General features: G+C 42.3%; 3 protein-coding genes and 1 long non-coding RNA gene across 5 annotated transcripts; 3 read left to right on the forward strand and 1 right to left on the reverse strand.

The window, feature by feature from the left end:
- The first annotated feature begins 21,216 nt into the window (after positions 1 to 21,216).
- LOC137157734 (uncharacterized) lies at positions 21,217 to 30,709 on the forward strand. Of its 2 annotated transcripts, XR_010921220.1 has the most exons (4): positions 21,217 to 21,549; positions 23,749 to 23,875; positions 29,456 to 29,579; positions 30,643 to 30,709. It is a non-coding gene; the product is annotated as an uncharacterized lncRNA (long non-coding RNA). The 2 variants fall into 2 exon arrangements; XR_010921219.1 differs by lacking the exon at positions 30,643 to 30,709 and having other exon boundaries at positions 29,456 to 29,588.
- Positions 30,710 to 43,314: 12,605 nt separating this feature from the next.
- TDRD9 (tudor domain containing 9) lies at positions 43,315 to 185,280 on the reverse strand. The gene is made up of 36 exons (XM_067554979.1): positions 184,637 to 185,280; positions 164,366 to 164,472; positions 155,968 to 156,068; positions 155,453 to 155,674; positions 151,113 to 151,235; positions 150,515 to 150,595; positions 147,288 to 147,452; positions 130,306 to 130,409; positions 128,417 to 128,475; positions 123,268 to 123,322; positions 122,987 to 123,071; positions 121,546 to 121,603; positions 115,921 to 116,025; positions 102,885 to 102,982; positions 102,255 to 102,386; positions 101,292 to 101,457; positions 101,133 to 101,196; positions 100,556 to 100,619; positions 96,033 to 96,077; positions 92,414 to 92,467; positions 87,224 to 87,340; positions 85,147 to 85,254; positions 82,158 to 82,258; positions 81,310 to 81,483; positions 79,557 to 79,668; positions 71,243 to 71,455; positions 68,144 to 68,233; positions 65,317 to 65,574; positions 64,675 to 64,830; positions 56,309 to 56,379; positions 55,790 to 55,899; positions 55,499 to 55,595; positions 53,912 to 54,050; positions 53,139 to 53,257; positions 45,849 to 45,921; positions 43,315 to 43,917 (listed from the first exon to the last, which is right to left on the reverse strand). The coding sequence occupies exons 1-36, from the start codon at positions 185,047 to 185,049 to the stop codon at positions 43,816 to 43,818; spliced, it is 4,341 nt and encodes a 1,446-aa protein (XP_067411080.1). The 5' UTR covers positions 185,050 to 185,280; the 3' UTR covers positions 43,315 to 43,815.
- On the forward strand, positions 179,055 to 180,486 carry RD3L (RD3 like). Its single transcript, XM_067554977.1, has 2 exons — positions 179,055 to 179,353; positions 180,189 to 180,486. The coding sequence occupies exons 1-2, from the start codon at positions 179,055 to 179,057 to the stop codon at positions 180,484 to 180,486; spliced, it is 597 nt and encodes a 198-aa protein (XP_067411078.1).
- On the forward strand, positions 185,172 to 192,144 carry ATP5MJ (ATP synthase membrane subunit j). Its single transcript, XM_067554978.1, has 5 exons — positions 185,172 to 185,350; positions 185,999 to 186,116; positions 189,209 to 189,329; positions 190,911 to 190,931; positions 191,951 to 192,144. Exons 1-5 carry the CDS (start codon positions 185,187 to 185,189, stop codon positions 191,974 to 191,976), a joined length of 450 nt encoding a protein of 149 aa, XP_067411079.1. The 5' UTR covers positions 185,172 to 185,186; the 3' UTR covers positions 191,977 to 192,144.
- Positions 192,145 to 204,147: the final 12,003 nt, after the last annotated feature.

Consider the following 204,147-nt stretch of genomic DNA (forward strand, 5'->3'; position numbering starts at 1 on the left):
TTAAAATATACTTTTAACACATAAAAGACCCAATCTCACCCACTGTAATTGCCTCAGAATATGAATGTGTTACATTGAAGGATGTGTACAATGGCATATTAGCTCTCTGATCATCCTTAGCGTTGGACCTTTCTGAAATAGCGGGAACCTTGCACTCCCTGACCTCAAACTTCATTTCTGTATAAAGCTCTCTCACAAAATAGGTTGTCATCCTCAAGAAGTCAACCTCAGTTTCTCATTCCAGGAACAGTTGCAAAATGGATTGAAACATATGGTGGTATTCTGCAGAAAGAAAGCAGTGCATTATTTTGGTTTTTTTAAATGTCCTTTAAATAAGGAACTGGGAGTAAGGGTCCTATTTCAGCTCTATTAGAAACTTTAGTCACCACACACAAAGCTGACATAAAAACTTCTACAAGCCTCAGCCTCTTGGTCCAACATGTAGAGGGAATGGCTGGAGGAAAGGGGACATGGTCATTCCCAGTTGCCAAAATGACCTCTGCGGTCACTGGCAGCTGCATGTTAGAGTAGTCTTCAGGGGACCAAACTGCACTTGCACTCGCCACACATTTCTATAAAAATACAAATCTGAATCATGCACAAATTGGCCAATCCTGCGGATTTGACTGAGTCCTCCCGACAACCTCTACAAGACTGGATATGGTGGATATTGTTACATTTGAACATGCTCAGAATTAGGCTACAACATAGACTATTGCAAACATGCACAATGGAAACTTTGAATACTGATTAGAATTTTACTTCAAGAGACGAGATACATAAAAAGATAAAATATGTCAAATTAAGGACTCTAGAGAAGTTAAAACTTCCAAAAAGTGCTTTCAAAGTCTTTCTTCCCCCTTCCAAATTATACTGCTTACAATTTACCTCAGTAGCACAACATTATTTGGATAAATTAAATCTGCCAAAATTATTGAAAATGAACTGGAAAGTCTAGCCCAGCAAATAACCCACAATGAACAGAGAAAGCTCAGAAGTGTAGTAGAAAGTCAGAGCCTAAGACCAGAAACCTAGCAGGACAGGCTAAGGCATAAGGCCTAAGTGGAAAAAGCCACGTTAACAGGAGTAAGGCTATGAATTTAAAACCTCACCGAAACTGGAACAAAGAATAGCTGATACTGCAAACGCATACATTTCCAAAACATTACTAATATCAGAACGTTGCTAAAAATATGTAGCAGGTGCAGAAGATACCTGGACATCCTAACACTAAAGAGACAACAAGGGCCACCTGACCCCTTGAAATGACACATTGATGGATAGAAATGTCTTATAATATGACAAATAGAATTGTTTTGCCTCACCCATCCAGTGCAAGGTGAGGGGTGGTATAAGATTGTCAAAAGGGTGACAACTACCTGTGTCAAAGGGGCAGAACTAAACTGGTCTGTACCAGTGTAAAAGAGATTGTCAGAGGGAACAATGTTGTCCGTCCTATGGGATAACGCAAAGTCCCACCATTAAATTGTGCCAAATCCATTGTAACGGAGCTCTCATATTTGAAGTGGACCGGTAAGCTACAGGACATGTCAAGCCCAGGAGCCCCGACGGTTTCCAGGCTGCCTGCAGCAGAGCCCGGTGTCTACAGACCCAGGGCAGTCCACACAACAAGCCATGGAACCTGGAAGCCTGGAATACCCCATCCTGGAGTTGTCCACCTGGCAGGGCTTCCCAGTAGCTCATTAGGTGAGTTGGCAGGGAACCAATGGAACTCCACCTGTGATTTGGCATAAGTGTGTCAAACCCAATTCAATTTGGTGAGAAATTTCAAGACTGATGAACCAGCATTTTCCAAGGAAATTCTGTTTCATCAGAAATGTTCCAACCAGCTCTAGTTTAGCACACCTGTGCCTAGTTATCCGCCCCCGAGGTAATAGGTTTGGGCTTGGGCCAATGGTTGCGTCAGGTGACCAAGCATCCAATGGTGGTAGTTTTAAGATAAATTGTTACGTTAATAAGTCAGACCTCAGAAAGGAAATAATTCAGAAGCACCAACTGCGGAGCCTGCCGTTGCAGGGAGCAGTGCCCAAGCAGGCTCTAACACACACACACCGGCCCTGGGGCGGGAAGGCTCTGACACACACGCACGGACGCACGCACGCACCGGCCCTGGGACGGGAAGGCTCTGACACACACACACCGGCCCTGAGGCGGGAAGGCTCTGACACACACACACGCACGCACGCAGGGCTCTCCTGGAGAGACAGACCGGGGACATTAGCGGGTGGGGGTTCTGCAGAGCCCGGCCCTCACCCCAGAAAGTGATCAGTCACTAATAAGATGCTGGCAGTTAAAGCGTTTCAAGACCTGCCCCTCCCCCTGTGAGCCCCAGCCCGCCGCAAGAACCAGCACAGGGGCCTGCTGCTTTCCCAAAGGAGACTCTGCCGCCTTGAACGTCACCAGCCAACCGACCCCGGCCAAGCCTCGGGACAGCGCCCCACCCCCGCCCGTGTGTTCAGCCTTTGACACCCTGCCCAAAGCGGCACAGCCATTCCCTCCCCTGGGAGGAGACACCGGCCTGAGCCCGGCATGGGAACGGGCAAAAGCGCCCGAGGTTGGCCAGGCCAGCTCGCTCTTGGGCTAGATGGGATTTTTCCTGCAGGGGGAGTGTTAATACTGAACCTGCCAACCACGCAGCTTCCAACGAACAAGCGCCCCCGTCCCTTTGAGTGGACATCTTCTGGTAGGGACGCCTCTAGCAGCAGACACCTAGTTAAACAGGCTCCTAAGGAATAACGAGCAGGTTGCGGGGAGCCTCCTGGGGGAGCAACCCGATCAACTTGAACTAGAGTTTACAAAAATGAAAAGGAGTCACCAGGATTTCCTCAGGCTGGAGATATCTCACAAGAGCACAGGGTCCCTTATTCCTGGTTCCCTAGGCCTTACTGAAAAGCCTAGCTAGGGGGGGGAAAGCTCATCAATATAAATTTAAATATTTACAAAGTTCATAAAAACAAATGTGTGAATTTTAATAAATGCATTTTTAAAAATATACTTTTGACACATAAAAGACCCAATCTCACCCACTGTAACTGCCTCAGAATTTGAATGTGTTACATTGAAGGATGTGTACAATGGCATATTAGCTCTCTGATCATCCTTAGCGTTGGACCTTTCTGAAATAGCGGGAACCTTGCACTCCTTGACCCAAAACTTCATTTCTATATAAAGCTCTCTCACAAAATCGGTTGTCATCCTCAAGAAGTCAACCTCAGTTACTTATTCCAGGAACAGTTGCAAAATGGGATTGTAACATGTGGTGGTATTCTGCAGAAAGAAAGCAGTGCATTGTTTTGTTTTTTTTAAATGTCCTTTAAATAAGGAACTGGGAGTAAGGGTCCAATTTCAGCCCTATGAGAAACTTTAGTCACCTCACACAAAGCTGACATAAAAACTTCTACAAGCCTCAGCCTCTTGGTCCAACATGTAGAGGGAATGGCTGGAGGAAAGGGGACATGGTCATTCCCAGTTGCCAAAATGACCTCTGGGGTCACTGGCAGCTGCATGTTAGAGTAGTTTTCAGGGGACCAAACTGCACTTGCACTCGCCACACATTTCTATAAAAACACAAATCTGTATCATGCACAAATTGGCCAATCCTGCGGATTTGACTGAGTCCTCCCGACAACCTCTACAAGACTGAATATGGTGGATATTGTTACATTTGAACATGCTCAGAATTAGGCTACAACATAGACTATTGGAAACATGCACAATGGAAACTTTGAATACTGATTAGAATTTTACTTCAAGAGACGAGATACATAAAAAAATAAAATATGTCAAATTAAGGACTCTAGAGAAGTTAAAACTTCCAAAAAGTGCTTTCAAAGTCTTTCTTCCCCCTTCCAAATTATACTGTTTACAATTTACCTCAGTAGCACAACATTATTTGGATAAATTAAATCTGCCAAAATTAATTGAAGATGAACTGGAAAGTCTAGCCCAGCAAATAACCCAAAATGAACAGAGAAAGCTCAGAAGTGTAGTAGAAAGTGAGAGCCTGAGAGCGGAAACCTAGCAGGACAGGGTAAGGCATAAGGCCTAAGTGGAAAAAGCCATGTTAACAGGAGTAAGGCTATGAATTTAAGACCTCACAGAAACTGGAACAAAGAAGAGCTGATACTGCAAACGCATATACTTCCAAAACATTACTAATATCAGAACATTGCTAAAAATATATAGCAGGTGCAGAAGATACCAGGACATCCTAACACTAAAGAGATAACAAAGGCCACCTGACACCCTGAAATGACACTTTGATGGATAGAAATGTCTTATAATATGACAAATAGAGTTGTTTTGCCTGACCCATCCAGTGCAAGGTGAGGGGTGGTATTAGACTGTCAAGAGGGTGACAAAACAAGGTTACTTACCAGTAACTGTTGTTCTTCGAGATGTGTTGCTCATATCCATTCCAATGTAGGTGTGTGCGCGCCCCGTGCACAGATTCCCGGAACGTTTTTCCCTAGCAAGTCCCGCAGGGCCAGCTCAGGCGCCCCCTGGAGTGCCACGCTCATGTCGCGGTATAAAGGGCGCTGCTGGCCTGCGGGTCGCCAGTCCCTTCTTTCTGCCTACTCCGACAGTGGGGACGGGGGTTGGGTTTGGAATGGATATGAGCAACACATCTCAAAGAACAACAGTTACTGGTAAGTAACCTTGTTTTCTATCTTCGAGTGATTGCTCATATGCATTCCAATATAGGTGATTAATTAGCCATACCTTGGAGGTGGGTAGGAGTTATCGGTAATCTGCTCTTGACAGCATGGCTCTGCCGAAATTCGTATCTTCCCTCGCCTGCTCCACGATAGCGTAGTGCAACATGAACGTATGAACCAACGACCAGGTCACTGCTCTGCAGATGTCCTGCAGGGGCACCCACTCCAGGAAAGCCGCAGACAAGGCCTGGGCTCTAGTTGAGTGTGCCGTCACTGCACCTGGAAGGGGCACCCCTGCCTGCTCGTAACAGGCTTTGATGCAGGCGGTAATCCAATTGGAGATTTGCTGGGTGGAGACCGGTGAGCCTTTCATCCGGTCTGCCACTGCCACAAACAGTTGTGATGATTTCCGGAAGGGTTTGGTCCTCTCAATGTATTATGCCAAGGCTCGTCTGACATCCAGCGAATGCCCCCTCCTCTCCTCCTCGGAACCGTGTGGTTTAGGGAAGAACACGGGAAGGAGGATATCTTGGTTACAGTGGAACTGAAACACCACCTTAGGCAAGAAAGCCGGGTGGGGCCTCAGCCGAACCTTATCTTTATAAAACACCATGTATGGGGGCTCCGAGATCAAAGCCCTTATCTCTGAGACCCTCCTAGCCGATGTAATGGCCACCAGGAAGGCTACCTTCCAAGACAGGAGGAGTAGGGAGCATGTGGCCATGGGTTCGAAGGGGTGTCTCATCAACATGGTAAGCACCAAGTTGAGATCCCAGGGGGGTACCGGGTCCCGGACCTGAGGTCCTCTCCACCCCCTTAAGGAACCTAACTGACATAGGGTGGGAAAATAGGGACCGCCCTTCCATCGGCTGGTGGAAGGACGAAATGGCTGCCAAGTGTACCTTCACGGAAGCCAGTGCTAGGCCCTGAAGCTTAAGGTGCAACAGGTATTCCAAGATCGCCTGTATAGGCGAAAAACTTGGCGGTATACCCCTAGACTCCGCCCAACAGGAGAACCGCCTCCACTTGGCCCTATATGTAATCTGTGTGGACGGTTTCCTGCTACCCAGCAGAACCTGTTGGACTTGCAAGGAGCAGGCTCTTTCTCCGTCCGTCAGCCACAGAGTCTCCATGCCGTCAGGTGAAGGGAGTCCAGGTCCGGGTGCAGCAGGAGCCCCTGGTCCTGGGAGATCAAGTCGCATCGTCTGGGTAGCGGAATCGGCTCGGAGATAGAGAGGTCAAGCAGCATGCTGTACCAGTGCTGCCTCGGCCACGCTGGGGCAATCAGAATGATGTTCGCTCTGTCCCTCTTGATTTTGAGGAGGACTTGGGGCAGGAGCGGGATGGGGGGAAATGCATACATCAGACCCCCCGCCCAGCTTATAAGAAACGCTTCGGACAGGGAGCCCGGCTCGCGACCCCTGAGCGAGCAAAACCTCGTGCACTTCCTGTTCCAGGCTGACGCGAACAGGTCTAGTTGGGGAACACCCCACTCTGGAAGATTGAAGTCACTATGTCCTGGTGTAGTGACCAGTCGTGTCGGGGTGAAAACGACCTGCTGAGGCGGTCCGCCTCGTCGTTCCTGACCCCGGAGAGGTGAGAGGCAGACAAATGAAAATCGTGCCTCACAGCAAAGTCCCAGAGGCGAATAGCTTCCTGGCAAAGGGCCGAGGAGCGCGCCCCCCCCTTGTCTGTTCACATAAAACATGGCCGCCGTATTGTCCGTGAGGACCTGGACCACCCTGCCCTTCAGGAAACTGAGGAAAGCCTTGCAGGCCAACCGGACTGCTCTGAGCTCTCTCCTCAGGTGACCATAGCCCTTGAGTGCCCCGGTTGCAACTGATGTGGGCTCCCCATCCCACATTGGATGCATCTGTGATGAGAGCCACTGACGGGGCCAAGTCTCTGAACGGGACTCCCTTCATCACTTCCCTTGGGTCCCTCCACCAATTGAGAGATGACAGCATCTGTGGGGGAACCATGACCACTCTAGTCAGAGAATGTCAGTTTGGCGCATATACCGAGGCCAACCACGCCTGTAGAGGTCTAAGCCTGAGGCGAGCCAGCCTCACCACATATGTGGAGGCTGCCATATGTCCCAACAGCTGCAGACAGTGTCTGGCCGTCGTTGTGGGGGACCTGTGGAGATCGGATATAATGGCCGCCATTGCCTCAAACCGAGTCTATGGGAGGAAGGCCCTGGACTGTACAGCATCCAATGTGGCCCCAATAAAATCTATACGCTGCACCGGGGTGAGTGTGGATTTCTGATAATTAATAAGCAGCCCCCGTCTGGTGCATGTTGTGCAGGTGAGCCGTAGACTGTTTGTCACATGGGCCCTGGACTTTCCCCGGATCAACCAGTCGTCTAGGTAGGGGAAAACCTGTATTCCACTGCGACGCAGGTGGGCTACCACCACCGCCATGCACTTTGTAAAAACTCTTGGTGCTGAGGAAAGACTGGTAGTGGCACCCCGCTACCATGAATCGTAGGAACCTCCTATGGGCAGGTAATATGGAGATGTGGAAGTACGCATCTTTTAGATCAAGGGCAGCGTACCAGTCCCCTGGATCTAGGACCGGAATAATGGTGGCGAGGGAGACCATGCGGAACCTGATGCGTCTGATATACTTATTTAGACGGCGTAGGTCTAGAATGGGTCTGAGCCGCCCCTTCTCCTTGGGGATCAGAAAATACCTAGAATAGAATCCCCTCCCCTGCTCAGTCACTGGGACTTCTTCCACTGCCTCAAGCTCCAGGAGAGATCAACCTCCTGTACCAGGAGCTGTTCGTGGGCAGGGTCCCCAAGGGGGAATATCCTAGAGGGGGAGTCAGGGGGGAAGGCTGTAAGTTGGAGGGTATAACCCTTGGCGATCACCTCTCGGACCCACCAGTCCGTAGTAATGGCTTCCCATTCTACATATGTTGGCCAAAATCTTGTTTTTGAAATATATGTAAGAACAGAGCCACAAACCCCCCCACTTCCTACCAAAAGGCACATCAGTCTGAATCAAAAGCTAAAACCCCAAACTGACTCTTACTGTTCTACCTTTTTAAATGTTAATTCAAGTCTGTCTGCACTTTGTATAATTTTAAGATTGTTCGTAAATGTCTGTACTATGTCCACTGGCCAGTTTATCTGTGAATTTTACCTGCTTCCAATATATATTTGTAAAAATCCTATTCTAAATGCAAAAGCCACACTGTGCAATGTGATGTATCTATCTAATTGTGAAAGACACTGTCAAAAATGAAATAAGGTTTGCTCTAAACAGCTAGGAGTTGGCCCTGAGTGTTTGAAGTGTGAATGGCCGAGCAATTGAGTTGGGTGTAGACAAAAAGAGTGATTGAACAATTGGTCTGAGTAAGGGATATCGAAACAGACATGAAGAAAACACCAGCCTCACCTAAAACGCTTGAGGGAAGAAGAAAGAAGCAAAGATGATCAAATGGCCGAAGAGGAACCCACCCTGATAACTTTGGAGCCAGCACATTTCAAAGGACAAAATCTGATCAGGCTTGCAACAATGTGGGTGATTAAGGATCACACCAAGAATGCAGTTGCAGCATGACAATGCAAAACCCATAGACTGACATGGGGTCCTTTCCCTATAAAATGGGACAAGATGATGAAGGCGGGAGGTTCGGGTCTACAACATCACATCAGCCAGGAGTACCAATGCGCATCGGGAGAACCTTGCTTCTCATCCTCATGCTCTTGTCACCTGGCCAGTGACTATCATGAGCACCAAGAGGCTGGTAACTATGACATCTGGAAGATCCCTATGTATGTTTGTCTGTCTCCCTGTCTGTGTATGCCTGTCAGTCTGTGTGAGTGTGAATGAAAGCATCAATTGAAACATGTCTCTGTAATTGTAGTATTAATATAATGTTAGTACTATTTTCCTAGTGTTTACATTATTATTAATGCTATTTCACTAAGTAAAGCACAATATTAATGTTATTACAGTGTTGATACTTTTCTTTTCTTTGATACTATCTACAGAAGTTTCTGTGTTCACAATAAACGTGGCTTGTTGCCTTATCCCCTAATAAGATCCTGTAATATTTGTTATTTGGGTAACACATAGAAAGGTCGGAGCCTTTCTGCAAACGGTCGGTTAAGATCCAGGGGAAAAGGAAGAGTGCTACCCTCGTGCACAACATCAAAAACATTTATTCAAATTACCCCCTTTGGAAGGCCCCTGCTGGCCCACAGCAGAGGACCCTTGCCAGCCTCCTCTGTTGGGCCCACGGTAGTGCTCCCGACCTCTCCTCGGTTGGGCGGGTCAGGGAGCCTGTTTCGGTGGGGGCGGCGGCTGCCTCTGGGCTTGAGGCCGGGACTGCCGTCTCGAGGCCTGGGGGGTATATAGCCCCAGGGATTTCAGGGTAGCCCGCGAATCCTTTAGGGCATGCAGTTTCTCGTCCGTCTTTTCCGAGAATAGCCCAGAGCCGTCAAAGGGAAGGTCCTGGATGGCCTGTTGGACCTCTTGGGACAGGCCTGACACTTGAAGCCAGGAGCAGCAGTGCATGACGACAGCTGAAGCCATAGCCCTACTAGCTGTGTCCGCCGCATCACTGGCAGACTGCAAGGCAGCAGTCGCCACAGCCTCCCCCTCCTGTGTCACTGTGGCAAAATCCGCCGCTTGGTCAGGCGGTAAGGTTGACGCAAACCTCTGCATCAAGGCCCAGAGGTTAAGATTATATTTTCCTAATAAGGCCTGGTGGTTAGCTACTCTAAACTGCAAGGCTGCAGTAGAGTAGATTTTCCTCCCGAATAAGTCTAGCTTCCTCCCATCCTTATCCCTGGGAGTATTCCCCTGGTTCCCCTGGCAGTCTCTTTGATTGGCTGCATCAACCACCAAAGAGCCTGGCGTAGGGTGGTTGTAAAGGAACTCAAAGGGTTCTTTGGGTATATAGTACTTCCTTTCTACCCCTTTAGACGTAGGAAGTACTGAGGAAGGGGTCTGCCAGAGGTTCCTGGCGATCTTCATAACCCTGTCATGTACTGGGAGGGTCGCTCGTGTAGGGCCCACAGACCCCAAGGGCCCAAAGAGGGGGTCCTCCTCCTTGGACATGAGTTTAAATTCCATGCCCAAGTTCTCAGCGGCCCTCTTCAGGAGGTCCTGATGGGCGCGGAAATCGAACAGGGGGACCCTGTGATCCCTGGCCGCAACATCGTCCGGAGACGAGGAGGAGGATGGAGGCATGGGTCCCGTAGAGGGTCCTTCCTCCGGATCAGAATCACCCTCTGAGTCATGCCCCTGTGTTACTTTAGGTAACAGGGGTGCTGGTGGGGCCACCGCAGAATGTAGAGACGCCGAGCCTTGGGCCACTGGAGCATTCCATGGCCCCCAATACGGCCATTGCCATGGGCCTTGGCCCCATCCCAGTGCCTGTACAGGTAGTGGTTGATGCACCGTAGCATGCCGGCCACCTGAACCCCCAGGGCGTCACTTGTCACCCCGGTATGGAGAGCGGCTGCGCGACGAGGATGTCGACCAGCGCCGACGTCTCTGGTGCCGGCGGGAGGACGAGGCCGGAGAAGAGGACGATGAAGTCGTGGACCTGTCCCTGCGTCGAGACGACTTGCGATGCCGCTTACCCCCTTGAGAGCGGGAGCGGCGTTGGTGATGCTGCGTGGAGCAGATTTGGACCGCATCGCCATCGGTGCCAGACCCATCGGTGCCGGGAGAGGCAGTGGGACCGCGAATGGTACCGGTGCCGTAGTTTCCGGGACCGGCGTGGAGGGCGGTTCCCGGGTCACCGGGGCCCTTGGTGCTGATGATCGCGGGCTGCTGCCTTTTGAACGACTGAGGCTGCAGGACAGGGATCTGGATCGGTGCCGGAACGGGCTCCGCACCGGAGTCTGCGAGCCCGAACTGCAGCCCTTGCCAGGGTCGGAGCTGGATCTTTGACGACCCCGGCAGCTGCCTTGGGACCGCCCACGGTGCCGAGGCGCTCGACGACCTAGAGTTGGAGCTCGGAGGGGAGCCGACGCTCTCCACCCTCCGTGACCGCCTGGATGAAGACTTAGATTGAGGACGTCTCCACCCACCGGGGCCACCCAGCACGGGTTTGCCCCGAGACGCAGGTCCCTTAGCCCTCGGCCGAGGGGGGGACGGAGGCGTAGGCATGGCCATGAGGGAGTGTGCCGCGGTAAACGCCTCCGGCATCGATGGCCCTTGCAGGTGCACTCCCCCACCCCCAGGAGTCGAGGGAGGATCCCTGCGTGGAGACACCGGTGCCAGAGTAATCTCCACGGCACATGGCTGGTCTGTCTCCTTGCTCACTCCCTGCTGTCCCGGTGGCAGAGAGGAGTCCCTGGGTGCGGCCTGGGGCCGTACCTTCTTCTTTGGCACCTTCATCTTCGGTGCCGGTGTCGGTGCCGGTACCGGAGGGGCGCTCCGTACCGACGACACACTTGGTGCCATCGGAGACCGCGATGGTTCGGACGCTGGCCGGAGCGCGGACTCAATCAATATAGCCTTCAGCCTGGCGTCTCTTTCCTTTTGTGTCCGGGGCTTGAAGGCCTTACAAATCTGGCACTTGTCTTGTCTGTGCTGCTCTCCGAGGCATCGGAGGCAGCGGTCGTGTGGATCACTGACTGGAAAGGCTTTAGCGCAGTGATCACAGTTCTTAAAGCCTGTAGAGCCCGGCATGGCTCCTAGAATAGGAACCCCGTCAGGGGTACTTACTCTAACAACTTAACTACTATTAACAGCTACTTAACAGTAAAACTTCAAAAACCAGTTGAACAACAAGCTAGGGTACGAATGCTACTTGCAGACAGCAAGAGGCAATAGTTCCAGCAACCGTCACAGGCAGAAAGAAGGAACTGGGGACCCGCAGGCCAGCAGCACCCCTTATACCGCGACATGAGCGCGGCACTCCAGGGAGCGCCTGAGCTGGCCCTGCGGGGCTTGCTAGGGAGAAAAGTTCCAGGAATCTGTGCATGGGGTGCGCACACACCTATATTGGAATGCATATGAGCAATCACTCGAAGATAGAACTACCTGTGTCAAAGGGGCAGAACTAAACTGGTCTGTCCCAGTGTAAAAGAGATTGTCAGAGGGAACAATGTTGTCCGTCCTATGGGATAACGGAAAGTCCCACCGTTAAATTGTGCCGAATCCATTGTAACAGAGCTCTCATATTTGAAGTGGACTGGTAAGCTACAGGTTGCATCTCGTTGTGCTTCACCTGCAATAAAGCTGGCCCGGGTGCCTTCACTGCTCAGCGAATCTGTGGTCTTGTTGATTCATTCAACCGTGCGTGCCATCTCGCTCACCTGTACAGAGCTGGAACAGCACCTACACTAGGGGCGCACGCATGCAGCCTGCACTGACAGCTAACAACTGACAACAAGAAGTATCTTGGATTTTACAGTTAAACAACCAACTCCTTTTTAGACCTTCTGCAGAGCCTGGCCCTCCTCCCAGAAAGTGATCAGTCAGTTACAAGATGCTGGCAGTTAAAGCGTTTCAAGGCCCGCCACCCCCATGAGCCCCAGCCCGCCGCAAGAACCAGCGCAGGGGCATGCTGCTGTCCCAAAAGAGACTCTGTCCCCTTGAACGTCACCAGCCAACCGACCCCGGCCAAGCATCGGGAAAGCGCCCCGCCCCCGCCCATGTGTTCGGCCTTTGACACCCTGCCCAAAGCAGCACAGCGATTCCCTCCCCTGGGAGGAGACACCGGCCTGAGCCCGGCATGGGAACGGGCAAAACCGCCCGAGGCTGGCCAGGCCAGCTCGCTCTTGGGCTAGATGGAATTTTTCCTGCAGGGAGAGTGTTAATGATGAACCTGCCAACCACGCAGCTTCCAACGAACAAGCGCCCCCCGTCCCTTTGAGTGGACATCTTCTGGCAGGGGCGCCTCTAGCAGCAGACACCTAGTTAAACAGGCTCCTAAGGAATAACGAGCAGGTTGCGGGGAGCCTCCTGAGGGAGCAACCCGATCAACTTGAAATAGAGTTTACAAAAATGAAAAGGAGTCACCAGGATTTCCTCAGGCTGGAGATATCTCACAAGAGCACAGGGTCCCTTATTCCTGGTTCCCTAGGCCTTACTGAAAAGCCTAGCTAGGGGAGGAAAAGCTCATCAATATAAATTTAAATACTTACAAAGTTCATAAAAACAAACGTGTGAATTTTAATAAATGCATTTTTTAAAATATACTTTTGACACATAAAAGACCCAATCTCACCCACTGTAACTGCCTCAGAATATGAATGTGTTACATTGAAGGATGTGTACAATGGCATATTAGCTCTCTGATCATCCTTAGCGTTGAACCTTTCTGAAATAGCGGGAACCTTGCACTCCCTGACCCCAAACTTCATTTCTATATAAAGCTCTCTCACAAAATAGGTTGTCATCCTCAAGAAGTCAACCTCAGTTACTTATTCCAGGAACAGTTGCAAAATGGGATTGTAACATGTGGTGGTATTCTGCAGAAAGAAAGCAGTGCGTTGTTTTGTTTTTTTTAAATGTCCTTTAAATAAGGAACTGGGAGTAAGGGTCCAATTTCAGCCCTATGAGAAACTTTAGTCACCACACACAAAGCTGACATAAAAACTTCTACAAGCCTCAGCCTCTTGGTCCAACATGTAGAGGGAATGGCTGGAGGAAAGGGGACATGGTCATTCTCAGTTGCCAAAATGACCTCTGGGGTCACTGGCAGCTGCATGTTAGAGTAGTTTTCAGGGGACCAAACTGCACTTGCACTCGCCACACATTTCTATAAAAACACAAATCTGTATCATGCACAAATTGGCCAATCCTGAGGATTTGACTGAGTCCCCCCGACTACCTCTACAAGACTGGATATGGTGGATATTGTTACATTTGAACATGCTCAGAATTAGGCTACAACATAGACTATTGCAAACATGCACAATGGAAACTTTGAATACTGATTAGAATTTTACTTCAAGAGACGAGATACATAAAAAGATAAAATATGTCAAATTAAGGACTCTAGAGAAGTTAAAACTTCCAGAAAGTGCTTTCAAAGTCTTTCTTCCCCCTTCCAAATTATACTGCTTACAATTTACCTCAGTAGCACAACATTATTTGGATAAATTAAATCTGCCAAAATTAATTGAAGATGAACTGGAAAGTCTAGCCCAGCAAATAACCCAAAATGAACAGAGAAAGCTCAGAAGTGTAGTAGAAAGTCAGAGCCTGAGACCGGAAACCTAGCAGGACAGGCTAAGGCATAAGGCCTTAGTGGAAAAAGCCATATTAACAGGAGTAAGGCTATGAATTTAAGATCTCACAGAAACTGGAACAAAGAAGAGCTGATACTGCAAACGCATATACTTCCAAAACATTACTAATATCAGAACATTGCTAAAAATATATAGCAGGTGCAGAAGATACCAGGACATCCTAACACTAAAGAGATAACAAGGGCCACCTGACCCCCTGAAATGACACTTTGATGGATAGAAACGTTTTATAATATGACAAATAGAGTTGTTTTGCCTGACCCATCCAGTGCAAGGTGAGGGGTGGTATTAGACTGTCAAGAGGGTGACAACTACCTGTGTCAAAGGGGCAGAACTAAACTGGTCTGTCCCAGTGTAAAAGAGATTGTCAGAGGGAACAATGTTGTCCGTCCTATGGGATAACGGAAAGTCCCGCCGTTAAATTGTGCCGAATCCATTGTAACAGAGCTCTCTTATTTGAAGTGGACCGGTAAGCTACAGGTTGCATCTCGTTGTGCTTCACCTGCAATAAAGCTGGCCCGGGTGTCTTCACTGCTCAGCGAATCTGTGGTCTTGTCGATTCATTCAACCGTGCGTGCCATCTCGCTCACCTGTACAGAGCTGGAACAGCACCTACACTAGGGGCACACGCATGCAGCCTGCACTGACAGCTAACAACTGACAACAAGAAGTATCTTGGATTTTACAGTTAAACAACCAACTCCTTTTTAGACCTTCTGCAATTAATTATTGGCTATTTTAGCAAACAGATAGTGGGGTATTAAAATCTGGAAAATTAACACCAGGGTAAAAGAAGCTTCCATTTTTGCCCTTAAAATCATGTGCTTATTGCTCTCCTAAATGTAGGCTGCGATAGGAAACTCTATGCTGTTTTCTGCATTTTTCACAATACATTTCTTTATAGAAATTTCCTTGCTATTCAATTTGTAGACACTAGAGGACAGTGTGAATTTACAGCAGCAGTCTAATGTTTAAAGTAACTGTAACGGTGGCATTGCATCTTAATATTGTCTCAAGGATTTCCACATGAGATTTGCAGATGATACAAAAGTACTCAAGATAGTTAAGTCCGAAGCTGACTGCAAAGAGTGACACAGGGATCTCACAAAACTGGGTGACTGGGCAAGAAAACGCAGATGAAATTCAGTGTTAAGAAATGCAAAGTAATGTACATTGGAAAACATAATCCAATCATACATATAAAATGATGGGGTCTAAATTAGTTGTTACCACTCAATAAAGGGATCTTGGGGTCATTGTGGATAGTTCTCTGAAAATATCTGTTCAGTGGTAGTGAAAAAAGCTAACAAAGCTAGGAATCATTAGGAAAGGAATAGATAATAAGACAGTAAATATCATAATGCCATTATATAAATTCATGGTATGCCCACACCTCAAACATAGCATGCAGTTCTGATCACCCCATCTCAAAAAAGATATATTGAATTGGAAAAGGGGCAACCAAGAGGGGCAACATAAATGATTAGGGGAATAGAACAGCTTCCATATGAGCAGAGATTAAAAAGACTGACTTTTCAGCTTGGAAAAGAAATGAGTAAAGGGGGGATATGATGGAAGTCTATAAAATCATGAGTGGTGTGGAGAAAGTGAATAAGGTAGTGTTATTTATACCTTCACATACCACAAGAACTGGAGTCACCCAATGAAATTAATAAGCATCAGGTTTAAAACAAATAAAAGCAAGCACTCGTCACACAACACTCAGCCAACCGATGGAACTTGTTACCATGGGATGTTGTGAAGGCCAAAAGTACAACTGGGTTAAAAAAAGAATTATGTCAGTTCATGCAATAGAGGTCCATCAATGGGTATTAGCCAAGATGGTTAAGCCTCTGACTGCCAGATGCTGGGACCGGATGACAATGGATGGATCACTCGACAATTGCCCTGTTCTGTTCATTCCCTCTGAAGCATCTGGCATTGGCCTCTGTTGAAAGACAGGACACTGGTCTAGATGGACCATTGGTCTGAGTCAATATGGTCATTCTTATGTTCTTGTTTAACTATATGAAATGTTCAGGCTAAGGAGTTAGAATGTACAGGAAATAAATGACCTCTGCATCCTCAGGACAGATGTCTCAAATTCCTGCCTTTTGATATCCTGCTTAGAAACCTGAATAGTTACATTGGGGCACAAGACACAAAAGATACAAAGTGCATCCTCTGATTCAGGAAAACTCCAGTGGATTTCTAGATGTTCCTTAGCCTCTATCATCTACCATCAGAGGACACACATTTCTTCCCTGCCCCTGCCTCCTGGTTAGGGAGCGGAAAAACCTACAATCCAAAACTTTTCACAGCATGTAAACAGGGAAATTGAAGTGTTGCTTAGAACAGTATTCACATTCCAACACACATTGTTTTACAAGGTATGTAAAAAAATAATCAACTCCTGGATATTTACTACAGTACACAGAAGAGAGGACATGATTTTGTGGTGAAACAAATGTTTTAGTAAACTCTTTTCTTCAGCCACCTTACTGGTGTGTAAAGAGAAAAAGAACAGATAACCCACATACTTGTTTCCTTTAATGTATCTGAAGGTTTTTGGACCATCATCTCTTAGTATGTTTAGTTTTTTTAAATTGTGTCATGCTTAAAATACCATCTCTGCGAGATCAGTAAAGACTAAGGACCTGATATGGAGGAAATCTCTTGATAGGGGCATCCTATGATATAAATTATTATCTAAATTGAAAGTAACACTTACTTTATATTCTGTGCTGCACACTTTCTGGTAAATTCATACAACGTGAACAGTCAAAAAATGCCTTAAAACAAGAAGCATATTTCTCGTTATCTTAGATTACAAATTAAGAAGTCTTTATACAGCAAGAATGAATGTGTTTACATCTTTCTTATACTAACTCTAGCTAAACCGGGCAAAGGTGAGACTAAGCCCAGATGCCTTAAAGAGCCAGTTCACCCTGTAACAGGGAATAAAAGCCCATTTGGGATTAAATTTAAAGAACAAAAAGAAATTAATATGAAATTTTATTTCCAAGAAGGTAGTCCCGCTGCTAAAAGCATGTTAACATTTTATAATCATTTTATAACTTGGCACAATGTAAAGGAGATGGTGAAGGTGTGCAGTAACATGAGAAAAGCAAATAAATCAGCCATCAAGTAATTATACCCCAGTCAATACAGTTGCTACTCATAGACCTTTTCCTAGAAATGATAATAGGATTTCAGATATGATTTTGAATAAGAACTTTTCCTGATAAAAGTTAAAAGGGCCTTTAGCCATACTTTTTGAATTGTCACTCTCAAACTTGATTGTGTTAATTTACAGAGGGAGTTTTTCTGAGGTAAGAAAATGTAGATGAAAATCTTTTCTAATGCAACTTGTTTTGTAAAACTGCTCATCTCATTTCAAATACTTATGACTAATAAATGTACAATTTCTGAAAGATGCCACATTGGCAATTTATTTGTAGATGTCCATGCAAAGAAAGTCAGGCCACTTTTATTTAAGTATCTAAATATGGATTTAGGTGCCTAACAACCTTTAACCACCCAAGTTTGAAAATATTGGCTTTTGGATGTGAGGACCAGCTTCAGATGTAAGAAGTTCAGTTTGGTTTCTGAGTTCCAGGCTAAAAAGGGTGCCTATTTTTGATGTGGTTACATATGCCAGGTGGAGAACAATATTATAGTGATGGGTGTGCACATGAACTATGAAAATATCCACAATAAAATGAGTCAAAGTTTATCATGAATTGTATTTGGCTTTTATGGTCAAAGGGCATTTTCTATTCCCCGTGAGAGATGCTTCTCACTACAGCTAAAATTAGACCTGGGCAAATAATTGATTTTTCAGTTTGGTGGCTGAACCAAAAAAATTCAGGAAAAAAAAATTGTTTTGGGTTGACCTAAAAGAGAAATTTATTTATTTATTTTACCAAAAGAAAAATGCATTCTGGATCAAACTAAACAGTGGTTCTTCTGGACCCCGAATTAATTTTTTTCAGTTATTTAATTTAATTTAATTTGAGTTTTTTATACTTTTTTTTAAAAAATAAATCAAGCAAAATTTCAAAAGACAAAACATTTTTTCTTTTAAAGAAAAGAATTGGCGAAAACCATTTGCCAAATTCAATCCAAATTAACGAAGTTTTGCTCTATCCAAAACTTCATTTTTCAGCAAATAAACTATTTGTCCAATAAAATTTGACAAGCTCTAACCGGAATATACCTCTGTGCAGACAACCAGCAAAAGTCCTATGCATCAGATAAGTGTTGAAACTACTGCTTAAAAAGGACTGAACTGACCCTATGCACAGGGGTGAATTTCTCCTGTAGTGAAGAGCAAATCTAAGGGAGGAAGTTGCATTATACCTCCTACATATAAACAGAAAGACAAAATGAAATGGCAATCGTCCCTTGGGAGGAGTGAATTATTATTTATGCAATGAAGCTTCTTATGCCCTGATAGTGCTAATTTCTTGTGTACTATTTAAAGGCTCTATAGTGTTGCTACACACACATGCAAGTGTGTCTATTATACAGATATAATAGCAGATATTTTATGATTATATAAAATTCATGGCTAAGATTTTCAGAAGTGATTAGGGATTGTGAGTGTCTCTAATTTTGGGTGCCCAAGTTGAGACTCCCCTAAAAGAGTCCTAGTTTCCTGAAAGTGCTGAGCACCCTCCCACTCTAAAAATCAGGCCCAGGTGATGTGTCTGAGGTTTGGCAGTTAAAAACCAAGACCTGAAATCACCAGTTACTTTTGAAAATTTAGGTCATCATATATTTATCCTTAATACTATAAGATCTTCTTACTGTTGTATAACAGAAATCAGTAATTACTGAATGAAAACTGGATTCAATAATTTGAGTCATATTTGGACAGGTTGGAGGTTGGTCAACGAATTTGATATTTGAAGGGAAAATGAGGGATGGTTGAACTGGTTTGGGTAAAAGTGTGGCTCTGCAGTTAAAGTGTGGCTCTGCTGTGAAGCATGACTGTCCATTAGATGCCTTCTCAACACATTTGATCCCTGTGTGTATGCAAAGAAATGTCTGCTTAGTGTAGTAATAATCTTTATTATTAGTGATGATGCATAAATTCAGAGCCTGCCTTAATTTTCAGCTTCTATGGTGATTTTTCAAAGCTGGCAATTAAGAAGAAATATTTTACTAATAAACTGAAAAAATCTGATGTGGAAAGTGTTGAGACATTAAAATGCAATCCTGCAATGTCACTCTTGCAGTTGCTTTACAGAGTGGAGCCTGACTGTAAGTTCACCCTGCCCTCTGTGTCCAAAGATATACTTCCTATTTTAGAAATTTTATTATGAAAAATGCAGCAAAAAGCATTGAGTTTCTTATAGTTTTAGATGCAGTCAAAAGTCAGGAGAGCAAAAAAAAGGACAAGATTTTAAGGAAAATAAGGGTAGCTTTTTATCTTGGTGTTAATTTTCCAGATTTTAATATCCCACTAAATGTGTTTGCTAATATGGCAAATAATTCATTCCAGAAAGTCTTAAAGTTTGGTTGACTAACTATAAAACTCCAGATGTTTGGGTTTGTGTGTGTCTTCATTTCTGGGTTATTTGCTAGGCTGGACTTTTTTTTTTTTCATCTTTAATTAATTTGGGCAGTTTTAATATATCCAGAAAATTGTGAGCTAAATTGTGTGCAGTATAATTTGGAAGGGGGCAGAAAGATTTTGGAAGTTTTACCTTTTTAGGAGTGGCTCCTTGTCTACTCTCTCCAACTGAATGTGGGGAGGACTGCCTAGTACATCTACTCCTCTCAGATCACTAGTATGGCATGTTCTGGGTGGCCTGCCTGCCCCCATTCTTCAACTGCAGGGCCAAATAATGGTCCTGCTGAAGCCACTGCAATGGCAATGGCTGCTAATAGCAGTTTCGAAATACTGTGGTATGACAGCAAAATTGGCCAGTGGTTCATAAACTGAATGCGACTGTGAAAGATGTGCTACATCAATCTGGGAAAGTTTACATTAGGACATTACAGTAGTAGGACAAGGCCCAGTATTTGGCCAAGGGATCATCAAAACTGAAACTGCAAAGCCGTTCTTAGTGAAAGGATACTCAATCCCCTACTCTACCTAGCTGCCAAGCACACTAAAGTATGTAACTAGGGTGAGCAGATGGCAAGTGCGAAAAATCGAGACAGGGGTTGGGGGATAATAGGTGCCTATATAAGACAAAGCCCCGAGTATCAGGTCTGTCCTATAAAATCGGGATATCTAGTCTCCATATGTAGCTCACAGCAAAGGCAATGAAACTAGCTATTTTATATTAATCCCACAATGTCTGTTTCAAGTGGAGGCCAGCATACTCTGTAGTTCTTAACTACTAGTTGTGTAGAGTATGTGTGAGGGATAGGATGCCTAATTAGGGAGCAATAATGGTTAAAAAACATGGATATGACCCCTCCAATCTTATTGGACTAGAATGTTCCACTTTAAAACTCTCTTTTCTTGATAAGGAAGGAGGGTAGAAAGAGCCCAGTTGCTTTAGTTCCTAGACCTTTCCTCTTTTGCCTTTTCTACCCTTTTCTACAGAAATCTCACCAAAAACAGTGGAATCTTTGAGTGTTATAAAAAGTTCTCACTAATTACCTCTATTATTTGAATTGGCAACAGCAAAGTTCTTTTCTTACGTAAAACCTCCTAATTAACCCTGCTATTTACATATTCTCTGAAATTACTGTAAATGCTGTTACTTACACAGCTGCTCACCGCCCACCTCTTTTAGACTTTGTCTCATTACATCATATTGCTCACAAAGTTTCACAAACTACAGGCTTTGTTCTTTCATGGGATTTTGTGTGAAATGTATTTTTTTATATCTGAATTTGATCTCATTGATTACTGGGGTAGCACCATACCTGTCCTTTGCATTTCAGCAAATATTTGACTAGTTGTTAATATTCTTCACATGATGCAACATGAGGAGTTTCATCATAACAGTCTTAACAGCACAAATTTCCTCCCTACAATACATAGATACTCTATCAATTATTAATGAAAGAAACAACAAGCAGCACAGTAATGAAAACACGATCCAGAGGCTGGATGGTTCAGGGAATTGGTAACACAATGATACACCCTTCAAGGTCACCATCTTGAAAGCAATGAATAAACTTATTAACATCTGGTGGTTGCTCAATAGCTTTTTAGGCCTCTGCAGAAAACTTAGTATAACCAAGGCAAACCGGAAGAAGGGGAGAGGTCAGACAGTGAATACATCAAGTGGACTTCACTCTGCATTCTCTTTCTCTGAATGTGCTGGGGCAGATGATTGTGAAAAACAGGAAGTCTGGGTATATTTTAGGACTGCAGTTATGGGGAAAATATTGCTAGACTTATAGCTTAAGATTGCTTGCGTAACAATTTTTTTAGTGACATGTCTCTAAATCCTGCTTCTGCCCTGTGACTGATTTGTTTGGTCAGCTATGTAATATTCTTTTGATTGACATGTCTCTAACTTTTGGGGTATAAGAGCGAGGTAGCGAGTGTGATTCAGGCAGATCGCTTCATAAATACACTGAAAAGATCTCCAGATGCAGACGGAAGGACCAGCCATCTGAAAATCTGTGACTGAATCATCCAAAGACTGCCTCAGGCTTGTGGAGTAAATATTAGTGTGTGGTACTCGAATACCTGTTGCATTTGTATGTGCTTAAGACTAATAAGTGGAGACTTCCGGTAAAAGCATTCCAATGGGAATTGCTGGAGACCAATCAAGTAAAGCTTTAAAGTTAAGAGCATTTGGTTTTGACTTGTCTATGCCAGATAACTGGCAGAGGTACTGTGTTTCCCTTGGTTTATTTCCTGATACTGACTCACAGAGACTAAAATTTACTGGGTCGAGGAACTCTGGGTAATAGATTTGAAGGCTCCTCCAAGGATAGTTGAGAGGCAGGAGACGGTTGGCATAGACAGCTTGTTGTTGCAATATAAATCAGAGGACACGGGATAGCGTCGCTCTCTACATTTCCCGTGTTGTAGCTCGCGAGTCTGTTGGGGCTCAGAGCTCAGGTCATGACCTGCTCATGTGAGAAGTAATGTCCAAAGAGAAGGGAACATCTGAAAGGATGGAGAAGTTAGACATTGTGCTGGAAAACATCTTGATGGATTTTGTGCAGGTGTATGGTGATAACAGAACCTGGAAGCCCGGTGTCTTCATTGGCTCCAGAGACTTCCTGCAGCTTCATGAGTGTTGGAACATCTGGGTCAGTGCAGAGAAATGGGGAGGTCCAAATGTTAGGGCTCGGTTGGGAGAGCACAGAGGGATTGTGAATGGTTGCTATGGTTTTGGATGAAGAAATAGACCAGTTAAAGGACAGGGGCCAGTGGTATGGATTCCCAGATGCTTTGGCCCCCAGGAAAGGAAACAAAGAAAAGGAACCAGGAGGGGTGGGAGCTTGTTAAGAAGCCCAACCTCCTTGCTAAATGGACAGTGGAACAAGACCCGTGTCCATAGGAAGGAACAGTTCTGCGAGGAAAAGCAGGATTGGGCCCAGGTGGATGGCAGCCATGACAATAGATAGAAAGATTGAAAATACATTCTGGAAGTCCAGAAGGTCATAGTGGCAGGACTAAGTGCAGGCACTGGGGATTCAGATCCCTGGAATAATACTTAGTATGCTATTATTTGAAATGATGTAGGTGTCATTTTGATTTAAGAAAAGAGAGTGAGCAGTTAACACACAAAGTTGGCGGGAAAGTGTTATGGAAAGAGAATTCTTGGTTTCTCTGCAGCCATTCTGAGGGAAAACAGGCCCTTTTCCCAAAAGGAATGTTCTATAAATAATCAATTGTAAATAATTGTTGCTGGCAGAAAGACAATCAGATTTAAATTATTTGAATATGAACAATTTAGTTAAAGTCACTAAAAGAAAGTATAAAATGTATATTTCCCAATGAAATATGCAGTGTATATTGCATGAAAGTAATTCCTTGGTTTTGCCTGCAATCATCAAGGAGATTTTTTAAAGGAAGGGTTATTTTAAGCAGTAATCTGCTGCTCCCCAAAGGGAGTAAAAAATATTCTTTTTGTCTTTAGGAAAAGCTGCCGCCAGCTAAATAGCAACTCAAAATACCATGGATCTACTGTCATGACAGAGATTGTGTTTTTTGTGTTGCTTGTCTTGTTTACATTGTTGTGTATTGTGTTAAAAATATACTGCAGTAAAACGAATGCAGAAATTCTAGTCACAGGTCTTAATCCCCTATCCCAAGAAGCAGTATAGGTATCCGAAAGAGGCATAAACTAGCCTAAAGTACACAATTTTCAGCCAAGAAGTTTTTCTGGAGCAGACAAGCACCTGTAATGCTGCTCTGTGGCCAGTCCTTAAAAGTGATGGCAGGACTTGGAGGTTTTTGGTGGATTTTTGCCTCCTTAATTGGGTGATCCCACTGATGGCTCTGTTGTGGCTAAATATCAGGAGCTCATGACTTCCATTGTAGGAGGGGCTCAGTGGTTTTTAGTTTTAAATTTGGCCATTACTTTGTTTGCTATCCCTTTACATTGGGAAAGTTATTAAAAATTTGCATTTACCTTTCAAGGGAAGCAGTTGTGTTTTGCCAGGGTTCCCATATTCTGGAACAATGTTTCTATTATTTGTCATGTCCATACATTCAAGATGTGGGAGGGGATTCCTGAAGACGACAGTGTGATTTCTTATGTGGATGACATCCTGGTTTGCACTCAGGCCAGGAGAAAGAATCTAAAGACATTAAACAGGGTTTAAAAAAATTCAGAAAACTGGGTTTTAAGTAAGCCCAAAGAAAGCCAAGCTAAGCTCCCAACAAATAAATTATTTTGTAGTGATTCGGGAAACAAGGGACGTTCCTCTGAGCAACAGAAATTGGAGCTGAGATTTTCTTGAGGACTTTTCAGAGAAGATAGCCCTATGTGTGACTGAATGACCCGAAGACTGCCTCAAACTTGCAGGGTAAGTATCAGTGTGGGGTACTCTAATACCTATTCTATTTGTATATGCTTAAGACTTATACGTGGAGACTTCTGGTAAAAGAATTCTGATAGGAATTGCTGGAGACAAATAAAGTGAAGCTTTAAAGTAAAGAGCACTTGGTTTTGACTTGTCTGTGCCAGCCATATAGCAGGTAGAGGTACTGCATTTCCTGTAGTGTATTTCCTGATACTGATTCGCAGAGACTAAATGTTACTGGGTCGAGGACCCTAGACCAGTGTTTCTTAACCTGGGGTTTTAGAGGGGTCGCAAGTGCAGAGCTGGTATTGGGGGTGGCAAGAAAGGCAATTGCCTGGAGCCACAGGGGCGCCATGAAACTAAGTTACATGCCTCAGCCCCGTGGGGGTGGGACTCAGGCTTCAGGGGTACAGTAGTTTGGAAAGGTTAAGAACCACTGCCCTAGACCATTCCTGACAGATGTTTGTCTAACCTGTCTTTAAAAACCTCCAATGACAGAGATTCCACAACCTTTCTAGACAATTTGTTCCAGTGCTTAATTGCTTAATTACCCTTTACAGTAGGAAGTTTTTCTGAATCTCTAACTTAAATCTACCTTGCTGCAATTTAAGCCCATTACTTCTTACCCTGTCCTCAGTGGCTAAGGAGAAAAATGTATCGCGCTCCTCTTTATAACAATCTTTTACATACTTGAAGACTGTTATCATGTCCCCCCTCCCCCGGTCTTCTCTTCTCCAGGCTAAACACACGCAGTTTTTTCAATATTTCCTTGTTGGTCATGTTTTCCAGAACTTTAATCATTTTTGTTGCTCTCCTCTGAACTTTCTCCAATTTGTCCACATCTTTCCCAAACTGTAGTGCCCAGAACTGGATACAATACTCCAGCTGAGGCCTTACCAGTGCTGAGTAATGTGGAAGAATTACTTCTCATATCCTGTTTAGCACACTCTTGCTAATACATCCTAGAATGATGTTTGCTTTTTTGCAACAATATTACATTAAACTCATATTTAGTTTGTGATCCACTACAAGCCCCAGATCCCTTTTTGCAATACTCCTTCCTAGGCAATCATTTCTCATTTTGTATCTGTGCAATTGATTATTCCTTCCTAAGTGTGCATTTGTCCTTATTGAATTTCATCCTATTTATTTCAGCCAATTTCTGCAATTTATCAAGATCATTTTGAATTCTAATCTTGTCCTCCAAAGCACTTGCAACCCTTCCAGCTTGGTATTATCCTCAAACTTAATAAATGTACTCTCTGTGCCATTATCCAGGACAGATCCCGGCAGTACCCCACTCGATACACCCTTCCAGCTTGATTGCGAACAATCGATAACTACTCTCTGAGTATGTTTTTCTAACCAGTTATGCATCCACCATATAGTAGGTTTGTTCAGCCTATGGTTCTCTAGTTTGTTCATGAGACGGTCATGTAAGACAGTATCAAAAGTCTTATTAAAGTCAAGATATATCACATCTACTGCTTCCTCCATCCATAAGGCTTCTTACCCTATCAAGGAAGATATTAGGTTGGTTTGACATGATTTGTTCTTGACAAATCCATGCTGATTGTTACTTATCACCTTATTTTCTTTTAGGTGCTTACAAATTGATTGATTATTTCCTTCATTATCTTTCCGGGTACCAAAGTTAAGCTGACTTGTCTTTAAAAGTCTGAGTTGCCCTTATTCCCCTTTTATACACAGATACTATTTTCCCGCTTCCAGTCCTCGGGTATCTTTCCCATCCTCCATGAGTTCTCAAAGATAATCATTAATGGCTCAACGATCTCTTCAGCCAGTTCCTTAAGTATTCTAGGATGTATTTCATCAAGCTCTGCCAACTTGAAGACATTGAAATTGCCTAAAGTAATTCTTAATTTGTTCTTTTTCTATTTTAGCCTCTGCTCCTACTCCATTTACACTGATGTTCACGATGTTAGTTGTCCAATCACTACTATCTTTTTTGGTAAAAACTGAAACAAAAAAGGCATTTAACACTTCGTCTGTATTTGCTCTTATTGTCTTTCCCTCCTCATTGAGTAATGGGCCTACCTTGTCCTTGGTCTTCCTCTTGATTCTCATGTTGTTGGTAAAATCTTTTCTTGTTATCCTTTATGTCCTGAGCTAGTTTAGTCTCATTTTTTGCCTTGGCCTTTCTAATTTTGTCCTTACAAGCTTGTGGGTTTTTTTGTTTGTTTGTTTGTTTTTTATATATTCATCCTTTATAATTTGACCTAGGTTCTACTTTTCATATGATTCTTTTTTTGAGTTACAAGTCATTGAAGATCTCCTGGTTAAGCCAGGGTGGTCACGTGCCATACTTTCTATTTTATGAGTAACCAGTTGACAGAAGTTGCCAACATACTAAAAATTATATAAATGCAGGGTTACATATTTGGGAAACACTCATACCAGACAAAAATATGTGATGGAAGGATACTGGTTAGAGAAGATAAACGGAATTCAATAGTAGATACAATTTTAAGCTCCTCATTGTAAGTTTTTTAAAGTTGTTGATATAGTGGAGAGAATCCAAAGAAAGTGAGCTAAAAATAGAAATGCAAAAGGGCACACATTTTATGAGAGGATTAAAAGAACTAAGATTCTGAGGAATTAAAAAAAAATCCAACGAGGACAATGTAATAAGAATTAACAGCTTGAAATTTGAAAGAGAAAAAAATTAAACATTACAAGAAAATTGTCTGACTTTACTGTTTTAAAATGAGGCATCATCACCATAGGTGTTCAAAAATGAGATAGATTTTAAAAAGTATGAATGTGGTGTAGATCAATATCTTGTAGTAGTACAGCAAATTGCACTAGATAAACCCAAGAAGCCTTTTCTATCATGTTATCTATTACATAAATATTGTTTTACAATCTGGCACTTCAAATTCTTCATATCTGGGAACTTTTCATTATCACTCATATGCTTTCATTCCAAACCACTCATTTAGCAAGACTGGGAAAATCAAAATTTTCCCATTTACTTACGGAAGCATCAAGGTGTTGGAGACCCACAGGAATCATAGATTTTATTTTCCTGTGCATATTCGTCATCATGAAGCACTGGCATTTTTTCTAAGACTTTTACTAATGTATTAGCCTCCAGAGTGAGCCCTAGAAATTAGAAATAAAAATAAAAGTCACTAAATGTGTTTTCCCTTTTACAGATTTGATTTTGCCTCTCTCCCCCCCATCACTAAAATTCAATAAATTTTCCAGCACAGATTAAATCCCAAAATAGCTACTGCGTAAAGAACACTCAATTAAAAAGATAGTTAGAAAGATTTAAAGTAACATTGCAATTGTTCACAATTTAACCTGATTAGAAAGGGAAAAGTGTAGTTACACGAGTCTCTTAATAACTCATCATCCTCTAAATCAATCTGTAATTTGTTTAAACGAGTCAGAAAGGGCAGAGAAGTTTGCTGCAGTTCTTTTCTCTGTTCTCCTGATCAGTATGTGATCTGGAACAGAAGAGGAAGTTACTCACCTTGTGCAATAACGATGGCTCTTGGAGATGTTTCCCCATATGGGTGCTCCACTGTAGATGCCTGCATCCCTGCACCTCTGATTGGAGATTTTTGGTAGAAGTATCCGTTTGACTTGCACATGCGCTCTCCCTTCAGGCTATCTAATGCTGCGCAGGCAACCCACTCTCAGTTCCTTCTCTGCCACAGAGCCTCTATTGAGAACTTCGAAGTAGGCAGGAGGAGGGTGGGTTGCAGAGCACCCATAGGGACACACATCTTGAAGAAGCATTATTACTGCACAAGGCAAGTAACTTCCTCTTCGAGTAGTGTCCCGACGGGTGCTCCACTGCGGGTGACTCCTGAGCTGTATCCCAAACGGAGGGTTGGGGCTTTGGAGTCGAGTCTCTTATGAATGACAATACCATGAGGCCAAAGATGGCATCAGAAGCAGAGTTTTTAGTAATGCATAGTGTTCTCAGAAAATATGAGCAGATGCCCAAGTCATTGCAGGTTTCTGGAATGGGAACATTTTTAATGAAGGCAACAGAGGTAGAAATCAATCTCATGGAATGTGTACAGATTCTGGATGGAAGTAGCAAATTATGAGCATGATAGTAGTAGTTAATACAATTTAAGACCCATTTGGACAACAGTTCCCAACCTGTGGCCCAGGGGTCAAAAGTGGACTGTGGGGTCTTTCAAAGTGGCCTGCCACGCGGGGGGACAGGGACGGACTGCTGGCGTAGCAGCCAGGACACGCCATGCTTGAGAAAGGGCAGGACTCTAAAAATCAGTGCCTTCCAATTTGGCCTGCCCTTAGCAGGCCACTCACTGTGGCTTAGCTGCCAGGCCACGTGCTTCAGTGTGTAGTGACAGTCACTCATCTACACTAGTGCTTTGTCTGTGAGTGCGTGACATACTGTGAGTAATTTGTAGATGTAAAATAGTGAATGTAAAAATGAGCACAGTAGCGTCAAAATGTTTACTTTAAATACGTAGTGGTTTGTAATCCTTAATGGTGTATATGTCAATACATTTTTTATGAGTTGATAGACTCGTGGCCCTTCAGGGTTGTAAAAATTATATTTGTGGTCCTTGTGCCAAAAAGGTTGGGAACCACTGCATTTGGAGAATCTCTGAGCTTATATCGCTGCACCTTTTGACCTGTTTGCAGTTGAGAGGAAGAGCTTAGGAGATTTCCTAAAGGCCTTCATCTTGTCCAAATAAAAAACCAAGGCTCTTATAACATCCAGGGTATGTAAGATAGCCTACCTAGTATCACGCTGAGGCTTTGGTTAAAAGATGGGAAGATGAATAAGCTGGTTCATGTGAAAAGACACGGTCACCTCAGGGATGAACTTTGGGTGCAGCCTAAGAGTGACTTTCTCTTTAAAGAAAATTGTGAAGGGGGTGTGTGACATTAATGCAGCTATTTCCCCTATTTTCTGTGCCAAGGTGATGGCTACTAGGAACGCTGTCTTCATTGATAGATGGATAAAAGAACAAACTAATGGCCATAGGTTCAAAGGATTGTCTAGTTAGGCTCTTTAGAACTAGATTTAGGTCCCACATTGGAGTGAGGTGTCTGGTTTGGGGAAAGAGGTTTCCTATGCCTTTGAGGAATCTCTGCCATTGGATAGGCAAAAACCTAATATACCTCTATCTGCTGGTGGAAAGCCATTATGGCCGCAAGATGCACTTTGAGTGAGCTGAGAAATAGCCACGCCCTCTTGAGGCCTCGTATGTAGTCCAGCATGAAGGGGAAGGCGGAAGATATCGGGGTAATTTCTTTGGAGTTACACCAAACCTGGAATCTTTTCCATTTTTGCAGGTAAGTACGGCAGGTAGCCAATTTTCTACTGGGTAATAACACTTCCTGTACCTCCTCTCAACAGCAGCTCTCTGTGTTGGAACCACGAAGGAGCCAAGACTTAAGCCAGAAGATCCGTAGGTTGGGATGATGGGTTTGTCCATGATTCTGAGAAAGTTGAGGATGGGGCTGAAGAGGGGTTGGTGAACATGTCCAGATATGAGTAGCACATCTGTCTCTGCCAGGTGGGAGCAATCAGTATAACTTTTGCTTTTTCTCTGTTTTTATCAGGACCTTCAGCATCAGAGGGAATGGGTGAAAGACATATAGAAGGCCCTTGTCCCACAGGAGCATCTCCTAACGAGTGTTTCCCGAGGCCGGCTCTGGAGCAATAGAGTGGGCATTTCCTATTCAGGTAAGCAGCGAACAAGTCTATCGTTGGGGTTCCCCAGTGATAGAATTCACTGTGGAATACTGTTGGATTCATTTCCCTTTCATGGTCATGTCAGAACTTGCGGCTGAGACTGTCTGCTGTTATATTCTGTACTCCCGGCAGATAAGCGGCTGACAATGCTTGGTCCTGCCATAAGTGCAGGGGACTGTACTAGATGACCTGGTGAGGTCCCTTCCAGTCCTACGACCTATGATATGAGAACATTGTGGCAAATGCACCAATTCCATAGGTTTAGTGCTTCCATACACAGAGGATGATCTGATGGGCCCTTTGTCAATTTATATACAACATGAACTGTATGTTGTCTCTTACAATTTTTGTGTGAGCGCTCCTGATCAATGGAAGAAAGTGAATTCAAGCATTTCTGACTACTATTAGTGCTAGGAGATAGATGTGGAGACTTGACTCAGTGGGGGACCATTTGCCCTGAACCTTGTGGTTGTTCAGATGGCCTCCCTAGCCTATTAGGGATGCATCCGTTGTCAGGAGCAGTGTTGGGGGAGGGGGGGCGGGGGGGTGTTTGTATGAATGGGACCTCTGCAGAGACGTTCACAGGGTTTTTCCACCATTCCAAGGAGTGTTTGACCCTGGAGGGCATCAACAGAGGTTTGTCTAGTCTGTCTCTGTTTGGTATGTAGACAGACCTGAGCCATGGCTATAGGCACCTCATGTGTAGTTTGGCATGAGGTATTATAAATGTGCATGCCACCAAGCGCCCAAGAAGTTGGAATCTATGTCTGGCTGGCGTTTATGGGCTGGCTTCAACTGTCTCTATAAGAGTTGTCAGAGAGTGAAATCTGTGTCACAGGAGGCGTGCTCTCACTTGTACCGAATCAAGGCCATCCCGTATAAACTCCAAGTGCTGTACAGGAGTCAAGGTTGATTTTTAGGCATTGATTTGCAAACCCAATTGAGTGAATACCTCCCTAGTCCTTTAGGTGGCCTGTAAGGTGTCTTCAAAGGAGCGGGCTCTGAGGCGATAGTTGTCCAAGTAAGGGCAAATCATGATTACCAACATTTGTAGATGAGCTGCTGCTACAGCGAGGACCTTGGAGAATACTCTGGGTGTTGGATGAGAGGCCAAAAGGAAGCACTCTATACAGGTAATGGTCCTGACCGAAGGTAAACAGGAGGATTCATCCATGGGACAGTTGGATTGATATATGGAAGTACAAGTCATATATGGAGGTCAAGGGCCGAGAGCCAATCTCCCTGCTCTAGAGATGGGATAATCACTGCTAGTATGACCATCTTGAATTTTGGTGGCTTCACATATTCGTTCAGTGGTCTTAGATCTAATATGGGTCTCCAATCTTCCTGTTCCAGCAAACAACTTCTGTATGTGTTCAGTGAGAGGGCTGGACACTACAGGGCAGATGGTTGGGGGGAATTTGGGATTGGGAGAGTTTTGGGGGTCACCCTGCAGGGAGTCACCAAGGCTGGTGGGAGCCAGGTGAGTCTATTGTGCTGTGAGCATGCTACTGGTGCCAGAGCTCTGAACCAAGATTGCACAGCAGACACCTAGGGTTACAGGACAAGCAGTGACAACCCCTTACTGGTCTGGGTTGAACCCCAAAGCATCACAGTTGGATTCACAGATCTAGGGTCAAGACTGCTTTATGGTGTCCAGTTCTTCAAGGAGTGAACATACTCAACTCTGGGAAGATAGTGCTTGGCATTGGGTTGTTGTAGGCTGTAGGCATTTAGGGCTGAAGTGTTCTATGACTCTGGATCAGTATCTCTCCGTGACCACCACAAACCCACCATGCAGCAAAAAATGCACTGGGATTATTTTCCTTCCACCTACACAGTAGTATAAGCATATCAGTCTCACAAAAATATGAGCTACATCAAGACCTTAGCTCTTCCAACACTGAAGGCAAACAGTCCTGTAATTAAAAGATGCAAGGGAAATAAAACGTACATCCAAATTCCCACCAGGTGGCAGCAGATTCACAGTATTATAGTCTAGTACAAGGATAGGATTATAATTATAAAGCACACTCCTCTGTTGGGATACACGGCCCCCTGAGGTAGTTCACATAGAGGTTGTGCCTCAAAGACATCTTGTTCCTAGCAATATGCACATCTCTGGGTGTTGAGGGATGCAGGGATGAGCAGTAGATAAGAGTCTGGTCCAATTTCTCAGTGAATCCTGTTGGGAGATGCAAGCCCCCAAATGGTACAGGGAGAGAGCAGTCCCTCTGCTCCTCTTAGTAGAGCCAGCAATTCTCATTGGCCCATGGGATAGGGGTAGGATCCTAGTATGTCCCCACCTCCTGGCAGCCACTTGAAGACCAGGAAACAATCTGACCAATAAGCAATCTTGAGTTATACAGGATTTGTAGCTCTAAGCTTATGAATGTGTCATTTACGATCATTGTCTGGAGTTCCTCTCCTCCATTTCCATCCTAGACCCCCTCCACTCTGTTCTACTCCTACTTCTTGAATTGCTCCCTTAGCATGTCAGAGGATCCTCCTCATCCCTCCTCCAACTTTCAGGGCAAGGAGGAGGGTGCCACAGGGCTCTGTCACTGATCCTCTACACCTTACCTCCGGTTAATCTCAGCCACAAACACAAATTCAACCACCACCTTTATACTTACAATTCTCAAAGCTACATCTCTACTCAAGACCTGTCTCCTGCTCTCCTAACTAAAATCTCAGACTGTTTCTCTGATATCTCCTTATGGATGTCTAGCTATCAGTTCAAGATTAACATGGCTAGACAAGAGTTCTAATCTCCTCCCCCCAAAAAACCCTCCCAGCTACCTCTCCTTTCTTAATAATGCTGCTTGTCACAAAGGCCTGTAACCTGGGTGTCATCCTCAATTTAAACCTCTCACATTTCAGCTATGTCTAAATCGTCCAGGTGTTTTCTGCATAACATCTCTACAACATGGCCTTTCCTACCCTTTCCACACAGCTAAAACTCTCATACAGGCGCTCATCATCTCATGTTTCGATTACTACATCCTTTCCTTTGGCTTTGACAAATGCAACTTTGCCTCACTATATCCATTCAGATTGCTGCTGCAATTATTAAAACCCATTGCTTTGACCAAGAAACCCCTCCCTTTGCATGCCTCCACTGGGTCCCTCCTTCTTTATCACATTAAACATGTCTTCTCTTTCAAGGCCCTTTATGACCTATCCCCACCCTACCTATCATCTCTCATTCTGTCAGGTCAACCCCCCAGCTTTGATTAGCCCATGATGACTTCCCCCATCACCCACTTGTTAAACTTTCAAACAAGCATCTTTATTCTTTTTACCATGCTGCCCCTCATTCTCTAGAGGGGCTCCCTGTAAACATCTGTAACGCTAACTCATTCTGATCCTACAGATTCTCCTCCATGATGCCTACAAAAAAAACTTGACACATAGTTTGCACATGTGCTGAGACCACAGCACTATAGTGCCAAGAAAGGAAAATATTTACTAGGGAAAAATCTCCCCAATTAACTATGGTCTGGGTCTAGAGCCGCTCCCTCCCCAGCTATCATGGGGTCATATGAGCATCCTGGTAAAATATAGGACCTTCTAAGAACAGCAAAAGATAGTGGCATCAAAAAAGTTATTTAAATCAGTTTATAGCAGAAAATTCCACTTTACCAAACCACCACAGTTGGTACTAACTGGCACGTTGTTGGAAGTATCAGCTAAGTGACTAAGCAGTAAATGATCATCCCTAATTTTGGGCCCTCAAACTCAGGGGTGAAGCACAATAAGGAGGGCATTCTGAGAACACTGGAAGACTATCAGTGCTTGTGGACAAAGCTCTGTTTTGTGGATAAAACTAATGCCAGACATGGACCTTTGGAAAATGTTAGCCAATCTTTATTCTCTCTCTCACAAACCTGATATTGTAAAATATAGTTGGCACAGCAACTATTTTAAAGCAATATAGGAAGTAACTGGACTTCTTTGAGATGTGTGGTCCCTATGGGTATTCACTAGGCCTGTCAAATGATTAAAAAATTAATTACAATTAATCATGGGATTAAAGAAGTCACGATTAATTGCAGTTTTAATCGTACTGTTAAACAGAATATAAATAGAATACCATTTATTTAAATAGTTTTGGATGTTGTGGGGGAAGTGTGCATGTGTGTGCATGTGGGGGGAAGTGTGTGAAACAGTGTGTGTGTTGGGGGGAGTGAGCATGGCACCGTGCTGTCTCTAAGTAGAGCACTCAACAGCTTAAACATTTGTTCCGACAGCAGCAGTCATGAGCAGCTCCCACTCCTGATCCAGAGGCTGCAGCACAGACATGCTCCCTGTCCCTCTACCCCAGCTCAGTGGAGACCAGGTACATGGGCGGAGCGATGGGGATATCCCGACATCAGTCCCCCCACAACCCCATTCTGCACAAGAGGCTCCTGGTCACAAGTGGCTCCAAGGCCAGGGGAGGATAGGAGCAGTGATGGCTGCAGACGGTGGCAGGGCAGAGCAACAGGGGGAGGAGGGGCACCCTTGCTCCAGAGGCACATAGCAGCATCCCCCTGAGCACAACACCCTGGTGTGCAATTAACACTTGTTTAAAAAAACCCTCCAACATGTTGTTTTGAGTTAATGGCATGTGTTAACTGAAATTGACAACCTTAGTATTCACTGTGGATGCACATGCAGTCTATGTGCTTGGGACCAAAAATTCTTTAGTAGCAGTGTCCATTGGTCTGCACCTCCGCCCTGTGCCTTCTCATGCTCCCAAATGAGGGCATAAAGGGCAGTGCAGACAAATTGCCTCTCCAATTCCGACTACCATGAATCACAATATGACCCTGGTGGAGGGGAAGGAGGGTGCGTTGTGAATACACAAATTCACATGTTGTGAAGAACTCGTTACTAAACAGTAAGTAACCTTCCTTTCTTCTTCAAGTGCTGGTCCCTATGCGTATTCACTGTGGGTGACTCCCAAGCAGTACTTGTTGCAGAGAAGGATGCAAGGAAGTATGTTGTATCACAGAATGGAGGATTGTTGAGCTGAATGAGGCGTCCGCAGCAGATGCTTGGACCAGGGCGTAATGCCTCTTGAAAGTGTGTATGGAACCCCAAGTACCTGTTCTGCCTATTTCTGGGGGGTGGCGGGGTGAATAAAGACTGAGCAGCTCTCCCCTGGGGGATGGAAAGCATTGACAGCTGACAAATGTATGGGGAGGGAGCTGAGAGACAAACAGACACCTTGAGCGAGAGAAGATACTCCAGCATGAGAGGGATTCCCAAGGCCTTAACAGGTAAGCTATGCTGCTGGCACCAAAGGAAGAATCATTTCCATTTAGTGGAGTAACATTTCCGCATAGAGGATCTCCTGCTGTTATTCAGGATGGACTGAACTCGGAGCATGCTCTCTCTGTTTGCTATCCATCCAAAACCCACACTGCCAGATGTAGAGATGGTAGGTTGGGGTGGTTCATTTTGCACTGGATCTGGCCTAGGAATTATTGTAACTGTATGCCTTGGGAGAAGGCTAGCTGTAATACAGCAGTGAGCAAGAATTGCTTTGGTCACAAAGGCATGATCAGAATTACTGTCACTCTGTCAAGTCTGATCTTCCTGAGAATGTGAGGGATGGGAAGGAAGGCATATGTCAGTGGTTCTGACCACTGCACTAGAAAGGCATCCCCTACAGAGTTGAGACTTTGAGCACCCCGGGAACAGAATACCAGGCACTTTCGTTGCAAAGGAGTCTCAAAATGGGACCCACCATTGTTGAAAGAAGTGCTGTGCTATCCACAGGTGGAATTCCCACCAGTGGTCCATGTGGAAATGCTTGCTGACACTGTCTGCCAGAGAATTCATTACCCCTGGGTTGTGTACTGCTGAGAGGATGATTCGGAACTGATGCATCCGTTCCAGAGGTAGATTACTCCTCTGCAGTGTGGGGTGGATCTCATTCCTCCCTGCTTATTTCCATAGTAGATAGTGGTTGTGTTGTCTAAACTGACTTGGACATGTATGGACCAAACCATGGATATAAACATCTTGTATGCCTTGTGCAGTGTTTGACGCTCAAGTAGGTTGATACTGAATTCCTATAGGGACCAGGAGCCTTGGTGTGTTCACCTCTCCAGTGATGATTGTCTTTGAAGGTGGTGCAGGAACACACCAACAGACTCTGCTGCTGAAGAATTTCCAGTCCCAGGCACACAATGTATGCAAATCCACAATAAATACCCAAAGGGACCAGCACTCAAAGAAGGGAAAATTCCCTTGTAATTCTGCTTCTCTGAAGATATCTTGCAGGCAGCTCACTCTGGATCCTAGTTCTTTTGTATGAGACTGGCAAAACCTCGTTTTAAAACTTTTTGACCATTAAGGGTACTGGTAGTTAGGTCAGAGTGCAAGTCCAGGTTCAATTCCTCTTGATCATAACAAGCAAAAGAGCTCATACATGAGCTATTGAAGCATTGGGCCTGAAGACAGAGATATCTGAGTAATATTGGCACTGCTAAAAGACTACTAAACTACAGTATTCTGAACAAGTCTCCAGCCACATTCCAAAACATTAATACAGTTGCAGATAATTCAATTCAGTAGACTCAGGCTGGGATTTTTCGAGAGCCTCAGTGAATAAGGTACCCAAATCCCACTGAATTTCAATTGACCAGTTTCAAGATCTCAGCTTTGCTGTTTATACAGAATCAAAAGTATCTTGGTATTTATATTCCAACTTTCTGTCATTACAGAGTATTCTCTCCTGCAGAAGCTCCCACCCGTAACATCACAAAGTGTGGATACATCTACCTGTACCCTTCTCATTCCCCTGCTGACTTTTAAATAATATCTAATTGTGATTACTAGATGTAATATACTTTTAATCAACACACTGTGTATTTTAATTCAACATAGAAGTGCTGTGCTCTGAGTCAGTGATCAAGAAATGCAAGTTAGTGTTATTAAACCCAGCTGCTTTCAGAATTCTGTTAACTTTGTTTTTTGTAAACTGAGCTGTTAGCTTATTTATGGAGATTGGCACTGCCACCTACTGGTTTAATACAATTACAAACCACTTTATAAATCTTTGTTGTATATTATGAATCTAGTGGCACACCAATAGTCACCAAATTCAATTTTTATTAACCAGGTTTGTGAAGAGGAAGGAGAAAGACATCATGTCTTATTTCCACCTGTGTGTTTTATTCTGAAGCTGGCAGCCTCAGATATTTCGGGATAAAGAGCTTGTGTTTTAGGGGAGAGGAAAAAAGAAGGAAATGGAGGAGCAGTGAATCAGAGGTTCAAAAAGATTCTCCCTTCACTTATGAAAAAAATATGTACTTATGATTAATATTTTGTGGTGTCAAAAGTGGACAGTACAAGTGATTATATCCAGCACATTTAATTATATACTATAGCTAAGTCTGTACACAAATACAGCTTGAAGTCGTCAGCACATAACCAAAATATCAGTGTCCATTAACTTTTGTGGCAAAGCATCTCCTCAGTCTTGCCCCACCCTAGTCCCACAGTGTTAGTTTGTTCTCTGCCCTGCCCCAGCTTTCACAGTTTGAGCCTTCCTTCCCCTCCCCCCCCCCACCCCACCCTTTTTACTTGCTGCATTTGACTGGTGGGTTCCCCACCTCCCCCCCCCCTTTTTTTTTTTTTTTGGTCTTGCCCACCACCCCCGGGTTTCATCCCTTGCTGCCTGCCTCACCTATTCCCTTCTCACTGTTCCTTTGCCCCCATGCTGCTTTGCTTCAGCCTTCCAGAAGGTTCCTCTGGTCAGTTTGTTTGCCCTGCCTGCCGGCCCCAGCCTTTGCAGATAGGTTGGAGCTTTCCCAGCCCCGTTCCAGGCCTGCATCTACCTTCCCTCTTTCCTTGCCCTCTCCTGCTTCCCCATTGCCCAGTCCCATCTGACCCAGGTGCCCCTGCCCTCCCCCCCAGTGCTTGTGACTTCCCCGTTTTAGTTGACCCCCTGAGCACACTGCACTCCCCTGTGCTGGGTTAGCCCCTGCCCTCCCCGTGCAGCCAGAGGAGCCGGTGTTCTACCTTGGGCTTGGTGAGTGCATCGCTCCTACTTCCCTGCCTAGTTTGGCACACTTGTAGCCCCTTGGGTCAGCACCCTCTTCCCCTGCCTCCAGCCTAGCAGGGAGGAGCAATTGGTCCTCCCTCCCTCCCTCCCCTTTCTACTCCCTTCCCCCTACCTCTCTTCTCCCCCTTCCTCTTCTTCCTCCCCTCCCTCCTCCATCCCACTCTCCCCCAGACCTGTACCTGCCCCCTCCCAGGATGGCAGGTTTACCTGGGGATGAGACCCCTTAGCTACCCCTCCTCCCCTCTCTCAACCTGCTCCCCAGCCCCCACCTGGGTGGTGACTTTTCCAGCTGCCGCAGTTGTGCCACCTATCACCACCCCTACTGGGGCGCTGGTGGTGGCTGACTCGGGTAGGGACTCCAGGGTCTCTGCTGCTGCCATGGCTCCTGCTCCCCCCAACCCCTCCCCATTTTGGGGGGTACTCCCTTGCTCAGTAAGAAGGGCTAGAGCCCTGCCCAGAAGATAATGCCTTCTATGGTGTGGCCTCCTCCCCCTTCTCCGTCCCCTGCTGTCCCCTCCGCCAGCTCTGGGAGCAGCCTCTGAAAGACCTGAGCGTATGGGTGGTGCTCACCTCTGTCCTGCCCTTTCTCCCCCACGCAGCCCTTCAACCTCTCCTCGCCACCTGGGGGAAGCCCCTCTCTGTGATTAGCCCTATTCTACTTGGCTGCAAGGACCGCCACGACCTGTCAGGCTGCCAGCAGGTGCAGCTCCAGTTGCTGCCACCGGCACGTGGTGGTGATGGGGCATGAGAAACGACCCCTCGAGTGCCTCAAGGGGCTCTTTATCGGGTCTACTACTCTGCGGGAGTGGCCCAGTGCTACCTCTGCCGGGCTATGGGGCATGTCTGGAGGTACCTCGATCTAGGCAGTACGCAGCTGCCCCCTCCTCTTCCATCCCTCCCTTCCCAGACTGCTGCCTCTACTCTCACCCCTGGAGTGCCCTTGGGCTCCTTCGCCTCCCCGACTGACAGTGGCACCCTGATTGAGGCCACCTAACCCTTGGTGGTGATGGCCGGGACCAGAAGGTCGTGCTCTGACTCTTGGGGTGTCCCTTTCTCTTAGGTGGGGCCGCCCCACTTTCTACAGCCCAAGGGTATTGGTCTGGTTACACTTCCGCCTGGGGCCATGACCACGGACGCTGAGGCCACCGAGGCACCTGGGCCCAGCCCCATAGTGGACGCCCTCCCCTCACTCACCCTTCTGGGTCCCGACGCCACTCAGGAGGCGCTGCTGAGCTCCGACGGCCAAGTTGCTGGAGCCTTGGATCCCACCCCTACTCCTGGCTTTGACCCTTCCCCAGCTCCAGGTCCTGACCCTTCTCCTGATCCCATCCCAGCTCCCATCCCTGTCGATGACCCTCTGCCTCCTGCATTACTGCCACCTTGGGGTTGTCCCTTTCCTGTTTGACGGCTCGCAGGAAGTGGCTTTTGCGTTCCCCTCCGCCAGTCCATCTGGGGCTGCTGTTTTCCCTCTGCCGCTGCTCCCTATGACCATCTCAATGAGACACGGGGCTGCTGCAGGAGACCAGCTGGAGGACGACGACCCCATGCACTGTAGGATGAGCTGTGTTCCTTTCTCCAGGACAGGCCTGGTGCCAGGAACAGGATGTGGCTCACCCTGCAGCGGTGGTGGGACTTCCACTGTGTCCTCTGTGCCATGAGGGCTATCTTGGGGGAGGGCAAAGGGACCGGGAGGTAGGACACTGCAATCTACCAGCGGGCCCGCAGCTTTTGTGACTCCCTGATGTCATACGGGAACAGTCACAGGTTGCTGCAGAGCCTGACAGGAGCTGCCAGTATTTTTGCCCACGAGAATGCCCTCCAGCCCCCCTCATAATGCCTGTCACCTTCTCCACATTGAACACCCCAGGGCTATAAGGAGGGTCTCCGCAGGGGCCAAATGCTCTCCTTCCTCTGGGATGGTGGGGGTTACTTGGTGGCCTTCCTGCAGGAGACCCATATGGATAAAGCAACTGAGGCCAGCTGGCGGCTGGCGTGGAGGGACAGGGTGTACTTCAGCCACCTGACAGCTCATTCGGCTGTTCTCCCCTAATCTATGACCTGAGGTGCTAGGGGTCACTGAGGTTATGCCGGGCAGCCTGCTGCACCTCTGGGCCTGGGTGGAGGGGCTGACGTTGAATCTTATTAACGTCTACACCCCAAACTTGAGCCCAGAGTGGGTGTGCTTTTTTCAGCAGGTGTCCATCTTCCTTGGCTACCTGGATCCTCATGAATGCCTGATTGTGGGTGGGGACTTTACCACCACCCTTGAGGAATGGGACTGCACAGGGACCGAGCAGTGCCTGACCGCCGTAGACATCCTCTGGGAGATTATAGACCATGACTTCCTGGTGGACGTCTGGCGCGACTACCACCCAGACGATGTGTCCACCTTTACTTTTGTCCCAGTTGGATTGCATTTATCTGTCTCATCACCATCTTGCGCGGGCCCAGTCCTCTGGCGTTTGGCCGGCCCCATTCTCAGATCACCACCTGGTGACCGTGACGGCCTCCCTCACATTGAAGAGGCCAGGACTGGCCTATTGGCACTTTAACAACAATTTGCTGGAGGATGTGGGCTTTGTGGCATCCTTCCAGGAGTTCTGGCCTGGTGAAGGCAGAGGCGCGCCTTTCCCTCAGTGCGACAGTGGTGGGACGTGGGGGAAGGTCTGCACCCAGCTCTTCTGCTGCGACTACATCCAGGGGGCCAGCCAGCGGAGGGATGCGGCAAGAGAGCAACTGAAGCAGGAGGTCTTAGAGCTAGAGAGGCATCTAGCTGCAAGCCCCGAGGATCCATCCCTCTGCAGAGCATGCCAGGAGAAGCAGGAGGAACTCCAGACCCTTGATGACCTTCAGGCCCAGGATGCCGTTCGATCCTGCATCCGTCTCCTTCAGGAGATGGACAGCGGCTCTTGCATCTACACCCTGGAGAAAAAGAAGGGGGCTAAGAAGCACATCACCTGCCTTTTGGTGGAGAACGGCACCCCCCTCACAGATCCGGTGGAGATGCATGGGATGGCCAGAGACTTCTATGCCAGCCTCTTTTCCCCCGATGCTTGCAGGGTGCTCTGGGACGAACTGCCGTCAGTTGGCGTGGGCGACCAGGAGTGACTGGAGCTCCCTCTCACTCTGGCTGAGCTCTTGGAAGCCCTCCGTCTCATGCCCACTAATAAATGCCTGGGCATGGACGGGCTGACTGTGGAGTTCTACTGCATGTTCTGAGATGTCTTCAGCACATACCTCGCTACCATCTGGGCCAAGTCCTTGGGGGGCAGGGAGATCTCTGTCATGCAGGTGAGCAATGCTCGCCTTGCTGCCCAAGAAGGGGGACCTCTGTGACCTTAGGAATTGGCGTCCTGTCTCACTCCTCAGCATGGACTATAAGATCATAGCCAAGGCCATCGTGCTGCAGCTGGGTTCCGTGCTGGTGGATGTGGTCCACCCCAACTAGACCTACACCATCCCAGGCCATACCATCTTTGATAACCTTTACTTGGTCCAGGACCTCCTTGAGCTGGGATGTAGGAATGGTCTGTTGTTCACCCTCCTGTCCCTGGATCAGGAGATGTGTTTGACAGGGTGGAGCATGGGTATCTCCCTGGGCAGCCTGAGAGTATTCGGCTTTGGGCCCCAGTTTGTGGGGTTTCTCTAGGTGCTGTATGCTTCTGCAGAGTGCTTGATCAGGCTCAACTGAACCCTGACTGCACTGGTCTGCTTCGGGTGCAGGGTATGTCAGGGCAGTCCGCTGTCACGCCAACTGTACACGCTGGCCATTGAGCCCTTCCTCCGTCTCCTCCGCAAAAGGTTGACGGGGTTGATACTCCGTGAGCCAGAGTTGTGGGTGGTGCTGTCAGCGTATGCTGATGACATGCTCCTTGTGGTCCAGGACCTGGGCGACCTGTTGCAGGTGGAGGCCTTCCAGGCTGTCTACTTGGTGGTCTCTTCTGCCCGGATCAATTGGGTCAAGAGCTCTGGCATTTCAGGCCATCCGGTGGAGTGCAGGTGCCTAACCAGCTGGTCCTGTCCATGCTGACACCGACTGAAGATCCTGGACCCTACCCCAAGTTTCCTAGCCTACCTCCAGAAGCTCATTCTGGAGTTCTTTTGGCCAGGACTGCACTGGGTCACTGCAAGGGTCCTGAGGCTCCCCCTGGAGGAAGGGGGGCAGGGCCTGTGCTGCGTCCGCAGCCAGGTCCATGCCTTCTGCCTCCAGACCCTGCAGAGACTCCTTTATAGTGCAGGTAGTCCGGTGTGGACTGCACTGGTGCACATCTTCCTCCGCTGCCTCCGAGGGCTCCGATACGACCAGCAGTTTTTATCTCCACCCAAGGGGTCTTCTGTGAGACGCATCCAAGCTGCTAGTCTTCTACCAGAACCTCCTCCAGACCTGGAGGCTGGTCTCGGCAACCAGGTCTGTGATGGCCGCCGAAGGGGCGGATCTCCTCGTGGAGCCTCTGCTACATGATCCCCATCTCAGTGTACAGGTGGCAGAGTACCTCCCGGTGTGCCACAGGATGGTCCTAGCAGAAGTCACCAAGATCGGAGACCTCCTGGACTACGACCAGATGGACTGGGTAGATCCCCGAGTGCTGGGTCGGCTCATGGGGTTCTCCACCTTTCGAACCCCCTGGCGCATACCCCAGGAGGTGAGGGCAACTTTACGCCCGCTGCTCGGGCCTTCCTTGAACGGGTCCTGCTTCCTGTCCACCCCTCACCCCAGGCTCTCCAGACCTTTTCATCGAGCCCCTGTCCCACGAGCCCCCCATGCCACCTCCTCCACACACCCCAAGCCGGCTGCAGCATCTGAACCGCGCCACGGGCACATCTCTATATGCTCGTGGTTCCACACTCTCCATTTCCTCACCCTTGGGTCCTGCCCTGACACCAAGTGATGGGACCTCTTTCAATCAGTCGAGGGTGAGGAACCACAATGGGCCAGTCTGTATTCCACCTTGGTTCCACGGTCCGCCGGCGATGTTAGCTGGAGGCTCCTTCAGGAGCCGTGAGCACGGGGGTGTATCTGGTGCGGTTCACCCCTCATCCCAACACCTGCCCCTTTTGCATTGTGAGGGAGGCTCTGGCACACGTATATCTGTAGTGCGTCTGGTTGCAGCCCCTATTCCAGATCCTCCAGAACCTCCTCCTGAGGTTCTGGCTGCACTTCTCCACACACCTTTTGATCTATGCACACCCCATCTGTAGCCTCACAAAATCACGGGACCTCTTCATGAACCTTCTTCTCTCCTTGGCCAAGGTGACTGACCATCTACAACACCAGGTAGGTGATTGTTGGCTGAGGAGGTGCTCTGCGACTGTGGGGCCTATTTCCATTCCTCCGTCCGATCATGTATCCGAGCAAAGTTCCTCTGGGCTGTGTCTGCTGACTCCTTAGCCACTTTTGAGGAGCTGTGGGTGCTGTCTGAGGTTCTCTGCTCAGTGTCCCCTTCAGGTTACCTGCCATTTAGCCCTTTGACCTTCTCGCCCATTCCTGCTTTTTCATTCATTGTCCCCTGTAATCAGTTGTCCCAGGCTCAGCGCCTTCTCTTAGGCTGGGGGAGGGGCTTTTAGCCGTGGGCAGGCACAAGCCCACCCACATCCCGGCACCCAAATAGTAGTACTCTTTTGTAGCCTTTTATCACACTTTTTAATTATACAAAACAAATTAGCAAATTTGCTGTATGATTTATTATTCAAATACTAGTAACATACAAATAAAGCATATACAAAATGTAACATACAACAATATATTTTACTTCAAAAGACAAAAAAAACGTACTCATCTTTAGCTGTTGTGTGCTTCAGCGAAAGAGCTAACCAACTAAGACTATCTATTTTATACTCCCTTCGTTCACTGGGGTGCTTTTTGAAAAATTGTCTCAAACATTATTAAAAGAAAAAGAGCATCTTGCTCTAAACAAATCTGTTCTGTGAACTGTATTTTCAGTATATGTGTACCTTGATCTTCAATCTTTGGGAGAAAAGGTCACAATACATTTCTTTATCTTATTAAAAAAAACCCACTAGGACATTCCAAACTGCATACTACCTTCCTCTTTAGGATCAGAGGGAAGTGGAGCCAACCTTTAAGGACCATCCAGAAAACAGCAGTAAAATTAAACTGAAAACTTTTTTTTAACATTTCTTTCTTTTAAGGATTTCTTGAAATATTTAAGTATTTAAAACAACCAGTTTATGTAGCTGGTAAAGAAAAATTTTCTTTCCTCTTTCATTCTGCCTTTCAGATTGGTCAATGATAAGTTTTGAATCCACCTAATGAAAAAAAGCAAAATTACAGTGTTAGAAAGATGTAAGTTCATACGAGATGAAAGATGCAAACATGAGAAGATTTTTTCCCTACTATCTTGTTTTCAAATAACTTTTTGATTGTTCCAGCACATACAAGCTTTGCTCATGTTCTGTATAGAATGCTTAAAATTTAGATAAATATTACCATAAAAATCTCAGACTTATGTGATGGGATGCCTGTTTCAGAATTCTCCATTTCAGGTCCACAGGCTTTACTTATCAAGTGGATAACTAATAATGTAAGCATTTTATAAATACATAAAATAAGATGACCTGGTCCCTCAGACTTAAGATACACCTTGACATGTTGCTTTTACCAAAAAAATAAAACCGATGTGGATGAACAAAAGGAAAATGCTCATTTCGCCACATGATTATGTCCTCCTATTTTTTGTACTGTAGTAAAAAAAAAATCCATGAGTTGCTATTCTTTGAATTATCAGGTCAAAATGAACACATTCATATATCTATGCATATTGGGAGAGGAGTCAGTATAGAGTACTGCTTTAGAATAACAGTGAACTGATTTCCCATGCATATACACAAGGAATAAAGGTCAGCCATATATTTTTCAGTTCCTTAGGCAGTTAAGAAGGGAGAGGAGAGTGTGTGTCTGTTGAAGGTAACATAGTACTGTGGGGTTTAAGAGCATCTAAAAAATATTAAGTGTGGTTTTCCCTGAGAGAAAGAGTTGGCGTAATAGCATATTTTGACACTGAGTACTACTGAATCACTACTGAAATTTGAAAAATGAGTAGCAAGCACTACCTCTGCTCATGCAAGATATCAAAGAAGGTAGGAATGTGCATACCCTGTACTAGAGCTACAGAGGACAGATATTTTCTGTCCATTTATACTCCTATAATATAAAATCAGTACATGACAACCTTACAGCAAAATTAAAAGAAAATAAACACTCCCCTCAGTAAACTGTGATGAGGATGAGCATATTTGCCCTCTGCTCACCCTATCTTCTCAGGCTTTCCTTCCCTTTCAAGAAGAGACCTAAACGCCTCACTTACCCATTTCAGGAAATCACCCAGTTACCTTCCTCCACCACCAAAGACACATGAAACCTACCAGACTGCCTCATTCCTGCTGGTTCACGGACCACTAAACTGGCTATGAACAAACTGCAGTGGGAATCTGGTTGCATGGGGAGACCCATTTAGGGAAGATTTCTAACATACCAGCAGGGCAGACTAAGACTTATTCCAAACAAGAACCCTACTTTTGAGCTGCAGGAAACTCTTCGAAATATCTAGACTTATATCTCCCTATCTGACCCTAAACCTAGCAGGTTTCTTGAAACTATAAAAAGGAAATATTGTTTGAAAACACAATGGGCAGCAATAAAATCCAACATATGCTGTGGTGAGCTAACAATTACAAAATAAGTAACAAACACACCAGTCACCGATTTTCCTTTTCTTTCCTTTAGTTACTTTTATGGTGTTTCATTGGAAGTACCAAAAGATTAATTTCTAAAGGGGGAATAAAAATTTTTAGACATAGTAATAAAATGTACACCCTACTGAGCAGCAATCAATAAATGACAACTCCCTGTCAGAAATCATCCTTCACTGAAAGTTTCAGAAGTGGTTTTTTTGGAAATAGTGAATATTAGTGTTCACAGAAGTAAACAGAAAGCATTACAAAAGCCAGACTAAATATACAGATCTATCCATGCACCTCAAATCCCAACTTATAATATATGTACTGTTATCTAAATCATCTCTGCTCATGAGGTTAACAGATACCTGCAAACGACTACACTGACACAAAAAACATTTTCCTTGTGATCGTCTGATCAGAACCTACTTTAAGTCTCCAGATATGAAGGAATATTGTAAATAATCTATTCATTCAATTTTTTTAGAAAATTATAACCTTACCCGATTCCAATCATATGGTTTCCCATACCACTTGGGAGCAATTACTTCTCGAGGTTTCGATTTGCAGATTAAACTGAAATTTCATAAAAACATCTTTAAGAAACCCAACTTTATTTAATTAAATCTAAACACCTAATGAAACATTTGTATTGGAAATGTTTTGTATTGAACGAAATGTTAACATTTTCATGTTATTCTAATTTGTTCATTTATCTAATACTATGTCTCCAATGTGAGAAGTCACAAATAAAGTCATGCCCTAGTGAAACTGTTTATTTTAAAACTGTATTCTGAGAAAAAAAATTGGTATAATTTATTTGACAAAGTGCTACAAATTGTGACTGTCATTTATTCCATAAATTTATGTATTACTTATTCATCTGAATATATATTTTAGCTATTTTTAGATCATTTTGTTTTCTGTAACAACTCAATTACTATAGATTGTCTGTCTGCCCCAGTTATTTCCCTCAAGCTGTGTGAAGTACAACAATGATACATTTTAATTAATTCTGTCTAGATGTGTTTTTCAAATACACATTGTACGCTTAAGTAGGGATGACATGTTGTAAACACAGTTAATTTAAAAAAATTGCAGAGGGGAAACCATGAAAGCCTTAGCCTGATACTGAAAAGACACTATGTGCATAAAAGTAAAGCATTTTTCTGTGCATTAAACAAAAAGTAAGCAGAAAACCTCAGAAATACAGGAGGAGAAAGATTTTATATAGGGGGAAAAATAAAATATACAATGCAACACTGCTACCAGATAGTCTCTTCCTTCAAAACCAGAGTATGCTCAGCTTCTGATATTTGGGGGTAAAAGCAAGATGTAATTTTACTCCTGAAATTTGGTTTCTGGATACCGTGATCCACAAATCTTGAAGAACAGGATAACTAAGTTATTGGATCTTAACACTATTTTGTTGTATGGCAAAAGATTTATCAACAGAACACATTTTCCACAGAGATGAAGGAAATATGGGACAAGACTATTAACTTTTACCAAAGGAACTTCATCATTTTTATCTTGTAGGTTAATATTTTAGATTCTGGTCCTTTTAACAAAGTTATATTTATTTTGACAGATTTTTTCTTTACGTGGTATAACAGTATTTTAAATGAATCATTAACTAGTGAACCGTAGGCATGTATTAATCAGTACTACTGAATATCATGACTTGTCTTATTAAATTTGCTTTTTTAAAAGTTTTGTAAATACTGGGAAAATCATAGATTGACTTCAAAGGTTTTTGGATAGGCAAAAAGAGGTGCGAAGGGGGTGGGAATAAGGGAAAGAGAATGAAGACAGCGAATGAAAGAGTGACAAATATCTACACTGTGGGCTCGGTCAACGCCGGAGCAATCAATGCAGTGGCAATCACCTGAGTGGGTCTGGTGAAGACCCAGTCAATTGATTGCCAAGTGCTCTCCCGTCTACTCCAGTACTCCACCGGAACGGGGAGAGTAAGCTATGTCGAAGAGTCAGGCATCTCCAGTCGACATGGCACAGTGAAGATAGCGCAGCTACTCAATGCAAGGTATGTCGGTCAGCATATAATGTAACTTGCGTACCTTGCATCGATGGAGCTAGGGGCACCATATAGGTATGGCAAGGTATGGCATTTGCCCTATTTTGATTTTTCATAACAGCTGAAAGTGACTTCTCCCCTCCCCTTCTTTCACCAGCCAGGACTCGGAGCAATGCAATTACTTTGCTTGCGGCTCTTCCCCCGTCTCCTCACGGGCCTAGTCTTTGCTCAGCCAATAGGAATGCAGCGTGGGGCAGAGCCAATAGCAGGGCTGGGAGCCTCGCAGCATTTTTCAATCTTGAAAAAACAAAGATGCTCAGCTGGTGGAAGCAAAGCAAACTCTCAGCAGGATTTGTGCTTAGTTTGAAGATGTTGCAAATTTCACCATGATCTGCCCCCAGCTTCACACTGACATGTTAAAAAGAAAGGAGCAAGCTCCTTGACCTTGTGACACCAATAGACACAGCACAATACCAGCAGCCCAGGCACATTCAGGTAGACAGCCCAGCTCTTGAAGTTTCAGGCTGCAAGAGCAGCACTGAAGAATGACCACCTGGAATCTTTCCCTACTGTGAAGAAATAAGTAAATGCTGTCACACCACAAATATTTTTAAATTACATATAAAATTTCTCATTTTTTCCAATGTTCTAATTTTTTATTGAATGGTCAGTGTGGCCATTTATTCTGCCATTTAAACACATTGTGAGAATCTTTCCCTTTTCCTACATTGGGCTGTGGATGGGTCAGGTTACCAGGTAGGTCCACATAGGCTGTTACACACAAATGCTGTGAATGCCTTGATCTTACCAAATCTCCCCAAGGTTGCACTTTTCTAAGGCCTTTTTCCCAGAATATCTTTTGAGGAGTTGCTGGTCCTTTGTATGTGCAGATACAAGCTACTGCTGCCTTCAAGCAGCCATTTTGTAGCTGTGTGTGATGTGCTGTATGTTCTCTTGTCCTGGTAAATAATCTTAGCTCCTCTTGTCTTGTACTTACTCTTTAATATTTCTGAGGGAGCCAGAGTCTGATAAACTTGAGTACCTCAGTGAATTTCATTGAAGTTTGATGTTTATGCTCTCAAATCCTTACAGCTACACACTAGAAACCTCCTTCCAACTTAATCCTTTTTATTTATCATAATTATTTGTATAAAACCTTCAGTGAACATAAACCCAAGCCTATATGAAAAATTAGTAAGATTTGGCTGCCAAAATTTGTTCATTATAGATCCATGCTGCTAACATCCATCATTTAATTACACTCTAGATAGTGATTTTTTTAAAGAGATTTTTTTTAAGTTTGGTATCTCAGTTATTTTTGAGCCACCATTAATTTCACCCCCTCCTTCATTTGTTAATTAATGCACATACTTTCTCTCTAATACTACTTTCCCTCTTGACAAACATTTAAATGTTCATCTTAACCCTGTAGTTTACCATCAGCTCATTTATGTTAGTGGTGAAAGATGATCAAGTTACAACACAATCTGAAAATTTCTTTCATGATGAAAAGATCTCCAAAAATATCATGCCCAAGAATAATCCAGAGATCATGCAGCCATTGTGCTGGTCCTGTATATAATGGAAATCACTTCAAGCCAGGAGATGCTGCACCCCCAGCACCCTTAGTTCCAGTACCTATGACTTTTTTTTTTAAACCCACAAAGTTATAAAACAAGAGACTACCAAAAAAGATTCCAAACTCTTTTTAAAAAGGCTATGTATCTGAATGAAAATAGTTCTTAGACCAAGTTTCCTGTGCAGTGTTTGCAACCCAACCATTGGAGCACTTATTAGAACATTGAAAATGAAATGAATTACAACTAGAAGAACTGATTCCCCCCATTGTCTACACTTCAAGAAATACAGAAAGTAAAGCACATAAGTAGTTACCAACCAGCTTAAACTTTTTAATATTCCTTCATTTGTAGTGGCCTAAATCAGTGTTGCCATTATCATCTGCCTAGTCAGATTTGGGATTGGGAATTTTTTCCTGTATTATCTCCTGATTGTTCTAAATTTAAAAGTAAACTTAAAATATGGCTTAATTGGGGTTTATTTTTTCCTTTATATAGGAATTAGGTACAGTGATTCTGTCAGCTAAATTTCTAACTTATTACTTTAAAAAAAAAACCCTTAAGAAAACAACAAACTGTAAGTAACTGACTACTAACTACAGGGATTGCTACTTGCTCTGAAAGCAAGGGGCAGACGTTCCAGCTACCGTCAATGTGCGGAAAGAAGGAACTGGGGGCCGGCAGGTCGGCGGCACCCTATGTACCACGGCATGAGCGCAGTACTCCAAGGGGCGCCTGAGCCAACCCTACGGGGCTTGCTAGGGGCAAAAAAGTTCAGGAGACCAGTGCACGGGGTGCGCACTCACCTATATTGGAATGGATACGAGCAATCACTCGAACAGAGAACCCCTCAAGTTTTCAGGTGCCTAAGTAGTCCCTGGAATCATGGTTAAAGTTGCCCCACCCTACCAAAATCTGAAATGACGCTCCTGGACGGAGCTGCTCAGTGTAGACAAGGCATATGTGAATGGAGACAAGTCTGTAAGAAAAGTTTAGAGCTAACAAAGAGGAGATTTGGGGATGAGCAATAAATTTAAGTGCAGTTCTGTTCTAAAAAGGGATTGTGGGTTTAAATGTTATAGTCTCAAATACTATATAAAATATGCTCTGTTTAAAAAGACAATATTTTTGTAAATGCTTGTCTTGCAAACCCAACAGTCCAGCTGGATTTGTCCCTTTGCCAGCCAAGTTCTGCCCTCTACTTCTATACAATTGGACTATTTTCAAATGATTGGATCTTGCAGTTAATTATAACTTTACAAATCATTATTTTTATGATGCAGGAGAAGGAATGGAATCCAGTTTAGTTTCTCTTAGCTGTATTCAGCTTTGAAGTATTAACAGGAGTAAAATCCAGTAGAAATTGATAGACATTTTCAGAGCAGCTTTTGATTTCATCGTGAGGTACTCCATATTTTTTTTAAGTAATACAGTCATGAAAATTATTAGATAGGACTCTGAATACTGGGAGATCTGTTGAGGAAGAAGGTGCCATTTGCAGTCATTTTTTCATATTGAAATCAAACCTTAAGGAAGAAGGGGATTGGTAAAGACTCAAGTATATTCTATTTATTCTTTATGCTTGTGAAGGCAGAATAAATTTAGCAAGAAAATGAGATTTTACTTGGTTTTGTCAGCAGGAACAGGAGCCTTGCAAAATGCTTCTTGCTCATTCCCACAGGGAATATAATGTGTTTTTGACAGGTCTGTAAATTTCCTTCCACCTGCCCTTTACTATAGTAAGGGGGTGGGAGGGCCAAGTAGATTTTGTGATTAAGCCAATAATTTTTATTACTTTTGCGAGGATGAGTAAAAGGACTATGCTCTGTGCTTCTGAAGATATACCAGGCATGTAGTTATGACTACATTAAAAGCACAGATTATTTGAGTCCTACCTAATATGGTATTAGCTGACCAAGGTACATTTCTTAGCTAGATACCCCTAATGCAGCAATTTGCTGCATAACTCAAGCCAGTAAAGTTTACACTGGAACATGTGCCAAATTCTTCCAGGAGCACTTCTTTCTAGCCTCTGGAATTTTGCCAACTGTCCTAGACTGCAGGTCTCAAAACAGCAGGTTGCCCCGTAAAGTCTCTGCCTGGTGCTCCTGCCAGGAAGTGCACCTGTACAATATGCCTCAGAAGGGTCACAATTCTGGAGCTGTACCTTAGCTGTTTGGCTGGAGACACAAAAGCACTGAGAGACAGGACACTAAGAGTTGCCATGTCACTAAGACAACAGTGCTTGGCTTTACCAGAGGACAGTCACAGTTGCTGGATGCTGTCTTAAGACAAACACACTTCCTTATGAATACTGAACTCTGTGTCAAATTCAATTGATTCAAATTCAAATCCTTATAGTTGGGCTTCTCCACAGTCTCTTTTCAGTCTCTGGCACGTGCTGATGCCCTAAAGAATTCTTGCTACATCGCCCCACAGAGCAAAACCTGACCTCTGTTATTTCCCTTACTAATTGACCTCACTCAAGATGTGTGGAGTGGATTCCTTTTCAAAGTTGGGATGGAGGCGTTAGTGCTCACATACATCAAAGGAGTTGAGATAGTAACAACAGCAAATCAATTCAAATATATGAGCAAGTACACCAAAGGAGGGAGTCACAGAAACTGCCACTGTCAATTCTCTCTACATCAGCGGTTCTCAACCTTTTTTTCCCCCGAGTACCACTCGGGTCAGGTACAGTCAGGTCAAGTATCACTTGACCTGACTGTACCTGACCCGAGTACCACTCGGGAAAAAAAGGGGGGGGGGAACTTGCGGCGGCGGGGTTTCGCGGCAGTGGCGGGGGGGACTTTCGGCGGTGGCGGGTTACATGGGGGGAACAATGCCCTCCGCCGAAACCCTTCCGCCGTTTGCCCCTTTTTGGCGGCAGGGTTTCGCGCGGGTGAGTGGGCACTTCTGGCGGCGGATTCGGCGGCGCGGTACGGCTCGCGTACCACCCAGCCTTCTTCGAAGTACCACCGGTGGTACGCGTACCACCGGTTGAGAACCGCTGCTCTACATCATATGTGACAGCAACCACTATTACTTTACTGCTTTTTGCACTGGGGGACTCCACTTAAAGCTTCTGCTCCATCTCAACCTAAAGCTGCATGTGAAATTGCTCCCACGTCAACACACAGTCGCTTTAGGAAGGCTTTTTCTTCTGGAAAAGCACTGTCTAGCACCTTTCCTGGGTACAAAGGCACCACTGGAGACCCTTTGTAACCTCTAGTGCAGAACTACAAATGAGGGCCCCTGGATGGCCATTGCCCAAACTTCCATTTGGATCTGTTTCTGCACACAGATATGTACAGGGATGAAAAGGTTTGTTAAAGGTCTAGCTCTAGAACAAAGATGCCTGCACTATATTCACAGAGAAAGACAGGCTTGCTCAAAGCTTCAAGCACACTTAGTAGCCACATGCTTTAGAGAACTGCCATAATGACTTTTAATACTGAGGCTGGCTCAGTAGAAAGCTTTTGGAGACAGACAAACAGCAAGCTGCACTGACGGTAGAAACCCCAAGTACTCTGCATTATACTGGTGGATTTGGTCATAAGAATCAAGGAAGGGTTGCTGGAAAGAGGCATGTGGCCTCAGTAACTACCCTGATTTCTCTTGGGATATCTGCAATAAGGCAGGGTATGGGAAGGAAAATTGCAGCAATTATCTCTGCTAGTATCTCCCTTGGCACAGATCTGCTGAGGGAGAGAGACAGCAGCCTGTACACTTCTGATGTAATCTGGAGCCAAAAATCTCCAATAAACAGATTCCATCAGAGAGGCAGAGGAAGAAACTCTCTAGATTCTGAGTTCCTGTCAGTCAGTCCCTAGAACAGGGAACCATAACAGCTAATAACTTTGGGGACCAGGTTTTGCTGTCTTTAGTTTTCACGATTCTAATAACTGTTAGGCTTTCCTGTTGACCTAGTGTTACAGTACCAGTAAAATTATAAACAATGGAAACAATAAGACTGAAGCCTATATTAAAATGATGAAAACAAGAAATATTTTGAAAGCAATTTAATGCACAAAGCAGAAACTATTGGATTTATTGCTTTATAAACAAGCAAAATAAATCAAGATAAATCAATAAACCAGTCAGAAGCGTGAAAACAAATGTGAATTCTGTTTGCTATCAACTATGACAACAAAAAATATTATCAAGAAAAGTAGTCTTACCCCAAAAGTTTCTCACGAGCATTCTCTTGCAGCTGTGCAATTCTCTCTTGTCCAAGATACCTTGGGCCATTTGGGCCACCACAAACCAGTTTGTTAATGGCTGTTCTTAGGATGTTTATCTGTAAACATTCCAGTGATACATGATAATAAGCAGCTCAAACAACAGCTCCTGTTTAAATTCAGATTATACTTAGGGATGTGTGTGCGCATGCACACCTGTGTCTGTTTTTCTAGTATGGTTCAATTAACATGGACAGTTCATTTTTATATCAACATTAGCAAAGACATCTGAGGAAAAACCATTTATGAATATACTTTTATATAAGAATGTCTAATCTTCTCTGACTAAGTGGATTTTTTAAATAGCATTAATCTTTTATATCAAAAATATAATTTAAAGGTTTTAATATTACCCAGAAAAACAAAAAACCCATCTTCTATAGGAGTTTGATTAGCACAGCATTGATATTTAGTTACTGCTTAATTATATACAACTGTCTAAAAAGATGATAATGTATTGTATTTGATTTTCGACTTTGTTCAATAAAGTTTAATGAAACTACTGCAGGGTTTTTAAACTTCGTTTCTGACACACAAAATCAGTTCAGGGTTATAAACAGGCAATTTCACTAAAAATTAGACAACTTTAAAATTCTGCCAAAGGTTGCTAGACTTCAAGTAATAAAACTGCAACAGCTAACAATTTCTGACATCTGCTAGATTCCAGACATGCACTACTACTACAATGAAAACAATTCATATGCATGTTTTACCTCTACTATGTCATCCATGCCAAGTTGCACATCAAATGCCAGTTCCATGTCATGTTCTGGAAGCACTGGGGTTCCAAGAGTCTGATTCCACCCCAAACCACAAAGAACACCAATAAAACTCTTTCCACTTTCATCAACCCTAAACAAAATGAAAACTTGAACTGGAATTTTGGAAAGATGAAATTATAGAAAACAAAGCAATCTCATCTGAGACACCAAGAATCTAATTTATATCCCACATTATCATGAATATCAATGCTCAGAATATATCTATTCTGCAACCGCTGGGTTTGAATGCAGCTCAAGCAGACATATGCAAGTTAGCTGTACAAGCATGCCTGGAACCCTGGGCTTCATTGCTTGAATACTGAGCTAGCTCAATTAAAGCTAGCTAAGATGTGTCTACACAAGTTGCAATCACACCCTGTGATCGTATTATAGTGATATCCTCATGAACAAACATTTGGATTGCCAAACAAAAGCCAAGTTCCTGATATAACCTAGCCTATGGGATAGGTAAGGATCCCAAAACAATTTTTAGGTTCATGCAACACCTTGTTATGACACTACATGGTGATGCTGGGACACTGTATTGACATGCTGATGCATGTCACAACAAAATAGCATTCACATTTTCTCTGCATAAATAGTTTAAAAGCAGCAAAGCTGTGACTAGCAGCTGCTCAATACTTAAAAGAGCATTAAACGTATACAGACCAGAACTTAGTTTAAGGAAACCTAGCATCCTTTGTGTTGAAGTAGTGACCTGCAGTGACCCCAGTTTGTGGTTTAAGGGTTATAACCCATGCCGTGCAACCTGTAGTCATTAGATTTCCATTATACATATCAACTCGTATCAACATATAGATTCAAATAATGTTTTATTTACTTCAGTTTCTAATTCATGAATTGTATATCTTTAAAGGTTCCAAGTTTCTCAAACTCCTTCCATCATGGGTTTCACCAGGAGACAATGATAGGATCTGAAAGTGCTATCACAGCACAAACCCCTTCTCTGCCTAGAATCTGATCTTGTTCTATTTAAGAACATAAGAACACAAGAATGTAGGCACAGCTATACTGGAACAAACAAATGGTCCATCTAGCCCACTACCCTATCTTCTGACAGTGTCACATATTGCAGAAGGAATGAACAGAACACAACAATTTCAAGTGATCCATCCCCCTTGTCCAGTTCAAGCTTTGGGCAATTGGAGGTTTAGGGACACTCAGAGCCTCGGTTTGCATCCCTGACCATTTTGGCTAATAATCATTGAGCCCTAAACTCCATGAACTTATCTAATTTTTTTTAAAACCCAGGTATACATTTGGACATGGCAACAAGTTCCACAGGTTGACTGGGCGTTGTGTGAAATAGTACTTCTTCATGTCTGTTTTAAACCTGCTGCCTACTAATTTCATCAGGTGACACTGCTGGTAGAGGATGGAAGAAACAAGAGAAGTATAGGAGAACGATGGTAAGGAACACATCATTACTGAAGGTGTAGAGAGTCAACCTGCTCCAATCATCAATCTTTCAACTTCCTAAGTATAATTCTATCATTCTTAAAAAAAATGCATATATACCTGAGTTCTATACAAGGAGCAAACAACATACTGAGGAGTGCTGGTAGCCCAGGAATTGGAGGCATCAAAGAAGTTTCTCTTAACAACATTGTAGATCCTATTACAAAAAGGCATAAAAATCGGTAATTAACAGAAAGCCTTAACAGTATAACCAAGCTCTAAGCAGTTGGTAGACAGAATTTCAGTGACAGATATATTTAGTTTCGTGGCTATTCATATAGCCAATGCTAAGATGTTAAAGAAAAGAAAGTGAGAAAAATAAGGAACCCATACATATATATTTAGAATTACCAGTTGCATTTACTGATACAGAAGCAGCAACCAACATTTTCTGAAATGGATCTTCAGGGGTATTATTGACAATTACAGAGTTTATACTCTCCTTTTCTATGCAGACACATCTAGGAAAAATGACAAAATATATTTACTGGCAGTAAGAAAGAAAAACCAGTACAAATGTGTATCTAAAAAATCCTTTTAAAATTATGAATCAGCCATAAGTGTGCAAAGCCAATCAAACTCACTCTATTTAGTGAGTCAAGTTTCGATATGAATCCAGGCTCCCAGTCTTGTACTCTAGATAAACACAATTTCTACAGCCATTAGAACTGCTTCAATGAATTCTCCCATTCTTCTCAGAAATTTTAACATTACAGGGTTTTTTTGTTTGTTTATTTTTTACTTCAACAGAGTTACGGAAGTTACCATAAGCATAATGGTAAATTAATAAATTAATAAAAAAATTGAAGACGTGAAAATGTATATTCCAGTAACTCTTGCCTGCCATTCACAATGACAGCTTTATCATACCTGAACTTGGAAATTCGGGTAATACTGTGACACCTCATCTCATAAGGATTGAAGGGGCCATGAAGCACTGCCTTTGAAAACAAGATAGGTCAAGTGAAATTCTAGTTAGCTAATATTTGAACCTCTCCCTTTCACAACCATCCTTTAATAAATGAAAAGTCAGTTTTCAGATGAAAATAAAAAAACAACAAAAATAAATATATATTAATACTTTATTGGGCATATATACTAACATTCGACATTTTCAAACCTGGGTGCCTAAAGTTAAGTTCCTAAATTTATATCTAGGCACCTAAATAAAAATTGCCTCTTTTCACAGGAGTTGAGCGTTCAGCTTCTATAGGAGCTGGGGTTCTACACCACTTCTGAAAATCAGGCTATTTGTATTTAAGTGTCTACGTATCTACTCTTGTAAACACCTATGCACATGCTTAGCTTTTTGCATGAGAATAGTCCCATTGAGTTCTATGGGGCCACTTACTTGTGTGAATTAAGTGTGTGGGTGTATGTTTGGAAGACTGAAGCCTAAATCAGGAGCCTAATTTCAGACACTAGATTTGAAATATAAAAAGCATAGAAGGTGGTTAACTGATAATCCGAGTACAGTATAGGACACATTTTTACATAGTGATCAGTATTCACTGTTTAGTTATGGCTACGTTTCCTTATGAGATTCAATCAAATTAACAATTTAGAGTTTGCCTGGGCCATGTACTATATCACCAATATCACTTAGCGTGCTGCAGTAACTTTGTATTACCAGATCTATATTAGTCTACTTGGCAGGAAACTAAAGGCAGCACTTATTTTCCGTATGTTTTTACATTCAAGTTATCATAAATAAATGCACACAACCATACCATTTGCTTGTCGCTGTAGATCCTGATGGTAACTACATTTTAACTGATGATGTGCACTAGCAATAGAGATTTGCAATTTATCAGCTTTGTCCTCACCCTACAGTTATAGAAAAGAGAGATTATGGGATGCACTGTAAGATTCTGAGGTTGAGTTGGCTTTTTTAGGCAGCTGCATGGGACAGCAAATACCCAGAAAAAAGTGAGTTAATTAAAATAGTGGTGAGGAAAGGTTTGCTGTATCAGAATCTGCTTTGGAGGTCAAAGCATAGATGTACCACTACCAGAGTGTGCTCCTACATGCACTAAGAACAGGCTTGGTAGAATTTGATTTTTTTTAAATATAATTTTGATGGATATCGATGTTTATTTATTTATTTATTTTTTAAAAACATTTTTATGGATTTACATTTTCACAGTTGCATAAACTATATGGGGGAGACAATTATTCAAAGACTGTGGATGTTCAGAATCAAAATGTTAAAGCTTTCTAAACTATTAAAACACAAACTGTCAACATCACCTCAAGATATACAAAGTAAATGTTCTAAACTCAACAAATCATACGTTTTTATTATTCACTCACTAGTCCATTTATAAGAACCCTTATTCACAGGATTTTGATTCTAAAAAGTTCTCAAGCAGCTGCTTTTTTTAAAGCTTTGCCCATCTGTAAATTTCTATTATTTTGATGGAAATTTCTTTCCATTAGTTTGTGCGTGTATGGTGAAATCAGTGTTTACTGATATCTAATCTAATCTAAAAAATCTACTCCTTCCAAGCCTAACTAAAAAGAATGTTGATACGGAACGGAGATTAAAGGTGAACTCAGTGTTGAGTTACTTTTATGTTTATGTGCTGAATGTGGTAACTAAACATATTCAATGAATATTGAAAAAGAAAAAAAAAGTGTAGTTTTTTATAAAATACAGTAGATCTTCTAGATTTACCAGAGATTACCTACTTTACAGTAATTTGAGTACTTCAAGATGTTTTGTCTCTATGGGTGCTATGTGTTAGAATGTGCGTGAGCTCATGCACTCTTGACTGGAGGCAAAGCAGTGTCCTTGGGCCTGCGTCTGCACAGAGCAGCATCTTGTGCGTCCAGAAAGGATATAAGACCCACCACCCCCCAGTTCCTTCTCACTGCAGAGCTAAGCCTCCATAGCTGAGAGAAGGAGAAGGAGAGGTAAAGCAACCATAGGAACAAAACGTCTTGAAGAAGTCAAGTTACTGTAAAGTTAGTAATCTCTCCTTCTTCTTCAAGTATGTGTCCACATTGGTGTTCCACCAGAGGTGACTCCTAAGAAGTAACTCAATGAGCAGGTGGTGTTGAGGCGGCAAGTCCAAAATGAGTTGGAGGCCTGCATCTCAAAGGTAATATCAACCTTGGAGAACGTGTAATGCTCGATAAAAGGTATGAATGGAAGATAAAATTGCAATCCTACAAATTTATGTTATGAGAACATCCCTCAGTAGAGCTACAGATGTGGACTGAGCTCTAGTGAAACATGCCAACACCCTGAGGGGGCTGCATCCCTGCAGAGTCATAGCAACTTAACACATAACCAGAAACCCACTTGGACTATCTCAGTGGAAATAGGCTGGACCCTTCATCCTCTCTACAAATATACCAATAGCCTAGAAGAAGACCATAAGTCCTAGTCCTGGTCAAGGTAGAAGGTTAGGGCCCTTCTGAAGTCTCGTGTAGGAAGGCTGATCTCCCTGGAGGTATGAAGTTTTGGGTGGAACATTGGCAGGCGAATCTCTTGATTTACATGGTATTCCCAAGAGACCTTTGGGAGGAAACAAGGATAGGGATGCAGTTTAACCGGTGGTATATAGTGGGTTAGCCATAACAGCATCAAGCTCTTCCATTCATTTAGCTGAAGTGAAAACTATGAGGAACAAAGTCTTGAGAGAGAGGTGGAAGAGAGAACAGTTAGCCATTGTTTCAAATGGAGGTATCCTCAGAGTACTGAGAACCAAACTGAGGTCCCACTGGACGGCCTGATTCCATCTAGGGGGAAACAAGATGTATAAACCGTCGAGGACTCCAGCTGTAGTAGGGTGGGCAAAGACCAAGAAGCCTTCGACAGCTGTTATAGCAGCCAGATGTACTCTGACTGAGCTCATTGACTGACCTTGTGTCTAAATCCAACAGATAGTCCAAGATTCTGGAGAGTGGAATCTCTGAGGCTTGGGAAGAGTGAGTGGAACACCAGGAGTGAAAGCATTTCCACTTCTGAAAGTAAGTTTTGTGAGTACAAGGTTTCCTGCTAGATAGGAGAACTGACTGGACCTCATCCAAACAGGTTAGTTCATGATCAATACCATCAATACCACACTCAAAGGTTCAAAGATGAGGGATTGAGATGGGTCAAGGTCCCTGAATTCTGTGGCAGGAGATCCTTCCTGAGAGGAAGTTGAAGAGGTGTTGCCAGGGAGAGATGAAGCCAGCTCTCTATTGCCACACTTGTCTTGGTCAGGACGGCAATATGAGGATAACCTTTTCTCTTTTTTGATGTAGCTTAAGTAAACTCTTGTGGATCAGAAGTACAGGTGGGTAAGCACACAGTAGCATATGGGGCCTTGGTGTTCTGATGGCACTTTCCAATGAGTTGCAACCATAGCTTCCCTTGGAGCTAAAAAGACAGCAATTTACATTGTTTGGGGTGGCAAAGAGGTCTGCTTCTGGGGATCCCCAAGCCTGGCAGACAATCGTTGAGCTCCTATTCATGAGCTTCCTATTCAGGGAAGTGTTTGCTCAGGGAGTCTGCAATAGTATTCAGTTGGCCTAGAAAACAGATTGTGGAGATTCCTATATGGCAGAAAATCACCAGTTCCACAGCCTTAGTGATTTTGTGCATAAGGACTGTGATTTTGCTCTGCCCTGTCAGTAGACGTAATACATAGCTGCTCTCTTGTCTAACATTACCCTGATGGAGTGAACCTGTATGGTGTAAAGGAAATGTTGGCAAATGTAACTAATTATTCAGATCCAGAATGTTGACCAACAGTGTGACCTCTTGTACAGACCACTTGCCCTGGGCTGTGGCCCTGTAGATGAGCCCCACCCCCAGAAGAGAAGTATCTGTTGTCAGGATCTTCAAGGGTGGGGGATGTGAGAAAGGGGTTCCCAAGCAGACCTTCAGTGAGTCCTTCCACAACCTGATAGAGTTCAGAATATTGAGGTACTGTGATGCATTTGGAGAGATGGTCTATTTGGGGGTATACATCAAGTTTAGCCAGGTCTGAAGGCATCTGAGGTGCGGTCTCACATGAGGCATGATGAATGTGGAGGCTGATGTGGTCCATGTGGACAGTATCTTGCAGTTGCCTGTGGGCTGTATTGTATTGTCAAATTAGACAAGACAAAGTGGAGAATCTCTCTCTTTGGAGACATAGTCACTAGACTTTCTAACTGCCGGAGCTTCTGATGGCTAGAGCCCTGGAGGTTGCAGATTGGACCTTTAGAGCTGATTTACCCATGAGGAGCCAATTGTCCAGGTAAGGGAATAGTGTTATATCCATTGACAGATAGACTGCACTGCTAAGAGAAGTTTTGTGAAGACTTTCTGGGCCATGGAGAGCCATGGTCATGGTGGTGTTCTGAACCGAATTTGAAGTTTAGGAAACATTTGTGGGATAGGTGGATAGCTAAATGAAAATACATGTCCTGGAGGCTGAGGTCGACAAAACATTGGATTGAAGGATGGGATTATAGTGCCTAGCATCACCATTTTGAAGTGCTGTGAAACGATGTAGGTGTTCAGATTTCTTAGGTCAAGGATTGATCTCCATCCTCTACCCCCTTTGGGAACTAGGTAACTGTTGAAATAGGACCTTCTTCCAACAAATTCTGGGGGAATGGCTCAATCTCTTCCAAGAGTAGAAGAGACTGAACCTTTTGTTTCAAGAAATCTTTTGTGAGGAGAGTTCCTGAAGGGGAATGGAGGTCGGGGGGATGAAGGGGGAAGAATAGTGTTGAAGTGGATGGAGTATCCCATGCTGATCACCTCCAAAAAGCCACCTGTCTGAGGTAATTCATGCCCAGGCAGGCAGAAAGTGGGATAGCTGATCTCCAAAGGGGAATTGGATGTAATCATTCAGCACAGGATTAGGTTGCTTGAGGCCCTCGACCAAGATGTCAAAACTGTTTCTTAAAATGTAGATGATGTTGCTGTAGAAGGGAGTGGTTCCCTTTTCTGATGTCTAGATCTCCTCTTCTGAAAGGCTCAAAATCTGGGAAAGGCCTGTTGTGGATTGTACTGGAATGGCCTAGACTGCTGTGACATTTGATACCTTCTAAATTGTCTCTTGGTTGTAGGAACGTAAACTCCCAGTGACTGTAAGTAGCTCTCGAGTTCTTCAGAGTGCGGAGGTAGGAGTCCGTGTCAGAGCTGAAAAGCCCAGGCCCTTCAAAGAGAAAGTCTTCATCTGTATTCTGCATTTCTCTTGGAAGACTGGAGCCAAAATGTTCTCAGATAACTTCAGCTAGGGATTTAGAAGCTGTGTCTGTGGCATCTAGGGCAGATTGGAGGAAGGTTTTGGGTATCAACTGGCCCTCTGAAATTAAATTATTCTCTGGTCCTGTGGCAGATGTTCTATAAAATGAGCGAACATGAAATATATATAGAAGTCATATTTTGCCAACATATTTGTCACATGAAATTGGAGAGCTCCCAAGGAGTAGCTTTTCCTACCCACAAGATATAAGCTCTTTTGAACTCATTTGAACTCTTTATCATAAGAGGGCTGTCTGGAATGGCCCCGTCTATCGCTTTACTACCCATGTCCACCATGAGGGAATTGAGGTAGGGGGAAAAAGGAAATTCTCCATGCCCTTGATTGGAATATAGTACTTTTTAACTTCCCACTTACAGGTGGGCTGGATAATGGCAGGTGTTTGCCAGACAGTGAGAGCAGCTGATAACTGAGCAACATTTATGGGGAGGTGATTTTTCCCTGAGAGATGATATTTTAAAATGTCCACCAAGGAGTGTTGAGACTCCTGGACCGTCTCTAAAGGGATCCCAAGGAATTCAACCAGGTATTTCTCAGGGTCCTGCAAGGCCTGAAAGTGGTCAGCATTACCATCTCTTCTGGGGATGAAGAAGATTTAGCTATAGGGGCAAATTTCCCTCCATCTGGGGGTCATCCTTCTCCTCAGGGTCTCTCAATGCTGAGAGGACATACAGGTACTGAATGATGATTGTGTGGTACCGAATGGCAATCCTGTGGCACCAAAGGTTGTTCAATCGATGCCTGTGAACAATGTCATACTGGCAGGTATTGGGGTCTCTTTCTGGTTGAAACCCTATAAAATTGCTCACTGAGGGTGAAAGAAAGGGTCCCCACACCAATAGTCATAAGCCCTAGGCTATAGCTTCAGGATGTCTTGTGGGGTCTGAAAAAGCTTCAGAATACTGGCTCAAAAGGTGTGGTGGTAAGATGCCGAAAAAGAGCCCTGTACTGAGACCTCAGAGTCTAAAGAATCATCATCCCATGGGCTGTAGGCGGGAGCCTCAGACATAAGTGCCAGTACCAACGGCTGGAGCTCTAACCAGGGGTTCAATCTATCTGAGCAGTACCAAGAAAGTGGCCCTGGTAGAGGACTGTAACAGAGGAGATCTGCTACCTCCAGTATAAACAGGTCGTCCAGGGAAAGAGATTTGGAGGGCTCTGGTATGCAGAAGACTGAACTGAAGCCAGGACCTGGTGTTGCAGAAACAGTGAATGTAGTATTGGTGAGGCTTGCAGAGGAGCTTCTCTTACGGTGGAGCCCTGGTGTAAGGAAAATGATGGTACCAGGGCACGCACAGAAGGCCTGCGTGTATCTCAGTGCCTTGAAGTGTCAGTCGGTACTGAGGTAAACTGTTCTCTGTGCTGTCTCTTAGAAGACTTGTCCACACACTGCTTCTTGTGCAGCACCTTCTTGTGCAGCACTGCTTCTTGTGCTCAGCACTGTGCTCAGATGTCGCCTCAGTTGAATCCCTTGAGGAATATGAGATCTCCTTACAAGCGGGATTTATGGAGTGACCTATCCCTCCTCTCAGGTTCTCAGGAAGGAGAAAGAGGGTTCTTCTTAGAAGTCCTAGTCTCTGAAGGTACTGCTGCCACCCGAGCTGCCTAGAATGTTGAGATTGATGTACTGCAGGGAATATCGAGGACTAGTGAACATTCTTTTAGGAGCTTCAGTCTTGCCTCTCTGAGACCTGCCTTTAAATCCTGTACAGATCTTACACTTAGATGGAACGTGGGTGTTTCCAAGGCAGGAGAGAGAGCTCAAATGCCTGCCACTATAGGGAAAAAACCTGTAGCAGGTCTGACCGGGCTTAAACTCCAGCCTGGTAGTGGACTGAAGGAGAAACAGGGGGAGGGTAACTCCCCCCTTTTAAATGTAAGTAAGTGTCTAAAACTAAAGAAATAAAATAACTAAGAAAATGAAAATAAAGAGTAAACAGCATACAAGAAAAGTGGGAAGCTGAGACTCAACAGACACACAATTGCTACATCTCGAGTCACAGGTGGTTGAGAAAGAACTGAGTGGCAGCGGGTCCATGCCTCCTTATATGCCTTCGTTCGGGGACAGGAGGTGGTGTTCTGTGGAGGCACAGGCATGCAAACACTGCTTTGCATTCTTCAGTTGAGAGTGCATGGATCCACGTGCATCCTATGGAGGCACATCCATAAGGACATATACTTGAAGAAGAATTAATAGTTAATTTGGTCATCACTCAGAGTTGTATGGTTCCCCAAAATGATTAACTCTGGAGTCTGAGATGACCTGTGCCTGCCAATAGTGTGAGTGATGGCACAGAGTGAGGGCAGCCAGCTTCAGCAGTGTTACTGAGCATGCTCAGTCAATGTGAGTATGTGCAGTACAAGCCAAGCAGTAAATCTCGGGGGGGTAGGGGGCGTGGCATGTGACCCCACATGCATCCCCAGCGCATTGCCCATCGGAAGTCTCTCTGATTAACACAGAAGTGCCAGGAGATGCACAAAATTTTAAAAGTAAATTTAAAAGCATCTGTACTGCCTGCATCCCACAGCCTAACTAGGGCTATTCTGCACACAAACCTGGAGTAAATTTTGAATTCCTTCATCATTTATTTTTTAGAATTAAAAACTGATATAAATAGGGGAGAAAAGAGGGAAGCACTTATTTCCTTTAAAATGTTGAGGATAAATTGCTTTTCATATTTGTACCACAAGTTGAAGTCACTCAGTACCTAACACAGAAATCTTAAGACCTCAAAAATTGTTAATTCAGCCTTAACAATTACCTAGGTAATATTTAATCCAGTTCTTTCATTGGTTCACAAATCTATATCCAAGAACCCCACAAATGTATAGTGTCTTATAGCTGAACCTGAAGTTGAAACAATATTAAGGCAGAATATCAAATCTTGTCAGAAAAAAGGCTTTCTATCTTGGGCATAGGCCTAAAACACCAGATCATGTGCTGATCATTTCATACAGAAATAAAACCATTTCGGAAGTTACCTTACAATTTGATGTACCAAATTTATTGGCAGAAAAGCGATTTAACAACATTTCAATGAGGCATTTTTCTTCCTCTCTTGGGTTTTTTGGCGTTACAGATGCATGCTCCTTATTTTTTATTTGTTTTGAATATAATTCTTTGAGTTCATTGCTTTGCTAAATAAAAATGAAAGTGTTAGAACAAATTGTGAAACGTTCAAACTTTTTAAAACTAGAAGAAACTGCGCATATATCTGTGTAGACAAGCAAGTTTGAGTACAAAAAACAGTAATTTGCCTTAACACTTTCCACTGAATCATAAAGCACTTAGTTGACTTTATACAAAACACCCATCTAATTGAAGCATTAAACTCTTCACTGGGGGACATTGGTTTGGAAGAGTCTCAAAAACAGCTTAGTTCTGACCATACTATGATTACTTTAGTATATGTAAACTATCTCAAAGACCAATTATATTAACAACAGTCTTACATATATACATGTACGTTTTGTAATACATACTCTCATTTAAGTACTATCAGAGTTAACCCTGCTTAGCTGTCAAGATCTCAGCTCAATGTATCAGGCCATGAGAAGATGAAATAAATTAGCCCAAGAAACTAAACAGACATGGCAAAACATTGCTTTTTATTTAATACATACTTTTGATTCATATGATTCTTCTGCCAGTTCAGCATAGCCCTCTTCAATGAGCACATCTCGAATATTCACTTCTTTAATTCCTGAGTAACGGTAAACATCCACATGCAGAACACTGTGCAAAACTGAATACACCTTCACTATGAGAGCACAGCCATTTACTAATGAAGCAAATCTTTGGCTAGCACTGTAACTCCACTGCTCTCCACATACAAGAGATTTTGCAGAGGGGCGCATCTTGCATATCTTGAATTCTAAAGCCTAAAACATAACATTGAAGAATGCATGATGGGCTCCAGAAGTGACACATACATTTTGATTTTCTTACCAAAACAATTCAAGTCAGTAACAATAAAAATGATAAACCACTACATGCATAACACTTCCTCCATTAACCACACTGAATTTGTTATTTTACACAGGGAGCTCCTAAGATTGCCATAAAACTATTGGTACAAATCCCATTTTACCAATTGTCACTGCGCATACTTCTACACCAACAACGCTGGAACCGGGGCTGCCAGGGGGTGGCACCCTCACTTTTAAAAGTTGGAGGACCATGACCCCCCACTATTTAACATGGGTGTAGTTTGGGGGAGGGCAGAGAGCAGAATTGTCCTCCCCCCTCCTCCCTCAAACTGGAATCCTTGGGCAGTCGCAGAGCAGTGCAGGCAGGGGCTGCACTTTGTACCGGGGAACCTGATCACCATTATCAGCTCCCCCATCGCGAAGTGTAGCCCATGTCAGCACTGCTCTGCACCTATCTGAGGCTTGCAGTTTGGCGGGGAGGCAATGTCACCTCTCTGATCCCCAAACTATGCCCATGTTAAAAAGTGGGGAGGCATAGCTCCCTACTCCCCCCAGTTCTGGCACCATCGGTCCCCCGATTTCTAGAAAGGTTCCAGTGCCCTTGGTCTACACATTACTGCCCATGTTACATACCACTTCAACCAATAGGACAGTTTCCAATGGTGCATGGGAGGCAGGACTTAACAATTAACAAAAATAATGCATATTTCATAATTCATATAGGTGCATGCAATATTGATTTATCATCCACACAAATTAATCCTATGAGGATTTTCTCCCTGAAAATGTTGCAGCTATTTTAATGAAAATAGCAAAAGTGTAGTGTAATCCCAGAAGGTTTCAGTTACAGATCCTTATAGCAACTGTTTTACCCTTGAAAGTGAAGTGTAAACAGGGTACTCTAATGACATATTTCCATTGCAACCTTTCCATAGTTAAGGTTGCAGATGAGTTTCAATTATAAGACTTATTCTCCTGTACCCACACTCCACAAAGGACTATCGGGATTAATATTGGAAGGTTAGGTCTGAGGCAGAGAGAAATTTTTCTCTACCAAGTTTGAAGGGAATTGAATAAGGGATTCCTAAGTTGTGACATCCTAAAAAAGTATATGTAATATTAATACTTCATAATAAAAAAATAAATACGAGATTCACCCTGTTAAGATCTAATGCACAGGAAAAAAACCCAGCTGGTTCAATTGTAAATTTTAATCAACATTGTACATACTAACATCAGAATGGCATATGTGCTTTCACAGACTTGTACACAGATCATTAAGTGAGGGCTGGACAGCTGAGTTTCAATTTGAAAAAAATTAAGTCTAGTTATTTTATTTGCAAAGATAGATCTAAGTCAAATTTATTTTTTAAAGACTAGCCATCCAGCATGGAAAGTCTATTTTAGAGCTGGTTCAAAGTTCATCATTTAATATTAAAATCAAGTATAACTGAAATGGTTAGATGAAAAACTCAGGTACTGCTTAAGAGGTAAGTTGAACAAAGAGCAGAAAAAGTCAAGTTATCCCAGTTATGATTCCATGAGCATCGAGGGCTTCCACCAGGCACAGGGCTGGCAAAGCTAGTTCATATACAATCCTTTCTACAGTTCCTGGTACAGGGGGTGGGTGTCAGGATTTTAGATAGGGTGCTCTACATTCTAACTATACCCAGCAGGTATATGGTCCATAGGGTACTGTTGTTGGTAGGTGCAAGTTAGATCATATTCCATGCTGCTCCACGATCTAGATTAGAGAATCAGGGAGTAACTGGTTATTAGTTCTCAGCTTCTCCTCATTTTCCCCTCTCAGGAGATCCCTTGGGTGGCTGCATAACAGGATCCTTTGCTTGGAGTTGCCATGAGGTCAGATAAAGCTCCCCAACTGCCTAACCTTCTCTCTCTGAGCCTAGCAGATAAGCAGACAACAGAGCAACCAGAGCTATGATACACCAGGTGGCCAGTGGGGAAGCTGTTGAGCACCTGAGAGTTAAGCTACTAGGGCAATCCAACCCTGTTGCAATTCAAAGCAGCACCTGGGGCTGTATGAAAGACAGGGAAAGATGAACGGAAAGCAGCTGCTCGCTACAGCATCCCCATAAGGACAGGGCTGATTAAAACACTTCAGTTTAAAAGAATTTTTAAGGCATGACTAAGAAAATATTTTCATTTAATAATCAGATACAAATATTGTCCAGACAATAACCCATGAGGACAACACATGGCCCCAAACCACAGCCTGAGCACCACTGCTCTACAATCACATGCGATATAACGCAGCTACATGAAACAAAGTGAGTTATTAAATAGGTCTTCTCTTGGTGGAAAAGATTTAGGCTTCCGAACATACTTTACGGATGACTGGTGATGAAGGCTTTCACATACATTAGATCAGCAAAATATGGTAACCAGTCATGGATCATTACTTGGTAAAGTTTTGTTGAAGCTTAAAAAACCCTTAAACTTCTTGGCCTAGAATATTAAATACATGCATTAAAAAGAAACAAACACCATTTATTATTACCTGAAAAGGAAGCTCTCGAAGATAATTAGGAATTTCCTTTAAAAGATTTAAAAACACTCTTGATCTATTGCCGTAATCTACAAAAAAAACCTTGACAACAAAGAAAGCAATGAAAATATAAGATCAGTGGACATTTTAAAATACTAAATAAAGTGCTAGTTTAGCAGATGTAAGGTAGTAAGCACACAGTGGACCTACTGCAGTATATAAAACTACTTTAATAATTACACATCATCAGATACACAGACAGTCAAGTTCATTAGCACAATACACTATATAACCAACTGAAAAACAAATATTTATAGCAACTACGGAGTCTTGAATAATGGGTTACTGGAGGCAGAATGTGTCAGAAACAACCAGTCAATTTTGTCTTGCCTATTACTACATCTTCTCCTAGGTTACGTATCCATCAATCAAAAACAACTGCTAACTAGAGACAGGATTAAGCAAACTTCTCTCAGAGGCAACAGTCTCTGGCCCACACTAATTATGGACTAGGGGCTGATGATTTAGAATGAAATTTGCATAATCTTGCCTCAAATCAGCGGTGGATGAAGTCACCTACTTGTGATCTCTAGATTGGCAGGTGGCTACTGCACAGACTGGCCTGTAGGGATGAGTGACAGTCCGGGATTACACCCACCCATCCAGAGCAAAAAAAAAAAAAAAAAACCTTAGTGGAAAAGACAGGCTTGTCTCAGGTCCCTGATCAGCTGCTTTGCCTGTCCACTTGCTGACAGGGAGGGCACAAAGATTCCAAGGCTCTGGAAATTTAATGGACTCCTTTAAGGCATGTACTTACAAAATCAGATCAAATTTCATCAACTGATGATGCAATTACAAGTAGTGCCACCATGAAGCTATTAAAGTCACACTCATACTCATACACCTCAGGACTGTCAGGTGGTCCTGGCCAAGAATGCATAGTCAAAAAAAGGGTTGCTAGCTTACCATGAAATTGTCTCTACACTTAAAGGGCACCACATCTATGACGACAGGTGATGGCCTTACAGCAAAGCACAGCCAGCCTATAGCTGAGGCTACACTTCCACCAGGGATAGCCAATAGGCGGACTGCGGGCCAAATGTGGACTACCAGATGCTTTTGAATGGACCCTGAAATCTTTTTATTTACTTATTATTGGGATTTTGTAGTTATTTTCTTTGGAGTCTGGACCTTAACTAAGAAATTTGGACCTTGACACAAAAAAAAAAAAAAATTGACCACCCCGACCTACCTGCTGGCCTGATTCAGACCTCAAACAAGCTTTACCATGAGGAGTGGTTAGCTGTAGCTGGGCATGTAGCTTTCAGGGGAACAATGGTGAGGTGTCATTGCCACAGTGCAATCAAGGCTCTTGCCAGATAGTCAAGGCTCTGGGAAGAGGAACCTTTGGTCACCAGCGAGAGGTAGCATGCAACCGTGCTCAGAAGCCATTGACAAGGACTACACACTGGTCATCCTTTTACATACACTAATGACATACGTTAATGACTCTCTCTCAGCCATTCAAGAAGATTCCACTACCAGGAATTGTTTACAATGAAGGCTTCGCTATAGAAAGCACGTTTGCAATGGGGCTGGACCGACCAAGGAGGACGACCCCACAAGTCACAAGCCCAATTGTTCTAGCACAGCATTTCTCAAACTGTGCGTCAGGACCCCACAGTGGGTCATGACCCCATTTTAATAAGGTTGTCAGGGCCAGCATTAGACTCATGGGCCTGTGGCTGAAGCCTGAGCCCCACCGCCCGTGGCTGCAGCTGAAGCCAGAGGGCTTCAGTCAAGGGTAGCAAGGCTCAGGCTCCGCACTCCCCCACCTGGAGCAGTGGGTCTCAGGCTTCGTTCCCCTCCCCCGTCCGGGGTCACATTGTAATTTTTGTTGTCAGATGGGGGTCGTGGAGCAATGAAGTTTGAGAACCGCTGAAGCAGATTATAAAAGGGGGAATATGACATCATTACAGGACTTCTCTTTCCCCGCAACTCAACATCTGAAGAAGCATCTGGAAGACAAAGAGCTTCGGACTAGGAGGAGAGGTTGTCCCGGGAGGGGAAAGCAGACTCTGGTTGTGAATTGAGAATTGGTAGCCTACTTGTACCATCTCAGAGTGAGATAATTTTTAGATTAAAAATTTTGTTAGTGTGTAGAACTTAGACTGCAATTTTATGTTTATTTCATTTGGTAACTACTTTTAATCTCTTTACATTTGCCACTTACAATCACTTAAAATCTATTTTCCTGTAGTTAATAAACTTGTTTAATGTTTTCTCTCAACTAGAGTGATCTTGAATTGGAGTGTCTAAAAATCTTAGCTCAGTAACAAAAGATGTTGCATGTCTTCCCCACAATGAGCGGGGGAGTGAACTTATTAATGTAATTTGGGCGACAGACTCCTTTTGGTGCAGTTCTTGGAAACTGCAGGGAGGTAACTGGCTGTCAGTTTACTTTTCGGTGGATTCATGAGTGGCTGGCAAAGCACTTATAGAACTCAGTTGGGTATGTCTCTGTCTGTAGATGGCTGTGTAAGTGTAGCTTGCTGACAGCATCATCAGAGTGAGAGGCAACCCACGTTAACATTCAAGCAATATAGCCGGGTTTTGTGCTCTGCATGTCATTGGGCTAGGTGATAACAGTGCCTGGAGGGGCTTGCTACTTGTCACTAGCAAGACATTATGAGGGAGAGTGAAGAGGGCACAGCGTTCCCACAGTTTTCAGGTTGCACCCCGGGGGACCCCGTCATACTTATAATTTCATTATTTGGCACGTTCTTCCAAACTATAGCTCTTGTACTCACAGCTGTTTTCAACTTTTCATTTGCTACCTTCTACTTCAGCACACATTACTACACTACCCACTTTTCTCTCTTATCAAAATTGTCTTTCAGTGTCACAAAGTGACAATTTCCCTGTTGTGTTCTGACTGATCATTCATTTCAGCCTGTGGTACTTATGCTAAGGTTTGGTTTTAACTGTGGTTTTATACATTTGTTTACTTTATAAAGAAGTTTGTATTTGTCACAAAAGTATTTCATTAAAAATATGAAGCTACAAGATTAGTAATCCAATTACTTCTTACCATTCAATGACATAACATACCTCAGCAGAATCTCCAGAAACATACAAGATCTGGGCTCTATAGTATCTTTTGTTTTCCAAATCAGTAAACTGTGCCAAACAAACTAAATCCGGATATGGACGCACTGGCAGAGGCATCAGGTCCAACTGGTTAATCTCAGCAGTAAGACTTTCAAGATGAATCATATTTTTTTCATCTATTTGGTAACCCCAGAAGTGTCCAACTTCCACCACCTAAAAACACCAGGATATAGTTTGCTACAATATTTTGAATGTTTTAAATAATCTTTTTATATTAATAAAAAGCATATGAAATCAGATTTTCTTTGAATACTGGAAAACATCAAACTTTTTTGTAGTTACACAGCATCCCAGAAAAAATACAGTAAAGCTTGCTTAATCCTGAAAAGCATTTACAGTAATAGTAGTTGGTTTGGGTTTTTTGTAAACTACTGGTGTATTTCTTAAGCAATGAAGCATAACCGTCACACCTATATTTACACCAGATACTGTAAATAAGAGACCTATTTGTCATCATATGAGCATTGTTGTAATATCTGACATTCCATGAGGTGAAGATCAGGCATGTTGGCAGAGTAGATTGATTTAAATCTTCAATTTTAATCTTATTTTGTATTTGTACTCTTTTAGTTATTTTCCTAAAGAGAGGTTAATTCTCATTGCTGGGAGCCCTTAAGACATGTTGGTTTACAACTTAATATAGCCTTGACACTAAATTTGGTACTTACTTTTGTTAACCAGGAGAATACACTATATCCATACACATTTAAGCTATTATATAGCTTTATATACATTTATTCAGATTCTTAATGTTTACATTGTTACATTAGAAAGTGGTGGATGATGCATTTCTTCTTTATTAGATGACAAATTCTGTGTGTAATCTTTTGTTTTGTATTTAAAACTGATTTATTAAACAAAGGAATTATCTATCAGTAGTAAAATAAACTGAATGACTGTTTCTGGTAACCATGTCATTCAAGATTTTAGAACTAGTGAATCTCATCATCTCACAGCTTCCTTTTATTCATAGATTGGAAGAGAAAAAACAAGCTTTCCTGCTTTTGCAACTCCCAACTGGTTTCTCAACTTTGAATTAGCTAATTATTGAACTGAAGCAACAGAATAAACTCTCAGCACCTACAGAAGAGGCTGCTGCTGTCAATAGCTAGTTTAGTACCTCAATATATTCCTGTTTCAGAATTTAGCCAATGACATCCAGTAGTTCAGTGATTTGACTTTCCTAAAAAATTGAGCAGCAAACATGTACTGACTATTTAACTTAAATGACTTCAACAGATTATAGTAATGCTAGGTGTTAACACGAGTTTCTCATATTTTCACATTTAATTTTAAATAGGTTTATTTTTAAAAAGAAAAATGTATTCAATTTAAAATTTTAAAAATCCTCTTTTTATTTAAATAATTCATCAATCTCTATCAACCCTATAAAAACCCTATAAAAAAGTATGATTCTGGTGCTTGTACTGTTCAATTACAAAATTATTTTTAAAAATTTAAATATTTTGGGGATTTAAAAATAATGAAGTGTCCCACTCCCAAAATAACAGGAAATCTATGTTAGTTGCATTGCTGTAAGCAATTTCTTTCTGAAAAGATATTAAAATGTTCTCTTTTAAAACGTGTATGCAGGCCATGTCCAAATCTTGCAGTATTTTCTTCCATAATATCTCCAAGATAAAACCTCTATGGACACAATTAAAAAAAACAACACATACTAGTCCAGAGCCTTATTTCCCATTTTGATTACTTCAAGTTCCTCCTCTCCGGTCTTCTTGACACACACCTTACCCCAACCAGGTCTATTAAAAATGTTGTTGCTACGATCCATCTTCATGGACCATTGTTGAGATCATGTTGATCCCCAGCCTGAATTCCTTCTACAGGCCAACTACCCAACATTCTTTTCCGTCTTCTTGCCTTGCTGGGACCTGCCTTTTGCTCTCCAGACAAAGGGGAATTAATGGACTACAGGGCATATTCCCTGCATTGCTCCATGTAACCAGACATCAGCAAGTTGAGGAGCTAGAGCTGAGCATAGGTTCCAGCCAAAGAGCAGGCACACCCAAAATTGTAGACCTGGGAGCAGAGGTACTTCAGCACAGAATCCAAGGCCTGGGGAGCAGAAGAGGTGAGCACTGAAGCCAGATCCAAGCTTACCACTTGCCCGTGACACATGGAGGAAGGCAGTTGTGAGCTGGAACACATCATGGGAGCAATGCTGCAAGGAGTGAAGCCAGGCCTGCTGGAGAGTACAGCAAAACACATCTGGAAAAGATCTGTGTGTATTGTGCATGCGTTATCAGAACAAAGATCTGTATGTATTGTGCATGCATTATCAGTACACTTTTATACAGGAGTGAAACATGAACCTTACTCTCATCAGGAAAAAAGGCTCAACAGCTTTCATATGGGTTGTCTTAGCCAAATTTTTGGAATCTCCTGGAGGGACAGTCACCAACACTGAGGTGCTCAAACAGGCCAACATACCCAGTCTGCAAACACTCCTTAAACAGAGAAGCCTCCGCTCGCTTGGGCACGTGTGCCAAAAGAATGATGAGCATATCCGAAAGGACATCCTCTACAGTGAACTGGCATTTGGAAAAAGACCTAAAGGACACCCAAATTGCATTTCAAGGATATGTGCAAGCGAGACCTTAAAGAAATGGACGTGGATATGGATAACTAGGAAGCCACACTCAGGACCACAGCCTTTGGAAACAAGAGCTCAATAAAGGTCTACAAAGCTATGAGAGGAAGAAGTCCCGCTTAGCAGACGAGAAAAGAGCTCACAGAAAGCAGAGCCCAAAGAGCCGAAACACCACCTTTAAATGTGACAAATGCGGCAGAGATGGTCTCTCTGAAAGGAGTCTCTTCAGCCATAGTTGCAGCTTCCATAAAACCAACTGAGCACATTTTTTTTTTTTTTTTTAAACTTCTCAGGGGCGCATACATGTGGTCTCTTGAGACCGAAGGATGCCTACTACTACTAAACTGGCTGAACCGTTTATGTTTCCAGGTAAAAAGAACATCCAAATATTAACAGCAACGTTTATTTTATTTTGCTGCTACTAGGTAATTTAAATCCTAAAGTTAGTAATAAACAAAGTGTAGTTACTGTGTGCTCTAACTGCAGTTCTTTGAGATGTGCTGTCCATCTGCACATTCCATTGATTGTGCACATGCGCCTCACGTGGTAGAGATCGGAGTCATTTTGGCCAGCAGTACCTGTGGGGCACACGCACACTCTCCAGTCATTGTGCCCCAATGCGAGGGCATATAAGGGCAAGGTGCAGCCACTACCATTTTGTTCCTTTTCACTGCAGAACTCCTTCGACGACTCCGTGGTAGGGGTAATGGAAGGGTGGTTCATGGAATGTGCATATGGACAATACTTCTTCAAGAACTCCAGGTGCTGTACGTGGTAAGTAACTTCCCTTCTCCTTCAAGTGACTGTCCATCTGCACTGTTGGTGACTTATTATGTAAAAGAGGTGGGAGCTCAGCATAATTTAATAGTGACAGGACAGCTTTACAGGACAGCTTTACCAAATGCAGAATCAGATCTAGAGACTTCATCTAAGCATAATGCTGAATAAACATATGGACTGATGCCCAAATAGGTGCCTTAAAAATGTCTAATAGTGGTAAGTTTCTGAGTGATGCTCTTGATGTCATTTGCACTCTAGTGGAGTGTGTTCTAATTATGTGACAGAGTGTACCAAGCCCTTTGAGGCTCCCTGCTGGAGGCCTTGTGGTCCTACCACACTCCACCTCAGAAAAAGAGCAATGAAAGTGGGTCCCACAGGCCTGCCTAGAAAAGCCTACTGCTATAGCCATCTCCTCTTGTGGAAATACTATTATTTTCCAGATAGTTCTGAAGACCTCTGGTGGCAGATGTATGGCTGGACTGGTCTCTGTGAAGGATATTGCTGTTTCCCCTCAATGGATTTTGATCTGAACAACTGCAGATTTTCCACTGTGGGTTGTACTGTTCTGGGGAATCCCAATCCCTGAAGCCATGAGGCCTAGGGCATAACAATAACCATTGTTACTGATCTGGCAGCCATCTCTATCACATCCAATGCCTCTTGGATACTGGTCCTGGATACAAGTTGGCCTCAGTAACCAGTGATGTAAATTCATCATAAGCATCACTCGGAGTGGACCCATACTTCAGAAAAAAGGATTGGAGGCATTTGATGTGCGATTTCGTGCAAGAGTGATCCTTGTGCACAAGACCAGGAGGCCCAGTGGCTGAAGACACTGAGTTTTGGTTGGGCTCCTGCACTTGAACAGCCTGGATATCAGATCCTAAATCTTGCAGAATCTGTCACGTGATGGGTAGATCTGCACCACTGAAGGGTCTAGCTCCACACCCAGGTAAATAATCCTTTGTCAAGGCAAACAAGAACTTTTCTTGGTATTTATCATGAATCCATGAGGAAGAGGAGATGTAGGAGATTTACAGTCTAGATTGTAACACTGGGTATGAGATGGAACTCCGATTACAATGTCATCCAGGAAGGGATACAGATGAATACCTTGGGATCCAAGGCTGGCTATGATCATCTCCAGCATCTTCATAAGTACCCTGGAGGCTGAGGAGAAACCAAATGACAGAGATTGGTACTGGTCATGATGCATACTGTAATCAAATCTCAGGAGCCTGTTGTGGCAGGGATGCACTGGAACACGAAGGTATGCATCTGACAAATCCACCGAGGTTAGGAAATCCTTTGATACAGGGAAATCACTATGGAAGCTAGAGGGTCTCCATCTGGAACTTCATTTTCTTCATCCATTTGTTGAGTCTTTTCAGATTGAGGATGGCCCTGACTCCACCAGTGCACTTCTGAACAATGAAGAAAATGAAGTCAAACCCTGAGAAGCATTCTGGGGAAACTCCTATTGCTCTAGGAGATGGGAGATCTCATTCTGGATGAGCTCACACTTTGTGGCATCGCTGGTGACAGGAAACTGGATGAAGAAGGGATGGAGTGGAGCACTTCGTTTGAGTGCTCTGTGGTGCACTGTCTCTTGCACTCCCTTGTCTATGGCAGAAGCAAACCATTCCTCTGAAAAGTGGGAAATTCTGCCTCCCAAGCTCAGGTCTGGGCAGAGGTATATTCACTCAGTCATAATGAGCCCTTGAAGATTGTGGGAGAACCTCAAGTTTTTCCGCATGCTCCACTGCAAAGTTTTCCCTTGGTGTGCCTGATACCTTTCTGCTGGAATGTCTGTGAGGAAAAGAGATGAAAGGAGCATCTCTGTCTGATTATGGGTTTGGATTCCCTTCTTACAGGACTAAGTGGAGAGTGGAGGGACTGTTCAGATTTGGCAGCCTTTTTAGCCACTATGTTATCCAATTTTTCTCCAAAGAGAGCACCTATGAATTTAGAGGCGCACAGGATTTGTTAAGAGTGTCTACGTTCCAGGGACAAAGCCAGACATGTCTTTCAACCACTGAAGGGGACTCCATGGCTTTGGCAGAAAACCTGATAGCATCCATTAAAGCATCTGCCACCAACACTGTGGCTGGGAAGATTTTCTTAGATATAGACTTAAAAGTCTGATTGGTCTCTGACTGTAAGGGCTTTAAGGTCCTCCAGCCATGACATTGTGGCTCGAACAAAGCATATGGCTGCCAGGCTGCAAGAGTGGCTGAGGAAGCATCAAAACCCCTTCTAAGGATGGCTTCCATCTTTCTATCAGTTGCATCATTGAGGAAGAAATCCCCTTTGGATTGAATAACCATATCCTTTGCTAGACATATTACAGCACCATTGACCTTAGGCACATTTGTGAGAGCATTCTTTGGCTCTTGCAGATTGCAGAATCTGAGAACATGACTGTTAATGAGTTTGCCCTTTTCAGGAGATTCCCACTCCTTTCTGATTACCACCTCAAAAAGATGGGTACAAAGAAAATCCTGCCTCAGGAGAGGATTTGGAAGGGAGGTATTTGCTCCGAGTCTTGTCCTCGAGGGCCTATTTTGGTTGGATCTATAATCACAGATACATATTTTTTGCACATGGTTTCAAACTTCTCAGGGGGAAAATGCCTTTGTTGATTCTGCTCAGAATCATTCTGATAAGCTGACCTTCCTCTGTAAAAGGAGGAGGTGTCTGAGTCAGATGATGAATACCTTTACAAAAAATAAAAAGGTACAAAAAAACCTAAAATACCCTTTTTGTTGTTCTTTGAATTTTTTGCATGCTTTACAGGCATGATGGCCAGCTACACCCTGAGGAGTGTCTTATGTGGTTGACCTTGCGCAGGGCCTTGAGCCCTCTAGAAATTTCTTCCTTGAGTCCTCCACCTGTAGGTTTCCCACTCCCCAAGGTCAGGGAATGGGGACTCACTGCCAGAGTTTCCTGACTCAAACTGGGAGGATGGGGAGTGGACTGTGAGTCCTGCTTCTCTTCTCAGAGACTTAAGACTCATGTCAGAGCTTAGAGTAGGACTGAGATCCCTGCTAAGGTTGTGTCCTTGTAGTTCTGAATGGACACAGACCACCTGGGCCAGCTAAATGAAGTCCTCTTCATCCTTAAGGCCTCTTCCTGAGTTGCTCTGAGTCCTCTGGTCAGGTTTTTGTGGTGGAGTATCAGCTTCAAGGCAGGTGGGTGGGGAGAATATGGGTCCCAAAATACCTGTCCAACTCAAAGCTCCATGCCCCAGCAATGCTAGGGTCAGTTGGCTGAGAATAGGCAGAGAATGATTTGCACACTGTAGAGCCTGTTAAAGCTGCCTCACAGACAGAGCATCTTTTAGGCTCAGCCCAGTGCTTGGGTAGCTGCTCTGCTTTCCCTAAAAGGGGGCAGAGTAGCACAGCAGAGAGGCACTGCAGCGAAGACTCTGTGTGGCTTCAGCCACAGAGTGCTAAATACCCAGTCCAGGTGACGGACAGAACAAAGAAAACCACTCACTACTGCCCAAAAACAAAACAAAAAATTTAGAAAGCAAAGGAAAGGTCAGGAGCAAAGAGAACCATCGCTGACTGGTGCCGCAAAGGCAGAAGTTCTGGCAGCAGGCCGGAAAAGAGGACATGGCTAGCAGAAGCTGTGCTACAGCTTTGAACTGCCTCCAGAAGCTGCAGATAGGATGGGAATAGCCCTCATGCAGCAGAATAGTGAGAGACACTGGACTGCAGAAGTGCTGGGTTGCAGCACTGAATGCTTCGGTGTCACAGGGCTGGAACCGGCTCAGCACCGAGTTTCAGCAGGAGCCGTTGTGAGCTGCGAAGTCCACCATGGGGAGCTCCCTGCAGTATGAGGGTGATGCCTCTGTTGTAGTCAGGAGTGACTGTTCAAGTTGGAGCTCTCAGAGTCAACAAGCCCGGGCTTCTGAAGGCCCTTGTACGTGGGTGGGTGGGTGGGTGGGTGTAAACTAGAGAACTTGGCTTGGAAGCTGGTCTCATTCACTTTGTCACTAGGAAGACATGAAGTCAGGCCTCCCTGTCCTTCCTAGTTTTGGAGCTGAAGGACTTACAATTCACACATGTACTGGGAATGTGCATCTCTCCCAGATAATAGAGGCACTTTGAGTGTCCCTCTGAAGCTGGAATAGTTCTCTCACATGAGGGACAGGGTTTAAACCTGGGTGAGCTGGATGACATCAGAGCGAATAACTAATAAAGGTTGCAACAGGCAAACCAACTAGTAACTACTAAACTGTTAATTACTAACATCTTATTTGTAACTAGGTAGCTACGGCTATCAAGAAGGCTGCCAGTCTCTTGGACTCCGTGTCTAAGCCATGAGGTGGTTAGAAGAGCTGAATGGTAGCTGGCGTGCCCTGTTTTATATGCCCGCACAGCACAGCATGAGGACTGGAGAGCATATGCATACCCTACTGCTACTGATGGCCAAAAGATACTGATCTCTTACACAAGGTGCATGTGCCCCATCAGTAGAATAGGCATATGGACAATCACACAAAGGAGGACTTAAGGTTACGTAAAAAGTTATTGAAAAGTTATATCTAGTTATAATGTATTTGCTTTTTAAATTTTACTTCCACTTACTGTTTGCTTCCAGTAGCTCCCAAAATGTGCTAGTGGTTGTACAAACACACAGGAAGGCACTTCTCATGCCTTACAATATTGAGTCTATTGTTTATGTACAAATGTTTTAAATTTGACAGAAGATGCTTATTTGCCCAAATGATCTTTCTCCATGGAAAAAAGTTTCAAACCCCTCCTCCACTATTTCCAATATTTATCTGTTTGTAGAGAAGAATATTTAAAAGATTTATTAGGTATGGTCAGCATTTTAGTTATAGAATTTTCCTACCTCTGTGACATGGATGGACAAGGAAAGGCCTGTGATTGCCTGTGTCTGTTCCAGAGCACCAAATGAGCTTTGCATAGGAGTTACTGTCTGCTTCTGAAAGTCCACATTTACTCTAAAAAACATAATTGAATATAAATATAATCCTTCTGAGCACTAAGTTCTGCGATTTTTCAGAAGTGAGAATTTAAAGTTTGGTTTAATAAAAATGAACCTGAGTAACTTTCTACCTGGGCGTAAAACAAAGTTGAGACACTCATACCTAGGAAGAAAGATATGGCCTTAAAATGTACATATACAGTATGGTCTGTGCTTAAAATTAAAAAAAAAAAGGTAGAATGGGTGAGGTCTATGAAAATCAAACAGACCATTGAGAAATTGTGTGTTATGTGCCTGCTATGGCATAACAAAATTATACATGTGAAGTAGCAGCTGTCCTACAAATTCTTATAAAGCCTAGATTTAACTATTGAGTTTTCCACTATGGCATCACTTTTGAGATTAAGTGATGAAAAAAAATATTTAGGTTAATTACACTAAGGATAAATTCCAAAATATTCTCTTTTTAGAACATAAAAGTTGCCAAAAATTGACAAGAGTTAAGAAATTCAACATTAACCCTCTGACCTAGATGGCCTGCCTAGGCTTCTTCAGGTGCTTTAATAATTAATATTCATATGGCTCTAACCAATAATTTTATGGGCTACATAAGCTTTGTTTAAAAGTCAGTATAATCAATGGGAGCTGCATGCACAGGCACTCTTAAGGGCATAATTCTGCCTTCAGCAATTTTAATATTTTAAAATATTAAATCCAAACTTTATGGACTAATTTCAGAGATGCAGCTGAACAGGAACATTTGGCAGTGAGCTGTTTCAGCAAGTTGTGTCTAAGAACAGGGCAGAGTACCAGGGTTGGTACACAACCCAGCTATTTTACACAGGGCAAGAAAAGTTTGGCAGAACATTTTCTCTGGGACCACTGGACATAGCTTACCCAAGTGGTCTACACTTTGTCTGACAGATTCTCCATAGGAGAATAAAAAGTGTTTGCCTGGAAATTTTATGAAGGTTTGTTCATTTGTTCTTAAGACTGGTTAAGCATTGCCGAATGCCATGAGTCCCTGTGGAGGTGTCAAGATATAGAAGGATACCGACAGAGCCTGCAAGCAACAGGGGGATGAACACCAATTCTGCATCCCCTGCCACCAAAAGATTCCTTCCCGTAATGTCCCCAATGTGCTACTGCTACTCCTCCCTTTTGGTCTTCAGGTACCCCCCTCAACTATCACTACACACGTACGCACCTTCTGCTCACAACCTCATAACTCCATATAGCACAAGGCAGATGGGTAAGAACTCTGCAGGTTTTGAATATGCATTCATACTGCTTTTAATCAACAAAATACCCTCAAAATAGCCCCAAAACTATTCATACACACTAAAGTCCCCACTAACAAGAAATATAAATTTGAGGTTTCTAGGGTCATGCCATTTTTAAGTTATAAGTAGCCCCCCCAAAAAAGGTGTCCAATTAGTGATTTCACCACAAATTTCTCTATTTAACACTCTGTTCATAGTCATCTAAACCCTCCAGAATAATTCTGCCCTGGCATAAGATTATGCCTTTGATACCTGAAGTGGATTGGTTTAATTTTGGTGATGACAGAGGCAGTTCACAGTTGATTTTAAAATAAAATAGAGGCCTTGTTCCAACCTAAGACTATGAAGAGACTAGTCTCTCCATTATGCAGTACCTTGCGTGTCTCAATCCCATAAATGTCACTCCTTCCATTTTTCCTTCAATCTCTTCGGGAAGATGAACACTGAGTTCAAGTGGAATTCTCAGCTGCGACATTTTAAGTGCCATATACACTGCAGGAAGAGTTTTAAACCGTTCTGCTGGATTACGAGAGAACTCCACAAAGGCTCTATTTAAAAAACAAACAAACACACACACACCCTACAGTAGGTACTTTATTTGAAAAAAGGGGGTCAGTTCTTCTCCTAACCCACTTCAGAGCTGGTCAAAGGAATGCAAAAATGTTTGTAGTCTTACAACCACTGCTCAATCTGTCCTATGTACCACCTTTAGAACATTTTTACATACAATTGGAGATAAAATGAAATTATTCCAGCATGCTCAAGAACATACTAAAATTATTATGTAAATGCAGACATCACAACATAAATAGAAAGAGTATTGGGAAGGTACAACAGAATTAATCATGAAGGTGATGAAACCTGAACAAGGGGCAGAGAAAAGCAATGCTACCCAGGTTCTTAAATATTGGCAGCTTTTTTAGGGGGCTACTGTTACACAGAAGAAAAAGAAACCAGGAGCTACTGTTAGAAACAGAAGACAACAATGGGTAAAAAAGGCTGTTTTTTCTACTGCTAGCTAATAAACGTGTACTCAGCCTCAAGCCTGGTTCTCACACTTTCCCCATTTTCAATGTACATATCTCCTCAACAAGTTATGCAGATCAAACTTTGATCACCAGATAGATTACAGAGTAACAAAGGCAGTGACATGATTTTTAAATCAATCTCCACTCATTTATTCATAATTATGACTTATATAAAATAATTCATTTTTACTTACTTTGTTCCATCATATGCAATGGATTTTACTTGACCACACTGTCTAAATAGTGACTGCAGATGTTTATAGTATAGGAAACCATAGGCAGGAATGTTCTTCAACTGTTATGAAAAATAAAGTTAATATTTGCAGTTTTAAAAATTTTAATGGATTATGCATTTAGCTTTGAAGTATTTGCCTTTTCTAATACTCAAGAGAGATGCAATATTTATATCTGTAGGAAGGCCATCAAAATTACGATGTTATTTTGGATAAATATAGATTTTGTATCTAACAATTCATTTCAAAATAAGTACCCCAAAGTTCCAAGAATGTGTGATTAACGCTGCCCTGCTTCCTCCAAAGTAATGCTCAGCATAGTCAAGAGCACAACATAAGTATTCTAAATAGATGTATGTGACACGCTGTACCCCATGTACACCCTTATAGTGTGATTGTGTATCATTCATGTTCACCCTTATAGTGTAACTGTGTATTGTCTAATGCAAAGTATGTCATGTAAGGTGTTTTTGGAACGCTCATGACATACTGAACATTATTGTTATGGTAGCATGTTTCCTGCAATGTCATACATATGTACAGGTATGAAACTCTGATATATCATATCTCCAAATGTGTGTCTCACATGGCTTGAATAGATGCAGACAAACACAAGGCTGAGAGTCCACGCCTCAGAGGCACGCATATAGGAACAGTGGACTGGCCTAAGCACCTTTGAGCACTTTGGCTCAAGTGGAAGAAAACATGCCCATTGCCAGACTGGTTGAGGAAATTGTTAAAAGAGAGAGGCATCTTTGTCTCAAGGCTCTCCCTTAGAATCCATCTACATAGCAACATCAAGGACACTGACAACTGCCCACAGGGGGGATGGGAGGAGGTCTGGCTGCAATAGGCATCTCAGCTAGTAGTAGGTAAGCAACATCAAGGACTGAAAAGCAACGGAAATATTATGTTTAGTTTAGGATGCGTGTTACCTTTTAGTTAATTGTGGTCTAATCTCTTGATTCATATTAATCTGATATCTGATTTATGATCACTTCAAATCTTGCAGTAGTCAATCAACTTATTTGTTTTATCTAAAACAGTGCATGTGGATTGAATGTGTGTACAGACTTCACTTGGAGTGACAGAGCTGGTGCATATCAACTTCTTTGATAAATTGACAGACAAATGTAAATGAGCTTCCAGGGTGCAGTGTACAGCACTGACCCCTGTAAGATGGCAATTCCCGGTGTTGCATCTGGGACTGGGGATGTTTGCTGGGGGTCAATCACGTGAGCGGCTGGCCAGAAGTGCTCCTTCACTAGAGGTCAGGGACCAATTACTCGCAGGAGGTTGGGCGTGGGCTGACCCAGGAGTGGGTGATCCACACAGCAAAGCAGAGTAAGTTGGGGCCCAAGAATGAGGAATTGGGGTGACACAGCCACACACTAGTCCAGATTGCAGGGAGCGGAACATCACAATGTAACCACAAAATAACAAAAGGAATAATTTAACTTCAGTGAAAGGTGTGTTAGACAAATTACTTCTTCTACATTAAGATAAGATTATAACCTGAAAGTTTTAAATTTTGCATATGAAAAAAGAGAAATTTTAAAAGTGAACTGTCAGTGGCTTGGTTTGACTCCCCTTTTTCTTTTAGATTTGTTTTTGCAAAACACACACACATAGGTATTTCAGTGACCTTCCCCACAAAAAAAACAGAAGATCCAGTTTGATCAGGAACCAGAACTTATATTCGTTTGCACAGTACACTGGTATTATTCTAGCCAAGCTACCTAATGTTAGTTCCTTCCTCTCTGCTTGTACTGGAAGGGAGGTGGAAGACATGGATTCCTTGCGCTCCTTGTGACTGTGCCCCAGTGGGCAGGCTATCATAAACTGAGGAAATCAAAGGAATTCCATTATCTCTCAAGATTTTTCCATTTGGGTTAGTATTCTTGATAACTATATTCACAAACTATTCTGATTTATCCTATGTGACCAAGACAGCAAAATAACCGATTGCTTGCAAAAAAGAAATTGTAGCACTTCCCTCTAGCCCAAAGCTGACAAAAATTTGGGTTAAAAGCAAAATCAGAAAAGTTACATATGTGTAAGAACAATAGTCTCTCAGACTATACTGAAATCTTGTCTCTATGAATTTGCTGAACAGGTCAATTCATCTGTAGCTAAAAAACAAAGCATGTGGAAATTCATTAGTGCGTATAATGTTGCGCATCTTGTTTTTTCCTCAAAATCTAGTCTGTGGTTTGCCTTTAGCTATTTTTCCCGTGCTTGTGAAAATTACAGCAGTTGGTATTCTTTGGGGTACATCAGGCTTTATATATGTCTTTTTTAAAGCACAAATAAGCACACAATTTCATAGTTTCACCTTTTTATTAAGATAGTAGTGCATGGTGACATGCACATAAAACTTCCTACCTATATATCTATCCTGGTTTCTATGTATTTAGTACCATTTTTAAAATTTACTGCAGCCATTTCCTATTCGCATTTTTTCAATCCAACAATGAAAATGAGACTTAGAAAAGAAAAATGCTTGGAGTGCAGCACTTATGAGTAATCCTAAAGTAAAAGGTAGGTGTGTGGTGCATATGCAATGAGAAGAGATTACCGAATAACAACATTTAAATTACAGGCTCCAAGAGTTTATTTTATAAATAACTACTAACAAGTACCCTGGATAGTCCTATTACATGATTTAAACCTGTATCAGATTGAGTATTAGTTGGTCACAGTAGACCAACATTCAAACGCTCAGAATACTCAAATGCTTAAAAGGAATTCTTTCAAAATAGTCCACCCACACAACAAGTATTAAAACTGGGAGGCTGGAAGAGGGAAGAAGTCTTTTTTTATAAGGATCAAAGCACAAACAATTATCCCTCTACTGTTGCGAGAGAGAATAAAACTTCAAATAGCAGCAACAACACTGAAATCTCATGTAATTAAAATACATAGCTGATTACTCATTGCCTTAACATACCATTACAGTGGCTTTAGAATCTTTGCCAGCCAGTTCCCTTACAGCGATTTCTTCATCACACTGTCCAAAAGTAAAGTAGTTTGGATAGAAAGCACCAGCCAGTACAACCTGAAATAAAGCCAATATTTTGCTAAAATACAACATATTACATTTAGCTCCTCTCAATGGGACATATTTGCCCTTCAACACAAGTGTAGAACAATGACATTAATGAAAGCTCTGTATGTAGACAGCCCCTCTCTATGGGAACAACTGTAAAATATACATTTCAGTTTAAAATTACAAGTCACAGAATCCTAAAGAATGATTTCATGAAAAGGGATTTCTTTCTAGAACAATTTCAATATTTTAGTATTTATATATGTAGGTATGATCTGTTCAAAATATTATAAAAATCCAATGACATTGCTGGCAATACCGTGTCTAACTCATCACATTAAATATTCTTGATTTTCACAAAATTGTCATGAAATAATTACATAAAAATCCACTCACTTTGCCACTAACAACATTCACATTAGAACTCAAAGTGTTTGATGACACAGACCTGAAATAAATGTTACTGAAGACTCAATAATGGGTTGTCATTCACATAATCCATATCTACCTGAAAATAAGCTCACTCACTACCTATGAGCTGACATGGGATGGAAATTTCACTTGACAAAGAACTGAAGAAGTTATTTCCACAATATTTGGAAGTGATCCACATTTTTCAGTAACTACAGAGCCAATGAAAGTCCACATGTGGTTTCCCACACAGCGGTAATGCAGCTCACTCCTGGACCTTTTAGTTTGCTGCAATTTTAATTTTCATTCTCCACCCCCGAGTGTCCTCCTTCCAAGCTAGTTTATTTTTATGACTTAAACAAAGATTACTTTGGACAGTCACAGCAAAATGACATCTCATCATGATTTGGTTTTATTTTAATATGCTGTTAGAAGTGAAGAGATAGCCACTATCCATATAACCCCTCATCCATGAGCAACAGTAACATGGATTGTATCTCTATTTTCTATGAACTACACTAAGAAAAACTTTCCTTCAATGCATAAACATAGAACCTCACAAACCAAAAACAGTTTTCAATCATATGAACTGGGATATAAAACTAAAGGGTGAAAAATTAATTTGAAACACATGATGGGCAGTTGTTTGTACTTGGGTGTAAAAAGCTTGCGCCAAAGGGTTTAAAAACAAGTACAGTAGATTCTGCTTAATAGTAATCCTGATATTAGCAACTTCCAATTAATGGCAATACATCGCTGAGAACCAATCCCATCCCATTAACATCAACGTTAAAGGGTTTAGGACATTAGCAATGGCATGATGATAATTAGCAACTTTTTTGGAAGAAAGGCACCCCTGCAGGCAGGTTATGAGGTTGCAGCCCCAGAAGTAAGCACAGAGATGTGCAGAGATCTCTTGCAGGGAGGTCTGCAGCCCGGGAAGGAAGTCTGGGACATGCTTTCTCTGGCTGCAACCCTGCAAACTTGCCTGCAGTCAGTGATCACCTTGCCCCAGCCCTTCCTTCTGGAGCTGCAGCCCAGCAAACCTGCCGCACACCGGGACCACACAGGAGATAAGGGGCTGTGGGCTGGGAGGGTGGGGCTGCAGGCAAAGCAGTAGCAGAGAGGGAGACTGCAGCCCAGATGCAGGAGCTGCACCATACCTTTCCCTACACCTTCCAGGCTGTGCCCTGTGGCAGGACTGCAACCTGGGAGAGAAGTGCAGAGAGAGGTATGGGTATGCAGACCCATGCGCCCCATTGCCCCCACTTCCCAGAGAAAGCGCTAGCATCTGTGCTGCAACCCCACCCCACACCTTCAGTGCTGCCTTCCTCACTGCGACAGTCCCTGCAAGCAGGTTTGCAGGGTTGCAGCCTGGGAAGGCACCTCCCATCCTCACAAACCTGTCTTCCGCTTACTGGCAACTGCCAGATAATAGCAACATTTTGCTGGCAACCAAGGCATTGCTAATAATCAGAAGCTACTGTACTGTAAATTAATTTGTTGCCACTTCAAAAAAAAAAAAAAAAAAATCAAAAACCCCGCTATGTGTGTTTAATCTTCTTACCTGCAAAATGAAGCGCTGTTTGTATATATACTCCCGATCCATAACAGGTGGTTGAGTATTAATATACATGTTGAATGGTCGGATTCGATTCTTCAGCTCTTCAAACAATTCAGCCACCTGAAATTTTAATTCTAAGTAAGGGTAAACAGATTAAAACCATTTACAACAAAAATAAGAAATATATAAACCTGCAACAGAAATTGTCATTCAAAATGGGGATGCTCCTATATATCTTTGTAGGAACCACAGGCATCAATTTCATACAATATGCTATTGTTGACTAATATATGTTGTCTAGCATATATGTATATAAATATAAATAAATAAATAAATAAAATATGCATTATCTGCACCATATTTTATATGAGTATGCATTAAGCACCAACAACATTAAGTACCAATATTGTAACAGTGATATAGCCTAACCTGGCCTATATCATAATCCTGTTCATTTATGCTAAGTATCCCATAATGGCTTGCATTTGTTGAAGTAAGCAGTTGGCACAAGCAGATAGGAAACTTGTCAAAATCCAGACATATTCATTCTATGCCTTAATACCAGCTCTGGAAGTATCTTCCTGGACTAGCAACTTGAAAGCTAGTATCCAAAACAAAGATAAGGAAGGAACAGAACAAGTTAGAGAACTGGGACAAACTGGAGGGTTGGATTTTAGTGACATGTAAGGAGAGGTGTAATCTGTAAAATCATGCAAATGATACCAGCTGAAAGATGTATATTGGTGAGCACACCTTCTACATAAGGTGAATGTAACATCACTCCATGGGACTGCTATTCAGAGACTGGAATCGTCTAGAAGTTTTTCCTGTATCATGTTAATGAACCTGACAGACCTTGGTTATTTGATCTTTTGAGTATACTTCATGATGAACCAAATTATGGTCAAGCAATTGACTACAGAATTTATCAACACTATTCTATAAAAGAAACATTTCTTCACACCTGCTTAATATTGCTACTCCGAGAAAGGTTGTCCAACAAACTCCTAATAAGAGATTTGACCTTCTGGCTCCAGAGGCAAAAGCATGAGTTAATAAGGGACATGCATCCCCAAAATCCATCCTCCAAGACAGCTCTCTATAATGCAAAATTTCCTACCTGAACAGTACACCATGCATTAAGCAAAGAAACAGAGGAAGAAGAGTTGAAATAACCTTTGACGTGAAGATTTTGGGGCTCTCTGAATAAATGTTTTATGCAACGGTGAGAGGCCAGCCTGAATTTCCTTGTTATCCAGGACACTTGCCAGCACAAAAAGTGTGCACTTCCAGGGAGCTGTGGCAACGATCAAACACACAGCATCCTGAACTCAGCCAAAAACCTAATTCAGCTTTGCCCTAAGAAACAGCCTGGCTCTCTAACTATAACAGTTGGTAAAATTTCAACATTTAGCAGAGTACGTTCTGTCATCTGTGAAGTTGGAAGAGTGTTCATCACTTTCTTGTAGCCCCTGCAACTTGTGCTACAATGAACACGTTTCCCCACCCAATTGCTTTTTGAGGCAAGCAACTGTGGAAATGCTGTCCAGTAGGACTATAATATAGTAGCCACTCAGGCATTCCTTCCGAAACAACAGCGCCCATCACACAGCATGAAGTTCCAGGAAACTGATACTCCTGGGTTTTTTTTTTTTTCCTTGGACAACAATCCTAATCAAGATGGCTGCCTCAAACCAAAACCCCCAAATTCTTGGATAGAACAGTTACAGTTGGGACCTAAAAGTTAGCCAGTTTACTTTTTGGATGTATGGTAGCACCTGATGGGAGGATACTGAGGTGGCTGGGCAGACTGGACTCATTAACCACTATGTCAACACAAACTTCTCTAGGGCTCATATGCTGTCTGGCCAAAAGGAGGACTTCTACACATTAAACTAGCTTTCCTAGCAGGCATTCCTGTGTAAGATGCAAGCTCTTCCTGCTCTTCAATTTAAAATAATCTGTTGTCATCTCATCACATATTGTAATATCTTACTCTTGGCACTGTGTTCATTATTTAATTACAATTTTCTAAAGTATTTAGTAACATTTCCCATCCTGTTGGTTCTTTAAACACACTCTGCCCCTTTCACACAGTTTTATCCAGGTGGATCCTTATCTTGTATATCCTTACTTGTTCAATATCTCTTCAATTTCTACCATTAAATACAGAGTCACTCTGATGTCATCTCCATTATAAATAGGGCTGGCAGCATTGCTTATAGTTAGGGTTGCCTAACACTTTGCACTCTAAGGCCCTGGTTTCAGTTACTCACTCTGGCAAATTTATAAGTATTCAGGCTGAAACTTTCCAGGCTGGTTGTATCTGTCTTTGGCTGAAATTTTTTCTACAAAGTTTCAACAAAAAATGTTTCAGCCACTGTGAGGAACAAGGTTATGGGGAAATTATTTTTCATTATTAATTTTAATGAGACGCTATAGTGCCTCCATGCTTTGGACCAGGAACTTGAATATTGGTAGGTTGAAAATCCACACATATATATGGCTGAATTTTTTGCACAAGCTCGCAAAATTCTGTGAAGATTCCATCAGAACTTATATTGCAGCAGCTGAGCAGAACTTTCACTGCAATTACTCCTCCAGGTTGCTGGGGGCTGCTGCAACACCAGGCACTGGAACTGAAAGGAAGAAGACTCTTCCGTGCTCTCAATACTCCTTATGCTAGCACACAGGCAGCAGAGAGTACAGAGAGGAAGCATTCTGATTCAAATAGAGGGGGACAGGGACAAGAACTGGGGAGATAGGGAGGGGGAAGAATAGGGCAGGTGCCAGGGAAGAAATAGGAGCAAAGGGAATAGGAACAGAAGTGTCAATGACCAGAGAGAACTCCCTTCCAGAACCTGGAACTTAATCCAGAATCTCAAATCCCTCTGGTATCTAAAAATAGCTGTGAAACCTATTGGCAAATTCTCTACCTCTACTCATCAACCTCTAGCTGCTGATCCATACAGAAGATAATAGTCTTAATACCACCATTTACTCAGTTAGCATATGTGATAGAAGTTTGTGGTCTGGATATAAAAATTCCAACCCTGTTACTACATGCCACTAAAATTCAAGTGTGTCAGTTGGGGTGTCAATTAACTCTGCATAGTAAAACATCAGTTTTTTCAGTTTACTTTTTGAAAAACCTAGGAAATAACATCCCAAAAACTAAGTAAAAGGAACGTTAAGGTTGCAAAGTTAAGTACTCAAAATTAGGAAATGCCATGAACACTGTCCATGCAACCTTAATTCACCCCTTTGTAAGTGCGCGTTATGATAGTTTTTAATTGCATGTTCACATACTTTTTTTCCCCCCACAGGACCCTGGCCTTATTCATTGCATAGGATAGACTGTGTCTTACAAACAAACTGGGGTTCTGTAGGGAACGGGCCTGTAGGATCCTTATCCGGTTTGCTGTAGAAAGCAAGGGATAGCAGAAAAAGAAAGAACAATTTTGTTGTTAAGACAGGTGAATGCAGCCCTGGAGAACTGGAGTGTACCCCCGCCTCTGTCGCAAATTTCCCATGTGATGCTGGGCAATTCTCAAAACCCAATTCATCCACAGGAAGCCACTAACTGTGTATTTCTTACTTTCTGGGTGCTTAACCTCATACATCTGAGCCCAAATCTGCAGAAGTGTTCAATACTCAACTGCAACTGAAGTCAATGGGTGCTGTGATTTGAACATACAAAGTGCTAGAAAAATGCTAAGTACTCTGAAAAATCAAACTCTAGACACCTCAATTTCAGCACCCAAATTTAAAGCACACTTGACAATTTTGGCCTTAATCTCTGTGCCTCAGTTCCCAAGCTGTTAAATGGGGATGGATGACATCACCTCATTTCACAGCGATGTTGTAAAGATAATAATGAGTTTGAAGCACTCGGTTATTGTAGCGATGAGTGCCCTAGAAAAGCCTATGAGGAAGTTAGTTCTGCATTCACAGCAGGATTGGGATAGTATGTGAAATAAGGCCTGGGGCCATTCATTGAAAGAGGATAAAAAAATATTGATTTCATTCAGTGAGTACCATCCATCCTATGCCCTGAATGTGACAGGAGTTCTGTGGAAAAATAGTCTAATTGGATGATCAAATACTATCATACAATATATGCACAATAAGACCAAATTAAAGGCTGCACAGGCAACCATTTCCTAACTATTGTGTACCTTAACTTTGTAATCTAAATCTTCTAACATGTTATATATTACATATATATTGCATAGTTTGTTTTCCCTAAACTTCCTCCTCCTCTATGTAAAAATCTCTTACCTTTTCGTAGATTAATCTGCAAGTATTTTTGTCAGCAAGCTTTCTTTTTTGAAACTCAATTTAGGAAGATGCTGTAATTCAGTAGTTTATAACAGTGTAACAGATATGCAAACTAAATAAGCGTACTTTCATTTAGCATCCCCCACCACTCCTCATTGGATCGTTTACTATGGGAGCTTTCCCTTTTTATGTGCCTTTTGAACTCCATGTTAATTCCCAAGTACATTTTGCATGCTGCACTCAAACAGTACTCATGCTACTATGAGCATGCTGTGATGGAACCATAGTTGGATTATGAGAGTGAGAGAGAAAAAACAAAGCAAGTGCCTAATTAGGAACTTTGCTACTAGCAAGTGTAGGTGGGCAAAGGCATGTTTGGCCAATCTAGGTTATTCAGGGGTTCTAATTATTTTTCACTCAGCACGTCATATCAAGCTTGAAGCACTTCTGTGATGAGCAGTTTCCATTATCCAATTGTAATAACTTAAGTTACAAAATGCCATGTAACTTTGTCATTTTAATTCTCATGATAGTCATATTTATTGCATTTGTCCTAATAACCATTTAAAATTTCTCTAACTATAGAACAAAATATCATGTAGTAGTGAAAAAAGAGTACCCACAAAACTCCAACTCCAGCCAGTATACTTCAGGTACCTGTATAAGAAGTAAACCTTGGAGAAAGAGGTTAAGACAGATATATTTGAGAACCTTAAAATACCTATCAGTTTTACTTCACTTTAAATGCAGTGGCTTCTTGCAAAGATACAGTTTTTTTGGTATAAGTGTAACATCTTAATTCTTAAAGTTTTTAAAGAGCAGCAGATTCATCTGGGTTCTAGTATATTTAGAAAATTAGGAAAGTGACGTACTTGATACATATTACAAACACCACTGCTCATTTCAACTCACCTCCCTGATTCTCTTGATCTGAATATAATTTGATCGACCCCAGTCAAGTTCTTCCTGAAGGACAAAGTGAAATTAAAGATGTAATGAAAACATGGAAGATTTGTTACCTGTTTATTTCCTGACTGGTTCCGAACTTCTATCAATCCATCACTAATGGCCTCTGGTCCTCTCTGTATAGATACTGGTAGGAGTCCAGATTCATGACAGGAAGCTACGCAATAACGCCACACCATTTGCTCATCTGTCAAGTATTTCCAAAGGTGTAGAGATGCTAGATTTCAATTAGAAACATAACTAATAACTATGGCACTTATATACCACAGCAATTAGGGCCATATAAGTACCTTAAATAGATAAATTTATCAGTCTAAACCTTCCACGTGCAGATAAGTAGCACACATTTCTGTGGATCATCACTGAAAAGGGTTTTCAAAGACTCCCAGAGATGCAGTGCTTCTCGCTGGGCTCTTCTGATTGCCTGGTAAATGGCTGCTCAAAATTAGCAGACAGTCTACTTGCCACCGCACCCCATCCCTAAAGAAATTTCTCTCCCTATGCCTCACAGATATTATGGAGTACACAGCAGGCAGTGGTAACGATGGGGATATTGCTTTCACTGAGGTCTAATGTAGTAAGCAAACTGCACCAGCAATCCTTTAAATGTCCAAAGGCACATTCCAGCACCATTTTGCACTTGCTTAGCCTATTGTTGGATCACTCCTTACTGCTGTTCAGGTGTCCAGTGTACGACTTCATGAGCTACAGGAGCAAGGGGTAGACTGGGTCTCCCAGGATCACTATTGGCATTTTAATTTAAACAATGCTTATTTTGTGATTCAGAATTTAAGTCCCTGCTTGCAGCTTTCTGAACAGACCTGTGTTCTTAAAGATGCCCACGTCACGCATTTTTCCCGACCATCCCAGGTTGATGTCAGTGAAATGCCCGGTGATCTACCAGCACTTGCAACACCATTGAGAAGTATCCCTTTCAATTTATGTACTCTTTGGCAAGGTGGTCTGCTGCCAAGATAGGAATGTGTGTGCCATCTATTGTCCCACCACAGTTAGAGAACCCCATCATGGCATAACAATTCACTACGTCCTGCACATTGACCACAGTCACTACCCTTCTTAGCAGAAGTCAATTAATGGCCCTGCACTGTTGGATCACAACATCTCCCACAGTGGATTTACCAACTCCAAAATTGATTCCCCACTGACTGGTAGCAGTCTGGCATTACAAGCTTTCACACTGCAATCACCACTCGCTTCTCCACTGTCAGAGCAGATATCATTTCAGTGTTGCTGTGCTTCAGGACTGGGGAAAGCTCTGCACTCAGTTCTTGGAAAGTGGCCTTCCACATTCAAAAGTTCTGCAGACACTGCTTGTCATCCCATAATTGCATAACGATACAATCCCATCAGTCAGTGCTTGTTTCCCAAGACCAGCTCCACCATGTTCAGCAGCAACCAGAAATTGCTTTGTTCTATGGCTTGCAGCAGGGCTGCTTGAAGGATATCTCAATAGTCCACACAGTGGCTCCTGTCTCAGCTCTGGAAATACTGCAGGATAAAGCACAAGGTGTTTGAAATGCTCACAACAAGAGCGCACAGCTGAGCCAGGTCCACACTTATCAGGCTGTGGCATAAGCACAGACAAGCCAACCTTTTGAAAAAAAGGCATGGAAAATGTATGGGTTGTTTATTGTTGAAATCAGGGAAGGAAGGAAGGAGGAAACTGCATCATGAGATGTCAAAGCCATGTCCCTATTCCCTCCTGCGACAATCTTTTGGTCCCATGAGGCATTACAAGCCCTTCCCAGGCCCCCCGCAGCTAGTTGCACTGTGGGATAGCTACCCACAGTGCACTGCTCTCTGCATCAATGCAAGCACTGCTGGTGATGCGTGATGCACTCCACTGACAGAATGAGCATGATGGTGTGGACACACCCAACCGATTTAATACTGTGGTGACTGGATGTTGACTCAATTAACTCAACTTAACTTTGTAGTGTAGACATGCCCTCTGTAAATATACAATGGCACTCATGATGTATGTTACAATCAGAAGAGTATTAAGAGAAGCCAAAACAGCCTCAATCTGTACACACAGTGCTCAGTCTTTTTTGGTGAAGTCATTAATGTGGAAAAAAGTTACCTTTGTGAGTATTACTGACTCTTGTCCTGGGGGCAATAAGGAGCTGTTTTTCAACAGGTAAAGTAAGATATCTTTAGGTTCCTGGGGTCAGAACAACTTCAGGAACTTGCCTCTTAAGTCTCTTTTCCTTTATCTGGTATCCATCATTCTTCCCTCATGACTTCCTTGAAGAAAGTGTGCAGTGGAATGATGGAACTAGCTTTGTCTTTAGAAAGGAGGAAATTACCTTTAACTTTGGTTTGATTCTCCTTTATCAAGATGAATCTCTATTGTTTCTACTCCTCTCCTGGCTATTGTTTCAAACACATGCAGAGGAAAGCATTTTGTTTCTTGGTCTCTTTCCCTCCAAGTTGTGACTCCGCAAGTTTCCCTTCTTCCAGAGGTGAAGAATGAATAACGTGCACAGCATCTTTTGGGCAACTTTTTTTTTTTTTGTTATTCCTTGATTTTTATTGTTTAAACTTTATAAGCTAATTATGGGATAAAGCCGTCAACTCCATCCCTTTGGGAGACAAGTGGTCATTCCCTGGGAAGTGAACCCTGATAGTGAACAGGATAGGAGGATTCCCCAAGACTTTTTTTTTTTTAAGATGGGGGGGGGGGAAGGGTCCTGGATTTCTTGTCTTTAGGGACCCTGTCCCATTCGGAGTTTGGAAGTTCATAACATACCCCTGTGAAGCTCCTGGAGAGGATTCTAGGTGTCTTACTTTAGTGCCCTGATGGTAGAACTGAGGCTTATCTGAGGTGTGGAAGAGGCCAAGTATGTCTGATGAACTTGGGGCTGCTTTCAGTGCCAACATGGGTGTCCATGGGCTGGGAGCAGTTTTGGCAGAGCTCACCAGCACTGCTGAAGAAACGTTTCTTGAACATGGATCATTTCTTCCATTTGGAATGTGCATTTTACTCTGTACTTTCATTGTGGTGGCGAGAGGAGCACAACTGAAAAGGGTAACCAAACGGGACTAGGAAAAATAAAGAGAAGTCAGGACAGGAGTAAAAAAAGGTGGGCTATTTATTACTACTTTGATGGATGCAACACCTGCTGATACACTGTGGACAGCCACTGCATTTACAGTACCAGACAGAGCATGACATAGCCCTGTAGCCCTTGTCATGAATCAGGACCATCTCTGATACCAATCGAGAGGCCCATTAATGTTGGATTGGGAGAGAGGTCAGGATCCAAGACTGTTTAATAGCTGTAAATGATTCTTTATAAAGCCACATAGCATTTGCAACACAAAGTCTATAGTGAAATATAATGTAATTCACCATTCATGTTCCTGAATGAACGCTGTAGCATCTAACTAGTTACAAATTACTCAGCCTTTTACTCCCATTTACAAGATATATAAAGCTGAAGATTAATGTAGAGACTACTCAGAAGTCTGCTTCCTGTGCTGGGAATATGGCAATTCAATGACAGAGTTTTCTACCATAGATGAAAAAACATTAACTAACCTTGGGATGCCTCAGTTCTCCTCTTTGTCTGCGGATCTGCCATGCCTAAAATAACCAATAGCTTTTAGTATTCAAGAACATATTGCATTGCCTATTACAACAAATGAATTTAGCACATTTAAAAGTAAAAAAAAAAAATATTTTTCCAAACCTTGCATGGAAAACTGTAGTAGGAATAAGCAAGTTTATTTTTTCTACACTAATTCAAAAACACCACGATGGTGAAATTCTCAAACACAACCAGAATGGTGATTATGAAATGCTCAGGGAGATTAGAGAGACTATAAAAATAGAAAACTCAGTAATAATGCGGGATTTCAATTATCCCCATATTGACCGGGCACAAGTCACCTCAGGATGGGATGCAGAGATAAAATTTCTACACACCATTAATGACTTTCTCGGAGCACCTAGTCCTGGAACCCAAAAGGGCAGAAGCAATTCTTGATTTAGTCCTAAATGGCACACAGGACATGGTCTGAGAGGTGAATATAGCAGAACCGCTCAGTAATAGTGACCATAATGTAACTAAAATTTAAAAACCTTATGGGGGGAGGGAATATCAAAAAAGCCCACCACAACAGCATTTAATTTCAAAAAGGGGAATTACACAAAAATGAGGAAGCTAGTTACACAGAAATTAAAAAGAACAGTCAAGAGTGAAATGCCTACAAGCTGCATGGAAACTTTTTAAAACCACCATAATAGAGGCCCACATTAAATGTATATTCCAAATAAATGAAAACAGTAGGAGGACCAAAGAAATGCCACCACAGCTAAAAAGAAAGTAAAAGAGGCAGCTAGCAGCAAAAAAAGGTATCCTTTAAAAACTGGAAGTCAAATCCTACTGAGGCCAATAGAAACAAACACACTCTGGCAAATAAAGTGTAAAAGTATAATTAGGCAGGCCAAAAAAATAATTTGAAGAGCAACTAGCAAAGGACTCAAAAATTAACAGCAAAAAATTATTTAATTATATCAGAAGCAGGAAGCCTGCCAAAAAATCAGTGCATCCACTAGACAATTGAGGTGCTAAAGGAGCACTGAAGGAAGACAAGGCCATCGTGAAGACACTAAATGAATTCTTTGCATCGGTCTTCACTGCAGAGGATGTGAGAGAGATTCCCACACCTGAGCCATTCTTTTAGGGACAAATCTGATGAACTATCTCAAAAGAATATCAGGAAGTTCGAGCTAACGAAAACAACAGTTATTTACTCCATAGTTTTTCAAGAAGTTGTCAGTATGGATCCTGCTGTAGAAATGCATGGCCTCCCAAACAAGATTGAAATCTTTTGATTAGTAGTGTCCATCAGGAAAGTCTGAAGGGTTCTGTCAATCTAATAAAGAAAGGCTCTGGAAACATGCAGAAGGCAATTTCTTCTCTCCTGGTACAGAGTGGGGATTCAGGAAAGACGACAGGTAGATTGATTGATTCTCATGGGACTCAGGATCTCTTGGGCCTGCAAGGAGCAGTCTCTGTCCATGGTATTTAACCAGACAATAGCCATGCTGTCAGATTCACTGACCTTGGGTCCTGATGGAGTATTTGACAGTGGTGGTGTGAAATCAGATCTGGGCAGTTTGGGACTTGGAAATGTGGATGAAATTAACATCTCTGTAGCAAGTCTGCTAGCCAAAACTGGACTTGGACAACAGAGAGCTATGAGAATGATCATGGCTCTGTGATTTTGGACACCACCATGGAGAATGGGGGAATTGGTGGAAAGCCATATAACAGGCCTTAATTCCACCGCAGAAAGAGGGGGCCTAGTAATGATCATGTGCTCACACCCACTCTGGAGCAAAAGTTCTGACACTTCAGGTTATCCTCAATAGCGAACAGGTCTGTCATGGGGACCTCTGACCCCAAAATGATGAAATATTCGTTCTATGATTGAGCTCTGCAGCAAGCACTCGTGACTGATAATGGATTGTCTACTCAGGAAGTCTGCCAGGTTGTTGCTGACTCCCACAAGGTGAAGAGCCAGGAGAGTTATCTTGCACTGTTGGCACCATATCCAGAGCTTGACAGAGAGGAGTGATCAGTGGTTGCCTTTTTGTTTATTTATATGGTGCATACTGGAGTCACTATCTTTCTGGATCTGCACTGTGGAATTCTATAGAAAGGTAAGAATGTCACCCACACTAGCTTGGTAACTTTCTTTTCCAAGATATTTATGTGAAGTCCACTCTGAGGATGAGGTCCCTTGCAATTGCAGATGGTTCAGGTGGGCTCTTTAAGCTGTCCCTGATGCATCCAGGATTAATGTCTTTGTTGGGGAAGGAATAAGAACAGTATTATTCCTTGTAAGTTCATAGGTTCCATCCACCACATAGAATCATCAATTTTAAGGCCAGAAGGAACCATTGTGATTATCTAGTCTGACCTCCTGTATCGCACAGGCCATAGAATTTCCCCCAAATAATCCCCAGAGGATGGAGCGTATCTTCTAGGAAAACATCCAATCTTGATTTTAAAATTGCTAGTGATGAAGAATCCACCAACCCTAGGTAAATTGTTTCAATTATTAATTACTCTCATTATTAAAAATTTACACCTTATCTTCAACTTCCAGTCATTTGGATCGTGTTATACCTTTCTCTGTTCGACTGAAGAGCCCATTATTAAATATTTGTTTCCCATGTAGGTACTTATAGACTATAATCAAATCATCCCATAACCTTCTTTTTGTTTAGCTAAACAAATTGTGCTCCTTGAATCTGTTACTAAGGCATATTTTCTAATCCTTTAATAATTCTTGTTCTCTTCTACAAACCCTCTCCAATTTATCAACATCCTTCTTGATTTGTGGTCACTTGAACTGGACACAGGATTCCAGCAATGGTTGCACCAGTGCCAAATCCAGTGATAAAATGAACTCTCTACCTTCTACTCGAGATACAATTCTGGGACGCATAAATGGGTATTAGCTCTTTTGGCCAGTGTCACCACCTCAGTTCCACTATGACATGAGGTGGCAGTAAGACCTGTGTTAATTTGGTGTCTCACTGGAGAACAGACTGCTCTAAGCCAAAGTTGTAGGGGATGCAGGTGAGATCTTGCAAGTAGCATCACGTACGTGCACTCTGACCTATCGCCTAAGGTTAATAGGATACCTATGGCCAGTATCCTACTTAGGGATGCTTCCCAATGTTAAGTGTCTCTAGCTGAAATCAATAAAAACAAGTAGTTCAGCAAGTGTGATAAGAATACTTTCTCAAATGGTGATGATAGATTGGTGTGACCCTAGAGCCAGCACCAGCTGTAGTCCTGATGTGGAAGATACCTCAGGAGAAGATGCAGATTCCTCTATTAGAATATATCTCTGGTCCTTGATGGACTCAGTCAGCAGTACAAATATCTGTGCCTTAGTTGGTTGCAGGTGGCCTCTCCACTGTGCTGTGCTAGTGGTTTGCCGTGGAAGCGAATGAAAACTTGGAAATTTTATCTTTAAAGGACTGCTGTGTTGGGGTGGAATGTTCTTTCATTATGTTTTGAACTGTGCGTATGCTTTGTCCAGCCCTAGTTCTGCCTTTCAGTGTTGGGGGCATAGGTGCTGGATCTGTAAAAGTTAAGGTTGTCTGTGCCAGTGTTGTCAGTCCCCTCTTTAGTACTTTCTTTTTGCTGCTGGATCCTGGAGAATCATGTCAGATTGAAGGAGTGCTGGACAATCAGGATTTCTTCAGCTCTGGTGTAGCAGATGTTTCACTGGAGACAGAAGAGTCTCACATGGACTGGTCTAAGAGACGTAGTTTGAGTCAAACATCTCTAGATTTCTGAGTCCTTGATGAACAGGTGCTGAGCATCTATCCAGGATGTTGCTTTCCAACAAGCAGAATAGCATCAACTAGGTCAGTCAGTGAGGGGGGGAAATGAGGCAGTCAGAGGGCAAGCAGTATTTGAATCCTGATGGTTTAGAGTCTACCACATCTTAATGTGACACACATTAAGCACTTCATCTTCTATGAGGGGTGCCAAATAGTTTTCTTTTTTTTTAAATGTCCAATTCTAGGATTTGAAAAGAAGAAAAGAAGTTCTTCTCAGAAGATCTCTGAAAAAAACCCCAGAATTTTGAAGCTCTGAAAAAAGTAGTGGATCGGATACTTGCTGGGTTCCATCTCACTGCTGCAAGCAGTAAGAAGGGGAAGGGTCATTTGTCGTTTTATGCCCTCACACAGGAGCATGATGCGGCACAGGGTGTGCGCCCATCTCCACCAGAAACTGCTATTCAAAAGCCTCTGTCACATGCATGAGCCAAATGTGCACCTACAATGGATTCCACATAGACACATATCTGAAGAAGAAACAAGGCTTATGATAGAAACTTCTTCTGGACACCATCTACAGAAGATATTAATAATGAAATAAATAGCTCAAACTAACACTGCACAGATTATATTTTAAACATGTATTATTAACCCTATTAATACTGCAGAGGTTCTACAAGACTAAGTAAATAAATATTTATGTTTGTTAAATTTTGTTGGAAGATCATTAGAATTCTAGAAAATATGATTACCTTAAATGCCTCCACTAGTGCAATGCAGTCACTCTTACTATTCCCAGAAAAAATCATTTTGTTCCTGGGAATGCAAACAGAAAGGTATCACAAGATAAACAATGAATATGTTTAAGGCTATTCTGCAAGGATCTTATATCACCCTTATCACTGTAGTATCTCAGAGCCCTCCAGCAATGCGATCAACACTGGTCATGGGTAGTTTGTTTTCTCTCATATTCTCGCCATTTTTATAATGTGCACACTGCTATGTATTTAAGTTAGAGAAGGCAAGGATGAAAGAGCAACTTGCACTTGAAGCAGAAGGTGGTGAGATCTGCGATGGTATTTATTTCACATGGGAGTCCATTCCAGTGTTTCAGTCTGGCCCTGAGAAAGTTTAGTTTTCTGTACAGACTACCTTTATTCTTATAGTAGAAAGGCGAAGTTCTCAGCATTGTAATTGACAAAAAGAGATCAACCCACCCCTCAAAGAGCTTACAGTTCTGAAGACAAAACCCCAAGACTCCCTGGAAAAGAAGCATGGCTAGCTGAGTGTTTTAAAAACAAGAAGTTAAATATGTTGAAAGTAAAATACCTGTATCCATCAAGATGCTGCCTGAAAGGCATTGCAAAAAAGTTCTTCAAAGAAAGTGCTGCAGCTGTAACAAAAACAGATGGAAATTAAGAGCTGAAACACATCCGAATGTAGTTTTATGAAAGATTGCTCTTAAATGCTTTTTATTCTCTCACCTACCTATAATAAGGCATTCTTCTAAACATCCAAAGACATGGCCAAGAACTATTAGCTTTCCAAGCCGCTGATCCACTGGTAATTGTGCCAACACTCTTCCTAAGAAGGTTAGCTCACCATCATAAGGATTTTCTTCTTCGGGACGTGTACTAATTGCAAGTGCTCCCATCTTTATAAAATTAATTATATGGTTAATAGTACATGACTCAGCTTTGCCAACATCTAAGACCTCTGCATTAAAAAAAAAAATCTGTCCTAGAACAATAATTGAAATTACTAGCAGAAACCACTATGGGGGTGGGGTGGGAAGGCTGGGGGGCTTAAGCCAATTTTAAAAGCCCACTTTTTTGCAGCTGAAAATTATGTGGTAGAGATTGAAGATGCAATTGAACTACACTACTTCTAAACTGTTACTCATATGTTTGGGAAAAAGAGGATATGTTTAATGTCATTAATGCTCCCCCAATGTTTATGATCAGGAAGCACAAGCCCTGTAGAGTGGTGTGCAATATCAGAAGTATCCTCCCAATCCTCCATCCTTTGAGTAGGGAAGAAGGGGACAGAATTTTGGCTTTTACTTATAAACAATTCTTATAGGGCACAATTTCTATTTCTTTCATTTTTTCTTATTAAGGACACTTGTCTACCAACAGGATTATTTCCCAAAAAATCATCTGTTCCTGCTCCTAAATGAAGTCATAAACCTGTTGTAGTGACATTAAAATTGATGGTTGCAGAAATCATCGTGCTAAAGAGGATAACAAAGTGGGGAGTGATGCCCCTCAACAAGGAAAAAAGACCAAGTGTTACTAAAGGGATAGAGGGGTATTTTTTTTTTTTTAAGTTTTCCATGAGCAGCTAGTACCTCTTTAAATGTCTTATCAGACACAAGTTCAGACTATTTATCTATCTACAGTATATTTAGACTCTCTCGGCTTGAGCAAAACAATTAGGAGAAGTGCCTACCTCTTTAAGGTGAAGGATGGTGCGCTCAATGTCACCTATTCTGGGTGGAGACAGAGCTGTTGCCAATAAGGCTCTTGGCTCCCCCATGTCAAGCAATTTAACCTTTAAGACTGTACTTCCTAATGGACATCGCTGAACAGAAAAATAAATTGGGAAATGTTATCTTTCCACAAATGGCAGAAATTAACTCATTTAACTCACTGTATGAAATGTTTCCTTTTTAAAAAGCAGCATTTTTAGATAGAGACTGCCCCCACTCCCAAATCTATTAGATAACTGAACAGTATTTCCCACAATTAATGATAATTCTACCTTTACCAGGTTAGCAAACCATTTAAGATAATGTAGTTTTATTGACTTGATATGTCTTCCTCTACAAAGAGAAAATTGTTTTAACAATATGTCTATTTTCCCAGTAGAAGTATATTGAAAGTATTATTTTACCAGCTTAGTTCTATATTACTAAATATTAGTCAAATTACTAGCTACTACGCCAAAAAGTCAACAATTTTACACTTTGAACAATATCTTTAATAAGTATACATTACCTTTAACAACAATGTAGCCACACTTATCACTAAATATAGATACAATCATATTAGAAAAATTAAATTTGAAAATAATTCTTACCAGCATCTCAGGTACTGCATTGTCGGGTATACTGTTTGTCCAGAAGTCCTTGTGTACAAGCCGATAACAGTGCCCTTTGGAAACACGTCCAGCCCGACCTTTCAATAAAACAGTAGATTTAGGCATGCGTTAGCAATGATTTGTAAACTGACTAAATTGCAGACTTAAACATGTTCCACTAAACAAGAGATTCGTTCACACTCCCTCAAAATATTTCACAAGACAACACAGCAAAGCTAACAGTAAAACTCAAAGAAAGAAATTCAAGCTGAAAATCCTGTCTAAAGTTTAATGCCCCATTCTATGCAGCAACTGCAGAATGAACCCTAAGAGATCCAACTTCAGGATCTGGAAGACGGGAGTAAGGATAACTAGTGGTTAGGATGCTAGCCTGGAACTTGGGAAATTTGAATTGAATTTCTTGCTGCCACAGACTCATGCGAACTTTAGGCAAATCACTTAATTTTCTATGGTCGGTATAAATACCATACATAGCTGGGATTATCCAGGAACCCACCTAATCCCTGAAGTGAACAAGCTGTACTGAGACATGTTTGTTTTGTTTTGTTTTGTATAGTAAAGCAAAGCCATCCCACCACCTCTGGGGAAGATTGCCGTGAACTCTGCTATCCCTGGAACAGGCAGCCAACTGCGACCAGACATTGTCATCACTAATGAGGAACAGAAGAGAATCCTCATGGTGGATGTCACAGTTCCTTTTGAGAACAGGACCCCGACCCGAGCTCAAAAGGTGGAGAAATACACCCCTCTGGCTGAAGCCTTGAGAGCTAGGGGTCACGAGGTTCAAACACACGTGCTGATTGTTGAAGTCTTGGGCAGATGTGATCCCAGTAATGAGCAAGTGTTGTGGGAATGCGGAATCGGTCAGCACTACACTCGGCTGATGTGGCTACTCATGGTGTCGGACACCATCAGGTGGTCAAAAGACATCTATTTAGAACATATTGTCGGACACTGGCAATACCAGAAAAAAGCCAGAGTGCCATTAAGAAGCGAAGCCAGGAAAGTAAATGAAATACTTTTCTAATGGATTGTATTTACTGAGGGACAATCCTAAAATTCTCAATCAATGAGGGACAATCTACACATTGCTATATTTGCTTTCCACAAACTACTCTTAGTATAATTTCTTATGAGTGATGTACCTGAATATTTGCATACTAATATTTCAACTGTATTGTTAAATTTATTAACCTTAATTTGGGATATTGCAGATTATGTACAATATGTATTTTATGACTTTTAAACCAAACTCTGTACTTTTGGATAACTTAAGCATTATACCCAGATGCTAGATACAGAAACTCTTTCCTTAACTTGAGTATTAGATAACTGTAACATTAGCTTTAATCAAAAAATTTTAAATCTGGCTTCATATTATATCACCTGGTGTCAAAATGTGCACAGGTGCTGATCCTGCAGTGAGCTCCCTACAAAGACCAGTGCAGGATCAGCACCTTAGTCTAAGCTCTTTGGAGTCTGGACTTCTTAAGCACACTTCCTCCACTGTACAGCACCTAATAAATTGATAATTAATGGATTTCATATCATGCTAACAGAGAACACAATTTGGGGAAAAAACACTAGCAGGGTATTAAGTTTCCAATTTATACACACACACAGATCAGGAAACTATGAAGCCTTTCAGTGAGATTTAGGCTCCTAAATCACTTCTGAAAATGGGAGTTGGGCTGCTTAATCTCCTGAGCACTTTTGAAAATTCCACCTTAGAGTTTAATCAATCATCCTCCCATCCAAAAAAAGAGTATCTGCTCAGGACGGCTTGCTGGTTCGCCACTCCCAGCTGCAGGCCCCCGGTGGAATACATCTTTCTGCCAAAAAGGTCCATCATCTTGGCCTCTTTGGCTTTAGATGTAGAGCCTTGATTACCCTGCCTCTCCCTCTTGTTTGCAGCCATGACCACAAGAGAACCTGGGGGGGGGGGGGGGGGAAGGAAATGAGTGTACAAGCACTCATACCCTGTGGATGGGACAAAGTACTTTTGCTCAACCCTTTTTGCTGTTGGAGGGATTGAGGCTGGAGTTTGTCAAATTGACTTCTTGTTCTTGTTGATTGTCTTTATCGGAGGGAGTGCCATCCTAGAAGGTCCTGATGGGGACATTATGTTGGTGATCAGGTCCATACCCACTTCGGAGACCTCCTCAACCTGGATCCCCATGACAGCAAAGTTCCTGATGAACCCTGCTGTCCTCTGTTGCCAGGGCTGGAGTGGCACCCGCTACAGCCTCATCCGGCGAAGAGGATGACGACTCTCTCAACTGGGTCGTCTCATGTCTGTCGGCACCCGATGGGTCCTATGGTGCCAAGCGATCTTCCTCCATTATGGTGCCAGTGGCATCAGACTTGGTGCCAGCATAGGTGCCCCAGTACTCGACGCCGCAACTCGGTTCAATGTCCCAATCAGTATCGGTCTCGGCGTCAGGGTGAGAGATGGTGACCTCGCGTGGTGGCCCCTGCTCCCCGATGCAAAGGACAGTGATCGAGTGAATTGTGTACTTTAGGCTTGGTGGAAGGCTCACGGCTCAGCCTCAGACTCCGATTCTGAGCCACTTCTTGGGGTCCAGTGTGGTGCGGAGGTCCTCAGTGCCGGAGAATGGTGCTGGGATGGTGGTTGTTGTGCCATTAGCACAGGCTTCCCCCTTGATGGTTCCGGTCTACACGGTGCTGGTAACACTGTCTCCAGTGGCCGGCCCCAGGGCTGAGGCTGTTGCGGCACCGTACTCTCAATAAGCTCCCTGGCCGCTTCGAATGTCTCCGGAGTGGAGGGCAAGTGCATATCTTCCAGTTCTTCCTCCAGCTCCCTGGAGGGGAAAGCCATCGGCGCCGGACTCGACGTACCAGTTTCTGGGGCCAGAGTCAACGGCAGTGTGGGTTTAGCCGTAGTGTTCAGGTGGCCCGAGGCGAGTCGTACAGTACCATCTTCCTTCTGTCCCAATGGTTTTGGGGTGGGTGACTGGCCTCTGTCCCTCGTTTTTTCCTCGGGACCGAAGAGTGGGATCGGTGCTAGGTGGAACCGTTCTCAGTGCTGATGAGTCCTTACAGTGCTGAGGATCTCAAACACTTGAGTCTTTACTCGGCACCGGATCGCGCATGGAGCCCGGGGTGCTCCTTACCAATACTGACGCACTCAGTGCCGGCTCCGACGGGCTCAAAGGACGACGGAGTACTGCCTCCATCAGGAAAAACTTCAGCCTCTCACTCCTGTCCTTTTGGGTATGAGGGCAGAATCCACTGCAACTTTTGCACCAGTCTTCTGGTGCGCCTCTCCTAGGCACTTGAGGCAAGAGGAGTGAGGGTCACTCCTCTGCATAGGTTTCCTGCACTCCTCACACTGCTTGAATCCAGGGGACCGAGGCATGTCCCGGCCTCTGGAAAGGAGACTGATCCTTTAAGGAAATCCGCCTAACTGACTGCTAACTACAAAAAATTAATGCTAACTAAACAACTATATAAAGATGTAAACTAAACAGAACACTGGGGAAATTAAATTCTTGCCAAGCAAGAGACAATAGATTCCAGCCAATCATCACAGGCGGTAAGAAGGAACTGGAGAGCGGAGGGTCGGCAGGGCATTATATGGAGTGATATGGACATGCGACTCCAGGGGGCTCCAGAGCCGACCCTACGGATATCACTGGGGGAAAACCTTCCAGCAACCGTGCACAAGGTGCACACCTAATTGGAATGGACATGAACAAGCACTCAAAGAAGAAATGATATTTGTGGCGCTCGAACCAAAAAGGCTGGGAAACACTGAGTTATTCAATACGCTCAAAGAGGGTTCTGCTGCAAGCTTATGGGCAGGGAGAATGGTTCAAAGTTCTCTTTTAAATTATTATTTCATTAGCATTCCTGTTGTATCTAATTTTGTATACTGTAAGACTTAAAACCCAAATGTAGTGCCTAATCTACTTGACATCATTTTATTTCTACAGGTTGCAATTAAACATTTAAGCCTTGTTTACATTTGCATATTTTTGGGGACTCTTCCACCACTGCACCACCAGCACTAGTACAACTCCAATGTTGGGAGTGCTAGTTAAGGAACTGGTTTGGCATTTTTAATCCCTATACAAGCTTCTTAAAAGCAACAGTGGAAGACTTAATTTAAAAAAAAAAAAAAAAAAAAGTCACATAGCGGTTACACTTCTGATTTTTCCATTATAAGTGGAACTGAAAGGACCAAGATCGTCATGTTGAAAGTTATAGCAAGCTACTATCCTAGTTTTAGTTGGCTGGAACACATAATAATGTCCTTCCATTCAGCAAGCCTGCTATTTTTGCAAGCGGAGCAAGGTTCTAGTACATTTCATTGCCATTCCTGTATACAGAAACAGAACTGACGTGTAAAGCAGAGGAACAGTGCAATATGCATGTAACTATATCACACAATCCAAGGTCCTGGGGCTTTATTGTAGCATCTCAGCAGAATATTTTGAATGTTATCCATGCTGTAGCCTTCGTTTTCAAGAATGTAACCATTTTCCAGGATCAGTATGGAAATACACATTTAAGATAAGTTTTGCATTGTATAATCTGAGAAACTCTGTGTCCTTTTTTAATAATGGACACTATCACACTTTTGTTGCAAATAAACTTTGCTAAAAAAGCAAGCCACTCATTTTAAATGTATCCAGAGAATAAAGTGAATGAGTTAAGGACGGAGTAAATACCTTACTTTAAAAAGTGATAGTCTGCATTTAAACCAAGTACCATTTCAGTAAGTAAAGCTATATTATTCTAAAATAACAATAAACAATCCTCCCAACTTTAAGGCGGTATGCAAGGTTTCCATATGAAAAAATACTTCTGAAATAACAAGAAAAACATTATGCAGGCAGGCAGTGTCAACACATTTATGAAATCACATATGAATATTCTGAAACAGTGACAAATCAGATAACCCAAAAGCTACAGATAGACTTATACACAAAACAAAGATTATGTGAAACAGCATTTTCACTATAATATTAATGCTGCTAACAGCCAATGCACAAATCCTAAACCAAACCTAACAAGTTTCTCATTTAGGGCTGTCAATTAATTGCAGTTAACTCATGTGATTCATTTGTTTTGAGTTAACTTGATTAAAAAATTAATCACAATTAATCACAGTCTTGCAGTGTTAAACAAGAACAGAATACCAATTTAAATTTATTATAAATATTTTTGAATGTATTGCTACATTTTCAAATATATTGATTTCAATTACAACACAATTACAACAAAATGTACGGTGCTCACTTTATATTATTTTTTATTACAAATATTTGCACTGTAAAAAAATAAACAAAAGAAATAGTATTTTTCAATTCACCTCATACAACTAGTCTAGTGCAATGTGTTTTTCATGAAATTGCAGCTTACAAATGTAGATTTTTGTTGTTACATAACTGCACTCAAAACCAAAAAAGGCTGTTACTAACCTTCTATAACTGTTGTTCTTCGAGATGTGTTGATCACGTCCATTCCACGTTAGGTGTGTGTATGCACCACATGCACCAGTGCTGGAGATTTTTTCCTCAGTGGTATCCGAAGGGCTGGCTCTAGTGCCTTCTGCAGTGGTGCCCGTACATGCCGGTATATAGAGTGCCACCGAATCCCCCTCCTCTTAGTTCCTTCTTGCCGGAACTCCAACAGAGGGGAAAGAGGGCGGGTTGTGGAATGAACGTGAGTCACATCTCAAAGAACAACAGTTACTGAAGGTTAGTGACCGTCTTTTCTTCGAGTACTTGCTCATCGTCCATTCCACATTAGGTGACTGACAAACAGTACCTCTGGCAGTCGGCCAGGAGTTCATGGACGTCTTGTTTGCAAAACAGTCCTGCCAAAGCCTGCATCATCCTGCAACCATTGTATGACGGCTTAATGGGACGTGAAGGTATGCACCGAGGACCAAATTGCGGCTCTGCAAATATCTTGTATTGGTACTTGGACTAAGAAAGCCATAAAGAAGGCCTGAGCCCTTGTCAGAGTAGCCAGGAGTGTCACCTTCCCTTACTCATAGCAGATACATAGACACGAGGTGATCCAAGAAGAAATTCTTTGAGATGAAACCCGTCAAAGAGCTCAGTGGACCTTCTTAACAGTTTAGTTCTTTCTAAATAAAAGGCCAATGCCTCTCTGACATCTAAAGTGTGAAGGTACCGATCTTCCTGAGAGCTGTGAGGCTTGCGAAAAGAACACTGGTAGGAAGATATCCCATTTAATGTGAAACTGTGACACAATCTTGGGCAGGAACACAGGATGGGGCCTCAGCTGGACCGTATCTTTGTAATATACAGTGTAGGGTGGCTCTGAGGTTAGGACTTTGATCTCCGAGACACTTCTCACTGATGTAATTGCCACCAGGAAGGCGACCTTCTAGGACAAGTGAAGGAGGGAGCAGGACGCCATGGACTTGAATGGTGGTCCAGTAAGCTTAGAGAGGACCAAGTTAAGATCCGATGGAGGGACTGGAGCCCTGACCTGTAGGCTCTTCAAGAATCTAACTGTCATTTCGTGGCAGAACACAGAACTACCCTGGACCTGTGGGTGAAACGCCGAGATGGCCGCTAGATGTACCTTGATTGATGACAGTGCTAGGCCTTGTTCCTTCAGGAAGAGTAAGTATTCTAGGATGGAAGGTAAGGGTACTCGGGATGTGGAAAGTTCACACTTCCATTTTGCCAGGTAAGTGATCCTAGTGGCAGGTTTCCTGCTCTCTAGCAAGACTCTCTGAACCTGAGCCGCACAAGACCGCTCCTCCTGGTTCAACCATGCAGCATCCATGCCATCAAGTGCAGGGAGGTCAAGTTCAGGTGCAACAAGTCAACTGTGATCTTGTGAGATCAAGTCCGGATGAGCCGGTAGCATCCAAGGGGAGGTCACTGCTAAGTCTAGCAGCATGTCAAACCAGTGCTGACGGGGCTACGCTGATGCAATCTTTATAACCTTCGCCTTGTCCCTCTTGATCTTTATGAGGATCTGATGGATGAGAGGAATTGGTGGAAAAGCATACATGAGGCCTCCTGACCACCAAAGGAGAAAGGCATCAGACAGGGAGTTGCTGTCATGTGCTATCAAGGAGCAGAACCACTGGCATCTACCATTTTGCTTGGTCACAAACAGGTCCACTTGGGGAGTCCCCACTTCTGGAAGACAGTTCTCACCACCTCCAGGTGCAGGGACCACTCGTGATGAGAGAAGACAGACCTGCTGAGGTGATCTGCCAGAGAGGTTGTGACCCCTGGGAAGTGAGAGGTTTCTACGGAGATTGTATGCCCCATGCAGTAGTCCCATTGCTTCCTGGCGTAGTGCTGAAGACCATGCTCCTCCTTATTTGTTCATGCAGTACATTGCTGCCGTATTGTCCGTCTGCACTCAACTACCCTTCCCAACATTTGGGGAAGGAACAACTTACAGGCTAGGTGGATCACTCTGAGTCCCCTGACGTTTATGTGCAGCCTCAGCTCCTCTGAGGATCAGAGGTGTGATAGCCAAAATGGGCTCCCCCAGCCCATGTCCAAGGCATCCGACACCAAGGTAAGTGAAAGGCATGGGGCTGTGAAGGGAACACCTTCCGACATGTTCGCAGGGGTCATCCACCAGGCTAGGGAGGTAAGTACCTGGGGCAGGATTGTGAGAACCATGTCTATGCTGTATCTAGATGGGAAATAGACCAATACAAGCCACATTTGAAAGGGCCTGAAACAGAGACTTGCATATTTTACCACATAAATCCATGCTGACATGTGGCCCAACAGTCTGAGACAAACCCTCACCATGGTGAGGGGGTGGGTAATGACCTGGAGAATTAGGCCTGATAAGGCTTGGCATCTGGTGTGAGGTAGAAACGCTCTGGCTCGAGTGGAGTCGAGGAGAGCTCCAATGAACTCTATCCTTTGTACAGGCACTAAAGTGGACTTCTGCTTGTTTATCAGCAGGCCCAGGTTTTGGCAGGTTGCACACAGCACTACCATATCGCTTCAAATCTGGACCTCCGACCGCCCTTTGATGAGCCAATTGTCGAAGTAAGGATAAATCTGGATCCCTCAACGTCTGAGGTAAGCAGCCACCACCGCCATGCATTTTGTAAATACTCTTGGCGCGGTTGAGAGGCCAAACGGAAGGGCTGCAAACTGGTAGTGGTGGTCTCCCACCACAAAATGCAGGAAGCACCTGTGGCCCTGGAATTTGGAAATATGCATCCTTTAGGTCGAGGACAGTGTACCAGTCTCCTGGACCTGGATGATGATGAGAGGAGATGATGGAGGCTAGAGAAGCCATAAGAATTTCAGTTTCTTCAGATGCTCGATGAGACGTCGTAAGTCCAGTATGGATCTCAAGCCTCCCTTGGCTTTTGGGATCAGAAAGTAATGGGAGTAAAATCCCTTCCCTGTTAGATGTAGGGGAACTTCCTCTACAGCTCTGACCTGCAAGAAGGTTCGTACCTCCTGGACGAGAAGTTGCTTGTGAGAAGGGTCCCTGAAGAGGGACGGGAATGGGAGGTAGAAGTAAATTGGAGGGTGTAACTTGCTGTGATGGTGCTTAGGTCTCACTACCCCCATGTTATTGCTGACCATGCAGGGAGGAAGGGAGAAAGGCAGTTTGAGAAGAAGGGGGATGGATCCTGTCCTGAGACTGCTAGGTTACCACCGGGAGCACCCTCAAAAATTCTGGCTGCTGCCCTACAAGTAGTGGCTCAAGGTTGGCTGAGGTGCAGAGGAGGGTTGGCCTTGATGACATTTGAAGAAACTATAGGGTTCATTCCTGGACTGACTTGCGAACCGTTGCTGATGCTGGGGTCGAAAATGTTTCCTGGACATCTGAGGAGCGTACAACCCCAGGGAGTGGAATGTGGCCCTGGAAATCTTTAAGGCCATGCAGCCTGGCATCCGTCAGATCGTAGAAGAGGGCAGTGCCATCAAAGGGGAGGTCCTGGATGGACTGCTGTTGGACCTCCGCCGACAGTCCAGATGATTGCAGCCATGAAGCCCTCCTCATTGTTACTGCCAACACCATGGTTCTTGCTGCTGAATCCACGGCATCAGAGGCTGCCTGGAGAGAAGCCCTCGCTATTGTCTCCCCTTCTTCCAGAATGGCCTGGAACTCTTGCTTTGACTCCTGGGGTAGGGAGTCAGCAAATTTGGACATTGAGTGCCAGACACTGAAAGCTTACCTCCCCAACAATGCCTGCTGGTTTGAAATGCGGAGCTGTAGGTATGCAGTTGAATAAATTTTGCTCCTAAAGAGGTCCAGTTTCTTTGCTTCTTTATTTTTAGGGATCAAGCTCAACTGCCCCTCTCTGTCTTTTTCATTGGCTGCTCACACTACCAGCTATCCTGGTGGAAGTATAGGTATTCAAAGCCCTGCACTGGCATGGAATACTTTTTCTCCACCTGTTTTGATGTTGGGGGCAGAGAAGAAGGATTTTGTCACAGGGCCTTCACCAATTTTATGACCCCTTCATGGATGGGGAGAGCCACTCTAGAGGGGGCTGCCGCTGTCAGAATGTCAAAGACCAAGTCGGCCAGATCTTCAGCTCTTCCAGGTTGGGAGCCACCCATCTGAAGAGTTCCTGGTGGGCTCTAAAATCATCGTGGAGACCTGTGGCTGGAGGACGTGTCACTGCCTCATCTGGTGAGGAGGAGGAGGATGCTGGTAGTAGAGTGCTCTTCTGCCACTTGGATTTCCTCCTCATGGTGGATCTCAAGCATCCTTTCAGCCTGACCCAGGTCGTCGTCCGATTCCCGAGGAAGTTGTGATACCGTCACTGGGCGACGTGCCAAAGTCCCCAAGATAGTCTGTTGTTGAGACCCCGGGAAACCCCCATGGGTTCCAAAATTGCCAAGGGTCAGTCCTTTGTATTGGTGGCCAGGAACCCAGTCGAATGGTGGGTGGAAAACCAATGGCTGTGGGGTGGTGACCATGGCCTCTACGGGAGGGACCTTTATCCTCCTCTGACTCTGAGGCGAAAGAATACAGTGATGCCATTCTTGCCTCTGGCTCCCTACAGAGCTAGGAGCAGCGCTTCAGTGCTGGGGAGTGGTGCCAAGACTCAGGCTATGTCTACACTGCTGCCGTCAGATCGACTTATCTGGATCGACTGAGCAGACAGTGAAGACCCGCTCAGTCGATCCAGAAGTCGACGCTGTTAATCCACCCCTCAAGTGGTGTAGCGCTGCGTCGACGGGAACGCAGTGTAGTGAAGACAGCACGCAGAAGAGAAGCACAGCAGTCAACGGGAGTTGCGCAAGTTTTCTACATAGTTTGCGTAACTCCTGTTAGAACTGTCGCCGAAACGCTGGGATAAGTGTAGACCAAGCCTTTATTGATCAGTGCCGAGACTCTCTGGGGTGCTGATACTGGGGCGACCAATATGAACAATTCCTAGAGTGCGATCAAGTCTGGGGACTGGTACCAGGACCTTGATGCTCCGTACTGTTGGTCAGGTGATTGGTGCCAAGGGACCGGTGAGTGGCCATTAAGAGTCCTGACGACTACTGCATCTTGAGGACAGCAGGGTTGCCAGTGACCAGCAATGAGGCGCCAATGAGTGCTACAGAGATAGCGATTGGCAACATGATACCAGTGATTCCACTGGAGCCCTCATCATGGGCTTGCCCCAGGAATTAATTTAGGAGACTGGCCCGGTATGGTGTCTCGGTGCCCAGGTTTGTCATCCAGGGGATGGGCAGCTCTGGGAGAGAGAGTAGGTCCGTACCCACCTGGATGGCCTTGGTGGATGTGACAACCAAGTGCCGGTGACTTCTGCCGCTACTGGGTGTTGGTTCCGAGGAGGGCTGGGAGCTCTAGAGGGTGAGGCCACAGCCATCCCGGTTTCCTAGGGAGATGAGTGGTCTGGTGAGAGCCCTGGCTTGTTCTCCACTCCCAACTTGTATTGTTTGGGTAGGGAGCGCCCTCTGTTGGCCTGGGTCTTCTTATGCCGCTTTTTCGACAACGGTGGGTGACCACTGCCAGGATGAATCTGGTGCCGATATAAGTGCTGGGGGAGCGCTTCATGTCTATGCTGATGTACTGGGCATAGCGTCTGATCAGTCCGGGTGTGAGGGCCGCTTCCATCAGGAGTGCTCTCAATCTAATATTACGATCTTTCCTCGTGCGGGTTCTAAAGTTTTGGCAGATCTTGCACTTCTCTTTGATATGAGCCTCACCCAGACACTTGAGACCGCTCTGGTGAGGGTTGTTCACGGGCATCGGTATTTTACAGGTTGCACAAGGCTTGAAGCTCAGGAAGTGGGGCATGCCACGTTCCCCTGTCTATCCCATGAAAACTGGGAACAGATAACACCTAAAACTGCTATACACTGCTAAAGCTGTTAATTTAACACTAATTTGAACAACAGAATTATATATAGTAAGCATAGAAGACAAAAAAAATCCTCTGAGGAGTTGCTTGCCACAGCAAGAACGTTCCAGCACTGTCACAGGCGGTAAGAAGGAACAGAGAGGAAGTGGGGCAGACAGGTATTTACGGGCCAGGTATGCTAAACATTTATATGCCCCTTCATACTTCGACCACCATTCCAGACGACATGCTTCCATGCTGATGATGGGTTCTGCTTGATAACGATCCAAAGCAGTGTGGACTGATGCACATTCATTTTCCATCATCTGAGTCAGATGCCACCAATAGAAGGCTGATTCTCTTTTTTGGTGGCTTGGATTCTGAAGTTTCTGCATCTGAGTGTTGCTCTTTTAAGACTTCTGACAGCATGTTCCACACCTAAACCCTCAGATTTTAGAAAGCACTTCAGATTCTTAAACCTTGGGTTGAATGCTGTAGCTATCTTCAGAAATCTCACATTTGATATCTTCTTTGCGTTTTGTCAAATCTGCAGTGAAAGTGTATCAAACAACATGTGCTGGGTCGTTATCCAAGACTGCCATGAAATATATGGTAGAATGCAGGTAAAACCACAGAGCAAGAGACATACAATTCTCCCCCAAATAGTTCAGTCACAAATTTAATTAATGCGTTATTTTGCATCATCAGCATGGAAGTATGTCCTCTAGAACAGTGGTTTCCAGACTACTGTACTCCTTTCAGGAATCTGATTTGTCTTGCGACCCCAAGTTTCACCTCACTTAAAAACTACTTGTTTATAAAATCAGATATAAAAATACAAAAGTGTCACAACAAACGATTACTGAAAAATTACTTAATTTCTCATTTTTATCGTATAATTATAAAATAAATTGATTGGAATGTAAACATTGTACTTACATTTCAATGTACAATATATAGAGCAGTATAAGCAAGTCGTTGTCTATATGAAATTTTAGTTTGTACTGACTTTCCTAGTGCTTTTTATGTAGCCTGTTGTAAAACTAGGCAAATAACTAGTTGAATTGATGTACCCCCTGGAAGACCTCTGCGTACCTCCAGGGGTACCCCTGGTTGAGAACCACTGCTCTAGAATGCTGGTCGAAGCATGAAGGGGCATACGAATGTTTAGCATATCTGACACGTAAATACCTTGCAACGCTGGCTACAACACTGCCATGCGAACGCCTGTTCTTACTTTCAGGTAACATTGTAAACAAGAAGCAGGCAGCATTATTGCCCATAAATATAAACAAACTTGTTTGTCTTAGCGATTGGCTGACCAAGAAGTAGGACTGAGTGGACTTATAGACTCTAAAGTTTTACACTGTTCTATTTTCGAGTTCATTTTTTTAACATAATTCTACATTTGTAAGTTCAAGTCTCATGATAAACAGATTGCACTACAGTAGTTGCATGAGGTGAATTGAAATACTATCTCTTTTGTTTCATTACATTGCAAATATTTATAATAAAAAATATAAAGTAAGCAGTGTACTTTGCATTGTGTAGTAATTGAAATCAATATTTCTGAAAATGTAGAAAACATCCAAAATATTTAAATATATAGTATTCTATTATTGTTTAACAGGGCAATTAATCGCACAATTAATTTTTTTAATCACTTGTCAGTCGCTTCTTAACATTAAACTATTGCTGCCTTACCTTTTCTCTGATTACAACTAGTCTTAGAAGCCCAACAAAGTCTCAGGCTCTGATAATTGGTGTCTTCATCACAAATCAGAGTTCTAGTCAAACAGAAATCGATGACTGAAATTTAAAAAAAAAGTAATTTAAGTATTGCACTGAGGAGAAACATTTTTGCACTAAAACAATTGTTTAATTTTGTGTAGTCACAAAGGATGATCTTAAATGAAAAAAATACAATGAATTGAAAGAAAATGAGCTAAAGCTCCACATATACACAACAACACTTGGAATATTCTGAATGTCTACAGTAGAATTCCAAACTCGATTTCCAGTGTTTACTTAGCATTGCAACATAAACTTGGTGCACACTGGATGATATACATACAAAGGCTGCCATTTCTGTATTTGGATATTGTACTCTAGTGGTTCTCCAAACTTTTTGTATTGGTGACCCCTTTCATACATTGAGTATGATCTCCTGCCCCTCCATGGGTGCCCCCCATTGCCCTGGCCCCCTGGAGTGTCCCCCTTTCATGCCTGGCCCTCAGGGGCTCCCCACTCCCCCTTCGCCCCTAATCCCTGCGTTCAGCTGGGGAAACTGACCTGCATGCACAGAGCGGCTGCTCCTCTGTGCACCCCTACAGCTATGAGCTGTGAGGGGGTGGGGCGAGGCGCAAGGTCAGGGCTCCTTGCATCAGGGCTTTGTAAGGGGAGGCAGACAGCAGCAGCTCCTGATGCTCACCTCACAGGTGCTGCTCCTCACTCCCCCCTTCAGAGTCCCCCTGGGGGGCATGGAGGAATGTTGGAGGGTGGGTGAGCAATATTTGTGTGTCACTGCTCACCCTCCTCCCCGCATGTTCCTCTGCCAGGAGGAACCAGGGCACCTGGCCTACGTCAGGGCTCACAACTCTGCAGTTGGCGGCGCTCCGAGCTCACAGCCCCACACCTGGCCGGGGTCGGTGCTCACAGCTCACAACCCCCAGATAACCACATCATGACCCCCCAGCTTGAGAACCAATGTTATATCCTAATACTTACATTTTATCTGCTAAATTTCTTTTAAAAATAAAGCACTTACAATGTGAACAAAATATATAAATCATTTAAAAGATATAAGCCCTGAATCTGCTTTTCACAGCATTTAAAGTGCACAGTTATTCCGGAAAGTGATTAAAATTGGTAATCTGCTCAATAGATCGAATCCCTGTGTGTGTTGAGAGTGATATACACTGACTTTAGTGACAAAAACGTTTTCCTGATTTTCACTCCTATTAGCCCTGAAGAGTTTACATGATTATGATGGAATTTGAAAGAAAGGTCCTTGGGCTCTCAGGTGGGAGGGAGAACAACAGGAAGAGCTACTGAGTTTAACTGGAATGGTAATATTAATGCTGGATATTAGTGCTGTGTATGGACTGTTTTGCGGATGCGGAGGGAATATTGCTGGGTTTTCCACATATTTTACGAGCTTCTGACATCTATTAGGTATCTTCTACTTTGGATTCACACAGCTGAAATTATATTTTTTATTCTTCTTCATTTGCCAAGGTGAAGTGGTGTTTCTAGGATGGTGACAATTTTGGGGATCTATTTATGTACAACTCATGAATTCCAGCTTGATTTCTGACCCATCTGTATGGTTATGTCTTATGTCCATCTTTTACCATGTACAACTCAGGCTCCTTGCACTCGGGGGTAAGGGAGTGGTGCCTACAAGCCTGCTTATTAAAGAGATGGTCGTTAAAGGATACCAACTACTGAACACACCAGGCCCAGACAGAACAACAGGCTGAAGCCTAGGGAAAGTCAGTAGCATTTTCTTCTGCATAGTAGGGTTTTAAAGCTGTATTAAGTCAATGTTCAGTTGTAAACTTTTGAAAGAACAACCATAACGTTTTGTTCAGAGTTATGAACATTTCAGAGTTATGAACAACCTCCATGCCCAAGGTGTTCGTAACTCTGAGGTTCTACTGTACTTGCAACTGGGATCTGGCCAATCTTTATAATAGAACCTCACTAATAACTAGGAAACCCATAGAAAAATGAAAAAACAAAGAGTTCTGTGGCACTGTGGACAGACTAACACAGCTACCCCTCTGGAATTCTTCTACATAGAAAAATGACTGGATTTGTCAAATTAGAGTACAAACACACACACTCAACAAAAATTAAGGATAATGCATCACAGTGTATGCTGACAAATTGTACTTCAATATATTATAGAGAATTATACACACAAAACTACTGTGACAGAGCTCTTCCTTTACTTCGGTGGGTTCAGTGCCTCCTTCTAGTGGTAGGTCAGGGAACTGCTTCATCCTTTAATGGTCTTCCACCCTCTAGTGGTGAGGGATGGTAATACATCTTCTCTAAGATGGCTGCTCTCTACTGGCTCCCAGTCCTGTCTCTGGTTCTCACAGGCCCTTGCCTCTTCACTGGGGCTTTTGCCCCTGCAGTGAATGGCCGGTAGGGGTAAAGGAACCCGGTCCCACCCTTGATTCTAGGCACCAACCAAGGGACCCTACAAGTAGCAGCCTTGCGCTGTGGCTTCAGGAAAGCTGCTAGGTTCCCTGGGTTACTTCCCCGTGCCCCTTGATTTAATGTCCGTACCCTGTTCAGACAGTGGCCCTTCCAGGCCTCCTTACCAGGGAAGGCTCTTGACCCTGGAGAGCCCCACTTGGTGTTGTAGTGCCCAAATCAAATGTCCAGTTCAATCTTTCCCTTCTGGCAGAGTCTCTTCCCGTAGGCCTCGAGGCCTGGGAAAGGTCCTTTGACCTCTCTGGGCAGGGGTTTTCCCTCCCCCAGTCTTTGTACCTGCAGGGTTCTCTTCTGCCAGCGTTCTGCTCCTTCTCCTAATCCCTCTTGGCTCTTGACAGCATCTTGCCTGCTCATGCACTCTGGTAGCTCGCCTCACTCTCACAACTCCAGCCACACCCTTTCTCTGGAGTGGAGGCTTTTTAACAAATCCTGGGCGGGGCCTTGATTGGCTCCAGGTGTGTTAATTAAGCTGGAGTAACCCCTGCTCAGCTACCAGGGAAAAAGGGACTTACTGATCCTGGGGCTGATATATTGGCCTTCTATCACTCTCCAGTAGCCATCTGATCTGACCTTGTCACACTACATTAACAGAACATTAAGGATGCAAACTTAAGCACTCTGAAGTTAGGAAATACTAGAACTAAGGTTACCTGGGCAACCTTAATTTGGACTCCTCTGTGCATATGCATTATGATAGTCTTTACATGATCATACACTATTTTTTCCACAGGACCCCTGCCTCATTCAGTGCACGGGCTTATCTGGTCCACATATATCTGATGGATTCTCCATTCAAGGCCTGCTCTGGGGATGATTTAGGGTGCTGCAGAGAAGGAAGTTGTTGTCAGTAGGCCCTCTACCTCACAGCTTACAGAAGCTGGACAGTGTGTAACGAATAAGGCCGGTGATTGCAGGAAGCCTCATTGTTAAGGTGGAGAACTAGATTCTACTCCTGCCTCTGTCACAGAGTTCCTACGTGATGCTAGGCAAGTCACCTAAACCGAACTTTCCACGGAGGTCACTGAACTGTGTGTTCCTCATTTTCTGGTGACTGATTTGAGACCCAGGAGTCTGATTTGCAGAAATGCTGAGCACTCACAGCTGCAATTCACATCAAGAGGTGCTGAACTTTTATATGTAAAGTTCTATATTATTTTAAGTATGCTTAAAAAAAAAAATCAGGTCCTAAAAAAGCAAACTAAAAAAACAAATTCCACCATGTGGCATCGTATTAGTTTGGGGAGATTTCTATGATCTTTTATACATGAGGTCTGACTAGATTATCACAATGGTTCTTTCTGGCTTTGGAATCTATGGAACTGTGAATTTTGACACCCCATATTGGTCACCAGCAGAGCTGGAAGCTTTAGATCCACTGCACAGACCACAGTTACTTGAGCTAATGGAGTAGCTAATAGCAATAGTAGGCTGCCATCCTCTGTGTGGACCCATGCTAAAGGAAGATGAAACATTTTGCCAGTGGATTTCACAAACCTTTGTTGACAGCACAGGAATGGTGAGACTTGGGAGTCTTAGGTTCCATTCCAGGCTTTGAACGGAAGGGCAGTCTTGCTGGCACAGAACCTTCTGCTGTTCCCCTCAGACGTCCTCCCACATGCTTGACCCCTTCATTCCCACACCCTAAAACCTGTCCTTGTCTCAATCCTGCCTTTCCCTGAACTCCTGGTTCCTTGTCCCAGTCCCACTGACTTGCCAACCCAGTCCTGGTATCCACTTAGGCTTCTTGTCCCAGTCTCCTTACCTAGCCAGTCCTAGTCTCTGCCTCGGAGCTCCCTGCCCGAGTCCCAGTCTTCCTCCACCACTCTCAGTCATTTCCCCTCCCTGACTCCTTATCCCCATTCTTATGCAGCCAGTTTCAGTTCTCCCTCTCCTAGCTCCTCATGCCATCCATCTTCCTGCCCCCTACACCATGGCCTCCAGTAATCTCTTACCTCCCACACGTTTTCCCAATATCGCTGGCTCCCTGTCCCCTTCCTCTTTCATTATCCAATTTCAATCATCCACCAACTAAGGGACTAAAATACTTCCCAAGTAACTTCTACATCCTGTGTAGGACGATACAGGGAAGGACAATAGGATGCACTGTAGGGCTCTCCAATGCATTCTTGCCCACTGAAGGATATCTATGCAGATAATGAACTGTGACCACCTCCTAAATGAATTATACTTTTCCTTTGTTTCAGCTATTCAAAGAAACACCTTGTGGGAGCCTAGGTCAATCTTTACCCCCCACAGATGAAGGATAGCTTGGGATGGCAGAAGATGGCTTTTATCTTTGTTCAGAACAAGCCTGTGTGAATCCCGAAGTTGTTATTCTCCCAATATTCTGCTATGGTTTACCTATGGAGTGACCTCTGATCAGAATGCACATTTCCTTTCCTACCTCAGAGCTGTTACCAACACTACCACAATGTGTCTGGATACTCTGGGAGTGGCTGTAAGTCCAAGAATAAGGAGTGGTAATCCAAAGTGTAGGACTCATAGGCACAGTGAAAGAAATATCTGTGGGCTGGTATGATGTGATCTGAAGATATGCTTCTTTCAAATCTATAGGGGACAAGGAGTCCTTTTTGTTGATAGTTACTCGCCTTGACCTTAAAGCCTCAACCATAAATGTGTGTCTTCACATATCTGCTTAAATGGTTCACGTCTAATATGCTATCCACCACGTGTAAGCATTTTTCTACATGACAGGAATTCCTCTAACAGAGAGTTATTTAAGTTATTACGTCCAAGACAAAACAACTGTTTTCCTTCTGCCACAACATCCGCAAGCAGCAAAATTGTTCCACATGTCAGACAGTCTTAGGAACCACCATCATTACCACCTAACTCATATATAGCCCTTTTCTGCAGAGCCGGTCAATCTTAATTTCTTCTCTCCTCTCCTTGTTATCCTGAAAGGAAGTCTTAAAGTGAATCCCTGCTGCTGGGGGAGTGGAAGAGAGGTGAAAATTTCACTGTCCAAGTCATTTTATAATAAAGGCCTTTTTAAATTGGTGATGGGATGGACAGAAGTAGGAAAGTGCAAGTAAAGAACATATAGTATACACATTCTTAATTACAGTATAGAACACTCACCATATTTTACATCTGGAACTGTTACAGAGCTTTCAGCTATGTTTGTAGACAGAATAATCTAGTTCAAGACGAAAAAGAAAAAAATATGCAAAGAAAAGTTCACTCATCTATATTAATATATACATTTTTATAACTTTCCTTAGGGGAAGGAAAAATTATGAATAAAATGGAAATATTATATTTGTGTTTTGTGCTCTTTGGCATCTTCCAACGGGATTTTCCAGTATTGCATCTAGATAAACTGTGACAGAGCTCTTCACTTCTATTTTTCAAGTGGTTAAAAAAAAAAAATGGAAATGGATGTAGTAACTTCATATTACATCTATATTTTATGTTTTTAACTGTAACACTTCAATACTCTTATTAGCACTAGAAATCAAGAAGCTAATAAACATAGATTATGATCCAGCATGGCAAACTATTGACACCTAGGAGCAGGAATCAACATGTGCAGTTCTCTTTTAAGGACCAGGGCAATCTACTATAATTTGTTTAATTATAATTTCATAAAATCTATGATAGCACCTGTCTTTTTTTAGCTGTGGCCCGTAGTTACAACCACAGCTGTAAATTAAATTGAAGAAAGCTCTTCTGACCCACAAGGAAAGTGATCAGTTTATATCTTGAACAAAGCTGGATTGCCTTTATACAGTTGTAAGATAAGAATAAAAGTAAAGAATTGACGTTATATTACGTTTGGTTAAGGATATATATGTGTTGTAAAGAAGACCCCAATCAGCAAGTAAAAGAAGGCCGTGAGAATAAATAGTATTATTTGTAGTGTGGGAAGGATGTATGGTTTCAAAAGTAACTAATAAAATAAAGAGCTGCAGTAACAAGACACAGAAAAACTGTCTTAAAAGAAACAAGCCTGAACTTTCTCACAAGGAGTGGGTGAGAAGATAAGCAAGGAAAGGCCTGGGGAAGAAAAGAGACTGTACATCTTATCTGGATTAAGACGAGACAATTCACCTTTATTTCCCAAGTTGGTTTTTAGCTGAAATCAGTAATTGGCAATGACATCACTTGTTTGTTAAAGGGTATAAAAGCTAAACTCTTAAAGGGATTCACTGCTAACACTTGCCTGACCATGTTGGAGCTGACCAACATGGGTCTAAGCACTCGCATGATAGCCCATTTGTAAGTGTCTTGATCAAATGCTTATAAATATTGTGTTACTGTTTGGATGTAGTAAATTGCTTATTAGTTAGGATTTTTTGACATGTCTACAGCAATCGTATAAATTCCATTTGGCCTTTGGATTTAATAAAGGAATTTATGGTTAAATTAGTGTTTGGTGACTTCCCATATCAATATTAATAATTCAAATATTATTAATAATTCCATAACAGCGATCTTAGCCTGAAGAGCTAATGTTGCCTAAGAGTAAAATTATCCACTTCTTTTATAAAAATTAAGCCATGTTTCAATATTTGCTTACCTTTCTGTAACCAGGAACTGGAGTCAAAAACACATTATTCTGTTCTTCTAAAGTCACACTTGAATGGAGTGGATATACTTGCAACCTAGAAGAAATGCATCACTGCAATATCTATATAATGATTCACAGTAGCCAGAGGCATAATTACCGCCAAAATGTCTTTTGGGACTACAACTCACATAGCAGAAGGATTAATGTTATACTCAACAGGAGTTTAATTAAATTAAAATAGAACTGTACATATGAAAATATTTTACCATACACTACTTATTTTAACTTACCTTTTGTGAATCATGCTTGTAAGAAGCTCATGCATGTAATTCATTTCAGCCAAACCTAGGGGGGAAATAAACAGCTGAGTTAAACTAAACATTTTGATGCTCACTCAAAACCAAAGAAATGAATGATTTTATTCTAAAATGAATTCTCCTAATTTCTGCTTAATTCCTAAATCTGTTTCTATTTATCCCTTTTCACATACAATTACAACAGAGAAGTTAAATAGCAAACATACAATGAAAAGTGAGTATAAAATTACATAAATAAAATTACAAACACCTACACATACTATATGAGAGACTGGTAGTATCACCCATAATTGAAGTTGCCCATTATATTTTTCCCAAAAGAAAGGTATATGAAAGAAAATTAAAGTTGCTAAGTCAATCACTGAAAATTTAGGAAATGCCAGAATTAAGGGTGCCTGTATGCACTGCTAGGATCTTTAATTGGATGCTCATGATATTTTTTCCACAGGACTGCCTTCTGTAGTGCATAGGAGAAACAATGCTCACTGAATGGGTAGCTATTCAATATTTATTTTTATCCTCATCAGTCAATGTTCAGTTCCATTCCTTATTCACACAACATCATCCAAACACTACACTGAATACTGAATTATTAGTTTCCTTATGGACTTTTCTATGACCCTCATATCTGTAGTGACTGAGTGTTTCACAAAATGAGAAATAAATTCATTGTCATAGCCCCTGTGAGGTAAGGAAGTATCATTTTACAGAAAAGAAGCAGAAGAACAGAGATAAAGGCCAAAACTGTCAAGTGCCCACTAATTTGGGGTGCCCACACTGAAATGCCCAGGCCTGATTTTTCAAAGTTCTTAGCACCTATACCACCTTATATATCAAGCACAGATCCCACTTATTTCAGTTGAGATGTCTCAGCACTTCAGCAAATCAAGCCCTAGATGTCTCAAGTCAGCAGGAACGGCATGGTATTTACCAGAGGTGGTTTTATCTGGTAAAATCATGGTTTTTACCACCCCATGAAAAACTAGTCAGTCCCAGTTTAAGGCATTTGCTATTTTAAAAACCATTTTGTTAATGCATACCACATTACATTTAGTTACATATTCAGACTGCAGTTACATAATACAGTAGATTTAGAGATTAATTTAGGGTTGTACAAATAAAAAGTAAAACTGCAGTGGGCCTAATTAATACATGTAATTATAATACTGAACATCGGAATGTCTGTATACATTTTGGTTTGGCATTTTCTCAAGGAAGTAATACATGTCTTGATTCATTTCAGTTTTTTAACATTATATAAACGAAAGTCAAGAACATTTGATTATATGAAAACAATAATGCGGAGTTGGCTTGAAGTTTTAAGCAATCAAAGTTGCAGACTACCAGTCCAGGTCCATTTGGCCATGCAGCGTTCTGTAGCAGAAGACCAACTTTCATGTAGTGGATACACTGAGCCTCTTCCTTGATTTTGATGGATGTATTCCCAATTTGAAAATATTTGTTCTATGCTTGATGGGCTTGCTGCACACTGATGCAATTATTTCCCCAGTTTAAACCAGATTTAAATAAGTATTTACCAGCACTAATTTTTCCTGGTCTGACACACTGTACCGCAAAGCAGCATACTGTAAACCCCTTATTCATCATTTGTGTATGGTTGTTATAATTCATATTAAGCATGCCATGCAAGATATCCAGTGAAAGGTCAGAATCTGCTAAAACCCCATTGTGCTGTCAAAATATGCATATTGCTACTATTTAATCAAGATTTAATCAAGATTTTGCTGTTATTACAATATGTTATAAAGCTTGCTAGTAACAGCAGAGGAAGCACCCCTGTCTAGGAGAGACTCACAGCCATCAGCCAACAAAGGAGTTGCAAACAAAGGATTTACAATACAATGACAGTTGCAGAAGACAACAGAGATTCCTCAACTCTATGACTCATTCGCATGGGACGGATTGGGCAACCTTGTGCCTCAGTAGGGCCCACCTGGACAGACTAGTTTCTGCTGGCCACATAGTCAAAAAGATATAAAAGAAGGAACATACTGGAGGCTGCATGCCTTGACTTTTCTCCTCCCCCATCCATGCTGAAAGCAACAGGAACACTGGAACATTAAGAGACTGGACCCAAGCTTGGGAGAAGCCTGTATACTGAGAACTGAAACATTCAAGTGGGGTGGAAAAACTGCCTAATATAGATGCTGCCTAATGTTGAAAGTTTAAGATTCAGGATGCATGTTTATCTTTATTTTCTTTGGCACCAATCTCTAATCTCTTATGCTTACCACTTATATTTACATAAAGTCCATCTTTCTGTAGTTAATAAACCTGTTTTATATTCTTCACTAAAATAGTATGTTTCAGTGAAGTGTGTGGGGGAAAAAAAACCCACTCAGTTAAAGCTGGTGTGTGTCTTCTCCATGCTGAGGGAAGGGCGAACTGGGTTATATACTTATTGGTCAGATTTCTGACCAGAGCAGGAGAGGGCAACTTAGAAGTGCAGGACACGGAATTGGCGCAGACTGGCTGGGGCCTCTCTGTGAGTGATTTTGAGAGCATTCATGCAATCTAGCTGTGTGTAGGCCTGTTGGGCTGAGTGATAACAGCACCTGGAGGGGTTTTCTGCTTGTCACTAGCAAAGCAGTGTGGGAGACAACCCAGGATGGAGTGTTAAGGGAGCACAGCAGTACTGCGGTCCCAGGTGGCATCCTGGGGGACCTGTCACTCCTGGGCATTTGCCATCCCTGCAAGTTGGGTGCCCAGAAAATGATGTACTACAATAGGAACTCTGTGGCAGAGGCAGGGATAGAATAGAGTTATCTAGGGTGACATTCAATTGCTATAACCACAAGACACACCTTTCTCTCTACCTGCAATCTCCAGCCTCATGCACAATGCACCTTCCAACCTCTGCAACAAATTAGTTGAGTCCCACATACAACAGCCTCATTCACTACACAACCCCAAGATTTAAAATCTTTTTAACAACAGTGTCTTTTGGGCCATGACTGCATTGCGCATGTGCTCATGCCCCCTCATATGAGTGAGTAAAGGGTAGAGTGGCCATCCTCTTGGGCTTTCCCCCATCCTCTTTCTAATTCAGTCACAGAGAAATCCAAAAAAAGTGGAGATACAGACCGAGTTGTGGGACCCACACTGAGAATATCTTGAAGAACCACAGCTCCTATAAGGTAAGTAACTGTTCTCGCCTTTCATTGTGAATCCCACTCTAGGTGACTGACAAGCAGCACTGTATCTGGAAAGTGAAATTCAGGAGTTCTGAGTGACCTAACTGAATAGAGATTGTAACAGTGCTCCCCCAAACTTGGCATCTGACCTTGCAGCTAAGTCAAGGGCATAGCATTTCACAAAAATCAGAGGGTTACTACACATGGCTGCCTTACAGTTTTCAGATACAGGTAGATTTCTGAAGCAGGCAAAGCCCTGTGCTCTAGTGTAATGAGTACTAACAATGGATGAGACAGATATACCAGCCATTTGGCAGCAGACAGACCACTCACTAATTGACCTGCTCTGTTCATTCCCTCTGAAGCATTTGGCACTGATCCAAAGACAGGACAGAAGACAGGATCCTGGGTTAGATGGACCATTAGTCTAAAAATTATTCCAAACTGCAAGAAATCAAACAACTAGAATTAATAAGGATAGAAAATACTGATTTTTATCTCAGTCAAAGAAGAAGAAGAAAATGCTAAGAGGTGACAGTTAAATACCACTAGTTCTCTCTTGCTACCATGGGCAGTAAAAGGGAATTGAGTGATAGTGGTGGCCACTCTGCTCTTTATGTATGTACATCAAAAAAAAGTATCCATATGGTCACAAACTCAAAGAAGAGTACAAATTACTGTAGCTATCAGTGGTGTTGAGGATAACTCATGAGTTATCTATAAAGATGTGTCCACCATGACCTTGCAGTGATATCAGTTGTTGAATATCTGGTGAATACTCAAGTCCATGCAAGTAACCCAACTCCTGGAGCCACTAGTCTCCATCTCTCAATTTTCTGTGCCTATTATCGCATGCAACACAAAACAAAAACTGCTAACATTTGAACTTTATCCCATAAATTAGTTAAGGAGATTAGGGTATTTGCTACGTCATATGTTTGGTAACCATCTAATCTGGGCCCTTAGTAAGATGCATGCATGAAGGAACATAACATCCTTCAGTTAATAAGACTTTGTCAGAAGAGTGGGCTATGCAGCCACAGGAGTTACTTTTCTTCATGTATTTCTTACATTTATGTCTTGCAGGTATTTCCGCCCAGGGTCATGATCGCTACTGGAACAATTTTATTAGAATATAAAAGTTCAGCAAAACAGTATCAAGGCTGCACTGCTGAGATGGCAAAAGTCATGACCGGGTTTGTGCCACAGGTAGGAAGCCAGCTATACTGGGAAATCTTGAAGAACCTAAAAGAATACATAACTTCAATATATACATGAATTACTTGATGCTTGGCCTTGGTTTGGTAGCAGTTACACAACCAGATTCATGCCTTTGGAAAGGTTAATCAGTAAGTTTAAGTTTTTCTAACATAAATTGGTTCTTCAAAAACAAAAAAAATAAAAAAAACCACAACAATGCTGTTTCTTGTTCATTCATTAAGTGTTGTGTAGTCCCTTACACATTATTTGTTGAATGCTTACAGTGTGCCAAGCAAAATATGGGGGGGGGGGGGAGGAGGGGGTGTGGGGGGAGAGAGAGAGGCTTAATTCCTACTTCAAGGATTTTGATGAAGGCTGGATATTAGGCACTATTTGCCGAACAGTCACACAAAGGAGCTGTGTATCCATAGAAAATGGAAAAACTGAGTGCAGAATTTAAAGTATCGTATGATTCAATATTTAACCCAGTAGCTGAAAAGTTGTAGGATTTCTGATGTCTTTTGCTACACTGCAACTTCATTTGAAAAGTCTAAGATTAGAATACAGTCTTCTCCAATGAAGGTCACTTTTTATTTGCTGCCATATTCTTACAGGATTGGGGTAAAATGGAAGACTGATATATGTACTGATGTTCATGTTACCAATTAGAAGAAAAGCGATGTCAGAAAACAGAGCTGTCACTTCAACACATGCTAACAAGCTGCATCCCCTTACCAAAACCACAAAGAAAAAGTGTCAGTACCCACCTGGCAGAAACACCAACACGCTGCTACGTTCTGACATAGGGCCCAAATTTTTGTTCTCCCTAATATTAAAAATATATTTGAATTAATTTTACACTTTACCAACCTCAACCTATTATGTTTCAGATCCATAAAAAAGTTTATTGTGTAAGAGTAACAAAAGTGCATTTGTCCTATAAGCTGTATTATTTAAGTTCACTGAAGAGACATGATACAAAACATTACCTAAAAGCTTTATTTTCCATAAAACATGTACATAAATACAGAAAGCAAATCTGCTCCATGGCCTTTAGAACTATGTCAGATGCAGAAGTACTCCTGTTTCCCTTGCATCAAAATTATGTTATATAAAAATCTTTCTCAAAAATCTCTGAATATCACTACAGATATTAACACAGTATTAAATTGACAGTATTAAATTCATTTAGCTAAAATTTGTGAAGCACAAGCTCTATCCTTACTTTTAAAAAAACGTGATCTTAGATCGCTCTAACAAAATATTTTCCTATTATATGCGATATGTAACAGTAAGGAAAACTGCAAAGCTTATTTTGATGAGCTACAACTGAATGACTCAGTTTTACAATAGCAAACAAACAGATTCCTTTCACTTCAGAAGAACTGAAACTAGGCCATGACATAAACTGCTAGAGACACTACTCTGCTTAAGCCTGTGTGAGACAGAGTCCAGAGGCTACAATCAGTTTAATGTAATACAAAAGTCTTACACTTGGTAGTAGTAACTTCATACTGTTATAACATATTCTGTAAATATAGCATGAAAAATCACAATTCTCATATTGTACAGATAAACATTTTAGTGATATCAATACCAGAAATATTCATTTTCACTGGAAGGTACTAATGTCTCCTCCTATTATGAGCAATGCCCCTTTCTGAAATTAAAAGCTACAACAATAAATATACTAATATTAGCAATGAGAACATTTTATATGGTACTTTGGATAGTATTCTAAAACAGAACAACAAAGCAGCACTGTAAGAAATATTCAGTTCCTCAGAAAAAAAGGAAAAAAACAGAAAGAAAAAAATCCTCATAATGAAAGTGATAAATGCGTGGCATACTTATCACATTAAAATCCATCAACATTAGTGTTTTACAGTGCAATTTGGTACTGTTTAAGTTTAATGAGCTTTTTCTAAAATATCAAAAACTTATATGACATGCTTTAAAGAAAAGCTATTAATGTAAAAAGTAAAGCTATTTCTTCAGTGTATATTTATAATTCATTAACCGAAATCAGAATAAAGCAGGACAGAAAAGTGTAGCTTTAATTTGTTATTCAGCACTAGGCCAGGTTCTAGCAGCTTTAGATTTTCTTTACCACATCCTTGCAGATAGTGAATACCAGATACAAACTGCTATAGAGCAAGACAAATGAAATCACCTTAATCTGTTCTACACTCTAACCTAATACATACATTAGGCATGAAGGTCTGAAAAATATAAACAAAAGACATCAGCCTTCGTTGGTTCTTATATCTAACACTTTCCTTTATTCTTTTGTTAATAAAACAAATCTGAGTTCTGCTTCTTTACTTCATATAAAGAACATTCAATTCCAGCCTGCAGCAAAGTGTCCAAAGTTTTCAACTGACATAGCTTTAATGGTCACTTACATATTTTGCCCTGGAGTGTATTTTAAAAAATACAAGAAATTCAACAACAGCTAGAAGAAATCTAAATACAATTAATCTGAGCAGAAATCAAGCCAGTAAGTCATCATTCAAGACAAAAGGAGAAGTGAAAAAAAAAAAGGCCATGTCAGAATCGTAATATATAGTCTGCAAAGAATCATATTCCCTAATTCAAGTTTCATTTCAACCAAGAGCCACAAATTCTTCACAATCAGACCTTGAGTATATCTTACCCACTTTCCTTCATTTCCAACTCATCAAACGATTGAATCAGAGAGACCGCAACTTCATACATTTCTTTAGCTATCATTGGCTCATCAAAGATTTGAGGAGAAAGCTAGAGGAAGGGAAAAAAACCTGATGTTAACATATTAACATTTAACACTAACACTTTCAAGCCTAAACATTGTGAGTAGATTGCCAGCCATTTTCTCAGTCCAAAATTAGTCTAGCACTTGACTTGAATTCTTTGAAATGTTCTTGAACTTATTAAAAACATTGGAACAGAAGAGCCATTAAGGTAAATTGGAAGCTTTAACCGGGATGAACTTTTGACCCCCACAGCTGATCTTATTTAATACATTATTTCTTCAGAATTTTGCAGACATTACACCATTGTTCAACACCTACTGGGGAACATCTATTTAAAAATACTAAGATGCTACTGATAACAGTTACCTACATAGGATAAGTGCTAGCAACTCCCAGTTTCCAACAGGGCTTGCAGGTCATGACAGAGAAAGCTGCCGCATCCAAAAGGAACGATGGATTCCCCCTCACGCTCAGAGGGGAATAATCCCTCTCAGAATTCCCATAGGAAGTGCAGTTCCACATGACCAACACAGAACTATGATATGTTGTGCTAGCACCATCCAGCCCCTAACAAGGGTAGATTTTTTTTAGTGATCAGGATTTCTTTTTTAATCTCCCCCTTTTTTGCTGCAGTCTGCTGTAAAGGCCAGACTATAAATTAGTTTATCTCAAAACCATCTAAGAATGTTGATTTACAAGTTAAAACACTACTTTGCAGAGTCCTCTGAAACTGTGGTTCTCAACCTTTCCAGACTATTGTACCCCTTTCGGGAGTCTGATTTGTCTTGCATACACCAAGTTTTACCTCACTTAAAAGCTACTTGCTTGCAAAATATGACATAAAAACACAAGTGTCACAGCACACTATTACTGAAAAATTGCTTCCTTTCTCATTTTTACCATACAATTATAAAATAAATCAATTGGAATAAAAATATTGTACTTCAATTTCAGTGTATAGGATATAGAGCAACTATAAACAAGTCATTGTCTGTATGAAATTTTAGTTTATATGGACTTTGCTAGTGCTTTTTATGCAGCCTATTGTAAAACTAGGCAAATATCTAGATGAGTTGATGTACCCCTTGGAAGACCTCTGTATACCCCCAGTGGTACAAGTACCCCTGGCTGAGAACCACTGCTCTGAAAGATTTGTTTAAATGGTGATTAAGAGTCAGCAGGTTGTTTTGTATTTTGTGTCCTGCCTAGGTTGCCGTAGATGCAGAGCCTAACTTGTTGCTGTAGCAACAGAGTTAGAATATTATGGGACAGCTCAGCCAGTTCAGTTGTCATTGAATAAACCGTGTGTGTGTTTACATCTCTGTGTGTCTGTCTGCTGCTTTCTCTCTGAGTGCAAGTTAACTCCCCAAAGATCCAAACATAATACAGATAAGTAGACAGATTTGTGCCCAAGAGATCATCATCTCAAGCCAAACCTATGTTGTCTGCACCTCCATAAAGTCACTAAGTGCTGTCCTTGCTCTTCCATGTCTGCTCATTTCATCATGACACTCGTATATGCGGCATGCCCTCCCAAAACCTGACTGCCAAGCTGAGACCCTTCCAGGCCTAGGGCAGCCACCTGAAAATGCCAAGGTCAAGGCTGGCTGTAAAAGGAGAGCTGATTCTCTCAGCAATGGTGGATGACACTGAAGTCAGACTTCCCAAACAGCCACAAACTGTGCTTCTGATTTCCCCCACTGGTTATCAAAAAGCCAGTATACAAATACACACACAGCCCCCTTTACTGCATTTCAGTCTCTGGCTCCCAATCAATCAGCCACTTGGCCCAGTAAAGAGACCAGTTATTTAAACTCTATGCTCTTTACTAAAAAGGTTCCTCCTGATCCCAAAGGGTCAGCCACAGTACCAGATCAATATGTTTGTATCTTACCCAAAATACTAAAGGATTGGCTAGCAGCATGGTAACTAAAACTAAAGGTTTATTATAAAATGGAGGAAACAAACTATAAGAAAAATGTTAAAGGATTAAAGCAATCAGATACATACAAATGATTTGAAAATCCATATACATCAGGTTTCTAGAAGAATTGTGGCGTTTGCAGGCTTGTATAGTCCCTCTGGTACACATCCAGTACCCGGATGGGCCTCAGTCCTTTGTTTCACAGCTTCAGTTGCAGATGACTTGGTAAGAGGTAGATAGGTGACTGGAAGCTGAACAGGACTGAAGACAAAATGGATTCCAAGGCTTCTGCCTTATATATCCTCTGGTCCTTGCCATGCTGCTTGTGGAATTTTACAGGAACCAAAATGGAGCCCAGAGTCACATGGACAAGTCCTGGTGACTCATCAGATATATCCCTGGCTTCTCCCCCTGGGCCCCTTGAACCTGTGAATGCCTCAATGAGCCATTAAGCAGGCTATTGTTCTGAAGCCATCCTGTCTGAGGTGCCACTCAGACAGCACAATTTGTAATACTGATATAACAAACATATCCATAACTGCCATTACACATATAACACATGAGCATAAACATCCTCATCTTACTTAGAAAGGCTATAATGTGCTAATAGTACCTGACCTTGCATCTTACATGAATTACTATGATTTCACATACAGATATCAAACAATATAATAAATGACACCCCCCCCCCCAATCCAGCCAGCGTGACACCCCCAACGCGAGATTGGTGTAGAAGGGAGTAATCAGAGCTCCTGAATACACCTCAAGGGCCCCCTTATCCAGCCAGCATCACACAAGCCACATATTCCCTACTTATTTAAATCCACTCTGGATAATACAGAAGCAAGGTTATTTACAACAATGGTTTTCAACCTGTGGTCCATGGACTGTGGTCCATATACAGACTATGTATATAATTTCAAAAGTGGTCCACACGTCCACTGGAAATTTCTTAGGAGCCCACTAATGAAAAAAACTTGAAAACCAATGATCTACAAGAACGAGGATGCTTAAAGACCAAAGAACTGAGGTTACACTGCTCATCAATAAAAATACATATGCTAGAACCGAGTCTCCATATGATCCCATTACTGTAATCAGTTTATTTCTTCACCTCTCATGGTCCATTACCCACACAGTGCTTCATATCTAAAAAAAGACCAAAAAGTCTTTGTGGCAAGGAGGCTGTCTTTTTATCCTAAGCAGCTAGCACGTTTTGGTGTTTTGAAATAAGTCAATCTCTGGGAAAGCCTATGGCATTCCATACTTCTAATCATAGCCACTGGGTTTTTGGTCTTCTCCAAGCTACTCTTTCCCAGACTACCTAAATTTTGTACTCACAGCTTTTTCATTGGCCACATCCAATCACGTACCCTAGCCTAGTAGTGCATTTGCCCCAGAACTCTGCTTTCAAAGCTTGTTCACTGAATCTTGAACTTCCACAAGCATCTCTGTCTGGCTCACTCATGGCTTTTCAGATTTAAATGCTTCGAAGTCTCCAAATTCTGACGTTTTCAAAATCACTTAACACACACCTGAAAAAATGAGAGACTTGAGTATTCACCTCCTGTCTCTTTTCCAGAGCTTCTTCGCTCTCATGAACTGTGTGCACCCTGGAACTCATGCTCAAAGACACACTACATTCTCTCTCCAGTTACCAGACCCATTCAGTTTTGTTTATTTGGTCAGCAAATATTCCTCTTCACCACTGTGCCCTGATCTACATTTACCTGGAGATTCGGCGGCAGTCGATGGGAGTTACGCAAGCTACGCAGAGTAGCTTGTGTAACTCCCGTCGACTGCTGGGCTTCCCTTTTGTGTGCTGTCTTCACTGCACTGCACTGACGGGAACCATGTTCCCGTCGACGCAGCGCTACGCCACTTGAGGGGGTGGATTTATTGCGTCAACTTCCTGATCGATTGAGCGGGTCTACACTGACTGCTCAATCGATCCAGAAAGATGGATCTGATGGCGGCAACTTTGCCGCCGTCAATATAGACATATCCTCAGTCTCCTTTGCCAGCTCCTTAACATTCTCAAGCAGCGCTCTGTCACTATGGGGTCTACACTATGGTCAGGAGGTGTGACTGCAGCTCATGTAGACACACTCAGTGACAAAGCACTGGATAAAGAGTGTTAAGCAGAGGGCAAAGAAAACTGAAGAGTGAAGACAACTAGCTCAAGTAACAAGAGCTGCAGTGTGGCCATGGCAGTGACTAGCTGCTCATGCACCCAGGGTCCTGAGCAGGGCTGTATTCAGGAAGCTGCTTCATGCACCTTTGTCTCTGTTGCCACGGCTAACTGCTATTGTTACTCAACGTAGCTGTGATCTAGCCCTATGAAATTGAGCTCAGATATCTCTATAGGAGCTGCTATTGCACCTTTTGGGGAGTACTCATACTCTGAATTACAGCCTCATCTATGCTAGGACATCTCTGAACATTATTGCCACTTGTTCAGCTCTCCCAGTGGTATTATGAAGAATGTAGTGAAGACAAGGAACTGGCATTTTTAAGTACTGCATCTGCTAAATCTGGATTACGTGACACTGATTAAAATGCAGTGACCATTTGGAGCCCTGTCTGCACAAGCACATCCACTGCAGCTGCCACAGGGAGAGAAATGCCAGTTGTAGCAATGGTGGGATAAATTAGAGGAAAAGCTAATGTTAAATGAGGCCAAAATGCAGTGACAAGGGACTGCTGGAGACTGTTAAGAAACTGGCAGTGAGACAGACAAATATTAGGTGAGCAAAAAACAAAACTTGGATAGCCTAGGTGTAAACGGAAAACAGAATAAGGACATATTTATCAGCAGCTGTCTATATTCTACTTCACTTTTACCAGGCATAAAACTAGGATTATAAAAAAAATCCAGACTAAGCAGTCACATCAGGACACAAGCAAATACTGTATGACTTGACATGATTGGTGTCAGTAGGACTTAAAAGAATTTAACTTTTCCATTGAGCTTATTTAGCTTCTTGAAATGGGCATAGTGATTTAAAAAAAAAATTCAACTTAATTTCAGTGGCTTTGGTTGGCTTTGGTACCTTTCTTAGTATAATTATGTTCAGTGAGGACTTGCTCTTTCCTGGCTGCTTGAGTCTAACAGTTAGTCTACACTTAAAACTTACAGCGACACAACTGTAGCGATACCTGATGTCAGCGGGAAAGAACTCTTGTGCCGACATAATAAAACCACCTAAACAAACAGCAGTAGTTATGTTGCCAGAAGTGCATCTTCCACCAACATAACGCTATACACACTAGCACTTATGCCAGCAAAAACTTATGTCGTTCAGGGGTGTGTTTTTTCACAACCCTGAGTGGCAAAAATTTTGCTGGCATAAGCACTAGTGTAGATGAGACCTAAGATGTTGCTTTTTGAATTATCTCTGCTTGAATAACTTTCAAATTTGTCTTTTCACACTGTCAGAGCTACTGTACCTCCCTTCGCTATTCCTCAACATGACAAGACTGGCATACAGCCCATAAAAAAGGTAATGATGTGACAATTAATAAAATCCATAACTTCTAACATAGCTGTCTGAAGTAACCCATCCAAAAACAGACCTGATTTTGACATATACTTAACCATCTGGCACCTGGATTCCACAAATCCATTCCACAAAAAGAAGAGAGTCACCCCCAATAAAATGAAATAGGGAGAGACCTCATTATTTAACTTTTGCCATATACAGTTTCTCACACCAAATTTCAAGTTACAAAGCTTTCACTGCAAACAACGTACACAACATTTTTCAAAAGAAACATGCTAATTCTTAAAAGTTATTCATTAGGGACAAGGAAGACCAAAGGCAGGTGGTGGGGCAAGCTTTGTAGTGTCAAGGAGCAAACACACAGCAGCTTACAAAATGAATACACTCCAGCTAAGGCCTCAGAATACAATAAATAGCACGAGACCGAAGGAAGCCGCTATGTGCCACTGATGTGACACGAGGCTACATGTTTACACTAGGTATTATGCGTGTGATTCCCAACTCTTGTAGATATACTCACACTAGCTCTCATTGCACTAGCATGTTAAAGATAGTAGCAAAGCTGCAGCAACACAGGGAGCAGCGAGCGTCAGCACAGGCTAGCTGCATCAAGTACGTATCCATGGGGGTTTGTATTCAGGCCAGCTAGCCCCTGCCACCATTTACCATTGCCCATGTTACCGTGGCTACCCTAGTTCAACAAAAGATAACGTGAGTATGTCTACATGAACTGGGAATCACACCCCTAGTTCCAAGTGTAGATGTAGCCTTAAATCATGAGAAGGGGTCTAGGAAACACAGAAATGATCTGACAGGGAGCTCCTTCACTCACTATGTTTAAAAAGGAACTGACTGGAACATTTAGAGGGTAGTGTTTATGCTCTGCATAGGCACTGGCTTATTTATTGCCCAACGCCATCTCAGGTAAAAAAAAATCTTTGCGAGAAAAAGGGAGTTCCACTAGTCTAGTACCAAGGAACAAAAGCGCTGGAGTCAATCTTTGGAAAGACTGTTACTGTACATGACGATGAAACTGTGTTCACCACCTTGAATATATTAATATTCCAAATGTTCCCAGAGGGGTGTAAACTAGCCTTTGAAATTTGTATATATACACTGATCCCTTTCTCTGTCAACCCTGCAATTTATCAATCTCCTGAAGCTGATAATGCAAGCACAGCTGATCAATAAAATAATGGCCCAGCTAAATACCCAGTAAACATCTAACAAATGTATTTATAGACAGCTTGAAGAACATGCTAACAACGGAAAAATATTGCCCTCATGATATTAGACTAAGTCACGACTTAGGGCTTCTCTGTCACAAATGACCAGCATCACCTCTGTATGACCTCTCACAACTGGGAAGCGCAAGCACGTATCATGAACAAGTAACTTCTCCTTCTCTCAGTTAACACCTTTCCTCCCTCCTCTAAAAGAAAAGTGATAGAAGAGGATGATTTAAGTCATCTTTTTTAAAATTATTGATTTTAAATCAGGTTGAGGCTTTGTAAAATTAATTTGAAGTTTCATGCTATTGCAATTTTAGATTAAAATTTATAATGAATTAAATTGTAAATGCTGTGTTGATAAATGCAGTTACTCATGGGACTAATGTGAAGAAGTATAACATCAGAAGGTAGCGTATTTATTAAAATAATAAATTATGTCACTTCAACAGAGAATTGCTTTAGTGTTATTTACGCTTTCAATCCATTAATAAAATTACTGCACATTTTATACACAGACCAAAAACTTGCAAAAATAGGAGCCTTAGGCTCATAAATCCAAGTTTAGGAACCTACGGGTGGGATTTTCAAAAGCAATTGGCAACTTCTCTTTAGTATCTGAAACTTTTCACAGTCAGAGATACAATAATATAACAGATGGACCTCTGATCTGGTATGAAAATATTGTTACCTTACATCATGTTGATGTTTCAAAACATATAATTTTAATTTTTATTTGGTCATCAAAGTTTCCAGTTCCCGTCTCTCCATAAGCCTATCCTTTTGCCCACCCTCTTAAACACCTACAACCTAAAGATAATTTCCAAGCCAGTACTTCTCACAAAGCTGTGCAATGAGACCAGAAAACTACAACTTTGCAATTCCTTTTCTATTTTTCTCCTGTCTGTATAAAAATCAAGAGATTTTATGTATGCTTTTGAGTAGCCCTAAGGTACAACTGCCTGTACCATCAAGTTTGTTCCTCCCTACTAAGCAAAGAATGGTTGTAGCCAAGAGGAAAAGAGAACAGAATAGTAAGAAATAAATAAAATCTTGAGAATTAAAGCTGAAAGGCCATGTGCGATAGAGGGAATAATCAAAATGCTAAAAACAGAAAACAAAACAAAAACAAAAACAAAAAACAAACACCTTTAAGCCCATCCATTTTAAGTAGCTGCTGCCCTGTTCACAATCTTTGGGTAGAAAGGTGTAGCAACTGACCTATAATATAAGTAGCAACAATTTTGATAAATACAACTTGATAGACATAGACTTCTCCACGAATTTCCCAGTTATCTTTTTGTTGCCACCTATCATCAAGAATCTTTCAAAGACATCAGAAGTTACATAATCTCCTCCATGCTGTCCATTTGAGCCAACATGTCACTGCTAAATATATGAATGCTGACAGGACATTGTTATAATATGTTTCTTGCAGGCTTTTCTGATGCATCAGAACTTTGATGGCTGCAGGAATCTATTAATTTCTTTGGTAGTCACTGTGTTCAAGAGAAACAGACATTTGACTAATTTAGTCAATTAAATCTCTCATCACCCTCTTACAAATTGTCTAGTCCTTTCCTTTTTCTATAGGCTTTATCCTTTGATATGGTATGGTAGAAACTGGAATGGAATCAGATATACTATAGTTTTTTTTTATTTCATCCATTTTCTGCATTGTGTCAGTTGATGGGCATTATATGAATATGCTCGGTTAACCAAGATTGTTTGAGTCATTGTTTCCAAATCCTACTTATTTTTAGAATGGCTATCCCTGTAGTAAGGTCTAAACTATCACGTACTGAGGTCCAGAAGCAGACTTTCCATCTTAACCCAAACAAATTGTTAATCTATAGCATTACCTAATCTGATCTCACACCATGCCACTATAAATTAATGCAGTAGGGTTTAACATGACACTCGAGTGTAAGTTCCTTACAACAGTTTCAACAAAGCTTTGTACCACAATGCAAATTTCAGAATAATCCCAATTTATAACCAATATCATTGCTTTTCCATCACTCAGATTCACAAGCAGGTCTGGTACAGTCCAGATGGTTTCACTAGGATTGTTATTGATCATATACTCGTTAATCTCTGGAAGTCAATAGTCATGTACGTATGACTTCACAGAGGTGCTTAATTTGACACGGACCATCGGCTTCTGCTGACTAAAGTGCACCTTCGACTTCAATGACAGTCAGTTAATTAGTCCAATTCAATCAAAAGCTCTTATTAGAGCTGAGCTCTCAGACAGCTTTCCATTCCGAACTACTTAAGGCTGCCAAAGCATTAGACTTAAGTCTCACTTCCTCTGTCATTTGATGAGAAACAGCATTATCTCAAGTCAACAGTGCTGACTGCTACCAGATCAGCGCTGGGGCCTCAGCCCTTCAAATATCTATGGATCAGTGAGGAGACAGACACTCACTGCAGCTGGAGCGAAGGAAAAAAACGAGGCTACAATTCGAATTTTCAAAGACTTGTTTTTCAAGAATCAAAGCAAAGGCCAAATGGATTCCCACTTCAGAATGTCGTTGTCGTTGTGTAAGAAAGATATGGAATCCTGGTGGTTGACTCAGGAAGCCAGTTTTAGAACATGCTGCCACCAGACAAAACCTCCACAGTCTCCATTCAATGTTGCAGTGTTTGCAAGCAGAGACAGAACTGGCATGGCAGCATCAGCTAGAGTCTACAAGATCAGTTGCACAGATGGGAAGATTAGCTAAAAATCTCTCTTAATTGTCTGTTATCTGTAGTGCTTCCTCCATTTGAAATGGGACAGGAAGTTCCAGCAGACACACCTTCCTTCAACCAAGTGGATCTGCACTCCATAATTTGAAGTCTGGGAAGGTACCAGGAGTTTGTAACTTTACCCCTGAGTTGATGAATACAGGTGACAGTATTGTTGTACCATGGCTGCACAGAATCTTCCAGGCCATCAGGGCCACTAACATTATCCCCAGTGATTGGATGGAAGGTGTTATTCTGCCTCTGTTCAAAAAGGGTGATAAGCCTGAATGTAGCAACTACAGAGGTATTACGCTGTTCTCAGTTCCAGAGAAGCTCTTGGCTTCTGTGTTAATGTCTCAAATCAATGATGCATTTTGTGGCAAAGTCTGGAATATTCAGTGCAGCTTTAGATCTCATTCCACTGTTAACAAGATCTTTACCTTAAGGCAGCGTTCTGAGAAAATGGATGAATTAAATAAATCTTGCATAGCACTTATTTATAGACTTCCATCAGGCATTTGATTCAGTGCACTGAGCAAGTTGCAGGATCTGATGAGGCTCTCTGGTTGGAGACTGACTCCAGCGGTGGCGAGTGAATCTCCACTGTCTGACCTTGGTGCAGCCCTGTGCTCGACCCTGCTTTCTTGGACAGCACAGGGGAGCAGTCTCACTCTGCGCACTGCTTTCACTCCTTCTTCCTCAATGGAGAGGAAGAAGTTTACTGCTGAGGCAGGGCTGGTACCAACAGCAATGGCACACTCTGCACCTATGCCACGCTTGGTGCTGAGGTAGAATGGGTTGGTTTGGAGGCCAGTCTAAGTGCTGCCTCCATTAGTAAGTCTTTCAAGCGGATCTCTCTGTCTTTTTGGGTTCAAGGTCTGAAAGCCTTACAAATCTTGCATTTGTTCTTACGATGAGCTTCCCACAGGCTCTTTAGGCAACTAAAATGGGGGTTGCTCAGTGGAAAGGCCTTCCCACAGGAGGCACAAGGTTTGAAGCCTGGTGACCGGGCCATGTCCTGCTCCTGGCAAAGTCCCAGCCGGGACTATCCTAAGCAACTAACTACCACTATTAACACCACTTAAGGACTAATCTACCTAAGTAAGATAAACGATTAAGGAGAACAAAAAGGGACTGAGAATACTTTTGATGCATGTAGCAGCAGTTCCAACAACCCTCACAGGCAGAAAGAAGGAACTGAGGGGGCATAGGGCTGGCAGTGCTTCATATACCATGGCATGTGTGCAGGGCTCCAGAGGGTGCCAGAGCTGACCCTACGGGTACTGCTAAAAGGAAAAAGTTCCGGTAACCGTGCATGGAGGCGCACACACACCTACAATGGAAGGGACATGAGCAAGCACTTGAAGAACATAGATGTTCTTTACAGTCTAGTATATTACCACACATTTTCTGGCCCATTCATGCCTAAACACAAACTCTTCACATGTATTTAAATGAGACAGCTAAACAACAAGGGGACGCAAAGTCTGAATTAAAGGTTATACAGCCTAAATCAAGCCTTACAGCTTTCTCAGCAAGTTTGTTGTTCCAAGTGAGTATGTTACAGTGTCTTGCATAGATTGAGATAGAAAAGTTGGCATCTGTAGTGCTCATTTCACATAGGTAACCCTCCATATGGTCACACATCTAAAATGACCTCAGATCAGTCTTCTAGATCAGTCCTCACTGAAAGAAGCAAGAACTGCTCCAGATCAAATTACAAATGTGTTCACTACACAGAAAATTCTAAAATGGGTCAATTGTGGCTTTGTCATAAATGCTGTGAATAAGGTGCTGTGCATCCTCAGGAGTGGACTGGGAAGCAGAATATGATTCAGTCACACATTATCTTCCAGTTTCTCCCTGCTCTGGATGGAAAGTACTCTCCACCAGCCCTTGTGCTGTGCAGCATATGTCACTTTGTGCACCACTATAGCTGTGCTGGCCAGCATGTCAGGAGTGGAACCCAAACTCTTGCCCATCCTTCTCTTCCTCATCTGCATGCGTGGAGTTGGTAACAGTGCTCTGAGGCTTGCTCTCCCTTCTTTGCTGCTACCTGCTGTAAGTGCATGCAGCATGGGCCACAATCTGATCCAAAGTAAGGAATTATCTGTAAATGTGGATCTCTCATATCCTCTTACAAGAGGCAATCCTTACAGAAGCCACGGAATAGTATGCATTGAGCTTCTAGTTATCTTGCCATCATTGCTTTTACCATAACATATTGTTTTGTTCACTGGTACAGCAATACACAGAGAAAAAGTTACTCTTGCACATCTAATATGGATTAGTTTCAAATAGTGTATCACTGCAACTATGCTCATTCAAACGAAGCTAGTGAGGAGTGACAATTAAGTCATCTTTATAATAAGCATACTGTGAAACTATCTGGCTTTTAAATGATGCGATTACTCATGGGTACTGTTGTTCTTAGTCTTCCCTTCTCACACCTACCAAGCAAAATCCTTTATAAATAGCATGATGCCTCCACCAGTTAGACAGCAGGAAGCAAAAAATCCATCATAGACCATATATAAACCCTAGTCCACGCATTTTCTCCATGAGAAAGCTTCCAAAAACAGAAAAACAGATAAAACTTAAAAGAAAATATTTCAAGCAACAATCTCTGATGGGAGATAAGAGGGATGAAAGAAGAGACTATTACAACAAACAAGATGAGTGAGTAATCTTCCTTCCTGTTTCTGTCCCATCCAGCAACAGCTATTACAGGCAGGAGATAGAGAATGCAGAATTGCTAGAGGAGGATTTACCTATAGTGGAGTTTGCAGAACCAACTAGCCAGAGACATGACCAGCTGGTAGTGGCACATACAAATATGTGATGATCACCAAATCACCTTGCAAACACAAAAGGCATCTCTTAACCCTTTAAGATGAAACTGCCATCATATCCAAAGGGAACCAACGTGTAGGGTGCAAGGATGAGGTTTCATCGTTTTGAGCACACAACATTCTCACAACATTTACTGTTGGCTGTGCCTTACCTACAGCTCTCAAAATAAATTATTTACATTTCTGAAACTTTAGCCACACAAAACCTAGGGAAAGATGAAAGACAACCCAGTAAGAAAGGTAAAAAGAAAAGGATGAAGGGAAAAGAACCCAAGAAACTCAATTCTATCTTGGAAAAGAAGTTGAGGCAACTAAGTATGCCACTAGAAAGCAATTTCAGGAATACTTCTCCCATGAATTTAAAAGGGAGACCTATATGCACTGCAAAACTAAGAACACAATTGAAAAATAATAGGTCTGTCCCCTTTTCTTTTCAGAAGAGAGTAAAAATAGTCTCTTCACCAGTGTCCCTTCCTTGAGTGGGTCTACAGCAGGCAATAAGAAGGAAATTAGAAGAGTCAAAATGGGTTTTTAACAGCAAATAACTAAAGGTGTAAAAATAAAAGAGCAAATCAGAAGCAGAAAGTCTGCGAAAGGATCAATGGATCTGCAGGATCACCAGATTTTAAAAACGGAGAGATGAAGGAAAATAAGGACATTGTTGAAAAACCGTGTGATTTCTCTGCAACAGTCTTCACCACTGAGGATGCTGGGGAGACACTACCTTGAACCTGCTCTTTTCTGGTAACAAAAAAAAGAGGTACTATCAGGTTGAAGATTACAGAAGAGGTGACCAGGCCTAGACAGTATACACATTCAAAAGTTCTGATGGAGTATAAGTACCATGATAAGAATATGATAATAATATGCACTTATTACAATAATATGTAAATTAAGCCTCCATTCCAAAGAACCGTAGGGCAGCTAATGTAGTCCTTATATTTTAAGAAGTCTCTAGAAGCATTCTGAGGCATTATATCTGTACCTGACAAATTGATTAAAATGATAATTTAAGAAAAAAACAAAATATTTTAGAAGGTCCTGATGTGATATGGCCCACATCAGCTGTTTCCACAAAGAAAAATGGTGTCTCATTAATCTTAGAATTTTTTAACATGTCGATAAAATAGTGGATGAAGGAGAACTGATTGACCTAAAAAACAAATATTTACATATAAAATGAAGTCATAACAGTCATGCATTCTAGAGATCAAACTTAGATACCAGGTCAACCTCCTGTCTAAAGAAGTTTCTGGCCGCCTAAGTCCTCTGCAACCAAGGTTGGCTGAGATCCAGTTTTCATGAATGTAAGCGCACTGCCCATTTACTTCCTAGGTGCAGGATAACGGGTATCTTCTTCGCCTTCTACTTATATCCCCAAATTTCACCAGTTTTCCTCAGACAGTATAACTACCCATGGCTTGTTTTTCCTGTGTGCTGCTTCCCTGTTGATGTCACATCTCTTTGATAACTTGATGTGTAAATGGGCATCCCGTTGTGTTAGTTTCTGACAGAAAACCTGTTTTTCATCTCTGCTGGTGACTCATGCCTTGAAGCAAACTCCAAGAACAAATTTTCAGTACGTGTCCATAACGCCTCACATGGTATCACATGGTGAGCCTCACATGAAATTTCACAATGATATCAATGGCCAGGTCTATAATAAAAGGGAGCTGCAGGGCAGAGTAGTTCAGCTGCTGCTGGGAGCCCAGGGAGTAAGGACTGCATCCCTGGAGAGCTGAAAGAATGGTAAGCATCTTGGACAGAACAGTGGCTGGGTCATGAGACTGAGCAGCTGAGTGCCCTGAGGTGAGGGAGAAGGTGCTGGGGCCATGGGGAAGTGGCTCAGAGAAATAGAGCAGCACTGACAGAGGTTACAGAGGCACAGCAGGAGGCTGCTATTTACAGGGTCCCCGGGTTGGGGCCTAGAGTAGTGGAGGACCTGGGTCCTCCCACTTGCCACTGGGGAAGTGGCTAGAGAGAGATACCATCCCCAACCCCCCAGAAGGGGGAAACATAGATGATGACTTGCCAGAGGACTGAGTTGAGAAGAGCACGCGGTGGTCCTGGGAGTTGAAAAAGGAGCCATGGGGGGTAGCAGAGACAGAGTGCCGGCGTGCAGACCGTGGACATGGGTGTCGGCCTCTAGCTAATCCCCAGGACGACCAGGAGGAGGTGCCAGTCTGGTGATGAGGGCTGCACCCTATGACAGTTTCCAATATTCCTACTCACTATCACTTGAACTTTGACTCTTTGGTGATAAACATTCTTGTTTTCACTATAAATATATCTAAATGCTGGGATATTAAGTAAAGTGCTGATCGTGAGTTCAATCACACAATCTGTTCAGTGGATAAGGGGCTGAATACTTCAGAGGGACTCAGGGACTAGGGTGCACTTCCTGTTATGTCAGCCTTACTTTGCTTTGCAGGCTACATCAGAAGAGAGTGTCTACTAGGCTGGTGACGTCAGGGAATTGACACCCAATTGAGCGCCCACAAGACTCCCTCGTGCTGAATGCAGGTGGGTAACAGTGACCCACACCTCTGGGTGCCCTGACAACCATCAAAAGGGGACATTCCACTACATCAAAAAGGTGGGAAACAAAATTGATAAAAAAGGAAATACTTTTTCATACAATGTGCCGTTGGATTCTGGAACTCACTCCCACAGGAAGTCACTGAAGTCAAGAATTTAGCAAAATTCAAAGAAAGATTGGAAATTGATATGGATAACAAGAACACCCAGAATGATCACAGTGAGTAACAACAAATATTTTGAAAGGGATATTAAACCTCAATCCTCAAGGTTTAAACCCATTTTTACCTATCAGATTAAGATGAGACAGAAAAATGGAAAAAATGGGGGTGGGAGGATTACCACACATCTGCCTACAGTGCGGTTCTGACATTTTCTTCTGAAGCATCTGGTATTGGCCACTGTCAGACAAGATACTGGACAAGGTGGACCTCAGGTCTGATCCAGAACAGCAATTCCTATGTTCCTATACATTGCAGGGAGTTCACCTTGAGTTCCAACTGTAAGCTTGAGAGGATTCTGGAGAACGACTGTTCATCCCTCTCTCTACAGCACCCAGAAGGCGAAGTTGCCTTAATCCAAGAGTATTCAGTTGAAACTGATTGTTCGTTTGACTCCATGTTGAGCACTTAGAAACTTTCTGAGAAACCTAAAGTTAAAATTCCATCTCTGCTCAATCTCGGGCCATCAAACCCAAGAATTCTGGTTTGGAGAAGATGACTAGACTTTGTGACAGGAGGTCCAGCCTGAAGGGCTATTTCCAAAGCACAGTATAAAGTGATACTCCAGAGGTCACAGAACCAGAAGTGATGGGCCTACCTGCCAAACAAGCAGCAATTGTTTCTGAAAGCTTCTCTCAAAAATCTGGAATCAATTTGCTTCCAGAAGCTCGTTAGTTGGGCCTTCTTGCTGAAGAAGCATTGGTCAGCTGTTGTAGATCTCAAATGCTGGCACTCACTTACTAGAAAACATGAAAGGGCAGGCCCAATGTCTCCAGTCCTGCAGAGTTTTCCTTGCCTAAAGAAACTAGCACTGAGGCAGGAAGGAATAGAGATTCCCTCTCAGGTTGATCCTCCAGCTACCTAAACGTTCTCTCCCCGCCTCCCACCAAAAAAACCTGTAACGAACAAATCAACCAACCAAAAATCCCAAACAGAGCTTTTACCCCAAAAAGGGAGGAGAGACAAACTACAGAAATCCCACTAGGAACGTCACCATTGTTATTGATTTTAGGTGGAAGGTATTTGGATACTATAGTAATGGGAGCAGTATGAAGCTAAGATAAGTAGATGCAGATGGGAGTGATGAGGTAGGCAGGAGATTGGGGGGATGCAAATTACCCAGTCTGGTTGTCGCACCAAACTAGGATGCATGGAATAGCAACATTTACTGGGACTGCAAGTCCCAAAGGATCATCTAAGACTCCAGCACAATGATGCTGAGGCTATGAGAAGTGTGGGGCCATGTTCCTAAACATGAAAGGTGTCTGAACACAATGGGCACACTTCATTTTGATGCAAACCAGACTGAAGGGGGGGGGTGAAGTTCACACCAATAGGAACTACAGGGACAGAGCATTACACATGACAGACGGAGGGAGACATTCTACAGAAAAAGTGCACTATTGAACAAAAACCTTTGCTTTTTTTTTTTTGTGCTGTAAGGGGAAAAAGGAAGAAGGTAAATTCGGAGGGGCATAAGGACACGCAATCGTCAGGGGTGGAGACAATTGGTTGATCGTTCATCAGTGATGGTGCCCCAATGTCCAATGCAGTTATGGGAGTGATAACGATAATAAAGGATTGAGGTACCCGCTATTCCATGCTCCCAGAATGCAGGAAGCAAAGAACGAAGAAAATGGATAGAGATGGTGGTTATATACTACCTATAATTCACAGGTAGTTTCCTTCTGCTTCCTGATTGCTGGAGGCATTGCGCTGCTGGTAAAGTCTTTTGCTGGGTAGAATGTAGAGACTCCTATAACACCCCACTACTGTAATTAGTATCTAGACTTCCAGAATCAGTTTAATAACTTATCTAGAACATAAGGGCATCATATTTTTGAAGACTACATTCCAAATGCTATCTTGTTAACCAAAGGAAACAGAATATTATTTACTATACCCTGATATGACTAATGTGCTTCAAATCATTAAGATAGTATTCTTCAATGGCATAGGATTTGCCTTCCACCTCGAACACATAGGCTGGATTTAGTTTGTTACGAACTGGAACCGCGAAGTAGTCAGCAAATTCTTTACAATTGATTGTAGCAGACATCAGGATTACCTGTTAAAAGGAATTTGTTTAACTTAGTTAAATATTAGCAGTAATCCACAATGTCATGTTGCACTAAGATTCAAAAGAGTAAACAAAGTTATTGCTAAGAACAAAAACCTAATTTAATATTTAACTCTTCCTTAGGTTATGATTCCTACACAATCCTTAAACAGAAGAAAAGTATATGGCAGATATTTTGTTAATTCATATGGAAATATACATGCAAAAGACATAGGTCACCTAGACTTCCTCCCCAGAATGGCAAGACTACTCCCTATGATTCATTTACTAATATCTAGTTTTAAGTGTCTCAAGTGATGGGGCTAATCGCTTTCTTTAGAAAAATTATACCCCAGTTTAACATTTGCCTAGGATATTTTTTAAAATAGCTCAAGCATTTTAAGGCCAAATCTACACTATGGGCACTACAGTGGTATAGCTATGCCACTGTAACCCTGTAGCATAGATGCAAACAACTGCAACTACATGGGGTTTTCTGTCCCTATAGAAACTCCACCTCCCTAAGCAACAGTAGCAGGGATTAGGTTGGCGTAGTACGGCACTCAGAGGTATTCAATTTTCACACCCCTGAGCATCATAGCTTGGTTGACCTAAGTTTTAACTGTAGATCAAGCCTAAGTTTCCTCTCAATTTCTGCTCCTTACTGGTATCACAGTAAATTCCTCTCCTCTTGGTTTTTGCAATCTTCAGAATATTTGTAGGCCGCTTCTGCCAAAGATTTGAATGTATGTCAAGATGACAAGGGACCACGGAATCAGTACTTAGGTCAGATATTCTGTCCTGTTCTGCTTAGCAGCACAAAGGAAGCAGAAACCACCCACAAGTCTCAAGCTGGAAATTTCCCTGGCATGGAAGTCATCAACAGGCATACAGCTAGCATAATCAGCCTAGAAGATACTTTTCTGCCCACAGTGCCTGAGGGACAAAGCTTACTGGGGACAAGCCAAGGGAGTGATTGGAGTGCACAATCCTCTAGCTATCCTTAGCTGGCATACAGATGGCTTGAGTTAGTCCGCAGGTTGTTCCAACTTGGGCCAGCACAAGGAATCAGGAAACTGCAGTTGGTTCTTAGTTCTCGGCTTCTTTTTCTCTCTTTTCTAGGATGCCCTGAGCAACTATAGTGGATGGTAGCCATCCTTTGCTAGGCCATCCTCTACGCCAGGGGTGGGGAACCTTTTTTCTGCCAAGGGCCTGATGGTGGTACGTGGAAGACGGCTGAGTGTCCACCGCCGAATTCCCCCCACCGCCGAATTCCCGGCGAATTCCCCTCCCCCCCCGCCGCCAGGGCCAGACCAAATGATTTTGCGGGCCGTAGGACGTTCCCCACCCCTGCTTTACGCTTTGGGCAGGATCAGTCAAGCTCACTATGAGGGCTCCTATAGCCCAGAACAGAAACAGTCCCAGAACTATTCCTCCCCTCCCCGTGTGATGCAGTCGGCGGTTGGCCTGGGAGCTGCTGAAGTAAGATGGTACAATAGCTGCTCAGAAAGCTGCCAGCTCACATCAGAGATGTTCCTGGGGTTACATGAAAAGGAGGAGCAGCCAGCTGAGGAGGTGGTGCTCTCTAGCCTGTAAACTGATTTATACACTTTAGATTAAAACCCAGAGGGGGCATCTCAAGGAATAAATTTTTAATTTATGATCAAACAGTCTTTTTAACAGTTACCCTAAAGGGCCATAAATGACCCTGTCTATATATACATACACACATACATATACACACACCCATCATTTTTGCTGCTATTCCCCAACCTTCTTCCAATTCGGCAATATCTTTCTTTTAGCATAATGCTGATGGTGAATGGAATATTGCAGTTGCTGTCTCCCAAAGCTATAGAGAGTAACTACCACCTCCCGCTTTGTGACATGATGCCTCTGCAGCTCAAAATTGAGTTGACTTTGTTTCCAACTCTCATTTCAAACTCATCTGATTTGCCATCCAGTATTCCTCATACTTCTTCAGCATTGGTACTTTTCAGACATCTACTCTCACTGAACTTGTCTTATATTATTTTTCCCAACTGTCTTAATTTGCATTTTTTTCAAGTTGAGTCTCATTGTTGCTTTCTGCCTATAATTCTAATCTCTCAGGGTTCCTCTGCAATATTTCTCTGTTCTACTACGCGTTTGCAACTTCTCCCAGGACAGTAACTCAGAATTACACTAACATATTTATTTCCCTTCTAGATGATTAATGAAAACATTTAATAAGACCCATACACAGATATGATTGTTACTTACTAGTAACTAGAGTTCTCCAATTATATTGCCTTTGCAGCGCCACACTACTTAAATGGCATACCATACCTCAGGAGCTATTGAGCCAGAGTGGTTCTCTGGAGCATTCACACATCCACCATGGACCCAAATTTTCTAGAACCAACACTGACCTGCACTTAAATGTTTTGGGTTGGTAAAGCTACCCTGTGTCATTATCTCAGTCCATTGTGCAATTTATTTAAGACACTTTTAAGACAAACAACAGAGACCTGATTGAACAGTTCCACATTACGACTTTGAATACTACATTTGCACAAAGAAGGAAACTAAAATTTATTTCTTAATATATGCACAGAACATCTCAACCATAATGTTGTATTAGCAGATTTATGCATATACTGTAACATAATATTTGTATTAGTTATTTTCTCATGAATTTTGCTCCATTTAAAAAAATGTTCATAAGAAATGCATGTGTGTGTAAAATAACATATTCAACCAAGTGGAAGCACTGCCCTCAATATTAAATATTTAATTCCAGTCAAATATTCATCTTATATTTTCTGTAGCCCTAAGCACATCTTAGAAATTAATGCATCTTAACATTAAGAAAAAAAAATCTTACAATGCATTACACTGGTCAAAGAAGAATGCCTGTTAGCCTACTAACATACTAGAACTGGGTTACTACATAACATTTTAACTTAAAATGAGTCACTATTTACATATCAGCTCTTCAAAAACTATACTCAATGCAGAATGAAAATGAGTAAAGCTGGTCTTAAGAATGTTGTTCTATAAAAGCAGAGCGTAAAGTAGTTCAAACTTGCCTTCACAAATCGTGAATTTGTACGCAATAGTTTACGAACTACCAATAGCAAAAAATCCATTTCTTCAGTACGTTCGTGCACCTAGAGAAAGAAATAATATATATGACAATTGAGGTATATTTGTTTTAACCTCCGTTCTTCCTTTTCCTAACCCCCTCTTTTATTGGTTGATGTCACATTCTACATTCTTCTAATTTAGACTAAGATTTTCATGGCAGGAAGTGTCTTTTTAAGTATCTGTAAATCACCAAAGTCAACATGCTTCATAACTTCAGCACAGAGTTCTGACAATCTGAAATTTCCTGTTAAAGATTTGTGATTATACACAATTAACTTTGTGTGGTAAGTGTGGAAAGCAAATAATCCGCGTTAGCCACTAGCTCAGACAGTAATATTGATCCAACAGGGCTGGCATCAGACTACCTTTGGAGGTAGAGGATGTATCCAGTACCATTATTCATTCAGTATAGACAAATATAAAGTAATGCAGGTTGGTGGGAAGCTGCACAACTAAACTCTATTTAATTCTCTAAATCAGAATACTTATGATAAACGCAGTTTTTCCCTTCAAATTGAAGTTAATTTACCATCAACTTACTTCATCTATGAAGATGTGTGTAAACTCTGCAAGGCTTTTGGCACCAACTATTTTCTGAAGGAGCACTCCAGTTGTCATGTAAATTAATCTTGTGTCCTTTGTTGCTACTTTCTCTAACCCAACCTAAAACATGGGGGGAAATATTTCATTACTCCAAGTATGTTTCATACCTGACATGCTACTGGACAGTTCAAAATTCTAAACAAAATGCACAAATGTGTGGTGCTTCCTCTGCATAGGAACCTGAAGCACCACAAACTGAAATGACATATAAATCAGTTATGATGGTCCATTTAAACTTATGAAAGCAACTACTGAAGTGTTCTTCCTGTGCATCATAACTTTGGAGCCCACAACCAATTAACTAAGGTGGAATAGAACAGTGGCCCTTTGGCAAATCTCAGAACCACACATATAAATTTATATAATCAAGGACAATTTGAGGAAAGTTTGAAACTTCCGCTGTTCTTGCTGCAGCCCCAACCTGAAAGTGTTCCTTAGGAGATTTTAAAGTGGGAGAAAAAAAAATTTGCTGCTTTCATATTAATTCAAAATGGCCAAAGGAGTCTGCTCTAAACTAAATAAAAAATTAACCAAGCGGGAGGGGAACCATCTTCAGGCAGAGACCAAATATGGCAAGCGTAATCCCAGAGATAAAAGTTTTGGACAGTTATATTAAAAGGAGGGGTGTGACACACTGCACCTCCCATGATCACCCTTAAAGTGTAACTGTGTATTGCTTAATGCAAAGTATGTCATGTAAGATGTTTTTGGAATGCTCATGGCATACTGAACATTATTTTTATAGTAATATGTCTGTTGCAATGTCATGTGTATGATTATGGGGCTTCGCTATGTAATGTTCCCAAATATGTGTCTCATGGCTTGAGACAGATCTAGGCAAAACTCTGCAGAGCTGAGGAGAAACATGCCCCTCACTAAGGCATGCATAAAACAAACCCAGCTCTTCCGGGAACGAAGGACTAGTCTGAGCATCAATAAAGGAACCACGATAAGGGGATGCCCACTGACTCAAGACATGGATGAACCCATACACAGACACTATTTGTCACCTCACCGTGAAGTGGGGGGGAGGAGACCCAGAGGGGTGAAGGAACATTTTAAAAAGGAGACACATTTTGCAATCTCTCTCTCTTCCACCTCCATCTACAAACACCACCAGCCTGTGGTGAAAATCATCTGAGTTTGTAAGGTTGATGAAAGCATTAAGCTTAGTTTAGAATGCGATTTGCCTTTTGTTTTCTCTTGATCAAATCTGACTTGTTTTCCTCTGATTTATAATCACTTAAAATCTTTCTGTACTTAATAAATTTGTTTGTTTTATCTAAAGCAGTGCATTTGATTTAAGGTGTGTTAGAGACTCCATTTGGAGTGACAAGGCTGGTGCATAGCAATTTTTTTGATAAACTGACAAACGTGAGCTTGTAGTGTTCAGTGAGCAATGCTGAACATTGTAAAATGGCAGTTCCTAGGATTGCATCTGGAACTGGGTGTGTTGGCTGGGTGTCATACCATTGCATAATCCCATGAGTCGCTGGCTAGAGGCACTCACTCACGGAGTTGGGAGCAAGTTGCTTGCTGGAGGCTGTGTGAGACCAGCCCAGGAGTGGGAGTTCATACAGCAAAGCACAGTAAGATGGGCTCCAGGAGTGGGGGGGTTGGGGTGACAGATTCACTAGTCCAGTTTGCAGAGGGGAACATCAAAAGGGGTGTATGTTTTAAAAGTTTTGTAACCTTAACTATTTTGGGTGCTATCAGGCCTCAACTACAGTTTTTCAGGCCAAAAGCATCCTTCTTATTTTCTATTTCTTTGGGTTGTGCTCAGCCCACACAAATCCTAGTAAAAATATACATAAAAATATCCTGAGGACAATAGGACACATGCAACCGTTTTACACATTTAAGCTTTTTCCCTCCCAGAGTGAACCAACTAGCAATATTATAATTCTCAGTTCAGAATCTCAGCGTAGTAGGTAAAGGATCCAGTCTAGAAGCAAAAAACTGGAATGATATATTTGTTCTACCAAATTATAACTGGGCATAAGAGTTTCCACTTCTCTTAAAGTTATAAAACAGTTTTCAACTATAAGCTCATTCTTACATAAATATTTGGAATTTCAATATTTGGAACCTTTGGGAATGAATGTTTCCCATATTTGCTCTCTGCCCAAAAGTGAGTTTCTCCTTTTTCCTTTCTATGATTGAGCAAAATTCCTTCAGCTTTTTTGCAATTATGTGAAAACTCAAACTTTTCCACTATAAAGATTCCTAAGTATGTTTTTTTAAAAAAAATATGCTCTAGAAATTATTTTGGGGAAGTTCTATGGCTTGCATTATACAGGAGGTCAGACTAGAGGATCACCATGGTCCCTTCTGGCCTGGGAATCTAACCAAATATTCTGAGAAGTGTTACAGCAAAAACAGCTCAAATCCAAAACTTGACATGGACAGTCTTCAGCGAGGACTACTGCACTTTGTGCTTGGCTGGTGGGAAGAGGGAAATGCAGACTGAAAATAAGCATAGTATGTGCTTGAAAATTTTCACCAAACAAAACCTAATGAAACGCTGTTCTTTTATGCCGGCCATGCCTTTCCATGTCAGATCATCATCAAACATTTAGCAGTGAGAATGGACATTTTGGAAATTGTGAGGAGTAGGAAATAAAAGGATTCAGTGACAACATCTGTATGGGCAAGGAGTTGAAAGTGACACCTAAGTTGTAACCAAGTGGAGCAGAACAGATGATGGAGCCGCTCCAATAAGTGAGGAAGGATAGAGAGGAATGGATTTAGGAGAAAAGATAAGTTAAGCTTCTGACACGTTGAGAAGTTGTTGGTATCAAGACATCTATGAAGAAATGTTGGAGACAGTCAGATGCAAGTTTGGACAGAAGGGGGAAGGTAGATCTGAAAGTTACTAACAGGCATGGTAAAGCCAAGCAGATGGATGATGTTATCTAAAGAGTTCAAAGGAACAGAAAAGCCAAAGTACAGTTCCCATTGAAGAAAGTGACAGAACAATAGAGAAAGGACACCCGCACTGAAAAGTCCTAAGTGAGGTAGAAAAAGAGCCATCCAAAGCCAAGACTTTGTTACAGGAAGTGAATTTCCGTAAGAACCAAGTGAATCTGACCATGGTGCAGAAGCAGAAAAAATGGAGCATGGGGTTGGGAGAGGAAAGCTTGTGCTTAACAGTTTATTATTTGTTAAGCATCAAAAACGTGCTCAGCATCTACTTTAGTGGTTTTAGTAGTGCTTTTCATTGTGGTACCAACCTTTTCAGGCTATTGCCTCTGATCTAAAATATTCCCTCTAAAGAGAATTCTGAGATTGTGGTCAGAGACTATAAATAGGGGAAGGGATTGCAGAGTGAGTAGGTGGAGAGGAAACAGCAATGACAATCTTTCTTTTACAAAGAGGAAGGAAAAAAAGCTATTTCACATGAAAAATGGGGCTGAATGAACATAGAGGAAGGCCATCTGTGCTCCATTTTTCCCTCGAGGTGCTGCACAGAAAAGAAGCAAAGCAAAAATAATAATCACTGAAACAGAACAGTTGCTAGGACACAGAAAGAACAAGCAAGGGGAAAGGAAAGAAGGGGAAAAAACCCTTTGCTTCATCATCCTTCCTCACTCACACTTCTTCCTTCCTGAGCCATGCTCTGCTCCACTGAAACATGCCACTTCAAGGTGGTGAGGAGCCAGCTATGTTGGTCCCAGAGCCCCTGCTGTTTGCAGGGCTCTGGCAACAAGGGCAGCAAGTACATAGGGAAGGAAGGAAGCACTACTCCATCATGTATCAGGTGGCTCCCTCCCCCAACATCCAGCCAGTGTTCCCTAATCCATATCCACAACCCACAGTTTCTTGTCACAGCACACAAAAACACTGCAACAGATGATAGCAAAAAACTGTTGGATTGGGGTCAAGACAAGAAATCACAGCTAGGGAAGACCTGAACAATAGTTCTCAAATTAAGTATGTGCTTTAATACCATTTATGTTGCAAAATCTATATGCCATAAAATGTACTAACTAGACAATGTGGACAATTTAAAATCTCTGTTGGAATCTAACTTTTGTATTCCCTGACTGAGAATTTAAATTATGCAACTTCTTTAAAAAGTTAATATTTGTTCTGATTTTAATAACCAACTCTAGCTAAAAACCATCGAGTTCTGCCATAGTTCTGCTTTAAAAGTCATTTACACTGCTCCAGATTGCCTATGGTACAGCCAGCACACTAAAGGAAGGCAGAAAAAAAGTTTTTCCCCTCATTTCTAAACTATCATGCACTTTATACCGTTTGAAACACTATCATACCTGATAGCCAACAAATCCACCTAATGCCCAAGACCGCTCCCTGCTAATCCATCTTGCAATGCTGCTGGCACCAATTTTTCGAGGCTGGGTAACAACAATGTTGCAGTAGGTAGACTGATGAGTATGGTAATCCAAAACATATTGTGGAAGTTGCGTACTTTTACCACTACCAGTTGCTCCACGTACAATTACAACTGAATTGTTTTCTATCAAAGAAACTACCTGAAATTAAAAGTTTTAAAAAAATGCACATAAAACCATAAAATATTTCAGTATAGAATTTCAAATCATGTTTCACAATTTCCTTGTTTACTTCCATGTTTTTTTTAAAAACTCATTTAAAGTAACAAACTGTGATGTACCACAAACAGAGGCTTTTAATGAAACTGTACATTTAATTTGGGATGAATTTAAGTAACAGTAGAATTTTCCTTCCGAAAAATGTCATCAGTGTAGATTTGCAGTTTTTGTCCATTATCAGCAAAAGTTCAATTAAGTCAATAACTACAGTTTACCTCTTCCTTACATCTGGTTACAGGCAAATCAGGGTATTTATAATTAGTTATTGGTATACAAGTCACATCATGTGATTCACATGGAAATGGTGATGGAGTAGCTGGAAAGAAAGAAAAAGTATCAAAGTCAAGTTCCGGTAGTTACAACAGCAGAAATGCGAGTTAGTGAATACATTCACTGTATCTGAAATGAGCATTTCTTCAAAAAACAGTATCAAGGTTTAACTCATGTATTTGCTTACTAATACTCAGAAATGTATTCGGTAATTCTGCTAACAAACTGAAGGTATCTTTTCTCCATATGTGCAACTGTTGGGGGGTTTTTGGTAGTTAATCTAGAAAGCATGCGTTTACCTCATTTTTTCTGTGTGCTAGTATCATGCTCATACACTACTCTCCCATCTTACATGCTACTGAAATTACTCTCTGCAGAAACATTTTCCTTTCCTCTTCACCCCAGAGAGCCAAAGATCCTGCACAGTCCTCAGAACTATTACTATTACTATTCCATTCTAGTTCTTAGCAATCATATCCTAGTTTTCAGACAACTACTAATTTATCCAACTGTTCCAAACAAACAGTTGGATAAACAAAAAGATCCTCAGCTACACCCTTGCACTATTCATTTCCCTTTATCTCCCCATTCTCACAATGAAATCCTTTTCCTTGAACTACAAGATAAAGTCATATCTGGACATGAAGGCCTGATATTAAACACTGTCTTCATCTAACATCCCATCATTAATTTTTCTCCTAAGTAAATTCCACAGTCTCATGGCAGGGACAGCAAGTTAAGCGAATTTCCAAATTCATTTAGTGGCACAGCTACCATGGGGAAATATGGAAGAAGTAACACAAAATCTTTTGATGCCAAGGCAGGGCCAGCTTTCCAGTTAGGCACAATAAGCACATGCCTAGGGACACCAGCATTCTAGGAAGGCCTAAACAGTGGCAGATTACTGCATGGGCCAATTGGGGCCATGCCCAGGGACTCTGGTCAATTTGGGGGCCCCGCCCTCTGTTGCTCCTCCTCTTTCCTGGGACCCTGCTGCCCTGCTTCTATTCTACCCTCTGAAGCCCGGCCCCCTGGCCAGGCTAGAAGCCTAAGCCCAGGGGTGAGCATATATCCCCTACCCAGAGCTGGTCACCCCAACCCTCTCTCCTCCTTCCCTCCCACATGGAGCTGGACCAGCCAGCCCTCTCTTCCCTTGTCCCTCAACCCCGAGCAGAAAACACCAAGGTCAGCTGGGGGGGGATGTTGCTGAAGATGCTATGCCTACGCTTGCATAAAATGTAAATCCAGCCTTGCACCAAGGTGCACACATAGCAAAAGACAGAGTAAATGCTAGTTCCAGAACAGGTGGAAAAAACCCAAGGACACAGCTCTATAGGTAAATACTTGCATAAAACTGCAGTTAGGCATTATGAGTGAAAACTTATCCCTACTGAAATCAATGGTAGAGCTCCCATTGACTTCAGAAGAGTTAGGAGTTCATCCTAACTCATAAAATTCACTTTTATGCACAGGCAAAGAGTAAAAGTTAGACTTTAAAGTTACTTTGTTTTTATGTTGTATAGTTTATTTTTTAAATGACATTATGAAATGTGGGAAGATTATTCACAGCTTATTTTATTTTCTAAAATAAAAACATTTTTCTCAGTGTAGCTGCTTTTCTGAGGAATAATGACTATGAATTTTTACAGAACATCTATTATAAACTCTGAGGGAGAGACTGTCTTCCTATACATTTGTAACATAACTATTATATTAGGACACATCAGAATTCAGTGCTAAACAACACAAATAAATTATACAAGCAACAGCACTGAAAGATTTTTGTTAGGCATGTCTAGAATAGTTTCCCGTGTCAATAGAACCCCCCCCCCCCCAAAAAAAAAAAAAATCCTTCCCATAATGTGGAAAGGATGTAAAGAGGCCTATGTTCTATAGAACATACAGAGAGCAATAGTTTCAGATAACTACTGCATACTGGTTCCACTGGCATCAACAATATACGGACAAGGCAGAACTTAGTATCAAAACAATTCCAGAGGGGTAGCCATGTTGGTCTGTATACAGCAAAAACAACAAGAGTTCTGTAGCACTTTAAAGACTAACAAATTTAATTTCAGCAGGCATAAGCTTTCGTGAGCTTCAGCTCACTTCCTCAGATGAGTATGAAGCTCACGAAAGCTTATGCCTGCTGAAATTAAATGTTAGTCTTTAAAGTGCTACAGTATCAAAACAACAGCCTTTAAAGAGATGTCCTTTTCTAAAAAAAAAAAAAAAAAGACTTTTTGGACAGGATTCTAAATATATTCCCCAGGAAAACTCATATATTGAATTCTGTCACAACGACATGTTGCAAAGGGTAACTGGCTGCCCTCTGGCACATTCAAAGATGTCACTATTGAGACATCAGTAGCTCTCTGTGATTTGACCAACACTGGAAGAAGTCTCAAGCTGTTAGAGAAATGCTTCTGGCATCAGTATTTAAATCACTGTTGCTAAAATAATGTTGCTTTTAAGCTATTTAAGCTATTTGTATGTAATAATTTTTATTATACTCAATACTATACAACAAAAGCCAGCATCCTGTTAAAATACAAAAGGACACAAGTATGAAAATCCAATTTCAAAAGTAAAGAAGGGAATTAAAGGAGAAGGTAATAAATATAGGTAGGTTTAAAAGACAAGTTTTTAAAAGAAGCTTTACGGTATTCTTAAAGAGTGGAAAGGGATGGAAAAAGATGGCATGAGTTCTACACTCTAGGGCTTAACACAATAAAAGCACAACACATCGCAATTTAGTCACAATGGTGGAATCCTTATAAGCAGTTGGTGGACTATTGACAGATAACTGTGCTAACCCCAGGCTCAAAAAACAGGCCTTTAATATAGCCAGGGCCAATACCAGTAATGGCTTTAATAACCGTAAGACTCCACACATATATTGAGCAACAAGGGGATCAATTTAACCTTGAGGGACAACAAATTTCTTAATGACAATGCACAATAGGAAAATTTATCAGTGCTTACCCAAAAATTTCCTTTCTTCAAGTCATAAGATCCACAGATCAATTACACAGGGTACCTCAGCTGTTTGCAGCTTGGGAACAGAACCAGACCAGTAAGTCATTAGCAGCTAGGGAATGACCCACCTGAAGAAGTTCCCTCCAGTTTAACTAACTTTCAAAGCCAAGACAATTCAAGTATTCTTTTCTAAATTCCAGATTATATTAAATACACTTTGAGGGAAAAGCACAATAATTTCTCCTACAGCAGAATATGGGAAATTTCACATAACAAACCCAAATTCTTGGATATCAATTCCCTTCTCCATTCTGGATGATCCATTGTCTCCAGAGTGGGCCAGATCTGTAGACTTGATTATTTGAAGATAGGAAACTTTCAGGTAAAAACTGATAAATTTCCCTATTCTTCTTTGTGCTAAGATCCATACATCCCTTACAATAGGCAGTGTTTCCAAGGTACAAAGCAGGATTATCCTTTAAAAGTGGACAACCAATACAAATTAGATTACATATAAATTACACACAAAAAAGATTTAAAAATTAAGGATCCAAAGTCAGTAATTCATAAGTTGGAAAATGCCAGAATTAAGGTTGTGTGTGTCTTCTAGGTACCGTGTTTCACAGCCGCCGGTGCAGAGGTGACTGATCACCCCAGGGGTCTCCTCTGGCTAGTCAGGAGTTCAGTTTGAGGGCTTGCAGCCCTCTTTTTAGAGGTTTTGTGAGGGAAGTCAGAAGATTTTCTCCTCAGCTCTCCCTCTCTAGAAGTTGAAGGCTCCAGGAACAATCTTTGCTGCAGAGAGGATCGGGGTCGGATGCCGGTTTAAGATCACCCTCCATGAGCAGGAGTTTCAACTTTAACACCCAGTTCTTTCTGGATCTGGCCTTCATTTGCTGGTGGAAGGTGCACTTCTGTGGGATGTAAGGCTCTTCAAAGCACTGGACACAGCAGAGTGTCCATCTGTAGCCAGTATTGCCTCTCAACAGGAGAGGCACCATTTAAACCCAGGGAACCAGATGTGGGGGGCGATCTCCAGAAAGGAGGGGGGAGAACAGGGAGAAAGAAAAACTTTTTGTTTATATTGTTCAAAAATTAAAAATGGAAACTCTAGAAATGCTATAAAAATATAAGGAAATTCTATAAAAAGCTATAGAACTAAATACTATCAACCTATAATGAAATGTGAGGTAATGAAACTAAATGTCTCAGGTCATGGGCGGTTGAGAAAAAACTGAGGGTGGTTAGCCCGCGTAGTCCTAGATAGCCTTGAGGCAGAGAGCATGAGGGAGGAAGAGAACATGTGCAGGTCAAACGGACGCTGCTACCTCAAATCTCGGATCAGAGGCGCAGGGATGCAGATACACCTACAATGGAGCACCCACAGGAACACTACTCGAAGGAGAAATATTGTTCAGGAACAGATAAGAGTTTCCTTCTTCCCTGAAGTCAAATATTATTTCTACCATAATCCTGGAGAGACCCTCTAGAAGCATGTGGAAAGATCAAATAGAAATGACCAAAATTGGAAAAAGAAAAACACTGGCACCCATCTGCAAAATATAAAAACTGCCTGGGGATGGTAAGACAGGAATACTTTAAAGACAAACCTTTATTAGGAACTTAATATTTCAGACAAAGTCCTGCTCTGCTTTTCCCAGTTTTCTGAGGCTAGAAATAGGATGCTGAGTGTGTTGTAATGCTGCAATCTGAAGATGACGATCGATGATTTCATTCGTGCTATGGCCTTTCCATGAGTTGCTGAGACTGGGAATGAGAAAGCTGCTCCTAAAATTCTTGCACCCTGCCACAGGGTGGCCACTGTAGATAGTGTCCAATGACCTCATCTGATCAAAGGTATAGATATCCCTTTTGCTCCCACACAGAAAAATGCCTGGCACCAACTGGGGGTCTATCACCAGACAAGGCTTGTTGGGAAACCTGAATATAGCTCCGAGGCAACAGAGGGCATGACCCTGCATTTGTTCTAGCTATCACTGGCAAAAAGGTATTTTCCTCCTGTCGTGCTTCACAGATTGAAAAAGCAGTAAATTTAAACCAAAAAGGAAGTGATCTCGCCTTATAAACACAATGAACTTAGCTAGTGAGACACTGCAACAAGATATCACTGAGACCAACTGCTTAGCAGGAATAAAAAAAAAGACTGTCCATTTATATGGATAAACAAGAACACTCTGCATTACAACAAAAAAAACCCCATGATTTAGAAGGGATATAAACCCTCAGGCTTTAGGTGCAAGCCAGTCTGTAACTAATTGTGGTTAGGAAGAAGCTTCCCCTGTGGGCAGGTTAGTCCTTAAATCCATGAAGCAAGGTTTCTTGAACCTTGCTCTGGATCATTATGATGGACTAGCTGGACCACCATTCTGATTCACTAGAACAATTCCCATGTCCCTAAATCAAGTAAAACAAGTGCTGCAAACAAAGAAAACCCAAAAAAACTTAGTTATAACTATGTCTTAGAGCTCCTAAAATCTGCAATCATTAACATTTTACTACCAATAAGATTTATTTTAAGATAAGTGCTTTGTTTTGCTTTAAAAAAAATCTGAGATATTAATCTCGCATTTCTCAAACTCAGACATTGTTTTTTCTTTTAACAGTACTCAATCATAGGAATCTTGAATCTCCTTATTTGGAAGAAGTGGTAGCAGCCATATATTTCAAATGTCTTCAGTGTTTTGTGATATTGAAAGTCTTGCTATGTTTTTGCTGCTTTGTCCCAGAATGCCACAGGGCACTTTCTAGTCCCATCACTATCCAGTCTGCTTAGTTTCCTCTCAATTGATACTATCTAGCTGGGAGCAGAGCACTGATCAGACAAGATAGTTCATGCTGATTCCTGTGTTGCAGTCTGAGCTCCTATAGCATGACAAAGTGGAACAGTAGGAAGAGAAAAAGGACAGGTGGAAGCAGACAGAGAAATAACAGGAGAGCATCTATATGCTATTCTGTGTTTTTATTTAAATTCAGTGGGATTATTAATAAATGTTGTTTCAGTAAATGACAACTTTAAGGAGGGACGTAATTATTTATGGTATATTACCGGTATAAACATGAAGGAGAGAAGTTTTAGGTCAGATCAAGAAAACAGAAATAGGAGAAATGGGATAATATTAGGAAAAGAAATTTAGCAGGCACAATTTCAGTAAAGATTTCCCAGCTGGAATACATAAACTTCTTATTTCTTTCATGAAAAGTATTGCAAGCACATCTCATTTAAAATTAAATTGATGAAAGCACTTGAAAATATACTTTGGGCAGAAATCTTGTGTTAGCAAGGGACAAGGTGTAGAATTGATAAATATTTTTCCATAATTACTATTAATATATAATGGGATAACTAGGCTTTCTGCAATTAAATGATTGTTTAGCTCATTTATTTTATGAAACTTCATACCTAGGGCCAACTTGATGCCCTCCAACCTAGTCACTGAAAAACATGAAAAGACTAGGGCATACAGTGTATCTCTATCAAAATAGGGCTGTCCTACATTAACTTATTTTGAGGTTAAGTAGGATAACTGTTTGAAGCTGAGCTGTCTTGACATCCTAGTCAATTTCACACTCCTTCTACCAGAGCTGCTGGGAAAGTGGTGCAGTCAAATTTCCCTCTATTAAGGGCGTTTTGAAAGGGGGGGAGACATACACAGAAATAAAGCAGACTGTATGACAGCAATGCAAGAAAAAAAGGACAAAAGAAATGACAACCAGTTAGATTGTGACAATATAGAATAAAGAGTTAATTTCTGTAGTAACTATAAAATGACTCGTATTCATTTCGATCAATTAAATGGGCCAAGATAGTCAAAAGTGTTAATGAGACCCAGTCAATGTACAACACTAAACACTAAACCTGGTTTGAAGTTTTTAGAACAGAGACCTCAACCTACTTAGTCTCATGGCAAACCTTTTTTTTTTTTTTTAAAAAACACTTTTATTAAAGATACAGAAAAAGGAAAAACAGTGTTTGAAATGTAAGTATTAAGACAGACTTTCACCTGAACAACATTCCTTATTCCCTTTAACTTTAGCTGTAGAGATTTTAAAAGAAAAAAAAACCTTGTTGGACAGTTTTTCAGATAGCATTAAAAATGGTTTGGAGGAAGGAGGTGAGAAAAGTCAGCTGAGATGGTCTAGAGCTGTTAAAGTCCAAACCTGTTTCCTAGAAAACAAACACACACAAAAGGAAAAAGAAAAGAACAGCAAAGACAGAAAATGCAGCTTCTGTCTCTGGTGCTAACTCCTACTGGCAACCTCAGTGCTAGAGAAACGCAGCGCAGCACACAACCTAATCAGCCACTCCGAAACCTGACACACTTTTGCCAGTGTCAGGGCTGTTTAGGGGATTGCTTTTAGCTGTTCTTTGGTCATAAGACTTTCACCAAAGGATACAGTCATGTCTGGCTAAGCCAGACTCTTATTAAAGAGATGGTAAAAAGATACAAAAGAAGAAATATGGTGGGTAAGGGAAGCATAGCAGGGCAGTGGACAAAGTCTCACATTCCAGGTGGTATTCAGGATTTAGTCAAAGCCAGTGGAGGGGACAATGTCATCTGGGTCCCTCTCTCTGGCCTGTACATCTCTCAGGCTCAGGATAGTGAAGGCCCAACGGTGTGATGGTGACTCCCAAGGTCCTAGGCCACAGTGGGAGTGGCAGCCATGATGGTGAAGCTCACTCTTCCCAGTCTGACTCCCAGCCAGCCCACTTGGATCTCTCCCCAAAGACTACTATTTTTAAGGACCCCAAAAGTGAGTGATGGACACTATAGCGCATTTTCTCTCATTTTATTAACCAATTAGGCTTAATTTACAACACACCAATTTTGGGCCATTATTCCCCAGTCCTACACTGCTTTTGTTTATTGGGCATGACATCTCAACACAGTGCTTGAGCAGGCCTTTTTCTTTGGACTAATTCAGTCTGTCGGCCATTCATACCTTTTCCCATCAACATCTATTATTACAGGTGATTAGAATATTTAATATACTTTTGTCTACTTTGGACTTGCCTATAATTGGATTTACAATTGGATTTTTTTTAAACCACTCACCACCTCTAAGTATATATGGAGAAACCTTGTCACACAAAACATATGTACATTGCAATCCTAAATTAAGTGTATATAACCTTATGAAAGTGCATTGCACCTGCACATGCGCACACCGCCCAAACCCCAGCTTATTATACAGATAAGTCAACTGTTCATTTGTTAATACCAGTCCGTCCTTAAACAAAAAAGAACAAATGCAGACATAATATTCCACAAACAGTTCCCCATAGTTTGAGCTGGGTTTTTTTTAAATGTTAGGATCAGGAGAGGGGGAAGAGCATTCATTGTTCACCTGGTCCACAGATAAAGTGAACACTGCCAAATTTGTCCAATTCTTGCGCCTCCAGTTGTCTGTATTTTTCAATATATTCAGCTCCAGCACTCTCATTGGTATGTACCCTGAAGAAGAAATGAAAACAAGTTAATGTACACTTTCTAGCCTCCAGGAAAGGGTAAACAAATCCCTGGGGATAACAGGATTACTCAAAAACTTCAGGGCCTCTACATCATGCCATGGCAGGATTTATTCTACAGAATGCACCACCCTGCAAGCACTAATGTTGTCCCTGGCATTTCGATGCTACACTGAGAACGGCACCACATTTTCTGAACATCTTTATGTTCTGGATTTCAGAGTCCGGAGCGATGAATAATGAAAAAACCCACGATCTAGCGCTTAATTTTTCCATTAAGACAGAAATTAAGATTTCTCTTGCACAAAAAAAAACATAGTTCTGCCAAAAAAGGATTGAACAGAAAACTGCAATTTATTTTAATATCCATCTTGCATGGTTCTCTTAAGCAAGAATAGCAAGATGAAAAATTTGATCATATTTACTGCTTTGAAGAAATTTGTTATCCTTGAGATAAAAAAGGGTGGATTTTTTTGTTTTGTTTTTTGCAAAGTGGGGGAATAAAACTATTTACTAGCATTGGATGGCCTTACTTGAAATCTTCAAAGTTGTATTAGTTATGTCTAAGAATCAGGAAATATACTCTCTGCATCCTCTCAATTCATGAAGTATTCTGTACTACATAACATATAGCAAACAATATGAACAAGCTGCCTTATGAAACCCCTCAGAAACAAGAGCGATAGATGTACAATAAAGAATTTAAAAGTTTGAATAATTAAAAGTAAAGGGTTTGGCTTAATGTTGGAGCGATACATCAAAATTTACATAGTAAAAAGTTTTAGTGATCATTCCTTTCTAATAATGGCTGCTTGCTTTCTTGAACTTTAAAATAATTAGTTTGTCACCAGTTTCAGTCATTCTGCTCCCTTCCCAGTCTATTTCAGTCTCTCCTCTACCCCAAAAAAATACCACAACCCATAAATCAAAACTATGTTATGGCAAATAGATACTACCACAAGCGCTCTGCACCCACTGCTAGTTCTAATTGAATAGTCCATTGCTAATCTCAGTCCATTGTTAATTGAAATCATAGTCCAATGACATTCTCATAGAAATGCCTTGCTGTAGGAATATCTAATCCATACATTTCCTTGACCCAAACAATCAGGCAGGACAGTGGGACCCCCCCCCCCAACAGTAAAATATATATACTAAAAATATATTCAGTCATAAGAATTATATACAGTAGCTTCTTGTATGTTCCTGGCTGTCGAAAGGTCTCAAATTACCTTCACTCTTAACAACTCAAGTATTGTGGTACTACACTAGCTGATTAATTATCTCCTCCTAGTCAAGCATGATCAAATACACCTGATGCTGATATTATTAGATTAGCTGTCTTTGATACCACTGAATAAGACATGTTGATATAAATGCCAACCTCAGAGGGCTGACACTAGTTCTCTCAAGTGGCTTCTTTCCTGTCCCTCAGAGATATCTCAGAGGATAGTGATAAGGCAATTCCTCCTCTACCCTGAGGGTACCATCATGGGAAGTTCCACAGGGTTTTATATATATAAGAACAGCCATGCTGAGTCAGATCAGTGGTCCATCCAGCCCAGTATCCTGTCTTTCAACAGTGGCCAATGCCAGGTGTTTCAGAAGGAATGAACAGAACAGGTAATCATCAAGTGATCCATCCCGTTGCCCATTCCCAGCTTCTGGCAAACAACAATCTCCTCTGGAATGGTGGTCGAAACATGAAGGGGCATATGTTTAGCATATCTGACACGTAAATAACTTGTAACATCGGCTACAACAGTGACATGTGAACGCCTGTTCTCACTTTCAGGTGACAATGAAAATAAGGAGCAGGCAGCTTTATCTCCCATAAATGTAAACAAGCATGTTTGTCTTCCTGATTGGCTGAACAAGAAGTAGGACTAAGTGGACTTGTAGGCTCTAAAGTTTTACATTGTTTTATTTTTGAGTGCATTTTTTAACATAATTCTACATTTGTAAGTTCAACTTTCATGATAAAGAAATGGCACTACAATACTTGTATGAACTGAAAAATACTATTTTTGTTTTTCCTTTTTGTAGATTTGAAATAAAAAATAAATATAAAGTGAGCACTGTACACGCTTTGTATTGTGTTGTAATTGAAATCAATATATTTGAAAAAGTAAAAAAATCCAAAATATTCTATTATAAATTTAAATTGGTATTCTATTATTAACAGTGTGATTAAAACTGCAATTAATCATGTTTTTTTTTTAAATCAAGTTAACTCAAAACAAATTAATAGCTTGAGTTAACTGCAATTAATTGACAGCCCTATTAATAACCTCCTGCAAACCACTGTACTGGAAACTGCACCTTCAATCTACTCTGAAACTAGAAAAAACGAGAGTCCTGTAGCACTTTAAAAACTAACAAATTTAATTTCTGCAGGCATAAGCTTTCGTGGGCTGTAACCCACTTCGTCAGATGTAGGGAACAGAAATCAAATAGGAGGTATACGTATACATATCCAAGGGTAAGTAACAACAATGGGGAAGGTAGATAAAAGCAAAGTCCATTCAGTTAGAATAGTTGAGGCCTATTCACAACCATTGATTAGGAGGTGAGAATGTGTGAACAGTGACAATTACTTCTTGTAATGAGAGAACCATGCCAAGTCCTGATTCAGACCCAGTCTGATTGTGTCAAGTTTGCAGATGATTTCTAGCTCAGCAGTGTATACAGTGTATAGCACTGAACCCTGTAAGATGGCAGTTCTCAGGGTTGCATATGGGAGTGGGGGTGTTTGCTGGGAGTCTATCCCATGTGTGGCTGGCCAGAAGCACTCCTTTACTAGGTCAGGGACTGATTACTTGCAAGAAGTTGGGCGTGGGCTGACCCAGGAGTGAGTGGTTCACACAGCAAAGCATGGTTAAATCGGGACCCAAGAGTGAAGAATTGGGGTGACAGCTACAAACCAGTCCATATTGCAGGGGCGGGACGGGAGGGACACACATCACAGGGAGAGTCTTTAACAAAGACCAGAATGACTGTTAAATAGAACAGGGTTGGGGCAATAACAAAACCTTGTTTAACCCCAGTTTTGATAACAAAATAGTCCATCTCCAATCCATTACAGAGAACGGTAGCAGTCATATGATCATGAAGAAGCCGTAGAACCTTAATAAATTTTGGAGGACAACCAAATCTGGCCTGCATCTTTCACAGGGCTACACAATTGACTGAGTTGAAGGCTCTGGTCCAGTCTATAGCCCTGAGCTGCTGCGTGCTCAGTTAGTCTGTAGGGATGACACGTGCAGAGTCTGGTCAGCACTAGGAGCTGTAAGAGGCTCAAACATGCTCAGAGAGGATGGAGTATTCGGAGATTTTAATTAAGCTTTATTATGTGCTAACTGGATTTTTCAAAGGCTTATAACTTGGCCAAATTTGGCTGGATTTTCACAAGCATAGCAAAAGGTACATTCACGACTGAGAGGCAAATTTCAAGTTCTTCCTTCAATGCATTGGGGTGACAGAACATTCCAAAGAAAAAGTTCCATAACTTTTCTAACTAGACAAGCCACCATATTTTTCCCTAGCCTTGCTCTCTGAAACAGTTGAATTGTTTTGGGTGAAATTAAAATACAATTTTAGTATGAGACAGACAACCAGCACAGAAAACATCAACCCAAGCGATTAAAGTTTGGCAGTTATACACAACTGAAAACAGTGTCTTATAATAGGAAGTGCTAATGCCCCTGTAAGAGCAAATTTTTGATAGCCCAGGAACATGGCTGAACCGCTGCCCGCAGCTGGAATACCAATTGTTATGCTTATTGCTGAAAGCAGCTAAAAGGAGGCCTTTCTGAAACCTTAGCCTTAGCATGATTGAGCCAGGAAGGAAGGGAACCTTTTGCTCAACCTTTGTCTGACTCTGCACCCCTCCCTGATGAAGTCTCTGTTGAAAGTGTTGGGGTCTGTGTTTTAGGAGAAAAAGAAGCAGCTTATCTATATTTACTCTCTAGATGTGTTTGTCAGGGCCACAAGGCATGTAGACTCTGCAAGAACACATATGGCTAATTTGTAATCTGAGGAAACCTCTTGCCCAGCCTTTGAAATTGCTTGCCTAACAAGATTTTTGTTTTTTTTTAAATCTATTATGGTCAACTAACAAGGATAAATAAGGGGGGAGAAGTTTCATGGATGCATCTTAGCGTCCCCATTGGCAGACAGAAGATTGGCCATCAGAAGGCTACCGCTGTATCATTCAAAAGCCACACCAAACTTCAGTAATTATTGAGGGCTGTGGGTGTTTTAATAACCTCTTGTGGACGTGGGACTACATAAAGTATAGCTTTAAGTGACAGCACTCTTGTATTGTACAGTTTGTGCCAGCCATCTATTGGTCGGATGCCAAGTCTCCATTATTTATTTCCTGACACCACCTCAAAGACTAAAGTTACCAAGAGCTTTGGATTGAGAGAACTGTGAGTAACACTCCACCTATAATACAAATGCTCTATGATCTGCCCTAGCTGTCTATGGGTAGAACATAACATATTGGTATTTACCTATAAAGCTCTAAATAGCCTGTGACCTGCCTATTTTTAGAAACAATTGAGATCAGTGGAAAAGCCTGAGCTGGAGCTTCCTTACCTCAAAGTGTAGTCTACACTGCAACTAGACACCTGCAGCTGGTCCATTTCAGCTGGCTTGGGCTCGCAGGGCTCAGGCTAAAGGACTGTTCAATTGCAGTGTAGATGTTCAGACTCAGGCTGGAACCCGGGCTCTAGGACCCTCTGAAGTGGGAGGGTCCCAAAGCTCAGGTTGCAGCCCAAACCCAAACATCTACATCGCAATTAAACAGCCTCTTAGCCTGAGCCCCACATGCCCAACTCAGGGGCCCATTGCAGGTGTCTAACTGCAGCATAGATGTACCCAAAGACAGGTCTGGCCTGCAGGGTGTGCTAAATGAAAGCACCTGGATGTTGTTTAAGAGGGAATATTTAGGGAGGGTGGAATACTTTTCCTCATTTATTTTTTGCTATATGCTTTTACTACTGTCATTTTTGCTAGGCTGTTACTGATTTTATTTCTTCACATCAACTGCTTTTTAAATAACTTATTGGCACCTGCTTGGGACAGAAACCTTCGTGGTGGTGGTACAAATCTAAACAATACAAAAAAAATTAATGTCAAATGAGCAAAATACAACTGTCATTTCAGAAGTATTACTGGAAGGGAAACACAGTTTAACACCAGAAATTGTTGGCACATTCAGCTGTAAATGCTCTCTGTGCACTCAGGGCACCTTGCTTTAAATAAATTCAGCCAGAGAAAGGTCCTCCTTTACTTGAAGCTATGAAATGACCTCAAATAGGTCAACTAGACAAACATAAAAGGAAAACACTCAGTAAATTTTAAATTGGAACATTCTTTGAAATATCAGACAAAGTAGACTTTTTTCAACAGTTTTCACAATGGAAAAAATGGAAAAAAGCTCAGCCACTGTTGCATTAACATGACAGGCTCAAATAAAGGAAAAGGTCTTGTTTAATGAAACATGCTAAAATATTTGTATACATTGAATATAGTACGTTCTAGGCATTAGTGTTTTAAAAATTAACTGTTAAAATACAGAGATGTATATATAATGATGTTCCTTGAAAAAGAACTTTGATTACCCTAGCAAGTGCTTGACCACCTATGAAGAGAAAGTTAAGTGTGCAATGGCAAGCCAAAATTGTTAAGGATCTGTCCTTCTAAGGATGCTCTTACTGGGGAAGGCGCAAAAAAACTGTAATTTTCTACTTAATACGACTCTGTTTTGGGAGGAGGAATAAAAACAATCTGCAACTGTTCCGGTCTCAGATCTGCCATTACGTTTCACTTTAAGAAAGATGTGAATGCACCCTAAATTGGGTAGCATTCATAAGCTTAATCAGAATAGTCAATGAATGATCGCAAACAGAGTTCTTGGGTGAGGTTTACAAAAACATTTAACTATCATGTTTTTGACACATTTATTTTCCCACTTCAATATCCGTCATTCACCATAACATCATTGTTAGTATAGGACTAAGAATTATGCTTAAAAACTAATGTAACTCACTTTATAGATAAAAAAAAAAGAAGTGCTCTCAACTATGTTGACATACAATAGTAGTCCCCAAACTTTTTCTGTCACACACTGCCTAACTTGTAATTGAATCTGTCTGCACCTCCTCAGGGGGCCACAGCCAGGGGGCTAGCAGCAGGAAAAGGGCCACAGCCTGGGGACACAGCGAGGCTGGGTGGTGCTCCCTCCCCACCCCCATCAGGGCTGGCCTGGGCCCCATTCACCCCCTCCCCCCCAAACTTTCCTCTACACCCCTCTAGGTGGGTGCGCCCCCCAGTTTGGGGACCACTGCTGTACAAGAATGCTCTCTCCCTTCTCTGCCAGTAGCATAGCTTCCTCTTTTCTCCCCCTCACACAAACCTCAGGAAAAAGGATAGAAACCTAAAGCTGCAAAGAAATTGTAGTGTAGGGAGTAGTACTTTTACTGTACAATTTTAGGGTAATACACACAGTTGACTGTTTTGTGGCCTCTTTTCTAAACTAAAATGTGTCACTTTAAATAACTGAACATTTGCTATAACGGTGAATAACCTTCCACGGGGGTTTGCTGAAGGTCACAATAAAAGTGACTTTCCTTTTACTGGCAGTTGGCATTCAATACTTTGTGTCTGTAGTTTTAACTACAGAGATATGCTAACTTAAAAGAAAATGTATGACCAGTCAAAAGCCCTAATACTCAATCCTGTAAGACATGCAGACTGTTTTTAGAAATTCAGCTTCAGGGCTTTATATTTACATTAAATAAAGAAAATGAAAGTGGTAGCATTACAACAGGATGACACTAGTGAGACTATTATTGCTGTTCTGAATTAGGACAGTGTAGCCATCAAACACTGAGTTTATACAATATAAAAGCTGAACTAAGGTAAGGATTTTTAAGAGTCAATGAGTATTATGCTCTTAACTCCCTAAGGCTCTGTAACTTAATGGATTTTTCAAGATTTAAAAGATATACCATTTACTCAAAATAAAAGCTTTATATTTAAAAAAATATAAAATGACTGCACAGTTGTTTCTCATGCTAGTTACTCAAATTTCCTCCTCTTAGGAAGTTACTAGTCAAAAGAAGCCCACTTCTACAATACTACAAGTTTCAGTTGAAGTCAAAACACTGAAAACCAAACCCCATCGCAAAACTCATATTTTGAAGAATGCAAAAGAAAACTTTTGGTTTCAGACAAAGCAATTTAATCTCAGTGTTTGAAAAATAATGGCTTTTTACTATAACTGTGGTTCTTTGAGACCTTCTATAGCCTGCGAACACTACAGACAGACTCCAGCAAAAGGAAGAGTAGCAGACACTAAAGCCAGGGAGAAAGCCACATGGCCCCCACACTTACCACAAAACCAGCCTACACTCCTGAGGTTTGGGGGAAGGTTGACCTTTGTGGTCAGAGAAAATGTGGGATATCCTGCTGAACTCTGTGGAATTGACTTCCTCATGGAGATTTCTGGGCTCCAGCTCCTTTCTTCTGGTCTTTTGCTTCCACAAGACAATTTGGAAGAGCACCAGTACTACCCCAAGAACCCTCAAGCAGTGTACTAAAATGAGCTGTCACAGCAGGTTATGTAACCCTTCATAATATGATTGTCCCTCTCCTTTCTTACATGCTTTAATAGGTGAAATCATTCAAGTGTTTACATTTAAATTATCATAACTCAGCATACAAATTAATCCTTCGTAGAGATGAACAGGGCAGTTTCCTCCTCTCAAGTTATTATTTGGGCTCTCTGCAGACATCTAAACTACACACTGTTCATCTTTCTAAGGTCTTCAAGTTGTGCTCTAGTTCAAACAGGAATTAATTCAAGGAAGACCTGGACACAATATTCCAGTGGCACTCACATCATGCCAAATACAGAGGTAATACAACCTCCCTACTCCTACTTGATAGTACCCTACTTGTACATCCTAGAATCATATTAGCCCTTTAGCCACAGCATTGCTCTGGTATCACATGTTAAGCTGATTACCCACCATAACCCTTAAGTACTTCTCAGAGTTAGTGCTTCCCAGGATAGTATGCTCTATCCTGTAAATATGGCCTACATTTTTTGTTCCTAGATATATACATTTACATTTGGCCATATTAAAACTCATATTGTTTGCTTGTGCCCAGTTTACCAAACAAACAATCTAGATCACTCTGTATCAGTACCTGTCCTCTTCATTATTTACCACTCCCCCAACCTATATGTTATCTGCAAACTTAATCAGTAATTATTTTATTTTTTCTTTCAAGTAACTTAAGGAGTAGTAGCATAAGGGTGAAGAACCAATCCCTGGGTGATCCTATTGAAAACTGCCAGTTGAAGATGATTCCCCATTTACAGTTACATTTTGATACCTATCCATTGGCCAGTTTAATGCATTAAATGTGTACCATATTAATTTTCTATCATTCTAGATTTTTAATCAAAATATCATGAGATACCCAGTCAAAATCTAAGTATATTACATCAATACAATCACCTTTATAAACCAAACTTTTATGATATGGCAAGTTTGGCTGACAAGATCTATTTTCCATAAACCCCTGTTGATTGGCATTAATTACGCTTCTTTCCTTCTTTATTAACTGAGTCCCAAATCAGCCATTCCATAATTTTGCACAGGATCGATATCAGGCTAACAAGCTTATAGTTACCCAATTGTGCCAATATTTAAAAAGGGTAATTAGTATAATATTAGCTTTCTTCCTGTCCTCTGGAACTTCCTAAGTGTTCCAAGGCTTATTGTTCCAGGGAGCTTGTTGGCCTGCTCCTTTAAAACTTCTGGACACTAGGTAAACAAACCTGCTGATTTAAGAGCATCTAAGCTTTAGTAGCTGCTATTTAACATCTTCTTGAGTTAATGTGGGAACAGAAAGAATATCATCATTATCATCTGATATGACCACATCTTTCTTCCACCCCAAAAAAATGCAGAACAGAAACATTTAATAAACATTTCCACATTTTCCACATCATAGACAATTCTACCATCCCATCTAGTAATAGGCTAATATTGTTGGGATTTATTTTTTTCTTATACTTTTAAAAAGTTCCTTGTTATTGTCCTTAATTTTCCTGGCCATAGATTTCTCCATGCTTCCTTTTGCTTTCCTTACCAATTTTCTACAATTCCTAGCTTCTGATTTATATTCTTTACTACCAACTTCCCTTTCTTCCATTTGTTTATTTATAGATATAGATATTTTATAGATGCTTTTACCTCCCCTCTAAGCCAGACTGGGTTTTTAACCAACGTGACCTTGTCTCTCAGTTGTGGCTTTTTGGACATATAATAAAATGTTCTTAAACAGTTCCCAATTATCATTCATATTTTTTTGTTTAAATTCTCTCTCTCAGCTGATTTAGTTCGTAATTGTCTTCAGCTTTGTAAAAGTGGCCCTTTCAAAGCATGAAGTATATATATTAATGGTCCAGACTTTATTCTATTTGCACATGATAAATGTGATCAAGTCATATCACTTATAGCTAAACAGCAAGAGTTCTGTGGCACTTTAAAAACTAAAATGTATTTGGGCATAAGCTTTCATGGGCAGAAACCCACTTTGTCGGATGCATGAAGTGGAAACTTCAGTTTGGTAACTAATAACTAAGCTGTCACTAATTTTCAGTTCTGTGATCAAATTCCTCTTTATTTGTCAAGACGAGGTCCAGTATAGAATTCCCTCTTGCTGGATGCAAAAATTTTTGAGCAAGGAAATTGAAATTTCTAAATATATAGGCAACAAGAATATTTTAGTACTGGCAGTATGAGACCTCTAGCATATGTCACCCAAACTGAAGTGCCCCATAAAAACAGCAGCTTCTCCTCTCCTATTTCATACAATGCATAGTCAACCTATGGAACTCATTGCCAGGGGATGTTGTGAAGGCCAAAATTATACCTGGGTTCAAAAAGAGAATAAGGTAAGTTCATGGAGGATAGGTCCACCAACAGCTGTTAGCCAAGATGGTCAAGGATGCAACCCACGCTCTCGATGTCTCTAACCCCCTGACTGCCAGATGCTTGGACTGGATGACAGCAGACGAATCACTTGATGATTGCCCTGTTCTATTCATTCCCTTTGAAGCATCTAGCATTGGCCACTGTCAGATATGGTATTCTGGGCTAGACGGACAACTGGTCTGACCCACTATGGCCATCCTTACCTTGGGAAATAGGGAGAGAGTCATCCAGTTTATCCACTACAAACTGAATCTTATGGCTTCTAGCCACATACATAAGTAGTAAGCTTCACTCCTCCACAGAGACACTTCTAAAAGATTCAAGGAGCACGGGCTTCTGTCTGTGGTGTGAACCTCCTCCTACTATGAGTGGAAGACCAGAGGGAAAAGATTCCAGGAGAATTAGGATTTTAGGAGGTGGAATTCCTGAGTTCTTATTTATATTACCATGGCATCCAAGGGCCTTAGTCACCTGGGCACCATAACATCCCTGAAGGTGAAGATAAGCGAGCCATTTAAAGGATGCCCAAAGAAAGTCTAAAGGGAGCAGTGCCACAGTTGATCTGTATGGGCTTTAGCGTACATCATAGTTCAAGACAGCTAATTCCAAGACACTGAAAGTCTGTCTTAAACAGATTCAGCTATTCATCAAGGGAAGAGCGCATGGGACAAGACATCATACTATGCAATGGTCTCAGGGAGGAAATGGCTGCCCTGCTATGCAAGTCAGGAGGAAGTCTAGGAAATGGAGATGGGAGAGAAGGCTAGTGGGTCCAAAAGGTGACTGGCTGCCTTCTGGCATAGTCTGCATAACAGGAAGAGCTACCTCTGAAGTTCAGAATGGGCTATTAGTTAAAATGAAGAAGCAGCAAAGTAGAAATACATAGCCAACTCTCTACATGTATTGAAGTGGGGAATATTAGAGGAATATTAGAACTAGCATTCCACACATTTACTGTGATCTTAAAAGGGGGGTGAATGGTGTGGTAGCAATTTGATGACAAAATTTAAATTAGTAAATTTGTAGGAAGGATTGTGATCAATTCCTCAAGAATTTAAGAAAACTAGATAACTGGCCAACACAATAGGCAGATTAAGTTAGACTACAATTTGAGATTTTTATATATACCAATGAATATATTATCTCAGGAAAGAGCTAAAAATATTGTGGACAACTAATTAAAGACATCTGTTCAATCTGCAGCAGCAAAATAAACTGTGCTGTATTGAGTAAGAGATAAGAAAAATATACAGAAGTATATCATGGCATGGCTTCACCTAAGTATTGCAGACAGTTTTGGTCATTATATCTCTAAAATGACAAAGATTCAGAGTTGGTCAGGAAAATGGTAAAAATGCACTGGTTTTGGGAGGGATGGAAAGAAGGTAGAAGGGGGTTAAAGGACTAGGGGTACAATTTTCAGAAGTGACTTAGGAGCCTAACTCTTAAAATCAATGAGACCTAGGCTCCTAAGTGCCTAAATCACTTTTGAAAGTGTGATTTAGATGCTTTTGAAAAATTTTCCCTAAGTCTAATTGAGGAAGGAAAAACAAGAGTGAAGAGAGAGAGCACAGATTGCTAATATAATGAATGATCTCATAAAAGACAGTTAGATGCACCTATTTCCAATAAGGTAAGAACCAGAGAGCACTCAATTAAAAGGCCACAAATTTAATATTAAGAAGGAAATACTTTGTTCCATGTGTAATTTAACTATGGAACTGCCTGAAGGATATCACTGAGACAAACAGCTTAGTAATTTTTTTAAAGAATGTATTTATGTAAATAATAATAGCAGCTGTAATTGCTAATTAGGATAAAATTCCTTAATATTTCAGGACATAAGCCAATTTGCCAGCTAGACCAAGTAGAAATTTCCACCTCTTAGTACAGTATTGCAAATATATAGGTATATTTGAGGTAAATGGAAGGAATATGCCTCCCCATGAAACATTCAGGATTGGCCACTGGATATCAGACTAGATTAACTACTGCTCTGCTTTGAATCATCCCTAATTCCTCCCTGAATAGGGATCTCAAGTTTATATGAAGGCATATATAGTATGGGTGCTAGGTTTCACTGTTTTGTGCCAATGGAATGTTAAACAACATTTTCAATTTTTATCCCCACAAAATACGTTAAATGTAATACAAGCAAGGCATGGTAGAGATATCTTTAAAGATTGCTCACTGTGTTTTTAAAGTCATGCACCTTCCAGTATTCACCTTCTTGCTTTTTAAAGTTTACATTATCCATGTTTTGTACAAGAGTTTACTTTCTAACACAATACCATTTGATATTCTTTTTGAAAAAAGTGGTGACATACTAACTGTACTGGAAGAGAGGTGGCAGGGAACATTTTAATTTCATCCGAAAATTTGTGACGACAGTCCTGTCATTATAAACCCAGCTCTTTTCCTTTTTCATAGTACCATATACAATGCAATGTGAAAACCTTCCAGTTGAAGATGATTAATACTGACATCTGAATTTTTCCAATGTATAAGTAATAACAGCTTTAATAACAGCCATACACGTCATCCTTTATGTTGCATGACATTTAGAACAGATTTACACAACCCCTGTTCTCCCAACAGTTCAACAAAACAGTTGAGAGGCAAAAGTAGGAGAGAACAATACTTACAGCAGAAGAGAGTCACTAAAACAAACAATACAGAGAGCAGAACAGAAGGCATTTTATATATCATGCCTGCTGTTTAGATTAATAGGAAGAGACCTGATAACTGGAACGGAAAATGGCTGCTTCAGCGACCTTTAGCATGCACAATATCATCCCTGAAAATGAATCCTGAAGTGGATATTTCCCAATATAATCAACAAGGAAAAAACCAAGAGATTCACATTCAGTTAAGGGAGGAAAAAAAAGTCTATGGTAAGACTTAAAATTCTGTTTTTACTTCAGTCTGAGTTTCATTTACATTTACGCCATTGTTCTAACCTTTTATCCATTATAATTAAATTAATATCTTTTCCATGAGATATTGTAGGTGTTGCTAAGTTGCTCTTTAATTACATTTGAAATGGTAATTAAAAATGCTAATAGCTAAACACTATAACTAAAAAGAGAGTTTTAATACCATGAGATGAAATTCATCAGGAATCAGATTACGATAGCCTAAAAATCTCTGAGCAACTACCTTGTAAGTCGCTCTTTACTGCCACTTCTCAGTTAAGATGAGCTTTCACAGGATCTCACCAGAGAATGATTATTGTTACACATTTACAACTGTAAACAGAAACAGCCCGATCTATTTCCCACACAGTAACAGAAGAGGAAAAATCTTTAGCACTTAAATGGCCTGAAAGTTTAGACAGACAATAAAAGGAACAGTTATTTTTAGAGCTCTAAAGGCATAAAAATACAGCACCAAATTGTGACCTACAGCTATGCACAGCCAAGCATCACATCATGCGACAGTCTTAACTTTAGCTAGGAGCGCATCTGTAGTTGCTTCAGATATCATTATTCATCTGACTACCAACAATACCTTTGGATGTATTTAGCAACAAGCATCTGAAATCACTGCCATCTTTTTTTAAATTGCTGCCATAGGCAGAACTCAATTCAAAGGTAGGAGACCTTAATGGACTCTGTGGAAAGTAATTGGTTGTCCATGCTAGGTCAACAGGATTTCTCTCTACTTTACAAGATGAATTAAACAATTTTAAAAGCAGAAGAAATCAAAATCTCATGGTCAGTCCAGACAGTTATTCTTCCAAGCACAGTTTAAGTGAGTAAACAAGGAAAACTCTTTTTCTTTCTTCAATAGTGGCTACAACCTGGAAACAGTGTATGCTGGAATAAGAAGAGATCTTGAATTCAATCAAACTCAACTGCAACAACTTCTTCACAAACAAGTGCATCAAAGGTACAGTATGTTATTTTACCCAAATTATTGTACTGTTTTGTAATAAATGTGGCTACAAGTCACACCTACATAAAAATGTGTAATTTAATCTATTTCTATTATAGTTTTCCAGACGTTAACAAATAAATAAGAAAATGTATTTAAAATACAAGACAGGTATGGAATTTTAAAGAGTGATGAATGCAGATTCACTATCTATCTCGAAAAATTGATCAAAAACTGTAAGAATTGCTTTAATGGAAAGTTTATAATTTTGAACATCACATACTAAAATCATTTCAAGATCACAATTTATCAAATGGTATTTTCTACTTAAGATGACAATTCAATTTCAAACTCTAGTAAATTTTAGTATGATTTAATAGTGCAGATAAAACAATTGAAGAGATTAATTGCTACAATAGTAGTCTCTTTCAATCTTTGTAAAAAGAGTGAAGTGTCAGATTTCATTTGGGCTTGGAAGCTTTGATCAGTTACTTCTTAAAGTGTATTGCAAATTTGCAAAATATTTTAATATTGAGCATATATATGCACAACTATATCAAATGCACTACATAAAGAATTCTAAATTTTCCATTAATCTTTTCAATGGAAAACAAACACCACAGTTCACCATACAAAGCACTATAATGTTCAATCTTCTCATAGCTAAAAAATGCCACTTTTTGGTTGGATGAAATGGTCAAAAAATGATTCCTACAAATCCGCACAATATCCTGGCTCAGAAGTAGTGACCAAGACCCTGCTGAGGGAATTGAAATGGCACCTGAAAGAGCGTGAAAGATTAGTACAAGAGATTGAAAATGAACAAAAAGTCCAGAAAAATGGTGTGGAGTACAACTGGCTGAAGAACTACCAAAATCCTCAAGGCACAATCCCAGCTACTGAACAAAGGCAACTTGAAATCCTTTGTTCACAAATTCAACCTTGCCAAACTGGAACTGTTCTTAGCAGGTAACAATTTTTCTTTCCTATTTTTGTAATTATCACTTTCTAGACAACAATTAATTTCCCCCTTATTCTAGTTCAACATTCCAGTTCAGAGTTCTTAAAATTTGGTTACGTTTTTTTCCCCAGAGTAACAGTGATTAGGAATTTAAATGGAGACTTATTTTTAAAGCATCCTATAGCTTTTCTAGAAATAAAACTCTTTAATTTCATAACACAGTACACTGACTAAAGGTTTTCTATAATGCATTTTTATTGTACTTTAAAGATCGTAACGGAGGGGTCTATAATGCTTAAAACATCAGACACCCATCATTTACCTGATAACCACAGGATTGAGTTAAAGTATTAACACATCAACATTTTATATACAAGCCTCCAGTCTCTTCAAATTTTAAAGGGATTGAAATTAAATGCATTTCAACATTTAAACATGTCAATAATTAACTTTTTCCATATGACATTTTATATATCATTTGGGGAATTTATGTATTTTTATATACATTTTCTAGGGCTGTGTGGGAAGAATAGAACAAACCTATGCTCCCTTTAAAGTCCAGAAAACACTTGAGGGCAAAGTCAGTTTAAATCAATTTACCCAGATGGCTTAATACAAAAAAAAAAAAAAAAAAAAAAAGCTTCCACTGATCTTACCAGTTGTACTGCATCCAAATGCATTGTAAGAGCTTTTATATTTTTCTCTTCTTTTTTTCTGGAAGAAGGGAAACAAGAGAGGCCAGAAAGTAATTTTCTTCCCCCCAAAAAAGGAAGAGAAGGAAAAACATTCTGGAATAGTTTTCAGTACTGACAAATTAGATTTCAATTTTTTTTTTGTTTCTAGATTTCGTGAAGTTTTAGCAGAAAATGATGTCTTACCTTGGGAAATAGTCTACATATTCAAGCAAGTTTTAAAAGATTTTTTAACTACTACTGAGAAGGAAAACCAACAAGACCAACTGGTAGATGTATGGAATACAAATTGCTCTGTACACTTCACAGTGCCTGGTGACAGCTCTAACAAATCGGACAAAGATGAAATTCCCACAGTTTCAAGTTACGTTGATAAAAATACACAGAGCATGTTTCCCACTTTCTCTCACCGAATCTGGAATCTTCCATATTATTATCCATCAAGTTAAATTATTTCTTCAGACAGTTATCTGAATTCCCTTGGTAATGTCCCAATCCAGAGACATAAAAACATATAGGAATAAAAAATAGGACATACTCCCCTTTGTTGCAAGCTCAGAATTTTAAATCCCTAATTACAGTCTCCATACATTTTACAGACTTTATTTAGAATCATTACCCTCTTTTTACCATAACTATTCCAAGGATGTTGTGTTTAAGGACACCTTTTAACCAAAAATGTAACTGTAGATCTTTCCAAAAATGTTGAAACTACTGTTTGTACCGTACCTATAGTATCTACTGTAACAAGCTATAGCAGTTTTCCATATTTTGAAATCCAATCACTGTGCAAAGTCTTAGCAGGGATTTCTGTTCAGTAGTCTACATACTTTTTTTAGATTCTTCTAAGGAAACCATATACAGTGTGTGAGGTATGCTTTAAAATAGCAATTGATTTATTCAAAATAACTGAGGATAAGTTCTGAGGATGAAAACAATTTCACAAGTTCAAGGAGAACTTGTAAAGGGAAAATAATCAAAAGTTATAACACACTGTCTGTACTGTTTATGGTTAGTTTTCTGAACTGTACTCTGCATATGTTGCAATATTGCAAAGCTACTCAAATGAAGAAAAAACAATCTGGATATTTAAGTCGCTTTAGTGGTTGCTTCTCTCTCCTTGAAGAGATTTAGAGATACCTTTTTATTTCAAAATAAAAGTGGTTTTACTTCACCCCCTTGCTTTTATTGGAAAAAGTTATCCTGCAACCCTGATTAAGATTTCATTTATTCGGTATCTTTCAGAATCAGCTTTCTGTAATGGTGAATGAGTCTGAAAACCTGTTCCTGAGGACATACATTACTTAAGAACTTGAAATTCAAAAACAGATAAAAAAGTTTAAATTTTAGTTGTTGCCCCAAGCCATCAACATAGGGTCATAATTTGTATTAGACTCAACTGACATGTAGTAACTGTGGCCACAACTGGCACAATTAGAGCAGAAAATCAATGAAAATGATGCCAGAACCCACTTTTGCTGCAATTGTGACAAGGCTAGATTTAACTCCCACCATCACAGAAGAAAGATTGCTGCACACTTTTGTACACACAAAGTTTCTCTCTCATTATTTGCTTTCTTTTTATTAGTGTGTCACACCATTAAAAAAGAAAAATTGGCCCAATTCTAAGTGTCTTATTCACAAAGGCACTACAGCAAAACACTTCCTCTGCTTATTTTTCTACTACAGTATACCAGTAAGATACTTTGGTAGAGTTCCTCAACAGATAGAGAAAGGATAACTGAAGTTTTGAGAGATAGTCACCTACAGGTATCCAGATTAAAAAGAAAAAGAAGTTGCAATGGAGTTAAAGTTGAGCAGACAAAACTAGGCTTTTTTTTAAACTTACAAGAACGTCACATTTTAATACACTAAACTTTGAAAAGCTTAGAAATCCAAAGAACATTCCAAGTATGAAAAAGTAACCAGAAAATATAGACTTATGAGGTGAAAGTCACCATCTTTCACCTTTCCTTCATTCAGTGTTTTGCAAGACAGTCTCAAAAATTTGAAAAAGAGTTTGTTTTCCTAAGAGTTTTAAGAAGTCCACGGCCTATAACTCTGGACATGGAGTAGTTTTCCACAACTATAGGGGCAGGCCTCCCCTTACCTCCTGAGCCTTAGAATCCTCCTTAGTAAATTCATTTCAGAATCTATGACAAACCCCGGGATACAATAGTGAACCTACACGATCATCCTAAGGCTTGGAGAATATGTCTACAACACAACCAGCAGTGAGTCTCAGATATGCAGGCTCATGATTCAGCATTAAAAACAGCTGTGTAGACACTGCAGCTCAGGCTGCACTTGAGTTTGAAAGACTGCACTAAAATGTCTACACACCACAGCATGAGCCCAAGTCTATTGACCCAGGTTCTGCAACTTGCTGCCACAGGTTGTGTAGACATGTCCAGAGGGGGTGAGGTATCCCCAATGAGTTTACAGCTCACAATGGCATCAGCTCTACAAGCCTCCTGAACTAATGAGCATATCCCAGTGGGTGCAAAGGAAGAGAGCGAACACCCTCCTGATCACTCAGTCAAGCCTCACCATCAGGCTACACTCGGGTCTGCAGAAGCAGAGTTCCTTTTCTACAATTCTCAGGAGGTCCACATGACTGTGAGAGAACAATGAAACTTTGGTGGGAAGAAGTGAAAGCGGCATATCCTGTGATTCCTGAGATCTAAAAGAGAAGATCAAACTTTTGATGGAAATTTTTTCATCGTCAAATGTCCCAAACGACCAAGTTATAATCTGAGCACTCTCTCTGCAAGAGAAAGTGAAAAGTAATGGAATGTTTACAATTCCAGGACTTTGACATGCTATACTAAGCTTTCCAGAGTTTACATTCTCTGGTGTAGTTACCAAAAAAAAAAAAAAAGCTAATTTTTTTTTTTTTTTTTTTTTTTTTTAATACCATGAAAAATTTGATCACGTACACTAGATCTCTGCTATGGGAGTCCACTCACACAGTGGTATCTTTCTACTTTACTTTATTAGAAAATGGCAAAAGAGCTGTGAAACTACTTCCTTGTTAGGTCAGGGTAGCAAGACTGAAAATCAATCAGTGGTCAAACCAGCATTCTGCTGCCATATATAACTAAAATGAGCTTCTGAAGAAGGCTAGCCCCAAAGCACATGATCACCACTAGAGTATTCACAGTTAAACACAAAGATTTATGAGTATAGCATACTACCAATTATCGGAATAGCATGGGGGACATAAAATTTTATTCTGAAAATCAAGAGTTTGGATAAGTGCAGGAGTAGCAGCAAAGAGAGCCCCCTGCAGCTCCCCTCACAGCCCTGCTCATTCACTCCCTTAACAGCAGGGCTGTAGAGGGTTCCCTTTGCTGCGGTTCTTGCCCTCTTGATTACTGCAAACACAATGTGCAGGGGCAAGGCTGCAGTCCTAGAGGAGCAGAGCAGAGCAGAGACACCCCCCAGCCAGTACTCTGCTCTGCCAAGTCCAAAGCCCTCCCTGAATCTTGAGCCTGCAGGGATCTGTTGTGAGTGGCATCACAGAAAGCCACAGCCCTGCTCAATTACTCCCAAGACACCAGAGCTGCAGAGGGCTGCCTGCGCTGTTGCACAAGCCTTCAGCTGCAGGGTGGCCTCCGGTCCTCTTTTCCTTGTAGTCCTGGCCGGGGGTATCTACTCTATTATCCAAACTTCTGCGTTATCTGAATCTCTTCCCTTCGTCCCCCAACATAAGCTACATGTGGGAAAAGGAAAGGATTCAGGTAACGCAGAGGTTCAGATATGACAGTTTTGGATAAACAGGAACATACTGCATTGCTAAATGACTGAAAAATTCTATTAGTGCTACCCACCTCCAAAATTAAACATGTACACCATGGCTTATGGGGAAAGAACGTTTTCTGGCAAACCTGATGTATGAAGATAACTTCATTCCTGTCAGATCATGGATATGGGCTGCGTTTCCCGAATTATTAAATGGTGTGCCTGACTTGGCACATGGTAGTTTGCCCTTTGGTAAATGTGGTCCTACTCCCATTTCATACAAAGGTAACAAAACAGAATCAGGCCCTTCAGACCCTCAGATATAGTGGCAATAAGGGCCTTGTAAGTATCCAGATAAACAGAAAATATTGGCCATTAAAGCGCCTATTTGAGTCCACAACTGCAGCCACAAACTCTACATAGCTCCTGCCTTTGAGACTAGGGATCACTACACCATCTGGGGGGAGGGGGATGAAGGGGAAATGCCCTTTCCTAGGTACCTGTACAGTACACCTTGCAGACAAACCCAGGCACAGGCGCCGCACCCCGGGCAGGGTGACAGGGCTCTCAGAGTGCTAGCCCCACAGCGGGGCCAGCCCATCCCCTTCCCTGGTCACGGTGGGGAGCCGTCTGCGGTACCGGGCTAGCACGACTTTTCTATTTGGATCAGCGGTGCAATAGTGATCCCCAGACCGCTCCCCACAGCCTCCCCTCTTTCCCCCAAGGGAGTGGGGCCCGGCCATAGGTGGAGACCCGGCCTGGATACATATGTCGAAGGCAAGGAGTTAATCCCGGCCTGGTGTCGGGGTCACAGCCCCGCGCCCCTCTAGGCCCCCGGGCGGCTCCTCTCCTCACCCAGCGGCGGACGGCTCCCAAGCTGCTGGCCTGGGGCCGCGGGGAGGGGACGCGGCGGCCTGAGGTTCGCCGCCCAGTAACTCGACGCTGGTGACTGCCTTGCCGACAGTGAACCAGTCCCCGATCTGCTCCAGGGTGAGCTTCCGCAGCATGGCAGCGCCGGGAGGGGCCGTCGGGAGGCCGAGCGCAGGCTCGGGGTCGGAGCTAGCGCTACCTCGCCCACGGCGGCGCCGGCACGAGCGCCCCGCCCTTTGCACCGCCACGTGCAACCCTCGCGGTCGGCGGGCCGAGCTCAGCCCTGAGCCGCCCCCTGGAACCCAGCCCTTCAGCCGGACAGCCACGTGCTGCAGGGAGCGACGCTGCACGCCGGCCGGTCCGCTTCCCTTGCGCCTGCTGGGGAGGGGCCATTTCATATCTCTCCTGGTTGTCTCCGAATTCCTCCCACTGTGCCGGGGGTAAACCCGCTCCCCCTCCCCCCCAGCTTTCTACCGTCCCTTCCTGAATCCCAGACAGCAAACCCCTCCCGCAGCCTGTGGACAACAGCGTCCGCATGAAACGTGTGACTCCCAGCCCGCCTGGCAGGCAAATCCCTCACTGCCTCCAGGACACGGCACGAGGGCTCGGCGGGAGACGCGGGGGAGGAGCACGCAGGGCACGGAGTGGGCAGAGGAGGCTCTGTGGAAGGGGCTGCGGGGGCTCCTCTCTCACGAGGCGGTGCGGGGACGAGGGTATTGCACTGGGTTGAAGTCACACGGAAGGAACATCTGCGAGTGCTCCCCCCAGCAAAGGGCAATGGAGGCAGGGCATGCCCCCTCTCCCCCGCGCTACCTCCTCCCCGGAGTGGGGGGCGCAGTGGGGGGCATGGAGCCGAGCGCGCTCTTCCGCAGCAGCGCGTGCTCTGGGAATGGCAGGGCCTCGAGCCGGCCGTTTGGCAATTGGCAGGGGGCTGAGCGGCCTCCTCCCGCCACGGGGCCTCTAAAGAAGACACGGGGGCTGAGGGAGCTTCTCCTGGGTAAGCTCCGGGCCCCACGTGGAGCTGCCGAGCCGACTGGCTCCTCCGCGGGAGGGAGAAAGAACTTGATGCGGGTGTTCGCCTGCAGGGGTTGCTGTGCGGCAGGCAGGTCACTGAGTGCGCAGGCGCAGGCTACCTGGCAGTGGGGGAAGGGCACTGAGGCGCTGGGACGCGGGCAGAGCGCGCTCAGCCGGCCGCGCGCACTGTAGTTGGGGGCAGTAGGGCCTGCTGCGGTGTGTGTGTCGCTCTTGTTCCTTCCCGCCCACCCCTAGAGGGCGAGGAGCAGGGATTTGCGTGGGGCGGGGCGTTGCAGGAGACGTTCTAGCTGAGCCGTCTGCTCTCGTTGGCAGTTCTTTTCCCAGCGTCCCGCGCGGCGATAGCGGCAGCCTCAGCTTGGCACTTCCACAGTTCCATTCCGTGACCTTCGCCACCGTGTCTGTTCCGACACGGTGTGTCACCGGTTCCAAGGTGGGTCCGGCCCGGCCCGGCCCGGCCCGGCCCGGCCCGCTGGCGGAGCTTTGGGAGGGCGGGTTCCTCGGGGTCTGCCGCGTGTGCGGCTGCGGGGTTCCTCGGGCGCTGTAGGCCCCGGCGGGATCTGCCCGAGCCGGGCCTGGCTGCCAAAGCGCACGGGGGGGGAGGGCGGAGGTGCCGCCCGGGATGCGAGTGGGAGTAACGGGGCTGGGTGGGTGGATGAGTGGGTAAGCGGTCCGGGCGGAGCGGGGAGATCCGTCCGTCGGGTCCGAGCCTGCCCTTTCCTACCTCTTCGTGGGGCGGGGCAGCAACAGCAGGTTACGCTGCTCGGCAACCGACAGCTTCGGGGCTTCCTTTCGCTGCGATGCAGGTTCCCCCTCCAAAGTGGGCGGACAGGGTGGCAGGCAGTTCATGGGGAGTGGGTCTCAGGGGCGAGTCCTTTTAAAGCAAAGGCCTTCCGTGCTCTGCAGAGAGGCTTTAGATCTCAAAGCGCTTCTCGAGTGAGCAGGCCGGGGCGCTTGGCTGCTGTACTAGGCACCTGGTAGCCAGAAGCTGATGTAAAAGATGGACCAATACCTTATACGATCCCCGGAACCGCATCTCCCAGTAGCTGCTACAAAGGGCGCTGGGATTTTTAGTGTGTTTATTTAGTGGGGATTTCGTTTTACTCTGTTAATGGCTATGATACAAATTTGAAGTTGTGTTCCTTGCTTTATTTGGCTACTAGAAAAAAAGCATTTTGTCCATATGTGTTCCTATTCTTCTTTTACATCAGAGACGCTTGTTGATTTGGTAGGTATGTGTGTCTATTAGTCTGCATTGCCTCCTAACCTTCGTTCTAAGCAGAAGCAATTTGAAAGTTATGAAGTCTTCCATGTGGTTGTGAGTAGCAGTGTGAAAACACAACACTGTTTTTTTCACTCTGCTTCCTATCAGGAAAACTATTAAAGGTAACAGATGTACTAGAGCTGTCTCTCAACAGTCCAAGGAAGACAGCAGTGCATGCACTGTATTCAGAAGTTCGTTTTCAGAACAGTAATGATTAAATGTCTTTTTAAATGAATGCTTGCATATTGACTATTTGTATTAGCATAGTGCTTAGGAGCCCTAGTAATGGACCAGGACACTGTTTTGCTAGGCACTGTACACAAACAGAACAAAAGAAAGATGGTCCCTGCTCCAAAAATGACATTATTCTCACCTCCTTTTCTCCTTTCCCCACTTCCTCTCCATACACTTGCCAGGGAAAGCCTCCTATTTACTATTAGCAAATAGGTGAATGGGACCTTGACCTAATGTCCTTTGCAAAATCTGTCCTTCATTTCTTCCTTACAGTTTTGGAGCTGCTGTCCCCTATCCACACATTGTTGGTTTAGATGCACTGTGTATATAGTTTGTGAAATGTTTTAGGCTTCTCAAGGTAAAAGAAAGAAATGTAAAGTATTGTACTGTGTGATGCTCTTGGAGGACTGGGAAGAAGTTACATTAAAAGACTTCAAAGTTTTTCACAAAAGTATTTGTAAATACCAAATCTGTGGACATAACAAGTATAAAACAGGTTGATTTGATTTATTTGATTCTTGGGCATGTCTCAAAGATAGTGTACTTGGAGTATTGGTGTTAATTATAATCCCTTCTGAACTTGTCTGTCTGTACATTGGTATTTTTAGTAGTCTCATAAAACTATACATTCTGCTTTTCTAAGTAAAGGTGAAAGCACCATGTTGGAAGAAAAATGTTAGAGACTTACAATTAAATGTAATTAAACAAAGCTCAATAGTACAGGGATGGGCATCAAATGTTTTGGACCATATTCTTACTCTATCTCCCCTCTCAACTATTTTTAAATAAATCTAAAATTCTTTGCTCTTTCACTTTGGCTTGCGGTAAGGAAAGGAGGTGGATCTTGATTATTGTTCTCAATTGAAAATTATTTCCTCTCAGCCTCCCAAAAAGTCTTGTTACCCAGATATAACAATATAGGAAAATGGGGATGTAAGAGCATTCTCACCTTTAGAGCCTTGTCTCTTCACTAGTATTTTACCTTGTTACCAAATTTGAGTGAAGAACACACTTCTTCCCCCTGTGAAGTCAAGACCATAGTGAAGTATGATGGCTGTTAAATGGCCTGTGTGAAATATTTGGTCTAAGTCCAATTCCCAGTGATTAGGTGTCTATGTTGCAAACACTGTTGCAGTATAGAATGAATTTTCTGCAAATTCACTAATTAGTTTGTTAGAACATATTTTAAAATTACTTTTATAAGAAATTTAGCTTTAGTCTTTTCTTTGTTCCAAACGAGTCTGACCTTTTAAAGGAATAAGACTCTTAAACTTTCCATGTGGTTAAAATTAATTAGAATCTGTATATAGGTAATAGTTGAAGAAACTAGGCTGTAAATAAAATGTTATTAGGAACTGTTGTACCTAATTATGATTACATAGCCTACTGATGACAAAATCAGATCACAAGATCAGTAACTGATAAATGGTGCCATTGTGATATCAGAGGTAACTCTGTGAATCATCACCCCTTTGTCTAATAGCTATGCAACAATTCTGTTAGTTGCCATGAGTTGTGAGTGGCCTGAGGTTGACTGGACATGTCAAGAGTTCTCATTAGTAGATTACTTGACCCAACTATTGCTGCTCCATAAAGGTTCGGTGACCTTATATTCATTATCATTAATAATTATTTTAATTGTGGTAGCACCCAACAGCCCTTGTAACCTGAACTCTGAATTTTCTGGGTTTGTAATGCTTGGTTCTGGGATAATTACTACATCGTCGTACTGTTTTTTTACCTTTGTTGTCAATATGTACCCTTGACCTTGATTCTGTCTAATGCAATTTTTTGGTTTGGCAATAGAGATCTTCAGTTCCCGAGGGAGGGTGGGTGGGTGTGTATGTGTATATCACTTTTTACAAGCATTCAATTAAAACAATACATTTTAAAATGAAACTAAATTCAGGATATGATTAAATGTTTCCTTTAAATATAAAATTCCTTATTTATTTTGTCCTGATTCAAGAGACAACAAACACTTGCTTTATTCATGTAAAACATCACAATTTTTGTATAACTTTCAGATGTTGCAGTATTTTACTAGGACATGGAGCAGCATGAGGATTTACTATACTAAAGTTTACCAGGAAATATGGGTTGGGTTGGCCTTAACCACCTATCTCTATTACAGAATTTCCTTTGGTGGTAAGTTACATTGTTTCTCTCTTAGCTTTAGTATACTTTCTTGGAAACCCCTGTTGTAGATTAAATTGTTGAATTAATTATCTGGAAATGCCCAAATATGTATTTAAAATAATCATTAGTTGCTTTGTCACCTCACTAGGGCCAGGTCTACACTGGAAAAGGTTTACTGGTATACCTACACCAGCAAATCCTCCTCCTGTATACACAACATATCAGCAAAAAAAAGTGCTTTTGCCGTTATAGTGTTCACTGGTTTCCCAAAGTGATATAAGTTATACCAGCAAAAGTACTACTTTGCCACTATACCTGTACCTACACTAGACTTTTGCTGGTCTAGAAATGTCTCAAAAAATTACATTTCAAACGAAAGTTAATGTTCAAGCAAAAGATTTTAGTGTATACCTGATTTAAGTCAAAGTTTATTTACTCTTGCAAGGTCTTGAATGTCAACTGTCTTAAATGTTAAAACTGGGATTTTTTTTTAACAATAACAGGTTACGTAGTTTGACTTCTTTTTTTTTAAATTTGAAAACGAATGGATCTTTTAGAGGGCCTTTAGCATTTAAGTGAACTAATACATTTGATATATTTTGGGGCAGGGGTATTCATCTCCAGTATCATACCAGATATTTTGAACAAGTGGTAATTTGGTGCTGTTGGAACAACTTTTACAGAAAAACTCTAGTTTTGCAAACCACTCTGAGGTATCATGTAAAAAATATGTACCTTTAATATGCTGGATCCTGGGGTCTGGCCAAAATGCATCCAGCACAACACAGGAGGGGACTACAAAATAGGTGTTAAGCTCACCTTTGCACTTTCTTAATTTTGAGTCTGGTCCATACTGTGCTGGCCCCCTAAAGACTGCTCTTAGGCCAACTGCCAATAACCATAAAGAGCTAGAAAGTGCAGACAAGGATTGACAGAGCATAGGGGTCACCTGACCAAACTCCATTCTTACAAGAGGCAGAGTGCAGTAGGAGCTACTATGCTGGTTTTGCACTGCTAGCTCTACATCTTTGCACTAAGAAAATCGTTCTGTGGCCACATAAACCAACAGTATAGCCCAAAGTAATCATATGTCACCAGATAATCTAGACAAATGTTTCTAAGTGTACTGCACATGATTATACAAACATGTGCAAATGTCTCCTCTGAGTAACTTTTGACCTTGTGGTCAGAAGTCTTAATGTGGATAAATACATTCTTTTAAAAGTACTACAGCCTTAATTTATGAGCCCCATAATTCTTCCAAAAACACACCTCGCATCTCAAAGATTTAACAGCATGCTGTAATGAGATCTAACAAAACTTTATTCACTTATAGGGAATATATTGGTTTTTTTTTTTAAACAGCTTGTTTTGATAGTTAGTTTAACAAAGTATATTTTGCAGTGTGCTTATCTTTTCAAAACTTGTACATTCCCAATCATCACTGAAAAATTAGTGGAGACCTTGTGTGTATAGCATAATTATCATCCAAGTTTGGTTGCATACTTGCCTTACAGCATCTTAAAACTTGAAACTGAAAGTGAAAAATACAAAGCTAAATTTTGTGCAATTCAATTTCTCTTTTTCTAGGTAAAAAGGCAGTGAAAGACAGTAAGTATTTATATTCAACTATGTGCTGTATATTTTAACCATGAATAAGATTTAAAATAAATAGATGAACATATTAATTTTAAATTAAATAAGTTTGATTTTAATTATGGATATTGCAAAGTAGAACTAAAAGGAATTCTTTTTTTTTTATATATTTCTTTTTGTTACTATATTGTTAATGTCAAAGTGTTTGGAGCCCCGGTAACGTAGCTGTACATCTGTCAAATGTTCTGCTTTCCATTCAGACTTTTTCCTTTGTGTAATAAACAAAGTTAATCTTTGTGAAAGAATAGTAGTGGGAGTTCAGGAGAATAACCTTTTTTAAAAAATTCTAAAAGATATCCAGTGGTCTTAACCATTTTATAGAGGTTTTTTTAAATCTAACCAGGTGGACCTTAAGGTTAATCAGGTTATCATATATAGCTATCTATAAACTAAGCTATGAACAAAATAAGTTCAACAAAGCTTTCAACAAACTAAGCTAACAAACTATCAACAAAGTAAGTTTATTTTAACTAACTTTGTTTTGCAAACGTTTAAAATGCAATCCTTACGATTTTTAAGTATATCATTACTTGTGATATAATTTTTCTTATTTCTCATCCGCTAATGCAATTGTCCTATTTCAGTTCTGACTACAAAGAGAGACAATTCACTTGCTCCAAACTGAGTCAATTTTGTACATAAAAACATATTATCTAACTTTTACAGTTTAAATGAAAATACGTCCCATTACGCTATAAGGCAACTGTTACCTCTAAATTCAGGATAAATTTGTATGGGTTAACTTTTTTCCCCATTAAACAGTTTTTATGGTTAAATATGGATAACTTAAATGTTAAAATACCAGGTTGCAAGTCTAGATATATGGAGAATTTTCAGATACTTTGACATACCAATTCATTTACTTTTTGGATATTCATAGCAGTGGATATTTAACTGTATCTGTCTTGAACTACAGACTTCTAACTAGTATTGCATTATTTTTTTGAACAATCTAAATTGTGTGTTTATTTCAGAATCCTCTGCTCCTGCCCATCATTAAAATGGCTCTTGTTTGAGTATGTATTCCATGACTTGTCATCTCTGGTGTAAATGAAGCAAGCTGCCATCATAGGGAAGTTAATTGAACTGCATAAGCATTGTACAATTCTGCAGCTGTATATAATCCACTGTACTACATAGGAAGAATAAACTTGTTGAGCAAGAAGTATTCCGGAGTGTATTTTAATACTATAACTCAAATTTAAGAACATTGTCAACATCTTTTAGCTCTGTACGGTTTCACAAGACAACTTTCCTGTTACCATAAGCAATACCAAAAGAGCACATTGGAGTAAATATGTTACTATAACTAAACATATTAATAATAGAACAGATCGGAACTTAAAAACAAACATTCTTGTTGAATTATGGACTTTTTAAAAATTATTTTTGTCAAAATATCTTGGTCTTCAAAATTTTCCATTTCTTTTTAAAATGTGACTGAAACTCTAAACAAACAAACAAAAAATTACCTGTTCTGAAAAATGTATGAATTTTAATTGCTACTCTGCAACCTCTGATTGATCACTTCAGTTATATGGTGGGATTTTTTTTCAAAGTTAGGATGCAACTTTTTTTTTTTTTTTAAATCCAATTTTTAAATTGAAAAATTCCTTTTTGATAATTCTGCAGAAAAATTAGATAGCAAAAGACATCCTGTTACAAAACTGTCACAGAAAATGCCTCTAAAATTTCTATATAATTTTCCACCTTTTTTTTTTTTTGCTTCTATTCAAAAGATAACTCAGAAGTTAACTTGTAGCAGCCCGGTTCAGTTCAGAATAGAAAACATTTAATAGAACTGGTGAATTATCGCAGTTCAGATGTTTATCCCCTTTCTTATAGGAGCAATTACAAGATGTTACACTGAATAGGCTTATAAAATTAATTTTGTTTCTATTAGAGAATAGTACTTAATGTATTGTATAAGAAATTGTTCTTTTTCAAGGTGTACTCTGCATTATTCTCACTTGTGGGTACTCTAGGAGGTCTAAAAACGTAGAGCCCACTGGGTGCCACAGGGATTTCATCTCGCAGCACTGACCATTTGGAACACGTTAGCTCACGGAGGTGTACCCCCTGACTGCCTCTGTTCTTTCTGCTGAATCTCAGAGTCTGAGGGGGGAGACTTTCAAAGGAACAAAGAGCAACTAGGTGCCTATCTCCCCCTGGGAATTAATGCAGACTGAAAATCAGCTCTGGATTAAATCAGAATTCTGAGGAAGATGAGAAGGTGAGCTGTTCGTATCAGATGTATGCATTGCTCAGCTTTGTATTGATTGTATCTGCAGGCAAGGTGATATAATTTATTTGGATAAAAACTTAGATATCTACAAGCATTGTAGATGCAATTCACATTTAACTGACTTCTAAAATTTCCCCCTCTTCCAGCAAAATTGTATTTGTTAAAATTGGCCATGTTTTATACATGTTATTTGGGATGGAACACTAGTAGCATTTGAGGGCAATCGACTATCTTGGTGACTGACTTACTCAAAGTGTCAAATAATAGCTTTTAGTTGACTAAAACCTTGGCTATGTTAGAGGAGATTGTCAGGGCCTAAATTATACAGTGACTTTTTGAGAAGATATACTCTTTAGCACAATACATATTGAATATTAAATGTATGACATTACCGGTACTGCTATCCACAAACATCATTTCACTCTCTTGTATGTAGTGTTCTGTTTAAGCACTGGGAATAGGCATCATTGATCTAATAAAAGGCTTAAGTTCTTATATGTCATTAGTATGTTCTGATTGTACTTTAGCAAATTCAAGATATTTCAGTAGACTTAAACGGAGTGCTACTTTTTCATTTGCTTTGCACTGCCTATGCTACTCATAAGAATTGTGATTAATGTAACCTTTTTAAATGGATATGGATTGGGTAAGTGGTGATATTGTCTCCCTTTATTAGCTGGCTGCAGCAACTGCAACAGCTTATTTACCTATTCACAGTTAAAGGAGATTTTCATTTATTAAATCCTCTTAATGTTGAAAGTTCTGGGTTCGCTTCCCTCCGACAACCCTGACATCTCCACATGTGATCCATATTTGCTATAACTTTGCATTTGAATAATATGGGCTTGATAAATTCACTCACTAAGGCACATGGGAAACTTTCCCTGGAAAATACGGTGACCTAAATAATCAGTTTCTGTAGAACTTTTGTATTTTTTTAAAAACAAAACCCTACAATCTTAGCCCTGATGATTGTGAAGATACATTCATTTCACTTTTGAAAAGTTGTCAGTTTGGTGTCACAGTTGAGTCTGCAAGCTGCAGCACTGCTAATGCTGGTAGTTTTGCCAAGCATCAATAACTGAAATTAACAAAACTCCAGTGGTTTTGCTGCTGTTATTCAGTCCTCTGGGAAGCAGCAAAATTGACAAGAATCATGTCATTTTCATGTTGATGCTGTTTTAGAAAACTAACTTGCAGCAGAAGCAGGAATGTATGGGGTGTGAAAATAGAGTAGGTGAATGGGTAGAGCAGTAGATAACTTTTTTCTGCATTCCTCCTGACATTTCTTCTTCCAGCTCCCCCTCTCTCTGCTTCCCCTATGACTCCTGTGTTTGAGAGGGACATGGGGAGGAGGAGAGCTGGTAGCTGAAAGTCTGCTGCAAGTAGAGTGGGGGCGGAGACCTGAGTTCCTGAGATTCTTGCCGTTCTCAGTTCTGGTCCTCTGTGCTTTCTTGGTGTGTGTTCTGGGGGCAGAATTAAGAAATTCAGGGCTCTTACGGTAGAGGATGTAAAACAGCAAATGGTTAACCGGTAAGTATTAGTCTTACTGTTTATAAATTGTGTTAACCATTCGCTGCATGGGGAGAGGCTGTGCACGTAGGGGTGAGTGGGGATGGGGTGTTGCAGGGAGGAATAATGGGGGGTTGGGGGACTGGGACTTGCACATGTGCAGGGGAGAGCCCTGGCGGCTCAGGAGTTTGGTGCTGGTGCCAGCTGAGCAGGCAGCAAAGTGAGCCAGAAGGCAGTGGCTGAGGTGTGCCTGGGTGAAAGGTCTGGGGTGGCGGGGACTGATCCCCAGTCCTGAGGCAGGGCCAGGAGCACGGTGGGGGGATGGATGGGCTTGGTGAGGGGGATGAGCAGGCCATGGAGGTGCTTTATTTCCCACTCCTGTGGGTTGGGGGGCGGCACCCAGGGTGAAATTGGGCAAGGTATGACTGGGAAGCCAGGGTGGAGGCACCTCCCTGCTCCAGCCAGTGAGGCCGCGGATCCCCCAGCAACCGCCATGCCAAAGCCCAGCTGCTGGAGCGTGGCCCGGACAGAGCAGAGATTGCCTCATCCCACCAGTGTGTGTCTGTGTCTTGTTGCACTGGCTGAACAGCCTCCCCACTCCCCAACACAGCTGGCTCTCTCTGGGGGAGACAGGAGAGCTCCACGGTGGAAAAGCAGCAGCCACAGCCACGCAGCCTAGGAACCTGTGCGCCCTCCCCCATTCACCTGCGTGGTGCAACCGCTGCAGAGTGCGCTCAGCAGGGGAGATCCTGGTGTCCTCCCCCTGTGCTGCACTGCGGACCGGCACCACTCACCAGGGAAGCACACAGCATACTGGAGCTAGGGATGTAAATTATATCATTTAAACTATATAATTTTTTATTGTTTAAATGTTTAGTTAAATGATATTTTACATTTCTGTCTTTGGGACAGCCCCCCAAACACCAGGAGGTATGAAGGGGAGCAAACAGAAAAAAAGCTAAGAACTTCAGGCAATCAGGCCTATATCCTCCAAGGTACTTGGGCAACTATCTGCCTCTTCAGCTGCCAAAGTGCACCATTTAGCTGCCATCCAACACTATAGGCACCTAAGTTTCTGTCAGGTAGCTTTTGCAAACTGCCCAAGGCAATGAGCTGTTCAGAGCCATAGCTCAAGTCAAAATGAGGAAGCTAGTTAAATGGAAATTAAAAGGAATAGTCACAAAAATGAAATGCCTGCAAGCTGCATGGAAACTTTTTAAAAACACCATAACAGGCTCAAATTAAATGTATACCCCAAATTAAAAGAACACAGAAGACCCAAGAAGTGCAACCATGCCTAAACAAAGTAAAAGAAGCCATTAGAGGCAAAAAGGCATCCTTTAAAAATTGGAATTCATACCCTACTGAAGAAAATAGAAAGGAGCATAAACTCTGGTAAATCAAGCGTAAAATGTATAATTAGGCATATCGAAGAGTTTGAAGAACAACTAACAAAAGACGCAGAAGCAGGAAGCCTGCTAAACAGCCAGTGACATCACTGGATGATTGAAGTGCTAAAGCAACACTCAAGGAAGATAAGGCCATTGCAGAGAAGCTAAATTAATTTTCTGCATCCGTCTTTAGTGCAGAGGATGTGATGGAGATTCCCAGACATTCTTTTTAGGTGACAGATTGAGGTAATAAAGGAGGTTTTGGAACAAATTGATTAACAGTAAGTAGTCACCAGGACCAGATGGTATTCATCTAAGAGATCTGAAAGAACTCAAATATGAAATTGCAGAACTACTAACTGGTATGAGACCTGTCAACTTAAATCAGCTTCTGCCCCAGATGACTGAAGACATGGGCTGAGTTTCCATGGGCAGAGGGGGGCCTCCCATGGAATCACGTACCACTCCCACAATTTCTGCATGCACTATGCTGTGCTTGTTCTGCTTGGCCTGTGGAACGGGGACGGCTCTGACGCCTCGCCCCCTCTGCTTCCGCGTGTCCATCTCCCCTCCCCTCCCCTCCCCTCATGTTTAGGCTCCCAGGGAGCAGAGGAGGTGGATGGACAGAGCAGCTGTTTTCCTGTGCTCTGGGTCCTTGCCTTGGCAGCTGGATGCTGCCTGCTGGGTCTTAATATCCACCCCTTTCTGTACAATGGTGAGTGCCTGTGGGGTAGAGGGAAGAGACTGTGTGGACGGGAGGTGGGGTATGGTAGGGGGAAGAGGTCGGGATGGGGCAGGGGATGGGGGGAGAGAAAGGGATACAAGAATGGTGGGGAGCAGGAGCCTGACATGTGGCATCCTCACAGCTGCTGTAGCACCAGAGCCGTAACATCTCTTCAGCAATCAGTGAGGGAGTGGCCACAAGCAGCAGCTGGGGCTTCCCCATTAAGCCAGACTGTCGCACTCCCAGCAGCCCAGGTACTAATCCAGGTGGAGACTCCAGGGGCATTCACACATGGAGCCTGGTGAGGACCCCTACACCAGCGCACCCCTCGGTGCGCAGTCCGGAGAGGATCCCGACGCCTCCGCAGTCCTCTCAGCGCCGGTCCAGATCCCCGGACCACACAGCCAGCAGGGAGCATCAGCACCGCTCCCGATCCGCCACAATCAGCTCGGTACCGGCAGACCGCTCGGCACCGAGAGCGCGCTCCCGCTCTGATGAGTCCAGGAGGGGGCGCACTCCGGAGAGTCGGCACCGCTCCCGATCCCTGAGGAAATGCAAGTACAAGACCTCGACTCGGCACAGGTCCAGCTCCTCCAGCCTCTCCCCCCGACGGCACCGTAGAGACCACTCATCGTCTCGGAGCGGCTCATTGGGGAGAGATGACAGAGGCCGCAAGGCTCGGCGGCACTGGTCCCGTAGCCTGGGGCACCGGTCGCACGGGGTACCTCCCTATGCGGCACCAGGGCCGATCCCTGCTTGGCCACAAGGTCCCTGGCAATAGCCCTATTGGGGATCCTGGGGATCTCAGACAGCCCAGGGTACGGGGTCGGTCCCTTCCTCGACGGCCATGCCACCACCCCCCGCCCCTCCAGCCAGGGCGGACAAGGATCATTCCTCTGATGAGGAATCCGACCCGCAGGAGGGTCCCTCTACAGGGCCCCTCCCGCAGTCATCCTCCTCCTCCCCGGATGATGCAGCCGCCAGAGATAGGAGAGCCCCTCTTCCTGATTTCAAAGTACATCAGGAACTCCTTAAGAGGGTAGCAGATAATTTGAACCTGGAGTTTAAAGAACTCTTAGAGGAGGAGGAACCCCTCTTTGGGGTCTCAGGTTCAGCAGGACCATCCAGGGTTGCCCTCCCTGTACATGAGCGGGTCTTAAAGAGGGTTAAGACCCTATGGCAAACCCCTGCCTCGGTGGCCCCTACCTCCAAAGCTGCCGAGCGTAAATACTATGTCCCTGCGGAGGACTTCGAGTACCTATACAATCATCCTGCCCCGGGGTCACTGGTTGTGGAGGCTGTCAACCAATGTGACAGACAAGGGATACAAGTGAATACCCCTAAAAACAAAGACAACAAGAAACTTGACTTGTTTGGCAGGAAAGTGTACTCAACAGGGGCTTTGCAGCTCAGGATAGCCAATCAACCAGGCTCTCCTGGGCAGATACAATTTAAATCTTTGGTCTTCTCTCCAAAGATTCCTGCAAGGGTGGTCTCAGGACCAGACTGAGGATTTCGCCACTCTTATCCAGGAGGGGGCGACAGTGGCAACAGCAGCCCTCCAGTCTGCTAGCGATGCTGCGGATGCCGCTGGTAGAGCTATGGCATCGGGCATTGCCATGAGACGCTGCTCCTGGCTCCAATCCTCTGGGTTGTCGCAGGAGGTACAACAGGCGATCCAGGTACAAGATCTGCCTTTCGACTGTGTGGGACTCTTTTCGGAGCGCACAGACGAAAAATTGCATGCCCTGAAGGATTCCAGGGCCACGCTAAAGTCCTTAGGCCTGTACACTCCGCAGCCCGCAAGACGCCAGGTGAGGCCACGTCCTCAGCGTCCACCCTTACAGGCACCAAGACTGCCTCCCCGACCCCCTCTACCCAGGAGGGGTCGGGATAGATATAGGGCTCCCAGTCGCTGGGACCGCCAAGGCCCCTCAGGGGGGCCACAGCAGCCACCCTCTAAGGGCAGCAACAAGAGACAGTTTTGATGGGACGCCCGAGGGTGGCACCCCCCCTTTCAGAACAGACTGAGACCCTTTCTCGCCGAGGGGCGGGGCATTACCTCAGACTGGTGGGTCTTGAGCATAGTGCGCAGAGGTTATGCCCTGCAACTCTCGGCCTTCCCTCCAGACTCTCCCCCTTCCCCGTCCCTCTTCAGGGACCCCTCTCACGAGCATCTCCTCATGCAGGAGGTAAATTCATTTCTGTTACTTGGAGCGGTGGAAGAGGTTCCTCTTCAGGAAAGAGGAAAGGGGTTCTACTCCCGTTATTTCCTAATCCCCAAGGCGAAGGGAGGCCTGAGGCCCATTCAGGACCTCAGACATCTAAACAAGTTTATCAGACGTCTAAAATTTCGTATGGTCTCTCTAGCCTCTATTATTCCTACTCTCGATCCAGGGGACTGGTATGCTGCCCTTGACCTAAAGGACGCTTACTTTCACATCACTATCCTCCCCGGTCACAGAAGGTTCCTCCGGTTTGTGATAGCTGGCGGCCACTACCAGTTTACGGCCCTTCCATTTGGCCTTTCATCTGCTCCGAGGGTTTTTACAAAATGTATGGCGGTAGTGGCGGCCCACCTCCGCCGCACAGGGATCCAGATTTTCCCCTACCTGGATGACTGGCTGATCCAGGGCAAGTCCAGGGCCCATGTGAGGAACAGCCTGACATTCACTTGCGCGACATGCACCAGACTGGGGTTGCTCATCAACGAGCAGAAGTCCACCCTCACCCCGGTGCAGCGCATAGAATTTATTGGGGCTACCCTGGACGCCATCCAGGCAAGAGCCTTCCTTCCACAGCCTCGCTTCGAGGCAATGACCGCCATAATTGCAAATTTCCGCAGGTCCCCCACGACGACAGCCAGGCACTGCCTTCAGCTGTTGGGACATATGGCGGCTTGCACATATGTGGTAAGGTTGGCCCGACTCAAGCTCAGGCCCCTCCAGAGCTGGTTTTTGCTCCAGCCAGACACTCACTAGGCAGAGTAGTCACTGTTCCATCTCAGGTCCTGTCCTCCCTGGATTGGTGGACGGTCCCAAGGGAGGTATTGAGAGGTATCCCCTTCAGAGAACTCTCGCCCTAGATAACTCTGATCACGGACGCCTCAGATGTGGGTTGGGGGGCCCACATCAGCACAGACGTCAGCACAGACCTCAGCACCCAGGGCCTTTGGTCGGTGCAGGAGCAGGCTCTCCACATCAACGGCCGGGAGCTCAGGGCAGTCCGCCTGGCCTGCAAGGTCTTCCTCAAATTCCTGAGGGGCAGGACGGTGCAAGTCTTGACGGACAACACGGCGGCCATGTTTTATATCAACAGGCAATGGGGGGGTGTGCTCCTCTGCTCTTTGCCAGGAGGCTATTCAACTTTGGGACCTTGCGGTGAGGAACAACTTCCACTTGTCTGCTTCTCACCTCGTGGGTGTCAGGAACGACGAGGCGGACTGCCTCAGTCGGTCGTTTCTACCCCGCCATGACTGGTCACTACACCCGGAGGTGGTGACTTTCATTTTCTGCAAGTGGGATGTTCCCCAACTGGACCCGTTCGCGTCGTCCTGGAACAGGAAGTGCCTGAGGTTCTGCTCGCTCCAGGGTCGCGAGCCAGGCTCCATTTCCAATGCGTTCCTTATAGGCTGGATGGGAACCCTCATGTACGCATTTCCCCCCATTCTGCTACTGCCCAAAGTCTCTTGAAGATCAAGAGAGACAAAGCGGACATCATTCTGGTCGCCCCAGCATGGCCGAGACAGCATTGGTTCAGCATCATGCTGGACCTGTCCATTGCCACGCCGATTCCACTCCCGAGGCTCTACGACCTGCTCTCTCAGGACCAGGGACGCATGCTGCACCCAGACCTGGACTCCCTCCACCTGACAGCATGGAGACTCTGTGGCTGATGGAGGGAGAGAGAGCCTGCTCGGTGCAGGTCCAACAGGTTCTGCTAGGTAGCAGAAAACCTTCCACACAGGTGGTGTACCGAGCAAAGTGGAAGCGTTTTACCTGTTGGGCGGAGTCCAGGGGGATCCCACTGAGCCATTCGCCCATACAGGTGATTTTGGAGTACTTGCTCCACCTAAAGCTGCAGGGCTTGGCCCTATCCTCCCTGAGGGTGCACCTGGCAACCATCTCAGCCTTTCACCAGCTGTTGGAGGGGAGGTAGCTGTTCTCGCACCCGATGTCTCTCAGGTTCCTCAAAGGGGTGGAGAGGCTGTATCCCCAGGTCCGTGACCCAGTGCCTCCCTGGGATCTAAACCTGGTCCTCACCATGCTGACGGGACCCCCCTTCGAGCCTATGGCTACATGCCCGCTGCTCGTCCTCTCATGGAAGGTAGCCTTCCTGGTAGCCATTACATCGGCTAGGAGGGTCTCCGAAATACAAGCTTTGACCTTGGAGCCCCCCTACACTGTCTTTTATAAAGACAAGGTGCGACTGAGACCCCACCCAGCCTTCCTGCCTAAGGTGGTGTCCCAGTTTCATAATAACCAGGATACCTTCCTACCCGTGTTTTTTCCTAAACCGCACAGTTCGGAGGAGGAGTGGAGATGGCACTCACTGGACGTCAGACGAGCCCTGGCCTTCTACATAGAGCGGACCAGGCCATTCTGGAAATCAACGCAGCTGTTCGTGGCAGTGGCGGACCGGATGAAAGGCTCACCTCTCTCCACCCAGTGCATCTCCACCTGGATCACCACCTGTATTAGGACCTGCTATGAGCAGGCGAAGGTGCTACTTCCAGGAGCTGTGACAGTGCACTCAACTAGAGCCCAGGCTTCATCCGCGGCTTTCCTGGGAGGAGTGCCCCTTCAGGACATCTGTACAGCAGCGACCTGGTCGTTGGTCCACACCTTCACGTCCCACTACGCCATTGTGCAGCAGGCGAGAGGGGACGCGGGATTCGGCAGAGCAGTACTGGCGAGAGCGGCTCCACACTGACTCCTACCCACCTCCAAGGTATGGCTATTTAATCACCTATAATGGAATGGATATGAGCAATCACTCGAAGAGAGAAAACAAGGTTACTTACCAGTAACTGTTGTTCTTCTAGATGTGTTGCTCATATCCATTCCACACCCGCCCTCCGCCCCACTGTCGGAGTCGGCAGAAAGAAGGGACTGGGGGGCCTGTGGGTCGGCGGTGCCCTATGTACCACGGCATGAGCGCGGTACTCCAGGGGGCGCCTAAGCCAACCCTACGGGGCTTGCTAGGGACAAAAAAGTTCCGGAGACCAGTGCACGGGGCATGCACTCACCTATAATGGAATGGATATGAGCAACACATCTCGAAGAACAACAGTTACTGGTAAGTAACCTTGTTTTATCACTCGAGAAAGAGATCTTGGAGTCATTACAGATAGGTGTCTGAAAACATCCCCTCAATGTGCAGCGGGAGTCAAAAAAGTAACAATGTTTGGAACCAGTAGGAAAGGGATAAGACAATAAATATGATAATCCCACTCTATGAATCCATGATTCACCCACACCTTGAATATTGTGTACAGTTCTGGTCATCTCATCTCAAAAAAGATGTATTGGAATTGGAAAAGGTACAGAGAAGTGTAACCAAAATGATTAGGGGGTATGGAATGGCTTCTATAGGAGGAGAGATTAAAAAGAGTAGGGCTGTTCACCTTGTAAAAGAGGCAATTGGGGAGGATATGATACAGGTCTATAAAATCATTAATGGTGTGGAGGCAGTGAATAAGGAAGTGCTATTTACCCCTTCATATAACAAGAAGTAAGAGTCACTCAATTAAATTAACGGGCAGCAGGTTTAAAATAAACATAAGGAAATACTTCACCCAATGCACAGTCAACCTGTGGAACTCATTGCCAGGGGATGTTGTGAAGGCCATAACTATAACTGGTTTCAAAAAAGATTTGGATAGGTTTTTGGAGGATAGCTCCATCAATAGCTATTAGCTAAGATGGTCAGGGATGCAGCCCTATGTTCTGGATGTCCCTAGCCTCTGACAGCCAGATACAGGGAATGGGCGACAAGGGATGGATCACTCAAAAATTACCCTGTTCTGTTCATTCTCTCTGAAGCACTTGGCATTGGCCATTGGAGGAAGACAGGATACTGGGCTTGATGGAACATTGGTCTGACCCAGTATGGACATTCTTATGAGACAAAGAAACATTAGTCATAGGACCAATTAGTCACAGCCCTAGAAATTTGGTTCCTTATACAGCCATCCTTTGTGTAAAGGATCATATTTAAGCTCTAGCTTCCTTAAAGTCCCTATCCAACCGTGCTCCAATACAAGGCTATGTCCACACTTAAAATGCTTCTGTTGACCTAGCACTGTCTACATGGGGACTTAGGTCAGATTAACTACAGTGCTCAGAGATGTGGATTTTTCAGGCCTCTGAGCAATGTAGTTGGGTCAATCTAGGTTTCTAGTGTAAACCAGTCTTAATTCTCTACTTTTCTCTCTTTCTGCTCTCCTCTTCACCCCAATCCACATAACTGATGTTCCCTTTGTCTTGCCTTGAGGCCTTTATTTGGAGTTGCCCTGTAAGCCAGAAACTCCCCTCTCTGAGTTGCTCTGGCTGATCTTCACCCTCTTCACCTCCTTAATTTACTGAAAACAATGTGCACATAAACAAAACTGAAAATATTAACCTGTGAAACTAACAAGACAAGCTTAATTTCACCATTTAATCATATTGCTTTTCACTGCTTTCCTACTGTGATGTCTGTTTACTAAACCATAAGCTCTCCAGGTGAAGGACATTGTATCTGTTTATAAAGCACCTACCACGGTTGGTGCTTAATACATAGAGATGGAATCCAAAAATGGCAGCAGTACAATTCTGTTGGGAATCAGAATATGAGATCTACAGTGAAGGACTCATTGATAAATTAGGAGACATACTTTGTAGTAATTTTGGGTCAACTGGCATGGAATCAGATCTTTTATCCCTGGGAGACAAACCCATTCTCTTAATCTGTAGGCTGTCTACCATATAAACAGTAGGATCAGGTTAAAAGAACCAAATCTGTATTGAATAGAAAACTGTTATATTTCATATCTGCAAGAAAAGTTGTACAGATGCATATATACAAGTATATTTGAACATTAGTTCTTCCTAGTACCTGTCAAGCTATGTATGTTTGTTGTCTCTCCTACAGTGAGTGGTGCTACTGCCAACACCCAAACAACACAAAGAATGCAGCACCTTTTTCAGAGGTCAGGAATATCACCATGTGCTGCAGCAAAACATAGAACTTTGCCTCCATTATGATCAGTGGTATTAAAATCTAGTGTGTAATAACATAATTGTTTCTGTATCTCAG

Source organism: Emydura macquarii, unplaced genomic scaffold (genome assembly GCF_026122565.2).
Source record: "Emydura macquarii macquarii isolate MOO-44397 ecotype Brisbane River unplaced genomic scaffold, CSIRO-AGI_Emac_v2 contig_1551, whole genome shotgun sequence".
Taxonomy (NCBI): domain Eukaryota; kingdom Metazoa; phylum Chordata; order Testudines; family Chelidae; genus Emydura; species Emydura macquarii.

Coding starts and splice junctions, on each gene's coding strand:
- TDRD9 (XM_067554979.1), bottom strand. CDS start 185,049: ATGAAATGGCCCCTCCCCAGCAGGCGCAAGGGAAGCGGACCGGCCGGC. Junction 102,387..102,884: donor ATGCAGTACCTGAGATGCTG/GTAAGAATTATT, acceptor TTTTCTGTTCAG/CGATGTCCATTAGGAAGTAC. Junction 55,900..56,308: donor ACCCGAATTTCCAAGTTCAG/GTATGATAAAGC, acceptor CATTTTTCCTAG/ATGTGTCTGCATAGAAAAGG.
- RD3L (XM_067554977.1), top strand. CDS start 179,055: ATGCCACTTTTTGGTTGGATGAAATGGTCAAAAAATGATTCCTACAAA. Junction 179,354..180,188: donor ACTGGAACTGTTCTTAGCAG/GTAACAATTTTT, acceptor TTTTGTTTCTAG/ATTTCGTGAAGTTTTAGCAG.
- ATP5MJ (XM_067554978.1), top strand. CDS start 185,187: ATGAAACGTGTGACTCCCAGCCCGCCTGGCAGGCAAATCCCTCACTGC. Junction 189,330..190,910: donor TTACAGAATTTCCTTTGGTG/GTAAGTTACATT, acceptor CTCTTTTTCTAG/GTAAAAAGGCAGTGAAAGAC. Junction 190,932..191,950: donor TAAAAAGGCAGTGAAAGACA/GTAAGTATTTAT, acceptor TGTTTATTTCAG/AATCCTCTGCTCCTGCCCAT.